This window comes from Pristiophorus japonicus, unplaced genomic scaffold (assembly GCF_044704955.1).
Source record: "Pristiophorus japonicus isolate sPriJap1 unplaced genomic scaffold, sPriJap1.hap1 HAP1_SCAFFOLD_298, whole genome shotgun sequence".
Lineage (NCBI taxonomy): Eukaryota > Metazoa > Chordata > Chondrichthyes > Pristiophoridae > Pristiophorus > Pristiophorus japonicus.
Genome location: NW_027252757.1, coordinates 577925 through 823670, shown reverse-complemented (window position 1 = coordinate 823670; position 245746 = coordinate 577925). Strand labels below are relative to the sequence as shown.

At 48.5% G+C, this 245746-nt stretch overlaps 3 protein-coding genes and 1 pseudogene across 9 annotated transcripts; 3 read left to right on the top strand and 1 right to left on the bottom strand.

Annotated features, from left to right (window-relative positions):
- The first annotated feature begins 23666 nt into the window (after window positions 1–23666).
- LOC139248880 (zinc finger protein 16-like) lies at window positions 23667–31419 on the top strand. The gene is made up of 2 exons (XM_070872229.1): window positions 23667–23911; window positions 29720–31419. Exon 2 carries the CDS (start codon window positions 30029–30031, stop codon window positions 31094–31096), a length of 1068 nt encoding a protein of 355 aa, XP_070728330.1. The 5' UTR covers window positions 23667–23911; window positions 29720–30028; the 3' UTR covers window positions 31097–31419.
- A 12115-nt stretch (window positions 31420–43534) lies between these two features.
- Window positions 43535–238484, top strand: LOC139248867 (zinc finger protein 436-like). Of its 6 annotated transcripts, XR_011591112.1 has the most exons (5): window positions 43543–43651; window positions 45632–46179; window positions 94319–94574; window positions 107017–107159; window positions 109102–109318. XR_011591112.1 is itself a non-coding variant. In XM_070872213.1 (4 exons), exon 4 carries the CDS (start codon window positions 113266–113268, stop codon window positions 114193–114195), a length of 930 nt encoding a protein of 309 aa, XP_070728314.1. In that variant the 5' UTR covers window positions 43535–43651; window positions 45632–46179; window positions 94319–94574; window positions 113157–113265; the 3' UTR covers window positions 114196–114371. The 6 variants fall into 6 exon arrangements, 1 of the variants encoding a protein (XP_070728314.1); XM_070872213.1 differs by lacking the exons at window positions 107017–107159; window positions 109102–109318 and adding an exon at window positions 113157–114371 and having other exon boundaries at window positions 43535–43651; XR_011591111.1 differs by lacking the exons at window positions 94319–94574; window positions 107017–107159; window positions 109102–109318 and adding an exon at window positions 237868–238484 and having other exon boundaries at window positions 43545–43651.
- LOC139248881 (U2 spliceosomal RNA) lies at window positions 133017–133246 on the top strand (annotated as a pseudogene).
- On the bottom strand, window positions 140073–209150 carry LOC139248872 (zinc finger protein 239-like). Of its 2 annotated transcripts, none has more exons than XM_070872224.1 (2): window positions 208918–209150; window positions 140073–142409 (listed from the first exon to the last, which is right to left on the bottom strand). In XM_070872224.1, the coding sequence occupies exon 2, from the start codon at window positions 142043–142045 to the stop codon at window positions 141539–141541; it is 507 nt and encodes a 168-aa protein (XP_070728325.1). In that variant the 5' UTR covers window positions 142046–142409; window positions 208918–209150; the 3' UTR covers window positions 140073–141538. The 2 variants fall into 2 exon arrangements, with proteins under 2 accessions (XP_070728325.1, XP_070728326.1); XM_070872225.1 differs by lacking the exon at window positions 208918–209150 and adding an exon at window positions 142918–143008.
- Window positions 238485–245746: the final 7262 nt, after the last annotated feature.

The window sequence follows — 245746 nt, the reverse complement described above, 5'->3', positions numbered from 1 at the left end:
GGGGGGTGGGGGGGTGGTGGGGGGTGGGGGGGGGGGTGGGGGGGGGTGGGGGGGGTGGTGTGGGTGGGGTTGGTGGGGGAGATTTATCCTCCTTCCCCCACCCCTACTTCACCCCAACCCTCCTTCACCAACCCCTCCTTCACCCCAACCCTCCTTCACCCCAACCCCTCCTTCACCCCAACCCCTCCTTCCACCCCAACCCCTCCTTCACCCCAACCCCTCCTTCACCCCAACCCCTCCTCACTCCAACCCCCTCACTCCAACCCCCTCACTCCAACCCCCTCACTCCAACCCCCCTCACTCCAACCCCCCTCACTCCAACCCCCCCACTCCAACCCCCCCCACTCCAACCCCCCCACTCCAACCCCCCCCACTCCAACCCCCCCCACTCCAACCCCCCCTCACTCCAACCCCCCTACTCCAACCCCCCCTCACTCCAACCCCCCCCTCACTCCAACCCCCCCTCACTCCAACCCCCCCTCACTCCAACCCCCCCTCACTCCAACCCCCCCTCACTCCAACCCCCCTCACTCCAACCCCCCCTCACTCCAACCCCCCTCACTCCAACCCCCCCTCACTCCAACCCCCCCTCACTCCAACCCCCCCTCACTCCAACCCCCCCTCACTCCAACCCCCCCTCACTCCAACCCCCCCTCACTCCAACCCCCCCTCACTCCAACCCCCCTCACTCCAACCCCCCCTCACTCCAACCCCCCCTCACTCCAACCCCCCCTCACTCCAACCCCCCCTCACTCCAACCCCCCCTCACTCCAACCCCCCCTCACTCCAACCCCCCCTCACTCCAAACCCCCTCACTCCAAACCCCCCTCACTCCAAACCCCCCTCACTCCAAACCCCCCTCACTCCAAACCCCCCTCACTCCAAACCCCCCTCACTCCAAACCCCCCTCACTCCAAACCCCCCTCACTCCAAACCCCCCTCACTCCAAACCCCCCTCACTCCAAACCCCCCTCACTCCAAACCCCCCTCACTCCAAACCCCCCTCACTCCAAACCCCCCTCACTCCAAACCCCCCTCACTCCAAACCCCCCTCACTCCAAACCCCCTCACTCCAAACCCCCCTCACTCCAAACCCCCCTCACTCCAAACCCCCCTCACTCCAAACCCCCCTCACTCCAAACCCCCCTCACTCCAAACCCCCCTCACTCCAAACCCCCCTCACTCCAAACCCCCTCACTCCAAACCCCCCTCACTCCAAACCCCCCTCACTCCAAACCCCCCTCACTCCAAACCCCCCTCACTCCAACCCCCCTCACTCCAAACCCCCCTCACTCCAAACCCCCCTCACTCCAAACCCCCCTCACTCCAAACCCCCCTCACTCCAAACCCCCCTCACTCCAAACCCCCCTCACTCCAAACCCCCCTCACTCCAAACCCCCTCACTCCAAACCCCCCTCACTCCAAACCCCCCTCACTCCAAACCCCCCTCACTCCAAACCCCCCTCACTCCAAACCCCCCTCACTCCAAACCCCCCTCACTCCAAACCCCCCTCACTCCAAACCCCCTCACCCCCCCCTCACTCCAAACCCCCCTCACTCCAAACCCCCCTCACTCCAAACCCCCCTCACTCCAAACCCCCCTCACTCCAAACCCCCCTCACTCCAAACCCCCCTCACTCCAAACCCCCCTCACTCCAACCCCCCTCACTCCAACCCCCCTCACTCCAACCCCCCCCTCACTCCAACCCCCCCTCACTCCAACCCCCCCCTCACTCCAACCCCCCCTCACTCCAACCCCCCCTCACTCCAACCCCCCCTCACTCCAACCCCCCCCCCTCACTCCAACCCCCCCTCACTCCAACCCCCCCTCACTCCAACCCCCCCTCACTCCAAGCCCCCCTCACTCCAAGCCCCCCTCACTCCAACCCCCCTCACTCCAACCCCCCTCACTCCAAACCCCCCTCACTCCAAACCCCCCTCACTCCAAACCCCCCTCACTCCAAACCCCCTCACTCCAAACCCCCCTCACTCCAACCCCCCTCACTCCAAACCCCCCTCACTCCAAACCCCCCTCACTCCAAACCCCCCCTCACTCCAAACCCCCCTCACTCCAAACCCCCCTCACTCCAAACCCCCCTCACTCCAAACCCCCCTCACTCCAAACCCCCCTCACTCCAAACCCCCCCTCACTCCAAACCCCCCCTCACTCCAAACCCCCCCCTCACTCCAAACCCCCCTCACTCCAAACCCCCCTCACTCCAAATCCCCCTCACTCCAAACCCCCCTCACTCCAAACCCCCCCTCACTCCAAACCCCCCTCACTCCAAACCCCCCCTCACTCCAAACCCCCCCTCACTCCAACCCCCCCTCACTCCAACCCCCCCCTCACTCCAACCCCCCCCTCACTCCAACCCCCCCCTCACTCCAACCCCCCCCTCACTCCAACCCCCCCCTCACTCCAACCCCCCCCTCACTCCAACCCCCCCCTCACTCCAACCCCCCCACTCCAACACCCCCCCTCACTCCAACCCCCCTCACTCCAACCCCCCCTCACTCCAACCCCCCTCACTCCAAGCCCCCCTCACTCCAAGCCCCCCTCACTCCAAGCCCCCCCTCACTCCAACCCCCCCTCACTCCAACCCCCCTCACTCCAACCCCCCCTCACTCCAACCCCCCCTCACTCCAACCCCCCCTCACTCCAACCCCCCCTCACTCCAACCCCCCCTCACTCCAACCCCCCCTCACTCCAACCCCCCCTCACTCCAACCCCCCCTCACTCCAACCCCCCCTCACTCCAAACCCCCCTCACTCCAAACCCCCCTCACTCCAACCCCCCCTCACTCCAAACCCCCTCACTCCAACCCCCCCTCACTCCAACCCCCCCTCACTCCAACCCCCCCTCACTCCAACCCCCCCTCACTCCAAACCCCCCTCACTCCAAACCCCCTCACTCCAAACCCCCCTCACTCCAAACCCCCCTCACTCCAACCCCCCCCACTCCAAACCCCCCCTCACTCCAACCCCCCCCTCACTCCAACCCCCCCTCACTCCAAACCCCCCTCACTCCAACCCCCCCTCACTCCAACCCCCCCCTCACTCCTACTCTGCAACCCCCCTCACCCCAATCCCCCTCAAACCAAACCCTCCTTGACCCCAACTCCTATTTCACACATACAGTTTCATTTTGACCATCACTTACACCAATGATCCACACTGGAGGTAAATCTCAGGAGCTTCTGTGTGATGGTGAGGTGATCACTGGACAATAAAACTCAGAGACTGGTGGAGGGCTGCTCATTATCCTCGGTGTGATTTCATCCCCTTTCCCACTGAATACTGCGGACAGACATGGTCACCCTGGTAACAGAATGGTCAGTGTGACATCACTTTCTAAACAAGAGCACACAAGACAATGGGTTATCAATAAATGGTAAATGTATTAAACACTCTGCAATTACATTGTAAACAAAATGGAAATAAAATGTTGGAAAATAATTGGTGAAGATAATTTATTTCTGGAATTGACTAGCAAAGATTAAAAATGATGTTCTTTGTATACACAAACACTATATATAGAAAAAATATATATGCTCTATATGCTATGATAGATATATATCGACTTTGTGTGCTCATTTCAGTTGTTCTGTGTAACCTGATGCGATCAACATTCTATGATCTTTAGCTCATCCGGCGGTGCTTGCTGGATCAGGATATAAAGAGACCGCGCGCTGTTCCTCCTCCCACTGCCTGGGGGAATGGGGCAGATATTTAAAGGGGCAGGGACTCCCCTTTCTCTGCCTCATTATAGTTAAAGGGACAGTCCAGTTTATCTTGGGGTGTCGGAGGACTTCACTAACAGAGCTCCCATCAACAGTCGCTCCTTTCTGCACTGTGCAGTGATTGTAAAGCTGTCTATTTCAGTGACTTGAGCCTTTCTAAAATGTCTCACTGTGTTTGATGATCCACTTGTATAATTTGGAAAGATTTCAGAATTGTGCAGTGTGATGAAGGTGTTGGTTAAAGGTGGAGTCAAATTTGTTTCAAAATATTCTGTTCTAACCCTCCCCCCAACCCCCCAAATTTTAGAACACTGCAATACTGACTGGGAAGTTCCAAAGTTTGATGCATGATCTGGGCTGAGTTGACCTCAGCCAAGGCAGCAGTTCAGGGATTATAATTGTCCTCAGTACCACTGGGCTAAATATGAGTAAAAATCAGCCAGTGTCCCTACTGTTCATACCGATCCAGTGACCTCAACTGGGGAAGTGTGTGGGTGTCATTTGAGGACAGGATTTGAAGCTGTGATGCCTACCACAGTGGAAATCCGCTGGCACTCATTGAGTCGACTGACGGTGAGGCACTAGAGGTTAACTAATGTCTGTGGAATTGCACACAGCCAGATTCAGCACTTTCTGGAGATAATAAATCTCAGACGATGAAAGGAATGTTGAATTTAGACATTGAGGATGGAGGGAGAGTGTCTAGAATAAGGAATTTACAGCTTAGCGGGGACAGAATGTTGTGTAGAATCTAGAATTGTCTGTTCTGAATTTCTATCCTGTATTTAATGTAACAATGTTTGTAAGCACCATTTATTTGCAGGGTATTAGAAGTGGAGAATCTGCAGCTGGGAAACTCAAACCAAACATTGCGTCAAGATTTGACAGATTCCCGGATTGTACAGATCACCTTATCATCAGCCTTTGTAAAAACACCAATCACAGTGGGGAGAAACAGGACACATGTTGTGTGTGTGGATGCACCTTCAACCAATCGTTCAGCCTGTGAGACTCGTGCACCCACCTGACTCAACACTGTAAATGTTGGGACAGTGGGAATGGATGGTGTTGTACATGGAAAGTGATTCAGTCGCTCATCTCACCAACGGACAGTTGAGTAATTAGATAACAGACTTTCTCCTGTGAATATAGAGCTGGTTTATTGGGCCGTAATGTGTTTACTTATTCATCTTGTTGACTCTAAATCTTTGCCAATTATTTGATGTGATTGGTTTACATGTACGTATTTTAAAAAATATGTTTGCTGAGTGGATTCAAATACAAATTGAAATCAAGTTTGTGTGCCCCACATCTCTCTCACATCGAAGGTGAGAGAGATGTGGGGCACACGCTAAGTCCAGTATCTGAAGGTGATTAACAGACTGGGTTTTATGTTTAGTGGTCCTGGGCGTGTTATCAACACCTTCCCTGGATACCAAGGCTTGGAGATCAACTCTGGAAGGTATGGGAAACTGGGATTTGCTCCTGAGAGTAACCGAAGGTATAAGAACTGAAATAATCCAGAGTTAGAGAGGAGAAAAGGCCCAAAATGGAGCAGTCGGTAACAGGATGTCAATTAGTCTCTTATTTTGGAGTCATCAAATATCGACACACTCTGTTATTTGAAATATCAAAATATTAAACTCCAGCCCAGTTTATAGGGGTTATTAACATCAGCAGAAACAATCCCCAACTGACAGAATGAACATGATTCAGTTAGGATGTGATTAACAGCAGCAGTAACAGTAGAAACCAACCCCTGCAGTCACTTGTGAACTCGCTGGTGTCTCAGCAGGTCGGATGAATGAGTGAATCCCTTCCCACACTCAGAGCAGGTGAACAGTCTCTCCCCAGTGTGACTGTAACGATGCATTGCCAGCTTACAAGGTTGGGTTCAGTTCTGCACCCGCTGTGCGCAGAGTGAGAATAAACTCAATGAGCTGCTGATTTTCTCTGCTGGTCCAATAGGGTGAGCCCATGCTGGTCCAATAGGATGAGCCCGGGCTGGCCCAATAGGTTAAGCCTGTGCTGGCCCAATAGGGTAATGTAATGACCAGAACTGTGTGAGTACTCCAGCTGTGTCCTAACTAGTGTTTTACACAGTTCTAGCATAACCTCCAGAGGGAGATGGGAGTCTGGAACTTACTGCCTGAAAGAATAGTTGGGGCAGAAACCCTCATCGCATTTACAAAAGTACTTGGATATGCACTGGAAGTGCATTAACCTACAGGGCTACGGACCAAGAGCTGGAAAGTGGGATTTGGCTGGATAGCTCTTTTTCGGCTGCACAGACATGATGGGCCTAATGGCCTCATTCTGTGTTGTAAACTGCAATGATTCCATGTCACCAATCCTCTCCTGTCTGAAAAAACCAACCCCACAGTCACTGACACCAATCCTCTCCTGTCTGATATAAACCAACCCCACAGTCACTGACACCAATCCCCTCCTGTCTGATGTAAACCAACCCCACAGTCACTGACACCAATCCTCTCCTGTCTGATGTAAACCAATCCCACAGTCACTGACACCAATCCCCTCCTGTCTGATATAAACCAACCCCACAGTCACTGACACCAATCCCCTCCTGTCTGATGTAAACCAATCCCACAGTCACTGACACCAATCCCCTCCTGTCTGATATAAACCAACCCCACAGTCACTGACACCAATCCTCTCCTGTCTGATGTAAACCAATCCCACAGTCACTGACACCAATCCCCTCCTGTCTGATATAAACCAACCCCACAGTCACTGACACCAATCCCCTCCTGTCTGATGTAAACCAACCCCACAGTCACTGACACCAATCCCCTCCTGCCTGATATAAACCCACCCCACAGTCACTGACACCAATCCCATCCTGTCTGATATAATGTTGTGAAAGACAGTGGAAGGCCAGAAGATTGGGAATTTTTTAGAAAGCAGCAAAGGATGACAAAAAAATGATAGACAGAAAAGATAGCATAAGAACAAACTAGCAAGAAATATAAAAACAGACAGTAAGAGCATCGACAGGTATATAAAAAGGAAATGAGTAGTTAAAGTAAACGTTGGTCCCTTAGAGGATGAGACGGAAGAATTAATAACGGGAAACACGGAAATGGCAGAGATTTTGAACAAATATTTTGTATTGTTCTTCACGGTAGAGGACACTAAAAATATCCCATAATCAAGGAGCTATTGCGGTGGTGAGGGTGGGGTGAGGGGGGACTTAAAACAGTCACTATCACTAGAGATAAAGTACTCAGCAAACAAATGGGACTAAAGGTGGACAAATCCCCCGGACCTGATGGCATGCATCCTAAGGTCTTAAAAGAAGTGGCTGCAGAGATAGTGGATGTACTGGTTGTAATCTCCCAAAATTACCTGAATTCTGGAGAGGTCGCAGCAGACTGGAAAACTGCAAATGTAACACCCCTATTCAAGTAAGGAGGGAGGCAGAGATCAGGAAACCATAGACCAGTTAGCCTACCATCGGTCATTGGGAAAATACTGGAATGCATCATTAAGGAATTAGTAGCAGGACATTTAGAAAATCATGTTGCAGTCAAGCAGAGTCAGCATGGTTTTATGAAAGGGAAATCATGGTTAATAAATTTGCTGGAGTTGCTTGGCGATGTAATGAGCAGAGTGCATAAAGGAATACCAGTTGAACTTGTATATTTGCATTTCCAGAAAGCATTCGATAAGGTACCACACAAAAGGTTACTGCACAAGCTAAGAGCTCACGGGATTGGGGGTAATATATCAGAATGGATAGAGGATTGGCTAAGTAACAGAAAACAGAGAGTCGGTATAAATGGGTCATTTTCCAGTTGGCAAACTGTAACTAGTGGGGTGCTGCAGGGATCAGTGCTGGGACCTCAACTATTTACAATTTATATTAATGACTTGGATGAAGGGACCAAGTGTAACACAGTCAGATTTGCTGATGATACAAAGATAGGTGGGAAACCAAGTTGTGAGGAAGATGCAAATAATCTAGAAAGGGATATGGATAGGATAATGAGGTACCAACGATATAGGTAAAAAATGGGATGAGGTCCAACAAGCTGAATTTAGGGAGCTAGGAGTTAAATTAAAAAGTAGGACCTCAAAGGTAGTAATCTCAGGATTGTTACCAGTGCCACATGCTAGTCAGAGTAGAAATAGCAGGATAGTTAAGATGAATAAGTTTCTTGAGGAATGGTGCAAGAGAGAGGGATTCAAATTCCTGGGACATTGGAACCGGTTCTGGGGGAGGTGGGACCAATACAACCGGTCTGCACCTGGGCAGGACCGGAACTGATGTCCGAGGGGGAGTGTTTGCGAGTGCTGTTGGGGAGCGTTTAAACGAATACAGCAGGGGGATGGGAATCTATGCAGGGAGACAAAGGGAAGTAAAATGGGGGCAGAAGCAAAAGGTAGAAAGGAGATAAGGAAAAGTGGAGGGCAGAGAAATCAAAAGCAAAAATCAAAAAGGGCCACATTACAACATAATTCTAAAAGCACAAAGAGTGTTAAAAAAACAAGCCTGAAGACTGTGTCTCAATGTGAGGAGCATTCATAATAAGGCGCAAATAGCTGTTAACGGATATGATGTAATTGGGATTATGGAGACATGGCTCCAGGGAGACCAAGGCTGGTAACTTAACATCGAGGGATATTCAATATTCAGGAAGGATAGACAGAAAGGAAAAGGAGGTGGGGTAGTGTTGCTGGTTAAAGAGGAGATTAACGCAATACTAAGAAGGATATTAGCTTGGATGATGTGGAATCTTTATGGGTGGAGCTGCAGAACATCAAAGGGCAGAAAACGCGAGTGGGACTTGTGTACAGACCACCAAACAGTAGTCGGGAGGTTGGGTATGGCATCAAACAGGAAATTAGGGATGCGTGCAATAAAGGTACAACAGTTATCATGGGTGACTTTAATCTACATATCGATTGGGCTAACCAAACTGGTAGCAATACAGTGGAGGAGGACTGCCTGGAGTGTATAAGGGATGGTTTTCTCGACCAATATATCAAGGATCCAACTGGAGAGCTGGCCATCCTAGACTGGGTGTTGTGTAATGAGAGAGGATTAATTAAATTAATTAAAAATAAAAAAGGGAAGGTGGCTCAACCGTGGCTATCTAGGGAAATCAGGGATAGTATTAAAGCCAAGGAAGTGGCATACAAATTGGCCAGAAATAGTAGCGAACCTGGGGACTGGGAGAAATTTAGAACTCAGCAGAGGAGAACAAAGGGTTTGATTAGGGCAGGGAAAATGGAGTACGAGAAGAAACTTGCAGGGAACATTTAGGGGGATTGCAAAAGTTTCTATAGATATGTAAAGAGAAAAAGGTTAGTAAAGACAAACGTAGGTCCCCTGCAGTCAGAATCAGGGGAAGTCTTAATGGGGAACAAAGAAATAGCAGACCAATAGAACAAGTACTTTGGTTCGGTATTCACTAAGGAGGACACAAACAACCTTCCGGATATAAAAGGGGTCAGAGGGTCTAGTAAGGAGGAGGAACTGAGGGAAATCTTTATTAGTCGGGAAATTGTGTTGGGGAAATAGCGGATGGGATTGAGGGCCGATAAATCCCCAGGGCCTGATGGACTGCATCCCAGAGTACTCAAGGAGGTGGCCTTGGAAATAGCGGATGCATTGACAGTCATTTTCCAACATTCCATTGACTCTGGATCAGTTCCTATCAAGTGGAGGGTAGCCAATGTAACCCCACTTTTTAAAAAAGGAGGGAGAGAGAAAGCAGGGAATTATAGACCAGTCAGCCTGACCTCAGTAGTGGGTAAAATGATGGAATCAATTATTAAGGATGTCATAGCAGCGCATTTGGAAAATGGTGACATGATAGGTCCAAGTCAGCATGGATTTGTGAATGGGAGATCATGCTTGACAAATCTTCTGGAATTTTTTGAGGATGTTTCCAGTAAAGTGGACAAAGGAGAACCAGTTGATGTGGTATATTTGGACTTTCAGAAGGCTTTCGACAAGGTCCCACACAAGAGATTAATGTGCAAAGTTAAAGCACATGGGATTGGGGGCAGTGTGCTGACGTGGATTGAGAACTGGTTGTCAGACAGGAAGCAAAGAGTAGGAGTAAATGGGTACTTTTCAGAATGGCAGGCAGTGACTAGTGGGGTACCACAAGGTTCTGTGCTGGGGCCCCAGCTGTTTGCATTGTACATTAATGATTTAGACGAGGGGATTAAATGTAGTATCTCCAAATTTGCGGATGACACTAAGTTGGGTGGCAGTGTGAGCTACGAGGAGGATGCTATGAGGCTGCAGAGTGACTTGGATAGGTTAGGTGAGTGGGCAAATGCGTGGCAGATGAAGTATAACGTGGATAAATGTGAGGTTATCCACTTTGGTGGTAAAAACAGAGAGACAGACTATTATCTGAATGGTGACAGATTAGGAAAAGGGAAGATGCAACGAGACCTGGGTGTCATGGTACATCAGTCATTGAAGGTTGGCATGCAGGTACAGCAGGCGGTTAAGAAAGCAAATGGTATGTTGGCCTTCATAGCGAGGGGATTTGAGTACAGGGGCAGGGAGGTGTTGCTACAGTTGTACAGGGCCTTGGTGAGGCCACACCTGGAGTATTGTGTACAGTTTTGGTCTCCTAACTTGAGGAAGGACATTCTTGCTATTGAGGGAGTGCAGCGAAGATTCACCAGACTGATTCCCGGGATGGTGGGACTGACCTATCAAGAAAGACTGGATCAACTGGGCTTGTATTCACTGGAGTTCAGAAGAGTGAGAGGGGACCTCATAGAAACGTTTAAAATTCTGACGGGTTTGGACAGGTTGGATGCAGGAAGAATGTTCTCAATGTTGGGGAAGTCCAGAACCAGGGGTCAGCCATTTAGGACCGAGATGAGGAGAAACTTCTTCACTCAGAGAGTGGTGAACCTGTGGAATTCTCTACCACAGAAAGTAGTTGAGGCCAATTCACTAAATATATTCAAAAGGGAGTTAGATGAAGTCCTTACTACTCGGGGATCAAGGGGTATGGCGTGAAAGCAGGAAGGGGGTACTGAAGTTTCATGTTCAGCCATGAACTCATTGAATGGCGGTGCAGGCTAGAAGGGCTGAATGGCCTGCTCCTCCACCTATTTTCTATGTTTCTATGTTTCTATTAGCAATCTTGTTGTGCGAGGCCCCTTGGGGAAGAGTGACATTAATATGGCAGAATTCTTCATTAGAATGGATAGTGACACAGTTAATTCAAAGACTAGTGTCCTGAACTTTCAGAAAGGTACCTTCGATGGTATGAGACGTGAATTGGCTAGGATAGACTGGTGAATGATACTTAAAAGGTTGACGGTGGATAGGCAATGGCGGACATTTAAAGATCACATGGATGAACTTCAACAATTGTATCCTTGTCTGGCGTAAAAATAAAATGGGAAAGGTGGCTCAACCGTGGCTAACAAAGGAAATTAGGGATAGTGTTAAATGCAAAAAAGAGGCATATAAATTCGACAGAAAAAGCAGCACACCTGAGGACTGGGAGAAATTTAGAACTCAGCAGAGGACAAAGGGTTTAATTAGGAGGGGGAAAATCATCATCATCGGCAGTCCCTCGAAACGAGGATGACTTGCTTCCACGCCAAAAAAGGATGAGTTCACAGGTGTTTCATTAAAGGACCTAATATTCCAGGTCCCGAACTACATCCTGAAGGGAGGAAGATGCCTGTGCATGGATTTTTTTAATGTGTGGTGGCTGTTGCACAGAAGCCACCACACGGGCTTGACAGAGCTAGGTCTTGGTCCAGTGGCGAGGATTAACCAGGATGACTGGAGACTAGCTCTGCTGCATGGACCTCGTGCACACAAATATCGCAGTGTGGGCTGGCCCATGTTGCCCCTGGGCTCGCGGCCCCGAACTCACGCCTCTCCTGGGCCCCAATCACGTCCCTCCACAGTCTCTCGCCGCTTCTTCGCCCCGACCTCGCTGCTCCTGCTGCACCGACCCACCTTCCAATCATCAACCTGGACCTTGATGATGTCACTCTTTGCTACCTTTGCAGCTCGCGCTGCTCCCTGAAGCTGCATGCCCCCATGCTGCTCCCTGGGCCACATGCTGCTCCTTTTATGGCCCCGACCTGCCATAATATACCCCGATCCTCCAATATAACACGGACAGGATATCCTGTCATTTATCACATTGCTGTTTGTGGGAGCTTGCTGTGTTCAAATTGGCTGCTGCGTTTTCCACATTACAACAGTGACTACACTCCAAAAGTACTTCATTGGCTGTAAAGCGTTTGAGATGTTTGGTGGACATGAAAGGCGCTATATCAATGCAAGTCTTTCTTTCTTAATACAAAAACAAAATACTGCAGATTCTGAAATCTGAAATAATAACAAACTGTTGGAAATCTCAGCAGGTCAGGCAACATCTGAGAGAAAGAATAGAGTATGAGAGGAAGCTTGCAGGAAACATAAAAACTGACTGCAAAAGCTTCTATAGATATGTGAAGAGAAAAAGATTAGTGAAAACAAACGTAAGTTGCTTCTAGTCAGAATCAGGTGAATTTATAATGGGGAACAAAGAAATGGCAGACCAATTAAACAAATACTTTGGTCTATCTTCACGAAGGAAGACACAAATAACCTTTCAGAAATATTAGGGGCCCGAGCGTCTAGCGAGAAGGGGGAACTGAAGGAAATCCTGATTAGTCAGGAAATTTTGTTATGGAAATTTATGGGATTGAAGGCCGATAAATCCCCAGGGCCTGATAGTCTGCATCTCAGAGTACTTAAGGAAATGGCCCTCGAAATAGTGGATGCATTGGTGGTCATTTTCCATCATTCTATCGACTCTGGATCAGTTCCTATGGATTTAAGGGTAGCAAGTGTAATAACACTTTTTTTTACAAGGGAGAGAGAAAACAGGGAATTATAGACCGGTTAGCCTGACATCAGTAGTGGGCAAAATGTTGGAATCAATCATTAAAGATGTAATAGCAGCGCATTTGGAAAGCAGTGACAGGATCGGTCCAAGTCAGCATGAATTTATGAAAGGGAAATCATGCTTGACAAATCTTCTAGAATTTTTTGAGGATGTAACTAGTAGAGTGGACAAGGGAGAACCAGTGGATGTGGTGTATTTGGACTTTCAAAAGCTTTTGACAATGTCCCACAAAAGAGATTAGTGTGCAAAATTAAAGCACATGGTATTGGGGGTAATGTATTGACGTGGTTGGCAGACAGGAAGCAAAGAGTAGGCATAAATGGGTTCTTTTCAGAATGGCAGGTAGTGACTAGTGAGGTACCGTAAGGTTCAGTGCTGGGACCTCAGCTATTTACAATATACATTAATGATTTAGACAAAGGAATTGAATGTAATCTCTCCAAGTTTGCAGATGACACTAAGCTGGGTGGCAGTGTGAGCTGTGAGGAGGATGCTAAGAGGTTGCAGGGTGGCTTGGACAGGTTGCATGAGTGGGCAAATGCATGGCAGATGCAGTATGATGTAGATAAATGTGAGGTTATCCACTTTGGTGGCAAAAACATGAAGGCAGAATGTTACCTGAATGGTGACAGATTAGGAAAAGGGGAGGTGCATCGAGACCTGGGTGTCATGGTAAATCAGTCATTGAAAGTTGGCATACAGGTACAGCAGGCAGTGAAGAAGGCAAATGGCATGTTGGCCTTCATAGCGAGAGGATTTGAGTATAGCAGTGAGGTCTTACTGCAGTTCTACAGGGCCTTGGTGAGGCCACACCTTGAATATTGTGTAGTTTTGGTCTCCTAATCTGAGGATGGACATTCTTGCTATTGATGAGGGAGTGCAGCGAAGGTTCACCAGACTGATTCCTGGGATGGCAGGGCTGACATATGAAGAAAGACTGGATCGACTCGGCTTATATTCACTGGAATTTAGAAGAATGAGAGGGGATCTCATGAAAACATGTAAAATTCTGATGGGATTTGACAGGTTAGATGCAGGAAGAATGTTCCGGATGTTCGGGAAGTCCAGAACCAGGAGTCACAGTCTAAGGATAAGGGGTAAGCCAATTAAGACTGAGATGAGGAGAAACTTCTTCACTCAGAGAATTGTGAACCTGTGGAATTCTCTACCACAGAAAGTTGTTGAGGCCAGTTCGTTAGATATATTCAACAGGGGATTAGATGTGGCACTTACAGCTAAAGGGATCAAGGGATGTGGGGAGAAAACATTGAATGGTGGTGCAGGCTCGAAGAGCCGAATGGCCTACTCCTGCACCTATTTTCTATGTTTCTGTGAGCGAGCAAAAATCTGTCAGTTGGACTATAACGTGGTAAAATGTCAGGTTATCCCCTTTGGTAGGAAAAAGATAAAACAAAATTATTATTTAAATGAGGACTATTACAAAATGCTGTGGTACAGAGGGATCTGGAGGTTCTTGTACATGAAACTCAAAAAGTTAGCATGCAAGTACAGCATGTAATCAGGAAGGCAAATGGAATGCTGGCCTTTATTGCAAGGGGGATGGAGTATGAAAGTAGGGAAGTCCTGCTACACCTGTACAGGGCCTTGGTAAGACCACACCTGGAGTACTGCGCACAGTTTTCGTCTGGACTTGTCTCTATTCCCGTGCCGAGGGGATTGCTACACCAGATGGGAGGGGCAACATTTAGGGACACGGATTCCCCACCAATTCCCATTCCCCTTCTTTCTGGTGGATAATGGAGGGGCCACTGTGTGTAATGTGCAAGTCAATAAGAATTGTCAGCAACCTCTTTCTACTTGGACATTTTATTCAGTAGAAACTTTCACACACTATTGCAGATTTTGTACCAAAAATCAATTTAGGATTAAAGTAAAAGTTCATAATTTTATTGCAAACTAACTTTCTGTTGAGAGTTGCTGAATTAAGGGGAAAGATAACCCACAGCTTTTCTTAAATGGACACTGCAGCCCCAAGAACACAATCAGCAATATATCCAGAATATTAAAGTCCAGCCCAGTTACAGGGTTATTAACATCAGCAGAAACAAACCCCAACTGTCAGAATGAACATGGTTCAGTCGGGATGTGATTAACAGCAGCAATAACAGCAGATTCCAACCCCTGCAGTCACTTGTAAACTCGCATGTGTATCAGCAGGGTGGATGACCGAGTGAATCCCTTCCCACACTCAGAGCAGGTGAATGGCCTCTCCCCAGTGTGAACTCGCTGGTGTTTCAGCAAGTCAGATGACTGAGTGAATCCCTTCCCACACTCAGAGCAGGTGAACGGCCTCTCCCCAGAGTGAACTCGCTGATGTTTCAGCAGTTGTGATGAACAAGTGAATCGCTTCCCACACTCAGAGCAGGTGAACGGCCTCTCCCCAGTGTGAACTCGCTGGTGTTTCAGCAGTTGGGATGAACAAGTAAATCCTTTCCCACACTCAGAGCAGGTGAACGGCCTCTCCCCAGTGTGAACTCGCTGGTGATTTCCAAGGTTGTGTGACACATTGAATCCTTTCCCACACTCAGGGCAGGTGAACGGTCTCTCCCCAGTGTGAAGTCGCTGGTGTGTCAGTAGGTTGGATGACGTAGTGAATCCCTTCCCACACTTTGAGCAGGTGAATGGCCTCTCCCCAGTGTGAACTCGCTGGTGTGTCAGCAGGTGGGATGACTGAGTAAATCCCTTCCCACACTCAGAGCAGGTGAACGGTCTCTCACCGGTGTGAGCTCGCCGGTGAGCTACAAGTTGGGATGACCCAGTGAATCCCTTCCCACACTCTGAGCAGGTGAACGGCCTCTATCCAGTGTGACTGCGTCGATGAATTTCCAGCTCCGACGGTGATCTGAATACCTTCCCACAGTCACATTTCCACGGTTTCTCCATGGTGCGCTTATCCTTGTGACTCTCCATGGTTGGACGATGGGTTGAAGCCTCGCCCACGCACACAACACGTTTATAGTTTCTCCGCGCTGTGAATGGTGCGATGTTTTTTCAGGCTGTGTAACTGGTTAAAGCTCTTTCCACAGGCAGTGCACTGGAACACTCACTCGGGTGTGTGTGTCTCGGTGCTTTTCCAGTCATACTGATGTTTGAAATCTTTTCCCACAGGCAGAACAGACAAACATTTCTCCTTCCACTTTCAAAGACCGATGATATTCAGGTCCTGATGAATGGAGTGACCGTGTCAGATCTTGATGTGATGTTTGGTTTGTGTTTCCTGTCTGAAAATCTCCCCTTCTAATATTCTGTAAAAGGAGATAACAAAATTCATCGCTGTCAGTACAAGACAGAAATTCAGGATAGACACATCTAGTTTCCATGGAATATTCTTTCCTCTCTTGTTCTTCCAAAGCTGTAAATCCCTGTCCCACACATTGTCCCCCTTGTTGTGCTGAAATCCAAACCTATCGCACATTTCTAGACCGTTTCTCCTCCACTCCCATTTTTCACCACCAATTCTGGCTGGGTTCAGGTCTACACTCACTGGTTCCCATCCCTCTCCACCCCTGAAGGTGCTGACTCTGTCTGGGTTCAGTTCTACCCTCACTGGTTCCCCTCCCTCTCCACCCCTGAAGGTGCTGACTATGGCTGGACCCAGTTCCACATTCACTGGTTTCCCTCCCTCTCGTTATCTAAAAGTGCTGACTCTAGCTTTGAGGAACAGGGTGAATGAAGGGAAACCAGTGGATGTGGTGTATTTGGACTTACAGAAGATATTTGACAAGGTGCCACATAAAAGGTTACCGCACAAGATAAAAGTTCACGGGGTTGGGGGGTAATATATTCGCATGTATGGAGGATTGGTTAAGTAAAAGAAAACAGAGATTCGGGATAAATTCTCGGGTTGGCAATCAGTAACTAGTGGGGTGTTGCAGGAATCAGTGTTGGGACCCCAACTATTTACAATCTAGATGAATGAATTGGATGAAGGGACTGAGTGTAATGTAGCCAAGATGGGAGGAAATGCAATGTGCGAGGAGAACACAAAAAACCTGAAAAAAGACATAGACAGGCTAAGTGAGTGGGCAAAAATTTGGCAGATGGAGTATAATGTTGGAAAGTGTGAGGTTATGCAGTTTGGTAGAAAAAAATTTGAAGAGCATGTTATTATTTAAATGGAGAAAAATGTGCAGTACAACGGGATCTGGGGAGTCCTGCTGAATGAAACATTAGTATGCAGGTACAGCAAGTGAACAGGAAGGCCAATGGAATCTTGACCTTTATTGCAAAGGGGATGGAGTATAAAAACATTGAAGTATTGCTACAGTTATACAGGGTATTGGTGAGGCCACACCTGGAATACTGAGTACAGTTTTGGTTTCCATATCTAAGAAAGGAGATACTTGCTTTGGAGGCAGTTCAGAGAAGGTTCACAAGGTTGATTCCGGAGATGAGGGGGTTAACTTATGAGGAAAGGTTCAGAAGGTTGGGCCTCTACTCATTGGAATTCAGACGAATGAGAGGTGATCTTATTGAAACGTATAAGATTATGAGGGGGCTTGACAAGGTGGATGCAGAGAGAATGTTTCAACTGATAGGGGAGACTAGAACTAGAGGGCATAATCTTAGAATAAGGGGCCGCCCATTTAAAACTGAGATGAGGAGAAATTTCTTCCCTCAAAGGGTTGTAAATCTGTGCAATTTGCTGCCTCAGAGAGCTGTGGAAGCTGGGTCATTGAATAAATTTAAGACAGAGATAGACAATTTCTTAACTGATAAGGGAATAAGGGGTTAGGGGGAGCAGACAGAGAAGTGGACCTGAGTCCATGATCGGCTCAACCATGATCGTATTAAATAGTGGAGCAGACTCGAGGGGCCATATGGCCTACTCCTGCTATTATTTCTTATGTTCTTATGCTGACTCTGTCTGGGTTCAGTTCTGCACTCACTGGTTCCCCTCCCTCCCCTCCCCTGATGGTGCTGACTCTGGCTGGGTTCAGTTCTACACTCACTGGTTCCCCAGCCTCTGCTTCCTTGATGGTGCGGACACTGGCTGGGTTCAGTTCTTCAATCACACTTTCCCCACCCTCTGCTCCCCTAAAGGTGCTGACTGTGGCTGGATTCAGTTCTGCACTCACTGGTTCCCCAGCCTCTGCTTCCTTGATGGTGCGGACACTGGCTGGGTTCAGTTCTTCAATCACACTTTCCCATCCTCTGCTCCCTAAAGGTGCTGACTGTGGCTGGATTCAGTTCTGCACTCACTGGTTCCCCTCCCCTGATGGTGCTGACTCTGGCTGGGTTTAATTCTACAATAACTGGTTTCCTCTCCCTCTCCTCCTCTGAAGTGCTGGCTAACTTAGATCTGGTCCTGTGTAATGAGATAGGATTAATAAACAATCTCCGAATAAAGGAGCACCTTGGAATGAGTGATCATAGCATGGTTGAATTTCAAATTGATATGGAGAGCGAGAAATTTGGATTTCAAACCAGCGTTCTAAGCTTAAATGATGGCGACTACATAGGTATGAGGGCAGATTGGGCAAAGGTGGACTGGGAAAATAGATTAAAGTGTAGGACGGTTAAATTGTAGGGCCAAATTACAGCAAAATTCTAAAGGGGCAAAGTGTGTTCAAAAGACAAGCCTGAAGGCTCTGTGCCTCACGCGACGAGTATTCGGAATAAGGTGGACGAATTAACTGTGCAGATAGCTGTTAATGGATATGATGTAATTGACATCACGGAGACATGGCTCTCGGGTGACCAAGGCTGGGAACTCAACATCCAGGGGTATTCAACATTCAGGAAGGATAGATAGAATGGAAAAGGAGGTGGGGTGGCGTTGCTGGTTAAAGAGAAAATTAACGCAATAGTAAGGAAGGACATTAGCTTGGATGATGTGGAATTAGTATGGATGGAGCTACGGAATACCAAAGGGCAGAAAACGCTAGTGGGAGTTATGTAAAGAACACCAAACAGTAGTAGTGAGGTTGGGGACAGCATCAAACAAGAAATTAGGGATGCGTGCAATAAAGGTACAGCAATTATCATGAGCGATTTTAATCTACATATTGATTGGGCTAACCAAACTGGTTGCAATGCGGTGGAGGAGGATTTCCTGGAGTCTTTTACAGATGGTTTTCTAGACCAATATGTCGAGGAACCAACCAGAGGGCTGGCCATCCGAGACTGAATGATGTGTAATGAGAGAGGACTAATTAGCAATCTTGTTGTGCGAGGCCCGTTGGGGAAGATTGAGAATATGGTAGAATTCTTTATTAAGATGGAGAATGACACATTTTTGAGCGATAAGGGAGTAGAGGGTTATGTGGAGCAGATGGGGAATTGGAGCCGAGTCCATGATCGGATCAGCCATGATCTTATTGAATGGGGAGCAGACTCAAGGGTTTCAAATGCTCCTTTTTCTTATGTTCAAGAGTTTCCCCTCCACTCCCAGTTTTCACCACCGATTCTGGCTGCGTTGAGTTCCCCACTCACGTTCTCCTCCCCTGAAGGTGCTGACTCTGGCTGGGTTCAGTTCCAGACACTGACATCATTCACTTTGTTCCTGCACCAACATGGCTGCGCATGTGCTGTGCTACTCACTGAATATCGATGGCGGACCGTTGAACCTGATTTCCTACACAAACATGGCCGCCGTTAACCTGGGCCTGTGACCGGGAGAAAGCCCCGAAGCTGCAACCGACGATATTCCGGTTATTATTCCGGGCTTGCGGCGGGCACCGGTTGTTTATGAAGCCTCTCCGGCTCTCCGCTGGTTCATTACTCCGCTCCGTCCCGCTGAAAAGGACACTTCTCAACAGCCTGTCCAAAACGTGTTGCCTTCGCCATTACCCGCACCGCGCATGCTCCTAAGGCCCCACACCTACCGCCAGGACCCGCGCCTGCGCACTGAGCTCCCGTAGTCTGGGTGCAGCACATTCTTCCCCGCGCGGTATGCTGGGTACATAAGACCATGAGAAATAGGAGCAGGAGTCGGCCCTCCGGCCTCCCGAGCCTGCTCCCCATTCAATAAGATTATAGCTGATCTGATCATAGAGTCAGCTCCACTTCCCAGGCTCCCCAGAGCCCTTTACTCCCTTATCGCTCAAAAATCTGTCTATCTCCGCCTTAAATATATTCAATGAACCAGCCGCCACTGCTCTCAAGGGCAGAGAATTCCACAGATTTACAACCCTCTGAGAAAAGAAATTCCTCCTCATCTCAGTTTTAAATGGGCTGAGGAGAAAGGCTGCATTTGTGAATAGAACAGGATTTACTGTGATTGCATTGGGTATTGAACCATGTTCATTCTGGCAGCTCTTGTTCGTTTCTGATGATCATAATAACCCCTATATCTGAGCTGGAAATTAATACCCTGCATAAATTTTGAATAAATTATCTGTGTTTCAAATATTTGATTGCTCCGTGATCACAGGAGACCAATTGATGTTCCATTTTAGTGCTTTTTCTTAATCTAACTTATGTCGCTTCTCACCTTGTTTGCCTTCTATCATATCAAACACCAAACTTGTTCTGTTTGAGGCCCTACGAGACGAATTTAGGGAGCTAGAAGCTAAATTAAAAAGTAGGACCACAAAGGTAGTAATCTCAGAATTGCTACTAATGCCACGTGCTAGTCAGAGTAGGAAACACAGGATAACCCAGATGAATACGTGGCTTGAGCAATGGTGCAGAAGGGAGGGATTCAAATTCCTAGGATATTGGAACCAGTTCTGGGGGAGGTGGGACCAGTACAATTGACCTGCACCTGGGAAGGACTGGAACCAATGTCCTTGGGGGAGTGTTTGCTAGTGCTCTTGGGGATGGGTTACGGGGATGGGAACCTATGCAGGGAGGCAGAGGGAAGTAGAATAGGGGCTGAAGCAAAAACATTGTAAATGTCAACAATTGTAATTAATTGCTGTTTAGAGGGCAGTGTCATTTATTTAGAATTTTGTACATCAACAACAATACCAGGAATCAGTGAGTGTAGATGAATGGAGTAGAATGCAGGAGTAGAAAGAAGAAAAGTAAAAGTGGAGGGCAGAGAAACCCAAGACAAAAAGCAAAAAGGGCCACATTACAGCAAAATTCTAAAGGGGAAAAGTGTGTTAAAAAGACAAGCCTGAAGGCTCTGTGCCTCAATGCGAGGAGTATTCATAATAAGGTGGACGAATTAACTGCACAGATAGCTGTTGACAGATATGATGTAATTGGCATCACGGAGACATGGCTCCAAGGTGACCAAGGCTGGGAACTCAACATCCAGGGGTATTCAACATTCAGGAAGGATAGACAGAATGGAAAAGGAGGTGGGGTGGCGTTGCTGGTTAAAGAGTAAATTAACGCAATAGTAAGGACGGACATTAGCTTGGATGATGTGGAATCAGTATGGATGGAGCTACGGAATACCAAAGGGCTGAAAATACTAGTGGGAGTTCAGATCAGCCATGATCTTGTTGAATGGTGGAGCAGGCTCGAGGGGCTAGATGGCCTACTCCTGTTCCTATGAAAGGTAACTTCGATGGTATGAGATATGAATAGGCTAGAATAGACTGGTGCATGATACTTAAAGGGTTGATGGTGGCTTGGCAATGGCAAACATTTAAAGATCACATTGATGAACTTCAACAATTGTACATACCTGTCTGGAGTAAAAATAAAACGGGGAAAGTGGCTCAACCGTGGCTAACAAGTGAAATTAAATATAGTGTTCAATCCAAGGAAGAAGCATATAAACTGGTCAGATAAAGCAGCAAATGCCAGGACTGGGAGAATTTTATAATTCAACAGAGGAGGACAAAGGGTTTCATTAGGAGTCGGAAAATAGAGTTTGAGAGGAAGCTTGCTGGGAACATAAAAACTGGCTGCAAAAGCTTCGAGAGATATGTGAAGAGAAAAAGATTAGTGAAGACAAACGTAGGCCCCGTGCAGTCAGATTCTGGTGAATTTATAATGGGGAACAAAGAAAGGGCGGACGAGTTGAACAGATACTTTGGTTCTGTCTTCACAAAGAAAGACACCAATAACCTTCCGGAAATACTCGCGCACCAAGGGTCAAGTGAGAAGGAGGAGCTGAAGGAAATCCTTATTAGTGGGAAATTGTGTTAGGGAAATTGATGGGATTGAAGACCGATAAATCCCCGGAGCTTGATAGTCTGCATCCCAGGCTATTTAAGGAAGTGGCCCTAGAAATAGTGGATGCATTGGTGATCATTTTCCAACAGTTTATCGACTCTGGATCAGTTCCTATGGACTGGAGGGTAGCTAAAGTAACACCACATTTTTAAAAAGGAGGGAGAGAGAAAACGGGAAATTATAGACCGGTTAGCCTGACATCAGTAGTGGCGAAAATGTTGGAATAAATTATTAAAGATGAAATAACAGCGCATTTGGAAAGCAGTAAAAGGATCAGTTCAAGTCAGCATGGATTTATGAAAGGGAAATCATGCTTAACAAATCTTCTAGAATTCTTTGAGGATGTAACTGGTAAAGTGGACAAGGGAGAACCAGTGGATGTGGTGTATTTGGACTTTCAAAAGGCTTTTCACAAGGTCCCACACAAGAGATTGGTGTGCAAAATTAAAGCAAATGGTATTGAGAGTAATGTACTGGCATGGATAGAGAACTGGTTGGCAGACAAGAAGGAGAGAATCGGGATAAACGAGTCCTTTTCGGAATGGCAGGCAGTGACTAGTGGGGTGCCGCAGGACTCAATGTTGGTATGCCAGCTATTTACAATATACATTAATGATTTAGATGAAGTAATTGAGTGTAATATCTCCAAGTTTGCAGATGACACTAAACTGGGTGGTGGTGTGAGCTGTGAGGAGGACGCTAATAGGCTGCAGGGTGACTTTAAAAGGTTAGGTGAGTGGGCAAACTCATGGCAGATGCAGTATAATGTGGATAAATGTGAGCTTATCCACTTTGGTGGAAAAAACATGAAGGCAGAATATTATCTGAATGGCGGCACATTAGGAAAGGGGAGATGCAACGAGACCTGGGTATCATGGTACATCAGTCATTGAAAGTTGGCATGCAGGTACAGCAGGTGGTGAAGAAGGCAAATGGTATGTGGGCGTTCATAGCTAGGGGATTTGAGTATAGGAGCAGGGAGGCTTACTGCAGTTGTACAGGGCCTTAGTGAGGCCTCACCTGCCATATTAGTCTAACCCCTCCCCAACAGCACTAGCAAACACTCCACCTGGGACATTGGTTCCGGTCCTTCCCAGGTGCAGATCAATTGTACTGGTCCCACCTCCCCAGAACTGGTTCCAATATCCCAGAAATTTGAATCCCTCCCTTCTGCACCACTGCTCAAGCCACATATTCATCTGAGCTACCTTGTGCTTCCTACTCTGACTAGCACGTGGCATTGGTAGCAATCCTGAGATTACTATCTTTGAGGTCCTACTTTTTAATTTAGCTCCTTGCTCCCTAAAATCGTCTCATAGGACCTCAACCAGAACAAGTTTGGGGTTTGATATGATAGAAGGCAAACTAGGTGAGAAGTGACATAAGTTAGATTGAGAAAAAGCACTAAAATGGAATATCAATTGGTAGAAACATAGAAACATAGAAACATAGAAAATAGATGCAGGAGTCGGCCATTCGGCCCTTCGAGCCTGCACCGCCATTCAATGAGTTCATGGCTGAACATGCAACCTCAGTACCCCATTCCTGCTTTCTCGCCATACCCCTTGATCCCCCAGCCTTTCTTGATATGTCAGTCCCGCCATCCCGGGAATCAGTCTGGTGAACCTTCGCTGCACTCCCTCAATAGCAAGAATGTCCTTCCTCAAGTTAGGAGACCAAAACTGTGCACAATACTCCAGGTGTGGCCTCACCAAGGCCCTGTAGAACTGTAGCAATACCTCCCTGCCCTGTGATCACGGAGCAATCAAATATTCGAAACACTGTTTGAAACACAGATACTTTATTCAACATTTGTACAGGGTTTTAAATTCCAGCTCAGATTGCAGGAGCTCAGTGCGCAGGCGCAGGTTCTGGTGGGTGGGCTTTGGAGCAGGCGCGATGCGGGTAATGGTGGAGGCAGCATGTTTTTGAAAGGCTCTTCAGAAGTGTCCTTTTCAGCGGGAAGGAGCGGAGTAATGGACCACCAGGGAGCCCGGGATGCTTCATAAACAACCGGTGCCCGCCGCAAGCCGGAAATAATAACCGGAATATCAGCGGTTGCAGCTTCGGGGCTTTCTCCCGGCCACAGGCCCTAGCTAACGGAGGCCATCTTTGTATAGGAAGTCAGGTTCAACGGTCCTCCATCAATATTGAGTGAGTAGCACAGCACATGCGCGGCCATCTTGGTGCAGGAACAATGTGAATGATGTCAGTGTCTGGAATTGAACCCAGCCAGAGTCAGCACCTTCAGGGGAGGAGAGGGAGGGGAACCAGTGATTGAGGAACTGAACGCAGCCAGAATCGGTGGTGAAAACTGGGAGTGGAGGGGAAACTCTAGAACATAAGAAATAGGAGCAGGTGGAGGCCATTTGGCCCCTTGAGCCTGCTCCCCATTCAATAAGATCATGGCTGATCCGATCATGGACTCGGCTCCAATTCCCCGTCCGCTCCCCATAACCCTTTAGTCCCTTATCGCTCAAAAATGTGCCTATCTTCACCTTAATTGTGTCACTCCATCTTAATAAAGAATTCTACCATATTATGGTCACTCATCCCCAAGGGGCCGCGCACAACAAGATTGCTAATTAATTCTCTCTCATTACACCTCACCCAGTCTAGGATGGCCAGCCCTCTGGTTGGTTCCTCGACATATTGGTCTAGAAAACTATCCGTAAAAGACTCCAGGAAATCCTCCTCCACCGCATTGCTACCAGTTTGGTTAGCCCAATCAATATGTAGATTAAAATCGCCCATGATAACTGCTGTACCTTTATTGCACGCATCCCTAATTTCTTGTTTGATGCTGTCCCCAACCTCACTACTACTGTTTGGTGTTCTTTACATAACTCCCACTAGCGGTTTCTGCCCTTTGGTATTCCATAGCTCCATCCATACTGATTCCACATCATCCAAGCTAATGTCCTTCCTTACTATTGCGTTAATTTTCTCTTTAACCAGCAACGCCACCCCACCTCCTTTTCCATTCTATCTATCCTTCCTGAATGTTGAATACCCCTGGATGTTGAGTTCCCAGCCTTGGTCACCCTGGAGCCATGTCTCCGTGATGCCAATTACATCATATCCATTAACAGCTATCTGCACAGTTAATTCGTCCACCTTATTCCGAATACTCCTCACATTGAGGCACAGAGCCTTCAGGCTTGTCTTTTGAACACACTTTGCCCCTTTAGAATTTTGCTGTAATTTGGCCCTACACTTTAACCATCCTACACTTCAATCTATTTTTCCAGTCCACTTTTGCCCAATCTGCCCTCATACCTATGTAATCTCCGTCATTTAAGCTTAGAACGCTGGTTTGAGATCCAAATTTCTCGCTCTCCATCTGAATTTGAAATTCAACCATGTTATGATCACTCATTCCAAGGGACTCCTTTATTCGGAGATTGTTTATTAATCCTATCTCATTACACAGGAGCAGATCTAAGTTAACCAGCACTTGAGTGGAAACCAGTTATTGTAGAATTAAACTCAGCCAGAGGATGGGAGAGGGAGGAGAATAAGTGAGTGTAGAACTGAACTTGCCAGATCAAGCTCATTCAGGAGAGGAGAGGGAGAGGAACCAGTGAGTGCAGAACTGAACCTAACCACAGTCAGCACCATCAGGGGAGGAGAGGGAGGGGAATCAGTGAGTGTAGAACTGAACCCAGCCAGAGTCAGCACCATCAGGGGAGGAAAGGGAGGGGAACCAGAGTGTAGAACTGAACCCAGCCAGAGTCAGCATCTTCAGGGGAGGAGAGGGAAGGGAACCAGTGTGAACCCAGCCAGAGTCAGCACCATCAGGGGAAGAGAGGGAGGGGAACCAGTGAGTGTAGAACTGAACCCAGCCAGAGTCAGCACCTTCAGGGGAGGAGAGGGAGGGGAATCAGTGAGTGCAGAACTGAACCCAGACATAGTCAGCACCATCAGGGGAAGAGAGGGAGGGGAACCAGTGAGTGTAGAACTGAACCCAGACATAGTCAGCACCATCAGGGGAAGAGAGGGAGGGGAACCAGTGAGTGTAGAACTGAACCCAGCCAGAGTCAGCACCTTCAGGGGAGGAGAGGGAGGGGAACCAGTGAGTGTAGAACTGAACCCAGCCAGAGTCAGCACCATCAGGGGAGGGAGAGGGAGGGGAACAAGTGAGTGCAGAACTGAACTCGGCCAGATCCAGCTCATTCAGGAGAGCATAGGGAGGGGAACCAGTGAGTGTAGAACTGAATCCAGCCACAGTCAGCACCTTAGGGGAGCAGAGGGTGGGAAACGTGTGATTGAAGAACTGAACCCAGCCAGTGTCTGCACCATCAAGGGAGGGGAGGGAGGGGAACCAGTGAGTGTAGAACTGAACCCAGACAGAGTCAGCACCATCAGGGGAGGGGAGGGAGGGGAACCAGTGAGTGTAGAACTGAACCCAGACAGAGTCAGCATAAGAACATAAGAAATAATAGCAGGAGTAGGGCATACGGCCCCTCGAGTCTGCTCCACCATTTAATGCGATCATGGTTGAGCCGATCATGGACTCAGGTCCACTTCTCTGCCTGCTCACCCTAACCCCTTATTCCCTTATCGATTAAGAAATTGTCTATCTCTGTCTTAACTTTATTCAATGAGCCAGCTTCCACAGCTCTCTGAGGCAGCAAATTGCACAGATTTACAACCCTTTGAGGGAAGACATTCCTCCTCATCTCAGTTTTAACTGGGCGGCCCCTTATTCTAAGATTATGCCCTCTACTTCAAGTCTCCCCATCTCAGTGGAAACACCCTCTCTGCATCCACATTGTCAAGCTCCCTCATAATCTTATACGTTTCAATAAGATCACCTCTCATTCGTCTGAATTCCAATGAGTAGAGGCCCAACCTACTCAACCTTCCCTCATAAGTCAACCCCCTCATCTCCGGAATCAACCTTGTGAACCTTCTCTGAACTGCCTCCAAAGCAAGTATATCCTTTCTTAGATATGGAAACCAAAACTGTACGCAGTATTCCAGGTGTGGCCTCACCAATACCCCGTATAACTGTAGCAAGACTTCCTTGTTTTTATACTCCATCCCCTTTGCAATAAAGTTCAAGATTCCATTGGCCTTCCTGTTCACTTGCTGTACCTGCATACTTACCATTTGTGTTTCATGCAGCAGGACTTCCCAGGTCCCGGTGTACTGCAAATTCTTCTCCATTTAAATAATAACATGCTCTTCGAATTTTTTTCTGCCAAACTGCAGAACCTCACACTTTCCTACATTATAGAAACATAGAAATATAGAAAATATGTGCAGGAGTAGGCCATTCGAGCCTGCACCACCATTCAATGAGTTCATGGCTGAACACGCAACTTCAGTACCCCATTCCTGCTTTCTCGCCATACCCCTTAATCCCCCTAGTAGTAAGGATTACATCCAACTCCTTTTTGAATATATTTAGTGAATTGGCCTCAACAACTTTCTGTGGTAGAGAATTCCACAGGTTCACCACTCTCTGGGTGAAGAAGTTTCTCCTCATCTCGGTCCTAAATGGCTTACGCCTTATCCTTCGACTGTGACCCCTGGTTCTGGACTTCCCCAACATTGGGAACATTCTTCCTGCATCTAACCTGTCTAAACCCGTCAGAATTTTAAACGTTTCTATGAGATCCCCTCTCATTCTTCTGAACTCCAGTGAATACAAGCCCAGTTGATCCAGTCTTTCTTGATATGTCAGTTCTGCCATCCCGGGAATCAGTCTGGTGAACCTTCGCTGCACTCCCTCAATAGCAAGAATGTCCTTCCTCAAGTTAGGAGACCAGAACTGTACACAATACTCCAGGTGTGGCCTCACCAAGGCCCTGTACAACTGCAACAACACCTCCCTGCCCCTGTACTCAAATCCTCTCGCTATGAAGGCCAACATGCCATTTGCGTTCTTAACCGCCTGCTGTACCTGCATGCCAACCTTCAATGACTGATGTACCATGACACCCAGGTCTCGCTGCACCTCCCCTTTTCCTAATCTGTCACCATTCAGATAATAGTTTGTCTCTCTTTTTACCACCAAAATGGATAAACTCACATTTATCCACATTATACTTCATCTGCCATCCATTTGCCCACTCACCTAACCTATCCAAGTCACTCTGCAGCCTCATAGCATCCTCCTCGCAGCTCACACTGCCACCCAACTTAGTGTCATCCGCAAATTTGGAGATACTACATTTAATCCCCTTGTCTAAATCATTAATGTACAATGTAAACAGCTGGGGCCCCAGCACAGAACCTTGCGGTACCCCACTAGTCACTGCCTGCCATTCTGAAAAGTACCCATTTACTCCTACTCTTTGCTTCCTGTCTGCCAACCAGTTCTCAATCCACGTCAGCACACTACCCCCAATCCCATGTGCTTTAACTTTGCACATTAATCTCATGTGTGGGACCTTGTCGAAAGCCTTCTGAAAGTCCAAATATACCACATCAACTGGTTCTCCCTTGTCCACTCTACTGGAAACATCCTCAAAAAATTCCAGAAGATTTGTCAAGCGTGATTTCCCTTTCACAAATCCATGCTGACTTGGACCTATCATGTCACCTCTTTCCAAATGCGCTGCTATGACATCTTTAATAATTGATTCCATCATTTTGCCCACTACCGATGTCAGGCTGACCGGTCTATAACTCCCTGTTTTCTCTCTCCCTCCTTTTTTAAAAAGTAGGGTTACATTGTGATGTGTGACAATGTGCCCGGTGTGTAATGTGTGACAGTGTGCGCACCGTGTGATGTGTGACAATGTGCGCGGTGTGATGTGTGACAATGTGCGCGGTGTGATGTGTGACAATGTGCGCGGTGTGATGTGTGACAGTGTGCGCACCGTGTGATGTGTGACAATGTGCGCGGTGTGATGTGTGACAGTGTGCGCACCGTGTGATGTGTGACAATGTGCACGGTGTAATGTGTGACAATGTGCGCGGTGTGATGTGTGACAATGTGCACGGTGTGATGTGTGGCAATGTGCGCGGTGTGATGTGTGACAATGTGCGCGGTGTGATGTGTGACAATGTGCCCGGTGTGTGATGTGTGACAATGTGCACGGTGTAATGTGTGACAATGTGCACGGTGTGATGTGTGACAATGTGCGCGGTGTGTGATGTGTAACAACGTGCACGATGTGATGTGTGACTGTGCGCATTGTGTGATGTGTGACTGTGCGCACCGTCTGATGTGTGACATTGTGCGCACTATGTGATGTTATATGTGCATTATATTCCATCTGCCAAATTTTTGCCCACTCACTTAGCCTGTCTATGTCGTTTTGCAGGTTTTTTGTGTCCTCCTTGCACATTGCATTTCCTCCCATCTTGACTACATTACACTCGGTCCCTTCATCCAATTCATTAATCTAGATTTTAAATAGATGGGCGCCCAACACTGATTCCTGCAACACCCCACTAGTTACTGATTGCCAACCCGAGAATTTATCCCGACTCTCTGTTTTCTGTTCGTTAACCAATCCTCTATCCATGCGTATATATTACCCCCAACCCCGTGAACTTTTATCTTGTGCGGTAACCTTTTATGTGGCACCTTATCAATTACCTTCTGGAAGTCCAAATACACCACGTCCACTGGTTCCCCTTCATTCACCCTGTTCCTCAAAGCCAGAGTCAGCACTTTTAGGGGAAGAGAGGGAGGGAAACCAGTGAATGTGGAACTGGGCCTAGCCATAGTCAGCACCTTCAGGGGTGGAGAGGGAGGGGAACCAGTGAGTGTAGAACTGAACCCAGCCAGAATTGGTGGTGAAAACTGGGAGTGGAGGAGAAACAGTCTAGAAATGTGCGATGGTTTGGATTTCAGCACAACAGGAGGGACAATGTGTGGGACAGGGATTTACAGCTTTGGAAGAACAAGAGAGGAAAGAATGTTCCATGGAAACTAGATGTGTGTATCCTGAATTTTTGTCTTGTACTGACAGCGATGAATTTTATTATCTCCTTTCACAGAATATTAGAAGCGGAGATTTTCAGACAGGAAACACAAACCAAACATCACGTCAAGATCTGACGGAGTCAATCGATTCATCAGGACCTGAATATCATCGGCCTTTGAAAGTGGAAGGAGAAATGTTTGCCTGTTCTGTCTGTTGGGAAAGATTTCAAACATCAGTGTGACTGGAAAAGCACCGAGACACACACACACCCGAGTGAGAGTGTTCTAGTGTACTGCCTGTGGAAAGAGCTTTAACCAGTTACACAGCCTGAAAAAACATCGCACCATTCAAAGCGCGAAGAAACTGTAAACGAGTTGTGTGTATGGGCGAGGCTTCAACCCATCGTCCAACCATGGAGAGTCACAAGGATACCCGCACCATGGAGAAACCGTGGAAATGTGGTGACTGTGGGAAGGTATTCAGATCACCTTCGACGCTGGAAATTCATCGACGCAGTCACACTGGGGAGAGGCCGTTCACCTGCTCCGAGTGTGGGAAGGGATTCACTGGGTCATCCCAACTTGTAGCTCACCGGCGAGTTCACTCCGGGGAGAGACCGTTCACCTGCTCTGAGTGTGGGAAGGGATTTACTCAGTCATCCCACCTGCGGATACACCAGCGAGTTCACACTGGGCAGAGGCCATTCACGTGCTCTGAGTGTGGGAAGGGATTCACTTGTTCATCCCAACTGCTGAAACACCAGCGAGTTCACACTGGGGAGAGGCCATTTACCTGCTCTGAGTGTGGGAAGGGATTCACTTGTTCATCCCACCTGCTGACACACCAGCGAGTTCACACTGGGGAGAGGCCGTTCATGTGCTCAGAGTGTGGGATGGGATTCGTTACTTCATCCACACTGCTGATACACCAGCGAGTTCACACCGGGGAGAGGCCATTCACCTGCTCTGAGTGTGGGAAGGGATTCACTCGGTCATCTGACCTCCTGAAACACCAGCGAGTTCACACTGGGGAGAGGCCGTTCACCTGCTCTGAGTGTGGGAAGGGATTTACTCAGTCATCCAACCGGCTGACACACCAGCGAGTTCACACTGGAGAGAGGTCATTCACCTGCTCTGAGTGTGGGAAGCGATTCACTCGGTCATCCACCCTGCTGACACACCAGCGAGTTCACACTGGGGAGAGGCCATTCACCTGCTCTGAGTGTGGGAAGGGATTCACTTGTTCATCCAACCTGGTGAAACACCAGCGAGTTCACACTGGGGAGAGGCCATTCACCTGCTCTGAGTGTGGGAAGCGATTCACTCGGTCATCCCACCTGCTGACACACCAGCGAGTTCACACTGGGGAGAGGCCATTCACCTGCTCAGAGTGTGGGAAGCGATTCACTCGGTCATCCCACCTGCTGAGACACCAGCGAGTTCACAAGTGACTGCAGGGGTTGGAATCTGCTGTTATCGCTGCTGTTAATCACATCCCGACTGAATCATGTTCATTCTGACAGTTGGGGTTTGTTTCTGCTGATGTTAATAACCCTATAACTGGGCTGGACTTTAATATTCTGGATATATTGCTGATTGTGTTCTCGGGGCTGCAGTGTCCATTTAAGAAACGCTGTGTGTTATCTTTCCCCTTAATTCAGCAACTCTCAACAGAAAGTTAGTTTGCAATAAAATTATGAACTTTTACTTTAATCCTAAATTGATTTTTGGTACAAAATCTGCAATAGTGTGTGAAAGTTTCTACTGAATAAAATGTCCAATTAGAAAGAGCTTGCTGATGATTCTTACTGACTTGCACATTACACACAGTGGCCCCTCCATTATCCACCAGAAAGAAAGGGAATGGGAATTGGTGGGGAATCAGTGTCCCTAAATGTTGCCCCTCCCGTCTGGTGTAGCAATCCCCTCGGCACGGGAATAGAGACAAGTCCAGACCAAAACTGTGCGCAGTACTCCAGGTGTGGTCTTACCAATGCCCTGTACAGGTGTAGCAGGACTTCCCTACTTTCATACTCCATCCTCCTTGCAATAAAGGCCAGCATTCCATTTGCCTTCCTGATTACTTGCTTTACCTGCACGCTAACTTTTTGAGTTTCAGGTATAAGAATCCCCAGATCCATCTGTACAACAGCATTTTGCAATAGTCCTCATTTAAATAATAATTTTGTTTTTTCTTTTTCCTACCAAAGGGGATAAGCTGACATTTTACCACATTATAGTCCAACTGCCAGATTTTTGCTCGCTCACAGAAACATAGAAAATATGTGCAGGAGTAGGCCATTCGGCATCTTCGAGCCTGCACCACCATTTAATGCTTTCTCCCCATACCCCTTGATCCCTTTAGCTGTAAGGGCCACATCTAACCCCCTTTTGAATATATCTAACGAACTGGCCTGAACAACTTTCTGTGGTCGAGAATTCCACAGGTTCACAATTCTCTGAGTGAAGAAGTTTCTCCTCATCTCAGTCTTAATTGGCTTACCCCTTATCCTTAGACTGTGACCCCTGGTTCTGGACTTCCCGAACATCCGGAACATTCTTCCTGCATCTAACCTGTCCAATCCCGTCAGAATTTTATATGTTTCCATGAGATCCCCTCTCATTCTTCTAAATTGCAGTGAATATAAGCCTAGTCGATCCAGTCTTTCTTCATATGTCAGCCCTGCCATCCCAGGAATCAGTCTGGTGAACCTTCGCTGCACTCCCTCAACAGTAGCAAGAATGTCCATCCTCAGATTAGGAGACCAAAACTACACAATATTCAAGGTGTGGCCTCACCAAGGCCCTGTACAACTGCAGTAAGACCTCACTGCTATACTTAAATCCTCTCGCTATGAAGGCCAACATGCCATTTGCCTCCTTCACTGCCTGCTGTACCTGCATGCCAACTTTCAATGACTGATATACCATGACACCCAGATCTCGATGCACCTCCTCTTTTCCAAATCTGTTACTATTCAGATAATATTCTGCCTTCATGTTTTTGCCACCAAAGTGGATAACCTCACATTTATCTACATCATACTGCATCTGCCATGTATTTGCCCACTCATGCAACCTGTCCAAGCCACCCTGCAGCATCTTAGCATCCTCCTCACAGCTCACACTGCCACCCAGCTTAGTGTCATCTGCAAACTTGGAGAGATTACATTCAATTCCTTCATCTAAATCATTAATGTATATTGTAAATAGCTGAGGTCCCAGCACTGAACCTTGCGGTACCCCACTAGTCACTACCTGCCATTCTGAAAAGGACCCATTTATGCCTACTCTTTGCTTCCTGTCTGCCAACCAGTTCTCTATCCACGTCAATACATTACCCCCAATACCATGTGCTTTAATTTTGCACACTAATCTCTTTTGTGGGACATTATCAAAAGTCTTTTGAAAGTCCAAATGCACCACAGCCACTGGTTCTCCCTTGTCCACTCTACTAGTTATATCCTCAAAAAATTCAAGAAGATTTGTCAAGCATGATTTCCCTTTCATAAATCCATGCTGACTTGGACCAAACCTGTCACTGCTTTCCAAATGTGCTGCTGTTACATCTTTAATAATTGATTCCAACATTTTCCCCACTACTGATGTCAGGCTAACCGGTCTATAATTCCCTGTTTTCTCTCTCCCTTTTTTAAAAAAGTGGTATTGCACTCGCTACCCTTAAATCCATAGGAACTGATCCAGAATCGATAGAATGATGGAAAATGACCACCAATGCATCCACTATTTCTAGGGCCATTTCCTTAAGTACTCTTGGATGCAGACTATCAGGCCCTGGGGATTTATCGGCCTTCAATCCCATAAATTTGTGTAACACAATCTCCTGACTAATAAGGATTTCCTTCAGTTCCCCCTTCTCGCTAGACCCTCGGGCCCCTAATATTTCTGAAAGGTTATTTGTGTCTTCCTTAGTGAAGACAGAACCAAAGTATTTGTTCAATTGGCTTGCCATTTCTTTGTTCCCCATTATGAATTCACCTGATTCTGACTGGAAGCAATTTATGTTTCTTTTCAATAATCTTTTTCTCTTCACACATCAATAGAAGCTTTTGCAGTCAGTTTTTATGTTTCCTGCAAGCTTCCTCTCAGATGTTGCCTGACCTGCTGAGATTTCCAACAGTTTGTTATTATTTCAGATTTCAATATCTGCAGTATTTTGCTTTTGTATTAATAAAGAAAGACTTGCATTGATATAGCGCCTTTCATGTCCACCAAACGTCTCAAATGCTTTACAGCCAATGAAGTACTTTTGGAGTGTAGTCACTGTTGTTATGTGGGAAACGCGGCAGCCAATTTGAATACAGCAAGCTCCCAAAAACAGCAATGTGATAAATGACCGGATACCCTGTCCGTGTTATATTGGAAGATTGGGGTATGTTATGGCAGGTCAGGGCCATAAAAGGAGCAGCGTGCGGCTCAGGGAGCAGCATAGAGGCATGCAACTTCAGGGAGCAACGCAAGCTGCGAAGGCAGCAAAGAGTGACGTACGTCATCAAGGTCCAGGTTGATGATTGGAAAGTAGGTCGGTGCAGCAGCAGCAGCGAGGTCGGGGCGAAGGAGCGGCGAGGGACGTGATTGGGGCCCAGGAGAGGTGTGAGTTAGGGGCCCAGGGGCAGCATGGGCCAGCCCACACTGATATGTGGTTATAAAAGGGGTCGGGGGGTCTAGCAAGGAGGAGGAACTGAGGGAAATCCTTATTAGTCGGGAAATTGTGTTGGGGAAATTGATGGGATTGAAGGCCGATAAATCCCCAGGGCCTGATGGACTGCATCCCAGAGTACTTAAGGAGGTGGCCTTGGAAATAGTGGATGCGTTGACAGTCATTTTCCAACATTCCATTGACTCTGGATCAGTTTCTATAGAGTGGAGGGTGGCCAATGTAACCCCACTTTTTAAAAAAGGAGGTAGAGAGAAAACAGGGAATTATAGACCGGTCAGCCTGACATCGGTAGTGGGTAAAATGATGGAATCAATTATTAAGGATGTCATAGCAGTGCATTTGGAAAGAGGTGACATGATAGGTCCAAGTCAGCATGGATTTGTGAAAGGGAAATCATGCTTGACAAATCTTCTGGAATTATTTGAGGATGTTTCCAGTAAAGTGGACAAGGGAGAACCAGTTGATGTGGTATATTTGGACTTTCAGAAGGCGTTCGACAAGGTCCCACACAAGAGATTGATGTGCAAAGTTAGAGCACATGGGATTGGGGGTAGTGTACTGACATGGATTGAGAACTGGTTGTCAGACAGGAAGCAAAGAGTAGGAGTAAATGGATACTTTTCAGAATGGCAGGCAGTGACTAGTGGGGTACCGCAAGGTTCTGTGCTGGGGCCCCAGCTGTTTACACTGTACATTAATGATTTAGATGAGGGGATTAAATGTAGTATCTCCAAATTTGCGGATGACACTAAGTTGGGTGGCAGTGTGAGCTGCGAGGAGGATGCTGTGAGGCTGCAGAGCGACTTGGATAGGTTAGGTGAGTGGGAAAATGCATGGCAGATGAAGTATAATGTGGATAAATGTGAGGTTATCCACTTTGGTGGTAAAAACAGAGAGACAGACTATTATCTGAATGGTGACAGATTAGGAAAAGGGGAGGTGCAGCGAGACCTGGGTGTCATGGTACATCAGTCATTGAAGGTTGGCATGCAGGTGCAGCAGGCGGTTAAGAAAGCAAATGGCATGTTGGCCTTAATAGCAAGGGGATTTGAGTACAGGGGCAGGGAGGTGTTGCTACAGTTGTACAGGGCATTGGTGAGGCCACACCTGGAGTATTGTGTACAGTTTTGGTCTCCTAACCTGAGGAAGGACATTCTTGCTATTGAGGGAGTGCAGCGAAGGTTCACCAGACTGATTCCCGGGATGGCGGGACTGACCTATCAAGAAAGACCGGATCAACTGGGCTTGTATTCACTGGAGTTCAGAAGAATGAGAGGGGACCTCATAGAAACATTTAAAATTCTGACGGGGTTAGACAGGTTAGATGCAGGAAGAATGTTCCCAATGTTGGGGAAGTCCAGAACCAGAGGTCACAGTCTAAGGATAAGGGGTATGCCATTTAGGACCGAGATGCAGAGGAACTTCTTCACCCAGAGAGTGGTGAACCTGTGGAATTCTCTACCACAGAAAGTTGTTGAGGCCAATTCACTAAATATATTCAAAAAGGAGTTAGATGAGGTCCTTACTACTAGGGGGATCAAGGGGTATGGCGAGAAAGCAGGAATGGGGTACTGAAGTTGAATGTTCAGCCATGAACTCATTGAATGGCGGTGCAGGCTAGAAGGGCCGAATGGCCTACTCCTGCACCTATTTTCTATGTTTCTATGTTTCTATGTTTCTATGTTTGCGCACTAGGTCCATGCAGCAGAGCTGGTCTCCATTCGTCCTGGTTAATCCTTGCCACTGGACCAAGACCTAACTCTGTCAAGCCCGTGTGGTGGCTGGTGTGCAACGGCCACCACACGTTAAAAAAATCCATGCACAGGCATCTTCCTCCCTTCAGGATGTAGTTCGAGACATCCAGTATTTTGCCAATGACCGATGATTCCACATCATCCAAGCTAAGGTCCTTCTTACTATTGTGTTAATCTCCTCTTTAACCAGCAACACTACCCCACCTCCTTTTCCTTTCTGTCTAACCTTCCTGAATATTGAATACCCCTGGATGTTGAGTTACCAGCCTTGGTCACCCTGGAGCCATGTCTCCGTAATCCCAATTACATCATACCCGTTAACAGCTATCTGCACCTTATTATGAATGCTCCTCACATTGAGACACAGTCTTCAGGCTTGTTTTTTTAACACTCTTTGTTCTTTTAGAATTATGTTGTAATGTGGCCCTTTTTGATTTTTGCCTTTGATTTCTCTGCCCTCCACTTTTCCTTATCTCCTTTCTACCTTTTGCTTCTGCCCCCATTTTACTCTGTCTCACTGCATAGATTCCTATCCCCCTGCTGTATTAGTTTAAACCCACCCCAACAGCACGAGCAAACACTCCCCCTAGGACATCAGTTCCGGTCCTGCCCAGGTGCAGACCGGTTGTCATGGTCCCACCTCCCCCAGAACCGGTTCCAATGTCCTAGGAATTTGAATCCCTTCCTCTTGCACCATTCCTCAAGAAACATATTCATCTTAACTATCCTGCTATTTCTACTCTGACTAGCATGTGGCCCTGGTAACAATCCTGAGATTACTACCTTTGAGGTCCTACTTTTTAATTTAACTCCTAGCTCCCTAAATTCAGCTTGTTGGACCTCATCCCATTTTTTACCTATAACGTTGGTACCTCATTATCCTATCCATATCCCTTTCTAGATTCTTTGCATCTTCCTCACAACTTGGTTTCCCACCTATCTTTGTATCATCAGCACATTTGACTGTGTTACACTTGGTCCCTTCATCCAAGTCATTAATATAAATTGTAAATAGTTGAGGTCCCAGCACTGATCCCTGCAGCACCCCACTAGTTACAGTTTGCGAACTGGAAAATTACCCATTTATACCGACTCTCTGTTTTCTGTTACTCAGCCAATCCTCTATCCATTCTGATATATTACCCCCAATCCCGTGAGCTCTTAACTTGTGCAGTAACCTTTTGTGTGGCACCTTATCGAATGCTTTCTGGAAATGCAAATATACAACTTCAACTGGTATTCCTTTATGCACTCTGCTCATTTAATCGCCAAGCAACTCCAGCAAATGTATTAACCATGATTTTCCTTTCATAAAACCATGCTGACTCTGCTTGACTGCAACATGATTTTCTAAATGTCCTGCTACTAATTCCTTAATGATGGATTCCAGTATTTTCCCAATGACCGATGGTAGGCTAACTGGTCTATGGTTTCCTGCTCTCTGCCTCCCTCCTTACTTGAATAGGGGTGTTACATTTGAAGTTTTCCAGTCTGCTGGGACCTCTCCAGAATTCAAGTAATTTTGGTAGATTACAACCAGTACATCCACTATCTCTGCAGCCACTTCTTTTAAGACCTTCGGATGTATGCCATCAGGTCCGGGGGATTTGTCCACCTTTAGTCCCATTTGTTTGCTGAGTACTTTATCTCTAGTGATAGTGACTGTTTTAAGTCCCCCCTCACCCCACCCTCACCACCACAATAGCTCCTTGATTATGGGATGTTTTTAGTGTTCTCTACCGTGAAGAACAATACAAAATATTTGTTCACAATCTCTGCCATATCCGTGTTTCCCGTTATTAATTCTTTAGTCTCATCCTCTAAGGGACCAACGTTTACTTTAGCTACTCATTTCCCTTTTATATACCTGTAGCTGTTCTTACTGTCTGTTTTTATATTTTTTGCTAGTTTGTTCTAATGCTATCTTTTCTGTCTTTATCATTTTATTGTCGTCCTTTGCTGGTTTCTAAAAAATTCCCAATCTTCTGGCCTTCCACTGTCTTTCACATTATATCAGACAGGAGGGGATTGGTGTCTGACTGTGAGGTTGGTTTATATCAGACAGGAGGGGATTGGTGTCAGTGACTGTGGGGTTGGTTTTTTCAGACAGGAGAGGATTGGTGTCAGTGACTGTGGGGTTGGTTTTTTCAGACAGGAGAGGATTGGTGTCAGTGACTGTGGGGTTGGTTTATATCAGACAGGAGGGGATTGGTGTCAGTGACTGTGGGGTTGGTTTATATCAGACAGGAGAGGATTGGTGACATGGAATCATTGCAGTTTACAACACAGAATGATGCCATTAGGCCCATCATGTCTGTGCGGCCGAAAAAGAGCTATCCAGCCAAATCCCACTTTCCAGCTCTTGGTCCGTAGCCCTGTAGGTTAACGCAATTCCGGTGCATATCCAAGTACTTTTGTAAATGCGATGAGGGTTTCTGCCTCGACTATTCTTTCAGGCAGTAAGTTCCAGACTCCCATCTCCCTCTGGAGGTTATGCTAGAACTGTGTAAAACACAAGTTAGGACACAGCTGGAGTACTCACACAGTTCTGCTCATTACATCACCCTATTGGTCCAGCCCTTGCTCACCCTATTGGGCCAGCCCTTGCTCACCCTATTGGGCCAGCCCGGGCTCATCCTATTCGGCCAGCATAGCTCACCCTATTGGACCAGCATGGGCTCACCCTATTGGGCCAGCAGAGAAAATCAGCAGCTCATTTAGTTTATTCTCACTCTGCGCACAGCGGGTGCAGAACTGAACCCAACCTTGTAAGCTGGCAATGCATCATTACAGTCACACTGGGGAGAGGCTGTTCACCTGCTCTGAGTGTGGGAAGGGATTCACTCATTCATCCGACCTGCTGAGACACCAGCAAGGTCACAAGTGACTGCAGGGGTTGGTTTCTACTGTTACTGCTGCTGTTAATCACATCCTAACTGAATCATGTTCATTCTGTCAGTTGGGGATTGTTTCTGCTGATGTTAATAACCCCTATAACTGGGCTGGAGTTTAATATTTTGATATTTCAAATAACAGAGTGTGTCGATATTTGATGACTCCAAAATAAGAAGAGACTAATTGACATCCTGCTACTGACTGCTCCATTTTGTGCCGTATCTCCTCTCTAACTCTGGATTATTTCAGTTCTTATACCTTCAGTTACTCTCAGGGGCAAGTCCCAGTTTCCCATACCTTCCAGAGTTGATCTCCTAGCCTTGGTATCCAGGGAAGGTGTTGGTAACACGCCCAGGATCACTAAACATAAAACCCAGTCTGTTAATCATCTTCAGATACTGGACTTAGCGTGTGTCCCACATCTCTCTCACCTTCGATGTGTGAATGGAGCATCACGCCTGCAAACCTGGTTTCAATTTGTATTGAATCCACTCAGCAAACAGATTTTTAAAAATACGTACATGTAAACCAATCACATCAAATAATTGGCAAAGATTTAGAGTCAACAAGATGAATAAGTAAACACATTACGGCCCAATAAACCAGCTCTATATTCATAGGAGAAAGTCTGTTATCTAATTCGTCAAATGTCAGTTGGTGAGATGAGCGACTGAATCACTTTCCATGTACAACAGCATCCATTCCCACTGTCCCCACATTTACAGTGTTGAGTCAGGTGGGTGCACGGGTCTCACAGGCTGAACGATTGGTTGAAGGTATATCCACACACACAACATGTGTCCTGTTTCTCCCCGCTGTGATTGGTGTTTTTACAAAGGCTGATGAGAAGGTAATCCTGATCAATCCGGGAATCTGTCAAATCTTGATGCAATGTTTGGTTTGAGTTTCCCAGCTGCAGATCATCCCCTTCTAATTCCCTGCAAATAAATGGTGCTTACAAACATTATTACTTTAAATACAGGATGCAAATTCAGAACAGACAATTCTAGATTCTACACAACATTCTGTCACCTCCTGTCGCTCCTAAGCTATAAATTCCTTATTCTAGACACTCTCCCTCCATCCTCACTGTCTAAATTCAACATTCCTTTCATCGTCTGAGATTTATTATCTCCAGAAAATGCTGAATCTGGCTGTGTGCAATTCTACAGACAGTAGTTAACCTCTAGTGCCTCACCGTCAGTCGACTCAATGAGTGCCAGCGGATTTCCACTGTGGTAGGCATCACAGCTTCAAATCCTGTCCTCAAATGACACCCACACACTTCCCAGTTGAGGTCACTGGATCGGTATGAACAGTAGGGACACTGGCTGATTTTTACTCATATTTAGCCCAGTGGTACTGAGGACAATTATAATCCCTGAACTGCTGCCTTGGCTGAGGTCAACTCTCAGCCCAGATCATGAATCGAACTTGGGAACTTCCCAGTCAGTATTGCAGTGTTCTAAAATTTGGGGGGTTGGGGGAGGGTTAGAACAGAATATTTTGAAACAAATTTGACTCCACCTTTAACCAACACCTTCATCACACTGCACAATTCTGAAATCTTTCCAAATTATACAAGTGGATCATCAAACACAGTGAGACATTTTAGAAAGGCTCAAGTCACTGAAATAGATAGCTTTACAATCTCTGCACAGTACAGAAAGGAGCGACTGTTGATGGGAGCTGTGTTAGTGAAGTCCTCCGACACCCCAAGATAAACTGGACTGTCCCTTTAACTATAATGAGGCAGAGAAAGGGGAGTCCCTACCCCTTTAAATATCTGCCCCATTCCCCCAGGCAGTGGGAGGAGGAACAGCGCGCGGTCTCTTTATATCCTGATCCACCAAGCACCGCCGGATGAGCTAAAGATCATAGAATGATGATCGCATCAGGTTACACAGCACAACTGAAATGAGCACACAAAGTCTATATATATATATATATATCATAGCATATATATATATATATATATATATCGCATTTTTTTTTCTATATATATATAGTGTTTGTGTATACAGAGCACATCATTTTTAATATTTGCTAGTCAATTCCAGAGATAAATTATCTTCACCAATTATTTTCCAGCATTTTATTTCCAATGTAATTGCAGAGTGTTTAATACCTTTACCATTTATTGATAACCCATTGTCTTGTGTGGTCTTGTTCAGAAAGTGATGTCACACTGACCATTCCGTTACCAAGGTGACCATGTCTGTCCACAGTGTTCAGTGGGAAAGGGGACTAAATCACACTGGGGATAATGAGCTGCCCACCACCGGTCTCCGAGCTTTATTGTCCAGTGATCACCTCACCATCACACAGAAGCTCCTGATATTTACCTCCAGTGTGGATCATTGGTCGAAGTGATGGTCAAAATGAAATTGGATGTGTGAAATATGGGTTGGGGTGAAGGAGGGTTTGGTGTGAGGGGGCTTGGGGTGAGGGGGGTTGCAGAGTAGGAGTGAGGGGGGTTGGGGTGAGGGGGGTTGGGGCGAGGGGTGAAGGAGAGATTGGGGTGAGGGGGGTTGAAGTGAGGGGGGTTGGGGTGAGGCGGGTTGGGGTGAGGGGGTGAAGGAGGGGTTGGGATGAGGGCGGTTGGGGTGAGGGGGTGGAGGAGGGGTTGGGATGAGGGGGGTTGGGGTGAGGGGGTGAAGGAGGGGTTAGTGTGAGGGGGGTTGGGGTGAGGGGGTGGAGGAGGGGTTGGGGCAAGCAGTTGGAGAGTAGGGGTGGCTGGTGTGCAACCACATGTTAAAAAAATCCAGGCACAGGCATCTTCCACCCTTCAGGATGTAGTTCGGGATCCGGAATATTAGGTCCATCATTGAAAAACCTGTGAACTCATCTCTTTTTGCATAGAAGCAAGTCATCCTCATTTCGAGGGACTGTCTATGATGATAATGATGATGATGATGATGGTGCAGATGGTGCAACGTTACCGAGAGGGTCCTTTAATTTGGAAATAACTTCAAGGTGTAAACGACCTTGATCTTTGCTGGAACAAAAAGAAGAACTCCAGTTATGTTCAACTTCTTATCTGCAGTAATGGATCTTGAATACCACAGCATGGTGACAAAATTGAATGTAAGACTTTTTGAAAAAAATGCCTGGAATGAATGATTTGGAATTATGTGTTATCTTCCACGACAGATTGCTCAAGAGGGAAGATAAAGAACTTGCAGCAAACACATTGCAGATACCTTTTGTATTGTTCAATCACAAAGGCTGGACATAGGTTTGTGTGAAAATAAAATTGACTATCTAAATAGATAGGAGTTGCTGCTCAAGCATTCGGGAATGGAAATGTAATCCATATAACCTAAGTTTGAGCTGTGGAGGGAAGACCTCTCACAGAGCGGTGCTATTTTTTGTTTTGTTTTTTTCTTGCAGAAGCAAGTGGAAGTGAGGTCGCAGGATGAAATATCGCAGCCAGCAAGGTCCAGGTGAACGAGGGAAGGCGAGTGTGCCTAGAATGCTGGGGAAGCATCGTTGACCTGCATTCTTCCTGGTTAAGCAACACCTCGATTTCAAAATGTTCATGCTTGTTTTCAGATCGCTCCATGGCCTCGCCCCTCCCTATCTCTGTAATCTCCCCCAGCCCCACAACCGCTGAGATATCTGCTCTCCTCTAATTCTGCCTTTTTGAGCATCCCTGATGGTAATCGCTCAACCTTCTGTTGCCTTGACCCCAATCTCTAAAACCTCTCCGCCTCTCAATCCTCCTTTAATCTGCTCCTGAAAACCTATGTCTTTGACCAAGCTTTTGGTCACCTGTCCTGATATCTGTTTATGTGGCTTGGTGTCAAGTTTTTGTCTTATAATACTCTGTGAAAATCCTTTGGACGTTTTACACATTAAAGGCATTATATAAATACAAGTTTTTGTTTTTGTTTTTGCTTATTCCCTTGATTTGACCTCTCATGGTATTTCATAGAACACAGCACAGAAACAGGCCATTCGGCCCAACTGGTCCATGTCGGGGTTTAAACTCCACACGACCCTCCTCCCACCCTATCAACATATCCTCCTATTCCTCTACAGTGAGGAGATCCACTGGTTGCCTTCTGGTGCCCGTCCAAAGGGCCAATGTGTGAGGGTATGCAGTGATTGTTGGCAGCCTATTCAACCTTGGGGGCATCACAGTCCAAAACAACGCCCCCTTTGCAGACTTGGCCTTTGCTGCTGGGGTGAGTGGACAGTGATCAGTAGCAGGAGCCCAGGGCACTGAGGTTAACTGCAGTCTCCCCAACTGCAGCCCAGGCTGGGATCCGCTGACAACCCCCACAGTGAGCAGCTGGAATGTGCAACCTCTCCTGCACTTGGGAGCAAGGGAGGTCAAGGGTCAGCACAGAATCAAATCAACCTTGACCCCCAGCCTCCCTCACTCAGGAAAACCAAGTTGCATTGTATCATGACGTCTGTACTCTTCATGACGTCAACACGTTCCAGCGCGCGTCACCCTCGGCCGCCCGCCCACTGTTCCCGCGGTCTCACTCCCCATTGGTCGGGAGCTCCCGTCAATCAGGCCGTGGTCCCGGGTCACGTGCCGCTCGAGTGCGCGCGCCGCCCAACAGCCGGAGGCGGAGAGAAGGTTCCGGAGCGGGGAGGAGGAGGAAGCGGCGGTGGCGCAGGGGAGCCCCGGAACCGGCGGGGAGGCTTTCTAAACACCCGGGGTAGGCCTCAGGCCCCCAACAATAACCTGCGGCTCCGGCGTTTGCCCCGAGCTCGAGTGGGTCAGACCCTTCGGGGAGGCGGGAGGAGATTGTGGGGGCGGCGGAGGGTGTGGAACCGCGGGTGGGCCGGGGAGCTTCACCCACACCCGCTGTAGGCCTCAGGCCCCAATCACAGCCCACAGGCTGAGCCCGGGTTTGCCCCCCCCCGCGGTGACAGGCCCAGGGGCTGGCTCACTCTGGCTGCCTGCCTCTCCTCCACGGTCAGGGAAGGAGGGAGAGAGAAAACGGGCAACTCGGGGCCAGTTAGTCTGACATCAGTCCTGGGGGGAAATGCTGCAATCCATTACTACACAAGTGTAACAGAACACTGAGAAAATCAGGCTCTCAGTCTGCTCTCAACATGGTCTTGTGGGAGGGAAATCGTCTTTAATACATTTATTAAGCTTTTTGAGGATGTCAGCAGCAGGGTGGATGAAGGGGAACCAGTGGCTGTAATGGTGCAGGATTTCCAAAACACATTTGATGTGCCACATAAAATGCTAATTGAGAGCTCACGGAGTTGGGGGTAATATATTAGCATGGATAGAGGATTGGTTAACGGACAGAGAGTCGGGATACACGGGACATGTTCCGGTTGGCGGGCTGTAACTAGTGGGGTACTGCAAGGATCGGTCAGCTTTGGTCTTAGCTTTGCTTTGGCCTCAGCTATTTACAGTCTATATTAAAGACTTGGATGAAGGGATCAAGTACAATGTATCCAAGTTTGCTGACGATACAAAGCCAGGTGGGAAAGTACGCTGTGAGGAGGATGCAAAGAACCTGCAAAGGGATATGGACAGGTTCAGTGAGTGGGCAATAAGGTGGCAGATGGAGGAGTATAATGTGGGGAAATGTGAGGTTATTCACTTTGGTAGGAAGAATAGAAAAACAGAATATTTTTTAAATGGTGAAAAACTAATAAATGTTAGTGTTCAGAGAGATTTAGGTGTCCTCGTACAGGAAACACAGCGAACTGGCATGCAGGTACGGCAAGCGATCAGGAAGGCATGTTGGCCTTTATTGCCAGGGGGTTGGAGTACAAGAGTAAGGAAGTCTTGCTACAATTGTACATGGCCTTAGTGAGACCACACCTGCAGTACTGTGCACAGTTTTGGTCTCGTTATCTGAGGAAGGATATCCTTGCCTTAGAGAGAGTGCAATGAAGGTTCACCAGATTGATTCCCGGGATGGGGGGATTGTCCTATGAGGAGGGATTGAGCAGTATGGGCCTATACTCTCCGGAGTTTAGAAGAATAAGAGGGGATCTCATTGAAACATGTAAAATTCTGAGGGGGACTGACAGGGTAGATGCTAAGAGGTTGTTTCCCCTGACTGGAGAGTCTCCAAATAGGGCCCACAGTCTCAGAATAAGGGAGTCGGCCATATAAGACTGAGATGAGGAGGAATTTCTTCGCTCAGACGGTTGTAAATCTTCGGAATTCTCCACCCCAAAGGGCTGTGGGTGTTGAGTATATTCAAGACTGAGATATATAGATTGTTGGACTCTGGGGGAATCAAGGGATATGGAGATCAGGCAGGAAAGTGGAGCTGAGGTTGAAGATCAGCCATGATCATAGTGAATGGTGGAACAGGCCCGAGGGACCGTATGGCTTATTCTTGTGCTTAATTCTTGTGGTCTTTTGTCTTGTCGGTGCCCGGATGGCCCTGGAGAGGGAACATGCGGTGTGCACTGGTTCCTTGATGCCTTCCGTGACCGGTGGCACCTCAGGGTACGGAGTATCTCATACACACTGGGAACAACATTCTGGTTTATTTGGGAAGGTGCCCTTTGCTTTTGTTGCTTATTTTGCCGCCTTTTAATTTGATTGGATCACATGTTTGTGGGAACAAGAGAGGAAAGAATATTCCATGGAAGCTGGAATTGTCTGTTTTGATTTTCGGCCCAGGACTTAGTGATGACTTTTGTGAACTCTTTTACAGGGTATTAGAAGGGGAGGATTTACAGACAGGAAACTCAAACCAAACCAAATCTGACGGAGTCACTCAATTCATCAGGACCTGAATATCATCGGTCTTTGAAAGTGGAAGAAGAAATGTTTGCCTGTTCTGCCTGTGGGAAAAGATTTCAAATATCAGTGTGACTGGAAAAGCACCGAGACACACACACCCGAATGAGATTGTTCCAGTGCACTGACTGTGGAAAGAGCTTTAACCAGTTACACAGCCTGAAAAAACATCGCACCATTCACCCTGGGGAGAAACCGTACACATGTTCTGTGGGGACCAGGCTTCAACTGATCGTCCAACCTGGAGAGACACACGGACAACCCCGCACCATGGAGAAACCGTGGAAATGTGGGGACTGTGGGAAGAGATTCAATTACCCATCCCTGTTGGAAACTCATCGCTACAGTCACACCGGGGAGAGGTCGTTCTGCTCAGAGTGTGGGAAGGGATTCACTCACTCATCACCCTGTCGGCACACCAGCGTCACTGACACCACGTGGACTGGGAAAGTATGTTAAAGGGTAAGACTGTAGAAATGCAGTGGCAAACATTTAAGGAGATATTTCATAACTCTCAGCAAAGATTTATTCGTGAGAAACAAAGATGCTTAGAGAAGGCTGAACCATCCCTGGCTAACTAAGAAAGTAAAGGATGGTATCAAATTGAAAAAAAGGCAAACAATGTTGTGAAGGACAGTGGAAGGCCAGAGGATTGGGAAATTGTTAAAAACCAGCAAAGGACGACTAAAAAAATGATGACAGAGAAGATAGCAGCTGAGAGCAAACTAGCAAGAAATATCAGTAAGAGCTTCTACAGATATATAAAAAGGAACCGAGTAGCTAAAGTAAACATTGGTCCTTTAGAGGATGAGACTGGAGAATTAATATTGGGAAACATGGAAATGGCAGAGATTTTGAACAAATATTTTGTATTGGTCTTCACGTTAGAGGACACTAAAAACATCCCAACAGTTGATAATCAAGGAGCTATTATGGTGGTGAGGGGTGGGGGGAGGGGGGACTTAAAACAGTCACTATCACTAGAGATAAAGTACTAAGCAAACAAATGGACAAGTCCCCTGGACCTGATGGCACGCATCCTCGGATCTTAAAAGAAGCGGCTGCAAAGATAGTGGATACATTGTTTGTAATCTACCAAAATTACCTGAATTCTGGAGAGGTCCCAGCGGACTGGAAAACCGCAAATGTTACATTCCTATTCAAGAGACGGAGACAGAAAGCAGGAAACTATAGACCAGTTAGCCTACCATGTCATTGGGAAAATACTGGAGCCCATCATTAAGGAAGAAGTAGCAGGACATTTAGAAAATCATATTGCAGTCAAGCAGAGTCAGCATGGTTTTATGAAAGGGAAATCATGTTTGACAAAGTTGCTGGAGTTGTTTGAGGATGTAATGAGCAGAGTGGATAAAGGAGAACCCGTTGATGTCATACATTTGGATTTCCAGAAAGCATTCGATAAGGTGCCACACAAAAGGTTACTGCACAAGCGAAGAGCTCACGGGGTTGGGGGTAATATATTAGCATGGATAGAGGATTGGTTAACTAACAGAAAACAGAGAGTTAGGATAAATGGGTCATTTTCAGGTTGGCAAACTGTAACTGGTGGTGTGCTGTAGGGATCAGTGCTGGGGCTTCAACTATTTATAATTTATATTAATGACTTGGATGAAGGGACTTAGTGTAATGCAGCCAAATTTGCTGCTGATACAAAGATGGGTGGAAAGCAAGTTGTGAGGAGGACGTGAATAATCTACAAAGGGATTTGGATAGGCTCAGTGAGTGGGCAAAAATCTGGCAGATGGACTATAATATGGTAAAATGTCAGGTTATCCCCTTTGGTAGGAAAAATTAAAAAAATTATTATTTAAATGAGGACGATTACAAAATGCTGTAATACAAAGAGATCTGGGCATTCTTAGACATGAAATGCAAAAAGTTAGCATGCAAGTATAGCAAACAATCAGGAAGGCAAATGGAATGCTGGCCTTTATTGCAAGGGGGTTGGAGTATAAAAGTAGGGAAGCCCTGCTACACCTGTACAGGGCGTTGGTAAGACCACAGCTGGAGTACTGTGTACACTTTTGGTCTGGACTTGTCTCTATTCCTGTGCCGAGGGGATTGCTACACCAGACGGGAGGGGCAACATTTGGGGACACTGATTCCCCACCAATTCCCATTCCCCTTCTTGTGGATAATGGAGGGGCCACTGTGTGCAATGTGCAAGTCAGTAAGAATTGTCAGCCAGCTCTTTCTAATTGGAGATGTTCTTCAGTGGAAACTTTCATACTATTGTAGATTTTGTACCAAAGCTCAACTTAGGATTAAAGTAAAAGTTCATAATTTTATTGCAAACTAAATTTCTGTTGAGAGTCGCTGAATTAAGGGGAAAGATAACACACAGCGTTTCTTAAATGGACACTGCAGCCCCAAGAACAAAATCAGCAATATATCCAGAATATTATAGTCCAGCCCAGTTGTAGGGTTATTAACATCAACAGAAACAAACCCCAACTGTCAGAATGAACGTGGTTCAGTCGGGATGTGATTAACAGCAGCAATAACAACAGATTCCAACCCCTGCAGTCACTTGTGAACTCGCTGGTGTGTCAGCAGGTCGGATTACCGAGTGAATCCCTTCCCACACTCCAAGCAGGTGAACAGTCTCTCCCCAGTGTGAACTCTCTGGTGAGTTACAAGTTGGGAAGACCCAGTGAATCCCTTCCCCCACACGGGGCAGATGAACGGCCTCTCCCCAGTGTGACTGCGTCGATGAATTTCCAGCTCACGGTTTTCTAAATACCTTCCCACAGTCCCCACATTTCCATGGTTTCTCCATGGTGCGGGTATCCTTGTGACTCTCCATGGTTGGCCAATCAGTTGTGAATGGTGCGATGATTTTTCAGGCTGTGTAACTGGATAAAGCACTTTCCACAGGCAGTGCACTGGAACACTCTCACTTAGGGTGTGTGTGTCTCGGTGCCTTTCCAGTCACACTGATGTTTGATATCTTTTCCCACAGACAGAACAGGCAAACATTTCTCCTTCCACTTTCAGAGGCCGATGATATTCAGGTCCTGATGAATCGATTGACTCCGTCAGATCTTGACGTGATGTTTGGTTTGTGTTTCCTGTCTGAAAATCTCCCCTTCTAATACGCTGTAAAAGGAGATAACAAAACTCATCACTGTCAGTACAAGACAGAAATTCAGAATAGACACATCTAGTTTCCATGGAACATTCTTTCCACTCTTGCTCTTCCAAACCTGTAAATCTCTGTCCCACACATTGTCCCTCCTGCTGTGCTGAAATCCAAATCAACACACATTTCTAGACTGTTTCTCCTCCACTCCCAGTTTTCACCACCAATTCTGTCTGCAAGTGGACCAGGTGTTTACACGTCATTCATTTCCCTCATGTCACTGTTAGTTAAAGGGACAGAGATTGATCTCTCATTATGCATCTTTAGTACTTAAACAAAAATCCTTCCTGTTAATAGTGAGTCACATTCTGCACTGGGGGAGATGGCTGGTGGCTTCAGCCTTTAAAATACTCCTCCTCTTGTTCAAATCCCTGCAAGGCCTCGCCTCTCCCCATCTCTGTAACTTCCTCCAGCCCACCAACCCTCTTAATAAGGAGAACCAATTTTCAGTGTCAGAAGGGCCGGTAACCAGAGGACACGGATTTAAGGTGTTTGGCAACATAGCCGGAACCAGTATCCTCATGGTGGGGTTTGGTAGTTTGGTTGAGGAGGGTTTAAATTACTTGGCAGGAGGATGGGAACCTGAGAATGGATTCAGAATGGAGAGAAGCAAAGCTGAAATTGGAAATCAAGAAAGTATAAAGTGAATTTGGAATACGGAGGAAACAAGGTCTATAAAATAGATGACAAGGCAGTTTGGCAGTGCTTAATGGTATATACTTCAATGCAAGGAGTCATGGGAATAAGGCAGATGAGCTGAGAGCACAAATACAAGGGAGTATAATATAACTATTACTGAGACATGGCTGAAAGGGCAAGTATGGCAGCTCAACATTCCTGGTTACAGGGTTTTCAGATGGGATAGAGACGGGGATAAAAATGGAGGGGGGTGGTCGCAGTATTGATTAAAGAAACAATTACAGCTGTGAGGAGGGATGATATGTCAGAAGGATCATCAACTGAGGCCACATGGGAGAACTGAAGAACAAAAAAGGGGCAGTCACACTGCTGGGGATGTATTATAGACCCCCAAACAGTCAGAGGGAGCCAGAAGAGCAAATATGTAGGCACATTTCTGACAGGTGCAAAACAATAGGGCAGTAATAGGCGGGGATTTCAACTGCCCGAATATTAACTGGGATAGAATTAGTGTGAATGGTATAGAGGGTGCGGAATTTCTAAAATGCATTCAGGAGAACTTTTTAAGCCAGTATGTAACAAGTCCAACAAGAGAGAGGGTGGTTCTGGACTTTGTTTTAGGAAATGAAGCTGGGTAGGTGGAAGGGGTATCAGTGGGAGAGCATTTTGGTGGTAGTGATCATAATTCAATTGGATTTCGGGTAGTTATGGAAAAGGACAAAGATAGACCAGGAATCATCCTCATAGGCAGTCCCTCGGAATCGAGGAAGACTTGCTTCCATTCCCAAAGTGAGTTATTTGATGGCTGAACAGTCCGATACGAGAGCCACAGACCCTGTTACAGGTGGGACAGACATTCGTCGCGGGAAGGGGTGAGTGGGGCTGGTTTGCCGCGCGCTCCTTCCACTGCCTGCGCCTAACCTCTTCACTCTTTGAGCTAAACGCCCTCCCGGATACACTTTCTCCACCTCGGGCGGTCTTCGGCCAGGGTCTCCCAGGTGTCAGTGGTGATGTCGCACTTTACCAGGGAGGCTTTGAGGGTGTCCTTACAACGTTTCCGCTGCCCACCTTTGGCTCGTTTACCATGAAGGAGCACCGCATAAAGCATTTGCTTCGGGAGTCTCATATCTGGCATGCGAACTATGTGGCCTGCCCAGCGAAGTTGATCGAGTGTGGTCAGTGCTTCAATATTGGGGATGTTAGCCTGGATGAGGACACTGATGTTGGTGCGCCTGCCCTCAGTGGATTTGCAGGATCTAGCGGAGACATCATTGGTGATATAGCTCCAGCGACTTGAGGTGCCTTCTATACATCGTCCATGCCTTAGACCTATACAGGAGGGCGGCTTTTACTACAGCCCTGTAGACCATGAGCTTGGTGGTAGATTTGAGGGTCTGGTCTTCAAACACTCTTTTCCTCAGATGGCCGAAGGCTGCACTGGCGCACTGGAGGTGATGTTGAATCTCCGCATCAATGTCTGCCTTTGTTGATGAAAGGCTCCCGAGATATAGGAAATGGTCCACGTTGTCGAGGGCCATGCCATGAATCTTGATGATTGGAGGGCAGTGCTGTGTGGCGGGGACAGGCTGGTGGAGGACCTTTGTCTTACGGATGTTAAGTGTAAGGCCCATGCTTTCATATGCCTCAGTGAATACATTGACTATATCCTGGAGTTCGGCCTCTGAATGTGCACAGACGCAGGCATCGTCCACATACAGCAGCTCCACGACAGAGGTTGGGGTAATCTTGGACCTGGCCTGGAGGTGGCGTAGGTTAAACAACTTCCCACTGGTTCTGTAGTTTAGTTCCACTCCAGCGGGGAGCTTGTTGATTGTGAGGTGGAGCATGGCAACGAGGAAGATTGAGAAAAGTGTTGGAGCGATAACGCAGCCCTGTTTGACCCCGGTCCGGACGTAAATTGGGTCTGTAATGGATCCGTTGAGAAGGATCACGGCCTGCATGTCATCGTGAAGCAGGCGAAGGATGTTGACAAACGTTTGGGGGCATCCGAAACGGAGGAGGGCGCTCCATAGACCCTCATGGTTGACAGTGTCAAAGGCCTTTGTAAGATCGAGAAAGGCCATGTATAAGGGCTGGATCTGCTCCCTGCATTTTTCCTGCAGCTGTCACGCTGCAAAGATCATGTCCGTTGTGCCCCGTAGGGGACGAAATCCACATTGTCATTCCGGGAGGTGCTCCTCGGCCACAGGGAGAAGACGATTGAGGAGAACTCTAGCAACAACTTTCCCAGTGGCTGATAGCAGGGAGATTCCCCTGTAGTTGCCGCAGTCGAATTCGGCCCCTTTTTTTAAAAAAATGGTGACAATCACTGCATCTCTGAGATCTCCCAGCATGCTCTCCCTCCAGATGAGAGAAATGAGGTCATGTATCCGCGCCAACAGTGCCTCTCCGCCATACTTTAGCGCCTCAGCAGGGATTCCATCCGCACCCGTAGCCTTGTTGTTCTTGAGCTGTTTTATGGCTTTGCCTACCTCGTGTGACGTTGGAGTTTCACTGAGATGCTGCGGGATGGAGCCGAGAACACTCGAGTCAAAGGCAGAGTCTTGATTGAGGAGATCTTCAAAGTGCTCCTTCCATCGGGCCCTGACAGCCTCGGTGTCCTTGATGAGTGTTTCCCCGTTCTTGGCCAGGAGTGGGGTAGGGCCTTGGGAGTTTGGACCGTAGGTGGCCTTGACTGCCGTGAAGAATCCTCGCATACCGTGACTATCGGCCAGTTGTTGTATCTCCTGTGCTTTCTCCATCCACCACCTGTTCTTTAGGTCCTGAGTTTTTAGTTGGACCTGAGCCTTGAGCCATCTGTAATGTTGTTTTGCAGCTCCCGAGTTGGATTGTTGTTTGAGGCTCAGAAATGCTTTGCGTTGCGATCTATTAGTTCTTCGATCTCTTGATCATTTTCATCAAACCAGTCCTGATGTTTCCTGGTTGAGTGACCAAGTGTCTCTTCACAGCCACTGGTTACAGAGACCTGGAGGGCAGACCAAGCGCTGTGGGTATTCAGCATCTCAGGGTCATCAAGGCACGCCAGATTGGCTGTGAGGCGCTGGCTGTATAGGGCTTTCTTAGCTGGGTCTCTATATACCCCAGCATTAAGGGACAGGATATATCTTCATTTAGAAAGACACAGATTAATAAACTACAGCCAGCGTGGATTTGTTCAGGGAAGATCGGGTCTGACTAACTTCATTGAATTTTTTGAGGAGGTAACAAAGAGGGTTGATGAGGGGTAGTGTGTTTGCTGTAGTGCATATGGATTTTAGCAAGGCATTTAATAAGGTCCCACATTGCAGACTGGTCATGAAAGTAAAAGCTCATGGGATCCAGGGCAAAGTGGCAAGTTGGATCCAAAATTGGCTCAGAGGCCGGAAGCAAAGGGTAATGGTCGATGGGTGTTTTTGTGACGGGAAGGCTATATCCAGTGGGGTTCCGCAGGGCTCAGCACTAGGTCCCTTGCTTTTTGTGGTATATATCAACAATTTAGACTTAAATGTATGGGGTATGATTAAGAATTTTGCAGATGATACTAAAATCGGCTGTGTGGTTGATAACGAAGAAGAAAGCTGTCAGCTGCAGGAAGATATGAATGAACTGATCAGGTGGGCTGAACAGTGGCAAATGGAATTCAATCTGGAGAAGAGTGAGGCAATGCATTTGGGGAGGGCGAACAGGCAAGGGAATACACATTAAATGGTAGGACACTCAGAAGTGTAGAGGAACAAAGGGACCTTGGAGTGCAGGTCCACAAATCCCTGAAGGTAGGTGGACAGGTAGATAAGGTGGTTAAGAAGGCATATGGAATACTTGCCTTTATTAGCCGAGGCATAGAATACAAGAGCAGAAAGGTTATGCTTGAACTGTATAAAACACTAGTTAGGCCACAGCTGGAGTACTGCATGCAGTTCTGGTCACCACATTACAGGAAAGATGTGATTGCACTGGAGAGGGTACAGAGGAGATTTACGAGGATGTTGCCTGGACTGGAGAATTTTAGCGATGAGGAAAGATTGGATAGGCTGGGGTTGTTTTCTTTGGAACAGAGGAGGCTGAGGGGAGACCTAATTGAGGTGTATAAAATTATGAGGGGCCTAGTTGGAGTGGATAGGAAGGACCTATTCCCCTTAGCAGAGGGTCAACAACCAGGGGGCGTAGATTTAAAGTGGTAGGTTTAGAGGATGGTGGGGGTCTGGAACCCACTGCCTGAAAGGGTGGTAGAGGCAGAAACCCTTGTTGCATTTAAAACGAACTCGGATATGCACTTGAAGTGCCGTGACCTACAAGGCCACGGACCAAGAGCTGAAAAGTGGGATATGGCTTGATAGCTCTTTGTCGGCCGGCATGGACACGATGGGCTGGAATGGCTTCATTCAATTCTGTAAATTTCTGTGGTTCTATGACCCTGTACTTAAAGTGATGACAGTTGTAAATTATGAAAAATATAGAAGATTAAAGGGTGATCTAATTGAGGTGTTTAAGATTAAAGGAGTTGATAGGGTGGATGGAGAGAAACAATTTCCTCTGGTGGAGGAGTCCACAACAAGGAATCACAACCTTAAAATCAGAGCCAGGCCGTTCAGGGTGAGGTCAGGAAGCACTTCCTCACACAAATGCTGATTGGCTGTTTCTCTTGGTTGGAGAGTCTAGAACTTGGGATCACAGTCTCAGGATAACGGACGACCATTTAGGACTGAGATGAGGAGAAATGTCTTCACTCAAAGGGTTGTGAATCTTTAGAATTCTCTGCCCCAAAGAGCTGTGGATGCTCAGTCGTTGAGTGTATTCAGGGCTGAGATCGATAGATGTTTGGACAGTAAAGAAATCAAGGGATACGGGGATAGTGCGGGAAAGTGGAGCTGAGTTAGAAGATCAGCCTTGATCTTATTGAATGGCACAGCAGGCTCGAGGGGCTGTTTAACCCACTCCTGCTCCTATTTCTTATGCTCTTAAAGTCTAATGAAAATCTGGAACTCTGTTCCCCATAAAACGGAGGCTGGGGACCAATTGAAAATTCCAAAACTGAGATTGATAGATTGTCCTTAGGCAAGTGTATTAATGGCGATGTAACCAAGGCAGGTAGACAGAGTTAAAATACTGATCAGCCACAATCTGATTGAATGGTGGGACAGGCTCAAGGGGCTGAATGGCCTATTCCTGTTCCTATGTTCCTACTTACAGTGATGACTTTTGTAAACAGCTTTTACAGGGGATTAGAAGGGGAGGAAATGCGGACAGGATTAAACCTGGGTCCCTCCTGTTCCTATGACTGTCACACTGGGCGTTACCTTTCCCACTGAGCCATTGGGAGGAGGGTCCAGTGACCCTGCTGGAAAATGCACGTGTGAGGCCTCAGGCGAGGACAGTGGAATAGCCTGTCGACACTCACTGTCGAGGATCATACATAGAGATTGGGCACATGGGTCACATATTGGAGAGAAACTGGTAATTGTAGAACTGAACCCAGCCAGAGTCAGCACCTTCAGGGGAGGAGAGGGAGGGGAACCAGTGAGTGTGGAACTGAACCTAGCCAGAGTCAGCACCTTCAGGGAAGGAGAGGGAGGGGAACCAGTGAGTGTGGAACTAAACCCAGCCAGCGTCAGCACCTTCAGAGGAGGAGAGGAGAGAAGGATAAAATAATAAGAATTTGTGCAATGTGCATTGTGCCTTGCTCTCTCCCTGGATCCTGAAACTACTGAACTCACTCTTCCCCATCTGAAGTCTACAGGCTCTAAAACAGAAGCTTGGTGGCCCTCAGTCCCGACTCCTTGATTTACCTCCCCTTCTCTCCTCCTCTTTCCCCCTTGGTTGTGTTCCACACTCTGGACCTTGGGCCTTCCCCGGGGATTCTCAGTATGAACAGGGGGATGTGTGTTGAGACAGGATGTCCCAGCTCTCCACCTTTAAAGGGACAAGGAGAGGACCAGCTGGGCTGAATGGCCCTGCTTTATGACATCACTGCAGTGCCTAGCAACCAACCTCCCTGAGCCCTGCTCATTATGGGCTGGGTTTAGTGTTTGATGGGACAGTGTAGAGGGAGCTTTACTCTGTATCTAACCCGTGATGTACCTGCCCTTGAAGTGTTTTAGAACATAAGAAATAGTAGCAGGAGTAGGCCATTTGGTCCCTTGAGTCTGCTCCGCCATTCAATATCATGGCTGATCTGATCATGGACTCAGCTCCACTTCCCTGCCCGCTCCCCATAACCCTTTATTCCCTTATCGCTCAAAAATCTGTCTATCTCCGCCTTTAATATATTCAATGACCTAGCTGCCACAGCTCTCTGGGGCAGAGAATTCCATGGATTTACAACCCTCTGAGAGAAGAAATTTCTCCTCATCTCAGTTTTAAAAGGGCGGCCCCTTATTCTAAGTCTATGTCCCCTAGTTTTAGTTGCCCCTATGAATGGAAATATCCTCTCTGCATCCACCTTGTCGAGCCCCCTCATTATTTTATAAGTTTCAATAAGATCACCTCTCATTCTTCTGAACTCCAATGAGTTGAGGCCCAACCTACTCAACCTATCCTCATAAGTCAATCCCCTAATCTCTGGAATCAACCTAGTGCACCTTCTCTGAACAGCCTCCAAAGCAAGTATATCCTTCCTTAAATACATAGACCAAAACATATGAAGGTTAAAATCACCCATGATTATTGCCGTTCCTTTTTTACAAGTCTCCATTATTTCTTGATTTATACTCCATCCAATCATGTAGCTACTGATAGGGGCCTATAGACTACGTCCACCAGTGACTTTTTCCCTTTATTATTCCTCATCACCACCCAAACTGATTCAACCTCTTGATCCTCTGAGCCAATATCGTTTCTCACTAACGCACTGATCCCATCCTTTATTAACAGTGCAACCAGAACTCCTTTTCCTTTCTGTCTGTCCTTCTGAATTGTCAAATACCCCTGAATATTTTGTTCCCAGTCCTGGTCACCTTGCAACCATGACTCTGTAATGGCTATCAGATCTATTGTGCCGTCAACTCATCTATTTTGTTACGAATGCTGCGTGCATTTAGACAAAGAGCTTTTCAATTTATTTTACCCTTTTGTCTTGCTTGTTTCCTCTGACTTCAAATTCACTTTCTACTTGTTTGATGGGACAGTGTAGAGGGAGCTTTACTCTGTATCTAACCTGTGCTGTACCTGGTCTGGGTATGTTTGATGGGACAGTGTAGAGGGAGCTTTGCTCTGTACCTGACCAGAACATATTTCAGGCACACACTCGGTGTTCAGAATACCCATAGAATACAGTGTCAACGTGAACCCAGCCAGAGTCAGCACCTTCAGGGGAGGGGAGTGAGGGGAACCAGTGAGTGTCGAACTGAACCCAGCCAGAGTCAGCACCTTCAGGGGAGGAAAAAAACAGCGAGAGGAAAGAAATTATGGAGGTGGTGCGATGGGTTTGGATTTCAGCTCCGGGAGGAGGGAGAGTGTGTGGGATGGGGATTTACAGCTTTGGGGGAACAAGAGAGGAAAGAATGTTCCATAGAAACTAGAATTGTCTGTTCTGAATTTCTATCCTGCCCTTACAGTAGTGAGTTTTGTAAACTCCTTTTACAGGGTGTTAGAAGGGGAGGATTTACAGACGGGGAATTGGAACCAAACATCACGTCAAGATCTGACAGAGTCACTCGATGCATCAGGACCTAAATATCATCGGCCTTTGAATGTGGAATGGAGAAATGTTTGTCTGTTCTGTCTGTGGGAATAGATTTCAAACATCAGTGTGACTGGAAAAGCACCGAGACACACACACCCGAGTGAGCGTGTTCCAGTGCACTGCCTGTGGAAAGAGCTTTAACCAGTTACACAGCTTCAAAAAACATCGCACCATTGAGAAACCGTACACGTGTTCTGTGTGTGGATGAGGCTTCAATTGATCGTTCAACCTGGAGAGACACAAGGACGTCCACACAATGGAGAAACCGTGGGAATGTGGGGACTGTGGGAAGGGATTCAGTTACCTGCCTGAGCTGGAAATTCATCGATGCAGTCACACTGGAGAGAGGCCATTCACCTGCTCTGATTGTGGGAAGGGATTCATTAATTCATCCCACCTGAAGACACACCAGTGAGTTCACACTGGGGAGAGACCTTTTAAATGTTCGGACTGCGGGAAATGCTTTAAAAGTTCCGGGCCCCTGGGACGCCATAAGCTTTTAAATATTCTGACTGTGAGCAGAGCTTTAAAAGCAGAAATAGTTTGATGATGCACCAACGTATCCACACTGGTGAGAGGCCATTCACCTGCTCCGTGTGTGGGAAGGGATTCAGTGATTCATCCACCCTGCTGACACACCAGCGAGTTCACACTGGGGAGAGGACGTTCACCTGCTCTGAATGCGGGAAGGGATTCACTACATCATCCGACCTGCTGAAACACCAGCGAGTTCACAAGTGACTGCAGGGTTTGTATTCTGCTGTGAATCACATTGGGACTGAACCGTGTTCATTCTGACAATCGGGCTGTGTTTCCCCTGTAACTGGGCTGGAGTTTAATTTTCTGGATATCTAACAAATAAATCAGCTTTGGTTCCAAAACACAGTATGTCCATTCCTTGATTTCTCCAATATAAGAGGAGAATAATTGTTGTCCTGTTACCAACTGTTCCTTTTTGGAACTTTTCTCCTTCATTTAACAAAGACCTGTCCTTATGTAGCACCTCACATGACCTCAGGGTGTCCCAAAGTGCTTTAGAGCCAATGAAGTACAACAACACTGTTATAGAGAAAGATTTTCCCCTCGGGCAATGGCACTTGTAGCATAGATGTTAGAACGAACGATGTAATTGTAGTATTAAATGCATGTGTAAAATGTATAAAGATGGCTACTTGTGGTTTAGTAAAGCCCCAAGGGATTTCAGCCAGCAGAAAGAGACTGCATTCTTAGTTACTGATAATGGCTGTTTTCTCACACAGGGATACACATGAGCTCTGCAGATGTCCCTAATCAACGGGCTAATAGGCCACAGACGAGACGTCCAGGTCCATGTTAGAACAATACGACTCTATAACAGGACTAAGATAAGGAGACTGCCCAAAGACAGCACCCAAGGACAGTAAGATAAGGGGGGGGGGGCCCAGACCATGTCACAAGACCATGAATAACCCTTAGTAACACATGAGACAATCACGCAATCACATAATGGTTAGAGACCACATCTATTGGTCTGTTACCCTGAGCAACACATGAGACAATCACGCAGTCACATAATGGTTAGAGACTACTTCTATTGGTCTATTACCCTTAGCAACACATGAGGCAATCACGCAGTCACCTAATGTTTAGAGATCACTTCTATTGGTCGATTTGAATCTATATGCAATCTATAATCAATATGATTGGATAGTGTCCGGCCAAAATGGGCTGATGTAACTGTTGTAAAACATATAAAAATTCATGAAACCCTTTGTTCGGCGGAGAGAGGTACCTGGACCCACCAGTTGCTTCATCTCCCCGCCGGCGTAATAAACCGTTTTGATGTATAGACCGACCCTGAGTGACGAGTGATTCTTGGAAGGTACATTCGCGCTAACAACTCCAAAGTACATTTGAAGTGCATTCACTGTTGCAGTATAGGAAATGCAGCAGATGATTTACACACAGCAAGCTGCCATGAACAGCAATGGCCGGATAATCTGTTTGAGTGATATTGGTTGAGAGCTGATGGGGCCTCGTTTGAATGACTCATCTGAAAGATGGCAACACTGACAGTGCAGCAATCCTGTGCTGTACCTGCCCTGGGAGTGTTTGATGGGACAGTGTAGAGGGCGCTTTACTCTGTATCTAACCCCGTGCTGTACCTGCCCTGGGAGTGTTTGATGGGACAGTGTAGAGGGAGCTTTACTCTGTATCTAACCCGTGCTGTACCTGACTGGAGAGTGTTTCAGGCAGACACTTGGTGCTCAGAATACACTATTCCATGGCAGTGACATCCATCACCTCGATGAGAAAAAAATTAAACCAAAGATAAGAGAAACCCATCAGTTCCTCCCCTGGACACAGATCCGGAGGGACAGTGAGTTTCCCGAACATTGTTGTACAGTGTGCTTGATAGTTCCTCCCTGGGTCTGAGCCTTTTGGTGATGATTTGAATTTGATGCCCTCGAGTTACTGACTCATCGACTGGTGGAAATAGTTTTTCCTCATTTACCTGATCAAAGTTTGAACGCCTCCCTCCGATCTCCAATTACCCTTTGTTCTAATGAAAAGAGCCCTAGTTTGTCCAATGTCCCCTGATAACTAAAGCCTCTCTTCCCTGGTATCATCTCAGTGAATCTCTCTGCACCATCTCCATGGCCTCGACATCCTTCCTGGTGTAAGATCCCCAAAACCTGACACAATATTTGAACTGCAGCCTAACCAATGATTTGTGCAGGTTTACATGCCCTCTGCCCTTTTGTACTCCACATCCCTATTTATAAAACCTAGGACCCCATGTGCTGTTTAACCACTTTATCAATTTGTCGTCCTACTTTTAAAGATTTGTCTAACTGAAACCCTTGTAGATTTTAAACATATTAACATAGCATGGCTAAAACACAGACATAAATTGGCTGATATAATGTGCATCATGGGAGAGAGAAGTTAAGTCTGAGTTAGAAACTCAAACAATCGATTCACTGCAGACAGGTCACCATGGCAACACTGGTAAGACATTCCATTCACTGAACCCACTGTTGTAATCTGTAATCAGATCAGGGGAACGAACAGGGTTTGTCTGTTAGTAATCACAATGTAAGCTTAAACCAGACTGCGGAACGCAATAGATTAGATTATAATGTGTGATGTTTATACCTATAATTGTGAAACTATAAAAAAATAACAACTAACATCAGGCGGGGAGTTTAAGGATAATGACAAAATTAGTGAAGAAAAGTAACTGCTGGGAACCAGGGAAAGTGTCCTTGTAAATCACAGATTAGAGAAGTTCCAGCAGACTTTTCCTCACTTTCTGCCCAAACCCAGCAGAGAAGCCAAAGGAGAGTCCGGTGCCAGAGGTGGATCAGTGCAGGATATAAAAGTGAGGGGAGACTGATGTAAGGTGGCAGTCGGGATTGGAGGCACCGGAGGTTCCATCCAGTGGGCTGACCTGGTGTCAGTTACTGTGGACGCGCGGGACTTGTATCTTTACTCTGCTGTGGTAGAACACAGGGAATCTGGTCAAATTATAGTTCTTAAGATATTAAAGTTGCTGATAATCATTGAATATATTTAAGGTGGAGATAGACAGAGTTTTGAAAGATCAGGGAGTGAAGGGTTATGGGGAGCAGGCAGGGAAGTGGAGTTGAGGCCAGGATCAGATCAGCCATGATCTTATGGCATGGCAGAGCGGACTCGAGGGGCCAGATGGCCTACTCCTGCTCCTATTTCTTCTGTTCTAACACTAGGCTCTCGATCCTTAACAAGACAAGGAATTAGCTAGAATCTTACAACTCTAAATCTCGCTGCTCCTTTACTCCATTGAAAGTTTTACCATTTAATGTACATTTCCTCCCTTTTTCTTCCTCCCAAAATCTATCGCAGCACATTTCTCTGCATTAAATTTTATTTCACATCTACCTGCCCCAATTACTGACCTGTGTATTGACAATGAAGGCACTTAAAATCCTCTTCACAGTTGGCTATGGGCCCTTTTTGGCATTCCCTGGAGATTTTGATCATGTGCCCCATATACCCAAGCCCAGATGACAGAATAGCCTAACTCCCAGGCCTTAGCCATAACTCCTAAACCCAATCCTAGTTCCCAGACTAACAATAAACACTAAAACTAATCCCAAACCTTAACAGAGAATCCAATTTACCAAAAAGAAGAAACCAGAATAGGAAGAAACATACTGTTAATTAGAATAATTTAAAACAACGAAAATAACTAAACCGAACTCCAGACCCTAACTCTCATAAACCTAAACCTTGTAACCTTTAAATCTAGCCCAGCCCCAAAACCTAACCCTAACCTCAAACCCCAACCCACATAAACCTAAACCTAAAACTTGTAAACACAGACCCCAGCCCCAAAACCAAACCCTAACCCAAGACCCTAACCCCACTAAAATCTAACCCCAACATAAAACATAACAGTCCAGACCCCAACCCTAACTCCAGATCCTAAACCCCAGAAACCGAACCCTAACCAAAACCTGCACAGCCCACACCACAGCTCCCAAACCCAATCCTAACCCCAGACCATAGACCCCAAGACTGAACCCTAACCTAAAACATATGAATGCAGACCTTAACCCCAAGACCTAACTCTAAATGCCCCTTAATCAACTCCCAGCCCTTCCCTCCTCCTCAAGGAAACAGGAACTAAACAGAACTGTGTGTAAAACAGAGGCCTAAACCGCCCTCCCCCGGGCAGACCAGGAAACAGAAGGGTGTACAACAATCGGGGACAACAGACGACGTAGGGAACCAAACCAAAAATAAAACAAAACACTGGATTGAACGAAGACGGTAATAACAAAAACATTACAGAACTAACCCCCAAACTATAACAAAACTAAAAAAAGTACAAAACAAAAAATTTTAATTAAAAAAAAAAATTATTTATTAAAATCAAAAAACAAAAATTTACAGGAAGTAAGGGGAGAATGGGATAAAAGACTTAAAAGAAACGAACAAACTGTCAGTAAATCAAAACATTAGACCCCCACAAAAAACCCCAACCACGGACATTCAACCAGGTGAGTCATCACACTATGCACAAACACGAACAAAAAGGGGCCAGAGCTCCACATTTGTACCTAACAAACAGGGAGGACCACTGAGCACACAGAGACAACACACAGGAGTATAAACAAGAACCATAACACCAGACAAAGCACACAATTAACAGCTCATCACTGAGAGGGAGGAGGTTTAAATAGTTTCTTTCCCACCTCCCAGCCTTCTCATTCCGACTGACCTAGTGAAAGGTAGGGAGCTCTAAACCCTCCATAACCTCTCACTGTAAGCTTATCGATCTGATACCCTCTGACCCTTGAACCCCCCCCCCCCCCCCGACCCACTTGCTTTCCTGGTCTCTGATGAAGCCCCAGTAAGGGTGAAACATTAGGCCGAAAGACTACAATCAACCACCTAGACGATGGATCGTGAAGTGAGTATAAATCCGCCCCCCCCCTGAAAAACTCCACCTTACTTTTCTCCCCCCACCCTTGGGAGACTTCTTCCTCACTCTCTCCACACTCCCAAACCGCTGTGCTGGTTTTTTTCTTTTTTTAAAAAAAAGGCCGATCTCTCATTTCTCTTCGTTCTTAACAAAAAATGTTCTCCGTACCAGCTCTAATTGTACTGCTATTTAGAACTAGTGGGATAAGTGCTTTCTGCGGGACTGTGATTTCTCTGCTCCCCCTCACCTCCCCGCCCCTCCACCCTACCCAACAGAACACTATTGCCATCGAACCACTACGTGCACACACACCTCGAGTGTCACCTCGAGTCTCATTGCCGAGAGCATGCAGAAATCAAGCGCAGGCAGCAGAAGGAGCGTGCGGCAAACCAGTCCCACCCTCCCTTACCCTCAACGACTATCTGTCCCACCTGTGACACAGACTGTAATTGTCATATTGGACTGTTTATCGTAGGCAGTCCCTCGGAATTGAGGAAGACTTGCTTCCACTCGTAAAATGAGTTCTGAGGTGGCTGAACAGTCCAATACGAGAATCACAGTCCCTGTCACAGGTGGGACAGATAGTCGTTGAGGGAAAGGGTGGGTGGGACAGGTTTGCCACATGTTCTTTCCGCTGCCTGCGCTTGATTTCTTCTTGCTCTCGGCGACGAGACTCGAGGTGCTCAGCGCCCTCCCGGATGCACTTCCTCCACTTAGAGCGGTCTTTGGCCAGGGACTCCCAGGTGTCGATGGGGATGTTGCACTTTATCAGGGAGGCTTTGAGGGTGTCCTTGTAATGTTTCCACTGCCCACCTTTGGCTTGTTTGCCATGAAGGAGTTCCGAGTAGAGCGCTTGCTTTGGGAGTCTCGTGTTGGGCATGAGAACAACGTGGCCTGCCCAGTGGAACTGATCAAGTGTGGTGAGTGCTTTAATGTTGGGAAAGTTGGCCTGGTCGAGGACACTAACGTTGGTGCGTCTGTGCTCCCAGGGGATTTGTAGGATCTTGCGGATCCTCGATGATTCAGTCAAATGAGAACTCACTTTTAGAGTGGAAGCAAGTCTTCCTTGATTCCCAGGGATGCCCAATGATGATGACATACAAGATTTAAGAAAATAATTAAAAAACAATCAAAGGAAAGAGTGCTTCCTAAATTCTCCCTCCTCTTCCCCCCACGCTGTCCTCCAACGCGGCAAGGACCCTGATCAACCCGCTAAGACCATAAAAAGCCATAACATCCCTTCCCCATCCTGCAACTGAATGACTCATTAAAACAACCCCCTCTCAAAAAGACATTGTTAAAATAAATTAAAAAATAACAAAAAACAACTAATAACATTTAAAATTTAAAAAATAAAAATCAGCACATCAAAGTACATAAATCAATCTTCCCAAAAGAAGGTAATAGCGACTTAAAATCAACCACCTTCAAAATCCAGAGACCAATCGCTTCCCCGGGAACAACAAGACCTCAACTCCAACCCGCCCCCTCGACCGCATGTTAAATCCAGCCCGAGGCTTTTAATCATCTCTAGGCCCAAAAATAACCAACAACGAATTGACCTGATTACTCGATCCCTAAAAGCCACAAAAATTAAAGAGACCACAACCCCACACCACCTAACCATGACCCCCCACCCCCCCACACAACCTAACCGAGAACCCCCCCCACACACAACCTAACCGAGAACCCCCCACACACAACCTAACCGAGAACCCCCCCCACACACAATCTAACCGAGACCACCCTCCACACACAACCTAACCGAGACCCCCCCACACACAACCTAACTGCGACCCCCCCCACACACAACCTAACCGAGACCCCCCCCACACACAACCTAACCGAGACCCCCCCACACACAACCTAACTGAGACCCCCCCACACACAACCTAACTGAGACCCCCCCACACACAACCTAACCGAGAATCCCCCACACACAACCTAACCAAGATCCCCCCACACACAACCTAACCGAGAATCCCCCACACATACAACCTAACCAAGATCCCCCCACACACAACCTAACCGAGACCCCTCAACACACAACCTAACCGAGACCCCCCACACACAACCTAACGGAGACACCCCACACACACAACCTAACCGAGACCCCTCAACACACAACCTAACGGAGACCCCCCCACACAACCTAACCGAGACCCCTCCCACACACAACCTAACCGAGACCCCTCCCACACACAACCTAACCGAGACCCCCCCACACACAACCTAACCGAGACCCCTCCCACACACAACCTAACCGAGACCCCTCCCACACACAACCTAACCGAGACCCCCTCCCCCACACACAAGCTAACCGAGACCCCTCCCACACACAACCTAACCGAGACCCCTCCCACACACAACCTAACCGAGACCCCCTCCCCCACACACAACCTAACCGAGACCCCTCCCACACACAACCTAACCGAGACCCCCCCCACACACACAACCTAACCGAGACCCCTCCCACACACAACCTAACCGAGACCCCTCCCACACACAACCTAACCGAGACCCCCTCCCCCACACACAACCTAACCGAGACCCCTCCCACACACAACCTAACCGAGACCCCCTCCCCCACACACAACCTAACCGAGACCCCTCCCACACACAACCTAACCGAGACCCCCCCACACACAACCTAACCGAGACCCCTCCCACACACAACCTAACCGAGACCCCCTCCCCCACACACAACCTAACCGAGACCCCTCCCACACACAACCTAACCGAGACCCCCCCCACACACAACCTAATCGAGACCCCCTCCCCCACACACAACCTAACCGATACCCCTCCCACACACAACCTAACCGATACCCCCCCCACACACAACCTAACCGATACCCCCCCCACACACAACCTAACCGAGACCCCCTCCCCCACACACAACCTAACCGATACCCCTCCCACACACAACCTAACCGAGACCCCTCCCACACACAACCTAACCGATACCCCTCCCACACACAACCTAACCGAGACCCCTCCCACACACAACCTAACCGAGACCCCTCCCACACACAACCTAACCGAGACCCCTCCCACACACAACCTAACCGATACCCCCCCCACACAACCTAACCGTGAACCCCCACACATAACCTAACCGAGAACCCCCCCACACACAACCTAACCAAGACCCCTCCCACACACAACCTAACCGATACCCCCCCCACACAACCTAACCGTGAACCCCCACACATAACCTAACCGTGACGCCCCCACACACACAACCTAAGCGTGACCCACCCCCACACACAACCTAACCGTGAACCCCCCCCAGACACACAACCTAACCGTGACCCCCCCCCCACACACACAACCTAACCGTGACCCGCCTCCCCACACACACAACCTAACCGTGACCCACCCCCACACACAACCTAACCGAGACCCCCCCAGACACACAACCTAAATGAGACTCCCCCACCCCCTCCACGCACACAACCTAATCCACACCCCTCCCCCACACACAGCCTAACCGAGACCCCCCCCACACACAACCAAACCGAGACCCCACCCCACATACACACAACCTAACCGTGACCCCCACACACACACAACCTAACCATGACCCCCCACACACACAACCTAACCGTGACCCCCCACACACACAAAACCTAACCGTGACACCGCCACAGAACCTAACCGAGACCCCCCCACACACAACTTAACCGTGACCCCCACCCCAACACACAACCTAACCGTGACCCTCCCCCCCCCACACACAATCTAACCGAGACCTCGCAGCAAGATACAATTGCACAAAAACAAAAATAATTTTTTTCCCCAAAAATATAAAATCGGAGATCCCAGCAAAACAAACAGAGATCATCATCATCATCATCATCATCATCGGCTGTCCCTCAGAATCGAGGAACACTTATTCCACTCTAAAAGTGATTTCTCAGGTGACTGAACAGTCCAGTACGAGAACCACAGACTCTCTCACAGGTGGAACAGGGAGTCGTTGAGGTAAAGGGTGGGTGGGACTGGTTTGCCACACGCTCTTTCCACTGCCTGCGCTTGATTTCTGCTTGCTCTCGGCGATGAGACTCGAGGTGCTCAGCACCCTCCAGGATGCACTTCCTCCAGTTAGGTCGTTCTTTGGCCGGGTCTACCAGATGTCAGAGGGGCTGTTGCATTTTATCAGGGAGGCTTTGAGGATGTTCTTGTAACATTTCCTCTGTCCACCTTTGGCTCGTTTGCCGTGAAGGAGTTCTGAATAGAGCGCTTGCTTTGGGAGTCTTGTGTCTGGCATGTGAACTATGTGGCCTGCCCAGTGGAGCCGATCGAGTGGGGTCAGTGCTTCGAAGTTGGCCTGATCGACGACGCTAATGTTGGTGCATCTGTCCTCCCAGGGGATTTGTAGGATCTTGCGGAGACATCATTGGTTGTATTTCTCCAGCGATTTGAGGTGTCTATTGTTCATGGTCCATGTCTCTGAGCCATACAGGAGGGCAGGTATTAGTACAACCCTGTAAACCATGAGCTTGGTGGCAGATTTGAGGGTCTGATCTTCAAACACTCTTTTCCTCAGCCACCGCTCCAATCCCGTTAAATAAACAACAAACCCGCTCTCCACAACCAAAAAGCTTTAGCAAACCCACCAAATCCGCACCACTCCCACCCCCCCACCCCCCACCCATGTAATTGAAACTTAATCCACAAATTCACAAATGTTTAAATGAATAAAATGGGAAGACACAGACTCAGGGACATGCGGCTCCATGCTGTGACCAATCAGCATTCTGCCCAACACCAGCAACAAGTCTCCGTTTCCAATAGGCAGGTTCCACAGGATCCTTGAACAGCTTAAACAATAACAATAATTCCCCAATTAATATCCCTAACTTAAAACACCGGTAATAATATTAATAAATTCAAAAAATACAATTGGCTTACTTACGTTCCCTAACTCCACAAATATCAATTGAATACAGAGTAAGGAACTAACATCCCACCGAATAACCAATTTTAACCGACAAACCCAACCACCCCCCCTAAAAAATAACCCTTCCTAAACCAACAACCCCTAAACAGGGACTGTATATAAATACAATCCAATCTTCATCAATGTAATCTCTTGGTTAATCTCAATTTACCATCAATTTAATTATTAATAAAACACTTCCATGAAAGTTCCAAAGGAACATTACCCCACTGTGCCAAACAACAAAGGCCCTAACCCTAGAAATAGAATGGTACACCAGTATCCAGAATAAAATTAGAACAAGGTGTCAGTGTCCAGAATGACACACAAAGCCACAGCAGCTCTGATACAGCAAATAATGGACAGGAGAAAACCCAAGCAACTAAAAAGAGAAAGCTCGAACAGAACATGTATTACCCATATTAACCCCACCACAGATTTAATCTATATACAGAGCATTGCATCAGTGTCCAGAACGACACACACAGCCCAGTGGTCCAGACACAATAAACAGGGGGCATCAGAGAATCCAATTTACCAAAAAAGAAGAAACTAGAACCTAAAGGAACATACTCTTAAACAAAATAATTCAAAATAATGAAAATAACTAAAGAGGATAAATCAAGGAACAAGGGCAAGAAAGGCTGAGTAATAAACTCCAGAAAGCGTGAGCTGATCAAAAATTGCAGTAAGGAATGCAACATTCCAAATGGGTGTTACCCCGCTGTCTGAAACACCAACAACAAGCTCAAAAAGCACTAACAGTTTTGTCAAGTACAATTGCCCCTTCATAAATCCGTGTTGATTCTGCCAATCCTGTTATTACTTTCGAAGTGCCCTGTTACCACGTGCTTAATAATCGATTCTTGCATTTTCTCTACCACTGATTTCATGACTACCAGTACTGCACGGCTTAGATACAGAGTAAATCTCACTCCATCCTGTCCCAAATACTACCAGGGTTGATGCAGAGTAAACCACAGTCTACAATATCCCAGGGCATGTACAGCATGGGTTAGATACAGAGTAAAGCTCCCTCTACCCTGCCTCAAATACTCCCAGGGCACGTCCAGCATGGGTCAGATACAGAGCAATCCCCACCCACTGACTGCTTAACCAGAAGGCAATGCAGGTCAGCAAGAACAGGGGTGACGGGTGAGCTTGACTTGTTGCGAGTTAAGGCAAGGGCAGCCGAGTTTTGGATCAACTCTCGTTTATGTAGGGTAGAATATGGGAGGAGTGCGTTGGAATAGTCATGTCCAGAGATAACAAAGGCATGGATGAGGGCTTCAGCAATGGATGAGCTGAGGCAATAGTGTGGACGGGCGATGTTCCAGAGGTGGAAATAAGCAATCTTAGTTATGCTACAGATATATGGTCACAAACTTATTTCAAGGTCAAGTATAACACCAAGGTTGCGAACAGTCTGGTTCAGCATCAGACAGGAGTTGGGGAGTCAGTGGCTAGGGAACGGAGATTGTGACAATGGCAATTACAAATATTAGAATATTTCACAGGCTATCACATGCAAAATGTGCGGAGGAGTTCTTTAAATTAAATCGGTTCCAAAAACGGGTAAACTGATACAGAAATAATGGATTTCAATCAATAAAGGGGTTGTTCAAAGGATTGCAGCTGATAGTCATATGAGGAGAGATTGGATCAACTGGACCTTTATTCACTGGAGTTTAGAAGGATGAGAAGGGATCTCGTAGAAACGTATAAGATTCTGACGGGACTGGACAGGTTAGATGTGGGAAGAATGTTCCCGATGTTGGAGAAGTCCAGAACCAGGGGACATAATCTTAGGATAAGGGTTGGACCATTTGGGAGGGAGATGAGGAGAAACGACTTCACTCAGAGAGTTGTTAACCTGTGGAATTCCCTGCCGCAGAGAGTTGTTGATGCCAGTTCATTGAATATATTCAAGATGGAGTTCGATATGGCCCTTGTGGCTAAGGGGATCAAGGAGTATGGAGAGAAAGCAGGAAAGGGGTACTGTGTGAATGATCAGCCATGATCTTACTGAATGCGCTGCAGGCTCGAAAGGACGAATGGCCTACTCCTGCACTTATTTTCTAAGTTTCTATGTTTCTATATCGCAGTTAACTGAGTGAGGAGATAACTTGTTAGTCAGGAATCAGAGTTATTTGGACAATGATAAATCATTGTCCTTTTTACCGATGATCAGCCTAAACTTTCTCATGTTCATCAGTCAATCTATAGCCTCCTCAAAACTATTACTATTTTCCTCATTGTGTACTGAACTTCGTCACCTTGTATCATCTACAAACGATAAAATGATACCATATATACCCAGATCTAGGGTTCGTGAATATATATCAAAAAGAGCAGTCCTCTTAATACGACTGGAGGTCGCAATATAGCTCCCCACAGTTGAACAACAACCAGTCATCAATGCTCTCTGTTATCTTTCTCTGAGCCATTGTCATGCCCATGCTGCCCTGAGCATTTAATCCCATGGGTTGGAATTTTATCCACAACATTTAAGTGGTAGTTTGTCAAAAGCCCTTCGAAAGTCTTTATACACGTCATCAAAAACCGTATATATGTATATTGATTCCCAAAAAAGTGTATCACCTCGCATTCATCTGCATTAAAGTTCACTTGCCACAACTGCACAGTCTGCATGTATTCTAATGTCTACTGTGAATCTCCTTTAGAGAAATATCTCTTCGATATAGGATGGGGAGCATATGTTTATTCAATAAAAACATTATAATTAATAATGGCAGCCATTCACAGCTGTGTGCGGTGTGGGAATTTGATCAATAATTCCAAAGGTTAAATAGCGGAGCAGGCTCGAGGAGCCAAATGGCCCACTCCCATTCCTATTCCTTACGTTATGTCACTGGGTACCGCTGCTTTTCATTAAACTTGGTGAAGATATTATTAATTACAAATAAAAGCACCGCTGCCCTCGAAACATCAGCCTCACTTTGTGTCAATCCATATCTAAAAATGCACGGAATATTATCAGCTCCACCCCACCCCAATCAATATCATCAGCTCCTCCCCACTCCACCCAATATCCTCTGCTCCACCCCACCCCACCCAATATCCTCAGACCCTCCCCACCACACCCAATATGCTCAGCTCCTCCCCACCCCACACAATATCCTCAGCTCCTCCCCACCACACCCAATATCTTCAGCTCCTCCCCACCCCACCAAATATCCTCAGACCCTCCCGAGCCACCCAATAACCTCAGACCCTCCCCAACCCACCGAATATCATCAGACCCTCCCTACCACACCCAATATCCTCAGAGCCTCACCACCCAACCCAATATCCTCAGACCATCCCCACCCCACCCAATAACCTCAGACCCTGCCCACTCCCCAGCTCACCCAATATCCTCAGATCCTCCCATCTGCACCCAATGTCCTCAGACCCTCCCCACCCCACGCAATATTCTCAGAACCTCCCCATCCCACCCAATATCCTCAGACCCTCCCCACCCCTCCCAATATCCTCAGCCCCTCCCACCCTACCCAATATGCTCAGCTCTTTCCACCGAACCCAATAACCTCAGACCCTCCCCACCCCACCCAATATCCTCAGACCCACCACACCCCACCCAACATCCTCAGACCCTCCGCACCCCACCCAATATCCTCAGACTCTCCCCACCACACCCAATATCATCAGCTCCTCCCCACCCCATCCAATATCTTCAGACCCTCCCCACCCCACCTCACAACCTCAGCTCGACCCCACCGCACCCAATACAGTGAGAGAAAGCTTTCTCCTCATCTAAATATTAAATAGGTTGCCCCTTATGTTCAGTCTATGTCCCCTAATTTAGCTTTCCCCTATCAGTTGAAATATCCTCTCGGCATCCACCTTGTCAATACCCCTCATTATAGAAACATAGAAACATAGAAAATAGGTGCAGGAGTAGGCCATTCGGCCCTTCTAGCCTGCACCACCATTCAATGAGTTCATGGCTGAACATTCAACTTCAGTACCCCATTCCTGCTTTCTCGCCATACCCCTTGATACCCCTAGTAGTAAGGACCTCATCTAACTCCTTTTTGAATATATTTAGTGAATTGGCCTCAACAACTTTCTGTGGTAGAGAATTCCACAGGTTCACCACTCTCTGGGTGAAGAAGTTCCTCCGCATCTCGGTCCTAAATGGCTTACCCCTTATCCTTAGACTGTGACCTCTGGTTCTGGACTTCCCCAACATTGGGAACATTCTTCCTGCATCTAACCTGTCTAACCCCGTCAGAATTTTAAATGTTTCTATGAGGTCCCCTCTCATTCTTCTGAACTCCAGTGAATACAAGCCCAGTTGATCCAGTCTTTCTTGATAGGTCAGTCCCGCCATCCCGGGAATCAGTCTGGTGAACCTTCGCTGCACTCCCTCAATTATCTTATAAGTTTCAATCATATCATCTCTAATTCTTCTGAACATCAATGTGTATAAGCCCAACCTATTCAGCCTACCTCATAAGTCATACACCACATCTCCGGAACCAAACTAGTGAACCTTCTCTGAACAGCCTCCAAATCACGTATATCCCTCCTTAATTACGGATATCAACTGTACGCAGTACTCCAGGTGAAGCCTCACCAATACACTGTTACAGTTGTAGCAGAGTTCATGGCATTAATGCTCCATTCACCTTGCAATTAAGGCCAATATTCCATTGCCTTCCTGATTAATTGCTGTATCTGCATATTAACCTTTTGTGCTAAATGCACAAGGACTCCCATACGTTTCAATGTTTTCCTCTCATTGTCCTAAACACCTGAGTATACAGTTCCATTTAATTCAAGGTCTCCTCATGCGACTGGTCTCACATCCAAGGAATCAATCTGATGACACTTGATTGCTCGCCCTCGAAAGAAAATTTTAAGTTTCCTGAGCTAAGTAGACCAGAACTGTACACACCACAAATTCTTCGTTGTTTCCTGGCACGGATTGCTCGTGAATGGAGATGCAACCTGATGTCCCAGTGCGCCGAACTGACCCCGAGCTGCGGGTGAAATTAAGTAAATTTCAATCAATCGCAGCAAGATTCTGGAGAGAATTTCGAATCATGGAGAAACTGTTGTCGAACAGCATTTACAGCAATCATCCTTGAACTATTTACCATGAATTCAGAGGTCGGGCTCGACTGGGACACCAGCAAAAAACTGCAAAGCACACGAATGCCAAACGGGCGTTTAAAACCCAAGATTTTAAATTAGGAGAATTATGCTCGGCAGGGCCAAGCCTTTATCACAATCTGAACAATTACCAATCACCGAAACTAATACATCCAAGGTTACCTAGCAGCCAGAAACTGACCAAGTGATCATTATATAAACCAACACGTAAACTGACCGATCACCCAGAAATTGGTCCAGGATCAATTTCATGAACCAGAAACCTTAAAGTTATCCATCCCCAAAAATGAGGCCAGCACTTGGTCCCATCATTAAGTGTTGGCTGTAACCATTAACCTGAAAACCGTGAAACGTTACTGGTGTAGGACATTCAACGTATATTCGAGTCTGAATAAAGCGGTTATATGGAATAAACAGTAAAAGTTGGAGAACAATGGGGTTGAATACTCAAAGAGGCGTCAGAGAATCGACCATAACTGGAGATACATATTTATACAATTTTGGACTGTCCAGAAAAATCACTGACAAGACAGATTGATGGCGAAAGGTAGAAACCAACGTTCGTCCTAATATCGACCAAATCTGGATGCAGTTTATGTGAGAAATGCTGATGTTGTCCTTCTTAGAGAGGCTGTAGGTAACTAGACTATATGCCTGATTCTCACACAAAGGAAACCTGATGCTCAGATTACCTTATCCCATTAGTGCCAGTCAGGTGGGTACAGCAGTGTGAGATTTTATTCCCACTCATGCTTACAATAGAATATCATATATTTAAACAGAGGTATTGAGGATGAACACTCAGAACAATAAATTAATTCAACAATGTTCCGTCAATCATAAAATTCCCTGTCTGGAATACCCTTATTTCCCTATTGGATTTATGAGTAACGATACTGTATTCATGGCTCCCTAGTTTAGAATTCGACCACAGGTTTAAATTTTTTCTTCACATCGAAACTGCTCTTCCTTTTCATAATTTTCCGGCACTCTTTCAGCCCTCCTTTTATATCCTCAGCTCCTCTCAGCACCACCCGATATGCTCAGACCCTCCCCATCCACCCAATATCCTCAGACCTTCCCCACCCCACCCAATATCTTCAGCTCCTCCCCACCCCAACAAATATCCTCAGACCCTCCCCACCCACCCAATAACCTCAGACCCTCCCCAACCCACCGAATATCATCAGACCCTCCCTAACACACCCAATATCCTCAGGCCCTCCACACCCACCCAATATCCTCAGACCCTCACCACCCAACCCAATATCCTCAGACCCTCCCCACCCCACCAAAAATCCTCAGACCCTTCCCTCTCCCCAGCCCACCCAATATCCTCAGATCCTCCCATCCGCACCCAATTTACTCAGACCCTCCCCATCCCACCCAATATTCTCAGAACCTCCCCATCCCACCCAATATCCTCAGACCCTCCCCACCCCATCCAATATCCTCAGACCCTCCCCACCCATCCCAATATCCTCAGCCCCTCCCACCCCACCCAATATGCTCAGCTCCTTCCACCCAACCTAATATCCTCAGACCCTCCCCACCCCACCCAATATCCTCAGACCCACCACACCCCACCCAATATCCTCAGACTCTCCCCACCCCACCCAATATCCTCAGACTCTCCCCACCACACCCAATATCATCAGCTCCTCCCCACCCCACCCAATATCTTCAGACCCTCCCCACCCCACCTCACATCCTCAGCTCGATCCCACCGCACTCAATACAGTGAGAGAAAGCTTTCTCCTCATCTAAATATTAAATAGGTTGCCCCTTATGTTCAGTCTATGTCCCCTAATTTAGCTTTCCCCTATCAGTTGAAATATCCTCTCGGCATCCACCTTGTCGATACCCCTCATTATCTTATAAGTTTCAATCATATAATCTCTATTTCTTCTGAACTTCAATGTGTATAAGCCCAACCTACTCAACCTACCTCATAAGTCATACACCACATCTCCGGAACCAAACTAGTGAACCTTCTCTGAACAGCCTCGAATTCACGTATATCCCTCCTTAATTACGGATATCAACTGTACACAGTACTCCAGGTGAAGCTTCACCAATACACTGTTACAGTTGTAGCAGAAGTTCATGGCATTAATGCTCCATTCACCTTGCAATTAAGGCCAATATTCCATTGCCTTCCTGATTAATTGCTGTATCTGCATATTAATTTGTTGTGCTAAATGCACAAGGACCCCCATACGTTTCAATCAGTTTGCCTCTCATTGTTCTAAATATCTGAGTACACAAATCGAATTAACTCAAACTCTCCACATAGGACAGCTCTCACCTCCAAGGAATGAAGCTGATGAACCTTGATTGCCCCCCCTCTAAAGCTAGTTTTAAGTTTCCTGAGCTAAGGAGACCAAAACTGTACACAGTACAAATTATTCATTGTTTTCTCGCACCGATGGGTCGTGAATGAAGACACAGCCCGAAGTCCCAATGAGCCGAACTGACACCGAGCTGCGGGTCAAATTAAATAAAATTCAATCATTAGCAGCAAGAATCTGGAGAGAATCTCGAATCAGGGAGCAATACCCTGAAACTGTTGGCGAATAGCATGCATATCAAACATCGCTTGAACTATTTGTCCATGAATTCAGAGTTCTGGGTCGCCTGTGAAATCAGTCTAAAACTGCAAAGCACAAAACCGCCAAACGGGGGTTTAAACCCAACAAATGTAAAATTAAGAGAATCATGCTTGACCGAGCCACACAGGCCCAACTCATTATCAAAAACTGAACAATCGCCCATCATCTAACCCAACACATGTAAGCTGACCTATCACCCAGAAACTGACCAATTGAACAGAACCGAAACTAACACATTCAAAGTGACTCAGCAGCCATAAACTGACCAAGTGATCATTCTATAACCCAACACGTGTAAACTGACTGATCACACAGAAATTGGTCCAGGACCAATTCACTGAACCAGAAACCATAAGGCTACCCATACCCCTAAAAGGATGCCAGCACTCAGTCCAATCATTAAGTGTTTGCTGGAAACATGATGCTGGAAACCTTCAAACATTACTGGTGTAAGAAATTCAAGGAATATTCGAGTCTGATTAAAGCGATTACATGGAATAAACAGTAAAAGGTTGAGAACAATGGGGCTGAATACTGAAACAGCCGTGAGAGAATCGATCATAACTGGAGTTACATATTTACGCAATTCGGGACTGTCCAAAAAAATCACTGATCAGAAAGTTTGATGGCGAAATGTCAGTGCTAATATGGATCAAATCTGGATGCATTTTCTGTGAGAAGTGGTGAATTGTGTTGTTCTTGGAGAGACTGCTGATTACTTGGCTGGATGCCTGATTCTCACACAAAAGGAAAGCTGCTCTTAGATGCTCAGGTTACGTTATTGCATTAGTGCCAGTCAGGTGGGCAAAGCAGTGTGAGAGTTAATTCTCACTCATGTTACAATAGAACAGAATATGTTTAAATCGAGCTGTTAACGAAGAACACTCAGAGCAATCCAATCCATAAAACAACGTCCCTTCAATCGTCATACTCCCTGCCTCAATAACGCTAGTAGATGTAGATCAGACTACGGCAGGTAAACTGACGTGTTTAACCGCGGGAGTCCGTATATCCCTCCTTGAATACGCAGATCGAAACTGTACGCAGTACTCCAGGTGTGGCCTCACGAATACCCAGTACAGTTGTAGCAGGACTTCCTTGCTTTTATGCTGTATCCGCCTTGCAATAAAGGCAAACATTCCATTTGTCTTTCTGATTATTTGCTGTACCTGCATACCAATTTGTTGTGTTCAATGCCCAAGGACCCCCATACGTTTCAATGTTTTCCTCTCATTGTCCTAAACACCTGAGTATACAAGTGTTTAGGACAATGGTCTCACATCCAAGGAATCAATCTTGTGACACTTTATTGCTGGCTCTCGAAAGAAAATTTTAAGTTTCCTGAGCTAAGTAGACCAAAACTGTACACAGCACTAATTCATCGTTGTTTCTTCGCATGGATTGCTCGTGAATGGAGACACAGCCAGATGTCCTAGTGAGCCGAACTGACCCCGAGCTGCGGGTGAATTTAAGTAAAGTTCAATCAATCGCAACAAGATTCTGAAGAGAATCTCGAATCATGGAGAAACTGTTGTCGAACAGCATTTACAGCAATCATCCTTGAACTATTTCCCATGAATTCAGAGGTCGGGCTCGACTGGGACACCAGCCTAAAACTGCAAAGCACACAAATGCCAAACGGGCGTTTAAAACCCAAGATTTTAAATTCGGAGAATTATGCTCGGCAGGGCCAAGCCTTTATCACAATCTGAACAATTACCAATCACTGAAACGAATACATCCAAGGTTACCTAGCAGCCAGAAACTGACCAAGTGATCATTATATAAACGAACATGTAAACTGACCGATCAACAAGAAATTGGCCCAGGATCAATTTCATGAACCAGAAACCTTAAAGTTATCCATCCCCCAAAAATGAGGCTAGCACTTGGTCCCATCATTAAGTGTTGGCTGTAACCATTAACCTGGAAACCGTGAAACATTACTGGTGTAGGACAGCCAACGTATATTCGAGTCTGAATTACGCGGTTACATGGAATTAACAGTAAAAGTTGGAGAACAATGTGGTTGAATACTCAAAGAGGGGTAAGAGAATCGACCATAACTGGAGATACATATTTATACAATTTTGGACTGTCCAGAAATATCACTGGCAAGACAGATTGATGGCGAAAGGTAGAAACCAACGTTCGTCCTAATATCGACCAAATCTGGATGCAGTTTATGTGAGAAATGCTGATGTTGTCCTTCTTAGAGAGGCTGTAGGTAACTAGACTGGATGCCTGATTCTCACACAAAGGAAACCTGCCTTTAGATGCTCAGATTTCCTTATCCCATTAGTGCCAGTCAGGTGGGCACAGCAGTGTGATATTTTGTTCCCATTCATGCTTACAATAGAATATCATATATTTAAACAGAACAATACTCAGAACAATAAATTAATTCAACAATGTCCCGTCAATCATAAAATTCCCTGTCTGGAATACCCTTATTTCCCAGTTGGATTTATGAGTAACTATACTGCATTTATGGCTCCCTAGTTTAGAATTCGACCACAGGTTTAAATATTTTCTTCACATTGAAACTGCTATACCTATTCATAATTTTCTGGCATTCTTTCAGCCCTCCTCTTTATATCCTCAGCTCCTCTCAGCACCACCCAATATGCTCAGACCCTCCCCACCCACCCAATATCCTCAGACCTTCCCCAGTCCACCCAATATCTTCAGCTCCTCTCTACCCCACCCAATATCCTCAGCTTCTCATCATCCCTCCCAATATTCTCAGACCCTCCGCACACCACCAAATATCCTCAGACTCTCCACAGCCCACCCAATATCTTCAGCTCCTCCCCACCCCACCCAATATCGTCTGAACCTCTCCACTCACCCAATATCCTCAGCTCCACCCCACCCAATATGCTCAGCTCCTCCCGACCCCACCAATATCCTTATACTCTCCCCACCCCATCCAATATCCTCAGACCCTCCCTACCCCACCCAATATCCTCAGACCCTTACGAACCCACCAATATTCTCAGCTCCTCTCCACCGTACATATAATCCTCAGTTCCTTTCCACACCCCAGAAAATATATTCAGCTACTACCCACGCCACATTTTATCCTCAGCTCCTCCCCAGCAAAACATAGTATCATCCGCGACTCCCCTCCCACTCTAATATCCTCAGCTCCTCCCCACCAGTTTTACCTCTATTGTTTTGTACTGAACGGGCCAGAAACTCATTTTAGCGCGACATTTTCACCAGTAGGCAAAGTTTCAAACAATAATATTTACAACAACGACAGCAGCAGCAACCACTGAAAAGCATGTATAGAGATATGACGTATTAGCAGCCCACCTGCACAAACCATGAGACAATCATACAAGGTTCGATACAGGTTTAAAATAACTTCCCTGCTTTTGAATTATAATCCTCTGGAACTGAACTCCAGTGCTTTATTTGCACGTTGATGTCCTTATTAACGTCTATTGCTACTTTTAGTGATTTGTGTAAGTGTAGCCCAAAACCCGTTTGCAAATCTACCCCATTTACTTATCAATTTCCCAAGGTTAGGTAGGGTCCTTATCCCACCTGCCAAAATGCACCACCTCACACTTATCTATATTGAAACTCGTTTGTTATTTAGATGCCCATTATGCAAGTGTTTTTATGGTAATTAACAGCTTTTATTTCGTCATGTAAACACTATGTTTTTTAAAAAATTGTCATAAATGAGTGGTAGACAAAGGGGCTGCATAATAATGCACGAATAATTCAGAAACGTGACTCACACAGTTGTACATCGACAAACAATCCAAAAGCCCAAGGTGTGTTGAAAGGGGCAGATGCATTCGTACATTTGGTATTAATTGTAAAGTGGTCAACGCAATAGCCAATCCCCCATGTCACCATAGCAATGGCTACACACACATCGCCCTTGCAATAAAGTCCAAAATTCACTTTGTCTTCCTGATTACTTGCTGTACCTGCATACTAACTTTTATCTTTCATGCACAAGGACCACCATACGTTTCAATCAGTTTGCCTCTCATTGTTCTAAACACCAGAATATACAGGTCCAATTAACTCAATCTCTCCACATAGGACAGCCCTAAAATCCAAGGAATCAATCTGGCGAATCTTGATTGCACCCTCTCTAAAGCACGTCTTAAGTTTCCTGAACTAAGTAAACGAAAAATGTACACAGTACAAATTATTCATTGTTTTCTCGCAATGATGGCTCGTGAATGGAGACACAGCCCGAAGTCCAAATGAGCCGAACTGACCCCGAGTTGCGGGTGAAATTATATAAAATTCAAACATTAGCAGCAAGACTATGGTTTAATCTCAAATCATGGAGTAATACCCTGAGACTGTTGTCGAATAGCATTTATATCAAACATCCCTATTTGGCCATGAATTCAGAGCTCGGGATTGCCTGTCAAATCAGCCCAAAACAGCAAAGCACAAAACCGCCAAACGGGGGTTTAAACCCTACAACTGTAAAATTACAATATTCGCGCTCGACCGAGCCAGACAGACCCAAGCCATTATCACAAATGGCCAATTGCCTATCGCCTAACACAACACATGTAAACTGACCAAGCAACCACAACCTGGCCAACGGATCATTATATAAACCAACTCATGTAAACTGACCGATCGCCCAGAAATTGCTCCTGTACCAATTAGCTAAACCACAAACCTTAAATTTAACCATCGCCCTAAAATGATGATAGCACTCGGTCTCATGCAGAGGTAATTAAGTGTTGGCAGGAAATATTAATCTGATCACATTACCGATGTCGGAAGGTCAAAGAATGTTCGAATCTGAATCAAGCGATTACATGGAAAAAAACAGTCAAACTTAAATAGCAATGGGGCTGAATGCTCAAACAGGCGTGAGAGAACCGATCATACCGTAAGATTCATGTTCACACAATTAGGGACTGTCCAGAAACATCACTGACCAGACAGCTTGATGGCGAAAGCAAGAACCCAGCGTTAGTGCTCGTATCGATAAAATCTGGATGCATTTTCTGAGAAGTGGTGAATTCTGTTCTTCTTGGAGAGGCTGCTGATCACTTGACTGGATGCCAGATACACACAAAAGGAAACCTGCTCTTAGACACTCACGTTACTTAATCCCATTAGTACCAGTCAGGTGGGCATAGCAGTGTGAGAGTTCATTCTCACTCATGTTAAAGTAGAACAGAATATATTTAAATAAAGCTGTTAAGGACGAACTCTCAGAGCAGTCTAATCAATAAAAATACGTCCCTTCAATCGTAAAACTCCCTGCATCGATAACCCGAGAAGATGCAGATCAGACTACAATAGAAAAACTAAAATGTTTAACTGCGGGAGTCAGGCTCAGTAACGAAGATTCGATTGTCTGTATTAGTGGAAACGTTCTCAGATACTTTTCATCAATAGTAATGTTTTTGACTCTAAAGGAATGAAGGACAAGCGGTTCGGGTTGAAAAGATGAGTTGAGGTCTAAGATCAGCCATGGTCTTAATAAATATCGGAGCTGGCTCGATGGAACATGTAGCGTACTCCGGCTCATAATTCTTATGTCGTTATGTTCTTATTGTCGCAGGGAATACGATTTTTAGCCAAACTCTCTCTTTATTGAGCTGAAAAATTGAGGAAGATTTAAACCCATGAGTAAGACCTGCAGGGAGAGCTCTCTGCTGGAGCATTGACAGTACAGTGTCAGGTGCATTCACAATAGGGTTGTAGATTGTCATCTGTGTACCTGTGGCTTAAAGGGGTACCAAAAATCGCTGAACTAGAAATTGCATCGCAACACATATGAATAAAAAACAAGCTGGATTCGCAAGTTTGCCCAACATGTTATATAAGCTTACTATATCGGATGGGTTGATTATTTTTACTGATCGCTGCGATTCTTTTCTATTTGTTGAATTTGCAGCAAATTGAAGATCACGAAAGCAGCACAATAATTATTGAGGAGATTTAGCACAAAGTGCAGGATGGGAGACTTGAGAATTTAAAATGTTGTCCACTGCATTGTTTACCCGCGCTGGTTTGAACCCAGCTCGCAGCGGATCTGCTCAGTGTTGGACACAATGCCTGCAATAGTCTGTATTGTTTAATCCGCTTCGCTAGAAGGATTTTGGACATTTCAATAGCGCTTTTCAAGACACGAAAGGATCGGCTAGAAACTTGGTTTACTGATCTGCTAATGGCGCAAACTTTCCTTGAAGGTGTTATTTCAACAAACGACAAGTTAAACTGACTGTTCAAGAAGGCGTGCTGGAAATGTTGACCAAAATCCAAAGTGTGATTTAGGCTTTCTGCAAAGCTGCAGAGAAGGAGGCATCGAGAGTCGATGGGGAAACGCTCTCAACACGAGTTGCTGTCTCGTAGCTTAAGTCTGTATAACCATGGGGCAGCGAAAATTGAAAGTCAATGGATAGCTGGTTCAAGTAAGCCGGATTGGTCTCACAGCAGCCGGTCCAAAGTGACGAAGGGAACACTCACCAGCAAATAATTCAGGAGACAGATAAACTGAAGGGAGCTTGAAGAGAGTCAAGAAAAACATCAAGGAGGACACTAACGAATACTGAGCCTTTCCTTCTCCCGAATCAGAAGAATTGGCAATGCTGAGGTGTGAGTTGTACCACTCACTTAAAGGTTGGCTGAATCGTCATCTGTCTTCCGTGGCTCAGCTTGCAGCGCACTCACCTCTGAGTTTGAAGCTACATACATAAGAACAAAGAACATAAGAAATAGGAGCAAGAGTCGGCCATTTGGCCACGCAAGCCATGCTCCGTCATTCAATAAGATCAGCTCTACTTCCCTCTCCGCTCCCCATAACACTTTCGACCCTTATCGCTCAAAAATAACTATATCTTCACCTTAAATATATTCAATGACTCAGCCTCTACATCTCTCTGGGGCAAGGAATTCCACAGATTTACAACCATCTGAGAGAAAGCTTTCTCCTCATCTAAATATTAAATATGTTGTCCCTTATGTTAAGACTATGTCCCCTAATTTAGCTTTCCCTTATCAGTTGAAATATCCTCTCAGCATCCACCTTGTCGAAACTTCTCATTATCTTATAAGTTTCAATCATATCATCTCTAATTCTTCTGAACTTCAATGTGTATAAGCCCAACCTACTCAGCCTTTCTGCATAAGTCAAACCCCCCTTCTCCGGAACCAACCTAGTGAACGTTCTCTGAACAGCCACCAATGCAAGTATATCCCTTCTGAAATACAGAGACCAAAACTGTACGCAGTATTCCAGGTGAGGCCTCACGAATACACTGTTACAGTTGTAGCAGGAGTTCATTGCATTGATGTCCATTCACCTTGCAATTAAGACCAACATTCCATTTGCCTTCCTGATTAATTGCTGAATCTGCATTTTAACTTTTTGTGCGAAATGCACAAGGACCACCATACGTTTCAATCAGTTTGCCTCTCATTGTTCTAAACATCTGAGTATACAGATCGAATTAACTCAAATTCTCTACATCGGAAAGCCCTCACCTCCAAGGAATCAAGCTGATGCACCTTGATTTCACACCCTCGAAAGCAAGTTTTAGGTTTCCTGAGCTAAGCAGACCAAAACTGTACACAGTACAAATTATTAATTGTTTCTTGCACCGATGGGTCGTGAATGGAGACACAGCCCGAAGTCCCAATCAGCCGAACTGACACCGAGCTGCGGGTGAAAATAAATAAAATTCAATCGTTAGCAGCAAGAATCTGGAGAGAATCTCGAATCAGGGAGTGATACCTTGAAACTGGTGTTGAATAGCATTCATATCAAACATCGATTGAACTATTTGTCCATGAATTCAGAGTTCTGGGTCGCGAGTGAAATCAGCCGAAAACTGCAAAGCACAAAAACGCAAAACGGAAGTTTAAACCCCACAAATCTAAAATTAAGAGAAACATGCTCGACCGAGCCACTCAGGCCCAACTCATTATCAAAAACTGACCAATTGCCCATCACCAAACCCAACACATGTAAACTGACCTATCACCCAGAAACTTACCAATTGAACATAACCGAGACTAACACATCCAAAGTGACTCAACAGGCAGAAACTGAACAAGTGATCATTATATAACCCAACACGTGTAAACTGACCGATCACACAGAAATTGGTCCAGCACCAATTAACTGAACCAGAAACCTTAAAGCTACCCATCCCTCTAAAATGATGCCAGCACTCAGTCCAATCATTAAGTGTCTGCTGGAAACATTATGCTGGAAAACTTCAAACATTACTGGCGTACGAAATTCAAGGAATAGTCGAGTCTGAATAAAGCGATACATGGAATAAACAGTAAAACATTGAGAACAATGCGGCTGAATACTCAAGCAGGCGTGAGAGAACCGATCATAACTGGAGATACATATTTATGCAATCCGGGACTGTCCACAAAATCACTGACAAGACAGTTTGATGGCGAAAGGTTAGTGCGAACTTGGATCAAATCTGGATGCATTTTTTGTGAGAAGTGGTGAATTTTGTGCTTCTTGGAGAGACTGCTGATCACTTGACTGGATGCCTGATTCTCACACAAAAGGAAAGCTGCTCTTAGAAGCTAAGGTTGCGTTATTGCATTAGTGCCAGTCAGGTGGGCATAGCAGTGTGAGAGTTCATTCTCACTCATGTAACAATAGAACAGAATATATTAAAATGAAGCTATTAAGGAAGAACACTCAGAGCAACCCACTCCATAAAACAATGTGAATTTATAATGGGGAACAAAGAAATGGCAGACCAATTGAACCAATACTTCGGTTCTGTCTTCACAAAGGAAGACACAAATAACCTTCCGAATGTACTAGGGGACAGTGGGTCTAGTGAGAAGGAGTAACTGAAGGATATCCTTATTAGGCGGGAAATTGTGTTCGGGAAATTATTGTGATTAAAGGCCGATAAATCCCCGGGGCCTGATAGTCTGCATTCCAGAGTACTTAAGGAAGTGGCCCTAGAAATAGTGGATGCATTGGTGATAATTTTCCAACAGTCTACCGACTCTGGATCAGTTCCTATAGACTGAAGTGTAGCTAATGCAACACCACTTTTTAAAAACGGAGGGAGAGAGAAAAGGGGTAAATATACACCGTTTAGCCTGACATCAGTCGTGGGGAAAATGTCGGAATCAATCATTAATGATGAAATAGCAGCGTATTTGGAAAGCAGTGACAGGATCGGATCAAGTCAGCATGGGTTTATGAAAGGGAAATCATGCTTGACGAATCGTTTCGAATTTTTTGAGGATGTAACCAGCAGAGTGGACAAGGGAGAACCAGTGGATGTGGTGTATGTCAACTTTCAATAGGCTTTTTGACAATGTCCCGCACAAGAGATTGCTGTGCAAAATCAAAGCGTATGATATTGGGCGTAATGTACTGACATGGATCGAGAACGGGTTGGCAGACAGGAAGCAGAAAGTCGGGATAAAGGGGTCCTTTTCAGAATGACAGGCGGTGACCAGTGGAGTGCCGCAGAGCTCAGTGTTGGGACCCCAGCTCTTTACAATATACATTAACGATTTAAATGAAGGGACTGAGTGTAATATCTCCAACTTTGTGGATCGCACTAAACTGGGTGGCGGTGTGAGCTGTGAGGAGGACGCTAAGAGGCTGCAGGGTAACTTGGATAGGTTAGGCGAGTGTACAAATGCATGGCAGATGTAGTATAATGTGGATAAGTGTGAGGTTATCCATTTTGTGGACAAAAACACGAAGACAGAATATTATCTGAATGGCGGCAGATTAGGAAAAAGGGAGTTGCCACGAGAAGTGGGTGTCATGGTTCATCAGTCAGTGAAAGTGGGCATGCAGGTGCAGCAGGCAAAAGGTATGTTGTCCTTCATAGCTAGGTAATGTGATTATAGGAGCAGGGACGGCTTACTGCAGTTGTCCAGGGCCTTATTGAGTCATCACCTGGAATATTGTGTTCAGTTTTGGTTTCCTAATCTGAGAAAGGACGTTCTTGCTATTGTGGGAATGCAGCGAAGGTTCACCAGACTGATTCCAGGGATGGCTGGACTGTCATATGAGGAGAGACTGGATCAACTGAGCCTTTATTCACTGGAGTTTAGAAGGATGAGAAGGGATCTCGTAGAAACGTATAAGATTCTGACGGGACTGGACAGGTTAGATGTGGGAAGAATGTTCCCGATGTTGGGGAAGTCCAGAACCAGGGGACAAAGCCTTAGGATAAGGGGTAGGCCATTTAGGACTGAGATGAGGAGAAACTTCTTCACTCAGAGAATTGTTAACCTGTGGAATTCCCTGCCGCAGAGAGTTGTTGATGCCAGTTCATTGGATATATTCAAGAGGGAGCTAGATATGGCCCTTACAGCTAAAGGGATCGAGGGGTATGGAGAGAAAGCAGGAAAGGGTTACTGAGGGAATGATCAGCCATGATCTTATTGAATGGGTGGTGCAGCTCGAAGGGCCGAATGGCTTACTCCTGCACCTATTTTCTTTGTTTCTGTGTTTCTATATCAGTGTTACAGTGAATGGTTTGGGCTTTATCAGCGTGTTACAGTGTGGTGTATGTGGTATTATACTGTCTTATACTAAGTGGCATGGGTTATATCAGAATTTAAAAGCGGGGTGTGGGATATATCAGTGTTTAAGTGAGAGGTATCGTTTATGCTGCTTTCCAAATGCGCTGCTATTTCATACTTAATAATTGGTTCCAACATTTTCCCCCTTTTGATGTAAGGCTAACCGGTCTATAATTACCCGTTTTCTCTCTCCCTTCTTTTTTAAAAAGTGGTGTTACATTAGCTACCCTGCAGTCAATAGGAACTGATCCTAGGTTGATAGACTGTTGGAAAATGATCACCAATGCATCCACGATTTGTATGGCCACTTCCTTAAGTACTCTTGGATGAAGACAATTAGGCCCCAGGGATTTATCGGCCTTCAATCCCATCAATTTCCCCAACACAATTTCCCGCCTAATAAGGATATCCTTCAGTTCCTCCTTCTCTCTAGACCCTCGGTCTCCTGGTGCATCCAGAAAGTTATTTTTGTGTTCCTTCGTGAAGACAGAACCAAAATATTTGTTCAGTTGGTCTGCCATTTCTTTGATCCCCATTATAAATTCACCTGAGTCCGACTGCAAGTGACCTATGTTTGTCTTTACTAATCTTTTTCTCTTCACATATCTATGGAAGCTTTTGCAGTCAGTTTTTATGTTTCCGGCAAGCTTCCTCTAGTACTCTATTTTCCCCCTCCTAATCAAACTCTTTGTCCTCTTGTGCTGAATTCTAAATTTCTCCCAGTCCTCAGGTTCGCTGCTTTTTTTGGCCAATTTATATGCCTCTTCATAGGACCTAACACTATCCTTAATTTCCCCTGTTAGCCACGGTTGAGCCATCTTCCCTGTTTTATTTTTTACTCCAGATCGGGATGTACAATTGTTGAAGTTCATCCATATGATTTAGAAATTTTTGCCATTGCCTATCTACCGTCAATTCTTTAAGTATCATTTGCAAGTCTATTCTAGCCAATTCACTCCTCATGCCATCGAAGTTCGCTTTCCTTAAGTTCAGGACCCTAGTTTCTGAATAAAATGCGTCACTCTCCATCTTAAAAAAGAATTCTACCATATTATGGTCACTGTTCCCCAAGGGGCCTCCGATCCAGTCTTTCTTCATATGTCAGTCCTGCCATACCGGGAATCAGTCTGGTGACTGATCACCTCTCATTCTTCTGAATTCCAATGAGTAGAGGCTTAACCTACTCCACCTTTCCTCATTGGTCAACCCCTCATCTCCGTAATTAACTGAGTGAACCTATATCTAATCTGTTCAATCCCGTCTGAATTTCATATGTTTCTATGAGGTCCCCTCTCATTCTTCTAAAGAAGGATATACGTGCCATAGAGGAGTGCAATGAAGGTTCACCAGGCTGATTCCTGGGATGGGAGAATTGTCCTTTGAGGAGAGATTGAGTAGACTAGGCTGATATTCTCTAGAGTTTAGAAGAATGAAATGTGATCTCATTGAAACAGACAACATTCTTACATGGCTTGACTGGATAGATGCAGGAAGAATGTTCCCGATGTTGGGAAAGTCCAGAACCAGGGGTCACAGTCTGAGGATAAGGGGTTAGCCATTTAGGACCGAGATGAGAAGAAACTTCTTCACTCCGAGAATTGTGAAGCTGTGGAATTCTCTACTACAGAAAGTTTTTGATGCCAGTTCATTAGATATATTTAAAAGGGAGTTAGATGTGGCCCTTTTGGCTAAAGGGATCAAGGGGTATGGAGAGAACGTAGGAATGGGGTACTAAAGTTGCATGATCAGCCATGATGTTATTGAATCGTGGAGCAGATTCGATGGACGATTGGCTTACTCCTGCTCCTAATTCATATGTTCTTATGTTCTACCGGTTGGGCTCCTCTTGTGGCCCATTGCAAACCCCCTGCTCCCCGGTGGGGCGATGTGCCCAATATCGCTGGTGGGGGTGGGACATCCGCTCCCAGCCTCATGTCTGTTACTGCCCAGTTTTCCCCCACCCCTCTCAATATCCTTCCTTAATTCTTCCTACAAACCACAGACCCGTCCTCCACAAATCGGGGTTGCTTCATGCCAGGCTCTCAATTAGGACCAGGTCTAATCCTAGTCTCTCAATTGGGTCCAGCCTAATCCTAGGCCCTTGGTTCGGACCAGGCCTAATCCTAGGCTCTCAATTGGACCCAGGCCTGATCTTAGGCAGTCGATTAGGACCAGGCCTAATCGTAGTCTCTCAATTGGTGCCAGGCCTAATCCTAGGCTCTTGATTAGGACCAGACATAATCCTAGGCTCTCAAAAGGATCCAGGCCTTCTCTTAGGCTCAAAATTGGCTCCAGGCCTAATCCTAGGCTCTCAATTAGGACCAGGCCTAATCCTAGGCTGTCGATTAGGACGAGGCCTATTCCTAGTCTCTCAATTGGCTCCTGGCCTAATCCTAGGCTCTTGATTGGCTCCAGGCCTAATCCTAGACTCTCAATTGGCTCCAGACCTAATCCCAGGCTCTCAATTATGCCCCATGCCTAAATCTGTGCTCTCAATTAGGACCCGGCCTAATCCTGGGCTCTCAATTAGGACCAGGCCTAATCCTAGGCTGTCAATTAGGACCAGCTCTAATCTTAGGCTCCCGATTAGGCTCCAGGACTAATCTTAGCTGTCGATTGGCTCCAGGCCTAATCCTAGGCTCTCGATTAGGACCAGTCCTAATCCTAGTTTCTCAATTGGCTCCAGACCTAATCCTGGGCTCTCAATTAGGCTCCAGGCCTCAACCATGGCTGTCGATTATGGCCACGCCTAAGCCTAGGCTCTGAATTATGCTACAGGCCTAATCCTATGCTGTTGATTAGGCTCCCGGCCTAATCCTATGCTGTTTATTAGGCTCCCGGCCTAATCCTAGGCTCTCACTTAGAACCAGGCCTAATCCAAGGATCTCAATTGGCTCCAGGCTTAATCTTAGGCCCTCGATTATGACCAGGCCAAATCCTAGGCTCCTGATTTGGACCGGGCCTAATCCTAGGCTCTCAACTAAGCTCCAAGCCTAATCCTAGGCTCTCAATTAGCTCCAGGCCTAATCCTAGGCTCTCAATTAGGACCAGGACTAATATAAGGCTCTCAACTGGCGCCAGGCTTAATCTGAGGCCCTCGATTAGGTCCAGGTGTAATCCTAGGCTCCTGATTTGGATCAGGCCTAATCCTAGTCTCTCAATTAGGCTCCAGGCCTAATCCTAGGCTTTCAATTGGCTCCAGGTCTAATCCTAGGCTCTCAATTAGGACCAGGCCTAATCCTAGGCTCTCGATTAGGACCAGACCTAATGCTGCGCTCTCGATTAGGATCAGACCTAATCCTAAGCTCCTGATTAGGATCAGGTCTAATCGTAGGCTCTCAATTAAGTGCAAGGACTAATTCTATGCACTCAATTGGCTCCAGGCTTAATCCTAGCCTGTCGATTCGGACCAGGCTTAATCCTTGGCCTTCGATTAGGACCAGGCCTAATCGTAGGCTCTCGATTCAGAACAGACATAATCCTAGACTCTTGATTAAGACCAGTCGTAATCCTGGACTCCTTCACCTGCCACATTAGCGACAGCAGGTCGATCCACTCCCGGAGCAAGGCGGGCAGGGTCTGGGGCACCTGCTGCCTAGGCTGTAACCCTCCCACTAGGCCACTGCGAGCACCAGAGCCTAGGGCCTGTGGGACACCGGCCGAGGGAGCGGGAGGGAAGAGGCCTCGCTCAGCATCTCCTCAGAGGCCTGAATTAGTATGCCGATAGGCGCACAGGCCTTTCAGGGTAGGCCGAGGGGGAGTTGGGCCTTTCAGTGTGGGGCTGAGAGGAAGTCGGGCCTTTCAGGTTTGGCCGAGGGGGAGACGGGCCTTTCAGGGTGGGCCGAGAGGGACACAGGCCTTTCAGGGTGGGCCGAGTGGGAGTTGGGCCTTTCAGGTTGGGCCGAGGGGGATACGGGCCTTTCAGGGTTGGCCGAGAGGGACACAGGCCTTTCAGGGTGGGCCGAGTGGGAGTTGGGTCTTTCAGGGTGGGCCGAGGGGGAGTCGGGCATTCAGAGTGGGCCAACGGCGAGTCAGGCCTTGGCAAGCAGAGATGTTGTCACGAACGTCCGATCCCGGACTCCGAGTCATCCTCTGTCCAGCCATGGACTGGATCCTCGGGGATCTCCTCACAGATCTCATCCAGGTTGGTGTCGGAGTGGCTCCTCCACAGGCTGTTGCGTCGCTGCTTGCTGTACAGGGAGAGAGAGAGTGAGAGAGTGGGAGAGTGAGAGAGACAGGGAAGGAGAGAGATGAGAGGGAGAGAGAAGGAGAGAGTGAGAGAGAGAGAGAGAGACAGAGAGAGTGAGAGAGAGAAAGAGAGAGAGACAGACAGTCTGAGAGAGAGAGAGAGAGAAAGAGAGACAGAGAGAGAGAGAGAGAAAGAGAGAGAGATAGAGACAGAGTGAGAGAGAGAAAAAGAGAGAGACAGACAGTCTGAGAGACAGAGAGAGAGAGAGAGAGAAAGAGAGAGAGACAGAGAGAGAGAGAGAGAGAAAGAGAGAGAGATAGAGACAGAGTGAGAGAGAGAAAAAGAGAGAGACAGACAGTCTGAGAGACAGAGAGAGAGAGAAAGACAAAGAGAGAGAGATGGAGGGAGAGAGAGGTGGAGGCTGAGAGAGAGAGGCAGAGACAGAGAAAGAGAGGGCGAGAGTGAGTGATGGACGGAGGGAGAGAGAGAAAGACAGACAGAGAGAGAGAGAAAGAGCACGATGGAGGGAGAGACAGAGAGAGAGTGAGAGACAGAGAGTGAGTCCCGTGTAAAATCGGGCCCCAGGTTACCCTCCCCCACATTCCATCCCGTTCCCCCCCTCTCACTCCACACCGCCGTCCCCCCTCCCACTCCACCCCGCTCTGCCCCTCACACTCTGCCCCGCTCTCCCTCGCGATTCCACCCGGTTCACCCCCCTCCCACTCCGCCCTGCTCTCCCCCCGCACTCTGCCCCACTCTCCACCCTCCCCTCCCACTCCACCCCGTTCTCCCGCCCTCCCAATCTGCCCTGATCTCTCCCCTCCCACTCAATCCTGCTCTCCACTCCCACACCGCCCCGCTATCGCCTATCCCACTGCGCCCCGCTCTCCCGCCTCCCACTCCGCCCTGTTCTCCACCCTCCCACCATGTCCCACTGTCGCCACTCTCCCCCTCTGTCCCACTCTTCCCCTACCCCCACGTTCCCATCCCCCTCTGACCCACTTTCTCCCTCCCCCTCTGCCCCGCTTTCCCCCACCCCCTCCGTCCCACTCTCCCCCCTCCCCCTCTGCCCCACTCTCCCACTCCCCCTCTCCCTCTCCCACGGTCTCCCCATTCCCCTCCGGCCAACTCTCTCACCTCCCCACACCCTCCACCCCATTCTCCCCCTCCCCCTCCGCCCCGCTCTCCCCCTGCACCCCACTCTCCCCCTCCTCCTCCGCCCCGCTTTTGCCCGCTATCCCGCTCCCCTCAGCTCTCCTCCTCCCCCTCCGCCCCACTCTCGCTCCTCCCCCTCCCCTCTCACCCCTACCCCTGCCCCCCACCCCCGGCCCACTCTCCCTGAGTTAGATCAACACTAGGCCGGGAATGTAGCTGGGCCTTTCCTGTTCTGTGTGTATGGCCCTCAGTCCCCTCTCACCCATTGTCTTCCAGCCCCCTTGAGGATGTATTGGGAGGGTGAGGCCACAATTGGAATATTGCGTGCAGTTTGGTTTCCATATTTACGAAAGGATATACTTGCTTTGGAGGCAGTTCAGAGACGGTTCACTCGGTTGATTCTGGGGATAAATGGGTTGACTGATGAGGAAAGGTTGAGGAGTTTGGGCCTCTACTCATTGGAATTCAGAAGAATGCGAGGTGATCTTATCAAAACGTATAAGATTATGACTCGGCTCGACAAGGTGGATTCAGAAAGGATGTTTCCACTGATGGGGGAGACTGGAACTAGGGGGCATAAGCTTAGAATAAGTGTCCGCCCATTTAAAACTGGAGTTGCAAATCTATGGAATTCGCTGCCTCAGAGAGATGTGGAAGCTGGGACATTTAATACATTTAAGACAGATATAGACGGTTTCTAGCTGATAAATGAATAAGGGGTTATGGGGTGCAGGCAGGGAAGTGGACCTAATTCCATGATCGGATCAGTCCTGTTCGTATTAAATGGCGGAGCAGGCTCAAGGGGCTGTATGTCCTATTCCTGCTCCTATTTCTTATGTTCCTATTCGTCTGTATCCAACAGAATACATTTCTCATCCAACATCAGGTGCCAGCCGTGCCATAGTCAGTCTTTCTCTCTCTCTCTCTCACCTCGGAGTCAGAAGGTCATGGGATTGAATCCCTTAATCCCAGGCCAGCGTTCACCTGTTATGCAGTACTGTTGGAGTGCCGCACTGTGGCAAGGGCTGTACTGAGGGAGTGCCGCACTGTGGGTGGAGCTGTACAGAGGGAGTGGCGCACTGTCAGAGGGGCAGTACTGAGAGAGTGCGCACTGTCAGAGGGGCAGTACTGAGAGAGTGCCGCACTGTCAGAGGGACAGTCCTGTGGGAGTGCCGCACTGTGAGAGGGGTAGTACTGAGGGAGTGTCACACTGTCAGAGGCGCCATACTGAGGGAGTGCCGCACTTTGGGAGGAGCACTACTGAGGGAGTGCCGCACTGTTGGAGGGCCACTACTGAGGGAGCGCCACACTGTGGGAGGTGCAGTACTGAGCGATTGCAGCACTGTCGGGTTGACAGTACTGAGGGAGTGCCGCACTGAGGGACAGTACTGACGGAGTGTCGCACTGTCTGAGGGGCAGTACTGAGGGAGCGCCACACTGTGGGACAGTACTGAGGAAGTGCCGCACTGTCGGTGGGAAAGTACTGAGGGACTGCCACACTGTTGGACGGGCAGTACTGAGGGAGTGCCGCACTGAGGGACAGTACTGAGGGAGTGCCGCACTGTGGGAGGGGCAGTACTGAGGGAGGGCCGCACTGTGGGAGGGGCAGTACTGAGGGAGTGTCGCACTGTCGGAAGGGCAGTACTGAGGGAGGGCCGCACTGTCGGAGGGGCAGTACTGAGGGAGTGCCGCACTGCTGGAGGGGCAGTACTGAGGGAGCGCCGCACTGTTGGAGTGGCAGTACTGAGGGAGCATCGCACTGTTGGAGTGGCCGCACTGTTGGAGGGCCACTACTGAGGGAGCGCCACACTGTGGGAGGTGCAGTACTGAGCGATCGCAGCACTGTCGGGTTGACAGTACTGAGGGAGTGCCGCACTGAGGGACAGTACTGACGGAGTGTCGCACTGTCTGAGGGGCAGTACTGAGGGAGCGCCACACTGTGGGACAGTACTGAGGAAGTGCCGCACTGTCGGTGGGAAAGTACTGAGGGAGTGCCACACTGTTGGACGGGCAGTACTGAGGGAGTGCCGCACTGAGGGACAGTACTGAGGGAGTGCCGCACTGTGGGAGGGGCAGTACTGAGGGAGGGCCGCACTGTGGGAGGGGCAGTACTGAGGGAGTGTCGCACTGTCGGAAGGGCAGTACTGAGGGAGGGCCGCACTGTCGGAGGGGCAGTACTGAGGGAGTGCCGCACTGCTGGAGGGGCAGTACTGAGGGAGCGCCGCACTGTTGGAGTGGCAGTACTGAGGGAGCATCGCACTGTTGGAGTGGCAGTACTGAGGGAGAACTGCACTGATGTAGGGGCAGTACTGAGGGAGCGCCGCACTGTTGGAGTGGCAGTACTGAGGGAGCATCGCACTTTTGGAGGGGCAGTACTGAGGGAGAACTGCACTGATCTAGGGGCAATACTGAGGGAGCGCCGCACTGTTGGAGGGGCAGCACTGAGGGAGTGCCGCACTGTCACATGTGCCATCTTTTGGATAACTGTACTGCGTGCATTTCTGGTCACCACATTACAGGAACGACGTGATTGCACTACAGAGGGTACATTGGAGATTTACGAGGATGTTGCTGGGACTGGAGAATTTTAGCGATGAGGAAAATTTGGATCGGCTGGGGTTGTTTTCTTTGGAATAGAGGAGGCTGAGGGGAGACCTGATTGAGATGTCTAAAATTAGAAAGGACCAGGATAGGGTGGATAGGAAGGACCTGTTTCCCTTGACAGATGGGATCAACAATCAGGGGGCATATAATAAAGTAATTGGGGTGAGCTTTAGAGGGGTTTTGAGGGGAAATGTCTTCACCAGACGGTGGTGGGTCTCTGAGGCGGAACTCACTGCCTGAAAGGGTGGTAGATGCAGAAACCCTCACCAGATTTAAAAAGTACTTGGATGTGCACTTGAAGTGCCGTAACCTACAGGGATACGACCCAGAGCTAGAAATCGGGATTAGGCTGGGTAGCTCTTGGTCGGCCGGCGTGTGCACGATGGGCTGAAATGGCCTCCTTCCGTGCTGTAAATTTCTCTGATTCTATGATCCACACGTGGAATGTGTACTGATATATTCTACCTTGCTCTACAGTCCCGACCTTGGCCACTCACCGTGCAGTGGAGATAAACCTGTAGCTCTGTTCCCAGTGAGACAGGAGGTCTGTCAGCTCCTCATCGTAAAGCCGAATGATCAGATACTCAAATCGGTCGGGAAAAAAATTATCGACTGCCCGTGTCCCGGTCAAGATGAACTCCACTCTGAAATACGGCAACAAGAAACAGTCAAACCTCAGAACCTCGACAACGGCTCTGGATACAGCGGCTTTAATCGTCGTGGATTATCCCAGGTACTCCACGCACACACTCACACACATACTCTCTCTCACACACACTCACACACTCTCTCACACACACATTCTTTCATACACAGACACACACACACACACTCACACGCACACACTCTCACTCTCACACACACACACACACACACTTTCACACTCTTACACACACACACTCTTACATACATACACTCACACACATTCTCACACACACACACACTCTCTCTCTCTCTCTCACACACACACACACACTCTCACACACACGCACCCTCACACACACACACCCTCACAAACACACGTACACAAGCAGATACACACTCTCTCAGGCACACGCACGCTCTCAGACACACACACACACACAAACACATACACTCTCTCACACGCACAGACACTCTCTCACGCACACACTCTCTCACGCACACACTCTCTCACGCACACGCACTCTCGTACGCACACACATTCTCACACATATACACACTCTCACACACACACACGCTCTCACACAAACTCACTCACACACACACAGCCTCTCTCTCACACACACTCTCAAACACACACTCACACACACACTCATGCACACACACAGACACACACACACACTCACACTCACACACACACTCGCTCACTCTCACACACACATATACACACATACACACAGAGACACACACACTCACACTCATACACACACTCGCTCACTCACACACACACACACACACACTCTCATACATTCTCAAACTCACACACACACACACACGCACGCCACACATACACACTCACACAAAGAGGTCGAAATTTACCCATTTCGTTACAATTCATCCAGGTTTGTAGCATTCCATTCCGAACCCTGAGAATATGTTCACAGGTAAACTGTGTCCTGAATGACAGGACAAGCAGAGAGAGAAGGAGAGAGGGAGCGACAGAGAGAGACCGAGTGAAAGAGACAGAGAGACAAAGAGAGAAAGAGACAGAGAGAGACAGAGAGAGATAGAGAGAGATAGAGACAGACAGATGGAAAGAGAGCGAGAGAGAGAGACAGAGAGAGAGCAAGAGAGGGAGAGAAGCAGAGAGAGACAGAGAGAGAGGGAGACAGAGACAGAGAGACAGAGAGAGCAAGAGAGGGAGACAGAGAGCGAGAGAGTGACAGACAGACAGAGAGAGAGACACAGACAGAGAAAGAGAGAGAGTGACAGAGAGAGAGAAAGAGAGAGAGACAGACAGAGAGAGAGAGAGAGAGCGACAGAGCGAAGAGACAGAGAGAGAAACATAGAAACATAGAAACATAGAAAATAGGTGCAGGAGTAGGCCATTCGGCCCTTCTAGCCTGCACCGCCATTCAATGAGTTCATGGCTGAACATTCAACTTCAGTACCCCATTCCTGCTTTCTCGCCATACCCCTTGATCCCCCTAGTAGTAAGGACCTCATCTAACTCCTTTTTGAATATATTTAGTGAATTGGCCTCAACAACTTTCTGTGGTAGAGAATTCCACTGGTTCACCACTCTCTGGGTGAAGAGGTTCCTCCGCATCTCGGTCCTAAATGGCTTACCCCTTATCCTTAGACTGTGACCTCTGGTTCTGGACTTCCCCAACATTGGGAACATTCTTCCTGCATCTAACCTGTCTAACCCCGTCAGAATTTTAAATGTTTCTATGAGGTCCCCTCTCATTCTTCTGAACTCCAGTGAATACAAGCCCAGTTGATCCAGTCTTTCTTGATAGGTCAATCCCGCCATCCCGGGAATCAGTCTGGTGAACCTTCGCTGCACTCCCTCAATAGCAAGAATGTCCTTCCTTAGGTTAGGAGACCAAAACTGTACACAATACTCCAGGTGTGGCCTCACCAATGCCCTGTACAACTGTAGCAACACCTCCCTGCCCCTGTACTCAAATCCCCTTGCTATGAAGGCCAACATGCCATTTGCTTTCTTAACCGCCTGCTGCACCTGCATACCAACCTTCAATGACTGATGTACCATGACACCCAGGTCTCTTTGCACCTCCCCTTTTCCTAATCTGTCACCATTCAGATAATAGTCTGTCTCTCTGTTTTTACCACCAAAGTGGATAACCTCACATTTATCCACATTATACTTCATCTGCCATGCATTTGCCCACTCACCTAACCTATCCAAGTCGCTCTGCAGCCTCACAGCATCCTCCTCGCAGCTCACACTGCCACCCAACTTAGTGTCATCCGCAAATTTGGAGATACTACATTTAATCCCCTCATCTAAATCATTAATGTACAGTGTAAACAGCTGGGGCCCCAGCACAGAACCTTGCGGTACCCCACTAGTCACTGCCTGCCATTCTGAAAAGTACCCATTTACTCCTACTCTTTGCTTCCTGTCTGACAACCAGTTCTCAATCCATGTCAGCACACTACCCCCAATCCAATGTGCTCTAACTTTGCACATCAATCTCTTGTGTGGGACCTTGTCGAATGCCTTCTGAAAGTCCAAATATACCACATCAACTGGTTGTCCCTTGTCCACTCCACTGGAAACATCCTCAAAAAATTCCAGAAGATTTGTCAAGCATGATTTCCCTTTCACAAATCCATGCTGACTTGGACCTATCATGTCACCATTTTCCAAATGCACTGCTATGACATCCTTAATAATTGATTCCATCATTTTACCCACTGCCGATGTTAGGCTGACCGGTCTATAATTCCCTGTTTTCTCTCTCCCTCCTTTTTTAAAAAGTGGGGTCACATTGGCTACCCTCCACTCCATAGGAACTGATCCAGAGTCAATGGAATGTTGGAAAATGACTGTCAACGCATCCACTATTTCCAAGGCCACCTCCTTAAGTACTCTGGGATGCAGTCCATCAGGCCCTGGGGATTTATCGGCCTTCAATCCCATCAATTTCCCCAACACAATTTCCCGGCTAATAAGGATTTCCCTCAGTTCCTCCTCCTTACTAGACCCCCCGACCCCTTTTATAACCGGAAGGTTGTTCGTGTCCTCCTTCGTGAATACCGAACCAAAGTACTTGTTCAATTGGTCCGCCATTTCTTTGTTCCCCGTTATGACTTCCCCTGATTCTGACTGCAGCGGACCTACGTTTGTCTTTACTAACCTTTTTCTCTTTACATATCTATAGAAACTTTTGCAATCCGTCTTAATGTTCCCTGCAAGCTTCTTCTCATACTCCATTTTCCCTGCCCTAATCAAACCCTTTGTCCTCCTCTGCTGAGTTCTAAATTTCTCCCAGTCCCCAGGTTCGCTGCTATTTCTGGCCAATTTGTATGCCACTTCCTTGGCTTTAATACTATCCCTGATTTCCCTTGATAGCCACGGTTGAGCCACCTTCCCTTTTTTATTTCTATGCCAGACAGGAATGTACAATTGTTGTAGTTCATCCATGCGGTCTCTAAATGTCTGCCATTGCCCATCCACAGTCAACCCCTTAAGTATCATTCGCCAATCCATCCCAGCCAATTCACGCCTCATACCTTCAAAGTTAGCCTTCTTTAAGTTCTGGACCATGGTCTCTGAATTAACTGTTTCATTCTCCATCCCAATGCAGAATTCCACCATATTATGGTCACTCTTCCCCAAGGGGCCTCGCACAACGAGATTGCTAATTAATCCTCTCTCATTACATAACACCCAGTCTAAGATGGCCTCCCCCCTAGTTGGTTCCTTGACATATTGGTCTAAAAAACCATCCCTTATGCACTCCAGAAAATCCTCCTCCACCGTATTGCTTCCAGTTTGGTTAGCCCAATCTATGTGCATATTAAAGTCACCCATTATAACTGCTGCACCTTTATTGCACGCACCCCTAATTTCCTGTTTGATGCCCTCCCCAACATCACTACTACTGTTTGGAGGTCTGTACACAACTCACACTAACGTTTTTTGCCCTTTGGTGTTCTGCAGCTCTACCCATATAGATTCCACATCATCCAAGCTAATGTCCTTCCTAACTATTGCCTTAATCTCCTCCTTAACCAGCAATGCTACCCCACCTCCTTTTCCTTTTATTCTATCCTTCCTGAATGTTGAATACCCCTGGATGTTGAGTTCCCAGCCCTGATCATCCTGGAGCCACGTCTCCGTAATCCCAATCACATCATATTTGTTAACATCTATTTGCACAGTTAATTCATCCACCTTATTGCGGATACTCCTTGCATTAAGACACAAAGCCTTTAGGCTTGTTTTTTTAACACCCTCTGTCCTTTTAGAATTTTGCTGTACAATGGCCCTTTTTGTTCTTTGCCTTGGGTTTCTCCGCCCTCCACTTTTCCTCATCTCCTTTCTGTCTTTTGTTTTTGCCTCCTTTTTGTTTCCCTCTATCTCCCTGCATTGGTTCCCATCCCCCTGCCATATTAGTTTAACTCCTCCCCAACAGCACTAGCAAACACTCCCCCGAGGACATTGGTTCCGATTCTGCCCAGGTGCAGACCGTCCGGATTGTACTGGTCCCACCTCCCCCAGAACCGGTTCCAATGCCCCAGGAATTTGAATCCCTCCCTGCTGCACCATTGCTCAAGCCACGTATTCATCTGAGCTATCCTGCGATTCCTACTCTGACTAGCACGTGGCACTGGTAGCAATCCCGAGATTACTACTTTTGAGGTCCTACTTTTTAATTTAGCTCCTAGCTCCTTAAATTCGTTTCGTAGGAACTCATCCCTTTTTTTACCTATGTCATTGGTACCAACGTGCACCACGACAACTGGCTGTTCTCCCTCCCTTTTTAGAATGTCCTGCACCCGCTCCGAGACATCCTTGACCCTTGCACCAGGGAGGCAACATACCATCCTGGAGTCTCGGTTGCGGCCGCAGAAACGCCTATCTATTGCCCTTACAATTGAATCCCCTATCACTATCGCTCGCCCACTCTTTGAAAGAGACAGAGAACGAGAGAGAGAGTGAGAGACAGAGAGGCATAGAAACATAGAAAATAGGTGCAGGAGTAGTTCATTTGGCCCTTCGATCCTACACCACAATTCAATAAGATCATGGATGATCATTGACCTCACTACCCCTTTCCTGCTTTCTCTCCATACCCCTTGATCCATTTAGCTGTAAGGGCCATATCGAACTACCTCTTGAATATATCTAATGAACTGGCATGAACAACTCTCTGTGGTAGAGAATTTCACAGGTGAACAAATCTCTGAATGAAGAGGTTTCTCCTCATCTCAGTACTAAATGGCTTACCCTTATCCTTAGACTGTGTCCCCTAGTTCTGGACTTCCCCAACATCGGAATCATTCTTCCTGCATCTGGTCTGTCCAACCTCGTCAGAATTGCATATGTTTCTATGAGATCCCCTCTCATCCTTCTCAACTCCAGTGAATACAGGCCCAGTCGATCCAGCCTCTCCTCATATATCAGTACTGCCATCCCGGTAATCAGTCTGGTGAACCTTCGCTGCACTCCCTCTATAACAAAAACCTCTTTCCTCAGATTAGGAGACCAAAACTGAACACAATATTCCAGGTGAGGCCTCGCTAAGGCACTGTACAACTGCATTAAGAACATAAGAACATAAGAATTAGGAACAGGAGTAGGAGTAGGCCATCTAGCCCCTTGAGCCTGCTCCGCCATTCAATAAGATCATGGCTGATCTGGCCGTGGACTCAGCTCCACTTATCCGCCTGCTCCCCGTAACCCTTAATTCCCTTATTGGTTAAAAATCTATCTATCTTTGACTTGAAAACATTCAATGAGCTAGCCTCAACTGCTTCCTTGGGCAGAGAATTCCACAGATTCACAACCCTCTGGGAGAAGAAATTCTTTCTCAACTCGGTTTTAAATTGGCTCCTCCGTATTTTGAGGCTGTGCACCCTAGTTCTAGTCTCCCCTACCAATGGAAACAACCTCTCTGCCTCTATCTTGTCTATCCCTTTCATTATTTTAAATGTTTCTATAAGATCACCCCTCATCCTTCTGAACTCCAAGGAGTAAAGACCCAGTCTACTCAGTCTATCATCATAAGGTAACCCCCTCATTTCTGGAATCAGCCTAGTGAATCGTCTCTGTACCCCTTCCAAAGCTAGTATATCCTTCCTTAAGTAAGGTGACCAAAACTGCACGCAGTACTCCAGGTGCGGCCTTACCAATACCTTATACAGTTGCAGCAAGACCTCCCTGCTTTTGTACTCCATCCCTCTCGCAATGAAGGCCAACATTCCATTTGCCTTCCTGATTACCTGCTGCACCTGCAAACTAACGTTTTGGGATTCATGCACAAGGACCAAACCCCGGAACCTCCCTCGGGGGCCGGCGCCTCACAACTTGAGCCGCCTCGGGGAAATCCCCTCCGTGCCTTTCAGTTCCGCGCGGAGGGGTTTCCTGTACGGGCTGCTCCTGCACACCCTCAACTTTGCCATCCTCGCCGGCCGTCCGGACACGCCATGGCGTACCATCTTGCCGTCCGGAGGAGGCGGGGGTCCCCGATGGAGGGCACTCTACGCAGGGGTCCTCCCACTATTCATCGGGGACTTGGCCTGGAGGGTGGTGCACGGAGCAGTGCCGTGCAATAAATTTTTAAGCCGGTTCACGGACTCCCAGGCCGCCTGCAATTTCTGCGGTCTGGAGGAGTCCGTGTTCCATGTTTTTATTGAATGCACAAGGTTGCAGCCCCTGTTCCACTATTTGAAGGGGCTGCTCCTGAAATTCTGGCTGCACTTCAGTCCCACTCTCCTGATCTTTGGGCACCCTGTGCGGAGGGGAGCGGGTAGGTCCGAAGGCCTCCTCGTAGGACTGCTCCTGGGCACGGCCAAGGGTGCCATCAGCCGGTCCAGGCAGCGGGCGGTCGAGGGGGTCGTTCAACCTGACTGCCTGCCTCTCTTCCGCTCTTACATCCGGTCCAGGGTGTCCTTGGAGATGGAGCACGCGGTGTCCACCGGTACGCTCGCGGCCTTCCGCGAGAGGTGGGCACCGGAGGGACTGGAGTGCATCATCACGCCCGGCAACCAAATTTTAATTTGATTTTACGTTTTTAAGTTTAATTTGTTTTAATTGCCGGTGCTTTTAGTGTCCCCTTCCCTTTTATAGGGGGCACCGGAGAAATTGTGATTTTAGTGCCCAAAAAAAAACAAAAAAAAAACAAAAAACACAAAAAAAAACCAAAAAAAGGAAAAAAGGGCCTTGTAAATGTCTGGTGTGTCACCCAGGTCGGGTGGCACAGTTTAATGTTTATGTTTTGCAGGTAGACTCTAAAAGAGTTTCATGCACAAGGACCCCCACGTCTCTCTGCACCACAGCATGTTGTAATTTTGCCCCATTAAATAATATTCCCTTCTACTGTTTTTTTTCCCAAGGTGGATGACCTCACACTTTCCGACATTGTATTCCATCTGCCAAACCTTAGCTTAACCTATCCAAATCTCCTTGCAGCCTCTCTGAGTCCTCTACACAACCCGCTTTCCCACTAATCTTAGTGTGATCTGCAAATTTTGTTGCACTACACTCTGTCCCCTCTTCTAGGTCATCTATGTATATTGTAAACAGTTGTGGTCCCAGCACTGATCCCTGTGGTACACCACTAACGACTGATTTCCAACCGGAAAAGGACCCATTTATCCCGACTCTCTGCTTCTTGTCTGCCAACCACTTCTCTACCACGTCAGTACATTACCCCCAATACCATGTGTTTTAATTTTGCACACCAATCTCGTGTGTGTGACCCTGTCAAAAGCCTTTTGTAAGTCCAAATACACCACAACCACTGGTTCTCCCTTATCTACTCCTCTATTTACATCCTCAAAACAATTCTGGAAGATTTGTCAAGCATGATTTTCCCTTCATAAATCCATGCTGACTTGGACCGCTCAGGTCACTGCTTTCCAAATGCGCTGGTATTTCATCTTTAATAATTGATTCCAACATTTTCTCAACTACTATTGTCAGGCTAACCGGTCTATAATTACCCGTTTTCTCTCTCCCTCCTTTTTTAAAAAGTGGTGTTACATTAGCTACCCTTCAGTCAATAGGAATTGATTTAGAATCGATAGACTTTTGGAAAATGATCACCAATGCATCCACTATTTCTAGGGCCACTTCCTTCAGTACTCTGGCATGCAGACTATCAGACCCCGGGGATTTATTTGCCTTCAATCCCATCAATTTCACTAACACAATTCCGTGCATAATATGGATTTCCTTCAGTTCCTCCTTCTCACTTGACCCTCGGTCCCCTAGTATTTCCACAAGGTTATTTGTGTCTTCCTTTGCGAAGACAGAATCAATGTATTTGTTCAACTGGTCTGCCATTTCTTTGTTCCCCATTATAAATTCACTTGAATCTGACTGCAAGGGACCTACGTTTTTCTTCACTAATATTTTTCTCTTCACATATCTATCGAGGCTTTAGCAGTCAGTTTTTTGTTCCCAGCAAGCTTTCTCTCATACTCTATTTTCCCCCTCCTAATTTGTCCTCCTCTGCTGAATTCTAAATTTCTGCCAGTGCTGAGTTTTGCTGCTTTTTCTGGCCAATTTATATGCCTCTTCCCTGGATTTAACACTATCCTTAATTTCCCTTGTTAGCCAGGGTTGAGGAACCTTCGCCGTTTTATTTTTACTCCAGACAGGGATGTACAATTGTTGAAGTTCATCCATGTGACCTTTAAATGTTTGACATTGCCTCTTCGCTGCCAAACCTCTAAGTATCATTCGCCTGTCTATTTTTTCCAATTCATGTCTCATACAATCAAAGTTATATTTCCTTAAGTTCAGGACCCTAGTCTCTGAATGAACTGTATCACTCTCCATCTTAATAAAGATTTTGACCATTTTATGGTCACTCTTCCCCAAAGGGTCTCACGCAACAAGATTGCTAATTAGTCCTTTCTCATTACATATCACCCAGTCTAGGATGGCGAGCCCTCTAGTTGGCTCCTCGACATGTTGGTCTGGAAAACCATCCCGAATACACTCCAGAAAATCTTCCTCCACCAGTTGCTACCAGTTTGGTTAGCCCAATCAATATGTAGATCAAAGTCGCCCATTATAACTGCTGTACCTTTATTGCATGCATCCCGAATTTATTGTTTGATGCTGTCCCCAACCTCACTACTACTGTTTGGTGGTCTGTACACAACTCCCACTAGTATTTTCCGCCCTTTGGTATTCCTTAGTTCCAACCATACAAATTCCATATCATCGAAGCTAATTACTCTCTTCTGATCATGGACAAATCAAATATTGGACACACTGTGTTTGAAACAAAGCTGATTTATTCGATATTTATACACAATATTAATCTCCAGCTCATATATAGGGGTTATTAAATCATCAGAAACAAACAATAACTGCCAGAATGAACATGGTTCAGTGCCCAATGGAATCACAATAAATCCTGGTATATTTAAAAAATTCAGGCATTCAATGGCGGCATGCTTACCCAGCATTCCTCGCGGGGTGAAGGTACCGCACACAGACTACAGGAGCTCAGTGCGCAGGCGCGGTCCTTGGCTGTGTTTGGAGCATGCGCGGTCCGTGTAATGGCGGGGGACGCACGTTTTGGACAGGCTGCTCAGAATTGTCATTTGCAGCGGGTCGGAGGGGATTAATGGACCAGCGGCGAGCAGGGGAGGCTTCATTAAAAACTGGTGCCCGCCGGAAGCCCGGAGTAATAACCGGAATATTGATGGCTGCAGCTTCCGGGCTTTCTCCCGCTCACAGGTCCAGACTAACGGCGGCCATCTTCGTACAGGAAGTCAGATACAGCGCTCCGCCATCTTGATTCAGTGAGTAGAATAGCGCATGCGCGGCCATCTTTGTGCAGGAAAGAAGTGAATGATGTCACGGTCTGTTTCCAACCAGGTCCAAGTGGGGAAAAGAATGTCTCAAATATTTCATTCTCACTCTCCACACCTCGGATTTCTCACCATCTCCGCTAAAGACGATACTCAGTTCTGAGCTTACGGTTTATGTCCACACAATTACATAAGAACATAAGAAATAGGAGCAGGAGTAGGTCATTTTGCCCTTCGAGTCTACTCCACCTTTCAATAAGATCATGTATAGTCTGATCATAGACTCAGCTCCACTTCCCTGCCCGCTCCCCATAACCCTTTACTCCCTTATCGGTCTATCTCTGCCTTCAATATATTCAACGACCCGGCCTCTACAACTCTCTGGGGCAGAGAATTCCACAGATTTACAACCCTCAGAGAAGAAATTCCTCCTCATCTCAGTTTTAAACGGGCGGCCTCTTATTCCAAGATGATGTCCTCTAGTTTTAGTTTCCCCTGTGAGTGGAAATATCCTCTCTGCATCCACCTTGTCGAGCCCCCTTATTATCATTAAGTTTCAATAAGATCACCTCTCATTCTTGTGAACTCCAATATGTATAGGCCCAACCAACTCAACCTTTCTTCATAAGTCAACCCTCTCTTCTGAATCAACCTAGTGAACCTTCTCTGCACTGCCTCCAATGAAACCATATCCTTCCTTTAATACGGAGATCAAAACTGTACGCAGCACTTCACGGGTGGCCTCACCACTACCCTGCACAGTTGTATCAGGAATTCTCTGCTTTTATACTCTATCCCCCTTGCAATAAAGGCCAACATTCCATTTGCCTTCCTCATTATTTGCTCTACCTACACACTAACTTTTTGTGTTTCATGTACAAGGACCCCCAGGTCTCTCTCTAATGCAGCTCTTTGCAATTTTTCTCCATTTCAATTAGAATTTTCTTTTCTATTATTTCTGGCAAAGTGGATAACCTCACATTTTCCCACATTATACTTCATCTCCCAAATGTTTGCCCACTCACTTAACCTGTCTATATCCCTTTGTGTCCTCACAATTTTTGTATCAAGGGGTATGGAGAGAAAGCAGGAAAGGGGTACTGAAGGAATGATCAGCCATGATCTTATTGAATGGCGGTGCAGGCTCGAAGGGCTGAATGGTCTAATTCTGCACCAATTTTTCTATGTTTCTATGTTTCTAACACCAAACTTGGTCCCTTCATCCAAATCATTAATATAGATTGTAAATAGTTGAGGAACCAGCACCGAGCCGTATGACATTCCACTAGTCATGTTTGCCAACTGGAAAATTACCCATTTATCCTGACTCTCTGTTTTCTGTTTAGCCAATCCTCTATCCATGCTAATATATTATCCCCAACCCTGTGAGCTTTTATCTTGTGCAGTAACCTCTTATGTGGCACCTTATCAAATGCCTTCTGGAAATCCAAATACACCACCCACTGCTTCCCCCTGCTCATTACATACTCAAAGAACTCCAGCGAATTTGTCAAACATGATTTCACTTTCATAAAACCATGCTGAATCTGGTTGATTGAATCATGCTTTTTCAAATGTCCTGCTACTGCTTCCTTAATAATGGACTGCAGCATTTTCCCAACGATAGATGTTAGGTTAACTGGTAGATAGTGTCCTGCTTTTTGTCTGCCTCCTTTTTCAAATATGGGCGTTACATTTGCGGTTTTCCAATATGTTGGGATTGCCCTAGAATCCAGGAAATGTTGGTAGATTAAACATAGAAACATAGAAATTAGATGCAGGAGCAGGCCATGCGGCCCTTCAAGCCTGCACCGCCATTCAATAAGATCATGGCTGATCATGCAACTTCAGTACTCCATTCCTGCTTTCTCTCCATACACGGAGATCCGTTTGGCCGTAATGGCCATATCTAACATCCTTTTGAATATAACTAACGAACTAGCCTCAACAACTTTCTGCGGCAGGGACCTCCACAGGTTAACCACTCTCTGAGTGAAGAAGTTTCTCCTCATCTCGGTCCTAAATGGCTTACCCCTTATTCTTATACTGTGACCCCAGGTTCTGGAACTCCCCAGCATCAGGAACATTCTTGCTGCCTCTAACCTGTCCAATCATGTCAGAATTTTATATGTTTCTATGAGATCCCCTCTCATTCTTCTAAACTCCAGTGGATACAAGCCCAGTTGATCCAGTCTCTCCTCATATGTCAGTCCTGCCATCCCGAGAATCAATCTGGTGAACCTTTGGTGTACTCCCTCAATAGCAAAAACTTCCTTCCTCAGATTAGGAGACCAAAACTGAACACAATATTCCAGGTGTGGCTTCACCAAGGCTCGGTACAACTGCAGTAAGACCTCCCTGCTCCTATACTCAAATTCCCTAGCTATGAAGGCCAACATGCCTTTTCCTTCTTCACCACCTGCTGTACCTGCATGCCAAACTTCAATGACTGATGTACCATGACACCCAGGTCTCGTTGCATCTCCCCTTTTTCTAATGTTACCATTCAGATAATATTCTCTCTTCCTGTTTTTGCCACCAAAGTGGATAACCTCACATTTATCCACATTATACTGCATCTGCCATGCATTTTCCCACTCACCTAGCCTGTCCACGACCCCTGCAGCCTCTTAGCATCCTCCTCACAGCTTAGTGTCATCTGCAAACCTGGAGATATTACATTCAATTCCTTCATCTAATTCATTGATGTATATTGTACATAGCTGGGGTCCCAGCACTGAACCCTGAAGCACACCACTGGTCACTGCCTGCCATTCTGAAAAGGACCCGTTCTTTACAACCACTGCATATACTATCTCTGCAGCCACTTCTCTTAAGACCCGAGGATGCAAGCCATCAGGTCCAGGTAACTTGTCCGCCTTTAATCGCATTATTTTATCAAGTACTACGTCATTAGTGATAGTGATTGTATTACGTTCCTCCCGACCTAAAGCCCCTTGATTATACACTATTGGGATGTTTTTAATGTCTTCTACCATGAAGCACTCTTACTATCTGTTTTCATATTTTGTGCTAGTTTACTTTCATAATGTATCTTCCCTCTCAATCATTTTTTTAGTTGTTCTCTGCTGGCTTTTAAAAATTTCATAAATCTCTGGCCTCCCACTAGTCTTGGCCACACTGAATGCTTTTGTTTTCAATTTGATACCCTCCCTTATTTCCTTAGTTAGCCATGGATGGTTATCACTTCACTTACATTCTCTCCTTCTCATTGGGATATATTTTTGTTGCAGGTTATGAAGTATCTCCTTAAATGTCTCCCACTGCTCATCAACCATCCCATTCTTTAATCTATTTTCCCAGTTCACTTTAGCCAACTCTGCCCTCATACCATTGTAGTCTCCTTTATTTAAGCTTAGGCCCCTGGTTTGAGAACCAACTTTCTCACCTTCCAACTGAATTTTAAATTCAACCTCTTAGCGCGAGCGAAATCCTGGAAGAATCACTCGTCGCTTTGCGTCGGTTCCAAACATCAAAATGGTCTTTATTACGCCGGCGGGGAGAAACCTCTGGGTTACTTCAGACACAACTCTCCGCCGAACAAAGACATTCATCGATATTTATATGTTTTACAACAGTTCATTACAATTACTCAGCTCATGTCGGCTGGACACAATCCAATCATAACGGTTATAGATTACAAATCGTTTTCTTTGGGCTAATTGGGATTGGCCCCCAGGCACCGGAGGACTGCGTGATCATTTCATGTTTAGCTGGGGCTTACTCGTAGTCTCGTGATATTCTCCAGACCCCCCTATCTCTACTGTCCTTGGGTTCTGCCTGTGTCTAACCTTATCTTAACCTAGTTGCAGGAATTCCTTTGTTCAGCATTCTGCTAGGATATCTTGTCTGGGGGTTGCTGATTAGAGACATTCTGCTGAGCTCGCCCTTTCCTGTGTTCCTGTACATGGAACTGGAATGTCATCAGCTACCCAGAAATGTACTCAAGCTGGTTAGCTGAATTCCCCATGTGCTTTGCAGAATCCCTGGCAGCCAGTTTATATCTGGCTGCTATTTTACGCATATATACATATATATATATTCAGCAGGTGTCTTTGCCTTTGGAGGCACCCTACAACAAACCATATTATCGTCACTCAATCCTAGAGGATCTTTTACTATGAGATCATTTATTAATCCTGCCTCATTACTAGATCTAAGATAGCTTGATCCCTGGTTGGTTCCGCAATGTACTGTTCAAATAAACTATTCCGGATCCACTCTATGAACACCTCCTCAAGGCTACTCTGACCAATTAGCTTTGTCCAATCAACATGAAGTTAAAAATCACCCATAATTATTGCCGTTCCTTTATTGCAAGCTTCCATTATTTGTTGATTTATGCTCCGTCCAACAGTGTTGCTACTGTTAGGAGGCCTATAGACTTTGCCCACCAGCGACTTTTTCCCTTTATTATTCCTTATCTCCACCCAAACTGATTCAATATCTTGATCCCCTGAGCAAATATCATTTCTCACGAACGCACTGATCCCATCCTTTATTAACAGTGCTACCCCACCTCCATTTCCTTTCTGTCTGTCCTTCCGAATTGTCAAATACCCGTGAATATCCAGTTCCCAGTCCCGGTCAACTTGCAATCACGTCTCTGTAATGGCTATCAGATCATACACATTTGTATCTATTTGTGCCGTCAACTCATCTATTTTGTTACGAATATTATGTGCATTTAGACAGAGAGCTTTTACGTTTGTTTTTTTACCCTTTTTTCCTGCTTTTTTCCTCTGTCCTTCAAACTCACTGTCTACATTTTTGCTTTCTAATTGCAGCTTCACATTCCTCCTGAATGAATCTATTCTCAGGTACCCATCCCCCTGCCAAGCTAATATGAACCCTCCTCAACAGCACGAGCAAAAGCCAGCGCGATGATATTGGTCCCGGCTCTGTTGAGGTGCAACCAATCCGGCTTGCAGAGGTCCCACCTCCTCCAGAAGCAGTCCCAATGCGACAGGAATCGAAAGATCTCCCTCCTGCACCATCTTTCTAGTCACGCACTCATCTGCTCTATCTTCCTATTGCTGTACTCACGAGCTCGTGGCACTGGGAGTAATTTTAAATATTACCCGAGACCATGTCATTGTTTAATATAAACCCCGTCTCTGTTTATATTTCATTCGACCCTGTCTCGATTTATATTACACTAGACCCTGTCTCTGTTTTGGTTCACCAGCCCCTGTCTCTGTTTATATTACACTAGACCCTGTCCCTGTTATATTACACCAGCCCCTGTCTCTGTTTATATTACACTAGACCCTGTCCCTGTTATATTACACCAGCCCCTGTCTCTGTTTATATTACACCAGCCCCTGTCTCTGTTTATATTGCACCAGACACTGTCTCTGTTTATATTACACTAGACCCTGTCTCTGTTTATATTGCACCAGACACTGTCTCTGTTTATATTACACTAGACCCTGTCTCTGTTTATATTACACTAGACCCTGTCTCTGTTTATATTACACTAGACCCTGTCTCTGTTTATATTACACTAGACCCTGTCTCTGTTTAAATTACACTAGACCCGGTCTCTGTTTAAATTACACTCGACCCTGGTTCTGTTTATATTACACGAGACCCTGTCTCTGTTTATATTACACTAGACCCTGTCTCTGTTTATATTACACCAGACCCTGTCTCTGTTTAAATTACACTCGACCCTGGTTCTGTTTAAATTACACTCGACCCTGGTTCTGGTTATATTACACCAGACCCAGTCTCTTTTTAAAATTAACTAGACCCTGTCTCTGTTTATATTACACTCGACCCTGGTTCTGTTTATATTACACGAGACCCTGTCTCTGTTTATATTACACTAGACCCTGTCTCTGTTTATATTACACTAGACCCTGTCTCTGTTTATATTACACCAGACCCTGTCTCTGTTTATATTACACTAGACCCTGTCTCTGTTTATATTACACTAGACCCTGTCTCTGTTTATATTACACTAGACTCTGTCGCTGTTTGTATTACACCAGACCCTGTCTCTGTTTATATTACACCAGACCCTGTCTCTGTTTATATTACACTCGACCCTGTCTCTGTTTATATTACACTAGACCCTGTCTCTTTTAAATTACACTTGACCCTGTCTCTGTTTATATTACCCCAGATTTTGTTTCTGTTTATATTACACTAGACCCTGTCTCTGTTTATATTACACTAGATCCTGTCTCTGTTTATATTACACTAGACCCAGTCTCTTTTTAAAATTAACTAGACCCTGTCTCTGTTTATATTACACTAGACCCTGTCTCTGTTTAAATTACACTCGACCATGGTTCTGTTTATATTACACGAGACCCTGTCTCTGTTTATATTACACGAGACCCTGTCTCTGTTTATATTACACAAGACCCTGTCTCTGTTTATATTACACAAAACCCTGTCTCTATTTATATTACACTAGACCCTGTCTCTGTTTAAATTACACTCGACCCTGGTTCTGTTTATATTACACGAGACCCTGTCTCTGTTTATATTATACTAGACCCTGTCTCTGTTTATATTACACCTGACCTTGTCTCTGTTTATATTACACTAGACCCTGTCTCTGTTTATATTACACTAGACCCTGTCTCTGTTTATATTACACTAGACTCTGTCGCTGTTTGTATTACACCAGACCCTGTCTCTGTTTATATTACACCAGACCCTGTCTCTGTTTATATTACACTAGACCCTGTCTCTGTTTATATTACACTAGATCCTATCTCTGTTTATATTACACGAGACCCTGTCTCTGTTTATAATACATTAGACAGTATTTCTGTTTATAAATAGAAGATGAACCTGCACAAAACAGTGGTCTGGCCTCAACTGGAGTATTATGCGCAATTTTGGGCAAAGCACTATAGAAATAATGTGAAGGCCTTAGAGAGGGTGTAGAATAGATTTACGAGAATGATTCCAGAGATGAGGCACTTCAGTTACCTGGACAGACTGAAGAAACTGGTGTTGCAAGGTGGATAGAGTATAAAAGCAGAGAAGTCCTGCTGCAACTGTACAGGGTATAGATGAGGTCACACCTGGAGTACTGCATACAGTTTTTGTCTCCGTATTTAAGGAAGGATATACTTTCATTGGAGGCAGTTCAGAGAAGGTTCACAAGGTTGATTCCTGAGATGAGGGGGTTGACTTATGAAGAAAGGTTGAGTAGATTGGGCCCACACAAATTGGAGTTCAAAAGAAAGAGAGGTGATCTTATTGAACCATTAAAGATACTGAGGGGGCTTGACAAGGTGGATGCAGAGAGGATGTTTCCACTCATAGGGGAATCTAGAACTAGGGAGCATAATTTGAGAATAAGGGGTTGCCTATTTAAAACTGAGATGAGAGGGAATTTCTTCTCTTGAGTGTTGTAAGTACTTGGAATTCTCTGCCTCAGAGAGCTGTGGAGGCTTGGTCATTGAATATATTCAAAGCGGAGATCGACAGATTTTTGAGCGATATGGGAGTAAAGGGTTATGTGGAGTGGGCAGGGAAGTTGAGCTGAGTCCATGATCGGATCAGCCATGATCTTATTGAATGGTCAAGGAGCAGAGTACACAGATTTAAGATGATTGGCAAAAGAACCAAAGGTGACACAAGAAAAAAACCTGTTTGCGTAGCGAGTGGTTAATATCTGGAATGCACGGACTGAAAGGGTGGTGGAGGCAGACGCACTCCTGGATTTCAAAAGGGAGTTGGATAAGTACCTGAAAGAAAAACAGTTGCAGGGCAGTGGGGTAAGGGCAGGGGAATGGGACTGGCTGAGGTGCTCTTGCAGAGAGCCAGCACGGGCTTGACGGGCCGAATGGTCGTCTTCCGTGCTATAACCATTCTCGGATTCTGTGGTTCTAACTCTCTCCGTATAAGCCATATTCCCTTCTCCCTCATATACTGATCCTAAGTGCATCGATACTGGAAACACAGAGCGACCAATCCAGAGCCGCTCTGTATCAGGGTGGGCACTGGATGCGGAAGTCGCTCCCTGGCCTCCTGTGTGGGTCTGTTTGTTGCATCAGTTTGAGCTGGAGTGGAGAGGGGGGAGAAGCTGCTGGATTTCACCCCCAGTACCTCTGAGCCCCGTAGGGCCCAACAATTTCCGATGAGAGACTGTCAACGGCGGTGGATTCTAGGGGAGATTAGGTTGAGAAACACACACTGTCCACAAAATGTAGAAGAGTATTGGTTTAGGAACAAGTATTTCTGTAGAGGCTTTCAATCTACAGATTTGTTTTAATCTATTCTTGGGAAGTGGGGTGTCGCTAGCAAGGCCAAAATATATTTCCAATTTCCATTTGTCCCTTGACAAGATGATGGTGGATCTTCTCGAATCGCTGCAGTCCGTGTGGTGAAGGTCCTCCCACAATGCTGTTGGGTGAGGAGTTCCAGGATTTTCACCCAGTGACGATGTAGGAATGGTGATATATGCCCAAGTCAGGATGGTGTGACACTTGGAGGGGAACTTGGAGGTGATGGATTTCCCATGCACCTGCTGCCCTGCTCCAAGTCCAGGGAGAGGTTGTGGTTGTGGGAGGTTCTGTCAAAGTTCTGGTTCTAGTTGCAAATGTATAAAGTCCCTCACCTTCCCCCTGGCCACCTCTCCCTCCGCCCATAGAGTGTTGTGTAGGCCCAGACCGAGTGGTGGGTTCCCGTCCCTGAAGGACATTAGTGACCAGTTGGGTTATTGCGACAATCCGACAGCTTTCATGCTCACTTTTTTTCTGCTGATGGCTGCACAAATAGCCAGGTTCATTCAGCTCAATTCCACAACCTGCCTTTATGTTTTTGTGGGTTTTCTTTCACCCAAACTTTTTTCTGTTTGAAATTCACTTTACAGGGTATTAAACGGGGAGGATTTGTCGACCGGAGGCTCAAACCAAGCATCACATTAAGATCTGACGGAGTCACGCGATTCATCAGGATCTGAATATCATCGGCCTTTGGCCATGGAAGCAAAAAGCACTGTTCACAGCGGGGAGAAACTCTACACGTGCTCTGTGTGTGGACAAGGCTTCAGCCGATCATCCAACCTGGAGAGACACAAGTGCAGTCACACTGGGGAGAAACCGTGTAAATGTGGGGACTGTGGGAAACGTTTCAAATACCCATCCCAGCTGGAAACACACCAGCGAGGTCACACTGGGGAGAGGCCATTCACCTGCTCCGACTGCGGGAAGGCATTCACTACATCATCCGATCTGCTGAGACACCAGCGATTTCACACTGGGGAGAGGCCATTCACCTGCTCTGAGTGTGGGAAGGGATTCACTCGGTCATCCCACCTGCTGGAACACCAGCGAGTTCACACTGGGGAGAGGCCGTTCACCTGCTCTGAGTGTGGGAAGGGATTCACTCGGTCATCCACCCTGCTGAGACACTACCAAGTTCACACTGGGGAGAGGCCATTCACCTGCCCTGAGTGTGCGAAGGGATTCACTAGTTTATCTAACCTGCTGGAACACCAGCGAGTTCACACTGGGGAGAGGCCATTCACCTGCTCTGATTGTGGGAAGGGATTCACTAGTTTATCTAACCTGCTGAAACACCAGCGAGTTCACACTGGGGAGAGGCCGTTCACCTGCTCCGATTGTGGGAAGGGATTCACTACATCATCATACCTGCTGATACACCAGCGAGTTCACACTGGGGAGAGGCCGTTCACTTGCTCCGATTGTGGGAAGGGATTCACTGGGTCATCCAGCCTGCTGACACACCAGCGAGTTCACACTGGGGAGAGGCCGTTCACCTGTTCCGATTGTGGGAAGGGATTCACTGGGTCATCTAGCCTGTTGACACACCAGCGAGTTCACACTGGGGAGAGGCCGTTCACCTGCTCTGAGTTTGGGAAGGGATTCACTCGATCATCCACCTGCTGAAACACCATCGAGTTCACAAGTAAATGTAGGGGTTGGAATCTGCTGTTATCGCTGCTGTTAATCACATCCCGACTGGACCATGTTCATTCTGACAGTTGGGGTTTGTTTCCGCTGATGTTAATAACTCCTGTAACTGGACTGAACTTTAATATTTGGGATACAGACACATAAATTAATGTAGCTTTCAACATATTGCTGCAGATTTTTGTCTTTCCCACCCGAGTATTTAGCATCACCTGGTTGGCACTGAGAAAGGACAATCTGTGGGGAGGATTGTATGGAGGGAGAACTTCATCCTGAACATAGACCTTCAGGGCCCCACTGAGAGGGGTAAACGGCACTTTGGTCTTTCTCATCTCTCTTCACTGACAGCAAAGTCACCGTGCAGGTTAATCTTGACACGTTTAAGGTGCGGATGATAGCCACCCAAGGGTGTTTAAAGAGATGGGACGGGTGCTCTGTCAGCCCCTTGCCCATATCTCCATCAGCTCAGTAGAGTCATGGGTTGTTCCCTGAAATTGGAAGGTAGCACACGTAGTTCCCATTTTGCAAATTGGGCACAAGTCTGAGCTCAGGAACTGAAGGCTCATCTCAATGTGACCTTGAAGGTGCTTGAAGGGATCCGGAGAGATGCTGTTTTCCATCATGGGGAAAGGGAAGGGGCCATTAGAGATACTGAATACCGATTCCGGTAAACATGGTCATGTCTTACAAACTAGCTTGAGTTTGTAAAGAAGTCGTTAGGTTGGTGGATGGGGGAATCCGGTTGACATTGTCTACCTCAGGGGTGTCAAACTCATTTTTTATGGTGGGCCTGATCCAATATCCTGACACTTGGCATGGGCCACATTCAGCAAAAGCTATTAAAATAGGAATAAATGAAGATAAGCTATATTGGAATTTACATTTAGCTTTTATTAACTACCACTGCTCCCGATCCCTGTCACCTCTTAGCTTGAGCATTGGTGAACTGACCCTGCTCAAACTATAACCACAAGGATATCGGTGCATGGTTCTGCCTGTGACCACAAGGCTGTGTCACTGCCACACACAGATAGCGTTTCCTTGTTTCACATCTCCATACAAAGACCATCACTTCTTACATCCCCTTTCTACACAAAGGCAGCAGACATGAGCAAGGACGTGAGGCTTATTAAAAGACACATTTCATTACAGCAACGGTTATACTGGGAGAAATGTTCAGTTATTTCCCATTACAGGCAAAATGCCAGGCAAATCAGTGGCACACCGGCACCTGAACAGTGTCTCATCGGCCGACAGGCTTTTCTTAAATAGAATAGCTGAGTGGATATGAACTTAAACCAGCTTTGCAGGCGGAATGCTCTATTCACACATTGAAGGCAAGAGAGATGCTGTGGGGTACACTCTAAGCCCAGTAGCTGGAAGTAATTAACAGACTGGGTTTTGTGTTTAGTGATCCCGGGTGTGTTACCAATACCAGCAAAGATGAAGCCCAAGGAATAAAAGGGACAGTGAATACTGTCTCACTGTGAGTGAGTCAGAATGAGAAGCTTTAACAACAGCCGATGTTTCACAAAGGGAGACCTCACCAGACCAAAGGACATTGGTGGCGTTTAACGGGCTGTTTGTGTCACTGGGCTACAGGATGCTATTTGTGAGAGAGGGAAAGCTGGTCACAGCAAACACACAGTTTACCGGCCTGTCCAGGGCCAATCTGACCCCAGCTACTCTCTCTCATTATTGATTGACACTGCTGCAGTAATTGCTCCTCTGACCTTTCCTCTCTTGACCCTCCGACATCCCTAATACACGGCCCGACACAATCTCCCTCCCCCAACATCCTCACTCTGCTGGAATCCACACCAGTCTCCCCATCTGCTCCTTGCTCTCTCGCTGGATCCTGAAACTACAAAACTCGCTTTTCTCAACCTGAAGTCTATAGGCCCTAAAACTGAAGCTTGGTGTCCCTCAGTCCCTACTCCTTGATTTACCTCCCCTTCTCTCCTCCTCTTTCCCATTGGGTTGTGTTCCACACTCTGGGCCTTGGGCCTTCCCTGGAGATTCTCAGTATGAACAGGAGGAGGTGTGTTGAGACAAGATGTCCCAGCTCCCCTCTTCTTTCCCCCTTGGTTGTGTTCCACACTCTGGGCCTTGGGTCTTCCCCGGGGATTCTCAGGAAGAACAGGGGGATGTGTGTTGAGACAGGATGTCCAGCTCTCCACCTTTAAAGGGACAAGGAGAAGACCCGCTGGGCTGAATGGCCCTGCTTTATGACATCACTGCAGTGCCTAGCAACCAACCTCCCTAAGCCCTGCTCATTATGGGCTGGGTTGAGCTCAGTGCTGTTGCAGGAAGGGAAACAGGAGCAGGGTTCGACCTGTGTGGAGCCCAGGATTAATGGGGAGAGGTGCAGCATCAATTTATACATTATTGAGTGAGAAATGTCAATGTCCCGGACACTCCCTGTCCCTCAGTACCTGTGTCGGGGAGCGACCGACCGATGGGTTCACTCTGTATCTAACCCGTGCTGTCCCCGACTGGGGAGTGTTTGATGCAGGCACCAGGTGCTCAGCTCGATGGGCACAACATTTAACCCAAAGATGATCAAATAAACCCATTAGCTTCTCCCCTGGACACAGGTCCTGAAGGACAGGGAGTGTCTCTAATAATTTGTCTGGTGTCCGTGATCAAATTTAAACACCTCACTCATCTCTTTTTAAATTCCTTTATCAGATGTTGACGTCGCCTCTCGCCTCTCATTCTTCTAAACTCTAGAGAATATCAGCCTGGTCTACTCAATCTCTCATAGGACAATCCCCCCATCACAAGAATCAGTCTTGTGAACCTTTGTTGCACTCCCTCTATAGCAAGTTTATCTTTCCTGATGTAAGGAGACCAAAACTGTGCACAGTACTCCAGGTGTGGTCTCAGTAGGCCCTCTATAATTTCAGTAAGGCATCTTTACTCTTATACTCAAATCCTCTTGTAATAAAGGCCGATATTGCTATGTTCCTAATAAAGCAATGTAACTGAGCACTGTAGACATAAGTAAGTGTGACTTTAGTTCCTTTATTCAAACTCAAGAGTGTTGGTACAGCATGGGAGGCTGCTTATATACTGTGCTCCAACAGGTGTGCCTTCTGGTGGCGATATCATGCAGGTTGCATACATAACATCACTCCCTCCCAAAGTTAATAGTACACTTATTAGCAGGGTGAGACGATCTGGGGCTTTTCGCTCCCTTGTCCATTGTCTCGGTACAAATGCAGGTGTGGTGGAGTTGGTTGGTTCTTTGCTGGGCTGATGGGGATGGTGAGTTCAGTTTCGTGGGCAACGTGATGTCGGTTGCCATTTGTGTGTGTATAGGAGGGTCGAAGTTGGTGGTGTTCTCTTCGGGTTGCTCGTGGCTGTCTGTGAATTGCAGTTTGGTTTGGTCCAAATGCTTTTTGCAAGTTAGTCCATTGGCAAGTTTGACCAGAAACACCCTGCTCCATCCTTTGGCTATGACAGTGCCAGCAAGCCTTTAGGGACCATGTCCATAGCTGAGTACAAATACAGGGTCATTGACATCAATAACGCGTGACAAGTTTGCGCGATCATGGTCCATGTTTTGTTGATGCCGCCTGTCCTCAAAATGATCATGGAGATCAGGATGGACAAGAGAGAGCCTTGTTTTGAGCATTCTTTTCAAGAGCAGCTCGGATGGGGAACCCTGGTGAGCGAGTGGGGTCTGGTGCAGTAGCTGAGCAGGACTCGGGACAGACGGGTCTGCAGGGAACCTTCCTACACACGTTTCAAGCTTTGCTTGATGGTTTGGGCTGCTCGTTCTGCCTGGCCATTGGATGCAGGCTTGAACGGGGCAGATGTGATGTGCTTGATCCATTGCAGGTCATGAATTCCTTGAATTCATCACTGATGAAGCACGGCCCATTGTCGCTGATAAGGACATCAGGCAGACCGTGCGTGGTGAACATGGCTCATAGGCTTTCAGTGGTAGCAGTGGACGTGCTTACAGACATTATTGCACATTCAATCCATTTTGAATAAGCATCCACAACAACCAAAAACATTTTGCCTAGAAACTGGCCCGCAAATTCAACGTGGATCCTCGACCAGGGTTTGGAGGGCCATGACCACACTTATCGGTGACTCCCCGGGTGCATTGCTCAGTTGAGAGCAAATGTTGCATTGGCACAGGCTTGACTCCAAAGCTGAGTCGATGCTGGACCACCACACATGGAATCTGGCTATAGCTTTCATCATTACCATGCCTGGATGAGTACTATGTAGGTCGTGTATGAAGGTTTCCCTGCCTTTCTTCAGCAAAACCACGTGATTACCCCATAAAAGGCAGCCCACCTGTATGGACATCTTGTCTTTGCGCCGATGGAATGGCGTGATCTCTTCAAGCATCTCCACTGGGACTCTGGACCAGCTGCCATGGAGAACACAGTATTTTGCACGGGACAATAAAGGATCCTGGCTGGTCCAGGTCCTGATCTGGCGGGCCATAACGGGGGACTTTTCATTTTCGAATGCATCCATCACCAAGAGCAAGTCTGCAGGCTGTGCCATTTCCACCCCCATGGTGGGCAATGGTAGCCAACTGAGAGCATCAGCGCAGTTCTGTGTGCCTGGTCTGTGGCAGATTACATAGTTATATACAGACAGCATAAGCACCCATCTTTGGATGCGGGCAGAGGCTTTGGTATTAATCCCTTTGTTCTCTGAGAATAGCGATATGAACGGCTTATGGTCAGTTTCAACTCAAACTTGAGATCAAACAGATACTGGTGCATTTTTTTCACCCCGTAAACACCTGCCAGAGATTATTTTTCAATCATGCTGTAGGCCCTTTCGGCCTTGGACAAACTCTTGGATGCATAGGTGACTGGTTGCAATGTTCCCAATCGTTAGCATGTTGTAACACACACTCGACGCTGTACAAAGACGCATCACAAGCTAGCACTAAACGTTTACATGGGTAATACAGAACAAGCAGTTTGTTGGAACATAACAGATTTCTGGCTTTCTCGAAAGCAGCCTCTTGTGATTTCCTCCATACCCAGTCATCTCCCTTGTGTAGCAGCTCAAGTAGAGGTTCTAGCAAGGTGCTTAACCCGGGTAGGAAATTAACAGAATAGTTGAGGAGTCCCAGGAGCGACCACAGCTCCATCACATTCTGTGGTCTCAGCGCGTTCTTGATGGCCTCCGTCTTGGCGTCGGTGGGTCTGATGCCATCTGCCGCGATATTTCTCCATAAGAACTCGACCTCTGGTGCCAGGAAAACACACTTCGAGCATTTCAACCTGAGTTCCACGCGATCCAGCTGACCTGGAACCTCTTCCACGTTCTTCAAGTGATCGATGGGGTCCCGACCTGTGATCAATATGTCGTCTTGCAAAACCACGGTGCGCGGAACCAACTTTAGCAGGCTCTCCATGTTCCTTTGAAAAATTGCCACAGCCGATCGAATCCCAAACGGGCATCTATTGCAGATGAACAGACCTTTGTGCGTGTTGATGCAGGTGAGGCCTTTCAAAGATTCCGCCAGTTCCTGCGTCATGTAGGCCATGGTCAGGTCCAAATTGGTGAATGTCTTTCCTCCAGCCAGGGCTGCAAATAGGTCGTCTGCCTTGGGTAGTGGGTACTGATCTTGTAGCGAAAAACAGTTAATTGTTACTTTATAGTCCCCACAAATTCTGACCGTGACATCTCCTTTGAGAACCAGAACAATCGGACTGGCCCACTCCTTAAACTCCACTGGTGCGATGATGCCTTCTCGCTGCAGCCTGTCCAGCTCAATTTCCACTTTCACATCATTTATGGCACCACCCGTGCTTTGTGGTGGATGGGTCGTGTATCGGGAACCAAGTGGATCTGCACCTTCACTCCCGAGATACTTACGATGACTGGCTCAAGCAATGATGGGAACTTGTTCAGAGCCTGGGAACATAAGGTGCTCAGATGACGAGAGTGCTCGGATGTCATCCCAGTTCCAGCGGATTTTTCACAGCCAGCTTCTGTAGAACAGTGTGGGCTCATCTCCTGCTACATTCCATAGTGGGAGTTCGTGCACTGATCCATCATAGAAGACTTTTACTGCTGCACTGCCAATTAGAGGGATGAACTCTTTAGTGTATGAATGGAGATAAGCTTGGGCTTGTGTCCTTTGTTGCACCACAGCGTGTCAAAGGCCTTTTTGCTCATGATAGACTGATTCGCACCCGTGTCCAGTTCCATGGATACTGAAAATCCATCCAGTTCGACTTTTAGCATGATCAGTGGACATTTTGTGGTGAAAGTGTGTACCCCGTACACTTCTGCCTCCTCAGTTCAAGATTCTAGTTCAGCCTGATCTGCCATGGATCGATCTGCAACGTGGTGGTTTGCAGGGTTTGCAACTCGTCTGCACTTTCGCTGGAGGTCTCCCATTGTTCCACAGCCTTTGCCCACTTAGTGTTTGAAGCGGCATTGATGGGCTCGATGATCACCTCCGCAACGCCAACAAGGTGTTACTTGCCTCGCATTAACGTTTGATGGCGGCCTCTGGGTCATCTGAGGTCATGCAGCTGCAGGTGTGTATGTTCTGCCATATGTATTCCTGCCTGAAAACGATGTTACTTTTTGTACAGTACTCGCCAAAACCTCTTTATGCTGCGAAATTTGTTTGGTGTTATTGCTGGTGGACATAAATGCCTGGGTTATCGTTATGGCTTTGCTCAGATTCAGTGTTTCAACAATCAATAGTTTGCGAAGGATAACCTCATGGCCAATGCCAAGCACAAAGAAGTCTCTTAGCATTTGCTCAAGGAATCCATCGAATTCGCAATGTCTTGCAAGGCATCTTAGTTCGACGACATAGCTCGCCATTTCTTGGCCTTCAGACCGTTGACATGTGTAAAATCGATACCTTGCCTTCAGAATGCTTTCCTTCGGATTTAGATGCTCCCGGACCAGCGTACACAGTTCTTCATACGATTTGGTTGTCGTTTTCATCGGAGCGAGAAGATTCTTCATGAGGCCATAGTTTGTTGCCCCACAGATGGTGAGGAGGATTGCCTTTTGTTTGGCAGCATTCTCATCCCTGTTCAGCTCGTTGGCTATGAGGTAATGGTCCAGTCGCTCCACAAAAGCCTCCCCATCGTCCCCTTCTGTGAATTTCTCCAGGATACCAACAATTGTCTGCATTTTCGCATGATTGTTTGTTATCTCGTCGCCAGTTGTTATGTTCATAATAAAGCAATGTAACTGAATACTGTAGACACGAGTAAGTGTGACCTTAGCTCCTTTATTCAAACTCCAGAATGATGGTACAGCATGGGAGGCCTGCTTACATACAGTGCTCGCAAGGGATGCGAGGACCCCACCAGTTAACCCGAAAATGACCTGTTTATTCCTATTATCTGTTTTCAGTCCGTTAACCAATCCTTAAACCTTGCTAGTATATAACGTCCAATCCGATGAGCCCTAATGTTGCTTAATAATTTCTTGTGTGGCACCTCATAGAATTCCTGCTGTAAATCTAAATAAACCACATCCAGTGGATCCCCCTTATCTATCCTGCTAGTTACCTCAAAAAACGCAAACAGATTTGTCAAGAACAATTTCCCTTTCATAAATCCATGTGAATACTGCCCAATCCTGTTTTAGTTTCAAAGTGCCCTGTTACTACGTGCTTAATCATAAATTCTAGCATTTTCCCTACTACTGATGTCAGGACTACCAGCACTGCAAGGATACAGTGTAAATCTGACTCCATCCTGTCCCAAACACTACCAGGGTTGATAGAGTAAATGTCAGTCTGCATTATCCCAAACACTCCCAGAGTAGGTAAAGCACGAGTCAGGAACAGATAAAGCTCCCTCTACACTGTCCCATCAAACACTCCCAGGGCAGGTACAGCACGGGGCTAGATACAGAGTAAAGCTCCCTCTACAATCTCCCATCAAACATTCCCAGGGCAGGTACAGCACGGGTTAGATAAAGAGTAAAGCTCCCTCTACACAGTCCCATCAAACTCTCCCAGGGCAGGTACAGCACGAGGTTAGATACAGAGTAAAGCTCCCACTACAATGTCCCATCAAATATTCCCAGGACAGGTGCTGCAGGTATTAGATACAGAGTAAAGCTCCATCTACACTGTCCCATCAAATACTCCCAGGGCAGGTACAGCACGGGTTAAATACAGAGTAAAGCTCTCTCTACACTGTCCCATCAAATACTCCCAGGACAGGTACTGCAGGTATTATATACAGAGTAAAGCTCCCTCGACACTGTCCCATCAACAACTCCCAGGGCAGGTGCAGCACGGGTTAGATACAGAGTAAAGCTCACTCTACACTGTCCCATAAACACTCCCAGGGCAAATACTGCTTTGGTTAGATACAGAGTCAAATTGCCTCTACACTTTTCAAATAAATACTCCTAGGGAAAGTACAGCATAATTTAGATAAAGGGTAACCCTCTCAAATTTCACTCTACAATTGTACAGGGCCCTGGTGTGACCACACCTGGAGTACTGTGCACAGTTTTGATCTCCTTATCCAAGAAGGATATACTTGCCTCGCTTAAATACATAGTAAAGCTTCCTCAGCACTGTCACATCAGACATTCCAAGGGTATGCACAACACATGTTAGATATGGAGTATAGCTCCCTTTACGCTGTCCCAAGCATTCTCGAGTAGATACTGCATTGGTTAAATACAGAATAAAACTCCCTCTACACTGACCCATCAAACACTCCCAGGGCTGGTACAGAATAAAGCTCCCTCTACACTGACCCATCAGACACTCCCAGGGCAGGTACAGCACGTGGTTAGATACAGAATAAAGCTCCCTCTGCACTGTCCCATCAAACACTCCCAGGGCAGATACAGCACGGGGTAGATACAGAATAAAGCTCCCTCTGCACTGTCGCTTCAAACACTCACAGGGCAACTATAGCACGTGATAGATACAGAGTAAAGCTTCCTCTACTCCACCACATCAAACACTCCCAGGCATGGTTTAAATACAGAGTAAAGCTCCCACTGTACTGATCCATCAGACGTTCCCAGGGCAGGTACAGCGCAGGTTAGATATGGAGTACATCTCCTTCTACCCTGTCCCAACTATTCCAGGGCAGGTTCAGCATTTGTTAGATAGAGAGTAAATCTCCCTCTACATTGTTCCACCGGAAATTCCCAGGGCAGGTTCAGCACGGGTTCGATACAGAGTAAAGCTCCCTTTACACTGTCCCATAAAACACTCCCAGGGCAGGTACAGCACGGGTTTAGATACAGAATAATGCTCCATCTGCACTGTCCCATCAAACACTCCCAGGGCAGGTACAGCACGGGATAAATACAGAGTAATTTCTCCCTCTACACTATCCCAAAAAACAATCCCAGGGCAGGTACCTCACAGGTTAGATTATAATATAAGAAATAGGAGCAGGAGTAGGCCAATTGGCCCCTCGAGACTGCTCTGCCATTCAATAAGATCATGGCTGATCTGATCTTTGGCTCAGCTCCACTTCCCTGCCCGCTCCCCATAACACTTTATTCATTTTATCACTCCAAATTCTGTCTATCTCCGCCTTTAATATATTCAATGGCCCAGCCTCCACAGCTCTCTGGGCAGAAATTCCATCGATTTTCTGAGAAGAAATTCCATCTCATCTCAGTTTTAAATGGGCGGCCTCTTATTCTGAGAATATGTCCCCTAGTTTTAGCTTTCCCAATGAGTACAAATATCCTCTCTGCATTCACCTTGTCGAACCCCCGCATTATCTTATATGTTTCATAGAAACATAGAAACATAGAAAATAGGTGTAGGAATAGGCCATTCGGCCCTTCTAGCCTGCACCGCCATTCAATGTGTTCATGGCTGAACATACAACTTCAGTACCCCATTTCTGCTTTCTCGCCATATCCCTTGATCCCCCAAGTAGTAAGGATTTCATCTAACTCCTTTTTGAATATATTTAGTAAATTAGCCTCAACAACTTTCTGTGGTAGAGAATTCCACAGGTTCACCACTCTCTGGGTGAAGAAGTGTCTCCTTATCTCAGTCCTAAATGGCTTACCCCTTATCCTTAGACTGTAACCCCTGGTTCTGGACTTCCCCAAAATTGGGAACATTCTTCCTGCATCTAACCTGTCTGAACCCATCAGAATTTTAAACGTTTCTATGAGGTCCCCTTTCGATACGATCACTTCTCATTCTTCTGAACTCCAATGTGTATCAGCCCAATCTACTCAACCTATCTTCATAAGTCAATCCCCTCATCTCCAGAATCAACCTCGTGAACCTTCTCTGAACAGCCTCCAATGCAAGTATATCCTTCCTTAAATACAGAGACAAAAGTGTATGCAGTACTCTTGGTGTGACCTCACCAAACCCTGTACAGTTGGAGCAAGACTTCCCTGCTTTTATACTCCATCCCCTTTGCAAGGACGGCCAACATTCCATTTGCCTTCCTGATTACGTGCTGTACCTGCATATTAAACCTTTGTGTTTCATGCACAAGGACCCCAAGGTGCGACTGTGCTGCAGCACTTTGCAATTTTTCTCCATTTAAATTATAACTTGTTCTCCTATTTTTTCTGCCCCAGTGCATAACCTCACATTTTATCACATTATACTCCATCTGCCAAAGTTTTGCCCACTCACTTAGCCTGTCTCTATCCCTTTGCAGATGTTTGTGTCCTCTTCACAATTCTCTTTCCCACCTATCTTTGTATCATCAGCAAACTTTGCTAGATTACACTCAGTCCCTTCATCCAAGTCATTAATATAGATTGTAAATAGTTGAAGATCGAGCACCTATACCTACGGCACCCCTTTAGCTACTGTTTGCCAACAGAAAAATGACCCATTTATCCTGACTCAGATACAAAGTAAAGCTCCATCTTCACTGTACCATCAAACACTCACAGGAGAGGCACAGGAGGTTAGAGACAGAGTAAAGCTCCCTCTACACTGTCCAATCAAACACTCCCAGGGCAGGTACAGCATGGGGTTATATACAGAGTAAAGCTCCCTCTACACTGTCCAATCAAACACTCCCAGGGCAGGTACAGCACGGGTTAGATACAGAGTAAAGCTCCCTCTACACTTTCCAAATAAACAGTCCTAGGGCAAGTACAGCATAATTTAGATAAAGGGTAACCCTTTCAAATCTCACTCTATAATTGTACAGGGTCCTGGTGAGACCACACCTGGAGTACTGTGCACAGATTTGGTCTCCTGATCTAAAGAAGGATATACTTGCCTTGCTTAGATACAGAGTTAAGCTTCCTCAGCACCGTCCCACGAGATATACAATACATGTTAGATACGGAATATATCTCCCTCTACCCTGACACAACATTCCAGAGTAGATACTGCACTGGTTAGATACAGAGCAAAGATCCCTCTAAACTGTCCCCTGAAACACTCCCAGGAGAGGTACAGCACTGGGAGTTAGATACAGTGTAAAGCTCCCTCGACACTGTCCCATCAAACACTCCCAGGGCAGGGACAGCACGGGGTTAGATACAGAGTAAAGCTCCCTCTACACTGTCCCATCTTACACTCCCAGGGCAGGGACAGCACGGGGTTAGATACAGAGTAAAGCTCCCTCTACACTGTCCCATTAAATCTTATTAAATGGGGAGCAGGCTCGAGGGCGGGGTGGTCCATTCCTGATACAATTTCTCGTGGTCTGATGTACCCAGCATGCCCGGCGGCCGAGAATGTACGTCACCCAGACGACAGGAGTTCAGTGCGGAGGCGCGGGATTTGGCTGTGTTTGGAGCATGCGCGGTGCATGTAATGGCGGAGGAGACACGTTTTGGACATTCTCCACAAAAGTGTCCTATTCAGCGGGACGAAGGGGAGTAATGGACCAACGGGTAGGCGGGGCGTCTTCAAAAACAACCCGTGCACGCCGCAAAGCCGGAATAATAACCAGAATATCGGCGGTTGCAACTTCGGGGCTTTCACCCGCTCACAGTACCAGGCTAACTGAAGGCAGCTTCAGCGCTCCGCCATCTTGGTACAGTGAGTAGCACCGCGCATGCGCGGCCATCTTCGTGCAGAAACAAAGTGAATGATGTCATTGGGATTGAACCCAGCTCGAGTCAGTACCTTCAGGGGAGGGGAACCAGTGAGTGTAGAACTGAACCCAGCCAGAGTCAGTACCTACAGGGGAGGGGAACCAGTGAGTGTAGAACTGAACCCAGCCAGAGTCAGTACCTTCAGGGGAGGGGAACCAGTGAGTGTAGAACTGAACCCAGCCAGAGTCAGTACCTACAGGGGAGGGAAACCATTGCGTATGGAACTGCACCCAGCCAGAGTCAGTAACTTCAGGGGAGAGGAACCAGTGAGTGTCGAACTGAACCCAGCCAGAGTCAGTACCTTCAGGGGAGAGGAACCAGTGAGTGTAGAACTGAACCCAGCCAGAGTCAGTACCTACAGGGGAGGGAAACCATTGCGTATGGAACTGCACCCAGCCAGAGTCAGTACCTTCAGGGGAGAGGAACCAGTGCATGTCGAACTGAACCCAGCCAGAGTCAGTACCTTCAGGGGAGAGGAACCAGTGAGTGTCGAACTGAACCCAGCCAGAGTCAGTACCTCCAGGGGAGAGGAACCAGTGAGTGTCGAACTGAACCCAGCCAGAGTCAGTACCTTCAGGGGAGAGGAAGCAGTGAGTGTCGAACTGAACCCAGCCAGAGTCAGTACCTTCAGGGGAGAGGAAGCAGTGAGTGTGGAACTGAACCCAGCCAGAGTCAGTACCTTCAGGGGAGAGGAACCAGTGAGTGTATAACTGAACCCAGCCAGAGTCAGTACCTTCAGTGGAGAGGAACCAGTGAGTGTCGAACTGAACCCAGCCAGAGTCAGTACCTTCAGGGGAGGGGAACCAGTGAGTGTCGAACTGAACCCATCCAGAGTCACGACCTTCAGGGGAGGAGAGGGCGGGGAACCAGTGAGTGTAGAACTGAACCCAGCCAGAGTCAGTACCTTCAGGGGAGTGGAACCAGTGAGTGTCGAACTGAAGCCAGCCAGAGTCAGTACCTTCAGGGGAGGGAAACCATTGAGTGTGGAACTGCACCCAGCTAGAGTCAGTACCTTCAGAGGAGAAGAACCAGTCTGTTAGAACTGAACCCAGCCAGAGTCAGTACCTTCAGGGGAGAGGAACCAGTGCATGTCGAACTGAACCCAGCCAGAGTCAGTACCTTCAGGGGAGAGGAACCAGTGAATGTCGAACTGAACCCAGCCAGAGTCTGCACCTTCAGAGGAGGGGAACCAGTGAGTGTGGAACTGAACCCAGCCAGAGTCAGTACCTTTAGGGGAGGGGAACCAGTGAGTGTGGAACTGAACCCAGCCAGAGTCAGTACCTTTAGGGGAGGGGAACCAGTGAGTGTGGAACTGAACCCAGTCAGAGTCAGTACCTTCAGGGGAGGGGAACCAGTTAGTGTAGAGCTGAACCCAGCCAGAATTGGTGGTGAAAACTGGGAGTGGAAGAGAAACTGTCCAGAAATATGTGATGGGTTTGGATTTCAGCACAATAGGAGGGACAATGTGTGAGACATGGATTTACAGCTGTGGAAGAAAAAAGGAGGAAAGAATGTTGCATGGAAACTAGATGTGTCTATCCTGAATTTCTGTCTTGTACTTACAGTGATAAGTTTTGTTATCTCCTGTTATAGCATATTAGAAGATGAGATTTTCAGACAGGAAACACAAACCAAACATCATGTTAAGATCTGACGGACTCAATCGTTTCATCAGGACCTGAATATCATCGGCCTTTGAAAGTGGAAGGAGAAATGTTTGTCTGTTCTGTTTGTGGGAAAAGGTTTCAAACATCAGTGTGACTGGAAAACCACCGAGATACACACACCTGCATGTATGTTCCAGTGCACTGCCTGTGGATAGAGTTTTAACCAGTTACATGGCCTCAAAAAACATCCCACCATTCATAGCGCGGAGAAATTGTAAACGGGTGGACGAGGCTTCAAATGATCATCCAACCATGGAGAGTCACAAGGATAGCCGCACCATGGAGAAACCGTGGAAATGTGGTGACTGTGGGAACGTATTCAGATCACTATCTGAGCTGGAAATTCATCGAAGCTGTCACACTGGGGAGAGGCCGTTCATATGCCCGGTGTGTGAGAAGGGATTCATTACCACATTCCACCTGCGAACACACTAGCGAATTCACACTGGGGAGAGTCCGCTCACCTGTTCAGAATGTGGGAAGGGATTCACTCAGTCATCCACCCTGCTGATATACCAGTGAGTTCATACTGGGGAGGGGCCGTTCACCTGCTGTGTGTGTGGGAAGGGATTTACTCAGTCATCCCACCTGCTGTAACACCAGCGAGTTCACACTGGGGAGAGACTGTTCACCTGCTCTGGGTGTGGGAAGGGAGTCATTCAGTCATCCACCCTGCTGAAATACCAGCTAGTTCACAAATGACTGCAGGGGGTTTGGAATCTGCTGTTATTGCTGCTGTTAATCACATCCTGACTGAACTATGTTCATTCTGACAGTTGGGATTTGTTTCAGCTGATAATATCCCTATAACTGGGCTGGACTTTAATATTCTGGATATGTTGCTGATCGTGTTCTTGGGGCTGCAGTGTCCATTTAAGGAATGCTGTGTGTTATCTTTCCACTTAATTCAGCAACTCTCAGCAGAAATTTAGTTTGGAATAAAATTATGAACTTTTACTTCAATCCTAAACTGATCTTTAGTAAAAATTCTACAATAGTGTGTGAAAGTTTCCACTGAATAATATCGCCAATTGGAAAGAGCTTGCTGACAATTCTTACAGATCTGCACATTACACACAGTGGCCCCTCCATTATCCACAAGAAAGAAGGGGAATGGGACCCCAGCTATTTACAATAAACATTAATGATTTGGATGAGGGGATTGAGTATAATATCTCCAAGTTTGCAGATGACCCTAAGCTGGGTGGCAGTGTGAGCTGTGAGGAGAACGCTAAAAGGATGCAGGGTGACTTGGACAGGTTCGGTTAGTGGGCAAACGCGTGGCAGATGCAGTATAATGTGGATAAATGTGAGGTTATACACTTTGGTGGCAAAAACAGGAAGGCAGAATATGATCTGAATGGCAGCAGATTAGGAAAAGGGGAGGTGCAGGGAGACCTGGGTGTCATGGTACATCAGTCATTGAAAGTTGGAATGCAGGTTCAGCAGGCGGTGAAGAAGGCAAATGGCATGTTGGCCTTCATAGCTAGGAATTTTGAGTATAGGAGCAGGGAGGTCTTACTGCAGTTGTACAGGGCCTTGGTGAAGCCTCACCTGGAATATTGTGTTAAGTTTTGGTCTCCTATCTGAGGAAGGACGTTCTTGTTATTGAAGGAGTGCAGCGAAGGTTTACCAGACTGATTCCCGGGATGGCTGGTCTAACATATGAGGAGCGACTGGATCGACTGGGCCTGTATTCACTGGAGTTTAGAAGGATGAGAGAGGATCTCATAGAAACATATAAAATTCTGACGGGACTGGACAGGTTAGATGCAGGAAGAATGTTCCCGATGTTGGGAAGTTCAGACCCAGGGGACACAGTCTAAGGATAAGGAGTAAGCCATTTAGGACTGAGATGAGGAGAAACTTCTTCACTCAGAGAGTTGTTAACCTGTGGAATTCCCTACCGCAGAGAGTTGTTGATGCCAGTTCATTAGATATATTCAAGAGTGAGTTAGATGTGGTGCTTGTGGCTAAAGGGATCAAGGGGTATGGAGAGAAAGCAGGAAAGGGGTACTGAGGCGAAAGGTCAGCCATGATCTTATTGAATGGTGGTGCAGGCTCGAAGGGCCAAATGGCCTACTCCTGCACCTATTTTCTATGTTTCTATGTTTCTAACTGAAGGAAATCCTTATTAGTCAGGAAATTGTGTTATGGAAATTGATGGGATTGAAGGCCGATAAATCCCCAGGGCGTGCTATTCTGCAAGCCAGAGTACTTAAGGAAGTGGACCTATAAATAGTGGATGCATTGGTGATCATTATATAACCGTCTATCAACTCTGGATCAGTTCCTCTGGAATGGAGGGTAGCTAATGTAGCACTACTTTTTAATAAAGGAGGGAGCGAGAAAACGTGGAATTATAGACCAATTAGCCTGACATCAGTAGTGGGGAAAATGTTGGAATCAAGTATTAAAGATGAAATAGCAGCACATCTGTTAAGCAGTGACAAGATCAGTCCAAGTCAGCATGGATTATGAAAGGGAAATCCTGCTTGACAAATCTTCTAGAATTTTTTGAGGATGTAACTGGTAGAGTGGACAAGGGAGAACCAGTGGATGTGGTGTATTTGGACTTTCAAAAGGCTTTTGACAAGGTCCCACACAAGAGATTGATGTGCAAAATTAAAGCACATGTTATTGGGGGTAATGTACTGTGTGGATAGAGAATTGGTTGGCAGACAGGAAGCAGAGAGTTGGGATAAATGGGTCCTTTTCAGAATGGCAGGCAGTGACTAGTGGGGTACCGCAGGGCTCAGTGCTGGGACCCCAGCTATTTACAATAAACATTAATGATTTGGATGAGGGGATTGAGTATAATATCTCCAAGTTTGCAGATGACCCTAAGCTGGGTGGCAGTGTGAGCTGTGAGGAGAACGCTAAAAGGATTCAGGGTGACTTGGACAGGTTCGGTGAGTGGGCAAACGCGTGGCAGATGCAGTATAATGTGGATAAATGTGAGGTTATACACTTTGGTGGCAAAAACAGGAAGGCAAAATATGATCTGAATGGCAGCAGATTAGGAAAAGGGGAGGTGCAGGGAGACCTGGGTGTCATGGTACATCAGTCATTGAAAGTTGGCATGCAGGTCCAGCAGGCGGTGAAGAAGGCAAATGGTATGTTGGCCTTCATAGATGGGGGATTTGAGTGTAGGAGCAGGGAGGTTTTACTGCAGTTGTACAGGGCCTTAGATCGGCCTCACCTGGAATATTGTGTTCAGTTTTGGACTCCGAATCTGAGGAAGGACGTTCTTCTTATTGAGGGTGTGCAGGGAAGGTTCACAAGACTGATTCCCGGGAAGGCAGGACTGACATATGAGGAGAGACTGGATCGACTAGGCCTGTATTTACTGGAGTTTAGAAGAATGGGGGAGGGGGGATCTCATGGAAACGTATAAAATTCTGACGGGAGTGGACAGGTTAGATGTAGGAAGAATGTTCCCGATGTTGAGGAAGTCCAGAACCAGGGGTCACAGTCTGAGGATATGGGGTAAGCAATTTAGGACTGAGATGATGATAAACTTCTTCATTCAGAGAATTGTGAACCTGTGGAATTCTCTACTGCAGAGAGTTGTTGATGCCAGTTCGTTAGATATATACAAGGGGGAGTTAGATATGGCTCAAGCGATCAAGGGTTATGGAGAGAAAGCAGGAAAGGGGTAGTGAGGTGAATGATCAGCCATGATCTTATTGAATGGTGGTGCAGGCACGAAGGGCCGAATGGCCTACTCCTGCACCTATTTTCTACGTTTCTATGTTTCCTCATCCTGTGGTCCCGGGTCTGTAGCAGAGGTCGTGGTATGTGGTTATAATGGAATGGACACCAGATTGGAAAGTCTGTTATTCTATATCCGCACTTCTGTCTGTTCCCTCTGCCCCGCACAGCTGTATGAGCGGGACGGATTTTCACTTCCAGGAGCACAGCCATTGGTCACTCTTACCCTCCTGCCCATAACACAATTATTCACAGACCATTCATCAAGTTCCCTCCAGACTCTCCGGGACTCTGGCATTACAATGTGGTACAATACACACAACAATGCCTTGTTATTATCTCATATGTGTCCTTAATGTGAATCGTTACAACCCAGAATAGACGGCATTACACCTGACCTGGGGGCTGGGATTGTTGTCTATATTTGTTAATAGATCTGTTTTTGTCTATTCGGTAACATTGCAGCGGCGCACCGTGGCTGCAGTGTGTACCATTTACAAGATGCAGCAACTCGTCATGGCTTCTGTCACCTAGACCTGGAGTGGGCAATTATTTGGGCTGCAGGGCCAAGTAACAAGTTTTGTTGAGGTGTTGAGGGCCGCCCACCAATGTTGGCCCTAACGCGCGTGGCCGCACGGTCACGCAACAATCGCGCGGTCCCGCGCAGGCCACTCCCCAGTTCCTGCCGCTGGAAGAGACACTGCGCATGTGCGGCTGCCTAGTGGCTGAGCAGCAAATTTAAAGGGACCGTGCGTGAAACAAAATTAGAGGGAACATTTGATAAACATGAACATTGCATAAACATAAATTCAGATAGTAGTCAGATGCTATCTTACATACACATGTAGTCGATACCGCCTAGAAATGAATCAAAGATAAAAATTGAAGATGTTGTGGTATCTTCTGGTCTCTGTAAATCAGCGCTGTGAAATCCCAACTCACTCATCCATATACCCCTCAGCAAAGATTACTAATGCCGGTGCAGATGCGAACTCCCCTATCATCATACAGGGAGAGGAAAGATGCAGCACCGGTCACTTTCTTCGGTAAAAGAGTTGTGGAGATGAGCAGCCATGACTCCACTCTAAAATGGATAAGGCATATTCTAGTACGCAGTGCTTTCTGGGTACACACGTCTGCCATTGGGGCCCAGACTCACGGAACAGATCCTTTTAATCGGGCCGGGGAGAATCGATTTTGCGAATTATTAATTTGAATGAAGTATTACTATGGTTTTTCCTTGGCTGCAGTTCGGGTCTGTCTCTGACCCATGTGAAGTGAAAGTGGATAGACGAATGTACAGCTCGAGCTCCAGCTCGCGCTCTATTTCTGTTCCATCCAGCGGTCGGATAGAATGAGTTGGCGGATATGGCCCACGCTTCTCGGCCTTTTGGCTAAGATCATGCGTAACTGACCTGACCAGCCACCATGACCCGGTGGTTTCTCCCTGGTCAGGAAGGTATATGCTTGCTTTTTTGGAAACAGGAGGTGGGTGGGGTGGCTTGAGCCATCCACCTCCACGGAGGTGTGTGGGGTGGCTTGACCCATCCACCTCCATGGCACGAACCTGGTATTGCAGTACTTCCAGGAATGGTGCAGTGGCTCTAGGCCTTTTGGCTAAGAGCATTGGCGCAGAGTGATCCTTGGCATGTGCAAGGTGACGTCTGGCGTTTGTGATTTGACAAAGAATTGGAACGATTGGCTACGAATTTATTTAAAAAAAAATAAAAATAAATATGGCCCACGGGTCGTATTTTGCCCACCATTGCTCTACACTGTCCCATCAAACACTCCCAGGTCACGTACAGCTTGGCTTACTTACAGTGTAAAGCATATTTAAACTATGCATCAAACACTCCCAGGTCAGGTACAGTACGTGTTAGATACAGTGTAAAGCATGTTTAATGTGGCCATAAAACACTCCCACGTCAAGTCCAGCACCAGATAGATACTGGGTAAAGCTCCCTCTAATCTGTCCCGTGAAACCCTCCCAGGTCAGGTAAAGGTCCCTCTAGAAACTCCTATCAAACACTCCCAGGGCAGGTACAGCACGGGCTAGATACAGCGTAAAGCTGCCTCTATACTGCCCCATAAATCACTCCCAGGTCAGAAACAGCACGTTTAAGATATAGTCACATCAAAAACATCCAGGGCAGATAGACAGGGGTTAGGTACAGAGTAAATCTCACTGTGTAGTCGTTCATGAAGCAGAACGTACTTAGATGCAGCATGTGGCCAAAACAGCCTGCAACTCCTCTGACACCATCAAATGAAGCACACAATAGACAGTAATCTCTGTACATGTAAGGATCACGCACTCCCAGATGAGGTATGAGCTAACTTTACAAACCATCCTCTGCTGGAATCACTGGCCCATGGCGGGGAGAGGCCCGGCTTTGCTCAGAGTGGCCGGAGATCAGTGAATTAGGGGAAGAGAGTCTCGGAGCAATTGATCCTGGCGCTGAATTTCCACCAATTGACACTGGACCTCAAGGTCCCATTCACCTGTGGACAGACTCCAAGAGTTGTTCCAATGTGTTCTGAATCTCTGGGACTATCCCTTTGTGTATAATGGTTTATCGGGAATGTTTCCTCTCTTTAAAGTGCCGTGATAGAATCCTTCAGTATCTTGAACTCCCTACATGGTCTGTGGAGATCTACAGCCGGGTGCTCTGCTGGGATCCACTATGGCGTCTCGCGGGAGGCGTCACAACCATCAAGGCCTCATTCACAGTTTTACTTCTGTGTCCTTAGCCTCACAGGTTTAACTCTATAAACAGTAAGTTCTGGAACCTAACCCTTTTTAGTCAGTGGTATTTCTCTATTTGAAGTTCCAGCTCCTACTCACTCCCCTAGTTTACCAGGAGTTCACTGATAAGGTGTCCCTTCATTTCTTTGCCATGGTTGTTATTTTCCCTATCCTGTGATCCCAGGTCTGCAGCAGAGGTCGTGGTACATGGTTATAATGGAATGGACACCAGATTGGAAAGTCTGTCATTCTATATCCGCCTTTCTGTCTGTTTCCTCTGCCTCGCACAGCTGTAAGAGCGGGATGTATTTGCACTTCCAGGAGCACAGCCATTGGTCACTCAACCTCCAGCCCATAACACAATTATTCTCAGACCATTCATCAAGTTCCCTCCAAACTCTCCGGGTCTCTGGTATTATAATGTGATACAATACACACAACAACGCCTTATTATTATCTCCTGTGTGTCCTTAATGTGAACCGTTATAAACTGGGATTGTTGTTGGATGCTGTTAATATGTTTTAACAGACCGGTTTTTGTCTATTTGGTAACATTGCACCGACGCACCGTGGCTGCAGTGTGTACCATCTACAAGATGCAGAAACTCGCCAAGGTTTCCAGCAACTAGATGGACAAGGGCAGCAGGCGCATGGGAAAACCACCATCTCCAAGTTCCCCTCCAAGTTACACACCATCCTGAGTTGGAAATATATCGCCGTTCCTTCATCGTCACTAGTTCACAATCCTGTCTCTCCCTATCTAACAGTACTGCGGGAATATATTCACTAAACGGACTGCAGTTGTTCAAGGAGGTGGCTCACCACCATCTTCTCAAAGGCATTTAGGAAAGGCTGATCTTGCCAGCGATGTCCTTATTCCATTAATGAAAAGGAAGATCCTTCACCGCCCTGTCATTGCCTTTTTGAGGGACTGTGGCCTGCTTTGGCTGCGTTAGAGAGGGAGGGGCTGTGCGCCAGGGAGAGACCATAGAGAGAAAGGAGGAAATGAAGAGAGGGACAGAAGGATAGAAAGTGGATGACTGTCACAGAGAGGGCTGGCTGATCAGAAAAAAGAACAAAACCCAAACAGACAAACAGATAGAGAGGGAGAAGGGGGCAGAGGGGTTGAGGAGAGGTGACAGGAAAGATGGAAGACGATACACAGAGAAATAGAAAGAGCCAGATCTTTCTCCTTCCGCATTTCAGCTCTCGAAAAATTACAGACTGTTTCTATCATGGCATCAGTACGCCTCAAAGTGCTCGGTTAGATCACATCGAGCTCTCTTCATATAACGGAGGTGGGGAACTACAGCTCAGCATAGAACCAGGCACAGACTATTTCATAATGAGCTATAGCATTTGTTTTACATTTTTGGCAGTTAACCAATGAGGAACCATTTTTAGCAATTGATCCAACACGATGCTGATGTTGATGGCAGACTGGATCATTGGAGATATCCAGCTGTGTCATAAGAAAATAAGAACATAAGAAATAGGAGCATGATCGGGCCATTCCGCCCATCGAGCCTGCTCCACCATTCAATAAGATCATGGCTGATCTGATCATGGACTCAGTTCCACTTTTCTGCCCACTCCCCATAAACCTTTATTCCCTTATTGCTTAAAAATCTGTCTATCTCTGCCTTAAATATATTCAAAGACCCAGCCTCCACAGTTTTCTGGGGCAGAGAATTCCACAGATTTACAACCCTCTGAGAGAAGAAATTCCTCCTCATCTCAGTTTTAAATGGGCAGCCCCTTATTCTGAGTCTATGTTCCCTAGTTTTAGTTTCCCCTATGAGTGGAAATATCCTTTCTGCATCCACCTTGTCGAGACCCCTCATTATCTCATATGTTTCGATAAGATCACCTCTCACTCTTCTGAACTCCAATGTGTATAGGCCCAACCTACTCAACCTTTCCTCATAAGTCAAGTGTCCTCTCGTCACTGGGCAGACTGATCCCTTGGTTGTATCTGTACACCTGCAGTTCGACTTTACCTATCCTGTTACTTACTGTCACCATAAGAACATAGAAATAGGAGCAGGAGGAGGCCATTTGGCCCCTCGAGTCTGCTCCGCTATTCAATGAGATCATGGCTCATCATCTACCTCAACTCTACTTTCCTGCATTATCACCATACTCCTTGATTTCCTTAGCGGGCAGGGAAGTAGAACTGAGTCTATGATTAGATCAGCCATGATCTTATTGAGTGGCGGAGCAGGATCAATGGGCCAAATGGCCTACTCTTGCTCCTATTTCTTATTTTCTTATGACACAGCTGGACATCTCCAATGAACCAGTCCGCCATCGATATCAGCATAGAAATGTATCGATGTCTGTCTTGAATATACACAAAGACTGAACTTCCATAGCCCTCTGGGGCAGAAAATGCCAAAGATTCACCACCCTCTGAGTGAAGAAATTTCTCCTCATCTCAGTCTTAAATTGCTGACCCCTTATTCTAGACTCCCTAACCTGGAGAATCATCCTCCACGCATTTACCCTGTCAAGCCCTGTAAGAATGTTGCAGGTTTCAAAGAGATTACCTCTCATTGTTCTAAACTGTAGACTACCCAATCTCTCCTCATAGGACAATACCCCATCCCAGGAACCAGTCTGGTGAATGTTCGTAGCACTCTCTCTATGGCTGTAGACAATGCTCCAGATGTGGTCTCACCAGGGCCCTATATAATTGTAGTAAGACGCATTTATGTTTTACTTAAATCATCTTGTAATAAAGGCCAACATACCATTTGTTCTCTTAATTGATTGTTGTACCTGCAATTTAACGTTGTGATTCTTCTATAAGGACACCCAGATCCCTATGAACACCAACTTCTCTCACCATTTAAAAAATACTCTGCTTTTCTATTTTTCCTACCAATATGAATATCTTCATAGTTCTCTACATTATATTCCATTCATCATGTTCCAGTCCACTCACTTACCTTCTCTATATCCCCTTGAAGCCTCTTTGCATCCTCCTCACAACTTGCATTGTCATCTAGCTTTGTATAATCAGCAAACTTGGATATATAACATTTGGTCTTCTCATCCAAATCATTGATGTATATTGTGAATAGCTGAGGCCCAAGCACCAATTCTTGTGGTGCCCCACCAGATACAGCCTGCCAACGTGAAAATTAACCATTTATTCCTACTCTGTTTTCTGTTTGTTAACCAAGCCTCAATCCATGCTTGTATATTACCCCCAATCCCATGAGCCGTAATTTAATAACCTCATGTGGCACCTTATCGAATCCTTTGAATCCAAATACACCACATCCACTGGTTCCCCCTTATCTATTCTGCTAGTTACAATCTCAAAAAACTCTTAACAGATTTGTCAAACATGATTTCCCTTTCCTTAAGCTGTATTGACTGCCCAATCTTGTTATTTTCTACGTGCCTGTTATCACATCCTTAATTATGGAATCTAGCATTTTCCTTTACGACTGATATCAGGCTAACTTGTCTCTAGTTCCCCATTTTAACTCTCCATTCTCAGATAGCTCAGTTACATTTACCACCTTCCAATCCACGGGAACTGTTCTAGAATCTATGGAATTTTGGAAGATGGCAACCAATGCATCCACTATTTCTATAGTTACCTTTTTCAATACCCTAGGATGTAGGCCATCGGGTCCAGGGTAATATTGGCTTTCTGCCCCATTAATTTCTCCAGTACCATTTTTTTTACTATTACTAATTTCTTTCAGTTCCTCATTCTCTCTAAACCCGTGGTTCTTCAGTAGTTCCAGCAAGTTTTTTGCATCTATTTCCATGAAGACAGACACAAAGTATGCGTTTAATTTCCCTGCCATTTCATTGTTTCCCATTATAATTTGTCATGTCTGAGCCTGTAGGGGATGCACATTTACTTTTGCTAATCTATTCCTTTTTATATACCTATAGAAGCTTTTGCGGTCTGTTTTTTTGTCTCTCGCTATTTTACTCTCATATTCTTTTATCCTTTTCTTTAGGAATTTGTTGGTTATGCTTTGGTGAATTCTATAATCTTCCCAATCATCAGGCTTACTGCTCTTTTTGGCAACATTATCAGAATATTCCTTTGATCTAATACTATCTTCAACTTCTCTTGTTGACCATGGTTGGACCGCTATTCCTGTGGGGTTTTCATGCCTTAAATGAATGTATGTTTGTTGTAAATGATGTATTAATTCTTTAAATGCTAGCCATTGCTTTTCTACTATCATACCTTTTATTGTAGTTTCCCAATCTACTTTAACCAACACTCCCCCCTTGCCTACATAGTTTAATTTGTGTAGATTTAACACCCTAGTTTCGGATTTAACTAAATCACTTTCAAACGTAATATAAAATTCTATCATATTATGGTCACTCTTCCCTAAGGACCCCTTTATTGCAAAGTTCTTAATTAACCCTTTCTTATTGCACAATACTAGATCAAAAATAGCCAGTTCTCTAGTTGGGTCCTCAACATACTGATCTAGAAAACCATCTTGTATACCTTCCATGAATTCGTCCTCCATATAATAACTGCAAATTTGGTTTTCCCAGTCTATATGCAGAATAAAGTCACCCATGATTATTGTATTACCTTTATTACATGCACCTCTAATTTCAAGATTTATACAGTGCCACTGTAGTTTGGGGGCCTATGAAGAACGCCCACCAATATTTTCTGCACCTTACTATTTCTTAGCTCCACCCAAACTGATTCTACTTCTTGATTTTCCGAGCCAAGATCCTTTCCCTCTACTGTCTTTATCCCATCCTTTAATATCAGGGCTACCCCTCCTCCTTTTCCATTTTTCTATCTCTTCTAAAAATTATGTATCCTGGAATATTTATTTCCCAACCGTGGTCACTTTGCAACCACATCTCCGTAATGGCTATTAGATCAAACCTATTAATTTCTATCTGCGCTATTAATTCATCTATTTTGTTGCGAATACATCATGCATTCAGAGATAGTGCCTTTAGCTTGGACTTTTTTTCTATTTTTCCCTGATGTCTCCTGAGTCAGTAATGCCCTATTACCTTTGTTACTCTCTGTCCCTTCCTGACCCACTCTGCTTATTTTACCCAAAACTCTGCTCTGGAGCCTTGATATGTCTCTTGTTGCTTTTTCTCTGTATCTAAACTGTGCTGTACACTTTCCTGAATCCCCCACCCTTGCCACCTTCATTAGTTGAAAGCCCTGTTTACTGCCCTAGTTATTCAATTCACCAGGACACTGGTTCTAGCCCAGATCAAGTGGAGCCCATCCTAACGGAATCGCTCCCTCTTTACCCAGTGCTGGTGCCAGTAAAGCAAAACTCATGCCTCCCACACCAATCTTTGAGCCACGCACTTAATGGTCTAATCTGCTTATCCCTATACCGATTTGCTCCAGGGAGGAGGCAGTGTGTGATGTCCCTGTGGGTGAGTGAGTTCAGTGCCTGACCCCGAGTTGCCCCACGGAGGGGACAGTGTGTGATGTCCCTGAGGGGTGCAGTATGTTCAGTGTCTGACCCGGAGCTGCCCACATTCCTCCTGCTCCAGAGGCCAGTCTCGCACCTCTCAGTCGGAGTTAATTGGAGAGACAGCGTCACCTACTGGACACCAGCGGCATTTCAAGGCAAATCATGTCCAGCTCCATCCGAGAGAAATCCAAAACCAACCTGCTGATTCATTTCATTTTATTATCAATTGTTTAACAAAGTTTAGCTCCATTTGTTGCAGCTTTCAGTGTTTGAAGAAAACTCTTTAAAAAGAGTTAAGTATGGATGCAAATACAAATCAGCATTATTTTTATCTGACCCATTTCACATTGATTTTAGAATCATAGAAGTTCATAGCATGGAAGGAGGCCATTTCCGCCCATCGTGTCCATGCCGGCCAACAAGAGGCTATCCGGCATAATCAAACTTTCCAGCTCTAGGTCCATAATCCTGCAGGTTATGGTACTTCAGATGGACATCCAAGTACTTTTTAAATGTGGTGAGGGTTTCTGCCACCCCCACAACCTTCTCAATAAATTTCCCTTCAAATCCCCCTGCACCTTCTACCAATTACTTTCAATTCATGCCGCGTGGCTGTTGACCCCCTCCGCTAAGGGAAATTGGGCCTCCCTATATCCACTGTATCTAGGCCCCTCATTATTTTATACACCTCAAATGAGGTCTCCCCTCAGCCTCCTCTGTTCCAAGGAAAAAAAATCCAGTCTAACCAATCAGTCCTCATAGCTAAGATTTTCCACTCTCGGCAACACCCTTGTAAATCTACTCCATACTCTCTCCAGTGCAATCACATCCTTCCTGTAATGCGGTGACCAGAACTCACGCAGTACTCCAGCTGTGGCCTAACCAGTGTTTTATACTGTTCAAGCATAACCCCCCTGCTCTTGTAGTCTATGCCTCAGCCTGCTACTTTCAGGGATCTGTGGACATGCACTCCAAGGTCCCTTTGTTCCTCTACACATCTCAATGTCCTATCATTTAACGTGTATTCCCTTTCTTTGTTGGCCCTCACCAAATGCTTTACCTCACACTTCTCTGGATTAAATTCCATTTGCCACTGTTCTGCCCACCTGACCAGTTGATTGATATCTTCCTGCAGTCTACAGCTTTCTTCTTCTTCTTCATCAACCACACAGCCGATTTTAGTATCATCTGCAAACTTCTTAATCATACCCCCTATATTCAAGATCATTGACGTATACCACAAAAAGCAAGGGACCTAGTACTGAGCCCTGCGGAACCTCGCTGGAAACATCTTTCCAGTCACAAAAACACCCATCAACCAATACACTTTGTTTCCTGTCTCAGAGCCAATTTTGGATCCAACTTGCCACTTTGCCCTGGATCCCATGGGCTTTTACTTTTATGACCAGTCTGCTATGTGGGACCTTATCAAAAGCTTTGATAAAATCTATATACACTACATCATATGCTTTGCCCTCACCAACCCTCCTGGTTGCCTCCTTGAAAAATTCAATCAAGTTAATCAGACATGACCCTCCCTTATCAAATCCATGCTGACTGTCCTTGATTAATTGGTCCAATAACCAGAATATTAAACTGTGTTATAGGGGTAATCAATAACAGCAGAAAAAAACCCGAACTGTCAAAATGGACATGATTCAGTTTGGGATAACAGCAGAATCCAAACCCTGCAATCACTTGTGAACTCGCTGGTGTGTCAGCAGGTTGGATGACTGAGTGAATCCTTTCCCACACACCAGGCAGGTGAATGGCCTCTCCCCAGTATGAACTCGCTGGTGTGTCAGCAGGTTAGATGATTGAATGAATCCCTTCCCACACTCAGAGCAGATGAATGGCCTCTCCCCAGTATGAACTCGCTGGTGCTTCAGCAGGTTAGATGACTGAGTGAATCCCAGGCCACATGCAGAGCAGTTGAATGGCCTCTCCCCAGTGTGAACTCGCTGGTGTGCCAGCAGACGGGATGACACAGTAAATCCCTTCCCACACTCAGAGCAGGTAAACGGCCCCTCCCCAGTGTGAACTCGCTGGTGTGTCAGCAGGTGGGCTGACTGAGTGAATCCCTTCCCACACACGGAGCAGGTGAACGGCCTCTCCCCAGTGTGACTGCGCTGATGAATTTCCAGTACAGATGGGCAATTGAATCCCTTCCCACAGTCACCACATTCCCACGGTTTCTCCATGGTGCCGGTGTCCTTGTGTCGCTCCAGATTGAACAATCAGTTGAAGCCTCGTCCACACACAGAACACGTGCATGATTTCTCCACGCTGTGAATGGTATGACGTTTTTTCAGGCTGTGTAACTGCTTAAAGCTCTTTCCACAGGCAGTTCACTGGAACACTCTCACTCAGGTGTGTGTGTGTCTTGGTGCTTTACCAGTCACACTGATGTTTGAAATCTGTTCCCTCAGAGAAGAGACAAACATTTCTCCTTCCGCATTCAAGGGTCGATGATATTCAAGTCCCGAGGAATTGAGTGATTCTGTCAGATCTTAACGTGATGTTTGGTTTGAGTTCCCCGTCTGCAAATCCACCCCTTCTAATACCCTGGAAAAGGAGTTTACAAAAATAATTACGTCAAGTACAGGACAGAAATTCAGAATAGATAATTCTAGATTCTATGGAACATTCTTTCCCCCTTGTTCTTCTAAAGATGTAAATCCCCATCCCATACACACTGTCCTGAAATTCAAACACATTGCACATCTGAAGACACCTTGTCCTCTGATAAGTTTTCACCACCAACTCTGGTTAGATTCAGTTCTACACTCACTGGTTCCCCTCCCTCTCCTCCCCTGAAGGTGCTGACTCTGGCTGGGTTCACTGGGACACTGAAGCCCCGCCCACACATTGTTCTTTCACAAAGATGGCCACGCATGCGCTCTATTGCGCGATGACTCACGATGGCCGCGCACCAACCTGCAACTGTCCTTTACAAAAATGGCGACCGTCAACCTGGGCCTGTTACCGCGAAAATGCCCGGGAGCTGCAAAGTCGAGACCTGTTGTTTCTTAGTCCGGGTTCGCGACCTGCACCAGGTGTTTATGAAGCCCACCTGTCGAGTACGTTACTCCCCTGCGCCCCGCAGTTGCACGTTCAACTCCCAAACTGTGTCCGATCTCCGCCCGCTCACAGCCCGCGTCCGCTCTGAACAATGGCATACTGCGCATGCGCCACATACAGCCCACGCCGCGCACTGGGCTCCTCGAGTGAGATGACCTCCTGACGTCACAGAAAGGCGTCCGTACGCGCAGGCGCAATGTTTAAATTAAAAAAACAACTTCGCATTTGTTTATGTTATAATAAAATGATAAAGCGGAGAATCGTATCATAAAAATAAACCGACTGCTGCGAACCTTTCGTGAATTAATCGCGGTTTTTAAAGTTCTCTCCGCAGTTGCCAAGGGAGACGGGGCAGGTCGGTCAGCCGCTGACTGGAAGTGACGCCAGGACGGCGGAAGTGAGGGTTGCCAGGAACGACGGTGAGGCTGGGCAGCGCGGACAATGTGGGAACGGAGGCCCTGGGGATCTCGAGCGGGAGAGAGGCGGCTCTGTGGGTCTCGCTGGCGGTGGGCGGGGCGACAGGAGGAGCTACGGGGGGGCTAAAGTGGGAGGTGCCAAGGGGGAGGGGCTACAAGGAGAGGGGCGGGGCTACAGTTTGACGGTGAAAATGCAACAACTCCTTGTTGTTAATATCACCCCCTTCAGTTTTCCCCCCCCCCCACCCAGTATAGCATGGAGCTGACCGACCTGGGAAGGCTTCACAGTTTCACCCCTGGGCTGTGCTGGGTTAAGGGGAGAAGGCTGCAATTAGCAGGGACCGGTTGGGCCGAATGGCCTGTTTCTGTGAAATGTTACAGGAGGGCGGGTAAATGAGCTGAGGGCGCGCTCTAATTGCAGGATCTTTCTATGCTGGCGTTTCAGAACATTAAAAAGTGGGACAGATCGAGGCCGCGAGCTACAGGAGGAACCGGAGGTCGCGTCCCACTCCTGCCTCCGCCCGGCAGTAAGGTCACCACCCCTGACCCCTCGTCAAATGGTTTGCCCGCTCGGGTCACCCTGACCCTGCCCCCCAGCCCAGCAAGACAGCAACGCAGGTACTGGCAGAGGGGATACGCGTGGGACCTGTCCACACAGCGCTCGCAGGGAAGGCCCAGTCTCCAACCCTGGCCCCATCTGAGTTAACCTGATCTCGGCTGGTGTGCAGGAATAGGGACATGATTGGAGCTTGATGTCCCAGGGCTGGGCTGGGGGTGGTGGGGTTTGCAAATCAGCTGGGATCGCTGCTCCTACTCGCTATCCAACGGCCCAAGAATTCAAGAGCAGGGAGGTTATGCTTGAACTATGTAAAACACGAGTTAAGCCACAGCTAGAATACTGCGATCAGTTCTGGTCACCACATTACAGGGAAGATGTCATTGCACTCGAGAGGATACAGAGGAGATTTATGAGGATGTTGCCCTGGACTAGAGAATTTTAGCTATGAGGAACGATTGGATAGGCTGGGTTGGTTTTCTTTGGAACAGAGGAGGCTGAGGAGAGACTTTTCTGATGTGTATAAAATTAAGAGGGGCCTAGATAGAGTGAATAGGACGGACCTATTTCCCTTAGCAGAGGGTCAACAACTATTCGGCATAGATTTAAAGTAATTGGTAGGAGGATTAGAGGGGATTTGAGGGGAAATCTCTTCACACAGAGGGTTGTGGGGGTCTGGAACTCACTGCCTGAAAAGGTGGTAGAGGCAGAAACCCTCACCACATTTAAAAAGTGCTTGGATGTGCACTTGAAATGCCGTAACCTACAGGGCTACGGACCAAGGGCAGAAAAACGGGATTTAGCTGGATTGCTCTTTGTCGGCCGGCGTGGACATGATGGGCCAAAATGAATTCATTGTGTGTTGTAAATTTCTATGATTCTATGACCTTTGTGAGGGGGTAAGCGTGTATGGAGTTTGCATAGAGCCTGTGTGCGGGAGAGGCAGTGTTCAGGTGGTTGCGAAGCCCCTCACAGGCGAATAGCTCATCAGCAAAACCTGACATCCCAGTGTGGGGGTCATTGCCTCGAAAAAGAGGAGATCTTGGGACATTATTGGAGAATACCAGAGGTTAGTTGAAGGAAGACATTTATTGCTGACTCCTCTGTGACACCAGTCTCTGTCCGATCTTTTACAGATGTCAGGCTAGATGTCACTCCCGTGTCCTTGGGCCCAGCCCGGGCTCACAGCCAGCAGAGGGTTACCCCAACATCTGGGGCGAGTTCACCTCAGTCACCAAGTAAATACCTACACACTCCCCGGGTCTCCCTGTAAAGATCGACACACTCCACGGGAACTCCCTGGAAACACTGACACACTCCCAGGGACTCCCTGTGCTACTTACACACTCCCCGGAGACACCCTGCAAAAACTGACACTCCCAGGGACTCCTGTAAATACAGACACATTCCGAGGGACCCCCAAGAAATACTGACACACTCCCGGGGACTTCCTGTAAATACCGATACACTCTTGGATACCCCCAGTAAACACTGGCACACTCCCGGAGGCACCGTGTAAATACAGACACATTCCTGGGGCCCCTGTAAATACAGACACACCATTGGGGGTCCTTCTAAATACGGGCACACCCCTGGGGACCCCCGTAAACACTGACACACTCCTGGGGACCCGCTGTAAATATAGACACACTCCTGGGAATTCCCTGTAAATACTGACACAATCCTGGTGACTACTTGTAAATACTAACACACTATCGTGGGTCCTTGTAAATAAGGGCACACTCCTGTCGACACCCTGCTATTACTGACACACTCCGCGATACCCGCTGTAAACACTGACACACTCGCGGGAACTCCCAGTAAAAAACGACACAATCCCGAGGACCCCCTGTAAATACTGACACACTCCCTGGGACACCTCCTGTAGATACTGACACATTCCCTGGGGATCCCCTGTAAATACAGACACACTCCTGGGGACAGTCCCTGTACATACTGACATATTCTCCGGGGATCCGCTGTAAATACTGCCACACTCCCGGGGACTCCCGTAAACACTGACACACTCACAGGGACCCGCTGTAAATATAGACACATTCCTAGGGATCCCCTGTAAATACTGACAGAATCCTGGCGACTACTTGTAAATACTGACATACTATCGGGGGTCCTTGTAAATATGGGCACATTTCTGTCGACACCCTGTTATTATTGACACACTCCTGGATACCCGCTGCAAACACTGACACACTCCTGGGAATCTCCTGTAAATACTGACACACTTCCGGGAATCCCCTGTAAACACTGACACACTCCCGAGGATCCCCTGTAAATACTGACGCACCCCCTATAGATACTGACGCATTCCCTGGGGATCCCCTGTAAACACTGACACACTCCCGAGGAGCCCCTGTAAACACTGACACACTTCCGGGGACTACCTGTAAATACAGACACCCCCGTACATGCTGACACACTCCCGGGAACTCTCGGTAAATACTGACAACTCCCAGGGACCCCCTGTAAACACCAACACACTAACGGGAATCCCTGTAAATACTGACACACCCCTGGGGACCCTCTGTCAAATCTGAGACACTCCCGGGGACCCCCAGTTAAGTACTGACACACTCATGGGAACCCTCTATGAATACCGACACACTATCGGGGATCCTTGTAAATACGGGCACACTCCCGGGGATCGCCTATAAATACTGACACACTCCCAGGAACTCCCTGTAAAAACCGACACTCCTGGGACACCCCCTGTACATACTGACATATTCCCTGGGATCCACTGTAAATACTGCCACACTCCCGGTGACTCCCTGTAAACACTGACACACTCCCGGGGAACCCCTGTAAATACAGACACACTATCGGGGGTCCTTGTAAATACGGAGACACTCCCATGGACTCCCTGTCATTACTGACACACTCCTGGGTACCTGATGTAAACACTGACACACACCCGGGGATCCCCTGTAAACACTGATACACTCTCGGGAACTCCCAGTAAAAACCGACACAATCTCGGGGACACTCTGTAAATACAGACAAACTCCCAGGGATCCCCTGTAAATACAGACACCCCCAGCACATGCTGACACACTCCCATGGACCCCTGTAAAAACTGACACACTCCTTGGGAACCTCCTGCAAACACCGACACACCCCTGGGGACCCCCTGTAAATACAGACACACCACTGACCCCCCTGTAAATACAGACACACTCCTGGGTACCTGCTGTAAAGACTGACACATTCCCGGGGTCATGCAGTAAAAATCTACACACACCCAAGGACCCCCTCTAAATACTGACACACACCCGGGGAAACCCTGTAAATACAGACACACTCCTGGGGACACCCCCTGTATATACTGACACACGCCCGGGGGCTCCCTGTAAATACTGACACACTCATAGAAACATAGAAAATAGGTGCAGGAGTAGGCCATTCGACCCTTCGCGCCTGCACCACCATTCAATAAGATCATGGTTGATCATTCCCTCAATAACCCTTTCCTGCTTTCTCTCCATACCCCTTGATCCCCTTAGCCTTAAGGGCCATATGTTAACTCCCTCTTGAATATATCCAATGAACTGGCATCAACAACCCTCTGCAGCAGGGAATTCCACAGGTTAACAACTCTCTGAGTGAAGAAGTTTCTCCTCACCTCAGTCCCAAATGGCCTACCCCTTATCCTAAGACTGTGTCCCCTGGTTCTGGACTTCCCCAACATCGGGAACATTCTACCTGCATCTACCCTGTCCCGTCACGTCAGAATCTTTTATGTTTCTATCAGACCCTCTCTCATCCTTCTAAACTCCAATGTATAAAGGCCTAGTTGATCCAGTCTCTCCTCATATGTCAGTCCAGCCATCCCTGGAATCAGTCTGGTGAACCTTCGCTGCACTCCCTCAATAGCAAGAACGTCCTTCCTCAGATTAGGAGACCAAAACTGAACACAATATTCCAGGTGGGGCCTCACCAAGGCCCTGTACAACTGCAGCAAGACTTCCCTGCTCCTATACTCAAATCCCCTTGCTATGAAGGCCAACATACCATTTGCCTTCTTCAGCGCCTGCTGTACCTGCATGCCAACTTTCAATGACTGATAAACCATGACACCCAGGTCTCGATGCACCTCCTCTTTTCCTAATCTGCCACTTGAAGGGAGGGGTTTAAGGGCTGGAGAATGCTAGCGAAATAGGGAGGGGTGTAGTGGCTGGAGGTTGTAGAGATAGGAAGGGGTGCGGGGGCTACAGGAGGTTACAGAGATAGGGAGGGGTGTAGGGGCTGGAGGATGTTACAGAGATAGTGAGGGGTGTCAGGGCTGGAGGAGGTTACAGAGATCGGGAGATGTGTAGGTTCTGGGGGAGGTTATAGAGATAGGAAGGGGTGTAGGGGCTGGCCGGGGCTAGCAAGATAGGGAGGAGTGTAGTGGATGGAGGTTATAGAGATAGGGAGTGGTGTAGGGGCTGCAAGAGGTTACAGATAGGGAGGGGTGTAGGGGCTGTAGGTACAGAGTTGGGAGGTTTGTAGGGGCTGGAGGAGGTTACAAGAATAGGGAGGGGTGTGGGGGCTGTAGGTTACAGAGATAGGGAGGGGTGTAGGGGCTGGAGAAGGTTACAGAGATAGGGAGGGGTATAAATGTATGAGGAGGTTACAGATATAGGGAGGGTTGTAGGAGCTGGAGGAGATTACAGAGATAGGGAGGGGTGTACAGACTGGAGGTGGTTACAAAGAAAGGGAGTGTTGTAGTGCTGGAGGAGATTAGAGTAAGGCAGGGATGTAGGGGCTGGAGGACGTTGGAGATTGGGAGGGTTGTTGGGGCTGGAGGAGGTTACAGAGAGAGGGAGGGTTGTAGGTGCTGGAAAAGGTTACAGCGATAGGGAAGGGTGTACAGGCTGGAGGAGGTAACAGGGATAAGTAGGAGCTGGAGGAGGCTACAGAGATAGGGAGGGGTGCTGAGTCTGGAGGAGGTTAGAGAGATAGGGAGGGATGTAGGAGCTGGAGGAGATTAGAGAGAAACGGAGGGTTGTAGTGCTGGAGGAGATTACAGAGAAAGGCAGATGTGTAGCGGCTGGAGGAGGTTAAAGACATAGGGAGGTGTGTAAGTTCTGGAGGAGGTTATACAGATAGGGAGGGGTGTAGGGGCTGGAGGTTGTAGAGATAGGGAGGGTTGTAGGGGCTGGAAGAGGTTCGAGATAGGGATGGGTGTAGGGGCTGGAGGTTACAGAGAAAGGCAGATGTGTAGGGTCTGGAGGAGGTTACAGAGATAGGGAGGGTTATAGGTGCTGGAGGTTACAGAGATAGGGAGTGGTGTAGGGGCTGGAGGTTATAGAGATAGGGAGGGTTGTAGGGGCTGGAAGAGGTTCGAGATAGGGAGGGGTGTAGGGGCTGGAGGAGGTTACAGAAATGGTGAGGGATGTAGGGGCTGGAGGAGGTTACAGAACTAGGGAGAGGTGTAGGGGCTGGAGGAGGTTACAGAACTAGGTAGGGGTGTAGGGGCTGGAGGAGGTTAGAGAGACAGGGTGAGGTGTAGGGCTGGAGGAGGTTACAGAGATAGGGAGGTTTGTTGGGGCTGGGGGAGGTTAGAGAGGTAAGGCGGGTTGTACGGCCGGCTGGAGGTTACAGAGATACAGAGGGGTGTAGGGACTGGAGGATGTTACAGAGATAGGGAGTGGTGTAGGGTGGGAGGAGGTTACAGAGCTAGGGAGGGGTGTAGGAGCTGGAGGAGGTTACAGAGATAGGGAGAGGTATTGGGGCTGGAGTACGTTACAGACATAGGGAGGGGTGTAGGGGCTGGAGGAGATTATAGAGATAGGGAGGGAGGAGGTTACAGAGCTAGGGAGGGGTGTAGGGGCTGGAGGAGGTTACAGAGATAGGGAGAGGTATTGGGGCTGGAGGAGGTTACAGAGATAGGGAGGGGTGTAGGGGCTGGAGGTTACCGAGATAGGGAGGGATTTAGGGGCTGGAGGTTATAAAGATTGGGAGGGTTGTAGGGCTGGAGGTACAGTGATAGGGAGGTTTGTAGGGGCTGGAGGAGGTTACAGAGATATGGATGCGTGTAGGGGCTATAGGTTACAGAGATAGGGAGGGTTATAGGAGCTGGAGGAGGTTATAGGGATAGGGACGGGTGTAGGGGCTGGAGGAGATTACAGATAGGGAGGGATGTAGGGGCTGGAGGAGGTTACATAGAAAGGGAGGGTGTAGGGACTGGAGGAGGCGACAGAGATAGGGAGGGTGTAGGTTCTGGAGGTGGTTACAGAGATAGGGAGGGTTATAGGGCCTGGAGGAAATTAAAGATAGGGAGGGGTGTATGGGGCTGCAAGAGGTTACAGAGATAGGGAGGTGTGTAGGTTCTGGAGGAGGTTATAGAGATAGAGAGGGAGTAGGGGCTGGAGGAGGCTAGCGAGATAGGGAGGGGTGTAGGGGCTGAAGGTTGCAGAGATAGGGATGGATGTAGGTGCTGAGGTTTACAGAGATAGGGAGGGTGTAGGGCCTGGAGGAGTTTACAGAGATAGGGAGGGGTGTAGGGGCTGGAGGTTACAGAGAGAGAGAGAGGGAGGGGTGGAGGGGCTTTGAGAAGGTTACAGAGAAGGGAGGGATGTAGGCCTTGGAGGAGGTTACAGAGATAGGGAGGGGTTTCGGGGCTGCAGAAGGTTACAGAGATAGGGAGGGGTGTAGGGGCTGGAGGAGGTTGCAGAGATAGGGAGATGTGTAGGTGCTGGAGGAGGTTAGAGATTGGGAGGGTTGTAGAGGCTGGAGGAGGTTACACAGAGAGGGAGGGTAGTAGGGACTGGAAAAGGTTACAGAGAAAGGGAGGGGTGTAGGCCTTCGAAGAGGTTACAGAGATCAGTAGGGGTGTAGGAGCCGGAGGAGATCACAGAGATAGAGAGATGTGTAGAGTCTGGAGGCAGTTAGAGAGATAGGGAGGGTTGTCGGGCTGGTGGAGGCTACAGACATAGGGAGGTTTGTAGGGGCTGGAGGAGGTTACAGAGATAGGGAGGGGTGTAGGAGCTGTAGGTTACAGAGATAGGGAGGGGTGTAGGGGTTGTAGGTTACAGAGATAGGGAGGGGTGTAGGGGCTGGAGGAGGTTACAGAGATAGGGAGGGGTGTAGGGGCTGGAGTAGGTTCCAGAGATGGGGAGGGGTGTAGACCGAGGAGGAGGCTACAGACATAGGGAGGGTTGTAGTACTGGAGGAGGTTACAGAGATAGGGAGGGGTATAGGGGCTGGAGGTGGTTACAGAGAAAGGGAGGGTTGTAGTACTGGAGGAGGTTATAGAGATAGGGAGGGTTGTAGGGGCTGGTGCAGGCTAGTGAGATAGGGAGGGGTGTAGTGGCTGGAGGTCACAGAGATAGGGATGCGTGTAAGGGCAGGAGGTTACAGAGCTGGGAGGGGTGTAGGGTCTGGAGGCGGTTAGAGAGATAGGGAGGGTTGTGGGGCTGGTGGCGGTTACAGAGATAGGGAGGGTTGTGAGGCTGCAGATGTTACAGAGAATATAAGAACATAAGAAATAGGAGCAGGAGTAGGCCATACGGCCCCTCGAATCTGCTCTGCCATTTAATACATTGATGATCCGATCACGGACTCAGGTCCACTTCCCTGCTCACTCTCCATAACTCCTTATTCCCATGTCATTTAAGAAACTGTCTATTTCTGTCTTAAATATATTCAATGTCCCAGCTTCCACAGCTCTCTGAGGCAGCGAATTCCACAGATCCACAACCATCTGAGAAGAAATTTCTCCTCATCTCAGTTTTCAAATGGGCGGCCCCTTATTCGAAGATAATGCCCCCCCTAGTTCTAGTCTCTCCTAACAGTGAAAACATCCTCTCTGTATCCACCTTGTCAACCTCCTCATTATCTTATACGTTTCGATAAGATCACCTCTCATTCCTCTGAATTCCAATGATCAGAGACCCAACCTACTCAACCTTTCCTCATAGGTCAACCCCCTCATCACTGGAATCAACTGAGTGAACCTTCTCTGAACTGCCTCCAAACCAAGTATATTTTTTATAAATATGGAAACCAAAACTACACAGTATTCCAGGTGTGGCCTCACCAATACCCTGTATAACTGTAGCAAGACTTCCCTGCTTTTATACTCCATCCCCTTTGCAATAAAGGCCAAGATACCATTGGCCTTCCTGATCACTTGCTGCACCTGCATACTATTCTTTTGCGTTTTCATGCACAAGGAGACTTGGCCTGGAGGGTGGTGCACGGAGCAGTGCCGTGCAACAAATTTTTAAGCCGGTTCACGGACTCCCAGGCCGCCTGCAATTTCTGCGGTCTGGAGGAGTCCGTGTTCCATGTTTTTATTGAGTGCACGAGGTTGCAGCCCCTGTTCCATTATTTGAAGGGGCTGCTCCTGAAATTCTGGCTGCACTTCAGTCCCACTCTCCTGATCTTTGGCACCCTGTGCGGAGGGGAGCGGGTAGGTCCGAAGGCCTCCTCGTAGGACTGCTCCTGGGCATGGCCAAGGGTGCCATCAGCCGGTCCAGGCAGCGGGTGGTCGAGGGGGTCGTTCAACCTGACTGCCTGCCTCTCTTCCGCTCTTACATCCGGTCCAGGGTGTCCTTGGAGATGGAGCACGCGGTGTCCACTGGTACGCTCGCGACCTTCCGCGAGAGGTGGGCACCGGAGGGACTGGAGTGCATCATCACGCCCGGCAACCAAATTTTAATTTGATTTTACGTTTTTAAGTTTAATTTGTTTTAATTGCCAGTGCTTTTAGTGTCCCCCTTCCCTTTTATAGGGGGCACTGGGGAAAATTGGGATTTTAGTGCCCCCCCAAAAAAAAAGAAAAACACAAAAAAAAAAGGGGGGGGGGAAAAAAAGGGCCTTGTAAATGTCTGGAGTGTCACCCAGGTCGGGTGGCACCGTTTAATGTTTTATGTTTTGCAGGTGAACTCCAAAAAGAGTTTCATGCACAAGGACCAATGGTAGAGCAGTGGAGGCGTGTCCTGCACAGTTGGAGCTGTGCTGCAGAGAGAGGACCAGCTATCAACTTGAGCTCCTGCCTGGAGAGCCCTGAGACCAGCCCAGGAAGAGAAGGAAGGAAGGGGCTTCACCACCAACTTTCACCCAGAGGGAGAGGAGGAGAAAAGGAAACTTTTAAACATTTTACCACTTCTGCAAAGAGTTGGAGAGAGGGGGAAAAACCAACAACAACATCCAGTGTGGAAGGAGGGAGACTCTACAATTCTACAGGTCGGTGTGGGTGCATTTCCCAAACAGACTTTGTTGTATCGGTGGGGGGAGGAAAGAAGACCACTGAGGGCCGGAACATCGCGGGGTGTGTGTGTGTGTGTGGTAGTGTGTGTGGGGGCCTTATTACAACTAGGCCCCCCCCACAATTGGAACCCCCCCCAACCCCCACATTTGCCTAGCCTGGGATAGCTGGAGCTACCAGGCTGAAGATTTTTTTTAATCACCCAATTAACATCGTTAGGAGTGTGTGCCTGGTGGCTCTAGCTGCCCCAGGTGAAGACGTCTTCTCCCCCCACCTGAAGACCCACCCCAAGGACTGTGTTTTTTGTGTTTTGCCATCTGGGGAGTGCACCCACCCACAGCTGCGAGGGGAGACCTGCCCTCGCAGTTCCCCCCCCTTCCCACCCCCCTCTCTCTTTCTCTGTTTCTCTGTTTCTCCCCTCTCTCTCTGAGGCCCCTTTCTCCTAATTATTTTTTAAAAAACAATTGAGACAACTGAGCAGAGGGAGCAAGGCCCCTCCCCAATTGCCACCTAGGGGAGAGGTGCCTCATTAAGAGCTCCTCTGCTCAGTCAAATCAAACGAGGCCAATCAAGACCATTAAGGCCTGTGACTTTGGGGTGGGTGTAGCCCTTAAAGGGACCCCGTGATGGCGACCCCATCCACGCCGGTGGCAGGGCCAGCGAAGACGTATGTGCAGGTGGCAACCGCTTCCACGGCACCTCCTGCGCCACCCGCTGCCCTGCCACCTTTTACACTCATCACAAAGAAACACGGGGTCAAGAGCTACACTCACCCCACAATGAGCATTGAGGAGTGCGTGCGGGCGATGGCTGGGATAGTCGGCCCTTCGGCCATTGTCGCAGCCTCCAAGATGTCTGGGAAGGCCGTTTTCTTCCTGGGGTTGGAGCGGGCGGTGTCCCTGGCCCTTGAAAAGGGGCTCACGGTGGGCGGGACGTTCCTGCCGGTGGACCCTCTCGAGGCCACCGCGCAGAGGGTCATCGTGTCAAACGTCCCGCCCTTTGTTCCCGCTGAGCTCCTCCTCCCTCACCTACACCAACTGGGGGAGGTAAGGTCGGGGATCAACCCCATACCGCTCGGCCTCAGGGAGAGCAGCCTGCGCCACATGTTCTCCTTCCGCCGCCAGCTCTTTGTCCGGCTGGCGCGGGAGGAGACGACGGAGGGCTATTTTAATGTGGTGCACGAGGGGACTGCCTACCGCATCTTCTGGACGTCGGATGGCGTGCGGTGCCATGCCTGTAGGGAGGTGGGGCACATTCGCAAGAACTGCCCCGCCTTCAAGGCCGCCAAACCACCAAAGGCGGCCAAGGCTGGCGCCGCCGCCACCCCTCCCCCTAGTTGCGTCCGCGTGCCGGGAGCCGTAGGTGCGCGGGCATCGTCGGGGGCCTTTGTTTTCACGGCCTCCGGCGGGGGAGAGGGAGAGCGTCCGATCGAAAAGAAGGCGCGGAAGAAGACGAGACATCTAGAGGCGGGTTCCCTCAGTGCGCCGGAAAGTTTGACCACCGCGCTCAGCCCAACCCAGTCACCGGCGAGCGCGGGGTGCCCTGAGCCCGTGCCCGAGCCCTTGACCAATACCGCAGAGGGGCTCGGGCGAGGGCAAGATAAGGAAAAGGGGGGACGGAGCGGGAGGCCTCGGCAGACATGGAGGTCTCCCTGCCTCCGCGCACCCCCAGGAACAAAAGGAGGCACCGCCCCAATGAGGCGGAGGGGGAACAACATCCCTCCGCGGAGGAGGCGGTGCCCGCCCCGTGTCCCGCGTCCCCCACCAGCGCCCCCAAATTGCGCTGTAGGCACGAGGAATCTGTCCCCGGGGAAGGTGAGGCAGGCGAGGCTGCCCAGCCACTGCCTCCTGGGGAGGGCGTGGCAGATCTGCCTGTCGTGGGGGGCGTGGGGCCAGCGGAAGAATGCGTAGCCGCCGGGTCGAGCGTCCCGGGGACTGAGGCGGGCGGGGCTGAAAAGGCTGAACCTGAGCCCGCCCAGCCAATACCCAACTTCCCCCGGGATTTGCTCGACTCTGAAAATGCCAATTTTATGGAATCCGTACACGCTGGGCTGGGGGGTAGCGGCGGGAAGGGAGAAGAACAACAACCCTCGCCCCCTACTGTGGAGCTGGGGGAATTGGAGGACCTGGAACATTACTTTGACCAGGTCTCTCCCTGTTCCCCGGTTCTTGGGGCGGAGGGGGAACCCCTTCCGCTGTCGCTTCCCGACCCAGCACCAATTTTAAAAGAGCCCAGTGGGGACTCCTCTGCCGACGATCCTGGGGGTGGGATCGGGGCAGAGCCAGGGCCAAATGGAGCGGCCGGGCCGTTTGCCGTACCTCGTGCGGTCGACGGGCCGGCTGCTAGCGGCGACCTCCCGGAGGGGGACGGGGACTCGGTGGAGGATGCGGGTGAAGATCTCGAGTCCATCGCCAGTGAGGCGGTGGATCTGCTCGCGGCCGCCACTGAGACCCTCCTCATTCCCACAGAGGAACTCCGGGACTTTTTGGTCCAGTGCCGGGGTCGCCACGACCAAGCCCGTCTGGCCCTGGAAAGATGGTCCGAGCCGGGGCTGCTCGTCGCGTCCGTCCGCGCCGCCGCTAAAACCATGGCCGCGGGCGGGCCCTTATCAAAGGCTCAAGGCCTTGAGCTGCGCCGGCTCAAAAAGTTCCTCGCTGGGCTGCTGATGGAGTGGAGGTCAACAAACGACTCCACTCCCTCCCCCACAATAGGCTAAGGTAGAGGTTGCACTATGCTTTTGCCATGAAGATAACCATAGCCAGCCTCAACATCAACGGCGGCAGAGGGGCACGCCGTAGATTTGACAATTTTTCGCTCCTGCGGGAGGGGAAATATGCGGTGTGCTTCCTGCAAGAAACCCACACCATTCCGGGAGACGAAGCCACGTGGCTCCTGGAATGGCAAGGAGAGGTCCGCATGAGCCACCTCACCGCCATTTCTAGTGGGGTGGCCATCTTGCTGGGCCCGCATTTTCAGCCGGAGATCTTGGGGGTCGAGGAGCCAGTGCCAGGCCGCTTGCTGCACGTAACGGTTCGCCTGGGGGACGTGCCGCTCCATCTCGTGAACGTGTACGCCCCTCAGCCCGGCCCGCAGAAAACGTGCTTCTTTGAAGAGGTGTCCGCTCTTCTTGGCTCCATCGATGTCGGCGACTGCATTGTCCTCGGGGGGGATTTTAACTGCACCCTCGAGGCGAGGGACCGCTCCGGTGCCCCGCAGTGCATGACGGCGATGGAGAAGTTGAGGGACCTGGTCGGGTCCTTCGACTTGGTGGACGTCTGGCGAAATCTCCACCCGACTCCAGCGCCTTTACTTGGGTGAGGCCTGGAGTTGGATGGTCTAGAGTCGACCGCCTTTACGTGTCTCGGACATACGTTTCCTGCGTCCCGGCGGCCTCCATCGGCCGGTGCCGTGTTTGGACCACCACCTGGTGTGGGCGGAGCTCGCTTCGCTCCGCGCGAGGACGGGGTCCGCATACTGGCACTTTAACAACCGGCTGCTGGAGGACGTGCGGTTCCAGGACTCGGTCCGTCGATTCTGGTCCGACTGGAGAAGGAAGCAGGAGGGCTTCCCCTCCTTGAGGCTATGGTGGGACGTGGGCAAGGCTCACGTCCACGTCTTCTGTCAAGAGTACGCGAGGGGGTCGACCAAGAGGCGGGTGGCCAGAGTCGGGCGCCTAGAAAAAGAGGTGCTCGACCTGGAAGCCCGTCTCGGTCAAGTCGTCCAGGACCCGGCCCTGCGGACGGTGTACGAAGCGAAGAGGGCCGCGCTGAAGGACCTGCAGCTCGTCGGGTCCCGAGGCGCGTTCGTGAGGTCGCGGATCCGGTTCCTGCGGGATCTGGACCGCGGCTCCCCCTTCTTCTACTCGCTGGAAAAAAGGCAGAGTGTCCGTAAGCAGCTCTTGACGCTGCTGGCCGACGATGGCTCTCTCGTCTCGGATCCGGAGGGCGTCAACAACAGGGTCCGTGAATATTACGGGGCTCTGTTCTCTCCGGATCCGTCCAGTGAGGAAGCGCGTAGAGTTTTGTGGGAGGACCTGCCGAAGGTCAGCCCGGAGGGCGCCGAAAATCTGGAAGCTCCGCTAAGCCTGGCGGAGCTGACCGGTGCCCTCGCCCGGCTCTCGAGGGGAAAATCCCCGGGGCTGGACGGGCTGACCGTGGAGTTCCACAGGGCGTTCTGGGACGTCCTGGGGGGCGACTACGCGCGGGTCCTGGGGGAAAGTCTGGCGACCGGGGAGATGCCCCTCTCTTGGCGCAGGGCAGTCATCGTCCTGCTGCCTAAGAAGGGCGATCTCCGCCTCCTTAAGAACTGGCGCCCGGTCTCCCTCCTCAGCACGGACTACAAAATCTTCGCCAGGGCGATGTCTGCTCGCCTTGGTGCCGTGCTGGACCACATGATCCACCCCGACCAGTCCTACACGGTCCCGGGCTGGACAATCCATGATAACATCCATCTGGTCCGGGACCTCATCCATTGTTCCCAGGAGGCTGGTCTGTCGGTCGCCTTCCTATCCCTCGACCAAGAGAAGGCGTTCGACAGGGTGGATCACGACTATCTGCTCGGAACTCTGCGCGCTTTCGGGTTCGGGACGCATTTCATCGCCCGGATCCGACTTTTGTACGCCGCCGCGGAGTGTCTGATTAAGGTTAACGGGTCCTTGATGGCGCCCCTTCGCTTTAGGAGAGGGGTGCGCCAGGGATGCCCCATGTCCGGCCAGTTATACGCCGTTTGCGTGGAGCCTTTCCTGCCCCTCTTTCAGACGAGGTTGACGGGACTGGCTCTGCAACGGCCGGGCGTGGAGGTCGTCCTCTCGGCTTACGCCGATGACGTGCTCCTCGCGGTAGAGGATCCCGCTAACCTGCGGAGGATGCGTGAGTGCCAGGAGATTTACTCGGCCGCGTCCTCCGCCAGGATCAACTGGGAGAAATGTTCCGGACTCCTGGTGGGTCAGTGGCGGGTGGACTCCCTGCCGGAGGAGCTCAGGCCTTTTGCCTGGAGCACGACCCATCTCCTCTATCTGGGAGTCTACCTTAGCCCCGACGAGGGAGCCTGGCCGGCGAACTGGCAGGAGCTGGAGGCCAAGGTCACCGCTCGCCTAGGGCGCTGGACAGGACTGCTCCGAGTGCTGTCCTACAGGGGTCGAGCGCCAGTCATAAACCAGCTGGTGGCCGCAATGTTGTGGTACCGGCTGGTCACTTTGACCCCTCCCCCTGCGTTTGTCGCCAAGATACAGAAGAAGCTGGTGGACTTCTTCTGGAACAACAGGAAGCACTGGGTCTCTGCTGCGGTCTTGAGTCTCCCGCTTGAGGAGGGCAGTCAGTCGTTGGTGTGCGTCAGCGCCCAGCTCGCGACTTTCCGTCTTCAGACCCTGCAGAGATACCTTTACGTCGAGCCCCCTCCTAGGTGGTGTGCTCTGGCGAGGTATTTCTTCCGCCAGCAGCGCGACCTCAATTATGACACGCAGCTCCTGTTTGTGAACTTGGGGGGTGCCAGGACCGCCCTCCGGGAGCTGCCTGTCTTTTACAGGGAACTCATCAGGGTCTGGAACAAAGTCTCCACCAAACGCAGCTCTCCGCCAGTTGGAGTGGCGGCCGTCCTGCAGGAGCCGCTGCTCGGGAATCCGTACCTCCACGACCGAGGGTTTATGTGGCGGTCGGAAGAGAGGGCTGTGGCTGGTGAGGTGACCAGGGTCAGGGACCTGCTCGATGGCGGAGGAGCGGGCTGGATGGCGCCAGACACGCTGGCGCGGCGCCTAAACTCTGCCAACGTCCGCCACGCGGCCGATGCCATCGAGTCGCTAAAAACAGCTCTGGGCCCTGACTCCGTTAGGTGCATCGAGGAGGCTCAAGCACGTGGGGAGATCCCGTCCGAACTGACCCCCGTCCGGACGGAATTCCTCATCGGCGCCAAACCCCGGAACCTCCCTCGGGGGCCGGCGCCTCACAACTTGAGCCGCCTCGGGGAAATCCCCTCCGTGCCTTTCAGTTCCGCGCAGAGGGGTTTCCTGTACGGGCTGCTCCTGCACACTCTCAACTTTGCCATCCTCGCCGGTCACCCGGACACGCCATGGCGTACCATCTTGCCGTCCGGAGGAGGCGGGGGTCCCCGATGGAGGGCACTCTACGCAGGGGTCCTCCCACTATTCATCAGGGACTTGGCCTGGAGGGTGGTGCACGGACCAGTGCCGTGCAATAAATTTTTAAGCCGGTTCACGGACTCCCAGGCCGCCTGCAATTTCTGCGGTCTGAAGGAGTCCGTGTTCCATGTTTTTATCGAGTGCACGAGGTTGCAGCCCCTGTTCCATTATTTGAAGGGGCTGCTCCTGAAATTCTGGCTGCACTTCAGTCCCACTCTCCTGATCTTTGGGCACCCTGTGCGGAGGGGAGCGGGTAGGTCCGAAGGCCTCCTCGTAGGACTGCTCCTGGGCACGGCCAAGGGTGCCATCAGCCGGTCCAGGCAGCGGGCGGTCGAGGGGGTCGTTCAACCTGACTGCCTGCCTCTCTTCCGCTCTTACATCCGGTCCAGGGTGTCCTTGGAGATGGAGCACGCGGTGTCCACCGGTACGCTCGCGGCCTTCCGCGAGAGGTGGGCACCGGAGGGACTGGAGTGCATCATCACGCCCGGCAACCAAATTTTAATTTGATTTTACGTTTTAAAGTTTAATTTGTTTTCATTGCCGGTGCTTTTAGTGTCCCCCTCCCCTTTTATAGGGGGCACTGGAAAAATTTGATTTTAGCGCCCCAAAAAAACCAAAGAAAAAATAAATTAAAAAAAAAAAGGGGCCTTGAAAATGTCTGCTGTGTCACCCAGGTCGGGTGGCATGGTTTTAATGTTTATGTTTTTGCAGGTAAACTCAAAAGAGTTTCATGCACAAGGACCAATGGTAGAGCAGTGGAGGCGTGTCCTGCACAGTAGGAGCTGAGCTGCAGAGAGAGGAGCAGCTATCAACTTTTGCTCCTTCCTGGAGAGCCCTGAGACCAGCCCAGGAAAAGAAGGAAAGAAGGGGCTTCACCACCAACTTTCACCCAGAGGGAGAGGAGGAGAACAGAAAACTTTTTTACATCTTTACCATTTCTGCAAAGAGTTGGAGAGAGGGGGAAAAGACCAACAACATCCAGTGTGGAAGGAGGGAGACTCTACCATTCTACAGGTGGGTGTTGGTGCAGTCCCAAAAAGACTTTGTTATATCGGTGGGGGGAGGAAAGAAGACCACTGAGGGCCGGAACATCGCGGGGGGTGTGTGTGTGTGTGGTAGTGTGTGTGGGGGCCTTGCTTACAACTAGGCCCCCCCCACATTTGACCCCCCCCCGCAATTGCCTAGCCTGGGATAGCTGGAGCTACCAGGCTCAAGAATTTCCTTAATCACCCTAATTAAACATCGTTGGGAGTGTGTGCCTGGTGGCTCTAGCTGCCCCAGGTGAAGACATCTTCTCCCCTCACCTGAAGACCACCCCAAAGACTTTGTGTTTTGCCATCTGGGGATTGCACCCACCCACAGCTGCGAGGGGAGACCTGCCCTCGCAGTTCCCCCCCCCCCAGCCCCCTTCCCACACCCCTCTCTCTTTCTCTGTTATTCTGTTTCTCCCCTCTCTCTCTGAGGCCCCTTTCTCCTAATTTAAAAAAAAACAATTGAGACAACTGAGCAGAGGGAGCAAGGCCCCTCCCCAATTTCCAACTAGGGGAGTGGTGCCTCGTTAAGGGCTCCTCTGCTCAGTTAAATATACAAGGCGAATAAAGACCATTAAGGCCTGTGACTTTGGGGTGGGTGTAGCCCTTAAAGGGACCCCGTGATGGCGACCCCATCCACGCCGGTGGCAGGGCCAGCGAAGACGTATGCGCAGGTGGCAACCGCTTCCACGGCACCTCCTGCGCCACCCGCTGCCCTGCCACCTTTTCAACTTATAACCAGGAAACACGGGGTCAAGAGCTACACTCACCCCACAATGAGCATTGAGGAGTGCGTGCGGGCGATGGCTGGGGTAGTCGGCCCCTCGGCCATTGTCGCGGCCTCCAAGATGTCTGGGAAGGCTGTTTTCTTCCTGGGGTCAGAGCGGGCGGTGTCCCTGGCCCTTGAAAAGGGGCTCACGGTGGGCGGGACGTTCCTGCCGGTGGACCCTCTCGAGGCCACCGCGCAGAGGGTCATCGTGTCAAACGTCCCGCCCTTTGTTTCCGCTGAGCTCCTCCTCCCTCACCTACACCAACTGGGGGAGGTAAGGTCGGGGATCAACCCCATACCGCTCGGCCTCAGGGAGAACAGCCTGCGCCACGTGTTCTCCTTCCGCCGCCAGCTCTTTGTCCGGCTGGCGCGGGAGGACATGACAGAAGGGCACTTTAATGTGGTGCACGAGGGGACTGCCTACCGCGTCTTCTGGACGTCGGACGGCGTGCGGTGCCATGCCTGCAGGGAGGTGGGGCACATTCGTAAGAACTGCCCCGCCTCCAAGGCCGCCAAACCACCGAAGGCGGCCAAGGCTGGTGCCGCCGCCACCCCTCCCCCTAGTTGCGTCCGCGTGCCGGGAGCCATAGGTGCGCGGGCATCGTCGGAGGCCTTTGTTTTCAGGGCCTCGGGCGGGGGGGAGGGAGAGCGTCCGAACGGAAAGAAGGCGCGGAACAAGGAGAAACATCTAGAGGCGGGTCCCCTCGGTGCACCAGACAATTTGTTTACCGCGCTCGGCCCAACCCAGTCACCGGCGAGCGCGGGGTGCCCCGAGCCCGTGCCCGAGCACTTGAACAACACCACAGAGGGGCCCGGGCGCGGGCAAGAAAAGGAAAAGGGGGGGGCGGAGCGGGAGGCCTCGGCAGACATGGAGGTCTCCCTGACTCCGCGCGCCCCCAGGAACAAAAGGAGGCACGGCTCCGATGAGGCGGCGGGGGAACAACATCCCTCCGCGGAGGAGTCGGTGCCCGCCGCGTGTCCCGCGTCCCCAACCAGCGCCCCCAAGCTGCGCTGTAGGCGAGAGGAGTCTGTCCCCGGGGAGGGTGAGACAGTCGAGGCTGCCCAGCCTCTGCCTCCCGGGGATGGCGCGGAAGATCTGCCTGTCGTGGGGGGCGTGGGGATCGCGGAGGAATGCATTGCCGCCGGGTCGGGCGTCCCGGGGACTGAGGCGGGCGGGGCCGAAAAGGCCGAACCTGAGCCCGCCCAGCCAATACCCAACTTCCCCCGAGAGTCGCTCGACCCGGCAGAAACCGAAACAAATGTTAATTATGACACTGTAGATGCTGGGCCGGGGGGTGGCAGCGGGGAGGGGGAGGAACACCCACCCTCGCCTCTTGCTGTGGGGCTGGAGCACTTGGAGAGCCTGGGGATTTCCTATGGCCGGGTCTCTCCTTGTTCCCCGGTTCCTGGGTCGGAGGGGGAACCCCTTCCGCTGTCAATTCCCGACACAGCACCATTTTTAAAAGAGCCCAGTGGGGACTCCTCTGCCGACGATCCTGGGGGTGGGATCGGGGCAGAGCCAGGGCCGGTTGGAGCGGCCGGTTCATTTGCCGTACCTTGCGCGGTCGATGGGCCGGCTGCTGGCGGCCACCTCCCGGAGGAGGACGGGGACTCGGTGGGGGACGCGGGTGAAGACCTAGAGACCACCGCCAGCGAGGCGGTGGATCTGCTCGCGGCCGCCGCCGAGACCATCCTCATTCCTGCAAAGGAACTCTGGGACTTTTTGGCCCAGAGCCGGGGTCGCTGCAACCAAGCCCGACTGGCCCTGGAAAAATGGTCCGAGCCAGAGCTGATCAAGGGGTCCGTCCGCGCCGCCGTTAAAACCTTGGCCAAGGGCGGGCCCTTGACAAAGGCGCAACACCTTGAGCTGCGCGAGCTCGAGGGACCCCTCGCTGGGTTGCGGAGGGAGCGGAGTTCAACAAAAGACTCCGCTCCCTCCCCCACAATAGGTTAAGGTAGAGGTTGCACTATGCTTTTGCCATGAAGATAACCATAGCCAGCCTCAACATCAACGGCGGCAGAGGGGCACGCCGTAGATTTGACAATTTTTCGCTCCTGCGGGAGGGGAAATATGCGGTGTGCTTCCTGCAAGAAACCCACACCATTCCGGGAGACGAAGCCACGTGGCTCCTGGAATGGCAAGGAGAGGTCCGCATGAGCCACCTCACCGCCATTTCTAGTGGGGTGGCCATCTTGCTGGGCCCGCATTTTCAGCCGGAGATCTTGGGGGTCGACGAGCCCGTGCCAGGCCGCTTGCTGCACGTAACGGTTCGCCTGGGGGACGTGCCGCTCCATCTCGTGAACGTGTATGCCCGTCAGCCCGGCCTGCAGCAAACGCGCTTCTTTGAAGAGGTGTCCGCTCTTCTTGGCTCCGTCAACGTCGGCGACTGCATTGACCTCGGGGGGGATTTTAACTGCACCCTCGAGGCGAGGGACCGCTCCGGTGCCCCTCAGTGCATGACGGCGATGGAGAAGTTGAGGGACCTGGTCGGGTCCTTCGACTTGGTGGACGTCTGGCGAAATCTCCACCCCGACTCCAGCGCCTTTACTTGGGTGAGGCCTGGAGTTGGATGGTCTAGAGTCGACCGCCTTTACGTGTCTCGGGCGTACGTTTCCTGCGTCCCGGCGGCCTCCATGCGGCCGGTGCTGTGTTCGGACCACCACCTGGTGTGGGCGGAGCTCGCTTCGCTCCGCGCGAGGACGGGGTCCGCGTACTGGCACTTTAACAACCGGCTGCTGGAGGACGTGCGGTTCCAGGACTCGTTCCGTCGATTCTGGTCCGACTGGAGAAGGAAGCAGGGGGGCTTCCCCTCCTTGAGGCTATGGTGGGACGAGGGCAAGCCTCACGTCCGCGTCTTCTGTCAAGAGTACGCGAGGGGGTCGACCAAGAGGCGGGCGGCCAGAGTCGGGCGCCTAGAAAAAGAGGTGCTCGACCTGGAAGCCCGTCTCGGTCAAGTCGTCCAGGACCCGGCCCTGCGGACGGTGTACGAAGCGAAGAAGGCCGCGCTGAAGCACCTGCAGCTCGTCGGGTCACGAGGCGCGTTCGTGAGGTCGCGGATCCGGTTCCTGCGGGATCTGGACCGCGGCTCCCCCTTCTTCTACTCGCTGGAAAAAAGGCAGAGTGTCCGTAAGCAGCTCTTGACGCTGCTGGCCGACGACGGCTCTCTCGTCTCGGATCCGGAGGGCGTCAACAACAGGGCCCGTGAATATTACGGGGCTCTGTTCTCTCCGGATCCGTCCAGCGAGGAAGCGCGTAGAGTTTTGTGGGAGGACCTGCCGAAGGTCAGCCCGGAGGGCGCCGAAAATCTGGAAGCTCCGCTAAGCCTGGCGGAGCTGACCGGTGCCCTCGCCCGGCTCTCGAGGGGAAAATCCCCGGGGCTGGACAGGCTGACCGTGGAGTTCCACAGGGCGTTCTGGGACGTCCTGGGGAGCGACTACGCGCGGGTCCTGGGGGAAAGTCTGGCGACCGGGGAGATGCCCCTCTCTTGGCGCAGGGCAGTCATCGTCCTGCTGCCTAAGAAGGGCGATCTCCGCCTCCTTAAGAACTGGCGCCCGGTCTCCCTCCTCAGCACGGACTACAAAATCTTCGCCAGGGCGATGTCTGCTCGCCTTGGTGCCATGCTGGACCACATGATCCACCCCGACCAGTCCTACACGGTCCCGGGCCGGACAATCCACGATAACATCCATCTGGTCCGGGACCTCATCCATTGTTCCCAGGAGGCTGGTCTGTCGGTCGCCTTCCTATCCCTCGACCAAGAGAAGGCGTTCGACAGGGTGGATCACGACTATCTGCTCGGAACTCTGCGCGCTTTCGGGTTCGGGACGCATTTCGTCGCCCGGATCCAACTTTTGTACGCCGCCGTGGAGTGTCTGATTAAGGTTAACGGGTCCTTGATGGCGCCCCTTCGCTTTAGGAGAGGGGTGCACCAGGGATGCCCCATGTCCGGCCAGTTATACGCCGTTTGCGTGGAGCCTTTCCTGCGCCTCTTGCGGACGAGGTTGACGGGACTGGCTCTGCAAGGGCCGGGCGTGGAGGTCGTCCTCTCGGCTTACGCCGATGACGTGCTCCTCGCGGTAGAGGATCCCGCTGACCTGCGGAGGATGCGTGAGTGCCAGGAGATTTACTCGGCCGCGTCCTCCGCCAGGATCAACTGGGAGAAATGTTCCGGACTCCTGGTGGGTCAGTGGCGGGTGGACTCCCTGCCGGAGGAGCTCAGGCCTTTTGCCTGGAGCACGACCCATCTCCTCTATCTGGGAGTCTACCTTAGCCCCGACGAGGGAGCCTGGCCGGCGAACTGGCAGGAGCTGGAGGCCAAGGTCGCCGCTCGCCTAGGGCGCTGGACAGGACTGCTCCGAGTGCTGTCCTACAGGGGTCGAGCGCTAGTCATAAACCAGCTGGTGGCCGCAATGCTGTGGTACCGGCTGGTCACTTTGACCCCTCCCCCTGCGTTTGTCGCCAAGATATAGAAGAAGCTGGTGGACTTCTTCTGGAACAACAGGAAGCACTGGGTCTCTGCCGCGGTCTTGAGTCTCCTGCTTGAGGAGGGCGGTCAGTCGTTGGTGTGCGTCAGCGCCCAGCTCGCGCATTTCCGTCTTCAGACCCTGCAGAGATACCTTTACGTCGAGCCCCCTCCTAGGTGGTGCGCTCTGGCGAGGTATTTCTTCCGCCAGCAGCGCGACCTCCATTATGACACGCAGCTCCTGTTTGTGAACTTGGGGGGTGCCAGGACCGCCCTCCGGGAGCTGCCTGTCTTTTACAGGGAACTCATTAGGGTCTGGAACAAAGTCTCCACCAAGCGCAGCTCTCCGCCGGCTGGAGTGGCGGCCGTCCTGCAGGAACCGCTGCTCGGGAATCCGTACCTCCACGGCCGAGGTTTTATGTGGCGGTCGGAAGAGAGGGCTGTGGCTGGTGAGGTGACCAGTGTCAGGGACCTGCTCGATGGCGGAGGAGCGGGCTGGATGGCGCCAGACACGCTGGCGCGGCGCCTAAACTCTGCCAACGTCCGCCACGCGGCCGATGCCATCGAGTCGCTAAAAACAGCTCTGGGCCCTGACTCCGTTAGGTGCATCGAGGAGGCTCAAGCACGTGGGGAGATCCCGTCCGAACTGACCCCCGTCCGGACGGAATTCCTCATCGGCGCCAAACCCCGGAAACTCCCTCGGGGGCCGGCGCCTCACAACTTGAGCCGCCTCGGGGAAATCCCCTCCGTGCCTTTCAGTTCCGCGCGGAGGGGTTTCCTGTACGGGCTGCTCCTGCATACCCTCAACTTTGCCATCCTCGCCGGCCGTCCGGACACGCCATGGCGTACCATCTTGCCGTCTGGAGGAGGCGGGGGTCCCCGATGGAGGGCACTCTACGCAGGGGTCCTCCCACTATTCATCGGGGACTTGGCCTGGAGGGTGGTGCATGGAGCAGTGCCGTGCAACAAATTTCTAAGCCGGTTCACGGACTCCCAGGCCGCCTGCAATTTCTGCGGTCTGGAGGAGTCTGTGTTCCATGTTTTTATTGAGTGCACGAGGTTGCAGCCCCTGTTCCATTATTTGAAGGGGCTGCTCCTGAAATTCTGGCTGCACTTCAGTCCCACTCTCCTGATCTTTGGGCACCCTGTGCGGAGGGGAGCGGGTAGGTCCGAGGGCCTCCTCGTAGGACTGCTCCTGGGCACAGCCAAGGGTGCCATCAGCCGGTCCAGGCAGCGGGCGGTCGAGGGGGTCGTTCAACCTGACTGCCTGCCTCTCTTCCGCTCTTACATCCGGTCCAGGGTGTCCTTGGAGATGGAGCACGCGGTGTCCACCGGTACGCTCGCGGCCTTCCGCGAGAGGTGGGCACCGGAGGGACTGGAGTGCATCATCACGCCCGGCAACCAAATTTTAATTTGATTTTACGTTTTAAAGTTTAATTTGTTTTAATTGTTGGTGCTTTTAGTGTCCCCCTTCCCTTTTATAGGGTGCACTGGGGAAAATTGTGAATTTAGTGCCCAAAAAAAAACCAAAAAAAAAAAGGGGGAAAAAAAAAAGAGCCTTGTAAATGTCTGGAGTGTCACCCAGGTCGGGTGGCACAGTTTAATGTTTTATGTTTTGCAGGTGAACTCCAAAAAGAGTTTCATGCACAAGGAACCAATTGTGGAGCAGTGGAGGCGTGTCCTGCTCAGTAGGAGCTGAGCTGCTGAGAGAGGAGCAGCTATCACCTTGAGCTCCTGCCTGGAGAGCCCTGAGACCAGCCCAGGAAGAGAAGGAAGGAAGGGGCTTCACCACCAACTTTAACCCAGAGGGAGAGGAGGAAGCAGAAAACTTTTAACATCTTTTTACCATTCTGCAAATAGTTGGAGAGAGGGGGAAAAACCAACAACAAATCAGTGTGGAAGGAGGGAGACTCTACATTTCTACAGGTGGGTGTGGGTGCATTTCCCAAAAAGACTTTGTTGAATCGGTGGGGGGAGGAAAGAAGACCACTGAGGGCCGGAACATCGCGGGGGGTGTGTGTGTGTGTGGAAGTGTGTGTGGGGGCCTTGCTTACAACTAGGCCCCCCCCCCCCGCAATTGGAACCCCCCCCCCAGTTGCTAGCCTGGGATAGCTGGAGCTACCAGGCTGAAGATTTTTCTTAATCACCTAATTAAACATCATTGGGAGTGTGTGCCTGGTGGCTCTAGCTGCCCCAGGTGAAGACATCTTCTCCCCTCACCTGAAGACCACCCCAAAGACTTTGTGTTTTGCCATCTGGGATTGCACCCACCCACAGCTGCGAGGGGAGACCTGCCCTCGCAGTTCCCCCCCCCCTTCCCACCCCCCTCTCTCTTTCTCTGTTACTCTGTTTCTCCCCTCTCTCTCTGAGGCCCCTTTCTCCTAATTTAAAAAAAAACAATTGAGACAACTGAGCAGAGGGAGCAAGGCCCCTCCCCAATTGCCAACTAGGGGAGTGGTGCCTCGTTAAGGGCTCCTCTGTTCAGTTAAATATACAAGGCCAATAAAGACCATTAAGGCCTGTGACTTTGGGGTGGGTGTAGCCCTTAAAGGGACCCCGTGATGGCGACCCCATCCACGCCGGTGGCAGGGCCAGCGAAGACGTATGCGCAGGTGGCAACCGCTTCCACGGCACCTCCTGCGCCACCCGCTGCCCTACCACCTTTTCAACTTATAACCAGGAAACACGGGGTCAAGAGCTACACTCACCCCACAATGAGCATTGAGGAGTGCGTGCGGGCGATGGCTGGGGTAGTCGGCCCCTCGGCCATTGTCGCGGCCTCCAAGATGTCTGGGAAGGCTGTTTTCTTCCTGGGGTCTGAGCGGGCGGTGTCCCTGGCCCTTGAAAAGGGGCTCACGGTGGGCGGGACGTTCCTGCCGGTGGACCCTCTCGAGGCCACCGCGCAGAGGGTCATCGTGTCAAACGTCCCGCCCTTTGTTTCCGCTGAGCTCCTCCTCCCTCACCTACACCAACTGGGGGAGGTAAGGTCGGGGATCAACCCCATACCGCTCGGCCTCAGGGAGAACAGCCTGCGCCACGTGTTCTCCTTCCGCCGCCAGCTCTTTGTCCGGCTGGCGCGGGAGGACATGACAGAAGGGCACTTTAATGTGGTGCACGAGGGGACTGCCTACCGCGTCTTCTGGACGTCGGACGGCGTGCGGTGCCATGCCTGCAGGGAGGTGGGGCACATTCGTAAGAACTGCCCCGCCTCCAAGGCCGCCAAACCACCGAAGGCGGCCAAGGCTGGTGCCGCCGCCACCCCTCCCCCTAGTTGCGTCCACGTGCCGGGAGCCATAGGTGCGCGGGCATCGTCGGAGGCCTTTGTTTTCAGGGCCTCGGGCGGGGGGGAGGGAGAGCGTCCGAACGGAAAGAAGGCGCGGAACAAGGAGAAACATCTAGAGGCGGGTCCCCTCGGTGCACCAGACAATTTGTTTACCGCGCTCGGCCCAACCCAGTCACCGGCGAGCGCGGGGTGCCCCGAGCCCGTGCCCGAGCACTTGAACAACACCACAGAGGGGCCCGGGCGCGGGCAAGAAAAGGAAAAGGGGGGGGCGGAGCGGGAGGCCTCGGCAGACATGGAGGTCTCCCTGACTCCGCGCGCCCCCAGGAACAAAAGGAGGCACGGCTCCGATGAGGCGGCGGGGGAACAACATCCCTCCGCGGAGGAGTCGGTGCCCGCCGCGTGTCCCGCGTCCCCAACCAGCGCCCCCAAGCTGCGCTGTAGGCGAGAGGAGTCTGTCCCCGGGGAGGGTGAGACAGTCGAGGCTGCCCAGCCTCTGCCTCCCGGGGATGGCGCGGAAGATCTGCCTGTCGTGGGGGGCGTGGGGATCGCGGAGGAATGCATTGCCGCCGGGTCGGGCGTCCCGGGGACTGAGGCGGGCGGGGCCGAAAAGGCCGAACCTGAGCCCGCCCAGCCAATACCCAACTTCCCCCGAGAGTCGCTCGACCCGGCAGAAACCGAAACAAATGTTAATTATGACACTGTAGATGCTGGGCCGGGGGGTGGCAGCGGGGAGGGGGAGGAACACCCACCCTCGCCTCTTGCTGTGGGGCTGGAGCACTTGGAGAGCCTGGGGATTTCCTATGGCCGGGTCTCTCCTTGTTCCCCGGTTCCTGGGTCGGAGGGGGAACCCCTTCCGCTGTCAATTCCCGACACAGCACCATTTTTAAAAGAGCCCAGTGGGGACTCCTCTGCCGACGATCCTGGGGGTGGGATCGGGGCAGAGCCAGGGCCGGTTGGAGCGGCCGGTTCATTTGCCGTACCTTGCGCGGTCGATGGGCCGGCTGCTGGCGGCCACCTCCCGGAGGAGGACGGGGACTCGGTGGGGGACGCGGGTGAAGACCTAGAGACCACCGCCAGCGAGGCGGTGGATCTGCTCGCGGCCGCCGCCGAGACCATCCTCATTCCTGCAAAGGAACTCTGGGACTTTTTGGCCCAGAGCCGGGGTCGCTGCAACCAAGCCCGACTGGCCCTGGAAAAATGGTCCGAGCCAGAGCTGATCAAGGGGTCCGTCCGCGCCGCCGTTAAAACCTTGGCCAAGGGCGGGCCCTTGACAAAGGCGCAACACCTTGAGCTGCGCGAGCTCGAGGGACCCCTCGCTGGGTTGCGGAGGGAGCGGAGTTCAACAAAAGACTCCGCTCCCTCCCCCACAATAGGTTAAGGTAGAGGTTGCACTATGCTTTTGCCATGAAGATAACCATAGCCAGCCTCAACATCAACGGCGGCAGAGGGGCACGCCGTAGATTTGACAATTTTTCGCTCCTGCGGGAGGGGAAATATGCGGTGTGCTTCCTGCAAGAAACCCACACCATTCCGGGAGACGAAGCCACGTGGCTCCTGGAATGGCAAGGAGAGGTCCGCATGAGCCACCTCACCGCCATTTCTAGTGGGGTGGCCATCTTGCTGGGCCCGCATTTTCAGCCGGAGATCTTGGGGGTCGACGAGCCCGTGCCAGGCCGCTTGCTGCACGTAACGGTTCGCCTGGGGGACGTGCCGCTCCATCTCGTGAACGTGTATGCCCGTCAGCCCGGCCTGCAGCAAACGCGCTTCTTTGAAGAGGTGTCCGCTCTTCTTGGCTCCGTCAACGTCGGCGACTGCATTGACCTCGGGGGGGATTTTAACTGCACCCTCGAGGCGAGGGACCGCTCCGGTGCCCCGCAGTGCATGACGGCGATGGAGAAGTTGAGGGACCTGGTCGGGTCCTTCGACTTGGTGGACGTCTGGCGAAATCTCCACCCCGACTCCAGCGCCTTTACTTGGGTGAGGCCTGGAGTTGGATGGTCTAGAGTCGACCGCCTTTACGTGTCTCGGGCGTACGTTTCCTGCGTCCCGGCGGCCTCCATGCGGCCGGTGCTGTGTTCGGACCACCACCTGGTGTGGGCGGAGCTCGCTTCGCTCCGCGCGAGGACGGGGTCCGCGTACTGGCACTTTAACAACCGGCTGCTGGAGGACGTGCGGTTCCAGGACTCGTTCCGTCGATTCTGGTCCGACTGGAGAAGGAAGCAGGGGGGCTTCCCCTCCTTGAGGCTATGGTGGGACGAGGGCAAGCCTCACGTCCGCGTCTTCTGTCAAGAGTACGCGAGGGGGTCGACCAAGAGGCGGGCGGCCAGAGTCGGGCGCCTAGAAAAAGAGGTGCTCGACCTGGAAGCCCGTCTCGGTCAAGTCGTCCAGGACCCGGCCCTGCGGACGGTGTACGAAGCGAAGAAGGCCGCGCTGAAGGACCTGCAGCTCGTCGGGTCACGAGGCGCGTTCGTGAGGTCGCGGATCCGGTTCCTGCGGGATCTGGACCGCGGCTCCCCCTTCTTCTACTCGCTGGAAAAAAGGCAGAGTGTCCGTAAGCAGCTCTTGACGCTGCTGGCCGACGACGGCTCTCTCGTCTCGGATCCGGAGGGCGTCAACAACAGGGCCCGTGAATATTACGGGGCTCTGTTCTCTCCGGATCCGTCCAGCGAGGAAGCGCGTAGAGTTTTGTGGGAGGACCTGCCGAAGGTCAGCCCGGAGGGCGCCGAAAATCTGGAAGCTCCGCTAAGCCTGGCGGAGCTGACCGGTGCCCTCGCCCGGCTCTCGAGGGGAAAATCCCCGGGGCTGGACAGGCTGACCGTGGAGTTCCACAGGGCGTTCTGGGACGTCCTGGGGAGCGACTACGCGCGGGTCCTGGGGGAAAGTCTGGCGACCGGGGAGATGCCCCTCTCTTGGCGCAGGGCAGTCATCGTCCTGCTGCCTAAGAAGGGCGATCTCCGCCTCCTTAAGAACTGGCGCCCGGTCTCCCTCCTCAGCACGGACTACAAAATCTTCGCCAGGGCGATGTCTGCTCGCCTTGGTGCCATGCTGGACCACATGATCCACCCCGACCAGTCCTACACGGTCCCGGGCCGGACAATCCACGATAACATCCATCTGGTCCGGGACCTCATCCATTGTTCCCAGGAGGCTGGTCTGTCGGTCGCCTTCCTATCCCTCGACCAAGAGAAGGCGTTCGACAGGGTGGATCACGACTATCTGCTCGGAACTCTGCGCGCTTTCGGGTTCGGGACGCATTTCGTCGCCCGGATCCAACTTTTGTACGCCGCCGCGGAGTGTCTGATTAAGGTTAACGGGTCCTTGATGGCGCCCCTTCGCTTTAGGAGAGGGGTGCACCAGGGATGCCCCATGTCCGGCCAGTTATACGCCGTTTGCGTGGAGCCTTTCCTGCGCCTCTTGCGGACGAGGTTGACGGGACTGGCTCTGCAAGGGCCGGGCGTGGAGGTCGTCCTCTCGGCTTACGCCGATGACGTGCTCCTCGCGGTAGAGGATCCCGCTGACCTGCGGAGGATGCGTGAGTGCCAGGAGATTTACTCGGCCGCGTCCTCCGCCAGGATCAACTGGGAGAAATGTTCCGGACTCCTGGTGGGTCAGTGGCGGGTGGACTCCCTGCCGGAGGAGCTCAGGCCTTTTGCCTGGAGCACGACCCATCTCCTCTATCTGGGAGTCTACCTTAGCCCCGACGAGGGAGCCTGGCCGGCGAACTGGCAGGAGCTGGAGGCCAAGGTCGCCGCTCGCCTAGGGCGCTGGACAGGACTGCTCCGAGTGCTGTCCTACAGGGGTCGAGCGCTAGTCATAAACCAGCTGGTGGCCGCAATGCTGTGGTACCGGCTGGTCACTTTGACCCCTCCCCCTGCGTTTGTCGCCAAGATATAGAAGAAGCTGGTGGACTTCTTCTGGAACAACAGGAAGCACTGGGTCTCTGCCGCGGTCTTGAGTCTCCTGCTTGAGGAGGGCGGTCAGTCGTTGGTGTGCGTCAGCGCCCAGCTCGCGCATTTCCGTCTTCAGACCCTGCAGAGATACCTTTACGTCGAGCCCCCTCCTAGGTGGTGCGCTCTGGCGAGGTATTTCTTCCGCCAGCAGCGCGACCTCCATTATGACACGCAGCTCCTGTTTGTGAACTTGGGGGGTGCCAGGACCGCCCTCCGGGAGCTGCCTGTCTTTTACAGGGAACTCATTAGGGTCTGGAACAAAGTCTCCACCAAGCGCAGCTCTCCGCCGGCTGGAGTGGCGGCCGTCCTGCAGGAACCGCTGCTCGGGAATCCGTACCTCCACGGCCGAGGTTTTATGTGGCGGTCGGAAGAGAGGGCTGTGGCTGGTGAGGTGACCAGTGTCAGGGACCTGCTCGATGGCGGAGGAGCGGGCTGGATGGCGCCAGACACGCTGGCGCGGCGCCTAAACTCTGCCAACGTCCGCCACGCGGCCGATGCCATCGAGTCGCTAAAAACAGCTCTGGGCCCTGACTCCGTTAGGTGCATCGAGGAGGCTCAAGCACGTGGGGAGATCCCGTCCGAACTGACCCCCGTCCGGACGGAATTCCTCATCGGCGCCAAACCCCGGAAACTCCCTCGGGGGCCGGCGCCTCACAACTTGAGCCGCCTCGGGGAAATCCCCTCCGTGCCTTTCAGTTCCGCGCGGAGGGGTTTCCTGTACGGGCTGCTCCTGCATACCCTCAACTTTGCCATCCTCGCCGGCCGTCCGGACACGCCATGGCGTACCATCTTGCCGTCTGGAGGAGGCGGGGGTCCCCGATGGAGGGCACTCTACGCAGGGGTCCTCCCACTATTCATCGGGGACTTGGCCTGGAGGGTGGTGCATGGAGCAGTGCCGTGCAACAAATTTCTAAGCCGGTTCACGGACTCCCAGGCCGCCTGCAATTTCTGCGGTCTGGAGGAGTCTGTGTTCCATGTTTTTATTGAGTGCACGAGGTTGCAGCCCCTGTTCCATTATTTGAAGGGGCTGCTCCTGAAATTCTGGCTGCACTTCAGTCCCACTCTCCTGATCTTTGGGCACCCTGTGCGGAGGGGAGCGGGTAGGTCCGAGGGCCTCCTCGTAGGACTGCTCCTGGGCACAGCCAAGGGTGCCATCAGCCGGTCCAGGCAGCGGGCGGTCGAGGGGGTCGTTCAACCTGACTGCCTGCCTCTCTTCCGCTCTTACATCCGGTCCAGGGTGTCCTTGGAGATGGAGCACGCGGTGTCCACCGGTACGCTCGCGGCCTTCCGCGAGAGGTGGGCACCGGAGGGACTGGAGTGCATCATCACGCCCGGCAACCAAATTTTAATTTGATTTTACGTTTTAAAGTTTAATTTGTTTTAATTGTTGGTGCTTTTAGTGTCCCCCTTCCCTTTTATAGGGTGCACTGGGGAAAATTGTGAATTTAGTGCCCAAAAAAAAACCAAAAAAAAAAAAAAAGGGGGAAAAAAAAAAGAGCCTTGTAAATGTCTGGAGTGTCACCCAGGTCGGGTGGCACAGTTTAATGTTTTATGTTTTGCAGGTGAACTCCAAAAAGAGTTTCATGCACAAGGAACCAATTGTGGAGCAGTGGAGGCGTGTCCTGCTCAGTAGGAGCTGAGCTGCTGAGAGAGGAGCAGCTATCACCTTGAGCTCCTGCCTGGAGAGCCCTGAGACCAGCCCAGGAAGAGAAGGAAGGAAGGGGCTTCACCACCAACTTTAACCCAGAGGGAGAGGAGGAAGCAGAAAACTTTTAACATCTTTTTACCATTCTGCAAATAGTTGGAGAGAGGGGGAAAAACCAACAACAAATCAGTGTGGAAGGAGGGAGACTCTACATTTCTACAGGTGGGTGTGGGTGCATTTCCCAAAAAGACTTTGTTGAATCGGTGGGGGGAGGAAAGAAGACCACTGAGGGCCGGAACATCGCGGGGGGTGTGTGTGTGTGTGGAAGTGTGTGTGGGGGCCTTGCTTACAACTAGGCCCCCCCCCCCCGCAATTGGAACCCCCCCCCCAGTTGCTAGCCTGGGATAGCTGGAGCTACCAGGCTGAAGATTTTTCTTAATCACCTAATTAAACATCATTGGGAGTGTGTGCCTGGTGGCTCTAGCTGCCCCAGGTGAAGACATCTTCTCCCCTCACCTGAAGACCACCCCAAAGACTTTGTGTTTTGCCATCTGGGATTGCACCCACCCACAGCTGCGAGGGGAGACCTGCCCTCGCAGTTCCCCCCCCCCTTCCCACCCCCCTCTCTCTTTCTCTGTTACTCTGTTTCTCCCCTCTCTCTCTGAGGCCCCTTTCTCCTAATTTAAAAAAAAACAATTGAGACAACTGAGCAGAGGGAGCAAGGCCCCTCCCCAATTGCCAACTAGGGGAGTGGTGCCTCGTTAAGGGCTCCTCTGTTCAGTTAAATATACAAGGCCAATAAAGACCATTAAGGCCTGTGACTTTGGGGTGGGTGTAGCCCTTAAAGGGACCCCGTGATGGCGACCCCATCCACGCCGGTGGCAGGGCCAGCGAAGACGTATGCGCAGGTGGCAACCGCTTCCACGGCACCTCCTGCGCCACCCGCTGCCCTACCACCTTTTCAACTTATAACCAGGAAACACGGGGTCAAGAGCTACACTCACCCCACAATGAGCATTGAGGAGTGCGTGCGGGCGATGGCTGGGGTAGTCGGCCCCTCGGCCATTGTCGCGGCCTCCAAGATGTCTGGGAAGGCTGTTTTCTTCCTGGGGTCTGAGCGGGCGGTGTCCCTGGCCCTTGAAAAGGGGCTCACGGTGGGCGGGACGTTCCTGCCGGTGGACCCTCTCGAGGCCACCGCGCAGAGGGTCATCGTGTCAAACGTCCCGCCCTTTGTTTCCGCTGAGCTCCTCCTCCCTCACCTACACCAACTGGGGGAGGTAAGGTCGGGGATCAACCCCATACCGCTCGGCCTCAGGGAGAACAGCCTGCGCCACGTGTTCTCCTTCCGCCGCCAGCTCTTTGTCCGGCTGGCGCGGGAAGACATGACAGAAGGGCACTTTAATGTGGTGCACGAGGGGACTGCCTACCGCGTCTTCTGGACGTCGGACGGCGTGCGGTGCCATGCCTGCAGAGAGATGGGGCACATTCGCAAGTACTGCCCCGCCTCCAAGGCCGCCAAACCACCGAAGGCGGCCAAGGCTGGCGCCGCCGCCACCCCTCCCCCTAGTTGCGTCCGCGTGCCGGGAGCCATAGGTGCGCGGGCATCGTCGGAGGCCTTTGTTTTCAGGGCCTCCGGCAGGGGGGAGGGAGAGCGTCCGAACGGAAAGAAGGCGCGGAACAAGGAGAAACATCTAGAGGCGGGTCCCCTCGGTGCGCCAGATAATTTGTTTACCACGCTCGGCCCAACCCAGTCACCGGCGAGCGCGGGGTGCCCCGAGCCCGTGCCCGAGCCCTTCAACAACACCGCAGAGGGGCCCGGGCGTGGGCAAGAAAAGAAAAAGGAGCGGGAGGCCTCGGCAGACATGGAGGTCTCCCTGCCTCAGCGCACCTCCAGCAACAAAAGGAGGCGCCACTTCGTTGAGGCGGAGGGGGAACAACATCCCTCCGCAGAGGAGTCGGTGCCCGCCGCGTGTCCCGCGTCCCCCACCAGCGCCCCCAAGCAGCGCCGTAGGCGGGAGGAGTCTGTCCCCGGGGAGGGTGAGACAGTCGAGGCTGCCCAGCCTCAGCCTCCCGGGGATGGCGTGGGGGATCTGCCCGTCGTGGAGGGCGTGGGGACCGCGGAGGAAAGCATTGCCGCCGGGCCGGGCGTCCCGGGGACTGAGGCGGGCGGGGCCGAAAAGGCCGAACCTGAGCCCGCCCAGCCAATACCCAACATCCCCCGGGAGTCGCTCGACCCGGCAAAAACACAAATTATTGATTGGAATGAAACTGTAGATGCTGGGCCGAGGGGTGGCAGCGGGGAGGGGGAGGAACACCCACCCTCACCTCTTGCTGTGGAGCTGGAGCACTTGGAGAGCCTGGGGATTTCCTATGGCCGGGTCTCTCCTTGTTCCCCGGTTCCTGGGGCGGAGGGGGAACCCCTTCCGCTGTCATTTCCCGACCCAGCACCATTTTTTAAAGAGCCCAGTGGGGACTCCTCTGCCGACGATCCTGGGGGTGGGATCGGGGCAGAGCCAGGGCCGGTTGGAGCGGCCGGTTCATTTGCCGTACCTTGTGCGGTCGATGGGCCGGCTGCTGGCGGCCACCTCCCGGAGGAGGACGGGGACTCGGTGGGGGACGCGGGTGAAGATCTAGAGACCACCGCCAGCGAGGCGGTGGATCTGCTCGCGGCCGCCGCCGAGACCATCCTCATTCCTGCAAAGGAACTCCGGGACTTTTTGGCCCAGAGCCGGGGTCACTGCGACCAAGCCCGACTGGCCCTGGAAAAATGGTCCGAGCCAGAGCTGATCAAGGGGTCCGTCCGCGCCGCCGTCAAAACCTTGGCCGCGGGCGGGCCCTTGACAAAGTCGCAACACCTTGAGCTGCGCGAGCTCGAGGGACTCCTCGCTGGGCTGCGGAGGGAGCGGAGTTCAACAAAAGACTCCGCTCCCTCCCCCACAATAGGTTAAGGTAGAGGTTGCACTATGCTTTTGCCATGAAGATAACCATAGCCAGCCTCAACATCAACGGCGGCAGAGGGGCACGCTGTAGATTTGACAATTTTTCGCTCCTGCGGGAGGGGAAATATGCGGTGTGCTTCCTGCAAGAAACCCACACCGTTCCGGGAGACGAAGCCACGTGGCTCCTGGAATGGCAAGGAGAGGTCCGCATGAGCTACCTCACCGCCATTTCTAGTGGGGTGGCCATCTTGCTGGGCCCGCATTTTCAGCCGGAGATCTTGGGGGTCGAGGAGCCCGTGCCAGGCCGCTTGCTGCACGTAACGGTTCGCCTGGGGGACGTGCTGCTCCATCTCGTGAACGTGTACGCCCCTCAGCCCGGCCCGCAGCAAACGCGCTTCTTTGAAGAGGTGTCCGCTCTTCTTGGCTCCGTCGACGTCGGCGACTGCATTGTCCTCGGGGGGGGATTTTAACTGCACCCTCGGGGCGAGGGACCGCTCCGGTGCCCCGCAGTGCATGGCGGCGATGGAGAAGTTGAGGGACCTGGTCGGGTCCTTCGACTTGGTGGACGTCTGGCGAAATCTCCACCCCGACTCCAGCGCCTTTACTTGGGTGAGGCCTGGAGTTGGATGGTCTAGAGTCGACCGCCTTTACGTGTCTCGGGCGTACGTTTCCTGCGTCCCAGCGGCCTCCATGCGGCCGTTGCCGTGTTCGGACCACCACCTGGTGTGGGCGGAGCTCGTTTCGCTCCGCGCGAGGACGGGGTCCGCGTACTGGCACTTTAACAACCGGCTGCTGGAGGACGTGCGGTTCCAGGACTCGTTCCGTCGATTCTGTCCGACTGGAGAAGGAAGCAGGGGGGCTTCCCCTCCTTGAGGCTATGGTGGGACGTGGGCAAGGCTCACGTCTGCGTCTTCTGTCAATAGTACGCGAGGGGGTCGACCAAGAGGCGGGCGGCCAGAGTCGGGCGCCTAGAAAAAGAGGTGCTCGACCTGGAAGCCCGTCTCGGTCAAGTCGTCCAGGACCCGGCCCTGCGGACGGTGTACGAAGCGAAGAGGGCCGTGCTGAAGGACCTGCAGCTCGTCGGGTCCCGAGGCGCGTTCGTGAGGTCGCGGATCCGGTTCCTGCGGGATCTGGACCGCGGCTCCCCCTTCTTCTACTCGCTGGAAAAAAGGCAGAGTGTCCGTAAGCAGCTCTTGACGCTGCTGGCCGACGACGGCTCTCTCGTCTCGGATCCGGAGGGCGTCAACAACAGGGCCCGTGAATATTACGGGGCTCTGTTCTCTCCGGATCCGTCCAGCGAGGAAGCGCGTAAAGTTTTGTGGGAGGACCTGCCGAAGGTCAGCCCGGAGGGCGCCGAAAATCTGGAAGCTCCGCTAAGCCTGGCGGAGCTGACCGGTGCCCTCGCCCGGCTCTCGAGGGGAAAATCCCCGGGGCAGGACGGGCTGACCGTGGAGTTCCACAGGGCGTTCTGGGACGTCCTGGGGGGCGACTACGCGCGGGTCCTGGGGGAAAGTCTGGCGACCGGGGAGATGCCCCTCTCTTGGCGCAGGGCAGTCATCGTCCTGCTGCCTAAGAAGGGCGATCTCTGCCTCCTGAAGAACTGGTGCCCGGTCTCCCTGCTCAGCACGGACTACAAAATCTTCACCAGGGCGATGTCTGCCACCTTGGTGCCGTGCTGGACCACATGATCCACCCCGATCAGTCCTACACGGTCCCGGGCCGGACAATCCACGATAACATCCATCTGGTCCGGGACCTCATCCATTGTTCCCAGGAGGCTGATCTGTCGGTCGCCTTCCTATCCCTCGACCAAGAGAAGGCGTTCGACAGGGTGGATCACGACTATCTGCTCGGAACTCTGCGCGCTTTCGGGTTTGAGACGCATTTCGTCGCCCGGATCCGACTTTTGTACGCCGCCGCGGAGTGTCTGATTAAGGTTAACGGGTCCTTGACGGCACCGCTTCGCTTTAGGAGAGGGGTGCGCCAGGGATGCCCCATGTCCGGCCAGTTATACGCCGTTTGCGTGGAGCCTTTCCTACGCCTCTTGCGGACGAGGTTGACGGGACTGGCTCTGCAAGGGCTGGGCGTGGAGGTCGTCCTCTCGGCTGACGCCAATGACGTGCTCCTCGCGGTAGAGGATCCCGCTGACCTGCGGAGGATGCGTGAGTGCCAGGAGATTTACTCGGCCGCGTCCTCCGCCAGGATCAACTGGGAGAAATGTTCCGGACTCCTGGTGGGTCAGTGGCGGGTGGACTCCCTGCCGGAGGAGCTCAGGCCTTTTGCCTGGAGCACGACCCATCTCCTCTATCTGGGAGTCTACCTTAGCCCCGACGAGGGAGCCTGGCCGGCGAACTGGCAGGAGCTGGAGGCCAAGGTCGCCGCTCGCCTAGGGCGCTGGACAGGACTGCTCCGAGTGCTGTCCTACAGGGGTCGAGCGCTAGTCATAAACCAGCTGGTGGCCGCAATGCTGTGGTACCGGATGGTCACTTTGACCCCTCCCCCTGCGTTTGTCGCCAAGATACAGAAGAAGCTGGTGGACTTCTTCTGGAACAACAGGAAGCACTGGGTCTCTGCCGCGGTCTTGAGTCTCCTGCTTGAGGAGGGCGGTCAGTCGTTGGTGTGCGTCAGCGCCCAGCTCGCGACTTTCCGTCTTCAGACCCTGCAGAGATACCTTTACGTCGAGCCCCCTCCTAGGTGGTGTGCTCTGGCGAGGTATTTCTTCCGCCAGCAGCGCGACCTCAATTATGACACGCAGCTCCTGTTTGTGAACTTGGGGGGTGCCAGGACCGCCCTCCAGGAGCTGCCTGTCTTTTACAGGGAACTCATCAGGGTCTGGAACAAAGTCTCCACCAAGCGCAGCTCTCCGCCGGCTGGAGTGGCGGCCGTCCTGCAGGAACCGCTGCTCGGGAATCCGTACCTCCACGGCCGAGGTTTTATGTGGCGGTCGGAAGAGAGGGCTGTGGCTGGTGAGGTGACCAGGGTCAGGGACCTGCTCGATGGCGGAGGAGCGGGCTGGATGGCGCCAGACACGCTGGCGCGGCGCCTAAACTCTGCCAACGTGCGCCACGCAGCCGATGCCATCGAGTCGCTAAAAACAGCTCTGGGCCCTGACTCCGTTAGGTGCATCGAGGAGGCTCAAGCACGTGGGGAGATCCCGTCCGAACTGACCCCCGTCCGGACGGAATTCCTCATCGGCGCCAAACCCCGGAACCTCCCTCGGGGGCCGGCGCCTCACAACTTGAGCCGCCTCGGGGAAATCCCCTCCGTGCCTTTCAGTTCCGCGCGGAGGGGTTTCCTGTACGGGCTGCTCCTGCACACCCTCAACTTTGCCATCCTCGCCGGCCGTCCGGACACGCCATGGCGTACCATCTTGCCGTCCGGAGGAGGCGGGGGTCCCCGATGGAGGGCACTCTACGCAGGGGTCCTCCCACTATTCATCGGGGACTTGGCCTGGAGGGTGGTGCACGGAGCAGTGCCATGCAACAAATTTTTAAGCCGTTTCACGGACTCCCAGGCCGCCTGCAATTTCTGCGGTCTGGTGGAGTCCGTGTTCCATGTTTTTATTGAGTGCACGAGGTTGCAGCCCCTGTTCCATTATTTGAAGGGGCTGCTCCTGAAATTCTGGCTGCACTTCAGTCCCACTCTCCTGATCTTTGGGCACCCTGTGCGGAGGGGAGCGGGTAGGTCCGAAGGCCTCCTCGTAGGACTGCTCCTGGGCACGGCCAAGGGTGCCATCAGCCGGTCAAGGCAGCGGGCGGTCGAGCGGGTCGTTCAACCTGACTGCCTGCCTCTCTTCCGCTCTTACATCCGGTCCAGGGTGTCCTTGGAGATGGAGCACGCGGTGTCCACCGGTACGCTCGCGGCCTTCCGCGAGAGGTGGGCACCGGAGGGACTGGAGTGCATCATCACGCCCGGCAACCAAATTTTAATTTGATTTTACGTTTTAAAGTTTAATTTGTTTTAATTGCCGATGCTTTTAGTGTCCCCCTCCCCTTTTATAGGGGGCACTTGGAAAAATGTGATTTTAGCGCCCCAAAAAAAACCAAAAACCAAAAAAAAAAAGGGAAAAAAAAGGGGCCTTGAAAATGTCTGCTGTGTCACCCAGGCAGGTGGCACGGTTTAATGTTTATGTTTTTTTTCAGGTAAACTCAAAAGAGTTTCATGCACAAGGATCCCCAGGTCCCTCTTCACTGCAGCACATTGTAATTTCTCCCCATTCAAATAATATTCCCTTTTACTGTTTTTTTCCCCCAAGGTGGATGACCTCACACTTTCCGACATTGTAGTCCATCTGCCAAACCTTAGCCCATTCGCTTAACCTATCTCTCTGTGTCCTCTACACAACCCGTTTTCCCACTAATCTTTGTGTCATCTGCAAATTTTGTTACACTACACTCTGTCCCCTCCTCTAGGTCATCTATGTATATTGTAAACAGTTGTGGTCCCAGCACCGATCCCTGTGGCACACCACTAACCACTGATTTCCAACCCGAAAAGGACCCATTTATCCCGACTCTCTGCTTTCTTTTAGCCAACCAATTCTCTATCCATGCTAATACATTTCCACTGACTCCGTGTACCTTTATCTTCTGCAGTAACCTTTTGTGTGGCACCTTATCGAATGCCTTTTGAAAATCTAAATACACCACATCCATCGGTACACCTCTATCCACCATGCTCGTTATATCTTCAAAGAATTCCAGTAGATTAGTTAAACATGATTTCCCCTTTATGAATCCATGCTGCGTCTGCTTGATTGCACTATTCCTATCTGGATGTCTCGCTATTTCTTCCTTAATGATAGTTTCAAGCATTTTCCCCACTACAGATGTTAAACTAACCGGCCTATAGTTACCTGCCTTTTGTCTGCCCCCTTTTTTAAATAGAAGCGTTACATAAGCTGCTTTCAATCCGATGGTACCTCCCCAGAGAATTTTGGTAGATTATAACGAATGCATCTGCTATAACTTCCGCCATCTCTTTTAATATCCTGAGATGCATTTCATCAGGACCAGGGGACTTGTCTATCTTGAGTCCCATTAGCCTGTCCAGCACTACCCCCCTAGTGATAGTGATTGTCTCAAGGTCCTCCCTTCCCACATTCCTGTGACCAGCAATTTTTGGCATGCTTTTTGTGTCTTCCACTGTGAAGACCGAAGCAAAATAATTGTTTAAGGTCTCAGCCATTTCCATATTTCCCATTATTAAATCCCCCTTCTCATCTTCTAAGGGACCAACATTTACTTTAGTCACTCTTTTCCGTTTTATATATCTGTAAAAGCTTTTAGTATCCGTTTTTATGTTTGCGCAAGTTTACCTTCGTAATCTATCTTTCCTTTCTTTATTGCTTTCTTAGTAATTCTTTGCTGTCGTTTAAAATGTTCCCAATCTTCTATTTTCCCACTAACCTTGGCCACCTTATACGCATTGGTTTTTAATTTGATACTCTCCTTTATTTCCTTGGTTATCCACGGCTGGTTATCCCTTCTCTTACCGCCCTTCTTTTTCACTGGAATATATTTTTGTTGAGCACTATGAAAGAGCTCCTTAAAAGTCCGCCACTGTTCAATTGTGCCACCGTTTAGTCTGTGTTTCCAGTCTACTTCAGCCAACTCTGCCCTCATCCCACTGTAGTCCCCTTTGTTTAAGCATAGTACGCTCGTTTGAGACACTACTTCCTCACCCTCAATCTGTATTACAATTTCAACCATACTGTGATCACTCATTCCGAGAGGATCTTTTACTAGGAGATCGTTTATTATTCCTGTCTCATTACACAGGACCAGATCTAAGATAGCTTGCTCCCTTGTAGGTTCTGTAACATACTGTTCTAAGAAACAATCCCGTATGCATTCTATGAATTCCTCCTCCAGGCTACCCCGTGCGATTTGATTTGACCAATCGATATGTAGGTTAAAATCCCCCATGATTACTGCCGTTCCTTTTTCACATGTCTCCATTATTCCCTTGATTATTGCCCGCCCCACCGTGAAGTTATTATTTGGGGGCCTATAAACTACGCCCACCAGTGACTTTTTCCCCTTACTATCTCTAATCTCCACCCACAATGATTCAACATTTTGTTCATTGGAGCCAATATCGTCTCTCACAACTGCCCTGATATCATCCTTTATTAACAGAGCTATCCCACCTCCTTTCCCTTCTTGTCTATCTTTCCGAATCATCAGATACCCCTGTATGTTTAATTCCCAGTCTTGGGCACCCTGCAAGCACGTTTCTGTAATGGCCACCAAATCATACCCATTTGTAATGATTTGTGCCGTCAGCTCATTTACTTTATTTCGAATGCTGCATGAGTTCAGGTAGAGTGTTTTAATACTAGTTTTTAAACCATGATTTTTAGTTTTGACCCCTCCTGCAGCCCCTTTATATTCAGTGGCCCTTTTTGTTTTTTGCCTTGGGTTTCTCTGCCCTCCACATTTACTCATCTCCTTTCTGTCTTTTGCCTCGTTTTTGTTTCCCTCTGTCTCCCTGCATTGGTTCCCATCCCCCTGCCATATTAGTTTAACTCCTCCCCAACAGCACTAGCAAACACTCCCCCTAGGACATTGGTTCCGGTCCTGCCTCGGTGCAGACTCACTGGTTCCCCACCCTATCCCTCCCCTGAAGATGTTGGCTCTTGCTGGGTTCAGTTCTACATTCACTGGTTCCCCTCCCTCTCCTCCCCTGAAGATGTTGGCTCTGGCTGGGTTCAGTTCTACACTCACTCGCTCCCCTCAAGATGCTGACTCTGGCTGGGTTCAGTTCTACACTCACTGGTTCCCCTGCTGCTCCTTCCCTGTCGGTACTGATTCTGGCTGGGTTCAGATATTGACGCACTGGCTCCCCTCTCCTCCATTGAAGATGCTGACTCTGTCTGGAATCGGTTTTGCACTCACTGGTTCCAATCCATCCCCCTCGCCTGAAGATGCTGACTCTGGCTGGGTTCAGTTCCACAGTCACTGGTTCCCCTCCCCTGAAGGTGCTGACTCTGGCTGGGTTTAGTTCTGCACTCACTGATTCCCCTTTCTCTTCACCCCTAAAGCTGCTGACTCTGTCTGGGATCAGTTCTACAATCACTGCTTCCTCTCCCTCTTCTCCCCTTAAGGTGCTGACTGTGGCTGGCTTCACTGCCATGCTCACTGGCTACCCTCTCCTCCACTAAAGGTGCTGACTCTGTCTGGGTTCAATTCTATACTCACTGGTTCCCCTCCCTCACAATTCTCTCCTCCCCTAAAGCTGCTGACTCAGGCTGTATTCAGTTCTACACTCACTGGTTTCCCTCCCTCTCCTTCCCTGAAGATGCTGACTCTGCCTGGGTTCAGATATAGACTCGCTGGTTACCTTCGCTCGCAGCTCTCTCCTCCTCTGAAGTTGTTGAGTTTGACTGTGCTCAATTTCGCACTCACTTGTTCCCCTCCCTCTCCTTTCGTGAAGGTGCTGACTGACTGGGTTCAGTTCCAAACTCACTGGCTACCCTCTCCTCCCCTAAAGATGCTGTCTCTGGCTGGGTTCAGTTCTGCATTCACTTGTTCCCCTCTTTCTTCTCCCCTGAAAGTGCCGCCTCTGTCTGGGTTCAGTTCCACACTCACTGGTTCCCCTCCCCTAAAGATGCTGACTCTATTTGGGATCAGTTCTACAATACCGGTTCCCCTCCCCTGAAGATGCTGACTCAGGCTGGGTACAGTTCTGCACTCACTGGTTCCCCTCCCCTGAAGGTGCTGACTCTGTCTGGGTTCAGTTCTACACTCACTGGTTCCACTTCCCTGAAGGTGCTGACTCTGTCTGGGTTCAGTTCTACACTCACTGGTTCCCCTTCCCTAAAGATGCTGACTCTATTTGGGATCAGTTCTACAATACCGGTTCCCCTCCCCTGAAGATGCTGACTCAGGCTGGGTACAGTTCTACACTCACTGGTTCCACTCCCCTGAAGGTGCTGACTCTGGCTGAGTTCAGTTCCAGAAACTGACATCATTCACTTGGTTCCTGCACCAAGATGGCTGCGCATGCGCTGTGCAACTCACTGAATCAAGATGGCGGAGCGCTGACCCTGCCTTCCTGTACAAAAATGGCCGCCGTTACCCTGGGCCTGTGACCGGGAGAAAGCCCCGAACCTACAACCGCCGATATTCCGGTTATTATTCCGGGCTTCCGGCGAGCACCGGTTGTTTATGAAGCCACCCCGGCTCCCCGCTGGTCCATTATTCCGCTCTGTCCCGCTGAAAAGGCCACTTCCGAGGAGCCTGTACAAAATTTGTCTCCTCCGCCATTACACGCACCGCGCATGCTCCAAACCCAGCCAGTGTCTGCGCCTGCGCACTGAGCTCCTGTAGTCTGGGTGCGGCACATTCTCCCCCGCGGGGCATGCTGGGTACATAAGACCATGAGAAATAGGAGCAGCAGTGGGCCACCTGGACCCCCCCCGAGCCTGCTCCCCATTCAATAAGATCACGGGTGGTCTGATCATTGACTCAGCTCGACTTCCCCGCCAGCTCCCCAGAACCCTTTACTCCCTTACCAAACCTGGAGTACCGTGCACAGTTTTGGTCTCCTTATCTAAGGAAGGATGTATTTCCCTTGCTTAGATACACAGAGTAAAGCTTCCTCAACACTGTCTCACCAGACATTCCAAAGGCAGGCAATAGGAGCGGCGTGGGAGGATGAAGGGCGGCGGCAGCAGCGACTGAGAGTGATGGCAGTCCGGGGGGCCAGCATCGCGAAAGGAGCAGCGCGGGAGGATAAAGAGCGGCAGCAGCGACTGAGAGTGGCGGCAGTCCGAGGGGCTAGTATCGCGAGAGGAGGATGAAGGGCAGTGGCAGCGACTGAGAGTGGCAGCAGTCCGAGGGGCTAACATCGCAAGAGGAGCCACGCAGTGGCAGCGACTGAGAGTGGCAGCAGTCCAAGGAGCTAGCATCGCAAGAGGAGCCACGCAGGAGGATGAAGGGTAGTGGCAGAGACTGAGAGCGGCAGCAGTCCGAGGGGCTAGTATCACGAGAGGAACCACGCAGGAGGATGAAGGGTGGTGGCAGCGACTGAGAGCGGCAGCAGTCCGAGGGGCCAGCTGGTCCAGAGACGGAAGGTAAAACAAAGAAGTAGAAATAAATCAAAGTGTGACGTCACAGCCAAGTGGGTAAGTGATTGGCTGGTGGATTGGTGAGTATTTAATCTTTTTTTTTCTTTTTATTTCTTTATCAGTAGGTAACCTTTGCATTGTTGCCAAATTAAGTTAATCTAATGGTTAAGTCATGGCAGGATAGCCCAGACCCATGTTATGCTCCTCCTGTGCTATGTGGGAAGTCAGGGACGCTTCCAATGTCCCTGATGACTACATGTGCAGGAAGTGTATCCAGCTGCACCTCCTGATGGATCGTATTGCGGCACTGGGGCTGTGCATGGATTCGCTCTGGAGCATCCGCGATGCTGAAGCTGTCATGAATAGCACGTTTAGTGAGTTGGTCACACCGCAGGTAAAGGTTATTCAGGCAGATAGGGAATGGGTGACCATCAGGCAGAGCAGCGGAAGGAAGGTAGTGCAGGGGTTCCCTGCAGTCATCCCCCTCCAAAACAGATACACCACCTTGGGTGCTGTTGGGGAGATGACTCATCGTGGGGTGGTGGGGGTGGGGTGCGGGTAGCAGCAGCCAAGTTCATGACACCAACGGTGGATCTGCTGCACAGGAGGGCAGGAAAAAGAGGGGAGAGGTATAGTGGTAGGGGATTCTATTGTAAGGGGAATAGATAGGTATTTATGCAACCGTAATCGAGACTTCAGGATGGCATATTCCTTCCCTGGTGCAAGGGTCAAGGATGTCTCGGAGCGGCTGTGGCACATTTTGGAAGGGGAGGGTGAACAGCAAGTTGTCGTGGTGCATATAGGTACCAACAATATAGGTTAAAAAAATGGGATGAGGTCCGACAAGATGAATTTAGGGAGTGAGAAGTTAAATTAAAAAGCAGGACCTCAAAGGTAGTAATCTCAGGATTGCTACCAGTGCCACGTGCTAGTCAGAGTAGAAATAGCAGGATAGCTCAGATGAATATGTGGCTTGAGGAGTGGTGCAGGATGGAGGGATTCAAATTCCTGGGACTTGGGGAGGTGGGACCAGTACAAACCGGATGGTCTGCACCTGGCAGGACTGGAACCAATGACCAGGGGGAGTGTTTGCTAGTGCTGTTGGGGGGGAGAGGGGATAAACTAATATGGCAGAGGGATGGGAACATATGCAGGGAGACAGAGGGAAGTAAAATGGGGGCAGAAGCAAAAGATAGAAGAAGCAAAGTAAAACTGGAGGGCAGAGAAACCCAAGGTAAAAATCAAAAAGGGCTGCATTACAGCAAATTTCTAAAGGAACAAAGTGTGTTAAAAAGACAAGCCTAAAGGCTCTGTGCCTCAATGTGAGTATTCATAATCAGGTGGACGAATTAACTGTGCAGGCAGCTATTAACGAATATGATATAATTGGGATTATGGAGACATGGCTCCAGGGTGACCAAGGCTGGGAACTCAACATCCAGGGGTATTCAACATTCAGGAAGGATAGACAGAAAGGAAAAGGAGTTGGAGTAGCATTGCTGGTTAAAGAGGAAATTAACACAATAGTAAGGAAGGACATTAGCTTGGATGATTTGGAATCTATACGGTTCGAGCTACGGAATACCAAAGGGCAGAAAACGCTAGTGGGAGTTGTGTACAAACCACCAAACAGTAGTAGTGAGGGTGGGGACAGCACCAAACAAGAAATTAGGGATGCGTGCAATAAAGATACAGCAGTTATCATGGGCGACATTAATCTACATATAGATTGGGCTAACAAATTGGTAGCAATACAGTGGAGGAGGATTTCCTGGAGTGTATCAGGGATGATGTTCTAGACCAATATGTCGAGGAACCAACTAGAGGCTGGCCATCCTAGACTGGTGATGTGTAATGAGAAAGGACTAATTAGAAATCTTGTTGTGCGAGACCCCTGGGGGGAGAGTGACCATAATATGGTAGAACTCTTTATGAAGATGGAGAGTGACACAGTTAATTCAGAGACTAGGGTTCTGAACTTAAGGAAAGGTAACTTCGATGGTATGCGATGTGAATTGGCAGGAACAGATTGGCGAATGATACTTAAAGGGTTGATGGTGGATAGGCAATGGCAGACATATAAAGAGCACGTGGATGAACTTCAACAATTGTACATCCCTGTCTGGAATAAAAATAAAACGGGAAGGTGGCTCAACCGTGGCTAACAAAGAAAATTAGGGGTAGTGTTAAAACCAAGGAAGAGGCATGTAAATTTGCCAGAAAAAGCAGCAAACCTGAGGACTGGGAGAAATTTAGAATTCAGCAGAGGAGGACAAAGGGTTTAATTAGGAGGGGGGGAAATAGAGTATGAGAGGAAGCTTGCTGGGAACATAAAAAACTGACTGGAAAAGCTTCCATAGAGATGTGAAGATTAGTGAAGACAAACGTAGGTTCCTTGCAGTCAGAATCAGGTGAAAGAAATGGCAGACCAATTGAACAAAGACACTAAGGAAGACACAAATAACCTTCCGGAAATACTAGGGCACTGAGGGTCTATCGAGAAGGAGGAACTGAAGGAAATCCTCATTAGTCAGGAAATTGTGTTAGGGAATTGATGGGATTGAAGGCCGATAAATCGGCAAGGCCTGATAGTCTGCATCCCAGAGTACTTCAAGAAGTGGCCGTAGAAATAGTGGATCCATTGGTGATCATTTTTCAATAGTCTATCGATTCTGAATCAGTTCCTATGGACCGGAGGGTAGCTAATGTAACATCACTTTTTAAAAAAGGAGGGAGAGAAAACGGGAATTATAGACAGGTTAGCCTGACATCGGTGGTGGGGAAAATGTTGGAATCAATTATTAAAGATGAAATAGCAGCGCATTTGGAAAGCAGTGACAGGATCGGTCCAAGTCAGCATGGATTTATGAAAGGGAAATCGTGCTTGACAAATCTTCTAGAATTTTTTCAGATGTAACTAGTAGAGTGGACAAGGGAAAATCAGTGGATGTGGTGTATTTGGACTTTAAAAAGGCTTTTGACAAGGTCCCGCACAAGAGATTGTGTGAAAAATTAAAGCACATGGTATTGGGGGTAATGTATTGATGTGGAGAGAGAACTGGTTGGCAGACAGGAAGCAGAGAGTCGGGATAAACGGGTCCTTTTCAGAATGGCAGGCAGTGACTAGTGGGTTGCCGCAGGGCTCAGTGCTGGGACCCAGCTATTTACAATATACATCAATGATTTAGATGAAGGAATTGAGTATAATATCTCCAAGTTTGCAGACAATACTAAGCTGGGTGGCAGTGTAAGCTGTGAGGAGGCTGTAGGTTGACTTGGACAGGTTAGGTGAGTGGGCAAATGCATGGCAGATGCAGTACAATGTGAAAAAGTGTGAGGTTATCCACTTTGGAGGCAAAAACACGAAGGCAGAATATTATCTGAATGGCAACAGATTGGGAAAAGGAGAGGTGCAACGAGACCTGGGTGTCACGGTACATCAGTCATTGAAAGTTGGCATGTAGGTACAGCAGGTGGTGAAGAAGGCAAATGGCATGTTGGCCTTCATAGCTAGGGGATTTGAGTGTAGGAGCAGGGAGGTCTTCCCGCAGTTGTACGGGGCCTTGGTGAGGCCTCACCTGGAATATTGTGTTCAGTTTTGTTCTCCTACTGTGATGAAGGACGTTCTTGCTATTGAGGGAGTGCAGCAAAGGTTCACCAGACTGATTCCTGGGATCGCAGGGCTAACATTTGAGGAGAGATTGAATTGACTGGGCCTGTATTCACTGGAGTTTAGAAGCATGAGTGGGGATCTCATGGAAACACACAAAATTCTGACGGGACTGGACAGGTTAGATGCAGGAAGAATGTTCCCGATGTTGGGGAAGTCCAGAACCAGGAGGTCACAGTCTAAGGATAAGGGGTAAGCCATTTAGGACCGAGAGGAGGAGAAATTTCTTCAGTCGTTAACCTGTGGAATTCTCTACCACAGAGAGTTGTTGATGCCAGTTCGTTAGATATATTCAAGAGGGAGTTAGATATGGCCCTTACGGCTAAAGGGATCAAGGGATCAAGGGGTATGGAGAGAAAGCAGGAAAGGGGTACTGAGGTGAATCATCAGCCATGATCTTATTGATTGTTGGTGAGGTTCGAAGGGCCGAATGGCCTACTCCTGCACCTATTTTCTATGTTTCTATGTATCTACAACACAGGTTAGATACGGAGTATATCTCCCTCTACCCAGTCCCAAGCATTGCAGAGTAGACACTGCATTGGTTAGATATAGAATAAAGCTTCTCTACATTGTCCCATCAAACACTCCCATGGTAGGTATAGCATGAATTAAATATACAGTAGATCTGTGCTGGAGGAACTGTACCCCAGTAAGTGTCAGTGACAGGGAAACTGTACCCCAGTGAGAGTCAGTGCCAGAGGAAACTACAGCACGGGATAGATACAGAGTAAAGCTCCCTCTACACTGTTCTGCTCAATTGCAGGGCAGGTAAAGCACGGGCTAGATCATCATTGGTGGTCCCTCAAACGAGGATGACTTGCTTCCACATGAGATCACAGATGTTTCAATGAAGGACCTGATGTTCCAGTCCTGAACTCCAATTGACGGGGTGGACGATGCCTGTGCGTGGATTTTGACAGGCTTGACAGAGCTCGGCCATTGATTCAGTGGCTAAGGTTAACCAGGATTACTGGAGACTTGTTTTTCTGCATGAACCTAGCACGCACACATATTGCAGTGTGGACTGGCCCGTGCTGCCCCTGGGCCCTTGGCTCTTCTGGCCCAGTACCCTCATTTGTCGCACCTCTGCCGCGATCTCTCACCACTCCACCACAAACATTCGCTGCACCTCCACCACGATCCCTCTCTGCTCCTCCTCCACAAAAACACTCGTCACACCTCCACCACGATCTCCCGCCACACCTTCACACCAAACATTCGCTGAACCTCCATCACGATCACCCACTAAATCTCAGCCATGAACTGTCATCACTCCTCCGCCCCGATCACTCGTTGCAGGGCTGAATGGCCTACTCCTGCACCTATTTTCTATGTTCTATTTTTCTATACTGTCCCATCAAATACACCCAGGGCAGGAACAACACTGGTTAGATACTGAGTAAAGCTCACTCTGCACTGTCCCATCAAACACTCCGAAGGAAGATACAGCACAGAGTAGATACAGAGAAAAACTTGCTCTAGACTATCCCATCAAAAACTGCCAGGGCAGGTACAGCACTGGTTAGACAAAAATGTTTAGGCTGGGTGTTCCTGGGCAACAGAAGGCACAGCCACCAAAGCAACCAATGGTTGAACAATTATAATCAGGGATGCTCAGGAAGACAGATATCACATGGGCGGGTGGGCGGTTGTGGGGCTGGAGGAGTTTACAGAGAAGTGAGGGGCGGGACCATGGAGGGATTTGAAAATAAGTATTAGAATTTAAAATCAAGGCGTTGCTTAACCAGAAGCCAATATAAGTCAGCAAGCACAGAGGTGATGGGTGAGCTAGACTTGATGCGAGTTAGGACACGGGCAGCCGAGTTTTGGATCAACTCCAATTTATGTAAGGTAGAATGTGGGAGGAGTGCATTGGAATTTTCAAGTCCAGAAGTAACAAAGGCATGGATGAGGGCTTCAGCAGTGAATGAGCTGAGACAAGAGCGGAGACAGGCGATCTTACAGATGTAATGGGCATTCTTACAGAGGTGGAAATGGGCATTCTTAGTTATGCTGTGGATATGTGGTCAAAAACTTATTCAGGGTCAAGTATGACACCAAGGTTGTGAACAGTCTGGTTCAGCGTCAGACAGAAGTTGGAGAGAGGGATGAAGTCAGTGGCTAGGGAACGGAGTTTGTGGCAATGACAATTACAAATATCAGAACATTTCACAGACTATCACATGCAAAATGTGTAGATGAGTTTTTAAAATTAACTCGGTTTCAAAAATGGGTTAACTGATACAGAAAGTAACGGATTTCAAATCTTATGCAAGACAATTCAAGAAAGGGGTGGTTCAAAGGATTTCAGCTGAGTTTAAAGTGAGACAGTGCAGTTAACTCTTCTACAACCACAACTCATGTACTCAAATGGAACAATTTTGGGGTTTGATGTGATAAAAGGTGAACTAGGTGAGAAGTGATATGTTAGATTAAGAAAAAGCACTAAAATGGAACAGTCGGTAATAGAACATCAATTAGTCTCCTCTGATCATGGAGGAATCACATATTTGACAAACTGTGTTTGAAACAAAGATAATTTATTCAACAGTTATACACAATATTAATCTCCAGCTCAGGTATAGGGGTTATTAAGATCATCAGAAACAAACAAGAGCTGCCAGAATGAACATGGTTCAGTGCCCAATACAATCACAGTAAATCCTGTTCTATTCGCAAATGCAGCCTTTCTCCTCAGCCCATTTAAAACTGAGAAAAGGAGGAATTTCTTCTGAGGGTTGTAAATCTGTGGAATTCCCTGCTCCAGAGAGCAGTGGAGGCTGGGTCATTGAATATATTTAAGGCGGAGATAAAGATTTTTGAGCGATAAGGGAGTAAAGGGTTCTGGGGACCGGGCAGGGAAGTGGAGCTGACTCTATGATCAGACCAGCCAACATCTTATTGAATGGGGAGCAGGCTCGGGGGTCCAGGTGGCCCACTCCTGCTCCAATTTCTCATGGTCTTATATACCCAGCATGCCCCGCAGGGGAGAATGTGCCGCACCCAGACTACAGGAGCTCAGTGCGCAGGCGTGGGCATTTGCTGGCTTTGGAGCAGGCGCGGTGCGTGTAATGGCAGAGGAGACATGTTTTGGACAGGCTCCACAGAACTGTCCTTTTCAGCGGGACAGAACGGAGTAATAGACCGTCGGGGAGGCTTCATAAACAACCGGTGCCCGCCGCAAGCCCGGAATAACAACTGGAATATCGGCGGTTGCAGCTTCGGGGCTTTCTCCCGGTCAAAGGCCAAGGCTAACGGCGGCCGTATTGGTACAGGAAGGCAGGTTCAGCGCTCCGCCATCTTGACTCAGTGAGTAGCACAGCGCATGCGTGGCCATCTTGGTGTAGGAACAAAGTGAATAAAGTCAGTGTCTGGAACTGAATTCGGCCAGAGTCAGCACCTTCAGGGGAGGGGAACCAGTTAGTGTAGAACTGATCCCAGCCACAGTCAGCAGCTTCAGGGGAGGAGAGGTAGGGGAACCAGTAAGTGTCGAACTGAATGCAGCCAGAATTGGTGGGGAAAACTGGGAGTGGAAGGGAAACAGTCTAGAATGTAAGAAATAGGAACAGGAGTAGACCATTTGGCTCCTCAAGCCTGTTCCCCATTCACTAAGATCATGGCTGATCTGATCATGGAGACGAGAGTCTGGGGTCGGCGAGAGGCCTATAAAGGCCGCGAGATCAGCAGTCAGGAGGTGTGTTGCTGAGGCGTGAGTCCGGGGTTGGCGAGAGGCCTATAAATGCCGTGAGATCAGCAGTTGGGAGGTGCGTTGCTGAGGCGAGAGTCCGGGGTCGGCGAGAGGCCTATAAAGGCCACGAGATCAGCAGTTGGGAGGTGCGTTGGAGAGAGCTGGCGGTGCAGCTACAGGGAGAAGGCAAAAAATAAGTAGAAAAAAATCAAAATGTCACGTCACAGCCAAGGGGGTAAGTGATTGGTGAGTAGTTTTTCTTTTCCTTTTCTCTATCAGTAAGTAACTTTTAGCACTGAAATTTAAGTGTATCTAAGGGTTAAGTCATGGCCTCCGGTGTCCTTGACTACTTCATGTGCGGGACTGGAGCTGCGGGTGGATTCACTCTGGAGCATGCACGATGCTGAGACTGATATGAATAGCACATTTAGTGAGTTGGTCTTACCGCAGGTAAAGGGTACACAGCCAGATAGGGAATGGAAGACCAACAGGAAGAGCAGTGCAAGGAAGGTAGTGCAGGGATCCCCTGCGGTCATCCCCCTGCAAAACAGATACACCGCTTTGAGTACTGTTGAGGGGGATGACTCATCAGGGGGAGCAGAAGCAGCCAAGTTCATGGCACTGTGGCTAGCTCTACTACACAGGAGGGCAGGAAAAAGAGTGGGAGAGCGATTGTGATAGGGGATTCAATTGTAAGGGGAATAGATAGGCGTTTCTGCGGCCGCAACCGAGACTCCAGGATGGTATGTTGCCTCCCTGGTGCAAGGGTCAAGGATGTCTCGGAGAGGGTGCAGGGCATTCTGAAAAGGGAGGGTGAACAGCCAGTTGTCGTGGTGCAGAAAGGTACCAGTGACATAGGTAAAAAACAGGATGAGGTCCTACAAGGCGAATTTAGGGAGCTAGGAGCTAAATTTAAAAAGTAGGACCTCAAAAGTAGTAATCTCAGGATTGCTACCAGTGCCACGTGCTAGTCAGAGTAGGAATCGCAGGATAGCTCAGATTAGTACGTAGCTTGAGGAGTGGTGCAGAAGGGAGGGATTCAAATTCCTGGGACATTGGAACCGGTTCTGGGGGAGGTGGGACCAATACAAACCAGACGGTCTGCACCTGGCAGGACTGGAACCAATGTCCTAGGGGGAGTGTTTGCTAGTGCCGTTGGGGAGGGGTTAAACTAATATGGCAGGGGGATGGGAACCTATGCAGGGAGACAGAGGGAAATAAAATGGAGGCAGAAGCAAAATATAGAAAAGAGAACAGTAAAAGTGGAGGGCAGAGAAACCCAAGGCAAAAAACAAAAATGGCCACATTACAGCAAAATTCTAAAGGGGCAAAGTGTGTTTTTAAAAAAAAAAAAGCCTGAAGGCTCTGTGCCTCAATGCGAGGAGTATTCGGAATAAGGTGGATGAATTAACTGCTCAGATAGCAGTTAACGGATACGATGTGATTGGCATCACGGAGACATGGCTCCAGGGGGACCAAGGCTGGGAACTCAACATCCAAGGGTATTCAGCATTTAGGAAGGATAGACAGAAAGGAAAAGGAGGCAGGATGGCGTTGTTGGTTAAAGATGAAATCAATGCAATTGTAAGGAAGGACATTAGCCTGGGTGATGTGGAATCAGTATGGGTGGAGCTGCGGAATTCCAAAGGGCAGAAAACATTAGTGAGGTTGGGGATAGCAGCAAACAAGAAATAAGGGATGTGTGCAATAAAGGTACAGCAGTAATCATGGGCGACTTTAATCTACACATTGATTGGGCTAACCTAACTGGTAGCAATGTGGTGAAGGAGGATTTCCCGGAGTGTATTAGGGATGGTTTTCTAGACCAATATATCGAGGAACCACGCAGGGAGCTGGCCATCCTTGACTGGGTGATGTGTAATGAGAAGGGACTAATTAGCAATCTTGTTGTGCGAGGCCCCTTGGGGAAAAGTGACCATAATATGGCATAATTCCTTATTAAGATGGAGAGTGACAAAGTTAATTCGGAAACTAGGGTCCTGAACTTAAGGAAAGGTAACTTCAACGGTATGAGGCGTGAATTGGCTAGAATAGATTGGCAAACGATACTCAAAGGGTTGATGGTGGATAAGCAATGGCAAACCTTTAAAGATCACGTGGATGAACTTCAGCAAATGTACATCCCTGTCTGGAGTAAATATAAACCTGCGAAGGTGGCTCAACCATAGCTAACAAAGGAAATTAAGGATAGTGCTAAAGCCAAGGAAGAGGCATATAAATTGGCTAGAAAAAGCAACAAACCTGAGGACTGGGAGAAATTTAGAATTCAACAGAGGAGGACAAAGGGTTTAATTAAAAGGGGGGAAATAGAGTACGAGAGGAAGCTTGCAGGGAATATAAAAACTGACTGCAAAAGCTTCTATAAATGTGTGAAGAGAAAAAGATTAGTAAAGACCAACGTAGGTCCCTTGCAGTCGGATTGAGGTGAATTTATAATGGGGAACAAAGAAATGGCAGACCAATTGAACAAATACTTCAGTTCTGTCTTCACGAAGGAAGATACCAAATAACCTTCCGAATGTACTAGGGGACAGTGGGTCTAGTGAGAAGGAGGAACTGAAGGATATCCTTATTAGGCAGGAAATTGTGTTAGGGAAATTGATGGGATTGAAGGCCGATAAATTCTTGGGGCCTGATAGTCTGCATCCAAGAGTGCTCAAGGAAGTGGCCCTAGAAATAGTGGTTGCATTGGTGATCATTTTCCAACAGTCTATCGACTCTGGATCTGTTCCCATGGAATGGAGGGTAGCTAATGTAACACCACTTTGTAAAAAAGGAGGGAGAGAGAAAACGGGTAATTATAGACCGGTGAGCCTGACATCAGTAGTGGGGAAAATGTTGGAATCGATCATGAAGGATGAAATAGCAGCGCATTTGGAAAGCGGTGATAGGATCGGACCAAGTAAGCATGGATTTATGAAAGGGAAATCATGCTTGGCGAATCTTCTGGAATTTTTTGAGGATGTAACTAGCAAAGTGGACAAGGAAGAACCAGTGGATGTGGTGTATTTGGACTTTCAGAAGGCTTTTGACAAGGTCCCGCACAAGAGATTGTTGTGCAAAATCAAAGCACATGGTATTGGGGGTAATATACTGACATGGATAGGGAACTGGTTGGCAGACAGGAAGCAGAGAGTCGGGATAAACGGGTCCTTTTCAGAATGGCAGGCAGTGACTAGTGGAGTGCTGCAGGGCTCAGTGCTGGGACCCCAGCTCTTTACAATATACATTAACGATTTAGATGAAGGAATTGAGTGCAATATCTCCAAGTTTGCAGATGACACTAAACTGGGTGGCAGTGTGAGCTGTGAGGAGGACGCTAAGAGGCTGCAGGGTGACTTGGACAGGTTAGATGAGTGGGCAAATGCATGGCAGATGCAGTATAATGTGGATAAACGTGAGGTTATCCATTTTGGGGGCAAAAACACGAAGGCAGAATATTATCTGAATGGCGGCAGACTAGGAAAAGGGGAGGTGCAACAAGACCTGGGTGTCATGGTTCATCAGTCACTGAAAGTGGACACACAGGTACAGCAGGCGGTAAAGAAGGCAAATGGTGTGTTGGCCTTCATAGCTAGGGGATTTGAATATAGAAGCAGGGAGGTCTTACTGCAGTTGTCCAGGGCCTTAGTGAGGCCTCACCTGGAATATTGTGTTCAGTTTTGGTCTCCTAGTCTGAGGAAGGACGTTCTTGCTATTGAGGGAGTGCAGACTGATTCCAGGAATGGCTGGGCTGTCATATGAAGAGAGACAGGATCAACTGGGCCTTTATTCACTGGAGTTTAGAAGGATGAGAGGGAATCTCACAGAAACATATAAGATTCTGATGGGACTGGACAGGTTAGATGCAGGAAGAATGTTCCCAATGTTGGGGAAGTCCAGAATCAGGGGGCATAGTCTTAGGATAAGGGGTAGGCCATTTAGGACTGAGATGAGGAGAAACTTCTTCACTCAGAGAGTTGTTGATGCCAGTTCGTTAGATATATTCAAGAGGGAGTTAGATATGGCTCTTACGGTTAAGGGGATCAAGGGGTATGGAGAGAAAGCAGGAAAGGGGTACTGAAGGAATGATCAGCCATGATCTTATTGAATGGCGGTGCAGGCTCGAAGGGCCGCATGGCCTACTCCTGCACCTATTTTCTATGGACTAGGCTGCACTTCCCTGTCCGCTCCCCATAACCCTTTACTTCCTTATCGCTCAAAAATGTGTTTAAATCCACCTTAAATATATTCAATGACACCCAGATTCCACAGCTCTTTGGGGCAGAGAATTCCATGGATTTACAACCCTCAGAGAAGAAATTCCTCCTCATCTCAGTTTTAAATGGGTGGCCCCTTATTTGAGACTATGTCCCCGAGTTTTAGTTTCCCTGATGAGTGGAAACATCCTCTCTGCATCCACCTCGTCATGTTCCCTCATAATCTTACATGGTTCGATAAAATCACCTCTCATTCTTCTGAATTCCAATGAATAGAGGCACAAACTTCTCAACCTTTCCTCATAAGTCAACCCCCTCATCTCCGGAATCAACTGAGTGAACCTTCTCTGAACTGCCTCCAAAGCAAGTATATCCTTTCTTAAATATGGAAACCAAAACTGCACGCAGTATTCCAGGTGTGGCCTCACCAATACCCTATATAACTGTTGCAAGACTTCCCTGCTTTTATACTCCATCCCCTTTGCAATAAAGGCCAAGATTCCATTGGCCTTCCTGTTCACTTGCTGTACCTGCATACTTACTTTTTGTGTTTCATGCAGCAAGACCCCCCAGGTCCCGCTAAACTGCAAATTTTTCTCCATTTAAATAATAACTTGCTCTTCGATTTTCTTTCTGCCAAAGTGCATAACCTCACACTTTCCAAAATTATACTCCATCTGCCAAATTTTTGCCCTCTCACTCAGCCTGTCTATGTCTTTTTGCAGGTTTTTTGTATCCTCCTCACACATTGCATTTCCTCCCATCTTGGCTACATTACACTCAGTCCCTTCATCCAAGTTGTTAATCTAGATTGAAAATAGTTGAGATTCCAACACTGATTCCTGCAGCACCCCACTAGTTACTGATTGCCAACCCGAGAATTTATCCCGACTCTCTGTTTTCTGTTAGTTAGCCAATCCTCTATCCATGCTAATATATTACCCCCAACCCTTTTATCTTGTGCAGTAACCTTTTATGTGGCACCTTGTCAAATATCTTCTGGAAATCCAAATACACCACATCCACTGGTTCCCCTTCATCCACCCTGTTCCTCAAAACCAGTGTTAGCACTTTTACAGGAAAAGAGGGAGGGAAACCAGTGAATGTGGAATGGGGCCCAGCCAGAGTCAGCACCTTCAGGGGAGGAGAGGGAGGGGAACCAGTGAGTGTAGAACTGAACCCAGCCAGAATTGGTGGTGAAAACTGGGAGTGGAGGAGAAACAGTCTAGAAATGTGCAATGGTTTGGATTTCAGCACAGCAGGAGGGACAATGTGCGGGACAGGGATTTACAGCTTTGGAAGAGCAAGAGAGGAAAGAATGTTCCATGTAAACCAAATGTGTCTATTCTGAATTTCTGTCTTGTACTGACAGTGATGAGTTTTGTTATCTCCTTTTACAAAATATTAGAAGGGGAGATTTTCAGACAGGAAACACAAACCAAACATCACGTCAAGATCTGACGGACTCAATCGATTCATCAGGACCTGAATATCATCGGCCTTTGAAAGTGGAAGGAGAAATGTTTGTCTGTTCTGCCTGTGGGAAAAGATGCCTGTGGGAAAAGATTTCAGTGTGACTGGAAAAGCACTGAGACACACACACCCGAGTGAGTGTTCCAGTGCACTGCCTGTGGAAAGAGCTTTCGCCAGTTACACAGCCTGAATAAACATCGCACCATTCAAAGCACGAAGAAACTGTAAACGTGTTGTGTGTGTGGGTGAGGCTTCAACACATCGTCCAACCATGGAGAGTCACAAGGATAGATGAGGTCCTTACTACTAGGGGGATCAAGGGGTATGGCGAGAAAGCAGGAATGGGGTACTGAAGTTGAATGTTCAGCCATGAACTCATTGAATGGCGGTGCAGGCTAGAAGGGCCGAATGGCCTACTCCTGCACCTATTTTCTATGTTTCTATGATACCCGCACCATGGAGAAACCGTGGAAATGTGGTGACTGTGGGAAGGGATTAAAATCACCGTCTGAGCTGGAAATTTATCGACGCAGTCACACTGGGGAGAGACCGTTTACCTGCTCCGAGTGTGGGAAGGGATTCACTCGGTCATCCAACCTGCTGAAACACCAGCGAGTTCACATGTGACTACAGGGGTTGGAATCTGCTGTTATTACTGCTGTTAATCACATCCCGACTGAAACATGTTCATTTTGACAGTTGTGGTTTGTTTCTGCTGATGTTAATAACCCTATAACTTGGCTGGACTTTAATATTCTGGATATATTGCTGATTGTGTTCTCGGGGCTGCAGTGTCCATTTAAGAAACGCTGTGTGTTATCTTTCCCCTTAATTCAGCAACTCTCAACAGAAAGTTAGTTTGCAATAAAATTGTGAACTTTCTTTAATCCCAAACTGATCTTTGGTACAAAATCTACAATAGTGTGTGAAAGTATTCACTGAATAGAATCTCCGATTAGAAAGAGCTTACTGACAATTCTTACTGATTTGCACATTCCACACAGTGGCCCCTCCATTATCCACCAGAAAGCGGAATGGGAATTGGTGGGGAATCAGTGTCCCCAAATGTTGCCCCTCCAGTCTGGTGTAGCAATCCCCTCGGCACGGGAATGGAAACAAGTCCAGACCAAAACTGTGCGCAATACTCCAAGTGTGGTCTTACCAATACCCTGTACAGCTGTAGCAGGACTTCCCTACTTTTATGCTCTATCCCCATTGCAATAAAGGCCAGCATTCCATTTGCCTTCCTAATTAATTTCTGTACCTGCATGCTAACTTTGAGTTTCATGTACAAGAACCCCAGATCCCTCTGTACTACAGCATTTTGTAATCGTCCCCATTTAAATAATTTGCTGTTTTATTTTTCCTACCAAAAGAGCTAACCTGACATTTTACCACATTATAGTCCATCTGCCAGATTTTTGCCCACTCACTGAGCCTATCTATATCCCCTTGTAGATTCTTTGCATCCTCCTCACAACTTGCTTTCCCACCTATCTTTGTATCATCAGCAAATTTGGCTGCATTACACTCGGTCCCTTCATCCAAGTCATGAATATAAATTTCAAATAGTTGAGGCCCCAGCACTGATCCGTGCGGCACCCCACTATTTACAGTTTGCCATCCTGAAAATGACCCATTTATCCCGACTCTGTTTTCTGTTAGTTAGCCAACCCCCTATTCATGCTGATATATTACCCCCAACTTTGTGAGCTCCTAGCTTGTACAGTAACCTTTTGTGTGGCACTTTATAGAATGCTTTCTGGAAATCCAAATATACGACATCAACTGGTTCTCCTTTATCCACTGTGCTCGTTATGTGAATGTTTAAAAATGTATAGAGACATTGAAGTTGAGAACGTGGGAATTGTATAGGGACAGTATAAGCTAACAAACAATTCATGGAGGAATAGCCATAACATCTCAGACTCGAGACTGCGAAATGTTACAACACTAACACATATTGAAACAAAACCCACAGCTTGCAGAAAAACCTCAAGGTCTTATTAAATCAGGTTATTAACCTGAAACATTGACAGAAGCTCTTTGTTTAAAATCGGACCATGCTTGGGTCGACTTATGAGTGGACAAAGGGAAGGAGGGATCAAAAGAGATGGGCTGAGCTGGGATGTCACTCTGGCCCTATCTTGTTATCTTTTGCCGAAAATGTATAACCATCGTCCCTTTACAATGTAACGTCACTTTGTCCATAGGAAGTGAGTGCATTCGAACAGACATGCATTCCTTCTGTCTGATAAAGTCCCCGATCGGGATTTGCTTTTTAAATAAAAGCTTGCTTTGTTTAAAGCACAAACGGTATTCGTTTCAGTAATTTTGCTGAACCAGATTGAGGTAAAAGAATCCAGGAATCAACATTTGGTGTCAGAAGTGGGATCTCAACGGACGACTGCCAAAAACTTGCGAATTAAGAGCCAGACTAGCCTTGGACGAGACGAGACGAGGGGAAAGTGGCCACTGGAGTGAGTATGATTTCAATACTGCTCCAGTTTCCCCCGGTTTCAAAGGTCTGAGGAAAGTTTAGCCACTCGCTGGTTCTCAGGTAGTGTCTGAACGAGATCCAGGACAATCTGGTGAATACCTTTCAAACTTAGAATAGAGATAGGGAAATTGCGCGATGACGCAAACCAAGCGGCGACTTGGAAAGATAGGTTATAGTTAGAGCTAGATAGGGATAGATGATCAATCATGGATCCAAAAATTAATATGAAAGAAAAGAGACTCTTGTGAACGTCTGTTTAAATGAGAAATGCTTCTGTGATTTTTACTGTTAAAAAAAAAAGCCGGGGAGTTGTGGTTTGTTTTATCTCAAACAATGAAAGTTTTTTTTAAACCCTTCGTAGTGTTATCCTGTATGTGGGAAGTTTAAGATTTCGGAGCCAGGAAATGCACAAAGGATAGGTTTGTTTAAAAAAAAAAGAAAAAATTACATGGTCCCGGTAGTTAAAAAAAAAGGATTTAACATGCTCACTTACTTGTCGAAAGAAAACATTCAGAGAAGGCACAGCAAAACAACTGAGATGGATTCAAAAGGATTAAAAAAAATATATATATTATATTAAATAACACGACCTTGAGGCTGGAACAATTGAGATAACGAAAAGCAGTCCACAGCCTACGTGCCAGACTTCTCTCTAGTTATGGAAAAGACAAAAAAAAAGTAACGTACTAAATAGGTGCTGAAAAAAAATGTTCTGAGATTTTAAATTATGAGAAAAATTCCACTGCAGTCTAAAAGAAAAAAAAATCACTCCTGTCCAGTTGGCAGAAAAACTCCATTAAATTAGGGCTTTCATTGACTGATTGGATTTAAACTGCGCAGTGACACGAAAGGATAGGGAAATTTGGAGACTAATGGAAATTAAATAAGGCTCATAAGAAATCAAATTTAGAAAATTAGGCTCACAGGGAATTAAGTAAGGCTTATGGGGAATTAAATAGAGGATAGGTGTTCAAGTCAGGTGTGACGTCGACCTCGTATATCACTTGGCCCGTCTAGGCACTGATTGAATTTAAATCACGCAGCAACTTAAAAGGTAGGGCCGACGCGGACGCGTAGCGGCGCGAACGCGCAGCGAGACTTGCGGCGGCATGAGCGTGCGGCCGAGTAAAGGAGGGCTGACGCAGACGCACAGCAGCATAAACGCGTAGCAGCGTGGGACGCGCGGCGTCGCGACCGAGTGAACGTGGGCCTACGCGAACGCGCAGCAACGCGAACCGCGAAGTGATATCAAAGTCAGTGCTAGTTTTAGTAAAGTCTGTTTATTTTAAGGATTTCAAATCGCGGGGCGACGCAGCTCAGTGTTAGTTTTAGTAAAGTCTGTTTATTTTAAGTAATTCAAATCGTGGGGCGACGCGGCTCAGTGTTAGTTTTAGTACAGTCTGTTTATTTTAAGTAATTCAAATCGCGCGGCGACGCGGCTCAGTGTTAGTTTTAGTAAAGTCTGTTTATTTTGAGTTTGTTCAAATCGCACGACGACGCGAACGCGTAACGACACGGTAATACGAGAGGCAGCATGAAAATGGGTAATCAGTGATAAAACAACGGATGCAGATAGTCCGCTACAAAAGTTATGTGAGGAATTCCCTGAAAGAGCTGAAGACTTTAGAAAATTATCAGGAGCCCTGAACAAATTATTAGGAGATGACCAGTGGCCTCGAGGTGGCACTAGAAGCGTAGAGGTAGCAAAAAAAAAGCACAGGGATTGTCAAAAATTAAAAGATGCATCACTTCTGTCAAGTTGGCAAATAAATGCTGTTAAATTGGGACTCTCATTGACAGAGGGAACACATGTTAAAACTGTAGGCGTCTTTAAAAAAAAAAAGAATGTGCGCACGAAAAACTTACTAAGAGATCCTCTGGGACCTCTGAGAAAGGTATTGACCGACTACGTAGTCAAATGGCTGGCTTTGTATTAACCGAGGCTGATGATGAAATTGATGAGTGGTCACTGACTCAGCGCCCAACGGCGTCTCCCGCACCCCCTGGCCCCTTGCTCCAGTCCTCTTCCCAACACCCTCCACCTTACACTCCGGCGAAAGGAGTTAAAAATAACCCCATATCACCAAAGCAACAAACCCAAACTGACTCCTCATCCTCATCTCTCATCCCCAGTTCACAAGCAATATAGCCTAAAGGACCAGATCTCACACTCGAAAGGGCAGAACTATATCTCGATATCACAGACAGTCCCATAAATCTTCGAGTCAATCTACCAGTCCAAGTTGTGAAAGACATAGCAAACACCCCCGCCGATCGAGACGCAGAACTGTCAAGCAGTCAGACAGCTCCGAAACATCCTCCGACCTAGAAATGATTTCCAAGATCCCAAAATCCCGACACCAATTCCCTGTCAGACCAATGCCAAACCCTGATGCATAACAAGCTGCAGACCACCCCACTATAGATGTCCATGTGATCTTCGAACAACTATTCGATTGCTCACGCTATCCGGACAAATGGAAAGGGCAGTTAGATATTATTGGCAGGAAAAGAAAGGGGAGGGGGGAGGTGCGCCCCCAACCCGGGTCAAGACTGAATACGTGACTAGAAAGGAAGAGCCATCTCGGGAGGAAGGATCAATAGAACCGCAGTGTTGCATACAGGATTGGATGGATAAGCAAGGATACGGTTATACTAAACAACCAAACGGCCCGAGCCCTGCTAATAAACCTCCCTATTGTCCCCAGCCTGGTATGGGAAGAGGCCGGGACTGGGTAAGAGGAATTGACTGTTTTAATTGTGGGCAGGAAGGACATTGGAATAAAAATTGCCCCTACCGTCAGCATGGACTCTACTGAAACACAGGAACTTTCAGGATTCCTGGGACAAATCTCAACATTCCCGGTGTCAGAACCGGTTAAAATGGGTTACCAGGAAGAATCGGTGGAACATCGATTTGTTATCACAACCAATCTGGACTGTAACTTGATGGCTAGAGACCTCCTCTGCAAATTCCAGTTGCATTTGGAGTGTGGAGATGATGGGATTATTGTAAAACAGGGATCCCTTAAGCGGCAGTATTATACCACTAGAACCCCTCAGTGGTGGTCTCTAGACCTGCCGCAGGCACCCTATCACATGACCCTAGCATACGATCCCAGTGGAAAGAATCAGGACCTGCAGAACTTTTATCAGGATCACGAAGGGGAAGTGAAGGAAATTCTATTAAGGGCTAGAGTGACTGGACCGGAAGGGAAGGCAGATTTTGTGGAAATGGACAGCCCCCAATGGTGGCACCACATATTACTCGTGAAGTATTACCTCCCCACCACGCTAAAGATTTGGGAGTTATGGTGCGCCAGGCTATAGACGAGGCTGACCCTACCAGCCGGGATGTGAAAATTGTAAAACATGGCCGAACAGTCCAATTCCACGGGGACCCCGAGAAGGTCTTAACGACTCTGCAGCATCATACTGGCTCTGGCATACCTGACTATGTGGATCCTCATGTGTGGGCAGAGGACCCCTCCCAAGTGGGTTATCACAGGCAATACCGAGTATCCACCGAGCTTTGGAGGCTAGCCGAGTCGAACCAATTTGCCAGTTTCCAGTCCCTAGCACGGCTAAACAAATGCGACAGTGTTTGGGGATGATCAATTACTGCAGATCCTGGATCCCTAATGTTGCCCTGATGACTAAGCACCTCACCCCATATACAAATAAGTAAGGCAGCTTTGAAATAGAAACCGTAGACGTCCAAGCCTTTAAGGAACTAAAGACAGCCCTGCTGCAAGCTCCGGCTTTGGGCCAGCCCCTCTATGACCGGCCCTTTCAACTGTATTGTACAATTCTAAAAGACTGTGCTACCGTTGTCTTAACACATCTCACTCCGTAGCTGCCCTCCTGGGCCAACTGCAGACTCAACACCTTACCATGGCCAGGCAAAGCAGATATGAGATCTACTTACTAAACAATTCTAAGCTGATCTTTCGGCACTGTACTGCAATTAATCCGGCCTGTTTTCTTACTGAGCCACCCCAAGATGAGGAAGAACCCAGTCATGATTGTTTATCTTTAATTTAAGAGGCCACATCAGTCAGGGAAGATTTTGTTGATGTACCAATTGAAGATCCAGACTGTATTATGTATGTTGACGGAATTAATCCAGAAGGTACACGAATCTCAGGATACGCCATAGTAAACCAGGAGAATCAGGTCTTGGAATCTGCTGCTTTTGAAACTGCCTATTCTGCTCAACAAGCTGAACTATTCGCCCTCACCCGAGCCTATACCTTGGCCAAAGATCTCAAAGTCAATATACCGACCCTAGGTATGCCTTTGGGGTGGCCCATGATTTTGGACAATTATGGAAAAATAGGGGATTCCTAACCTCACAGGGGAATGAGATATCCCATAAACAGCTAGTATCTGATTTGTTGCAAGCCCTCATGTTCCCCAAACGCATTGCCATTGTCAAATGTACTGCCCACACGACCGGAAATTCTCTGGTTGATATAGGGAATCGTTGTGCTGACCAAGAGGCCAAACAGGCCTCTCGTGACCAACAGATGGTAGTGCCCAAAATGATGAGTCAGACTAAAAATCCTGCAAAGGATAAGTTAGCCTCGGAAAAATCAATGCCAACCATCCAAGATGTTATAAAAGCACAGGAGGACGCTCCTGAAAAAGATAAACTGTTGTGGAAATATTATGCATGTACTTATGACAATGTTTCTAAACTCTGGACCACTCCCGCGGAACAGACTTGCATGTCTGACGAGTTGACTCTATGGGTTATTGAATGTATGCATTTTGCTACTCATTGTGGAGCAAGGACCACGAGTGACACACTTTTGGCTACTTGGTGGCACCCTAGACTCCAGGCGCTCACCCAGAACATCAGTAGTCGTTGCCTGGTTTGCCAGCAACATAATCCAGGGAAGGGAGTCCCCTGTGATTGGGGTAAAACGCCCCTACCCGAAGGTCCCTTTGAGACATTTCAGTTGGACTACATTGAGTTGCAAAAAGTTCAGTGTTACAAATATGTGTTAGTAAGAGAAGATGTGTTTAGCAGATGGATTGAAGCCTATCCTAACCTGGACAATAAGGCTCAAACTGTTGTTAAGGTGTTAATGAGGGAAACTGTTCCTAGATATGGTATCTCAGCTCGACTGATGACCACCTATGTTCTTTCTCTGACTCAGGCTCTGCGACTAGCTCACAACCAGGTTCAAGATGCTCACCTCGACCTCCCAGTTTTACTCGAATTGTCCCTCGTGGCACCAGGGAAGTATGGATTCGGAAGGGATTAGAGCCACAATGGGAGGGGCCTTTTCAGGTGTTACTCACTACCCCCACTGCAGCCAAGGTTGAGGGGAGGGGTGCCTGGGTTCACCTGCACCACTGCAAGCTCACCACCCTCTAACGAACCTATTTTACTGGTTATTCTAACTCCTGTTTCTGTTCCAGACTTCCTCTTCTCGATAGCTGAACAAGGCCGTTGGCATCCTAATTGGAACGTGGACCAGTTTGAACTTTTACCCGTAGTGATAGACAGCCAGCTACACCGACGGTGACCTGAGAAGAGAGACGGGAGAACGGAACTCTTTTAATCAGCAAAATAATTGGACTATTTATCTGAATCCTGAGCCATAAGATGAAACTGTCTGTATGCCACAGTCTGTATAATAGTGTTGATATATGACAGTTTCGGTGCATGGGAGGGGAGACAGAGACGAGAGCTCCATGTAAACACCTTTTTGTACATGTCTTATGTTTATGCGCAAAATGGGAACTTTTCTAGATGTTGGGTGTGTTCACATTCCCTATACATTCCAAAGGGGGAATTCCTTTGCGCCCCGTTCCACTAACCCTACTGAGACTGTCAGATGGATTCAGAGCCAAACTATCACGAGAGGAGGGGGGCCAATACAATACTGCTGAAGCTCTGGAGGGCATCACAGCTGAAATGGTAGCAATAAGGACCGTAGCATTACAAAACCGAATGGCCCTCAATTACCTGTTAGCTGAGAAAGGGGGAATGTGTGCCCTGATAGGATCTGAATGTTGCACTTACATTCCTGATAGTTCAGAAAACATAATCAATCTCGCTGATCACATAAGAAGGAAGGTGAAGAAGTTATCCACACCAGCAGAAGGATCTAGCTGGTTTGATTGGCTATCAGATGGATCTTGGAGATCCTATCTAATTGTTGGTTGCCTTAACCTTTGTTGTAAAGTAATGATGGCAAGGTTAGCAAACCTCTTGTGGTCAAGGGCTCCCGAGTTATGATCCAATGAACTAAAGAACTACTCGACACTAACAACAATATGATTCAGGAAATAGAGTGTGAACGGATGAATGCGATACTCCTAGAATGATCCTAAGTGTTATCATGGAATGATAAAAGGGGGGAATGTGAATGTTTAAAAATGTATAGAGACATTGAAGTTGAGAACATGGGAATTGTATAGGGACAGTATAAGCTAACAAACAATTCATGGAGGAATAGCCATAACATCTCAGACTCGAGACTGCGAAATGTTACAACACTAACACATATTGAAACAAAACCCACAGCTTGCAGAAAAACCTCAAGGTCTTATTAAATCAGGTTATTAACCTGAAACATTGACAGAAGCTCTTTGTTTAAAATCGGACCATGCTTGGGTCGGCTTATGAGTGGACAAAAGGAAGGAGGGATAAAAAGAGATGGGCTGAGCTGGGATGTCACTCTGGCCCTATCTTGTTATCTTTTGCCGAAAATGTATAACCATCGTCCCTTTACAATGTAACGTCACTTTGTCCGTAGGAAGTGGGAGCGTTCTATCAGAGTTGCATTCCTTCTGTCTGATAAAGTCCCCGATCGGGATTTGCTTTTTAAATAAAAGCTTGCTTTGTTTAAAGCACAAACGGTATTCGTTTCAGTAATTTTGCTAAACCAGATTGAGGTAAAAGAATCCAGGAATCAACATTTACATCCTCAAACCCCCAAAGTGCCTTACCGCAGTCCCAGTGTATGCCCAAGCCGAAGTGCCTTACACCAGTCCCAGTGCATGCCTCCCTCAGTCCTGTATCTTGGTACCACCTGCATGGAATGATTCGGACCAGGAGCGGGTGCGGGTGCGAGATTTGTCGCCTGTCGGTCAGAAAAGTACAGAACAAATAGTTCCATGGGTTAATAAACCCCAGGGGGACGCGGGCTTCACACAGCCCGAGTGCGAGCCCAGGACCGAGAGACAACACTCCGCACCATTCGCTTCACGCACACCCGGGCTCGGTCCCGGGCCCTGAATCACAGCCCACTGGCCCTGTGAATCCCCCCGGTTCCAGGCCCAGCTCATCCTATTGGGCCTGCCCAGGCTCACCCTGTTGGGCCAGCACAGAAGACCCAGCAGAGAAAATCAGCAGCTCATTGAATTTATTCTCACTCTGCGCACAGCGGGTGCAGAACTGAACCCAACCTTGTAAGCTGGAAATGCATCGTCACAGTCACACTGGGGAGAGGCTGTTCACCTGCTCTGAGTGTGGGAAGGGATTCACTCATTCATCCGACCTGCTGAGACACCAGCGAGTTCACAAGTGACTGCAGGGGTTGGATTCTACTGTTATTGCTGCTGTTAATCACATCCTGACTGAATCGTATTCATTCTGTCAGTTGGGGTTTGTTTCTGCTGATGTTAATAACCCCTATAACTAGGCTGGAGTTTAATAGTTTGATATTTCAAATAACACCGCGTGTCGATATTTGATGTCTCCAAAATAAAATGAGACCAATTGATGTCTTGTTACCAACTGCACCATTTTGCACATTTCTACCTCTAGACTATTTCAGTTCTCATATCTTCAATTACTCTTCTGGACAAGTCCCACTTCCCCATTTCTCCAGAATGTCTCTCCTAGCGTGGTATCCAGGGAAGGTGTTGATAACACGCCTGGGATCACTAAACACAAAACCCAGTCTGTTAATCACCTTCAGATACTGGGCTTAACGTGTGCCCCACACCATTTCCCTCAGCTGTGATGTGTGAATGGAGCATCACGCCTGCAAACCTGGTTTCAATTTAAATTTTAATCCACTTTGCAAATGTATTTTTAAAAATATGTAAATGTAAGCGATCACATCAAATAATTGGCTAAGGTTTAGAGTGAACAAGATGAATAAGTAAACACATCACGGCCCAATAAACCAACTCTATATTCACAGGAGAAAGTCTGTTATCTAACTCCTCGAATGTCAGTTGGTGAGATGAGCGACTGAATCACTTTCCATGTACAACAGCATCCATTCCCACTGTCCCCACATTTACAGTGTTGAGTCAGGTGGGTGCACGGGTCTCACAGGCTGAACGATTGGTTGAAGGTGTATCCATACACACAACATGTGTCCTGTTTCTCTCAGCTGTGATTGGTGTTTTTACAAAGGCTGATAAGGTGATCCTGATCAATCCGGGAATCTGTCAAATGTTTGGATTGAGTTTCCCAGCTGCAGATCCTCCCCTTCTAATACCCTGCAAATAAATGGTGCTTACAAACATTGTTACTTTAAATACAGGATAGAAATTCAGAACAGACAATTCTAGATTCTACACAACATTCTGTCCCCTCTTGTCCCCCCTAAGCTGTAAATTCCTTATTCTGGACACTCTCCCTCCATCCTCACTGTCTAAATTCAACATTCCTTTCATCGTCCGAGATTTATTATCTCCAGAAAGTGCTGAATCTGGCAGGGTGCTATTCCACAGATATTAGTTAACCTCTAGTGCCTCACCGTCAGTCGACTCTGAGTGCCAGCAGGATTTCCACTGCGGTAGGCATCACAGCTTCAAATCCTGTCCTCAAATGACATCCACACACTTCCCAGTTGAGGTCACTGGATCGGTATGAAGAGCAGGGCCACTGGCTGATTTTTACTCATATTTAACCCAGTGGTACTGAGGACAATTATAATCCCTGAACTGCTGCCTTGGCTGAGATCAACTCACAGCCCAGATCATGGATTGAACTTGGGACTTTCCCAGTCAGTATTGCAGTGTTCTAAAATTTGGGGGGTTGGGGGAGGGTTGGAACAGAATATTTTGAAACAAATTTTACTCCACCTTTAACCGAAACCTTCGTCACACTGCACAATTCTGAAATCTTTCCAAATTATACAATTGGATCATCAAAAACAGTGAGACATTTTAGAAAGGCTCAAGTCACTGAAATAGACAGCTTTGTACTCACTGCACAGTACAGAAGGGAGCGACTGTTAATAGGAGCTCTGTTAGTGAAGTCCTCCAACACCCTAAGATAAACTGGACTGTCCCTTTAACTATAAAAGAGGCAGAGAAAGGGGAGTCCCTGTCCCTTTAAATATCTGCCCATTTCCCCAGGCAGTGGGAGGAGGAACAGCGTGTGGTCTCTTTATATCCTGACCCAGCAAGCACCACCGGATGGGCTAAAGAACATAGAATGTGGATCGCATCAGGTTACGCAGAACAACTGAAAAGAGCACACAAGTTCTTTGCTATATATATATATATACATATACGTGTGTGTGTGTGTGTGTAAAGCACATCATTCCTAATATTTAAGTCAATTCCAGAGACAAATTACTATCTTCACCAATTATTTTCCAGCATTTTACTTCCATTTTCTTTGCAATTACATTGCAGAGTGTTTAATACCTTTACCATTTATTGATAACCTATTGTCTTGTGTGGTCTTGTTTAGAAAGTGATGTCACACTGACCGTTCTGTTACCAAGGTGACCATGTCTGTCCACAGTATTCAGTGGGAAAGGGGATTAAATCACACCGAGGATAATGAGCAGCTCCTCACCAGTCTCGGAGCTTTATTGTCCAGTGATCACCTCACCATCTCACACAAGCTCCTGAGATTTACCTCCAGTGTGGATGATTAGTGTAAGTGATGGTATAAATGAAATTGTAGGGGTGAAAGAGGAGTTGGGGTGAGGAATTGGAGAGTAGGGGTGAAGGAGGTGTATGAGTGAGGAGGATTTAGTGCACATTAATCACCTCTGTTGAGCTGTGATGGGGTTTATTTTCCCTTTAAAATGTTTTGAATTGTGTGTTTCACTGAAGTTAGATGCGGGGCTGCAGTTACTTGTGGTCACTGGGATGTTACTGGTGAATTAATGTGGACAGTGTAAATTGGGAATAGATTTGAGTGTGATCATTCTGTGCTGAACGTGTTGCTGGGCTGCGGGTTTGCCCTCAGTCCCAGTGACGAGGTGCTTTTGACAACAAATCCAGGGACCGCTTACATTGTGACACCAAATCCAGGGAGTACTCGCATTGTGGCACCAAGCCCAGGGACAACTTGCACTGAGAAACTAAATCCAGGGACCACTTACACTGAGGCACCAAGCCCAGGGACCACTTACACTGAGGCACCAAATCCAGGGACCACATAAACTGGGACTACAAAATTATATAGGATTATATGGCACAGAATCGGGCCATTTGGACTAACCAGTCCATGCTGGCGTTTAACATCCACTCGGGAATGAGCGAGCCTCAGTGTGGGGAATGGTCATGGGTGGTGATGATGAAAGGTGGGTAATGGATGAAGATATGACGATGGAATCACATGGCGACTGGGGAGCCTGGTGACAGGTTATTGTCAGATGCCCTTTTCAGAAAGACTGATAATTGGATGTAACCAGCGCAACAAATGTATCCGTCTGTTCTTGTTCCAAAAATCTCAAAATCTAATGTCCCTAATTAATGTTCTGTGAGAAATGTAGAGATGTGAATGAAGGCAGAAGATGTGGGTATGGTTCTTAATGAATACTTTGCATCTGTTTTCACAAAAGAGAGGGGCGATGCAGACACTACTATCGAGGAGGAGAAGTGTGACATATTAGATTAAATAAATGTAGCGAGCGAGGAGGTATTAAGGCGTTTGGTAGCTTTGAAAGCGGATAAGTCCCCTGGCCCAGATGAAATGTATGACCAGGCTGTTTAGCAAAGCAAAAGAGGAAATAGCAGCAGCTTGACAATCATTTTCCAATCCTCTCTGGCTTCTGGTGTGGTGCTAGAGGACTGGAAGACTGCTAATGTGGTACTTTTGTTTAAGAAGGGAAAACGGGATAGACCGAGTAATTACAGGCTAGTCAGCCTAACCTCAGTGGTAGGAAAATTATTGGAAAAAATCCTGAGTGAGTGGATAATTATTCAATTAGAAAGACACGGATTAATCAAGGCCAGTCAGCACAGATTTGTTAAAGGAAGGTTGTGTCTGACTAACTTGATTGAATTTTTCGAGGAGTTAACCAGGAGGATCGATGAAGGCAAACTGTATGATGTAATGTATATGGATTTTCGCAAAGCTTTTGATAAGGTCCCACATGGCAGACTGGTCACAAAAGTAAAAGCCCATGGGATCCAGGTCAAAATAGCAAGTTGGATCAAAATTGGCTCAGAGGCAGGAGGCAAAGGTGAATGGTTGATGGGTGTTTTTGCGACTGGGGTTCTGCAGGGCTCAGTACTAGGTTCCTTTCTTTTTGTGATATACATCAATGATCTAGGCTTAAATATAGGGGTGTATGGTTAAGAAGTTTGCAGATTATACTAAAATAGGCTGTGTGGTTGATAATGAAAAAGAAAGCTGTAGACTGCAGGAAGATATCGATCAACTGGTCAGGTGGGCAGAACAGTGGCAAATGGAATTTAATCCAGAGAAGTGTGAGGCAATGCATTTGGGGAGGGCTAAAAGGGAAAGGGAATACACTGTAAATGATATGGCACTGAGAAGTGTAGAGGAATCCAATGACCTTGCAGTGTATGTCCACAGATTCCTGAAAGTAGCATGACAGGTGGATAAAGTGGTTAAGAAGGCATGCGGAATTCTTGACTATATTAGCCGAGGCATATAATACAAGGCTAGGGGGCTATGCTTGAACTGTATAAACACCCGTTAGGCAACAGCTAGAGTACTGCGTGCAGTTCTGGTCACCACATTACAGGAAGGACGTGATTGCACTGGAGAGAGTACAGAGGAGATTTATGAGGATGTTGCCGGGAGTGGAGAATTTAAGCTATGAGGACAGATTAGATGGGCTGGATTTGTTATCATTGGAACAGAGAAGGCTGAGGGGAGACTTCATTGAGGTGTATACTGTTGTGTATCTGTAAGGCATGCACTCCCATGTTCTGCCACCAGGGAGTGCATCCCCTGAAGTTCCAAGTGATCCCAGCATCCCTTGGGAGCACTGTATATAAGGCCTGTTACTCACTCTGGAGTGTCTTAATAAAGACTGAGGTCACTGTTATTTTAACCTCCGTGTGCAGTCTCATCTGTGTTAGGAACACAACATATACAATTATGAGGGGCCTAGATATAGTGGATAGAAGGGGCCTATTTCCCTTAGCAGAGGGGTCAACAATGAGGGGGCATAAATTTAAAATAATTGGTAGAAGGATTAGAGGGGATTTGAGGGGAAATTTCTTCATGCAGAGGGTTGTGGGGCTCTGGAACTCACTGGCTTGAAAGGGTGGTAGAGGCAGAAACCCTCACCACATTTAAAAAGTATGTGGATTTGCACCTGAAGTGCCATAACCTGCAGCGTTACAGACCTAGAACTGGAAAGTGGGATTAGGCTGGATTGCCTCTTGTTGCCCGGCGCGGACCTGATGGGCAGAAATGGCCTCCTTCCGTGCTTCTATGCTTCTATGGTTCTATGATTCTAAGGGAGGAAAACGAGGTTTGCAGGAATGAAGGTTCCTTGAATGAACAGTTTGTGAGGCTGTTTTGTGACTCGTCTGCATGAGGTTAAAGACATGAAATGGAAAAGGGCACGTCCAGTGACACTTATACTGTCAATAGTGCTTTCTAAGTTAATCACTATCTCCTAAGCCTAATATCCTATTGACTATCACAACCACTAACCCCAATCCGAACAAATAACCACTAACTGCTAAACCTGCACTCAAACCCCAGCCCCTAACCAAGGATTGTTGACATCTATCAGTGGAGGTGCTAAAGACCTGATTGTCATGTATCTTACATGGTCACGGTTGGTACCATATCAAGGTGGGAGACTTGTAGGTTACCTGTGCAGGTGTGCCTGGCCTACCACAAAAGGCAGGCCACCAGGTGTGATCCTCACTCTGAAGTTAACTAATAAAGGACTAAGGTCACTACAGTTCAAGTACAACACACTGCCTCGTGGAGTCATTGTTAGAGCATCTAAGGACACAACAACTGGTGACGAGAATACGAAATTTCATGCGGAAATGGCTACCCTTGATACGTTGCAGCAGTTCGCCGATGGTGATGATTGGAACACCTTTGTGGAGAGGTTAGAACACTTTTTCACAGCAAATGACCTGGCAGGTGATGACCCGGCCGCACTGGCTGATAAGCGCCGCGCTATCCTACTAACGAATTGTGGGCCCAACGTCTATGGCCTCATCAGGGACTTACTAGCACCAGCGAAGACAATGACCAAGTCATACAAGGAGCTCGTAACCCTGATCCAGGAGCAACTCAAGCCCAAGGAGAGCATCCTCACAGCCAGACACTGGTTCTATGCCCACCGACGGCCTGAGGCCAAGAAGTCGCGAAGTCTGCCGCAGACCTCAGGAGGCTGGTGGCACCGAGCGAGTTCAGCACCCACCTTAACGAAGTGCTGCGGGACATTTTCATCATTGGAATTGGACATGAGGGCCTTCTCCAAAAGTTACTGTTGTCAGATACCACAGTCACCCTGCAGAAGGCCATCTCTGTGAGCCAGTCTTTCATGACCTCGACCTGCGGCTCTAGGCAGATGTCTCACCCTCAGGACTGAAACCCGCAGGTACTGTGCACAGTGAGACGCCGTTCAGGAGCTGGACTGTAAAGCACGAATCCTCTCAGGGAAGAGAGAACAGGCCCCTGAGTCCCTTAACTCAGTGCCGGCAAGGGGGAATAATCCAGAAGCACCATGCTGGAGTTGTGGAGGGAATTACAGGGCTCACCAGTGCCGTTTTAAAGACTATGTTTGCAAAGGCTGCAGCACAAAGGGCCACCTCCAGTGAATGTGTAAGAGAAATAGGACTAACTGTGTCGATGAGGAGTCTGTAGGTGGCCATGAATCAAGCGTGGTTAATGACTTGCCAGACAGAGAGGCAGCCCAGTCCCACGGGGAGTGATAGAGAATTCAAACAGGCTCATTTAGACAGACTGTGAAAATTCAGAGACCCCCAAGTCAAGGCTGCTACATGGAGTTCAGCATGTGCATTAACTCATCAATCAACTTGACATTTTTGGACCTTGGGTAGCGAGCCAATAAAACGTTAAAAGACTTTCAATTGAGCCAATAAGGTTAAAGAAGGCGAGTTCTTTTCTGTAAATTGATCCAGGCATAAATACAGCCATTTTGACCATGTGTCTCAGTAAGAACAAAGACCTGGCTTGAAGCCAAGCAGTTTGTTGCTCTCTGACAAGATTAAAAAGTTAAAACTACCATCGGAGTTCGTATTTCATTGGAAATTAAGAGATCTAACAATTTTGGCGCTACGAACAGGATCGCTGAGGAAAGAAACTGAATTTTGGACATCAGACCTACATATTGAGGTAAGAACTCCTCTTTTTAAAAAAAGTCCTCAGTCAAAAGTCTAAATTCACCTCTCCTTCTATGCGATTCCGAAAGCCTCCGGTTTGCGAACCCTCCGGTTGGTAGTCGGCTCGAGGTTCCATAGACGTCTAAACTTCGGCGGTGTGTTAGTTAATTAATCACCGACCTATTGATCGGCTAGCAGGCCTAAGACTCGAGACCCCAGTAAAGAACTCAGTAAAGAAATGGAGGCAGGAGATAAGGGCAAAGAATTGCCTACAACTGTTAAAGGTGGGCAGGCACCACCTCAAGTTTCGCTAGATTTAATTCTCGAACAGTTGAAAGAATACATAGAGCAACAATTCAACTTATCTAAAACCTGTATTAAGATCGAACAAAAGTACGGAACCTCCAAAGGACAATGGTCCTTGGACGAGATTAAAAGGGTCTGGGGAAAAACGATCTGCATGAAAAATAAAGAGCGAACTAGATGGTCCCTCGCGGTTATGGGCCAGATCCGAAACCGGAATGAAATTATAATGCGTTCCCAACATGATCGAGAACTGACCAGTACAAAGGACTAATTGCAAGCTGTTTGTGCACAGCTGCGACAGAAAAAGCTTGAACTTGAAAAGCTGGAAGCGGAAGTTAAAGATCTTAAAGGTGAAATTAAAGAATGGAAAAAATCATTAGGTCAAGAGACAGTAATGGGAAAAGGAAAATGTATTGATCAATTCCCAGGGTACCCATGTTTGGATAAATTAAAAGCGCAAACCCGAAGACACGACCGAGGAATAGATACGGTTTCTGAATCCTCCGACAATACAGTGTCGGAGGATGATGAAGAATTAGGGGTGCGCTTTGCCCTGTTTAAAAAAAGATGAGTTGTAGTCAAATCAGAAGAGACTGCGGATGAGGGCGGAACCAAGAAAACAAAGAGAAGGGTCTATGAAGAATACTTAGTTCATGCTCCGCCAGACCCAGAGAAAATTGATAAATGGTCCAAAGAATTGCTCAATCCAAAGAAAGGGGGAGTAAAAACGTGGGACCAATTGGACCGCTTAAGAAATATATATCAACTTCATCCCTGGGACGGAGTGCAAATTTTGACCATAATGGTGCCAAAAACACAGGGAAGAAAATTGCACGACAAGGTAGATGAAGCTTTGGGGCAGAATGAGCAAGAATTAGACGCACGATGGGAGGCGATTAAACACTGGCTGCAAGCCTTCAGTTCAGCTAAGACAGACTGGGGAAAAATTGCAGCCTGCCAACAGAAAGGAACAGAGGAGGTCCTGGAGTATGACGAGCGGTTTAGATGCACGTGGCTAGAACATTCGGGTATGAATAATACGGATGAGGAAATGGATGAACAAGCGTTTGGACCCCTGAAAGCAGCTTTCGTGGCAGAAGTAAAGCCAGAACTGTCCAAAATGCTTAAGGTAGTGTTACCGGACTGGGAAGGTAGAGGAACTACCTTTGCAGCATTGGTGGATCGATGTAACCAATTAGATCAGGATATGGGAGCTAAAGTCCGAGCTGTACAGGCTATGGGATGGAAATCCCAGGATTCCGATAAACAGTTATTGGGAAAATTACCCGGAAAATGTCATTATTGTGGGAAAGAAGGTCACTGGGCCAAGACGTGCAGGGCAAAACAGAAAGGTCGTGGCTGGGGAAGAGGACGCAGCCAGGGATACAATAACGACCTCATAGAAGCATTTAAGCGACTGATAATACAACAACAGAAGGAGTTACTTGGGATAGCAAAAAACGATTAGAGCCCACCCTGGCCCCCCTCCTCGCACTAATACAACAAAGGGGAGATGGGCTACATATAACTGTGAGGGTGGGCGATAAGGATGTGGATTGTCTTTTAGACACAGGGACGGAATTAACATGCTTACCCCTAAAATATGGAGACTTTTTGCCATTGGATGGTAGGGCACGTACAGCCTATTGAGTTGGGGGCCATAAAATGGAAATTAAAAGGACAACACCGGTACTTATAGGGCTGGGTCCACATGAACTAACCACGCCGGTCTGGATAGGCCCAGTAGATCAACCCCTTTTGGGAATGGACGTTCTAATCCAAATAGATTCATCGTTGCATTTCGAGAATGGTCGGGTGACATGGTCAATTAGAACTTTGAAGAAAGAAGAATTGAAGGAACACCCGATATGGGCTAAAGATAAGAACGATTGTGGCCTACTCCAGATGGAGCCTGCGTCATTTACATAGCTCCTCCAATAGCCCCGTGTGGCCGGTACAGAAATCTAATGAGACTTGCCGTTTGACTGTCGATTATAGGAAAGCTAACCAGTGTATTGATCAAAAAGCTCCTTTGGTCGCAGATCCCTCCACCATTTTTAATGCCCTCAAACTGGAACATAAATATTTCTTGGTTATAGATATGGCCAACGGATTTTGGTCGGTGCCTCTGGCACCGGAGATTCGACAGTGGTTTGCTTTCACTGTCCAAAGACAACAGTATACTTGGACCCGGTTACCGCAGGGTTTCCACAACAGCCCTACGGTATTCCACATGGCTTTACAAAGCCATTTGCGAGACTTACCTCCCCTGTCATCCACAGTCATCCAATATGTAGACGATATCCTGCTAGCTTCAAACACGGAAGAACAGCATGAACAAGATTTACGAGCTTTGCTGGATCACCTTCGGCTGAAAGGACACAAAGCCAGCATCGACAAAGCACAAATATCCCAAGAAGAGGTTGTATACCTGGGACAAAAGATTTCACAAGGAAAGAGAGAACTTACCCAGGATAGAACTGCAGCCATTTGGGCTGCTAAAAAACCCACCACTATTCAGGAACTAAGGTCTTTTTTGGGATTGTGTAACTTTAACAGAAATTGGATTGACTCCTTCACACAGCTTGCTCAGCCACTGAATGATATTTTAAAGGGGAAACGTGCCTCTAAAGAAGCCATCACCCTCACTAAAGAACAGCAAGAGGCCTTCCTGAGTTTGAAAAAGGTTTTGTGTTCAGCACTGGCTCTGGGAATCCCCGACAGTGGTAAGCCATTTACCCTGTTTGTTCATGAGAAAGAAGGATATATGACAGCTATACTGACACAAGAACATGGGGATCGGCAAAGACCTATTGGCTATTATTCGGCAAAACTGGATGCGGTAGCCCTCGGATGGGGAAGTTGCCTAAGGGCCACGGAAGCTACATGTCGAGCGGTAATGATCACTGCGGGTCTAGTCCTCAACCAAAAGCTGATTGTCAAGTGTCCCCACACCGTGCACGCTTTGCTGTCTATGAATATAATGTCTCAGGTGACAGCAGCAAGATGGACCCGCTGGACAGCAGTTTTGGAAGCTCCTAATCTCCATATCGTCCGGGCCAGCCCGGTTAATCCCGCAACTATGCTCCCGATGTCAGAATCGAGGAAGCAAGAGGGGGGAGAATGTGAAGAGCATGACTGCGTGGAGATTTTAAAAGAAACAGAAGAAGCAGCCTTAGCAGCAGAGGAGCCTCTGCACAACCCAGACCTCATCCTGGTTACAGATGGTTCCTCCTTTGTTGACAATGGTACCAGAAAAGCAGGATGGGCAGTTACAACCTTATATGAGGTAGTGGCAAAAGGACGTTTACCCTCAGGAACGTCAGCACAACAGGCCGAGTTACGGGCCCTGTCAGAAGCATGTCGAATAGCAGAAGGACAGACAGCTAATGTCTACACAGATTCGCGTTATGCTTTTGGAGTCGCTCACGACTTTGGTATGTTATGGCGGAAAAGTGGATTCCTCACTGCTGCTGGTACACCTATCCGAAATGGAAAAGAAGTCCGAGACTTACTGGAGGCCATACAATTACCTCAGGAAGTGTCCATCCTGAAGTGTAAGGCCCATACCAAGGAAAATACCACAGAAGCACAGGGAAATGCCCTAGCCGACCAGGCAGCTAAAGATGCCGCCTCACAGAGCGTTCCCGCCAAGAACCAACAGAGATGTGCAGATTGAAAGCACTCAGGACTCTGACACGAGACCTTCAAACAATGCAAGGCGAGTGCTCCCGAGAGGAAAAATGGACATGGATTGAGGCAGGAATTAAGCTATGCGAAGATGGTGTCTGGAGACAAAGAGTCGACAAGCCAGTCGCGCCACAAGCGCTTATGCCTTTTTTAGCCCAACAGATCCACTCGTGGGGACACTTGGCCTCACAACAGATGACGGCACGGTTCCAGAAAAGCTGGTGGGGTCAGGGATTTAAAAAACATGCCCAGCTGGTAACAGACCGCTGTGTGGTCTGCCAGAAAACTAATTCTGGACCCATCACGGTAATGCCCCAACTGAGGCCCCCTGCCCCTGTCGGACCATTCCAGCATCTGCAGGTTGATTATATATCTCTTCCTTCATGCCAAGGATACACTAACATTCTTGTCATGGTCGACAGATTCTCTAGATGGGTAGAAGCTGTCCCAACTAAAAGAGCCACAGCCAATCACACTGCAAAGGTCTTGTGTAAGGATTACATTCCCCGATGGGGAGTCCCGAGTAGCATTGACTCAGATCAGGGAACACACTTCACAGGTGCTGTCTGCCAAGAAGTCTGTAGGTTACTGAACATTACGTGGGATTTACACTGTCCTTATCATCCACAATCATCAGGACAAGTAGAGCGAATGAATCAAACTCTGAAACAACGGCTTGCAAAATATCACCAAGAAGGAACACCATGGCCCCAGGCACTACCAATAGTGCTATGTAGCATTAGGGCAACCCCAAACAGAACTACAGGTCTAAGCCCATTTGAAATTATAACAGGAAGATCCATGTCGCTGCCAGGAACTATCGATTTACGGAAAGCTGATGTTCACTTAATGAGTGACACTTTGTTATCATACTGTCAGAACTTAACCAATGCTATTAGTTCTGTTTCCCGACAGGTATCGGCAGCTTGGGGTAATCCACCCAAAGGAGGACACGACATCATCCGGGGAGTCTGGGTGTATGTGAAAAAGTTGCATAAAGAACCTTTGGGTGTCAAGTGGGAGGGACCTTATCAAGTGTTATTGACCACCCAGGCAGCTGTTAAAGTCCAAGGAAAGAAAGCCTGGATCCACGCTTCACACGTTAAACGAGCACCCGTAACTGAAGCTGAAATCTAATAAGGACAATTACTTTTCGCGAAAATGTATAAATTTACTGTATTATTGATTGTAGGTATTCTAGGCACAGGCCTACTTCTTACTAGCCGACCCTCTGCACCAAAGGGGAATAGTAGGGTAGCAAGGAAATTACATGTAAATTGTTTGTTTATGTTGATTAAATGTTGTTGCGACCAGGCGGCTGTAGCTGCTGTCCCGCAGGTGAGACACCTTGCAGGTCCCAGCAGACCGTCTGTACGTGGCACAGGGGTATGCTATGCTTAAGGAAAGGTTGTTTACTGGTTGAATTAAGATATTGATTTGGATTAAATTGGAATAAGGTTAATTAACCTATTAAAACCAGACTTCCATTGTGGCCACGATGGAACTCGGGTTGGTGTAAATTTGTGTGGAAGCTACTAGTCCGGCATGTGGCGAAACACATCAACAAAGTTTAGAAGGAAACTCTATTAACATGTATGAAATTATTTTGTAGAATGTTTAACCAGTGATACCTGATGTTTTATGATTCAGTTTGTGAAAGAATCAAAGGGGGGATTGATAGAGAATTCAAACAGGCTCATTTAGACAGACTGTGAAAGTTCACAGACCCCCAAGTCAAGGCTGCTACATGGAGTTCGGCATGTTGCATTAACTTATCAATCAACTTGACATTTTCGGACCTTGGGTAGCGAGCCAATAAAACGTTAAAAGACTTTCAATTGAGCCAATAAGGTCAAAGAAGGCGAGTTCTTTTCTGTAAATTGATCCAGGCATAAATACAGCCATTTTGACCATGTGTCTCAGTGAGAACAAAGACCTGGCTTGAAGCCAAGCAGTTTGTTGCTCTCTGCCAAGATTAAAAAGTTAAAACTACCATCGGAGTTCGTATTTCATTGGAAATTAAGCGATCTAACAGGGAGGTACATAGCATGTTTACCTGCACCAATGAGTGCTCCCCGCTGAAGATGGAAGTCGAGACAGAGCGAAGTCCAGTCTTCATGGAAGTGGACACGGGGGCGAGCCAGTCAGCCTTTGAGGCGCTATGGGACAATCCGGCTGAACAACCGGAGTTGGCCCCGGTTCAGGCAAAACTGCACACCTACACCAATGAAATCATCCCAGTCATTGGTAGTGTGAATGTAAAGGTACTCCATGATGGCGCGGTGCACAAGTTACCTTTGTGGATTGTTGCAGGTGATGGACCAACATTGCTCGGCAGAAGGTGGATGGAGAAGATCCAGTGGCAGTGGGAAGATTTCACCCCTCCAGCGATCGAAGCCCTCTGCGCTCAGAGGCAAAGCAAGCCCTCCCCTAAGGGTGGATCCAGCACCGATGAACTGACCAGCACGGCACCCGAGACACAGACAGCCCAGCACGACTGCGTGGAGATGATCCAGCTGAGACGACCCGAACGCACCTTCCAGGCTCTAGTGGTAGGACTCAGGAGGGAGAAAATCGGATCCAGCAGCGACTTCCCAACAGCGGAGGCAGAACGCGGGGAGAAGAGGATCATCGCAGTCGACATCGTGGACGAAGAAAAGATGGCGCCCGCACCACGAGGCGATGCGCTGAAGACAAAGATGGCCGCGGCCAGGCCACGAGGTGCAGCGCTGATGGAGCAACACGTGGTACCAAACAGAGAAGCGGATTGGGGTAAAGTAAGCAAGGCTCCCTTAAAGGAGGCCGGCAACCCACTACAATTAAAGGGACAGTTCCACACAATTAAGCAATGTAACAAGAATTGTAAGTTAGAGACTAAAGGTGTAACGGATTATGTAAAGTGTGTAACTGACCATGTAAAATGTGTAACTGATAAACGGAATTGCATACATGCAACCAGTGAGGAAAAGTCACGAGATCACGATCGGACCCCCAGAGTGTCCATAAGCAAGGAAAAGCTGTGCGATGCGAGATTCCCACCACACGCAGCCAATGCAGCGGCAGACACCCATCGGGTGCACACAGGTCCAGCAAGCTACCCAATGCAGTAGCCTGCGTCCCAGGGACCAGAGTCATGCAGCACGAAGTGTGGCCACAAGCAGCCAACACACACGAGCTGCTAAGCGAGCGACCTCAACAGGATAAAGGCACCGGTGGTGATACCATGCCCTGGGTCGGCTCCATCACTCAGGCAATCGATGGCACCAACTGCCACGAGCCTGAAGGAGCAGACTGCACTAAGGCCATACCCCTAGATGTCGGGTCACCCGCCACTGTTTCCCCAGAGGAAACAAGCACCAGGCAGGATCTCAAACCAAGCGACACTCAGGCCAGTGAGTCAGCTGTTCCCTGTGCACTGCTCGACGACAGCTCCTCAGGGAGCAGCTGGGACCCAGGGCGTAAAGAAAGGACCGGGGGGGGGGGGGGCGGGGGGTCATAGACATCTGTGAACCTGCCTGACGTTAGGAACCACGGCGACAGCCCCGAGAGCAGGCTACGCGAGCCAAACGGCTTCCCACTGCCAGCACCGGGCACTGAACCACCACAGGACTGCAGGGACACCACCCAGCAGCTCCGGAACTAGCTTGTCCCTACGCACCGGTCACTGCATCGACAAGGCATCTAACGCTCTTGTCGCACCACAACTTCCCTGAACTTGTGTGTACATGAATGCCAGGAGCCCCTGCCATACCAACGTGGGGGTGGGGGGAGAATGGAGCGGTCAGTGTTATTGGGAAAGATTTCTCCCTCGGGCAACGGCACCTGTAGAATAGATGTTAGAACGAAATATGTAACTGTAGTATTAAATGCGTGTGTAAAATGTGTAAAGATGGCTACTTGTGGTTTAGCAAAGCCCCAAGGGATTTCAGCCAGCAGAAAGAGGCTGCATTCTTAGTTACTGATAACTGCTGTTTTCTCACACAGGGATACACATGAGCTCTGCAGATGTCCCTAATCAACGGGCTAATAGGCCCCAGACGAGGTGTCCCGGTCCATGTTAGAACAATATGACTCTGTAACAGGACTAAGATAAGGAGACTGCCCAAAGACAGCACCCAAGGACAGTAAGATAAGGGGGGGGGGGCGCACAGACCATGTCACAAGACCATGAATAACCCTTAGCAACACATGAGACAATCACGCAGTCACATAATGGTTAGAAACTACTTCTATTGGTCGATTTGAATCTATATGTAATCTATAATCAATATGATTGGATAGTGTCTGGCCAAAATGGGCTGATGTAACTGTAGTAAACTGTTGTAATCATATAAAAATCCATGAAACCCTTTGTTCGGCGGAGAGAGGTACCTGGACCCACCAGTTGCTTCATCTCCCCGCCGGCGTAATAAACCATTTTGAAGTATGGACCGACCCTGAATGACGAGTGATTCTTGGAGGATACATTCGCACTAACAATGGCGTAGTCGGCAGGATATTACGGAAGTCATTGGGACACCCCTGGAGAATCCAGGTGAGTATAAGTCCGAGCATAAAAATAGCGGGGTGTTGGAGGTGAACGCACAGGTCGATCGACATGGATGGATGGTCCAGTATCTCACGCACCTAGCCTGAGCCTGAATTAAGAGGACTTAGTCCCACGTGACGGCCAGGATCAAGTAGGCGTAGAGACCAAAAGCGACACCTCTCGGACCCAACAAGGAAGGGGGCAATAAATCCCAGGGGGAAGGGACCAGGCAGTGTCCGAAGGCTGACACAATATCTGACCTGTAAGGAGAGTCAGACCAACAGGCAAAACGGTGGTAGGTCGTCATTAAGGAGGGCATAGAGCACTGCGGGAATTGCTTATACGTGTTTTAGGAATTGCATGAGTTTGTGTAATAGCAGATTCGTAACCTGACAGTGGATAGAAACAGCCTCCTGCAAGTCACGTCGGGGGAGGTGGACCGCTGAGACTGAGGTGGTCTACTACAAGTCACGCTGGTGAAGGCGGACCTCTGAGGGTCAGATCTCTAACTATACGAAATTCTAAACATGGCCAATATAACAACAGAACTTGAGTGGGGACCCGAAGGGTCCCTTACCCGCCACTTGGTGGGAAAACAGAAAAAGATGATAAGTCAGATGATTACATCAGGTTAGAAACCCCACGACTCGCCGGAGAAACAGGAAAGGAAAGATAAAGATGAAAAAGCCTTGGTCCTGATCCTCCGGGCCCATGTAATATTGACAGAAAAGGTAAACCAATATATAAGATATAAAAGGGAGAAGGGGAAGGTCATGTCCGGACAGACCGTCCTGCCCACCCTGACCAAGAGCGCGTGTGCACCACCTAATGAGGAGGACATTGACTGGGGATTCCCAGACGAAGGGACGAATGAGTATGATAGGGGCGAAGGAGATGCTCTGCCCCCTCCATATGCCCCGACATACTCGGCCAAAGCAGCCCCGATAAAACTAGAATATATACCAGGGATCCCAGCGCGGTGCCCTGGGCAAGGAGGAACGGGACAAGCTGCTCGACCCCCGCAAGTAAAAATGACGTACATCTCCCTATCTCCCGGGGATACGATGCAGCTGCTAAACAAATTACCAGTCCTGTTACCCCGAAGTAGCAATGCGGCTTTTTGGCAAAAAATTAAAGAAATGCGCATTTGCCACCAACTCCACAGTCGGGATGTAGTGGGATTAGTTAGAACTAAAATGCCCGAAAATTACTGGGCACGGCTACCCGCAGCTTATAGAGACGGGGCTTGGTGCGAGGACCTGTCCACTGACCAGCAACAGCAAGAAGCCGATATAGCAGCATTTAAAATGTAAGTTACAACAGCTTTAGGACAGGTCCCCGTGAATTGGAATTCGATAGTAGGTGTAACCCAAAAGGAAGGCGAGGGAGCACAGGAATACGGAACGAGGAAATTTGAAGCCTTTTTAGCACATAGTAGAGTACCAAATGTAGATGGGCAGAACCCGGCCTTTATACAGCTGTATAAAGATGGGTTAAGCCCCACACACCAAACTATACTGAAGACAGAACTAGTGGTATTTAATAATTATGACGACCTGGAAAACTGGGCCACTGCGGTAGATAATCAGCAGAGATCCAAAGCTGCAGCCCACACCACAGAAATCCGTGCAGCAGCTGCCGCGACACCTGAAGTATGTTATAAGTGTAAAGAACCGGGACACCGCCGAGCGGAGTGCCATGTAGAAGTTACTCCCAAAAAGTGTCAGAACTGTGGTAGATGGGGACATGAACAACCGGACTGTTGGTCAAGGGGAGGTGGTCGGGAGGGTCAGAGACCTTCCTTGGTACGAAAAAAGAAACCGCGATCGGATGAGAAAACAGTAGACACCAATAAACTGGGGAACCGGCAGCTTTTGTACATCATCCAGCAGCTAACCCAGCAACAGAAACAGTCCCTTTGAATCGCATCGTCCCCCGGTCAGGGACGTGATCCTCGTCTGTGGGTCAACGCATCGTTAGGGGGCCAGCGGAGCGACATGTTAATAGATACGGGTACATCAGTGTCCCTGACCAACCTTGACTTGCCCACGACCCGACGATCGATCATTGTACAGGGAGTAGGAGGTAACCAAACCGTTGCATGTCAGAGTGAATACCAATTGCTAGAAGTAGACGGCACTATGCTACCGGTACAATTCTGGGTATGTCCGAACACGGAGGGTACCATATTAGGAATGGATTTGTTGAGTGAGCAAGGCATGGTAGTAGACGCCCGAAACAAACAAGTAATTTGGACAACGAGAAAGGGACATAAAGACAAAATCAGCGGAAAGTGGGTCCCAGTGAAGATTGTAGCAACCGTGGGTAATGCGGCCAAGTTAACTAGGGACTGGACTAAAGATGGGATGTTGGGACTAATATGTCAAGCCCTGCCTGATATATGGGCTAAGGACAAACAAGACTGTGGACTAATTAATATATTACCAGAAAAGATCATAGGGCCCATTCACCCTCCCCACAAGCAGTACCCGATTAAACCTGAAGCCATACGAGCCACGGAGTCGATCATAAGAGCCTTGGTAGAACAAGGTATATTAAGACAAACAGTATCAGTCACGAACTCTCCAATGTGGCCGGTGAAAAAACCCGATAATAGCTACCGACTAACAATAGACTACACTGCCCTGAATAAAGTGACACCCAATCGGAGCCAGTCCTGCCACGATTTTTAACGGCCTGAGTCCAGAACACAAGGTCTTCACCGTCCTGGACATCGCTAACGGATTCTGGTCGATCCCATTGGATCCCGAGTCCCAGGAAAAGTTCGCTTTCACTTCCCAGGGCAAGCAATATACGTGGACACGGCTCCCCCAAGGGTTCCACAACAGCCCAAACATTTTTCATCGAGTTATGAGTAGGACCCTGCAAGAATGCGACCTAACACCGTACAATAGTACGATATTACAATACGTGGATGACATCCTAATATCCTCGTCAAATGACCGGGAGCACCGAGGCACCCTAACTGTGGTATTGAGGACGTTAGGGAAGCAGGGTTTAAGAGAAATCCAAGGAAAGCACAAATAGGACAGGCTAGAGTACGATACATGGGGCATGACATTAGTCAGGGAACCAAAACCCTCCCGACGGATCAGAAAGCGGCGATTGCCGACATGCCTCGACCCACCAGAGTGCAGGGCGTACAGTGGGTAATGGGACTGTTTAACTACTGTAGGAATTTTATTTCCCAGTTTGCAACGATCGCAGAGCCCATTCAGCGTTCAGTCAAGGGCGGAAAACCCGGGACAGAGCAAGTGGAATGGGGGGTGGAACAGGAGCAAGCCTATGAACAGTTAAAGGCTGGGCTGCTGTCAGCCCCTGCTCTAAAGTTACCAGACATGTCCAAACCATTCCACGTGTATTACAACCTGGAGGGGGGTTTTTACAGCGCAGTAGTGACCCAGGAAAAGGGGGGTGCGATGAGACCTGTAGCGTATTACTCCACACAGGAATCCCCGATAGTAAAGGGACTCCATCGATGCGTAGCGGCCCTCGACTGTGCAGCCTGGGCTATGAGGGTATGTGAGCCTGTGACCATGTCCGGACAGTTGGTTATACACACAAAGCACACTATAGTGGGATTGCTGAACACTGGAAGGTTAAAAATGGTGTCAGATGCCCGACGGGCAACTTGGGAAGCGGTGTTGATACCCAAAGATCAGTCCGTACCAATAATAAGAGATGTAGGGTTTAACCCATGTTGTAGGAGGTAGGCACCTGCAGAATATATCAAACACTAGGCATTAGGCACCTGCTAAATATATCTAAACTCATATAAGTTTAAAGTGGCCACACACAAAATGGCTGCCCAGGCATGATGGGAAATCAGGTAGTCAAGCTGTGAACTATTGACTAAGCAATGACCGAGCAATGACCCTGTGAGGCCCACTATAGGAATGCCTTGGATGCAGGATAAGAATAATAAACCAATTAATTCCCCGAGAAGAAAGAGATAGGGAGAGAACCCATCTCCTGTAAACAAGGTCATAAACCAATTATTTCCCCAAGAAGAAAGAGATAGGGAGAGAACCTATCTCCTGTAACAAGGTCATCAATCAGCCCGAGCTGACAATAACCGAACATGTAGTTCCTGAGGCACCAGGGGAATTCTATTGGGTTAAAAGAACCTATATGTAATCTATAATCGTTTTGATTGGATTATGTCCAGCCGTGATGGGCGGAGTAACTGTAGTAAAAACTGTTGTGAAACATATAAAAATCCATGTAACCCTTTGTTCTGTGGAGAGAAGCCTGGATACAGTCCTGAGACTTTCTCCCCGCTAAGCGTTAATAAAGGCTGCTTTGGTGTTGGAACCGACTCTGAGTGTTGAGTGATTCTTCTGAGAAAACATTCACGCTAACAGTGGCGTAGTCGACGGGATTTCCCGGAGTCGCTGGACGCCCTTGGAAAAACCCGGGTGAGTATAAAAAACAATTTTTAAGTATAAAGGGTGCGGAAGGTGGAAGCCGGTTGATCGACACGAGGAGACAGTCTAATATCTCAAACGCCTAGCCTGGGCCTGAATTAAGAGGACTTTTGTCCCACGTGACGGCCAGGAACCAAGTAGGCGTAGGGAACACACTTAGACTGTGGGATCGTGATCCCGAGAGACATCTTCCGGACCCAGTAGTGTAATTTGAAATACCCCGGTGTAGAACCAAGTGGTGTACAGCGGCTAACGGAATCCAAACCTGTGAACAGGGTCGGACCAACGGGCCGAGCGGTGGTAGGTAGTCGTTAAGGAGGCGTAGAGCACTGCGGGAAATTGCTTAAACGCCTTTTAAGAATTGTATAAGTTTGTGTAACAGCAGAACTTGTGACCTGACAGTAGCTAGGAGACAGTCTACTCCAAGTTGCGCTAGGAAGGAAGCGGACCTCTGAGAGTAGATTCCTAACGGTACTAGTCCTACCCAGGAATGGCCATGAAAGCAAGTAAACTCGAGTGGGGATCAGAAGGGTCCATTACCCGCCATCTGGCGGAAAAAACTAAAGAAGCTAATCGAAAAAAAATGATTAGCTCAGGGTGGAATCCTCAGGAACTACCAGCAAAGCAAAGGGAATGGTGGGAGAAGGAACGGAAAGTCAAAAAGAAAAAAAGGCTGTGGTCTTGATACTGCGAGCCCATGTAAATTAACATAGGAAATTAAGATTAAAAAAAACTGACGGTGATTGTCTTAAGTGAAGTATGGAAGAGGAATAGAACCGGCCAAAGAAAAAAAAAGATTAACAGGAAAGAAGAGAGACTTTTGTGAACGTCTGTTTTAAATGAGAAGTGCCTGTGTGATTTTGTGACTGCGGAATGAATTTTTTTGTTGTCATGTTTCTGAAAGCCTGGTTGGAAGAGGAATGCAAGTGTCTGTTTATTTTAGCTAACCCTTTGTAGTGCTGTCCTGTATGTGGGAAGTTTTAAGACATTTTAAGTTAGAAACGCAGGTGTGGATTTATTCGGATGATAAGTTACGGAGCTAGGAAATGTACAAAGGATAGGTTTGTTGAGCAAAAGATTAAAAATACATAGTCCCGGTGGTTAAAAAAAAGAATTTACTTGTCGAAAGAAAACATGCAATGACTGACTGGATTGAAAGACATAAATTTAGTCTCAGAATGAGATAAAGAATGCTTTTTAAAAAAAAAAGAGCTTCTAGCAAAAAAAAAAAAGGTTTTAAATAAAGATTGAAATTACAAAGTTTGAATTGGGATTTTGAGATATTCAGAGAAGGCACAGAAAATAAAGACGCCACTTTGAAAGTAAACAAAATGTGTTTGTGATGGAAAAAGACATAACTTATTAAATATTAGTTGATGTTTGCTGTGAAAAAGATATTGGTTTAATTAGAAAAATAAAAAAATTTGGAAGAGGTAAAAAAACACTCAACATTTTAAATTATGAGAAAGTTTCAATGCAGTTTGAAAAGATTTCCAAAATGGACAGTGTTTATCAAGAAAAGTCACGAACAGTCTAAACAAGCAGGAGAGTTTTGAAGATCTAAGCTATGCGAACTCAGCACAGAGAAAAAAAAACTGGGAATTAGAGAATCTTACTGAATTCTTAAATTCTTATAGAAAATTGCACAGAAGTTTAGATTTTGGGCTGAGAGAGAAATTTAAAAAAAAAATTGAATTTCAGTAAACAAAATTGCTATTAAAAATGTGTGGTCTCGTTTTATATCAATTAAAAAAAAAATTTATTTGGCAAGTACTTGAATTAGAAGTTAAGAAAACATTGGAGTTTACTCTAAAATGCCGTCTTCCCTGATGAGAAGATTTTTATTATTTATGCTGTTTAACGGATTCCTAATTTCTAAGTAAGTTTTGAAGGCACAAAGACTTTTTTTTTTCAGATGATTACGTGAAGTCACGTAATGACATCAGGTCTTCTTACAAACCTGGAAAGGAGTTAACCCTTTCCATTAACAGGCGTTTAAGATACTGAACATTATTAGTTTGGATTTCTTAATAGAAAAAAAAGACTCACCAAACAGAGGAAACATGAAATAAAAACAGAACTAGCTTATGTAATAATACTTGCCTTATACAATAAAGGAATAGATACTCAATAAAACAAATTGAAGAGTTAAAAGCTAAGATAAACAGGCTGGAAGAGATAACGGGACTAGACGGATAGTGCAGTGCGCAGCCATAGCACCATCACCTATGGCAATAGAGCCAATGTACCCCACGGTGGGTAGGTGTAGTCCACAAACCCAACCTAACGGTAAAGCAGACAACGATGTTCGGAGGAATAGCTTTGGCCTTGGTCATAATAGGAGTTTGGGTAATATTTAAGTGGGTAAAGACATGGGCGCACGCCCCACAGATTCAACTCGAAATGGTTCGATTATAACCTTGTGCTTCTGATTTTGCAGGGTGACAGGGATACTCGTAGAGCAAAAAACTTAACCCCTGGTGATGACCAGGCCATCTGTTTAAAATTACAGATAATACTTACCGGAATGGGAATACGAACGGCGCTACTCGTAATATGGATAGCCCTGCGACATGCACGTACCCTGGGCAACACCGACTGACAGCAGAGCACGCTGGAAATAAACAACTACATGAACTATGGAGTCTTGTTTAATTTAATGGATGGAATGTGCATCCCAGCAGCCAAGGACTGGAGCAAGGACAGGACTTATTTTAATGCATGGTTACAAGTGAATCCTAATAAGAATAAGAGTATGTGTACAGTGCTCCACGGGTATAAGGAGCAGCTGCATTAAACGGAGGGATGTCAAAGGGCCCGATGAATGTACTTTCGGCATAATTTGCGCGCCTCCGGGACAATCCCAGCAATCAGTCATCCGCAAAAAGGGAGTGGGGCTGTGTGGGTACTACGAGGAGGCGGGGGCGGCTGCAATATGATTGTATGTATGTTTCTCACCCCCTCCAACACCGCGCCCCATAAGAACCACTACATTGCCCGAGGAACTGCCTTGTCCCATAACTACTAAGGGACCAGAGAATGGGATTGTAATGTACAACGAAGGGGAATTATTGCATGATAATGTTAAACATGAAATTGTGCCTGTTCTGATCAATATTTCAGGCATCCAGATGCCGGTGAGAATGTAGATAGAAGGTTTGCGAATGTGTTAGTAAGGGATCATGGGAAAATGGCCAAGAGAAATTGTGCAGCTGCGATATTTGCCCTGTCGACACAAACAAAGGATTACTCAGAGTTGTGGTCAAACACGAGTTACGTGAAAAAGCAAAAGTCAGACATGATTCAGATGAGGGGCTGCTATAAACAGCAGTAAAATAGGGAAGTGTGATGAGATTCGAAACAATAAACACATCCCTGGAGCCCGCCCTATTTGGAGAGTTGCTAGCCTGCAATTGGGTATGCTATGGGGGAAATCGACCAATGATTGTATAAACTGAGTGTCACTCAAATGTGTTCTGCTGTAACAATGTATAAGTGTTGAGCTTTTGTACTGTTACGTAGCTTGTCAGGACAGAGGTGGACAAACTCGACTCGAGTGTGTTCCCCTTTATCTTAACAGGTCCCGCCGGGAGAATCTACAGAATAAAGGTCTTATGTTGCTAAGACTAAAAGTTTTCGTGTGTCAGTGAATTCGCTGAAACAGATTGAAGGGAAAAGAATCCAGTATCAACATTTGGTGTCAGAAGTGGGATCTCAACGGACGACTGCCGAAAACTTGCGAATTAAGAGCTAGACTAGCCTTGGACGAGACGAGGGGAAAATGGCCACTGGAGTAAGTATAATTTCAATACTGCTCCAGTTTCCTCCGGTTTCAAAAGTCTGAGGAAAGTTTAGCCACTCGCTGGTTCTCAGGTGGTGTCTGAACGAGATCCAAGTTAATCTGGCGAACACGTTTTAAATTTAGAAAATAAGTGTCCAAGTCAGGTGTGACGTCGACCTTGTATATCACTTGGCCCGTCTAGGCACTGATTGGATTTAAATCGGGAACCTAGAAAAAGTAAGGAGTGTCGTGCGGCGTCACGAACAGGCTGTGTGGGTTCGAGGCCCAAGTAAATAGAGAATCGCGCGAACCGCGTAGGGAAACGCGGAGGTTAGGGAATTATGTAAAATTAAGCTGCGGGACTGTGTAAATTTTAAACTGTACTTACGCCAGGTGCGGTGTCGATCTTGTATATCACTTGGTCCACCTAGGCTCTGGGTAAGCTAAACTGAGATCACCACGGGGCGGCGTGGGGGACGATTCGGATTAATTAGGACCCCGATCCAACGTGCGGCGACACAAGGATGGGTAATTTAGATAAAACTACGAATTCCCTGAAAGGTCATGGATCCAAAAAAAAAGAGAGAATCTTGTGAACGTCTGTTTTAAATGCTTGTATGATTTTTACTGTGGATGAGAAAGCTTGTGTGGGGAGACCGGGGAGTTGTGGTTTGTTTTAGCTCCACCCACTTTTTCAAACAGTGAAAGTTTTTTTTAACCCTTCGTAGTGTTGTCCTGGATGTGGGAAGTTTAAGAGTGTGAACCTTATTGAATTACGTATAGTCGGATGATAAGTTACGGAGCCAGGAAATGCACAAAGGATAGGTTTGTTGAGTAAAAATATATATATATATGGTCCCAGTGGTTAAAAAAGGATTTAATAGCCAAATGGAGACAGTACTGTCAAAAGCTGAAAGATGAGTCCCTTCTGTCAAGCTGGCAGGAAAACGCCACTAAATTAGGGCTGTCCTTGACAGAAGGAGGACATGTTAAAACTGTAGACGTCCTAAAGAAAGAGTGCGCGCACGAGAAACGTACTAAGAGTTCCCTTGGGACCTCTGAGAAGGGTACCGATAGACTACGTAGTCGAATGGTTGGTTTTGCGTTGACCGAGGCTGATGATGAAATTGATGAATGGACACAGCCGCGCCCAACGGCGCCTCCTGCAGCCCCGGGCCCTTCACCACAGCCTCCTTCCCATCCCCCTCCACCTTACACTCCGGCGAGAGGAGTTAAAGATAACCGTAACCCCACACCAACGAAGCGACAAGCCCAAACTGACTCCTCATCCTCTGATAGCGATTCAGATCCCCAGTTCACAGGCAATATAGCTGAGAGGACCAGATCTCACACTCGGAAGGGCAGAACTATATCTCGACATCACAGACAGTCCCGTAAATCCTCTAGTCAAACTACCAGTCCCAGTTGTGAAAGGCATAGCAAACACTCCCACCGATCAAGACGCGGAGGTGCCGAGCAGTCAGACAGCTCCGAACCATCCTCCGACCTAGAAATTCCCAGTCCGACCAATGTCAAACCCTGATGCACAACAAGCTGCAAACCACCCCACTATAGATGTATATGTACCATGGAAACCAAATGAGATTATGACCATCCTGGCTACCATACCAGATCGAAAGAGAGAACCGGTCAAATTTATAGATCCCCTCCGACTCACCATTGGAGTTTATAATGCGGAATCAAGAGACTTGTGGTCCTTAGTGCAGCAGACCCTGAGCCCGACTGAACACGTCCGGTTCTTAGAAAATTTGAGGCGAGCCACCCATGATGCATTAGTGACTGCTCACCCTAATAATGCCCAGGATCGCCTAAACGCTATCTTTAATGCTCTCAGCAAGAACCTTCAGAAGCCCATCAGTATGGCAGCAGTATTAGAGACTAAACCTAAACGAGAAGAAACTGCCGACAAATTTATGGAAAGATTTATTGGAATATACGGAGGTCAATCAGGAGATAATGCCTTCAGGGCAGGGGATAATTCACCTCAATTCTGCGCTATTCTACTTCAGTGCCTGCCCTATTCGATTGCTCACGCTATCCGGACAAATAATATGAATTGGGCAGATACCAGTAAAGCCCAAATGGAAAGAGCGGTAAAATATTATTGGCAGGAGAAGAAGGGAGGGGAAGGAGGAGGTGCCCCCCCAACCCGGGTCAAGACCGAATATGTAATAAGGGAAGAGCCCTCACGGGGAGGACCGAAACCCGACCCAAGGGGATATCAAATGGAACCACAGTACTGTGTAAAGGGATGGGTGGATAACCAAGGATACGGATATACCCATCACCCAAATGGCCCAGGCCCTGCTAATTACGGACCACCCTATTGTCCCCGGCCCGGTATGGGAAGAGGCCGAGGATGGGAGAGAAGAGATGGGTGTTTTAATTGTGGGCAAGAAGGACATTGGAGTAGAGAGTGTCCCTCCCGTCGGCACGAAAGAGGAAGAGGAGGGGGGCAAGGGGGGAGAGGACGGGGATCTTACACTAACTTCTCCCAGAACAACCTCTTTGGCCAACCGTCCCCCGATTACGTAACTTGATTGTACAGAGAACCTCCCCGGATGACGAACCGATTTGCTGGTTTCCAGTCCCTAGCACGGCTAAACAAATGCGACAGTGGTTGGGGATGATCAATTACTGTAGATCCTGGATCCCTAACGTTGCCCTGATGACTAAGCACCTCACACCGTACACAACTAAAGAAGGCAGCTTTGAAATAGAAGCCACAGACGTTCAAGCCTTTAAGGAACTAAAGACAGCCCTGCTGCAAGCTCCGGCTTTGGGCCGACCCCTTTATGACCGGCCCTTTCAACTGTACTGTACAATCTTGAAAGACTGTGCCACTGCTGTGTTAACTCAGAAACACGGGGATAAGCACAGGCCTGTTGCCTACTACTCTTCCAAAATAGACCCCGTTGCCTTGGGGCACCCTGTATGTACCCAAATATTAACTTCCATCTACAATAGCCTTCAATCCGCTGCCATTACCCTCCAGCAGGATATTGTTGTGTACACCTCTCACTCCGTAGCTGCCCTCCTGGGCCAACTGCAGACTCAACACCTTACCATGGTCAGGCAAAGCAGATATGAGATCTACCTACTGAATAATCCTAAACTGACCTTTCGGCATTGTACTACCATTAATCCGGCCTGTTTTCTTACTGAGCCACCCCAAGATGAGGAAGAACCCAGTCATGACTGTTTATCTTTAATTCAGGAGGCCTCGTCGGTCAGGGAAGATTTAGTTGACGTACCAATGGAAGACCCAGACTGTATTATGTATGTTGACAGAAGTTCTTCTATTAATCCAGAAGGTACACGAATCTCAGGATACGCCATAGTAAACCAGGAGAATCAGGTCTTGGAATCTGCCGCTTTTGAAACCGCCTATTCTGCCCAACAAGCTGAACTATTCACCCTCACCCGAGCCTGTATCTTGGTCAAAGACCTCAAAGTCAATATCTATACCGACTCTAGATATGCCTTTGGGGTAGCCCATGATTTCGGACAGTTATGAAAAAGATAGGGGATTCCTGACCTCACAGGGAAACGAGATATCTCATAGGCAACTAGTATCAGATTTGTTGCAATCCCTCATGCTCCCTAAACGTATTGCTATTGTCAAGTGCACTGCCCACACTACCGGAAACTCTCCGGTTGATATAGGAAACCGCCGTGCTGACAGAGAGGCTAAAAAGGCCTCTTGCGGACAACAAATAGTGGTGCCTAGAATGATGAGTCAAACTAAAAGTCCTGCCAAGGATAAGTTAGCCTCGTAAAAACCAATGCCAACCATCCAAGATGTCATTAAAGCACAGGAGGACGCTCCTGAAAAAGATAAACTGTTGTGGAAAGATTATGGATGTATTTATGATAATGTTTCTAAACTCTGGACCACTCCCGCGGAACAGATTTGCATGTCTGACGAGTTGGCTCTATGGGTTATTGAATGTATGCATTTTGCTACTCATTGTGGAGCGAGGACAACAAGTGACACGCTTTTGGCCACTTGGTGGCACCCTAGACTCCAGATGCTAGCCCAGAACATCAGTAGTCGCTGCCTTGTTTGCCAACAGCATAATCCAGGGAAGGGAGTCCCCTGTGATTGGGGTAAGACGCCCCTACCAGAAGGCCCCTTTGAGACCTTACAGTTGGACTACATTGAGTTGCAAAGAGTTCAGTGTTACAAATATGTGTTAGTAATAGTAGATGTGTTTAGCAGATGGATTGAAGCCTACCCTACCCTGGACAATAAGGCTCAAACTGTTGTTAAGGTGTTAATGAGGGAAATTGTTCCTAGATATGGTATCCCAGCTCGACTGATGACCACCTATGTTCTTCCTCTGACTCAGGCTCTGCGACTAGCTCACAACCAGGTTCGAGAGGCTCACCTTGACCTCCCAGTTTTACCCGAATCGTCCCTCGTGGCACCAGGGAAGTATGTCCTGATTAAGAAATGGATTCGAAAAGGGTTGGAGCCACGATGGGAGGGGCCCTTTCAGGTGTTATTCACTACCCCCACCGCAGCTAAGGTTGAAGGGAGAAGTGCCTGGGTTCACCTGCACCACTGTAAACTTATTACTTCATAATGAGCCTCTCACTGGTCGTCCTAACCCTTGTTTCTGTTCCAGACTTCCTCTCCTCCATAGCTGAATAAACCACATCCTTGGGGCAGGAAGAAAAACGCCAAGAACACGGCAGGAGAAAGGAACAAACAGACTTAGCTGTTTTCTGATCTATCCTTATCCTATTGTTAACTAATGTATAGTATCGTCTAAAATTATTTAAGCATGTGTAAGCTAGCAGGTATAATTGTGCTATCTTGTGCTATCCTAGCAGAACTAGAAGGGCTACAGGATAACTTACTTTATCAGACCCATACCCGATTGCATGGTAATCGAACTGTGTGTTACCCACTAGCCCAATCAGTAGAGGCCCTGTTCGTGGCCACCCCTGGGCGGACTCCCCGTGACTTATATACGGCGGATACCTCGGACGCACCCTGTGAGGGACAAACGGGCGAATATAGAAGGGGTATACCGGGGAGATGTGTGGAATTAATAGACTCCATGAATCCTGAGTGCAGGGGATCCCAGGGAAAGAACGGAGCGGTATGCTCGGACATTGCAAGCTACCCGCTTTGCTTCTCAGGACAAGGGTGGGGTTGTGTATATGCCCTGGTCCCCGGGAACGCCACCTGTGTGCAGACGCAGTGTGCCCGTCAGCACTGTCGAATGCGTAAGGGCCAGTTTACCTGTACCCTGTAACGAGCAAAGATGCCTGAACGTGACCGCAGGAAGGCAAGTTATCTGCGGTCAGTGTAACGGAATTCATGTCAGCTCAGAAACATGGGCATACCCGTTTGATGCTTACCAATTGGTAGGATCAGGCTCAAATTTAAGGGAACCTAGAAATTGGTGGTATAAGCAGTTCACGAGTGTTAGCAACACCGACGTAAAGTGTCATAGAGCTAAGGAAGGATTCGTGTTCCTCCTCAACGGCACCTTCAAGACAGCAACACCGACCCTCCCGGTCCTCTTTGCAGTAGGAACTATAGGACCACTCACTGTCCCATGCCCCAAAAGTGGGTATACCCAGAGAAAGGAAATAGTTGGTTGGATTGGTTATTTGGAGGATCCTGGGGATCTTATTTAATGCATGGAGCAGTTATTCTCGTTATGATAATAGTTACCTGTTGTCTGATTATTGGTTGCTTTAATGTCTGTTGTAAAGTAATGATGGCAAAATTGGAGCAAACTCTTACAGTCACGGGCTCCCGGAATCTGGTTCAACAGACTAAAAATTTACTCGAGAATCAAGAATGCGAACGGCTGAATGCGATACTCCTGGAATAATCACAAGGGTTATCATGGAATGATAAAAGTGGGGAATGAGAATGTGAAAAAGGATTGCGAAAGTGGTAGATGGCTAGAGAAGGTAGCAAAAGGATGGAGATAGGGAATCATGGGTAAATGGCTGACCAAAGATGTCAAGCTGTGATAACTACAATGTCAGCACAAAAAGGGGTTACTCAGAGTTGTGGTCAAACACGAGTTACGCGAAAAAGCAAAAGTTAGACATGAGTCAGACGAGGGGCTGCTATATCCAGCCATGAAATAGGGAAATGCTATGAAAATCGAAACAATAAACACATCCCTGGAGCCCGCCCTATTTGGAGAGTTGTTAGCCTGCAATTGGGTATGCTATGGGGGAAATCGACCAATGATTGCATAAACTGAGTGTCACTCAAATGTGTTCTGCTGTAACAATGTATAAGTGTTGAGCTTTTGTACTGTTACGGGACTTGTCAGTAGAGAGGAGGACAGGCTCGAATCGAGAGTGTTCCCTTTATCCTAACAGGTTCCGGCCGGAGAATCTACAGAATAAAGGTCTTAAGACGAAAAGTGTTCGTGTGTCAGTGAATTCGCTGAAACAGATTGAAGGGAAAAGAATCCAGTATCAACAGACCAAGATGAGGAGAAACTTTTTCACCCAGAGAGTTGTGAACCTGTGGAATTCTCTGCCACAGAAAGTTGTCGAGTCCAGTTCGTTGGACATATTCAAAAGGGAGTTTGATGTGGCCCTTACGGTTAAAGGGATCAGGGTGTATGGGGAGAAAGCAGGAATGGGGTACTGAAGTTGCATGGTCAGCCATGATCATATTGAATGGTGGTGCAGGCTCGAAAAGCCAAATGGCCTGCTCCTGCACCTATTTTCTATGTTTCTATGAGTTCTCAGGTGACTGAAGAGTCCAATGCAGGAATTACAGTCTCTGTCACAGGTGAGGTAGAAGGTGGTTGAAGGAACGGGTGGGTGGGGAGCCTGGGATGTCGTGCGCTCCTTCCGCTGTCGGTGCTTGGCTTCAGCTTGCTCCCGGCGAAGAGACTCGAGCTGTTCAGCGCCTTCCCGGAAGCTTTCCTTCACTTCGGGTGGTCTTAGGCCAGGGATTCCCAGGTGTCGGTGGGGATGTTGCACTTTTTCAAGGCGTCTTTGAGGGTGTCACTGCCTGTTTAAATGGGCATTGTCTCTGTTTAAATTTGCAGTGTTCCTGTGCATGTTTAAAGGGAGAGGGAGTGAAATTTTGCTACTTTGCATCTCGTGTTACTGCCCCCAGCTCACGTAATGGGGTGCAAGAGAGTTTGCGACTGGGCGCGGTGAGAACAGTGCTTTCCGCTAAAGTGGGCGGGAGTTTTGCAGTGACTCTGCTGCACTCCGTAATGCTGAAGTAATTACCATGCACAGCGCCCCGGACCAAAAATTGTCCCTGGCCCCCTGGTCCTGTGCCTGGCACTGACAACCACAGCTTCAGCAGTCGGGTTTCAGTCGGATGTCGGCTGGTGGAGCGCTACTTACAGGCACCGTAGTAATTCCCGCCTCCTGTATGGCTCAGAGACGTGGACCATGTACAGTAGACAGCTCAAGTCGCTGGAGAAATACCACCCACGATGTCTCGCAAGATCCTACAAATCCCCTGGGAGGACAGACTCACCAACATTAGCGTCCTTGTCCAGGCCAACATCCCCAGCATTGAAGCACTGACCACACTCGATCAGCTCCGCTGGGCAGGCCACATAATTCACATACCAGACACGAGACTCCCAAAGCAAGCACTCTACTCGGAACTTGCCCACAGCAAACGAGCCAAAGGTGGGCAGCAGAAATGTTAGACGGACACCCTCAAAGCCTCCCTGATAAAGTGCGACATCTCCACTGACACCTGGGAGTCCCTGGCCAAAGACCGCCCGAAGTGGAGGAAGAGCATGCGGGAAGGCGCTGAGCTCCTCAGTCTCGTCGCCGGGAGCATGCAGACGTCAAGTGCAGGCAGCGGAAAGAGCGTGCGGCAAACCAGACTCCCCACCCACCCTTTCCTTCAACCACTGTCTGTCCCACCTGTGACAGAGACTGTGGTTCTCGTATTGGACTGTTCAGCCAACTAAAAACTCATGCTAAGAGTGGAAGCAAGTCTTCCTCGATTCCGAGGGACTGCCTATGATGACTTACAGGCGCCAGCATCTGGTTTACTTTTAGTTGGCCAATAATGCTTCTTTCTTAGTTTCACATAGTCTCTGTGCCCATTTAAAGGGAGAGTCTATGTGCCCGTTTAAAGGGACAGTTTCTTTGGATTTTCTGATTACTTCAAACAGGTATGCCCCACTTTGTGATTTGGAGAACAACAGGCAGTGATGTTAGCAGCAGTGACACCGAACCTCAATGCTCATATCAGCATCTTGGAAAAGATAAGAGGAAGGCTGCAAAGTTCAAAAGGACGTTGTTTGAACAGCCAAGGAAAAGCAAGAGGCAAACGGAAATCCTCATAGGGGACTCCATCATCAGGCACACAGACATCACCCTGTGTAGAGGCAAGGCTGCGTCAAGAGCAGACTTCTGTTTTCCAGGAGCCAAGATAGCTGATCTCCGGGATCGTGTGGATGAACTAATGAAAGGTGAGTGTCAGGATTCTGCAGTAGGTTTACATATTGGAACTAACGATATCATGGATAGAAGTCCATTTGTTTTGCAGGATTCCTACAAAAGCCTCATAGATGTCCTTCAGCAAAGGGGTGCAAGGTTAGTAGTCTCCGGGCTATTACCATCATGTCCAGATCGAGGGAGAGGAACAGGCAAATCCGTGGGATTCAACATCGGCTTCAGGACCTCTGCAAGAAGAAGCTTCACCTCATCAATAATCGGGAGGTGTTCAGCAAGGGGATAGTGTAGATAAGTTCAAAGTTAGCCTTACTGCACGTGATAATTACATAGCAGCAAAGCATGAAGATAAACCAGTTAGGGAGCAAACAAGAATTAATAGATGTGAGACCTTTTGAATTGCTTTCATGTAAATGCAAAGGAGTGTTAGAAGCAAATTGTCAGAATTGCAATCTTGTGCTGTGTTGAAGAATTTAGACATTGTGTATTTCTCAGACATGACTAGATGACAATGATGGCACAGACATTCACCTAAAGGGCTACAAGGGTTTCAGAAAGGTTAGTGTAGGCCAAAGGGGAGGTGGGGTTGCTATTTTTATCTGTGAGAATCTAACAGCTCGAGAGAGACTTGATATTGCCTCATTAGGCACAGCTGAAGCTGTCTGCGTTCAAGTGGACCAAGCTCACGGGCAGGGATTAATTATCGCTAATTGCCTGTATTTTTAATTGCTCACTGCACTCTGGAATGGTTCCGACAGATTGGAAGGAGTCCCCATTTTTAAAAAAGGTGACAATGCAGACCCAGGTAGCTATAGGCCCATCAGTTTGACATCAGTAATCGGTAAAACCCCAGACACCATGAAGTCTCATGGCTTCAGGTCAAGCATGGATAAGGAAACCTGCTGATTACCACCTACTGCCCCCCATCAGCTGATGAATCAGTACTCCCCCATGTTGAACACCACTTGGAAGAAGTACTGAGAGTAGCAAAGACACAGAATGTACTCTGGGACTTCAATGCCCATCATCAAGAGTGGCTCGGTAACACCACAACTGACCGAGCTGACCGAGTCCTGAAGGACATAGCTGCCAGACTGGGCCTGCAGCAGGTGGTGAAAGAACCAACATGAGGGAAAAACCTATTTGACCTCGTCCTCACCAATCTACCTGTTGCAGATGCATCTGTCCATGACAGCATTGGTAGCAGCGACCATCGCACAGTCATTCTGGAGATGAACTCCCGTCTTCACACGGAGGACACCCTCCATTGTGTTGTGTAGCACTACCACTGTGCTAAATGGGATATATTCAGAACAAATCGAGCAGTTCAAAACTAGGCATCCATGAGGCACTGTGGGCCATCAGCAGCAGCAGAATTGTATTCCACCACAATCTGTAACCTCATGGCCCGGCATATCCCTCACTCTACCATTACCATCAAGCCAGGGGACCAACCCTGGTTCAATGAAGAGTGTAGAAGAGTATGCCAGGAGCAGCACCAGGCGTACCTGAAAATGAGGTGCCAACCTGGGGAAGCTGCAACACAGGACTACACGCATGTTAAAAAGCGGAAGCAGCATGTCATAGACAGGGCTAAGCGATCCCACAACCAACGGATCAGATTAAAGCTCTAGTCCTGCCACATCCAGTGGTGAATGGTGGTGGACCATGAAACAATTAACGGGAGGAGGAGGCTCCATGAATATCCCCATCCTCAATGATGGCAGAGCCCAGCACGTGAGTGCAAAAGAAAAGGCTGAAGTGTTTACAACCATCTTCAGCCAGAAGTGTCGAGTGGATGATCTATATCGGCCTCCTCCTGAGGTCCCCACCATCACAGAAGCCAGTCTTCAGCCAATTCGATTCACTCCACGTGATAGCAAGAAAGGGCTGAATGCACTGGATACAGCAAAGGCTATGGGCTCCGACAACATCCCGGCTGTTGTGCTGAAGACTTGTGCTCCAGAACTAGCCGTGCCTCTAGCCAAGCTGTTCCAGTACAGCTATAGCACTGGCATCTAGCCAACAATACAGAAAACTGCCCAGGTGTGCCCTGTCCACAAAAAGCAGGACAAATCCAATCCGGCCAATTACCGCTCCATCAGTCTACTCTCAATCATAAGCAAAGTGATGGAAGGTGTCGTCCACAGTGCTATCAAGTGGCACTTACTCACCAATAACCTGCTCACTGATACCCAGTTTGAGTTCCCCCAGGACCATCGGTTCCAGACCTCATTACAGCCTTGATCCAAACATGGAGAAAACAGCTGTATTCCAGAGGTGAGGTGAGAATGACTGCCCTCGACATCAAAGCAGCATTTGACCGAGTGTGGCATCAAGGAGCCCTAGTAAAATTGAAGTCAATGGGAATCAGGGGGAAAACTCTCCAATAGTTGGAGTCATATCTAGCACAAAGGAAAATGGTTGTGGTGGTTGGAGGTCAATCATCACAGCCCCAGGAGTTCCTCAGGGCAGTGTCCTCGGCCCAACCATCTTCAGTTGTTTCATCAATGACCTTCCTTCCATCATAATGTCAGAAGTGGGGCTGTTCACTGATGACTGTACAGTGTTCAGTTCCATTCGCAACTACTCAGATAATGAAGCAGTCCATACCCGTATACAGCAAGACCTGGACAACATTCAGGCTTGGGCTGATAAGTGGCAAGTAACATTCATGACACAAAAGTGGCAGGCAATGACTATCTCCAACAAGCGCGACACCACCGCCCTATAACATTCAATGGCATTACCATCGCCGAATCCCCTACCATCAACATCCTCGGGGTTACCATTGACCAGAAACTTAACTGGACCAGCCACATAAATACTGTGGCAACAAGAGCAGGTCAGAGGCTGGGTATTCTATGGCCAGTGTCTCACCTCCTGACTCCCCAAAGCCTTTCCACCATCTACAAGGCACAAGTCAGGAGTGTGATGGAATACTCTCCACTTGCCTGGATGAGTGCAACTGCGACAACACAAGAAGCTCGATACCATCCAGGACAAAGCAGCCCACTTTATTGGCACTCCATCGAACACCTTAAACATTCACTCCCTCCATCATCGTCGTACCGTGGCTGCAGTGTTTACCATGTACAAGATGTACTGCAGCAACACACCAAGGCTTCTTCAGCAGCACCTCCCGAACCCACGACCTCTACCACCTTGAAGGACAAGGGCAGCAGGCGCATGGGAACACCACCACCTCCATGTTCCCCTCCAAGTCACACACCATCCTGATTTGGAAGCATATCGCCGTTCCTTCATTGCCGCTGAGTCAAAATCCTGGAACTCTTTCCCTAACAGTACTGTGGGAGTACCATCACCACACGGACTGCAGCGGTTCAAGAAGGTAGCTCCCCACCATCTTCTCAAGGGCAATTATGGATGGGCAATAAATACATAGAAACATAGAAAAAAAGGTGCAGTAGTCGTCCATTTGGCCCTTTGAGCCTGCACCACCATTCAATATGATCATGGCTGATCATGCATCTTCAGTACCCCATTCCTGCTTTCTCTCCATACCCCTTGATCCCTTTAGCTGGAAGGGTCACATCGAACTCCCTTTTGAATATATCGAACGAACTGGCCTCAACAACTTTCTCTGGGAGAGAATTCCACAGGTTCACAATTCTCTGAGTGAAGAAGTTTCTTCTCATCTCGGTCCTAAATGGCTTACACGTTCTCCTTAGACTGTGACCCCTGGTTCTGGACTTCAACAACATCGGGAACATTCTTCCTGCATCTCACCTGTCCAATCCTGTCAGAATTTTATATGTTTCGATGAGATCCCCTCTCATTCTTCTAAATTCCAGTGAATATGAGCCTAGTCGATAGTCTTTCTTCATATGTCAATCCTGCCATCCCGGGAATCAGTCTGGTGAACCTTCGCTGCACTCCCTCAATAGCAAGAATGTCCTTCCTCAGATTAGAAATCAAAACTGTACACAATATTCAAGGTGTGGCCTCACCAAGGCCCTGTACAACTGCAGTAAGCCCTCCCTGCTCCTGTGCTCAAATCCTCTCGCTATGAAGACCAACATGCCATTTTCCGTTTTCACCGCCTGCTGTACCTGCAGACCA

Coding starts and splice junctions, on each gene's coding strand:
- LOC139248880 (XM_070872229.1), top strand. CDS start 30,029: ATGGGCGAGGCTTCAACCCATCGTCCAACCATGGAGAGTCACAAGGAT.
- LOC139248867 (XM_070872213.1), top strand. CDS start 113,266: ATGGAAGCAAAAAGCACTGTTCACAGCGGGGAGAAACTCTACACGTGC.
- LOC139248872 (XM_070872224.1), bottom strand. CDS start 142,045: ATGGAGAAACCGTGGGAATGTGGTGACTGTGGGAAGGGATTCAATTGC.